This window comes from Polypterus senegalus, chromosome 18, assembly GCF_016835505.1.
Source record: "Polypterus senegalus isolate Bchr_013 chromosome 18, ASM1683550v1, whole genome shotgun sequence".
Lineage (NCBI taxonomy): Eukaryota > Metazoa > Chordata > Cladistia > Polypteriformes > Polypteridae > Polypterus > Polypterus senegalus.
Genome location: NC_053171.1, coordinates 5,638,204 through 5,874,281, shown reverse-complemented (window position 1 = coordinate 5,874,281; position 236,078 = coordinate 5,638,204). Strand labels below are relative to the sequence as shown.

The 236,078-nt window shown below is 42.5% G+C and overlaps 2 protein-coding genes across 3 annotated transcripts; both read right to left on the bottom strand.

The window, feature by feature from the left end:
* Nucleotides 1-26,140: 26,140 nt before the first annotated feature.
* Nucleotides 26,141-36,763, bottom strand: opn6b (opsin 6, group member b). Its single transcript, XM_039742143.1, has 6 exons — nt 36,655-36,763; nt 36,136-36,341; nt 34,287-34,386; nt 33,819-33,923; nt 32,861-33,084; nt 26,141-27,377 (listed from the first exon to the last, which is right to left on the bottom strand). The coding sequence occupies exons 1-6, from the start codon at nt 36,761-36,763 to the stop codon at nt 26,970-26,972; spliced, it is 1,152 nt and encodes a 383-aa protein (XP_039598077.1). The 3' UTR covers nt 26,141-26,969.
* Nucleotides 36,764-42,998: 6,235 nt separating this feature from the next.
* scfd1 (sec1 family domain containing 1) lies at nt 42,999-224,022 on the bottom strand. 2 transcript variants are annotated; one of them, XM_039741264.1, is made up of 25 exons: nt 223,920-224,022; nt 219,531-219,601; nt 216,693-216,781; nt 214,188-214,278; nt 210,178-210,300; nt 209,432-209,519; nt 205,517-205,606; nt 204,070-204,125; nt 198,542-198,627; nt 196,664-196,763; nt 171,294-171,433; nt 165,902-165,992; nt 160,688-160,761; nt 151,208-151,289; nt 139,230-139,326; nt 127,198-127,268; nt 122,315-122,394; nt 107,248-107,310; nt 104,127-104,202; nt 101,099-101,152; nt 65,989-66,041; nt 55,810-55,843; nt 50,504-50,569; nt 45,365-45,433; nt 42,999-43,171 (listed from the first exon to the last, which is right to left on the bottom strand). In XM_039741264.1, exons 1-25 carry the CDS (start codon nt 223,951-223,953, stop codon nt 43,148-43,150), a joined length of 1,902 nt encoding a protein of 633 aa, XP_039597198.1. In that variant the 5' UTR covers nt 223,954-224,022; the 3' UTR covers nt 42,999-43,147. The 2 variants fall into 2 exon arrangements, with proteins under 2 accessions (XP_039597198.1, XP_039597197.1); XM_039741263.1 differs by lacking the exon at nt 223,920-224,022 and adding an exon at nt 221,876-221,964.
* Between the last annotated feature and the right edge of the window lie 12,056 nt (nt 224,023-236,078).

The following is a 236,078-nucleotide window of genomic DNA, read 5'->3' as shown; positions in this document are numbered from 1 at the left end:
CAGTCGTTAGGATAACCATAAGAAAATCACCAAAACGGTAAAACTATGAACTGAGTCGAGAAGCGGGAAGCTGCAAGTCATTAACTGGAACACCCAGCACTATGAGTTCACGGTGTCACACATGTACGATTAGGGGACACTCCAAACCAGGGGCCGGTGCTGTCACTTCATATCACTTCTCTTCCTCCCTCTGCAGAAAGGATGATTGACAGACCAAACACAGATGATGTCATTTCCTGTTTATGGCTGCCTGAACCCGCCTCTTCTGCTTTCCAGACCTTAAAACCGGTTTCTCCTTCATCTTGAAGCAGAAGAGTGCGTAAAGAAACACACTTGTAGTGTCCCAAGTGCAACATCGGTCTCAAAATACGTCACACGAAAGACAGCAGTGGACACGCGACAGACCTTCCCTATTGTGTTGATGTTTTGCTGTTTGTATGTTTCTGTTACACGTAATAACATTTCTTCCTGTTGAATAAAATTCAATGTTTTTGGCTCATTTTTCCCGGGGGTAAACAATGAAAAGGCTACGTGAATAAACCGTGTGACCAAGACTAGAACTGCACTTCTAGAGCTCGTAAGAGACAACTAGGATTACTTTGAATTGTGCATTTTTAAAGCGGATTTTAGCAAAAAAGTGTGGAGAAAGTAAATGGAGGCACAGGAGTCGGTCACCGACAGGCAGGCGCTTACGTACCAATGACTTGCTGTCAGCGTCTGAGTGCTGAGGTCCAGGGTCCCCAAGGCATTGGGGCGCCCCCTGGCGGTGACCACGGGTCCCTACAGGGATGGGCTTCCAAGCCCTCTACCTGTGGCCCCCAAACCAACCAGGATCGCGGCCCCCACGTGATCCATGGCGGGCGTAGACCCTCTTCCTGTCCCTTAAGGCGTCCCAGCATTCTAGAGCTCGTAAGAGACAACTAGGATTACTTTGAATTGTGCATTTTTAAAGCGGATTTTAGCAAAAAAGTGTGGAGAAAGTAAATGGAGGCACAGGAGTCGGTCACCGACAGGCAGGCGCTTACTTACAATGACTTACTGTCAGTGTCTGGGGGTAGAGGAGAAGCTGCAGGGCTTGAACTGTGAATGAAGACAAGCATCTGAAGGGCCAGCGAGAGAAGCTAAAGTTTTAGAGCACATTGTGGGCCAAGTTTGAGACCACTTTAAACAAAGGGGCCTGTTTTGAACCATCAGCTGATCAAACTGACTGGAAAAACAATGCGTTTTAACAAAGTCTTGAAATCTGGGGCGCAAATAAAGACCTAGAATTCTGGGAAATATGCAAATGTAAAGTAAACCTAAAGAACAAGTGTTATTATCAATGAGAAAGTTTACGATTAAGCTCAGATAAACTAACCAGAGTGTATATGCTTGTAAATAATGTGACATAAGGGTTGTTTGTTAACCTTGACTTCCATCTTATAATTAGCTTAAAATAACTTCAGACTGGCAGACAAGCAAAGCCAAGGGAAATTCTCAATCGTCCAGGTTTAACTAATGTCACTTACAAAATAAGACATCAAGCCACGGCGTAAAGCAAAGCAACTCTACTGGTGTGATGCAGACATTGCACAGTTTTGAGAGCTGCGGATGTCATACACAGGGCTATGGGGTCAGGAGCAATTATTGGGTTACTGGAGTCGGAGCCAGTAAGAACGTACACATTCCGACTTAATGTAAATTATAATATGTTAAAATTTCCGATTTCAAATATCCTAATTAAAGTATTATTTCTTTTGATAAAATATAACTTCTTTTCCAATTCTGTAAGTTAAGTGTCATGTTTAATACTACTGAGTGTTTGTAAGCCACAACGTCGCAGCAGCCTTTAAACCTGAACTTTAACAGGTGAGGGTGCTAAAAGTAGCCTGATGAGTCACAATGGCGGTGATGAAGGACCTCGTATCTCGTATGCTTTCAATCAACACGGTAAATACATGAGAGGAGCCGGAGGTTTTGAGAAATGACTCCACTGCCCTGGCTATACGTCGTCTGAGAAAAGCAGACATTAGGCAGATGACATAAGTGTTTTAGAATGGAGGGATGACGGAGCTTTAAATATGAGAATGCAGTGCTGGTGTGTGAAACTGAAAGGCCGTAGGCTGTTCTGAAGACGCACCGAGGACGAAAGTGCGTGGACATCTAAAGTGCACAGTTTGGACACAAACGATTTTATTTTCGTTTCGCTTCCTCTTCGGGCCGCCTCCACTCTCTCTTCTCCTGCTTTGTCCTGCTTCCACCCGACTCCAGCCTCGAATGAAGGGAGACGGCCCCTTTTATCTCATCCCGGATGAGCTCCAGGTGTGTCCCGGCATTCCTCCCTGGACACGCCCCAGTGTGGCGGAAATGCCGGCTGTTCTCCCGGAACCTCTCCGGGTGTCCCTTCTCTTCTTCCCCCCAGCACTTCCTGGTGTGGTGGAAGTGCTGAGGTCCAGGTTCCCCCAAGGCATTGGGGCGCCCCCAGGCAGTGACCACGGGTCCCTACAGGGATGGGCTTCCAAGCCCTCTACCCGTGGCCCCCAAACCAACCAGGATGGCGGCCCCCATGTGATCCATGGCAGGCGTAGACCCTCTTCCGGTCCCTTAAGGCGTCCCGGCCGGGTCGTTGCCCCTGGCATCCCTGACAATATATATATATATATATAGTGTGATACAGTACCTGCCAAATTGTACAAAGAATACACAACACGTGTTTTGCCCTTATTGGGGCTCGTCAGGTGTAAGCACTTTTGCATCCTCTTACGGGATTCGAACCTGGAATGCAAAGGTATGTACTCCTGACGAGCCCCAATAAGGGCAAAACACGTGTCATGTATTCTTTGTATTATTTGGCAGGTAATGTATGACATATCTGTGATCTGCTTCTCACAAATGAGAGGATGTCGCTGATGTCTGCTGACTGGCCATCCACCCACAAGTGTTTCCTGGTAGGTCACCACCTAAACAATCAGATTGCAATTCAGAAGTGAGAATGTAATATATATGTTGTGTATTTATATGACATATGTAACTATGTGTCCATTCAGTTACTCTGTGTCTGTCATTCCAACAGATGGCACTCACAAGCAGTAAGACTGATTTTATAAATTTCATACCAAATGGCATATAACCAAGATATTTGTCATTCCGACACAAATATTTGTGGCACATCACAAATATTGGTAGTAATAAAATGCATTGCATTTGTCATTCTAAATTATGCCACATCACAAACATTAGCACTGCTTTTATGAACCCCATTGCAAATGGCATATAACGGAAGCATATGCATTGCATTTTTCATTCCAACAGATGGTGCCTCACAAAGATTTGTACACCAATAGAATTGTTAACACTGAGGTCTACATTGATTACTTAGATTTCAACCTGTCTTAGATGGAGTAGCAGAGCTAGTATATATATATATAATATATACTCTATATTCAGGGGGAGCAGCTCTGGGCACAAGGCAGGAAACAAACCCCGGGCAGGGCGCCAGCCCACCACAGGGCTTAAACATATTATGATATTGTTATTATTATTATTTTCTTTTTTGTTACTACTTACTTTTTATATTTATGTTATTGGTAAATTGAAACTAATCAGGCAATTAACTGATTTATCCTTATTTTATATTGTCATATATTGTGATGTCCCTTTCTGGCCACAAGAAATAAACACGACGGACGAGTGGCTGCAGCAATCTAAAGGGATTTGTTGCTCTTTTATGTTAACTGAACATTCAAAAGAGCAGTAAAGTTAAACAACAACTGTTTACAATTCTGCCGCCATTTCGGCCATGGAAGACGCCTTCACTTTCCGATTTTACTCTTGCCACTCCTGCTGCCCCCCGCGAGTCCACTGCACCTCCACGTCTCGCAGCCTCTCAGTCCCACATGGCAGACTCAAGGAAACTGTCATCTGAAATATGTCCACCTGCAGAGACCGCCCTGTTAGTCCTTTTTCCCTTTTGCCATCCCAAACTTCCTTTTCAAGTCCTGCCTTCACCATCCCAGTTGCTGCTTTAACTGAGGGTGGCAGAAAGGGGTCCTCTGTGCCCACCTCACTGCATGGCATTCTGAACAGCCCGGGTTGCTATGGCTTTTGGGCCACACGGGCTCATGATGATTTACCAGATTGTTACAATATATTTTGACATCGTTGTGTTTACTCATTTTTTAAATACAGTATACCCCCTTGTAAAGTCGCGGGTACATTTCTTTACCTCGGATCTGTCGTAAACATTTTCTTTGCCGTCACTTACAGAGAATTGTGGAATTCATTAGGACTCATACACTCACTGCACCTTTATTGTACATCAAATACCTGCATGAATATGAAACTACAAACCAGTCCACAATGCATAGAAGGTACCAGCTTCCAAGTTAAATGTCTGACACGTAATCGTCACCCAAAGGGTAAAACAGCAATAACACTTCATCGTATGACACAATGGACTTCACCTTGGGCAACACAAATACGGGAGCAGGCCCAGGTCATCATATGAACGTCAGCAGCCATGTAAGATGAGTTTTGTGTTGTCTACACTCCATATGGTGGTGAGGCAGTCTGCTTTTTCCAGAAGGTTCCAGTGTCCCCCCTTGCACCCCGTCACTGGCTGACAAAGCGTCCTTGGCCTGTCTGCACATGCCGTTCTAATTAAAAGTCAGCAGCGGGCCAACATTATCCATTAGCCTGTGAAGGGCGCATCTTCTTCTCGAACATTCTTCAGTGCAACCTACAGAAGTCTGGGAGACCATTTGTCAACCAGAGCCAGACTTCTGTCTTTGATGAACATGTGCTGTTGATTTACATGCAGCTTGGCAGAAAAATCTCAACCTTAGAAGGTAGAGAGATGAAGTGGAAGAAACTCCTCATCAGTCCGGCGCTTTTGATGAGTGCAAACGAAGCACAGGTAACAAGAAAGGGGGCAGGGCCTTGGCACTGAATATTTTATAATATTGTGTAAAACAATTCAGCCATCCATCTTCTAAAACTCTTTCCTCTATGCAACCGTGAACAATTTCATTCACTCAGCGATTTTTTAAATCTGGTTTTTCAATCACAAGGTCATCAGGATCAAAGTTTGTGTAATTAGCTTCATACAAAAGCTCGAAAAATACAGTGAGATTCACTCGAAAGAGGCCCAGAATATTCTGTAATAACTCTCGCTAGGACGAAGCAATCTGAACGAAACAACGTGCAATGTGCTCCTCAGTATATGGAGCTTCAAACAAGACGAGAATGATGAGGTAGGCCCTCCGTTTGTAACTTCTGGGTGCTCTCCACCCGTACCCCTTCACTCAGTCACTCGACTTCACATCAGGATGGTGGTGTACAGCACTGAGCAGCGCGTCTTCATGGTGTGAGCCTGTTGGGTCACCAATTCGTTTAAGCGATGTCAGAATCGACTGGGTGATCGTTGAGTTAACGGAAGGTTACTTCCAGTTCCAAGATGGAGCAACGTGTCACACATCGCCAAGGAACCTGGCAGAAATGGAGTCCTTCTTCGGCAACAGGGTCATTTCAAAGGGGCTTTGGCCACCACGGTCGCCGGATCAGACACCACCAGACTTCTTCCTTTGGGGTCTGCTCAACGGAAAAGTCAATCGGAGCAAGCCTCGCACTGTGGAGGATTTGAAGGAAAACATGCAATATGAAATTGCTGCTATTCCCCCCAGGATTCTTGACAATCCATGGAGCGCCACATCGAAATGTGTCTGACAGAAAATGGAAACCGCTTCCAGAATCTCATGTAATGCAATCGATTACTCATACGTCAAGGTACAGAGCGGATTTTATTGGTTCTGATTGCTTCATCCTAATAGGAGTTACAACAGAATATCCGGGGCCTTTTTCGAGTGAATCTCCCTGTAGAAATAATTTAACAAACAATGGCAACTCACCGCAAACATGTACAAGAATTACAAAGAAGAAGAAAAAAATGCCCGACTTGGCTAAAGGTACAAACGTTACAAAGGCGTATCGTAGTTGGGATGAGGACCCTCAGTTCTGTTTCATTTCTCAGCACACGTCTGATTAATAATCCGTTGGCTGGAAGCCCCCCATACTGTTGTGTCACAGGGAGGATGTGCCGCATGTTCAGAATGGCCATCAGTTTTGTCTTCATTTTCTCCTCCACCACTACCTCCAGCGGGACCAGGAGACATCCCATAATTGAGGCTGCTTTCTTAATAAGCCCGTTGATGTGGTGGGCCTCTATTTTGTGATTTTACTGGCTGAGCACAGCGCACCGGCCATCACAGTCTTGTAGACGGAGTCACTGCCACATTAAAGTAGCGCTGTGGAATAAGACAAAAGGCTCTGCTCTGCCCTTAGTCATACAGTTGCTCAGGGTTAGATGACTAGTCCATCCTGTCACCGATGAGGACCCTCAAATACTCAAAAATAGAAGTCCCACTCCCAGAATATAGAGACCAGACACACCCAAAGCATTGGACGCAACTGATATAACAAAGTCTCGCTTTCAAAAATCCTCCATTTCTTCGTTTACCTCCGCCATTGCAGCTTTTTCCTTTCATGAGAAAGTTATTCAACATCTTCCTCTCCCATCCCTGATGAACTTTGTCCCAAATTGACTCCTGACTCCCACTTGGCAGACTGACAAAGAGAGGCTGTTTTAAAAAACTTAGCCAGGAGTACCGAGGAAGTGAAGGACTGGACTGCTCCTTTTAAATCCAACGACCTTCAGCACTACAAGAGTGTCAGGTACGAGTTACGAAAGGTGAACAAAGCGGCAAACATTCAGTGTGGAAACGGACTGGAAAATGATTTCGGCAGAGGCGATCCACATCATCTGTGGAAAGGTCTGCGGAAAGGCAGTCATCGAGTACAAAATATTGAACGTTGTGTCCGCAAATGCGACGTCACGAAGTTAGGAACTTTTTGATAAAATGCCTTTAGTCGTAACCCTAAGAGTAGGACCAGATTTGCATCGCTCTGAGGTTTCTGAGCCTTGGCATTGTCATGGACTAAGGAGAACTTCCTAACAAAATCCCCCAAAACGGTTGTAAAAAGTCCCACAAGAGGAAGGGTCCATCAACCTTCAGCTTTGTGTAATAAAAATCGGGAGTGGTCTCCCCTCGACTATCTCATATACTCAGAGGTGGGGATGGATATTTGAGGAGTAAACCACAAAGACAATGATTATGTTTTTATATTATGTATATTAAAGAATCATCAACAACAAATTAAATTAAATTAATAATATATTGAATGATTATTATTAAAAGTTAAATAAATTGGACTCTGCAGCTGCATGAATAAAAGGTAAAGTTAGTGGAAATAGATTTCTATCAACTTTTGGGCTATGTTTCGTACCTAATGCTTATTTGCAAAATTTGGTTGAGCTGAGTGAAAGCGAACTCAAGTTATCGTGTTCACACACACAGACACAATTCCAAAAATGGCATTTTCAGACTCAGGGAGGTCTAAAATGTCGAGATTTATCAAAACCTCGACATTGAATCTTTGGATGATTACAACACTTTCCCTGTACAGTACTTTGTATGCGAGAAAGTAAAAAACTTCTATTTATACAAAAATGAAGAAATTCCCAGGAGTTGTCTAAAATGGGCAATCCAGTAGCAACAAGCCCCAGTACAAAATCAGAAAGATTGTTCCAAAACAGCCACAAAAAATTCACAAAATCCAGGAACCACCACCACCACCACCAAGCGCATTCAATGAACCGCCAAGGGACAGCTTGATTCCTCAGTCTTTAAATGGTTAATGGCTGCCCGCTGATGGAGATGGACAGGTGGGCCAGCCTCTTGGGGAACCAACCACAAAACACAAGGAATATACTAGAAAATACTGTGGTCCACAGAAACTAAATGATACGCAATTAGTTAGTTAGCGTCTTTGACACTGCACCGCCTCCCCGGTCTGTTTTTATAAAGCTTCCTCCACTTCTCTCTATCTTGTTCCACGTTTCTTCTTCTTGCTCCCCGGTATCTATCTTCCTCTGTCACCGTATCTTTCCACCTCTTTCTTGACCTTTCTTCTCTTCTCCTTCCTACCGGAATCCATCTTTCTGTTCTTCTTGCTGTCCGTCAGTCATCCTTGCACCACGCATGTCCTGCCCATCTTATCCTTCTCGACAGGCCTATTTCACTCTGCTCCGTCTCACCAAATCTTTGTTACTAATCGTTCTCATTTCCATAATCCGTCTCAAATATCTCAACGACGAAACTAAATAAGACAACAATCGATACAAAACATATGCAAATAATTAACATAAATAACGATATTTACACAAACAAATTAATCAAACATCAGGAAAAAAGACAGGAGGAACCCGGAAAGAAGCATAACAGGTGTTACTGAATCCCACCAATGCTCGATTTTGGAGCAGCTGCACCAGCACCAGCACCAGTGTGGGCACACCTGATGGCACAGAAGGTAGACAGAAGTGCCTTTAATTCTCCTAGGAAACTTCATGAGACCTTCCAGCAGTCAAACGTTAATACCACTAGCATGGAGAAGGCATGGTGGGCTTTAACAATACAGTCGGGGGCCACTTTAGCTTTCGGGGATGTGCACATGGCAGTCTTTGGCACCCAACACAGACGGTCCAACCTAACAAATACAGTCATTTGTATGGCACAAGCAGTCCTCGATATGCATGTTTCTCTTCTGTTGTTGATGGGTTTGATTTCATGCCAGGATTTATGAGTGAGCGGCTGTAGGCTGGCAGGACGGATACTTCAGGTCCCCCCCTTTCTTTCTGGATTTTGTTTTACTGCAAACATTCCTTTGGGCTGTAAAGAGCGGAGTCATTGTTCACGGGGAGCTGTGCCAATGCAAGCATTAGCAATGTGATCTGGGCACGGGCGCTCTGGTTTGGTATACCGCAGGGTGTGACATGAGAGCCCCTTTCAGCGAGCGGGTAATCATCACCAGAGGGCCTGGGCCGCGCCGCGCAGAGTGAGCCAATTCGACATTTTTCTTTGTGTGTGATTTCAAATGTGAGCGTTCAAAAAAAAAAAAAACACAGTGAACCTTCTGTACTCGAGAAATGTCAGCCAGTGGCACGTCTCAAATCGTTGCCAGGGTACAGCCGTGAGACCCTGCAAAGGTTGGGGGGGTTGGCCGGGGGTCTCTCTCTCTCTCTCTGAAACACTTGCTGCAGGCCCCATCACTGCTGATTGAACTGCTCTTGGAGGACATGCAGAATTTGCTAGGAAACTTTCGAGTCACAAATTGTTGATTTTTATTTTACGCGGCACCAGTCTCACCGCTCCTTTGAGAGCAAAGCTGGAAACACTGGGCTTAATGACGTTTGTATCCCAGCATGCCTTGGGACATGTTGGAAACCACCTGAAGCTAAGGATATTTGGTCCCAATCAGTACTCGGATGGAAGACCGACCTGGAAAGCTTGTGTTGGCGTTGGTGAGGCCAGCAGGGGGCAGTGACACTGTGGTCTGTGTGTGGACCCCTATGCCTCGGTGCAGTGACGGGGACACCGTGCTGCACAAAATGGATGAGACGTAAAACTGAGGCCCTCACAGACTTGTGTAAGTCATCTTTGGACATTCAGAAGCACAGTCGTTACATGTTTCTGAGGAAGATGTTCGCCAGGGGTATATCTGTGAGCCTGGACCGTACTTTGGATTGTGTCGTGAGTGTTTCTCGTTTTGTGCGTAGCGCCTTGCTGGGTGTCTCCTTTAATTGTGTTTAGTTAATTTACTGTCACCTTTGGATTTTTTGGATGTGTTTCTGCACACTGTAATAAAGGCGCTATATAGAGCCCGACCCGACACAGACTGGTGCTGAGGCACGTGTAAAATCAACAAGAGTTTTCATTTTTCTTCAGCTGTGAGACACGTCTTCCCCGTGTCCCACAAGCCCAACACAGTCCTAAACCAATCCTTCCTCTGGCACCACCACTCCTCCCAGCAACCTCTTTCTCTTCCTCCCAGTTCTGGCCATCGAGTGGTGGTCGCTGGCTCCCTTTATAGTTCACCCGGATGTGCTCCAGGTGTTTGATACCTGATTTCCGGCTGCAGTTCCGGGTGTGATGAATTAGTTGCCCAGCCGGGCTAAGGAGTCCCAAATACAGCGCCCCCTGGTCGCCACCCCAGATCCCCACAGGGTTGTGGAGAACTCCATCTCCCATAAAGCCCTGTGGGAAACTGAGGCACCAGCATCACCCATGGAGGCTGCCATGAAGCGTCCCGGGGAAGGTACTGCGAAGTCCACGGCTGCTCCCCCGGAACATATGCAGAAGGGGTGGCATGGGACCCGGCCGCCACAACACGTTATTTGTATAATTGTTTATTTGTAATCTTTGCTTCATCAATACATTCTTCCTCATTTACATATTTAACCGTTGAGTTTCCTGTCTCTTTGTGTGAGCCGAGTCAAAGCTGGGTGTGATCCTGGGGTCCCCTAAATAAAATAAACAAATCGTCGCCCTAGTCAATCTGAGCACCTTGTGGCCGCTACAAAGCCAATGCAACTTTAGGACAGCAGGTCCAAGGTGTGAACAATTAATGGAAACACACTGAACATCCAGCTCCGCCTACATCTGAACCCACCCCTGGTCCTGTGTCCTGCAGCGAGGACCCTCACCTCCTGATGGTAAGACAATCAAACACCCGAAGAATCACACGTGCCGTTTGATACCCGGCCTGTAGAAGCGACTCCTGCGCCTGTGTGGCATGAACCTCAAACACGGCAGCTCACTTCTACTCCTTGAAATCGTAGGCGATAAGTGACACGATGTCTGCGATCGCAAAAGTAAAAAATGCAATTGAAAAAGAAGAAATGAATGGAAGAAGAAACCAACTGGCTGAGTGACCTTAAATAAAACGGGAATTTCCGGATTTCCATTACGCTAAAACCAGACTCATGGCTACACTGCCTGCAGATCACAACGGTTCAAATGTTTGTCTGACCACAATAACTTATCAGCAAAGCAGCACGATGACCTGCTATCTGTTGAAGTTGGATGCAGTCAACAATCTTAGCTTGAGCCTAAAACACAGATTTTATGTCTCCAACAGGTTATAGGAATTTGAAGTACAATTAGCCACTGAGCCTTCAAAAGCAACAACTAACTGGCGCACATCAGTCGGTGCCATTTTGACAACACTGGATGTGGAACCTGCCGTCTATTGAGTCACCACAAGCAGTGACGTGCGGTGAGGTTCATGGCTGGTGACGCCTTCCGAGTCAGATTTACAAATCTGTGAACCCCACAGAGTCGCTTATTCACTGTTCGATTGACTTCTGGTTATGTTTCATATCCCATCAGCACTCTTTACATGCACACACAGGTAAGGCGCATGTTTGGCTAAGAAAGAACGTGGCGTTTATAGCGGCAAGAGGGAGCGCATTTGCTCCTCACCCTCCATGTGTTCTCAGTTTGCCGTTGCAATTGCACAATTCACACTCATTCAATACAAAGGAAAGTATTGAGTGGTGTACAAAAGAGACAGATTTCAACTTTGACCTTAATTAAAATATTTCATTGTTTTTAATTCTGATGCTTTAATCAATTTTAATACAGACTGTTCAACTAAAGGAGTTTACATATACTGTATAACATTCCATTTTGGCAGTCATTTGGAACAAAAAATAAAAAGAAATGGAGAGCTGCAGTGCACGTGAAGTTATTAGCGCCTCTGTGTAGGAGAACAGCAATGAGCGCCTGTTGGCCTCACATGCACCCCCTTCAGGGAGGCACAGTACTATCTGCCTCACTCTGCGCCTTTTCACTGAGGTTTTATGTCTGATCAGCAAGACTAAATATGTCACAGACATTCATTAAAGATATCAGCCGACTGGAAAGTCAGAGTGTATAATAAACATGTCTGCAAACCTTATACTGGCGACATACAGAGAGACAGCGACTGGCACGCCAATCGCAGGCATCAACCCGGCATGTCTGAGGGGAGGTGAGACTCGTCGGCAGCTGTGAGTGAAGCCGCTTTGGTGTGAGAGAAACCCTCGAGAGAGCGAAAGTGAACACTCACCAGATGGCAATCGAAGGTCTGAGTGTCTATGGCTGGGAATGGAGATGGACATGCGAGTGCCAGTGTGCATTTTGAAGTAGAGCAGATTACATAGAAGTGTGCATAGATGAGGCATGATGGGAGAGGAAGATGGGCATCATAAGTCTTCTTCATGTTGCAGCAGAGTCTGACTGTTGTGGAGGGTCCACCGAGGAGCTCCTGAGTAGAGGGGGTTGCACTTCCTCTTACTTACTCTCCAGGGTACGGGTGTCAAACTCCAGGCCTGGTGGGCCGCAGTGGCTGCAGGTTTTCATTTTAACCCTAATTTCCTAATCCGTGACCAGTTTTCACTGCTAATTCATTTCTTTTCTCTTCATTTTAGTAGCCCTGTTTCTAAGGATTCAGTCCTTTGAATTATTTTCTTCATTAAATGACAGCTAAACAGAAATGAGATGTGAAACGAGCCAACAGATGACCAGCTAAACTGGGGCTTCAAACTCTGACCAGATTCTTACTGAGAAGCTTATTCTTGGTGTTAATTAAACTCATTACTTAATTCAGTGGCCTGTTGCTGCTCTCATTCTGCCACAGCAGTCATTTCCAAAACTGTCGATTTTCTGAGAGATCAACCTTACTGAGACCCTCACCTTTCTTTATTGTCAGATATTGTGTGATGGGCACAGGTGAGCTGGTCATGTGGTGGCTCGTTTTGTGTCTCCTTATTGTTTGGCTGCTCATTAAGGAAGAAGGGGCCTGAGTAAGTTAATTAAAACTAAAGATAAAGAAGTTAATTAGCAGCAAAAACTGGTCACTAATAAAGAAGATGGTTAGAATGAAAACCTGCCACCACTGTGGCCCTCCAGGACTGGAGTTGGACGTCCCTGCTCAGAGGTGGGCAGCGCCATTCCCTTCACTCCCTCGCAGGACCGCTGACCACCTGCCTCCTCGTCACTTCGCTGCTTCACACTCCCGATTCCTCCTTTCTTTGTACTTTGAGTTTCCTTTTCTTGTTGTCCCTGTTCTACCTGCTGAGGCTCCATTTTATCCTCCCGTGGGTGAAGGTGACTTAAATGCAAACCCCAGAGCGCTAACGAAACGAGGAAACGAGTTGAGCCGTACGTGTCTGCACGTGAACGCAGGTTCAGCCAATCCCCCCATCAACACCCCAGGGCTGCTTGTCTTTAATTAAAACTGGCACTCCCCTCATCAGGGGACCTCAGACACTACCACGACACAGGCCAGAATGCAAGCTAGCCTGCCCAGAAAAGGTTCACTCCTCTGCAGTCCGCGTAGCTACTCAATTGGCTGGCTCCGGCCTACACCAGGCCTACTGGACTTTGCTATGTCTGAGAGCAGACAGGAGGTGAATAAGTCGGCGGTTCTCAACCTGTGAGGCGAAGTAACAAAAAAGGGGGCGCCCAGATGTGAAAAAAGAAAACAAGAATCGAAAATATGAAAAATACATCAATTGAAACCAAAAGAAATGAACTTAAACTACCTTCTGATACTAGAAAAATAAATATAGAGTCAGATAAATGTCGATAAAAGTTAAGTAGGTATAATAAACCTTGTAGCAGTGTATCGGCAGCAAAAAATATAGGAATACATTTTGATAGGGTTTCAAAAAAATGTTAGGGGGGGCGCGATGAAAACTGTTATGAAAACTCGGGTCGTAAATACTTAAAGGTTGATAGACGCTGGAATAAATGAACAATGTCATCACAACAGAACTGAATAAAGAAGGACTATAACTCCTAGCAAATGTCTGATTACATAAATACACATGACATGATCTTCATATGTCAAAAAGACCCTCAAATTGGGTGATCAGAAATACGAGCAAAAAGGCCAAAATAAGAGTTTTCAAGAGTAATTTGAACTCGGATAAGGAAGTGATGCCATAGGGGACCTTTAAACCTGTCACATGGTTATTAAAGGTCACGACCCCTAACAACATCAACATGGCAGTTACCAAAAAAACTCAAAATGGTGGAAGAAACAGACAAAAAATTATTAAGTAGCAAAATGAAAAGGAATTGCCATAAAGCAGGGGTTCTTAAACTCGGTCCCGGGGACCCGCTATTGAGGTTGGGAGCAGGTGCTGAGCTGCACCCACCACACGACGAACCACCCGGTGGTTTGAGATCCGAGTGCAGCCGTGCAGTGGGTGACACCTCAGCACCACACTGGAACAGTGCCAGTCCTGCCACCAACCCCAAGGTTTTCCCAGTAAGTTGGAGGACCTGCTTGCAGATTAATGACGTCACACCCAGGATGGAGCAATGTCAGCTTAGGGGCCTCGCTCAGGCCACTCTGGCGTTTTATGGGATTGAAACCTGCAAATCCCAAAGCCTCCCCAAGGGACCCCTGTGGCTGCAGGTTTTTATTCCAACCAGCTTCTGTTTTTCTTTGGACTCCTGGGCTAATTAACTGGACTGTTGTTTCCCAGATTCTGTGTTTTTAGGAACAAAATGGAAATTAGAAAACTAAGTTTAGTAAAAAAAAAAAAATAAAAAAGAATAAATAAATCAATATATGGGAATAATATTTTTTTAACAGAAAAGAAAAAAATGCCAGCTAATTAATTGAGATCAGTGTTACCAGTTGTTGTCACTGATTATGAATGTGGCTGGAAGAAAAACCTGCAGCCACAGAGGGCACCCTGGACTGACTTTGAGAACCCCTGCCATAAAGCAATGGCAAAATTAAATTCAGCGACTAAATAAATAAATAAATAAATAAAATGAGTGCTAAAACACAGGAAGTAATACAAGAAAAAAAAACAAACAGCACACATAAACAAAGTCCCAAAATATAATGAAAATGTCCCACAAGGGAGGGGAATACCGTAAATCCCTGGCTTGGAAGAGATCAATGGCAAAGAATCTTTGTAAATGGAGGATTTATTTACAAAAACAGTGTCCAAAAGGGTGAAAACAATAAATGGAGATGTCAAACATGCGAGTCACAATACATATAATATATATATATACATACATATACATATAATATACTACATTACATTGTAATCCTAAAACAGGAGCAAAAAGAAACAGCAATACTCAAAGTGAAGTCCTACCTGCACCAAAGCACATTCAATGAACCCCAAGGGACTCCTCTTCCCAGCCTTCCCTTTATGGTGGGCTCCATGTCCAAAACATGGGGGACATTAAAAATATTTAAAGAAACAGTACATAAATAATTCTAAGTATAATTAGTGAGAAGTCAAGCAAGATGACACCTTTTATTGGTTAACTATCTTGTAATTTGTTTAGGTTGTCAATAAAAGCTGTCATTTTGCTTGACTTCCCACTACTTTCATAATGGCTAACACGGTACGACACCCTAGTACTATAAGCATAATTCAAAGTAGTAATACTATGAAATATAATGACTTAATGATAAATGGACAGGACAATATTAACAGAAATAATCGTAATCAATCCTTGTAACTGAAAAATGAAGGAAAAAGACAAGGAAAAGGAATTTAAACATGAGCCAGAGAAGGACCCCGTGCTAAAACACAGCAGTCGTGATCACTCACTAGTGTGACTAACGAGAGTCGTCCTCCTAAGGATAGGCAGCTACCAAAAAGAGTCAGCGCAGGCCGCCTCCACACGTGTTACAGAGCTGTGGCATAAGGAGAAGACCTACAGGTGTCAGAAGTGGCATAAGTACAGTGTGAGGGTAAACCAAAGCACAACCAGATAAAAACTGACGCAACACAACTTGTTCATATGACACAAGGGGCAGTGTCACACACGCGCGATTAGAGGGCAGCCAAAGGACCTGATGTGTCGCGTGAACCCACAAGACAGGGGAGGAAGCCAGTGTCCTAACCAATCCCTCTGTTCTCTCACACGAAGGACGAACCACAAAAGAGGCCGGTACCGGGAATTCGCCTCCAGTCTTACATTCAGATGGCCGGGCCACTTCCGTATTCCACAGTCACGTGTCATCCCTTCCTGATGACATCACCACCCTCCCAGGATTCCTTTCCGCCGACCCCTCCTCCATAAATACGCCATATTTTCCACCTGAAGGGGGTCTTTGTCTAGATCTACAGTTCTGTCTGTAATAACTTGACCTTTTTTGCGCTCTACAGGATGGATCCCCAACTCTTAATGCTGTCTCAGTGTGCTTACTTTTACAGCAGTTACAACACACACACACACAACACTCTGCTGTTAGTCTAGTTCAGGGGTGCCAATGCGTCGATCGCGATCAACCGGTAGATCGGAAAGGTAGTGCAGGTAGATCGCATTGCATTCAAAAAATATTTTTTTAAAACGTTAGTCTATCTTTACGTTGAAAATGGGCAAACATCCACCACGGTGCCCTCTTCAGTTGCGAGATCTGGTAGGTAAGCACCTATACAATCAGACTGTGATTCAGACTACGAATGCCATGAATGTAATTACCCCGATCTACATGCTGTCAAATAAGCGAACCACATGTCGTGGCGCAACATAAAGAGGCTGACGTCTGAGGTTCGATCCCCGAGAGAGGGTGCAGTGAGTGTGTACGCCTGATGAGCCCAAAATTTGGGCGAAACACGTGTCACATACTCTTTGTATTATTTGACAGTAAAACTATTCAATCATTCTATGATCTGCTTCTCGCAACTGAAAGAGGGCACCGTGGTAGATGTTTGCCAACTTGCAGACCAACCACAATCGTTACCTGGTAGGTAACCACCTATACAATCAGATTGTAATTCAGACTACGAATGCCATAAATATATATATATATATATATCATTTTTAATATAGGTAGATCATTTTGACCCGGTCATTTTAAAAGTAGCTCGCAAGCCGAAAAAGTGTGGGCACCCCTGGTCTAGTTGAAGCCAAGGTGAGCTGAACATGGACACTCTGCTCTGAAGTGAAATCTCTTTGGACAGAAGGAGTGAAACCTGATGAAATGTACTGAAGGATGTTGGTTTGTGCTGTTGGGGTAGCCATTGTGTTACTATCCCACTGACACAAGTCTTCGGACCCTTGGCCTGGGCTCAGGTTCATCCCATTCTCATCAGTGATTCAATTAGTGGTCATCTTGCTCTTGGACCAAAATAGAGGGCCATCTTTGCCATCTTTGTGTTGCTGCGCACCACATGGCCCTACTATTGGAGGCAGGCTTCATGCATCTTGTTAGTAACTGGCGCTACTTCAATTGGTGGTCCCACAATTGAGCAAACACCAAATTCCTGAGGTTGAAGGATTGAGTTGAGGTGCAGATCTGGGGAAGGTTGCAACATTGAAGGTTCCCAAGAGCAAAGTGGTCTCCATAATTCTTATTTGGAAGATGTTTGGAGATGACCATGGATCTTCTAGAGCTGGCTGTCTGGTCAAACTGAGAAATCGGGGGATAAGGGCTTTGGCAAGAGAAAAGACAACTTCCAAAGAACCTGCGTGGTGATTGGAGAAAGCTCCAGAAGGGCAACCATCTCTGAAACACTCCCCTTATCTGGGCTACTTACTGTATTAGGGCAGAGTGGCCAGAAGACACATGGATGTGGATCGAGACGGTTATTTTAAAATGAGTTCATCAAGAATACGGGGACACAGTTGGAAACTTGTGAAGGGTAAATTTCGTACAAACTTTAGGAAGTTTTTCTTTATACAGAGAACCACAGACACGTAGAATAAGTGACCAAGTAGTACGGTAGACTGTAGGACTTTCAAAACCTGAAGAATTAAGTGGATAGGACTGGTGAGCTTTGTTGGGCTGAATGGCCTGTTCTCGTCCAGATTGTCCTAATATTCAAGCCCTGGATGGCCGTTTGGAGTTTGCAGAAAAGGCACCTAAAGGGACTCTTAGAATGTGAGATACCAGCTTCTCTGGTCTGATGACACCAACATTGAAGTGTTTGGTCTTAGTTCTAAGCAACACATCCGGAGGAAGGCAGAAACCACTGTTCACCTGCGTGATGTCAGTCCAATGGAGAAGCATGATGGTGGTGGCATCAGGGACTGGGAGACTAGTTAGGGTTGAAGAAAAGCTGAAAAGAGTAAAGTTTGGAGATATCCCTAATGAAACCCTCCTCAGAGGGCTCTGGAAATGAGACTGGGCTGAAGGTTCACCTTCCAACAGGACAAAGTAGACAGCACAGGAGTGGCTTAGGGTGACTCTAGGAATGTCCCGGAGTGGCTCAGCCAGGGTGCAGACTTAAACCTAATTGAACAATTCTGGAGAGACCGGAAAACATCTGTCCACTACTGGTCTCCATCCAACCTGATTGAGAGGCTCTGCAGAGAAGAATGGCAGATAAATTCCCAAATCCAGGGGTGCAAAGCTTGTCGTGTCAAACCCCAGAAGACTCCAAGCTGTAATGGCTACCTTAGGTGCTTCAATGACTTCAAATACTGAGGAAAGGGTCTCAATACTTGTGCCAATGTCAAATTTCAGTTTTGGAATTTTTAGATATTAACAACAAACTCCTAAACTCCTGCTCTCACTTTGTCCTTCTGGGGTGTTGAGTGTTGCTTGATGGGAGGAAAAAAAAATACGATTTTAGCATAAGGCTCCAACGGAACAAAAACGAGAAGACAATGAAGGGTCTGAATGTCTCCTGAATCACTGGGTGGAGAGCACCGTTACTCCACACAGCACCTTTCCATGATTGTCACCACACCAGGCTCCTTTACAAGTGACTGGGCCACACAGGGGGACAAATGGCACAGCCTGAAGTGACGGCGTTGTGATTTCCAGTCCAACGCCGTCATCACTCGGCTGCACTGCCCAAGTGCATTGTGTCATCGTAATTATTGATGGACACCCTTTTGTGAGATGAAGCAGAAGGAGATCCTTACCAGTCAAAGTCATCTTAGGGTGGGCTGCTGGATTTACTGACTTTGATGTTTCCTTCAAAAGTCGTGTGTCAGCGGGCAGCCCTGAGATAGCAGAGGTATTAGCCGCACCGCCAAGCTGCGGACAGCACACGTCAGCAAACCCTGCATCTGAGTGGAGGACGCGGCCAAATCGGTCGGCTAGGAGCAGTCAGCTTAGCGGGTGCCAAGTAAACCTGCCATTTGCTTGCTTGTGTTGGCATTTCAATGTTTTAGGGTGTTTTTGGCAATGGAGCAGAGCTTTACAGCAGATATATGGCGACACACGAGCAACTGCAGACACTGTAAGACCAATGTGGGGTAGCACGCTGGCACGATGGGTAGCATCATGGCTTCACAGATGCCAGGTTAGTTCACATTGTGTACAGAACTGGCACAATCTCCCTGGGCCCCATCCTTGTCTTCTATCTTAGAGTGTGTCCCACTAAGCAGGGTCCACTTGTCTAGCTGCTCCGGTTGAGGGCGTCTTCAGGAGTGACGTTTGCTTGTCACATATCATCGTTTCAGTCAATTGAGCCAGTCTTTGTTTAACCATCTTGCTCTTGGACTAATATAGATTGCCATCTTTCCAACTGTCTGGTCATTGCTGTGGACCCCGTGTCCATACTATTGGAGGCAGGCTTCATGCGTCTCTTTAGTAACTGGCACTACTCCCACAATCCTCCATCACTAACGTGGTCGAGCTCGGTCAGTCCAAGTGTCCAGCGTGGCATCAGCATTTCTATAAAGTGGAGTGCTTGCTTTGGCCAACACGCTGTACCCTGCAGGGTATCTGGTCTGCAGACCATTTTGCAAATCTTCACCTTGAGGTACCTTGGTGTCTTGAAGTCATAGAAGCCATCGTGTTGGCTGTCAAAGTGGGCAAGTGAGCCCAGATATTTGAAATTGGTGACTTTTAGTGACGTCTTATGCATCGACATGTATGACACCATTGGCCTGCATGCCACACTCCAAAGCCCACCAGCGCCTCCTTCTCTGGGACAGGTTAGAAACAAAGAACTTGTAGACCTTGGCTAACACTAGCGGGGTCTTCGGTGTAAGGTGGAGCAACTCGGCGGTGGGAGTACTCACTTGTCCCTGTGGCGTCAGTTCTTTTTTACACCTGTATCTTTACACACGAGGAATTCTGTAATTTCACTTTTGTGAGCATTGATTTGCATCAACATCTCTTATTTATTTATTTATTTATTTATCTATTTATCTATTTATCTATTTATTTAATTTTTCTTGATACCATCGTCGCATTTCCTTTCTTATTATTTTGAGATCATAACAATTTCCAGGGTTGTTAAAAGAAGTCCTTACAGCAATCTCATTTTAGTCAGCTTTGGAATCCTTTTCTTGAGATGCCCTCCACTCATCCCAGAGCTTCTCCTCGTCCCGTTAGCATTTCCTGCTCTCCCTCCTTTGTCACTGTGTCTCGCTCCTCCTGTGTTTTTTTTTTTCTTGGATTTCTTCCATAGTAGCCAAGTGTATTCCCTTCAGTGTCTCAATTTCAATTTTGGGAACAAGAACAAGTCACTGTGATTGAGACAAGACCTGGGGGGCATGAGAAGCAACAACCTTAAAGCTCTTAGACTGACGAGGCCGCGGTGTGTGCAGGTGCCTTGTCACGGTGCAAAATGCAGATTTGGGGGCGCCACTTCTCTGCAGTGTTTTTCTTCATAGACGTCTCGGCAGTTCAGCTTGATGGTGCCGATTAACAGCCAGTCCACTGAGAGCAAACTTTTCATGAACAAGTCCATCAATGTTGAAAAATGTAATCATCATTGTCACACGAAAATCTGCCTTGGTGGCTCGAAGAAAAGCAAAATAACCAAAGTCATCTGCACAATTGTGGAAGACACACTAGAAGAGCGGCACCCAATCTACTGCACTCAGCATGAGGCCCCTTGGCGGCTGTTGGCATAAGACACCCAGTGGCATATTCAAGAACTGCACCATCCTCTCCTGATATTGACCAATTGCAGGGATTTTGCCCCCAACATTTATACTGGGAGTTCTGGAATGAATACGGTGGTGTGTGACAACCCGACCATGCCCTGGGTGTATTTTACAAACAACATCATCTTAGCGGCAGTTTATTTCTTTTCCAAGTAGGCCCCAGTTTTGGGGATGCTTTCTGATCTTGGAGTTTCGCCTAACCCGGGGGTCTCATGTATAAATGGTGCGTACTCCCGTTTCCGCGCTCACATCGCGATGTATAAAACCTAAACTTGCCGTAAAGCTATGCACATTTTCACAGTAGCTTATACCCTGGCATACGCAAGTTCTCTGCTCGGTTTTGCAAACTAGCGGCACCCAGCGTCAAAGCAGTGCTATTGTTCCATTGTGGTGCACATCCCTGATGCGACTTTATAAATACACTGAAATTAACTGCATATTGTTTATTATTTTAAGGCATCTGATTGTAATTAACTTGTAACAATATAATGGTCCACGGAATGGTCAAACTATTCCAAATACCATAACTGCTTTAGCGTTGTTACTCTCACTGCACCTTCTTCTTCTTTCAGCTGCTCCCATTAGGTGTTGCCACAGCGGATCATCTTTTTCCATATTCCTCTCACTGCACCACTCAGAGTATTTATATCACTGTATCTGAGTGTGAATCACAGGAGTACAGCAGCTGATTGTAAAGAGACTTACCGGTATACAGCATCAAGCACACGCTGCCTCAGCCATAAGCACAGTCTATTTGAACTGCCCCCATACGGCAAACACTTCAGAGCCTTTCCTGTACGGACCTCGCGGTTCACAAACAGTTTCATTCCAATTATGGAAAAAGAAACAACAAAGGGGCCTGAGTCAAGTTAATTAAAACGAAGGCAAAAGAAGTTAATTAGCAGCAAAAACTGGTCAACAATGAAGAAGATGGTTAGAATGAAAACCTGCAGCCACTGTGGCCCTTCAGGACTGGAGTTTGACACCCGTGGCCTAACCCCTTTGGCAGCGTTTGCCTCCTTAGTTTTCCTCTCCGGTTTTGATCCTTGGTCATTGTTTTTTTTGCCCACCTCTTTGGGATCTTCAGTTGTGTAGCGGCTTTTTGTTTCCCTTCAACTCACAATTATCGTTGGATAGTCCATGTGCCCTTCATCCCCCTACAACGCCTTCGCTACCAGTTTGACTCATTTTTATGTTTGAAATCAGTAAAAGCCTGCTAAATTTAATCAAATCAGAATAAAACTTTGTAACTTTTTCCACATTTCTACCAAATAACAAAAAAATAAATAAATAATAACATGAACAGTTCCTAAAATATTTTACTTCGCTCACATCTCTCATGTCACTTCTGACCCACCAGTGACTTTAATTGAAATTTTACTTCATTTGGGGAAGTTTGTTTGTTATAAAGAACATCCTGCATGGGGGTCTATTCAGCTCTGAAATGTGAAGCGACCCCCTTCACAAACAGCCAAAGCATAAAAAAAAGTTTCCAGATGTCCCATTTTTGTACAGCAGCTGCACATTTTGGACACGGGCATGTCCTTGAGGTCAACTGTGACATAGCAAATACTTTAAAAAGGATTTTACTTTTCATTTTTAGGGACTTTGCTTGTTTACAATCCATAAAATCTGCCTAAATCTGGGGTCACCTGTACCACCAGTCAAGGTGGTCGAGCAACACAAAACATTGGTGGGGTGAAAACTGTTAGAACAGTCGGCTTATTTCAGGACCCTAAAGTTAACTTGCGTGATTATGGGGCTGCGTGGAGAGCTTGGGATGTGCCGTCACCGTCACTGTCAGCAACTCGTAGGCTGCAGGGGTAAACGGTAAACTGTCTGTCTGTCTGTCTATCATAAACAGCCTGGCGTAGTAGTTAAGGCTCTGGGTTCAAATCCTGCACCTGATGCTGTGTGGCCCTGAGCAGGACACTTCACCAGCCTGTACTCTGACTGGAAAAATAAAAGAAATGGAACCAATTGCACCTCAAATGTATGAAGGTGTCAGCGAAATAGAGAAATAATAGCACAGTGTGTTTTCTGTGTATCTGTTATGCAGTGCCTATCACATCGATCTGTCTCTAACATGATGTGATATCTATATAGTGCCTTTCATCTATCTCACTATACATCTATGTGATATAGCGCCTTGTATATTTATCTAGCTATAATATGATGGTATCTATCTCTCTTTTATACAATCTCCTATCTGTAGTATGGTGTGTTATCTATATAGCGCCTTTCCTATTTATCTGGCTATGTATGTCTAACATGGTGTTAGCTGTCTATATAGTGCCTGTCATCTGTCTATGTATGCTATTGTGTTATTTGTCTACCTGTTATATAGAGTTTTTCATCTGTATTTTATATAGTGCCTTTCATCTATCTCTTTATTCATCTATTGATCTCTTATTTAGTGTATTTCATATTTACCTGTAATATTGCATTATCTCTCTCTCTATCTATATAGTGCCTTTCATATCCACCCACCTATATGGCGCTCTTCGTCTTATTTACTCATCCTTGAGCACTTTTCTGAGTGCAAAATTTGAATTTCAAGGGTAAGTTTGGTATTTTTCACGTCAGAGTTCTTTCTTCACAATCTTGCCGTCACATGAAATTGCATTCTAAAGTTAAGGGCTTTCTGTCAATTAAAACAGTGGGTGGGCAAAGTCGGACCTGGAGGGCCGCAGTGGCTGCAGGTTTTTGTTCCAACCCAGTTTATTAAAAGGAAATCCTTGTGAATGATTTAATTGCAGGGCCCGTCAGTGCTTTAACTCTGCTATGTCAGGTCATTCTCATATCTTAGATATCGTTTCCTTTCTAAGGATCTCATCCAAATGATTTGAAGTCTAAAACAGATGAGTAATTCTCAGTCCTTCACTTTTTTCTCTTCATTTTCTTTCCAAGTATTTAATTAAACCAAACAGTGCACGATAAACACACGCAGGTGTAAATGGAAACAAGCTAAATGGAGAAAGGCTGAATTTCTTTTGTCATTTGCATCTGATTTTTAATAAGCGGTGATTAAAAACCAAGACTACAGCTTACTGTTTAAGACTAAAATACGCAATAAGGGTTCAAAATCTAAACGAGTGAGACAACTAAAACGACGCAGAAGTGTCACTTGAGCAATGAGGGCTTCTCATGGCTTGGAACAAAAACCTGCAGCCACTGCGGCCCTCCAGGACTGACTTTGCCCAACCCTGAATTAAAAGAAATGATGTGTTGCCCACTCTGGCGCTTTACAATGGAGGGTATGTGGCACACAGAAACAGCGTCCAAACCTTCCAGACACGTCCGTTTTTCCAGTCGAGACGGTTGCTGAGTGTTGATCGGCGCCGTCGTTTAGTTGCGTATCCCTGGTAAGGACGCTGCTGTGAATTCTCACATAAATACAGAAGTAAATCCAAAGAAAACCAACCACATGACTCTAAGAGTTTACTGCGATTTGTTCTGTCGGAATGAAACCACAGCCCCCCGGGGGGTGTCAGGCTGCTGCCCAGGAAGTCTGAGTGCTGGACTGACACGTGCGGGTGGTCTCCTTTAAAAGTGTCAAGTCAAGTTGGGCAGCATGCACCAGTACAGCGCGTTGGCACACCCACCACACGGCGAAACAACTCAGGATCCCAGTTTGCAACCCCCAGTCAGACACGCGGTCCAGTCCCACCCTCCAGAAATGACCCTCCATCTGCCGCAGCCAGGTGTTACGTGTTGCGACCTCTTGGCCTGGTCCAGCCACTTGGGTCCCCAACCATGAGGGTCTTACAAGCCGGACCACCCTCAGGTAATCGTGCCACATGGCCGTAGTGCCGTAACTGACGCTCCCTCACAATGCAGGTCATGTGCCTCACTTGAGACTGACATGAGCAACACAAAGTCAAACCAACGGCACCCAAGGACCCTCTAAAGAGACACAAGAAGGAGTCCAGTCATCATCTCAGGTCACTGGATGGCGTCAATGTCTCTCAAACAGGGAGCACCAGGACTCTAAAGACTTGGACCTTCGTCCTTTTGCTGAGATATCAGGAGCACCACACACCCCTTTATGGTGACCTCATGACCCCCCACCTCCATGCTCTCCCAATCCGTCCACTGACTTCACAGGAAGAGTCACCAGAGTCACATGACTGTCATTGCTGAGGTAAGTAAACCTCTCAGTGACGAGGTCGACACTCTCTCTGCAGACAGACACCGCTGATGGCCGTGCCCAAGAGGTCATTAAAGACCAGGCTGTTGATTTTATCAGGACACTTGCAAGCCCAGACACTCAGACCCCTCAGTCAGTCTCTCGAGACCCCTGATCAGAGCCTCCATTGACTCAGTGAAGATCACAGCATCGTCAGCAAAGTCGAGATCCGTGAATCTTTCCTCACCAACAGATGCCCCACAGCCGCTGGACCCCACGACCCCCCAACATCCAGTGCATGTGATCATTGAACAGAGTAGGAGCAGAACAGACCCCTGACGGACCCCAGAATCAACTGGGAATAACGCCGAGGTCCTGCCTCCACTCAGCACAGCACTCACAGTCCCAGTGTGCAGGCCGGCCATGATATCCAGCAACCTGGAGGGGATCCCGCGAACCCTCATGATGTCCCACAGGGCATCTCGATCAACCGAGTCGAACGCTTTACGAAAATCGACAAAGGCTGCAAAGAAACTCTACTGATATTCACGTTTACGCTCCATGAGAACCCTCAGTGCCAGGATGTGGTCGATGGTAGACATCTTAGGTGTAAAACCCGACTGCTCCGGTCCTGCTAGGTGAGCAGGTGATCACGGATCCTATTGAGGACGACCCTAGCAAGGACCTTACCTGGCACCGAGAGCCGTGTTATCCCCCTGTAGTCCCCCCAATCCAGGCAATCACCCTTCCCTTTCCAGATAGAGATGACGAGTCCTGTTTTCCAGTCAGTTGGGATGATGCCAGTCTCCCAAATGGAAGCAAAGGTTGCTTGCAATGCCAGGAGGACAGTCTGACCACCAGCCTGGAGAAGTTCACCCACCCCAGATACCACAGATCCCTTCCCTACCCTCAGCTGGTTCACCACCTGTGCCATCTCGGTGAGACTGGGGGGTTCACAGCTAATTTTAGGTTCAGCCTCAAGTAAAAGTGTCACTCGCTCCTAATATTGGGGTTTCTGTCTTCTTTAAACCAATACGTGTGACCTCACAAGGTGCGGATCAGAACTCGATGACCGTCTTGGCTTATAAAGGGACGGATTTGCTACGTTTTTATGCCCCCCCCACCGTGCCCCATAGACTACAATGTAAAGTGCCAGTGCAGACAAGAAGTTTTTTTTCACATTTAATGAAAGCGAATTAACTTGAGAACACAATTTTGTGAAAGTGAAGTGAAAACGTAACTTCAACTTGAGGAACACCAAACTGGTCGCAGAAGGTCACTTTGATGAAATCCTCAGCTGCTCTGATTTCCCATCCCAAAGACAGGCGGGTCCAGTGATTGTGCCCGTTGGCGGAGTGGCATTCGGCCCACCTCTGAGGTCACCCCCATTCCTCCTCCACCACCGTGATCTTCAGGTGGTCTTAGCTGGTCAGAAGCTGGATTAACGGACGGACAGACAGATGGTGGGCTCCGAGATCAGTTCTGTGCCGTGGCTGCTGAGGTGGGCTTCACACCCTGCTGACCCACACTGGCTCTCAGTGCTGTGGCCTAAAATCACCCTGGGATTTACTTAACTCACAGAATCCCTGGACTCTGCCCCCCCCCGTGACAACAGGGACCCCATAAACAGATAACACACGCACAGTCTGGCGCCCCCTACAGGATGGACCCTGCTGCGGCCGAAGCTGGCTTCAGCATTGTGTAAGGTGAGCACAGAAGTGGATGACCGGCTTGGTGCCACCGATGACTGGCACCCCCTAGTGGGTGGAGTTCTGCTTTGTGCCCTTTGCTTATCTCTCAGCGCCATTCGTTACTCCCAAATGTGAGATGAGAAGGTGGATGAAGGCTCGGCACTTTATACCCAAATCATCGACACTTGACACTTTACATTTAGAGAACACGCTGCAACGTGCAAACCCCCAAAACACAAACCAAACGTAAAAGCACCCGAAGAGAAACACTGGAAAGAAGTTGTTCACAAAATGAAAAAAAGTTTGAAATTTCCATCCTGTTTGCTTCACTTTACAGACTCCTCGTTGTCAGGGACCCCAATGATGGCCCACCTTCACTTGGTCCAGCCCGGTGGATCAGAGGCGGCCCGATTGGCTGGCACGATGCTGGATGACCAAGCTAGTGGTCCTTGATGGCCTCCTGCCCTTCTCTGAAGGGTCCACACCATTGTGGACCCCGGCAGGTGGCATGTCACGGGCTGGCTGGGGCTCTTCTGCTGTGCTATAGATCAGGTGGATGGCAGGCGGCAGTGCCCCTCGCTGGCTTTTCCGGCCCACACAATGGATGAGCTTGCGCAGGTCGTTCCTGAATTTGGAGCTCATGCCCATGTAGATGAAGGGGTTGTAGAAGCTGGCCGTCTTGGCGAACAGGCTGGCCACGACACTGGTGAGTGGGGGCACCTGAAGTCCACAGGCGGACCACATGGAAATGACGGCATAAGGTGACCAGGCCAAGAGAAAGGCGACGCAGATGACAAAGGACACCTGGAAGACAAAGAGGAGTCGGGGGTGAATCAAGTGAGATCTGCCATTCGGAAATCTGTGTCTTATATAGCGCCTTACTGCTGTGCCAGCTGTTTAACAGTTTAGACCCTTCTAGTCACATTACAGTTGCTGACCTCACTAGAATTTCTGTATTTGTGTGACAGGCAGTCGGAGAGACGCGCCGAGGGGGCACCTTCTGGGCTCTAGTGACGTCAGAATAACGCGAATGGCGACTGGGGGGACGCAGTTACTGGCTGCATCTCCCATTCAACCCGTAAAAGAGAAGCAGATCTTCTGGAAGTCCGGTGACGCCACTCCTGTCTGTGATGCCCTGAGCCCGTCTCGAGTCCCCTTGGGCATCTCGTAGTTCATAACCGAGAGACACCGTCACTCCATTCTTGATCGATGTCGATTACAGGCGCTGCACGAACACGTCCTCGAGTGAGCCCACCTGTGCTCCTGTCAGCACAAACGTCAATCCAAAAATCCCAGACACCAAGGTCCCCCACTCATATTTTTGTGCCTGCTAAGTGGATGTGGGTGACATACAGGATGTGCTGCTCCTGAACTTTTTTTCAGTCTTTGGGGGTCTTTGGGGGGATCGTGTCCGTGAATCTCGTTTCTTTAGCTGCCGTCTTGCTAGCCTGTCCCAGAGTTTAATGGGACGTCGATCAAATCTAACGACTCTCGGAGTAAAGACGACCTTCCTGACTTCGGTCTGAGCTGCACTTCTGGGGCTGCCGACACTCCTCATTTTCCCGGACGTGTCTTCATTTTTAACGCGCGTGGAATGTCTGGGAGGAGTTTATAAAATGTTGAAAATGTCCGGAGTTTTGACTCCTTTAATTTGTGAAATCTCCACATCCTTATCGTCGGTAAGAACTGAAAGCCGACCACCAAACCGCATTTGCGGACGTAGCGCGCGCGCCTCTTTTTTCCCAGAATCCTCACTTCCATTCAAAGCAGAGATTGACGAGAATAGTCGACGTCTGTCCATCTTGGCGTCTTCACTTCACCTTCCGAATTCAGATGATCATCTTGGGGAGTCGACAGTTCGTTCTAAATGTTGTTCCTTTCCTTCACTATTTGTAATCCTAATTCACCGTAATTTAGAGAATTTATTCAAAATCGGAATTACAACTTATCGTTTTCTACGTGAGATCGTATTTTCGATTCTTCTTTCGGCAGCTCATTTAAACAAGAACTTTCAGCCATCCGGGTACAGTCCGTCGTATTTAAGTGCGAGGAAGCGCAGCTTTGCGGTGTTGTGCCTGAACGTGAGAGGCGCCGTCATTGAACAAAACTCACTTCTCTAAGAACGGCGAACTTAACGTAACGCATTTCAAGTGAAGAACGTGAACGTGAGCGAGTTCTGGCTCGGCTTTAGGTCCACTTTGAACGTTCTGCCTTACCCCGTCATGTCGGGGTGGAGCCGAAGAAGAATACGGTACTCGGATAAGCACAAAGAGCGGATTGTTACGAGTATTTATTTCGTACGAATGTTTTGCCTTTATTTATTATATCATCAAATCAAATCGGCCCTGCCTGTGTCTGCCTGCTTGTGCTGAAGCTGCACCCCCGCTGGAACGACCACCCGGTGAAGCTCCGCTTTCGCTTTTAGGAAAACGTTGGACTTCGCGAGGCCACTTTAGATTTTTCCCCGTTGGACATGCGATATGTGACGCGAATTTTGACCGGCAGCGTAATAAGTCTGTTCACCAACACGCGGCCATTTGTGTCACACGGCTGGAAACAGAGCGGTCGGTCATTTATATGTCTGCGTGCATTCTTTTAATTTCCTGGATGTTAGCATATATGATGATACGTGAGTGTTGCTGGGTATTGTGGTATATTGTGAATTAAGGTTTTAAATAAAGTTGTCCGAAGATTTACCCGAGGAAGACACCCGGCCGGCCTTGACCCGACATGCGCACACACTGATCAATAAAAATGATATAATGTGGATAATAAAGTACAGATTAGGCAAATAAGGAAGAGACCGAAAAGAAAATGAAACAACCAGCGCGTCCGCTCCCTGACAGCGATAATAATTTACAAACACAGCACAGAAGAAACCGAACGAAACACTCGGCGCTGGACGATAAACCATCCACACGTACGCCACATTCAGTCGGAGACTCAGTCCGCTCCAGCTGGGGCGCCACGTGAACGTCTCCTGAGTGTCTTTAACGGGGCGCCGGGTAAAGAATCGGAGACGTTGGGAAGACGAAATCGCACGAACAAGCAGGCGCGGGACAAGCACGTCCGTCCTGAATGAAACGGTGTGACCAAACTCGACAGGGAGACACAAATGCAGTCCCGGGTTCAAATAAAGGAGTGTTTATTACACAATTCCTCCGAAAGCGCACGTTCACCTCTCCTCTCCTCTCCTCTGTCTGTCTGTCTGTCTGTCTGTCCACCTCCTCCAGTCGAGTGTTGCCTTTCCGACTCGCCTTTATTAGGGAGTGCGGCCCCTTTTATCGATGACCCTGGAGTACTTCCGGTGCCAGGGCTGATGCCCGTTGGAGGCACGTCAGGGTCACACGGAAGTCCCAGATAGCAGAGAGCACATCTGCCTGCAGCGCCCCCTTGCGGCACCCACGGACCCCAGCAGGGCTGCGCTGCTGAGCTACAGGGTGGTCCAGATCTAATTATGCAGATCCAGATCGTCTGGACGACTTTGATTGACGTGGGGACGATTCCAGTTCAGCGTGAAGACGATTCTTCTTGTCGTTAGTTCGTACACTTCTCGATGGTCCGGGAATTTTCGGGTGATTTTCTATGTAATAAACTTAATGTGTAATGAAAATTGCATAATTAGATCTGGACCACCCTATACATTTCCCAGCATGCCCTACTGGTTTCCAACTGGGAACCAGCTCCCAGGGCTGCTGCCACCTAGCATCCTGGGGGAGTAAGCAATGCCCAGCAACAGTTCTTCCCTGTCCTTCTCTTTCTTCCTGGCCAGGGGATTCCCACAAAACATGTCCAGTCGGGACGCCTTTCCAATTTCCTGGGGCTGCCCAACTGGGTAAGGAACCATCTTCATCTCCTCTGGCTGGGATGTCCATCCCTCTATTAGGGAAACCTCCTTCCCTATCTTGGCCGGGATGCCTTTCGGTCCATTCGGGTTGTCCTGTCCTTCGCAAACTCCCTGCTGGGATGCCCGTCCATCCCGTGTGCCACCTACAACTGTCACCCCAGGGTGGCTGTAGCTGCGATCCGAGAGTGAGTGATGCATAGAAAGAAATACACACAACACACACCAACGATCGCAATCCTCCCATCGTCTTTTTGGCTCTTTTTAAATTCCCAGCAGTCCCAGCCACCCTGATGCTGCCCAATGGTGGAAGACCACCAGGGCTGCTGGGAGTTTTAGGAAATGTATGGAGCGCTGCTACAATGTGGTACAACTGAGCAAAGGTAAGGACACGAGACGAACTCCTAAATCGAGAGACGTCAGGAGAGATTCACAAACCAAACGCCAAAACACAAAAGTCCAAATATTCTCAATTGTAATTGAAATGTTTCATTCTTCACCCTCTGATGGAGGTCTATGGGGGGTTAGTGAAGGATCAAAAATTGAAAATAACCTCCGATTCATATCTCTGACCTTGAAGTGGTCTGAAACGACACCCCACATGCCACACATGGAGGGCGAGGACCACCGGAAAGAAATCAAATCTCTAAAATACGATCACAGTGGTGATCAGCCACCTCGAAACAGCATACAGTGACACTCCACATGCCGACGTTACCAATCTCCAGTTTGTCTACATTTTGTGTAACTTTGACCCCTCATATTTCTTTAGGGGGTCTGTCAAGGTGAACGGCCTTCTGGTTGTTTTTCTGAAGACACCTACTGTATGGGTTCACATTTTGTCATAAGGGGGTCGCTTCCTGCTCAAACAGCAGGCCTGAAAACACCTAAAATTGGGGGGTCCCAAACAGCTTGATGTCCTGCGTAACTCGACATGAATACGAGTCAAAGGGCACATCACAGGAGGTGAAGCAGGAAACACCAGGCAAACCAGGGAAAGGCTATGAGAACATAGATGAGCACGGAAAGGCGCTATATAAACACAACGTATTATTATTATTATTATTGATGTTATTTTAGAAGCATAGAATCTGGAAACTTGGAACTGCCACAAATGGCCACTCGTTAACCTGTCACATCGTGACCTTTGAAGACGCGTCCCCTAACAATGTGCAGTCTTTGTGACAACGGGATGGCAAGACGGGTCACAATATACAGTAAATAGACAACATGGAGGTGAATACTGCCCTGCCAAAAAAATGAAACTCTGGTCACAAAACTGGTGTCACATTTAGAATTGGGGGCAAAAAAAAAAAACAAACAAAAACGAGTGGTCAGACTTTCAAAAAGACAAAGAGGAACACAAGAGAACACGAAGCACTGACCTGCGATAAACAAGGCTGGAGCAGCGGCGTACGTAACGTAACGTAACGTAACGTAACGTGATGTCATTTAATAGTCCAATCAAACTTCACTCAGTAGGTGACAGTTCAGCGTCTTGGCCACTAGAGGGCCCCAGTAAGAAAACACGCTTAGGTCTTCCTGATGGTCGCTGGTTTGTAATTTAAAGCTTTGGCCACTCGGGGGCGACACTGCCAAACGAGAAGACACACGTAGTGCTCTTTACATGATGAGTATAAAATCACGTAGTCTAGCGGAGTACCGCATAGTTAGCATAATATTGTCACGCGTGCAGAGTACAGTACGATTCTTCTGCATGTCCAAATGACGTTCAATGTGTCACCGCTCTCAAGAATGCAGTCCAATTCAGAACGTCATTTTAATGAAAAGAAAACAGCAGATCAGTAGTTTACAGCCGAGACTTTGGCCAGTAGGAGGCCCCATAGTTTATAAGTTAATGCCTTGGCCACTAGGGGTCAGCACTGCCGATCGGCTCACTGCGTTAGGACGGTGGAGTATAGCGGAGTACTGTGACGTGTGGAATTCTAACTTGTATGTCTGACCAGCAGGCCGCACGTCACCGCTCTCTCTAATATCGTATTCAGATACAGAGTGGCATCAAGCCGTCTTACCCGATGTCCTCCTCACTCCTGCTTCTGTGTTATATAAAATGACAGAGACATAAAAGACAAGCTGGCTGGACTTCCAGGTGACACCAAACGGGATGGACGTTCTAGCCAAGGTGCGTTCCTGCCTTGCACTACGTGCTACTGGGAAGGCTCCACCCCCCCTGGATTAAGCAGGACTGAGACTGTCATGCCACGTTATCATTATGTGGACTGGTGAAGACCACATGGTGGCGTCTGACCAAATGTCCAAGGGCACCTCCAGCAGCACTTGAGCTTCATTTCTGAACGTTTTGTGGTATCAGCACGTGCACCATGGGGCTCTCCTAACAGCCCTAGTAGGATGTTTCCCACCGGACATCAGAGGGGCCGCCCCAAAAAGCCCCCTTTTTATTCTGATCGTCCGCCACGCTTACCCGTGTGAGGTTGTGCTCGATCCTCCGCTGACGCTCCGTCACCTCACCTCCCCGGCTCGACTTGTGGCTCGAGCGGACAGTTCGGATGATGGACACATACGAGAAGACCATAATGGAGACGGGAAGGAAGAAGTTGAAGAAAAAGATGCCAACCACGTAGGACCTGTAGGCCCGGGAGAAGGTCGCCTTCGTCCAGTCGATCTCACAAGTCCCGTACTTGCGGCCTGCGATGGAAAAACAAGAAGAGATCAAAATGCAGACGTGTTAACGAGAAAGGGACAATGACCGACATGGAGGAGCTGGACACACGGCCACTGTACAGGTGACATTTATGAAAGGTGACGTCGGTCTGAAGTGTCCCCCGCTGCATGTTCTGGCCTGGCACCTCTGCCTCTGCTCTACCCGAGAAGACAAATCAGCAGGAGCCGCGCATTCGCCTTCACGTCTTATTGAAATTGCGCATCCGAAATGTGTACGCAAACAGGGCAATGGTGGATGGATTACGTATGTAATGAATTATATTGAATTATTCATATATTGATAGATAAGGAGCAATAATAAGAATTAGACACATATGTACATGCTGTATATGAAAGGAACGTACAGATTATTCAATTATATTCTTGTGATGCGATCAGAGGGACCCCCGAACAAAAAGGAACCAAAGTTTAAACTGTCCTTAGAAAAGAATCAAAAGTGTCGATTCACTAATACGGGCAGTTCGGATCAATCAATTCGATGCATTGAGGCGAAATGGCCGTCACCAGTCGAGACCGCTTTGCACTGTCCCATCACCGCGGGACCACCAAAACAAACGCGGCAGATGAGCTGCAGATCTACTGGAAACCATCAAAGCGTTTCCAAAAGTCGCGTAAAACCCGAACTCGGTGAGAATACGTAGGCGGTGACGTCACGCAGACTCGCTCCACGCCCCCGTCCTCCGGCCCGCTGCCCTCACCTGTGTAGCTGCCCCATCCAACAAGCGGCGCTCCTGCCCAGAAAAGAGCCGTCAGCCAGAGCAGCCCTAAAATCAGGACCACGCTGCGCGAGTCCACTTTATAGGCTGAAAGAAAAGAGGGACCAGAAAGAGGAAAAGAATATTTAGGACATGACAGCACATCTGTATAAACACACACACACATATATATATATACAGAGAGAGTTTAGGGACAAAGGGCGCGACACCAGGACATGGAGGCTTTGTGATTTCAGACGGCCAGTCTCCGTGAGGGGCAGCACATGATGGGAGCCTGCGTCTTGCATTCTGCCTTTTCTCCTTTAGAAGGGGGGTCCCCCAGGACTGAAGCCATGCATCCCCTGCCGCGGTGTCACTTTCAGCGCCTCTCCGATTGTCCTGTCAACACCTGAAATGAGAAAACAGCGTTGGCAGGCAGGCAGGCGGCTTGGCAAGGCACAGCTGGCATACCTTGGTGAGGCTGGCATCCTTTGATGTATCGGATGACGCTGATGGCTGTCAAAGTGTTGATGCTGAGGAGTCCAAAGAGCAGGATTAAGAATCCGTCCACCTGTCAGAGGGGACATTGAGAGATCAGAGTGAAGGGCGCGCAAGGGCACCACGTGGAATGGAAAAATGCGAGCGAATGCCAAGAAAAAGGAAAAAAAACATTAAGAGGCAGTCGGCGGGCAGGGACTGGCACCGAGGACCAGCCGGTTAAGCGCCGGTGGGCATAAAGTGGGCACTCAACCAATAGGAGCGCAGTGGACAGGGAAAGAAGTGCACTTCATAGGTGAGAAAGTGCACCCCCACCCCGACAAATAAGGGGGCAATTGAATTAGTCAACCGGTGTTGGTTGAATATAGCGCCTTTAATACCAGGTACTTGAGTTGAAAGAGGGCGCTACAATAAAAGTGACAAAAAAGTAACAATCAGTAATCAGTTGTAAAGCGACAGACTCCGAATCGGTCTTTGTTTTATATAGCGCCTTTAAACACCCCGCATGAAAATCAATTAAAGTGACAAAAATAATGAGGCGGCAAACGAGCGCACATCACTCATTACACAATGGACAGAGGAAAAAAGTGGAATTTATTGGACAATTAGACGACAATTAGATAGGCGGGCTTTAGTTTACATGACACCTTTAACAGAAGGTGACACAATGAAAGGCACACTAAGGCAGGCGACTCTGATTACTCGATTAGACAGAAACAGAGACCACTCAGGCAACCCGTGTTTGATTTATATAGCGCCTTTATCATAAAGCACTTTACAAGAAAAGTGACAACATTACACAGGCAGGCGCCAATTATGTTTTATATAGCGCCTTCAGTACATGGGACGTAAAAAATATCCCTGTAATAAAATAGACAATAAAAGTGAAAATAATCAGATGAGTCAATTATACAGAGGTGGACTCCAATCAGTCCGGCAGTGTTTGTTAACTATATAGCGCCTTAAACATGGAGCACTTTACGTAAAAAATAGCGTTACAGATAAAATGACAATAATAATGTGAGTCAAATATAAAGAGGCATATTCTGGTGAGTCAAAGGGTTATCTTTTATATAGCGCCTTTAAAATAAGGCACTTTACGGAAAAAAAGGTGCTGTAATAATAATGCAAATCAAATGAGTCAATGCTTGTGTGATATAGCGCCTTAAACACGAAGCACGTGACTCCTGATATGATGCCACAATACAACTGACGATACTGTTAGTCAATAGATAGACGAATAGCTAATGTGAAAGGCACTATATAACACTCAGATAGATAGATAATGTGAAAGGCACTATATAATACACTGCATTCATATTATAGATAGATAGATTGATTGATTGACCATGTGAAAGGCACGATATAATACTCAGATAGACAGATAATGTGAAAGGCACTATATAATACACGGGGGCCTCGAATTCAAACGAGACCCTTCAAGATGAATGAATAAACTACTAGATTAACCCTTTCACTCCCTCATTGCTTTTCACTTCACCCCGGCGTTGAGCGGCCGCCCTTCCACACAAACGTCGAAGACAAGCGAGGCCCACACCAAAGCCGGGGCGCCTTCACTGTTCCATCTTGACGTCCTTTCGGTGCACATTCTATCATGGAGACGTAAAATTAACAAAATCTCCTGAAAATACATTCGGGCACGCGCAGCGCGTTCAGGCGATGTGGTGACGACCGTAGTGACTGTGCAGTATGTTGCGCCACCAGGCTACTCAAAGAATAAACGCGCATCAAGGGCACAGATTTTTACACACCCTAAAAAAGAAAGAAAGAAAGAAAGAAAGAAAGAAAGAAGTGCAGTCACCTGGCAGGTCCAGATGGCCGTGATAAGGTAGCCATTGTCCCTCAGGACATTGAACACCTCCAGTATCCCCCTGGAGTAGCCGAACACGGAGATGCTGATGTCGGAGATGGCCAAGTTGAAGGTCAGGTAGTCGTGAGGTTCAAGCGTGTGTCTTTGTCTGAAGAGAAGGACGATGACCACGCTGTTTCCAGCCCAGGAGAGGCAGCCTGCAAAGGAAGAAAGCGACAATTGATCACAAACGGACACTTGTAAATAACGGGACCCAGCGCATGTGTCGCTGGTTAAGATGGTCGCACTTAGCAGGGGGTCATTATAAGAGAAGCAGTAAACACGGACTTCAATTTCGCACCGAGTGCCTTGTATTAACACGCACATGCATGTCCCTCCTCACGAAAGGTCCCCAAGCGCTCCCGTGCTTTTAAATAGCGATGGCGCTTGTCGAGCTGCTCGTCGCCCTTCCGTTGTCTACGGAGGAGCACCAAGTTGGACCGAAGCGGCCCCGCAGCGCCCCGCACTCACCCAGAATGAGCAGGTAAACGCCGATCGCGGTCTCCCCGCGCTCGGAGACCACCGACACTGAGCCGTTGTGCAGCCGCTGAGCGGAGCTGTCCATCAGCACCTTGTCCATCGTGTCGCTCTGCTGGTCGGCGCGTGGGCTCGCGTCCTTTCACGCACCTCGTTTTGTCCCGGATGGGATGAGGGTGAGCCCCCCGGCCACGATGAGCCCTCTCAGTCTGAGCCCGTTAATGCGGATGGGCGGGCGTGTGGATAATCCTGAGAGGCTCGAGAGCCGAGCACTTAACCTACATCAACAGGCGCTGAAGAGAATCAAAAGTAAAGGGAGAGGAGACCTTAAAGAACAGCGAGGAGCTGCGGCCAGGTAACGATCGGCATTTTTAAAAACACCGGCCGATTTACAAAGCAAACGCAGAGTGAAATTCAGCAGTCAGTAAACATTTATAGCCAACAACCGGAGACAGTAAAGCCTAATGTGCTTTAACCTGAAATAGGGTGCCATCCGAGAGGATTCAGACTCCATGACTTTTCTCATATTTGCTCATATAGCAGCCTTGTGCCCAGATTGTTAAATTCATTTCTTCCCTCATCAAGCAACAACTCAGAACAATAAACCAAAAAACGGGAGTTTAGGAAGTGTGTGAAAAATAAAAACCTCAGTCCATCGACAGCAGCATTCCGACCCACACGACGACACTTGAAATTTGGCAAAGGTTCTACCGGCTCTGGAGATGTTTGGAGTCCGCTGGTGGCCCGCGTGTGTATGGAGGGTCCAGCAGGTCAATCAAAGTGCAAAATCTCCACGCAGCGCGGCCCTCAAACACGACGCAAATCAGAAGAACACACGGCTATGTAAGGAAAAAACTAAATAACAACATGAATGATAAATAATATGATGATAAATCTCTGCCCAACAATTTGTTTGAAGATTCTTGCTTCCTGAAAAGTTTTTGCTGATTGTGATACCTACCGGGCATGCACAAGATAGTTTTGGTTTTACTGCATCACGTAGGAACTCTGAGAAATGGACGTTTATATGTTTACTGACGATACCGTATTTAGTCCCGTTTATGTTTCACATAAGCTATTAAGTTGAACAGAATTAAAAGTGTTTTGCTCCTGATTTTCTTTTGTATTCAATGTCTGGTGCGTCACGTTGCAGTGTCCAACAGTAGTCCGCAAGCATTGACAGATTACAGTTGCCCTGGTATCGTCTCTCCATTGTAGCAATGTCCTGGTGAAACCTTTCACCGTGTTTGTCACTGACAGCACCGAGATTGGTGGAGAAGAAGTCCAAGTGTGAACCTCGAGTGGCGTGTTGCACTTCATTGTCTTGTATGCTTTGAGAAGTTTGTCTACCAGCTGAATGGAGTTTGGGGCTCTGTCTTAAATAACGAAAACCTTCACCTTCCTTGTTCAGTGCTTTCACGAAATTCTTCAAGAGTCCCAGTTTTATGTGAAGAGGGGGCAAAAATATCGACCAGCGATTCATATGCCTCATCTTTCTGTCCTGGAACTAACGTTTTACGGAGTGGCCAGTTCTGTCGAGAATAGTGCGCCTCTTTGGCACGGCTGTCCCATTCACAGATGAAACAACAGTACTTTGTGTAGCCGAGCTGCAGTCCTAGTAACAGAGCAACGACTTGAAGATCTCCACAGATATTAAAGTTGTGCTTGTTGTACTGGACGGGCTTCGGCGACACTTCCATATTCTCATACGTTTCTTTCATGTGTGCTGCATAGCCAACAGGTTCTGAAGGATAAACGTTGCCATTGTGTAGCAGAACAGCTTTCAGGCTTAAGATTGATGAACCAATGAAGAGACACCACTCTTCCAAAATGTGATCACAACCCAAGGCACAGTGACAACTCATTCAGGAAGTCACTGAGGGTCCCAGAAGAACATCCAAAGAACTGCAGGCCTCCGTAGCCTCAGCTCAGCTCAGGTCAGAGGTGATGACGCCACAATAAGAGAGAGATGGAGGAGAAATGGGAGAGGAGCGAGGCAGAAACAGCGGGATGATCTCCAAGCCTTTGGGAATAACAAGAGACGTGTCAAAAGTAGAGCTCCATGGACGACGCAGGGCCACTAAGTCATGTGTTTGGCAAGAAGAACATCAGACCTACAACTAAGCTTCGCAGTGCTGGCATGGATGCCTTGAAAGACGAGTCACTATTGAAGGGAGCAGGAGCTGTGCACTTGGACACGATACTCTTCAGGACAAAGGCCGGTCATCTGTCTGTGACCCGAAGCCGAGGCGCACTTGGGTTACGCGGCAGACCAGCAGCCAAAAAAGCAAATTGAGAACCGAGTGGCCCAGTCAAAGTTCTGACTTGAACCAAACTGAGACGCTGTGACAAGCAGGTCACACTCCCAGACCTACCAATGTGTCTGAATTAAAGGCTGAAATTGACTCCACAGCATTGGTAATCGCTGTCGACGGTGCTGCAATCAAACACGACACAAAAAGAAGGCCTACAAGTGAAGGGCTCAGAATTTCTAAAGCAGCCGAGTCAAAGTCCTCACTTGAACCCGACACAGAACCTGAAATGAGCCGCTGACGTCGGCCGACTCACCGCGAGGCTCAATGTGAGTAAAGAAGGACTGGCGACGGGACGGGCTGAGACGCGATTAGAGGAAGCGTTTAGCTGTGATTACTGAGGCTAAATAAAGGGGCTGCAACGCGGGATTAAAGCTACAGGGGCATTTACTTTTTCACATGTATGGATTACTTTGTGCCTTGAATAAAAAGGATCTGATTTAGAAACTGCACTGCTTGTTCACTCAGGTCTCCTTTTCTTGTCTTGAGGTCTGAAATTTGCAAACAAAGAGGACATCAGGAAGGGGGCAAACACTTTTTCACAGCACCGTATGTTAGAAACACAGAGAGAACCAGTAAACCCTGTGGGATTACACGGACGCTGTATAAAACAAAGGAGGAGCGACTAATTACATTAATGGACTAAGACAGAGACGATGAGATCAGGTTGTGTAACACGACGTTCGGCATCTCAAGACGGGACGGCGGCGCAATCCTCTCAACGGGATTACAAAGATGGGGCAGAGATTAGCCGTGCTGAGATCCACCGAGTTAATCTTCCTTTCCTTGCCGCATTAAAGCCGAACGTGGAGCTCAAATACAAATCCGTCATCAGTAAGGCGGCCTGTGGCCTTTCGTTTATTTCTCTCTTGAATGAGAAAGAGAAGAGAAGGGAGTGATGGCGACAAATTACGAAGAGCCGGGATGTCAGAGTAAGAATCGCAGCTGTAAGCAAGTGGTCTTCAACAAGGAAGAAAGAAAAGCAGAATGATAAAGAACGTGAGGAAGGCGACGGATAAAGCAGAACATAATAAATCACTTGAGATGATAATCAAAAAAAAGTCAGAAGGCCGCACATCAAAAATAGAACCGTAAAAACACAGCAGGGCTCAAACCCAGGAAGTCCAACAAAGAGAGGATCCCAAAATCAAAAATCAGGAGTCACAACTGAAAACGGCAGTCAAAATACCTGCTGGGGGCCAGTGGCTCAGGTGTATAATCAGGTGGCCCTGCCTCCTTAGGCTCCACATAAAGGGGACAGGGCAGAGAACACATGGAGCTGCCACATACTGTATATTAGTAAGAGAACAGGACATCATTAATAAACACAGGAAACTCCTAATACCATGTGAACAAAACAAAAACAGACTTCATAACATGACATGAAAAATAATACTTGGAAAAACAAACAAAGAACACGGCTGAGCCAGGGAAGGGACACACCGCCTTCTGTCCTGGTATGGCGTCCATCAAAGACTTGTCGCTCAGTCTCAAGATCATCGCCTCTCTCACTCGTGAGCAGGACCCCTGAGGTATTTGAGCTCCTCCACTTCGGCGACTGGTCCCCCTTTACCTGCTGGGCTCACGTCACTCTTTTCTGGAGATTTGGAGGCGCTGATTCTCGTCCTCAGAAGGGCGTCCAAAAACCGCATTGTGTGCCGAGGGGCACAGCACTCTATGGACTGGAGGCCTTGCTCCGTACTTCTAAAATGTTGATTTTTATGCTGTTTTGAGGATTTGTTCTGCTCTGTGTGTTGTGTTGTGTTGACCCCCTTTGTTTTGATGCCCACTGCACGCCCACCCTACCTGGAAAGGGGGTCTCTCTTTGAAATGCCTTTCCTGAGGTTTCTTCCATTTTTTTTTTGGGAGTTGTTCCTTGTCTTCTTAGAGAGTCGAGGCTGGGGGGCCGTCAAGAGGCGGGCCTGTTAAAGCCCATTGCGGCCCTCCTTGTGTGATTTTGGGCTACACAACAATACATTGTATTGTATTGTATTGTATTGTATTGTATTGTTGAGGTCAAGTCAGCAGGCCTCTACACAAGCCAAGAATTTTAGTGCTGATGAAGATACACACGGAAAACAATGTGGAAAGGCTAGTGTGATGGAGGTTGTTTCAGTTTAAAGCTGCTTTTTTAAACGTAGTCCGGACAAACTCTGAATGTCAAAAAGGCTAAAGAAGTGATATTTGATGTTGTAGCTGCGTTTACCCAAACATGGGATTCAGCAAACGCCTGACGTCTCGAAATGATTCCACACACAAAAGATCTTCGTTTTAAAAGCTTTAGTAAAAATTTAAAGTAAAACAGTTCACACAAAAAAAGAGAAAATTGATATAGCAAAAAAAAAAAAAAAGTTCTGTTTCGTTTCTAATTGTTACAAAATCACTTCTAAACGTGTCTGAATCATTTAAAAACAGTCAGAAAACTGTACGCTTATCCCATTTCTAATCTGTAAATGAGTCTTTCAGTGACTGCTAGCACTGGGACCAGTATGAAAACCGACAGCTGACTCAATGAACACACTGTATCTTAAATTATAGCAAGAAACTTCTCTGTCTTATTAACTCACAGGGCGTAAAAGGCTACACCATTGTCTATGGCTATGAAAGACAATGAGATTCTCTTCAAATTAAGCAAACACGTGTATGAGTTTAACTTAAAACATTCGTTTTCTAAGATTGTCTCTTACAGAAGTTACGAGGCAGACCTCTCAAAATCCTGGGGAGAAGTTAGAAATAGTGGCTGAATAGAACTTCTGAGGAGCCATCAATACAATTAGAATACAATACCATTCATTATTGTATAGCCCACAATCACTCGAGAATTGCACCAATGGCCCTGCCTCTCGACTCTCAAAGAAGACAAGGAAAAATTCCCCAAAGAACCCTTGTAGGGAAAAAATGGAAGAAACCTTGGGAAAGGCAATTCAAAGAGAGACCCCTTTGCAGGTAGGGTGGGCGTGCAGTGGGTGTCAAAAAGACAAGGGGGTCAATACAATACACTACAACACAATACAACACACAGAACAGAACACACGCAACTCTATCCAAGATAATAACAAAATACACAAAACACATAAATACTCCGAATGCAATCAGTGCGGATTTCTCCTTTGTAAACTCAGACTATTTAAAGTGGACAAGGACCTGCTGTTGTCCAGTCTGATGCCACTGGTTTTGGTGGTCTGACAAATGAGAAATGAATTATGTTTCGATTTTTTGATGATTTTATTTCATACATTTGTTGAACGGACTGCCTTTTTTTTTTCACTCAGTACACCAAGGTGTGGAGGAGGAAGGACTGACACACAGACACCAGCAGACATTACTGGCTCATGAAAGGACCTTTAATTTGGTCTCTTGGGGTGAGGACCACAGTTAGCCTTGGAGAAAGCCCACCCTCTGTCTAAGTGAAGATGGCCTAACCTGATAAACTGTGAAGCGTCCACAACTTATCTGATGTCATCTCATCGTTTTCCAACCTCGCGGTTTAGCGCAGCTCCTTTTATGCGACCCCAGCGTGTTTGGCTCCGCCCCCTATGAACAGTCACCTGCCTGCTAGTTCACAAATTGGAGCACTGGTGGTATACGTGGCTCCGCCCACCTACAGATTCTCACACTGTGCATGAAAGGCTGAGCCGAGGAAGTGGCACAACTTATTGGTTTAATGCCAGTTTTCAAAGGATTTGCCAATGGCCCATTTTGCCACCCACCCTTTTTTGAAAACCTTGGCAGGGTGTTGGCGTTTTGTGGATTTCTTGACTCCATTCCTTGTGCGCTACTAGAAAGCACACCTAATATGTACACCTTAGGGAGGACATTGCTGGTGATTGTGACTGATGTGGATGTAACTGTGAGTGTGCCCTGTGATGGACTAACGCCCCCTTCAGATCTGCCCGTCTGTACACCTTAAGGTCCCCAAAAGTCTCCACCTCCACACCACCATAACTATAAGGAATTGGTAATTAGGGAAAGAACATTGACAACATAAAATGAATTGAAAGGCAATAATGAACATCACAGTCTGCATAAAGTTAGCATGCTTTATTACTTTTTTACTTTTACTCCAAAATGCAGTTTTTAATACAATAAAAAATATTACACAAGTGGAATTTATGACGGAGACATCATAGGAAAGACACAGGAAATGCCTGCATACGACGGCTCACCAACAGACTTTACTTCTGACCCAGCTGAGACAACTAAGAAACAAAAATAAAATAAAATAAATTAATTCATGGTATGGAACCCCCAAGATCAACCCTCTCCTCTGACTGGCCGTGTCTGTAATGTGAATGCTGGCCTGCACGCGGGCAAGACTGCAGCGCACATGTAAAGCAGGGCACACACAATGGTGCTATAACCTTGGGATTTACACACCTGTACGGAAATAAGTGCAAACGGAATGAAACTGTCCTTAAGAAGAGTCGGACTGTGACGGCTCCAGGACTGGAGATCAGCCAAGTGGCCGTGAGTCAGCGGTCAGACCTCAAGTGGAGATCAGAGTGGGGCACCCGCTGGCATGAGGCAGAACACCCACCTGAGAAACTGACTGTAACATGCTGTCAACTGAAGACGAGTCTCATCAAATTAGGCATCCGCAGGCCAGAGACGGACCCCTCAGCTGGAGGTCAGCTTGGGCAGCCATGGATTGCAATAGTTCTTGAACTTGTCGGCTACCTGGTTGGCTGTGGTCTGTAATAATCCATAAACTGGTGACTGTGGAGTGCAATAGTCTCTTCAGCTGGTGGCTGGACTGGGAGGCTATGGACAGTCACAGCTCCTCAAATGGAGGGCAGACTGGGCTGTTATGTACTCTGATTGACTCTCAACCAGATTCTGGCCTAGGCTGCCATGGACTGTGATTGCCTCTCAACTTGATGTTGGACTGAGCAGTCTTGAGACTTTGATAAACCCTCAACTGTTTGGTGGATTGGAGCTCCATGGCCTGTAACCACCCCTCATTAGATGGATGGGGGGTTGGATGGCCACAAACTGTGACAGGTCCTCACAATGAAGCAAGACTAGGTGGGCTGTAAACGGTAACAGGTTCTCAGATGGAGGCCAGACAGAGGCAGCTGTGGACTGTGATAACCTCTCAACTGTTGGCTAGACTGTGCAGCTAAGGACTCTGGGGGCAAAACTGGGCTATCTGTGGACTGTGGTAGCTCCTCAACCAGGGTTTGGACTAAGTGGTCATGGACTGTGATAACATCTCAACTGGAAGTTGGACTGAGCAGTCATAGACTGTGACAGCTCCTCACCCGGTTTATGGGCCAGATAGCCATCGACTGTAACAGCCCCTCAAATGATGGGTGAGCTGGATGGCCATGAACTGTGATAGGTCCTCAAATGGAGTCCAAACTGGGTGGGCTGTGAACTATGATAGCTTTTTAAAACCGAAGCCAGACTGGAATAGCCATGGATTATGATAGCCGCTCACCCAGAGCCTGTAATATGCAGGCATGGACCACGACAGGTCCTGATCTGATGGCTGAACTGGAACACCATAAACTGTAATAGCTCCTTAAATGAAGGGAAACTGGTCTGTTGTGTACTGTGACAGCCTCTGAGTAATATAAGACTATGATAGCCCCTTCAACTACTTGGTGGGCTGAAAGGCTATGGGCTGTGATTGGTCCTTCATTTGCTGGGAAGGCTGGATGGCCATGGACTGTAATTGACCCTTCATTTTGGATGGCCATGGACTGTGATAGGTCCTGAAATGGTGAGAAGACCAGGCAAGCTATAAACTATGATAAGCTTCTCAAATGGAGGCCAGACTGAGGCAGCTGTGGACAGCGATAGCCTCTCAACTGTGTTTTTATTTGAATGTCCAACTAAATTAATTATTAGGATGCTGTGGCCCCTTAGAGGCTGAAGGGTTGCCAGCTCAGTCCTCATGACAGACACACTAAGTAACTACTCCTATGAAGCTGACAAGCTTGAGGCCTTCAGTCCATATGGAAACAATTCTGCTTATGCATTTGTGATTTCAACTTGATTAAGATAAAGGCTATAGCTAAATAAACAGATGTAATGAAAGGGCTGTGAACAGGAGAGAGAAAAGCTGACACTAGAAACCATATGTCCTGATTTTAGTCCCCCAGGCTGACCAAGCACATGAGAATCCTTGGCCTGATTGAAGACCTGCTACATTTGAAAAGCTTCCAGGCGGCTTAGCCGACATAGGAGACGTGATAGGTGATTCTGGTTCATCCTGAGTATAGTCTGCCCTACAGTAGTAACTTACAGTAGTAAGCAGCTTATCATGAGATGTGCCTTTTATGAAAAACTCCCAAAAGACACCTGCGGCTCTTAAACATGATCTCATTCAGAGCAGTAAATGACGAGCAAATTCATTACCTCAACTAGTGACACTTGTGCATAATTACCTGTTTAAGAAACTGGGAGGCGTTAAAAAGCTCACTGCAGCCATACAGCACGTGTTTACCCGGCTTCCCCTGTGAAGAGACACACAAAAGATGCTTTAATGAACGGGCGATGGTGTCTTTGTTCAGTCCCTCGTGTGTGTGTGGCATGCGCGCTCTGCTAAGCATTCATAACCCTGACGATGAGAGCAATGATGCAGAATTTAAATTCCCACTCCGACTTCTAAAGGTTCCACTTTGGCATTGAGTGATGGGCACTCATTTACTCCCTCAGTCTTACCAGTGGGCCAGTTGCCCTGCACCATCCTGGGGGTGCACTTCAAATCTCTTATGTGTGCCAAAACCCCTACCGTCTACGCTTTCAGGGTGTTTGGCAGACCTATAGGGCATACTGCCCCAAACTGGCATCTGGAGAAGGTGCCTTATCACCACTGTAAGTTCTTTACTCCACATGGTTTGTATTTTTTTATGTCCTCCTTTTCCCTGGCACCCTGGTCCATGCTTGTACAGATGTATGTGGACTACTGACATGAATGGTCAAGTGGATGTGCCAACCTTGACTGAGGAAATTAAGAACTGTGATGGAGGTGACGGGTATGAGGATAGAAGAGAAGCAGAAAAATACACGGAGATGTAAAGGCAGATGAGGTCTCGAGGGCCAAAACATTCATCCGAACATGAACTGCAAAAAATGCATATGCAAAAAGTAGACAGAGAAAACGTTAAATGGGAGCTGTTTTGATTTTATTTAGCAGCAAAATTGCTTGACAAGATTTCTTAAAGTAAGCCAAATAATCAGACATACACATTTTTAGATAAGGCAATAATTGTTACAATAAGGAAAACAAGATTTAACGCCATGATATAAGTACGTTTTACTTGCTTAGACTTCATGTTTTGCAGTGTGAGAACAATCTTAACAAGAACAGGCCTTGCAGCCTAAGAGGCTCGTCGGTCTTCTTGTAGTTGAGTTTTAAGGAGTCTCGCTCTCACACACACACACAAAGAAATTTATAAGCCCGGATAGCGGACAGCTTGTTTGCCCTAACAGTGTACGTGCTTGATGATGATGATGATGATGAGAAAGATGAACACACAAGCAAGCACACACCCCTAGGTGTGTAAAGGTCGACACAGACAGAGACATTGAGCCACCCCTGCACCAATCTGTCTGTCTATGCAACTTGTTTACTTCATTTGACCCAACATGTTTAGTTTCAAATGAAATATTTGTGAAGCTGTGCTTTTGATTCAATTTCCTGGTCAATTTACTCTGCATTTATTTATAATAAATATCATACATATAAACGCCTATGCATGGAAGTGTGTGGGTCTGTGTGTCCGGCCTGGGTGGCTCGATTAAATTTAAATCTTGCCAAGGCGCCCCCCAGTTAAAGAGTCGGAAGAAAAAGAAGTGCGAGGCTACAGCATGAAGCTGAAAGAAAGCGACTGTTGCCAAAGTGAAACCGCAGAGGAAAGAGAAACTCGCTTAGCCTCTAATACACAAGCGAGGTGAGCACGTCAGAAAATACAAAACCTCTGAGGAAGAGAGAAACTCCCTTAGCCGCTGACAGACAAGTGAGGCGAGCATGTCGGCAAAATGAAACTACCGAGGAAAGAGAAACTCGCTTAGCTGCTAATACACAAGTGAGACAAGCACATCGGCAAAACGAAACCTCTGAGGAAGAGAGAAACTTGCTTAGCTGCCAATAAAGAAGCAATGAGATTGATTGACTGAAGTGCCAGAATCCATGATATGCCATGGTTCCACTGTTAATGAAATACTTGGAGACAGAATCTCTAAGGACATGGCACAGTCCTTTGCCAAGCGAGCCATTCTGTGTCCAAAAAATAATGTCATTGAACAACTTAACAATCAAGTAATTGGCATCATTGATGGTGAGTATGTTACTTATCTAAGTGATGATGACTAGGAAAGATACAACTTTCAACAGCATTACACTGTCTGGAATGCCAAATCACAGTCTTACGTTGAAAGCAGGATGTATTATCATGCTCCATTGAAACCTAAATATAAAGCATGGACTGTGTAATGGAACTCGCTTGGTTGTTACAGATTTGAAGCAAAATGTATTTCAAGTGGAAGTTCTTACTCGATCAGCTGAAGGTGATATAGTGTTGATTCCTCAAATCGATTTATGCCCATCTGAAACTGGATTGCCTTTCAGATTGAAACGGTGACAGTTTCCCGTAAACCCAGCCTTTGCAATGACTATTAATAAGTAACAAGGTCAAACATTGGATCGCGTTGGAATTTATTTGCCAGAACTAGTTTTTGGGCATGGACAGTTATAGGTGGCATTCTCCACAGCGACAGAAATGCAAAGTGTCAAAGTAAAAGTAGAAGAATCCTCAATTCAGGGCAAGCTGATTAAAGATTGTGACAAGGTTTTTATATGGAATGTCATTTACCGTGAAGTTTTTTAAGAATGTAAAGCTTGTGGGGACAATGAAAATAATATCATGAGTGCCTACTTAGCTGGGCCAGTGGCACAACATCAGAGACAGATCCTCATCCCTTGCCCAGAGTTGTTCCTCTCAGTTATATGACATGTTTGCATTTTAATTTTTTGTCTGACGATTTCAAGTTTATAGGAGCCCAGGTGGGCTTACACAGCTAGTATGTTGTAGTATTAGACAGTACAATCATTTTTATTGTATTGTAAAATCTTCCACTGTCTGATTTCATGTGGTATTACTAAAGTTGAATTTACACGGGAGTACTAAATGGTCCACACCATACCAGACTGATTTTTTTCTAAATTCACCCCTCAAGATACGAATCAAGTCTTCAAACACTCAGTCTTGTTTGAAGGCTCGTCCCTTGTGTGATGAGTGAGAGGATTTTCCACAAACTTTAGGCGACACAAGCAATTGGAGATTTTTTTCAAGGATGGTTTCTTATTGTCTGCTGTTGTTCAAGCTGGGTCTCAGGGATCAGGGATTTGTTCAGAAAACGTATCTTTATGGATGGCATGTTCATGTCTCAGTGAAGATTCTGGAAGATTCTATAAAAAGTCCATAAAAAACGCCCAGGTGAAACAAGTACCGTGCGAATCGACATGTCAGTAAAATTCTGTCATTTGAGCCTAAAATTAAAGAGGTCCTCCATTGATAATTACTTTACCGCACCTTCTTGTGTAAAGCCAGTCCATTCCGAAAAGGGCTTCACACCAGATCTGTCAGTAAGAATGGACAAAAATTCCTGCCATGTACAGGGTGGGGCATAAAGATCTCCCACATTTTGAAGGGGCATAAAAAATGAACCAAGCTATCTAAAACAAATGGTATATATTTCTGAAAAGTACATAAAAAAAAGGTTTTGCTTTAATGGGTTTTAAAAATCATATCAGACAAATGGCGGCCGTCGTTGGCAATACATTGCTGAAGACATTCCTGGAGTTCCCCGTCACTCTCCAGGTCATCTCAGGCTGAATGGCGTCGATTTCATGTCTGATCCTATTATTTTTATTATTATTTTTTTTCTCCAGCTTTTGGAATTTTCTTTTTTGTTTTTTCAGTCCACCCTGGCCATCTGACCTTACTCTTATTCTAAGTTAATTAATGTTGACTTATGTTTATTTTTTATTGTGTCTTCTATTTTTCTATTCATTTTGTAAAGCTACATTTTTTTGTATGAATATGTGCAATATAAATAAATGTTGATTGATTAATCCTTTCTTTCAAATCTTCAACAGACCGAGGACGATGTATAAAAACCTTTCCTTTAGGTATCCCCGAAAGAAAAAATCACATGGGCTTAAATCTGCTGACCGTGCCGGCCACCCCACGTCTCACCCTAAAGAGATCAAATTCCCAGGAAACATTTCCCTCAACACTCCGAGTGAACGTCGTGCCGTGTGAGCTGTGGCCCCGTCCTGTTGAAACGACACACGTTCTGTCCTTGGTCTGCCATGTGATTTTCTTTTCACTGTGGACCCTGTTGTCCGAAGATTAGAAATCCATACCCAAATTGTTTTCTGATCTGGTACAGGTGCATTTCAACCGAGCGCAAAGCGTGTATGGCACTCTCTCTGCGTCACTAGCACAGAACGGTTGTTCTCATAATACACTTAGACAACAAAGCCCCGATGTTCACCGGTCCAACTCTTGATGGGTACTGAAAATGGTAGAGCCTAACCTACTGAATGAGACCACCTAACCTCAGCCCTCTACCGCCACTGAAGCCTGCACAGTTCTCCATAGAAATGTGGGAGATCTTTATGCCCCACCCCGTGCTTTGAGAAACTTATGGAAGGCGACCCTTAGACTCTGATTCAAGGTAAGCAGTTAAAAGGCCATGCCAACAAATACTAACGGTGAAATAAATCTGTCACCAAGCTACTAATATGACTTTACACATCAGGGGAATAAAGTAGATACCCTAATTGCCTCAACACAGGGAATGTATGGCAACATGACACATGTGGAGATGGGAAATAAGGAGTGTGAATGTCTATAGCTGAGGTGGATGGAAAGTTTTGGCCACAACTGTAACCTCAAACCACCATAATCACTATGTGTACTGCTAGCTCTCAGGTTGTCCCCTGGCAGCCCAGACTTTGCAGTCAGTGAGGTGCGGAGGAGTCCATAAATGTATCCAGCACACCCCACTTGAGTGTGAGTGTTGAAGAAGCACAAAGAACTCATCTAGCGTATGTCATAGGACCCCACACTGGTAATGTTCTTTGTCCAGATGTCAGAGTATATGATGCTTTTATTTGCTTAAGTCACAATACAGAGGTGCAGACCAGCAACCAGCATTAAAAGGTTTCTTTGGTCTCCTCCAAACACATTACAGGGCCCTATGAGGGCTTCCTCCTAGACAGGACCTGGCCAGCCCACCGCCTTTATTGACAGTACATAAATCTTTGGATGTTCTTTGAATGTTTGATGTTGGACTTCTTTAGAATTAAGGGCTTTGAAAAGGATTAAGACGAAAAGAATGAGTTCATATTTCCTGTTATTAAAAATGGATCTTATTTTCATCCTTACATAATTAAACACAGACAGCACAGCCACACACACAAATGTAAAGACACAGAGTACTTTCAGCTATTTGTCCTTTAAAATAACTATTTTCAAATATTTGGTTGAACATCAAACACTTCCAAACATTACCTTAACATAGTCCACAAGATTTTGATATTCAATGTAGTTTCCTCCGCCAACCACAAATATAATTGCCTGAAATTAAAAAAATAAAAAACACACATGCATATTATATTATTATATTACATATAAAGGCAAAAAGTACAATTTCAATGGGGAAAAAACTGAACAGACACACTGAACAACAATTACACTGACAAACGTGAGCTGGCAAATGCAGGCAGCCAGTGGGCTGCTCTTTCAATCTCTGAAAGTTACTGTGGACAAACCTGCTGTAACTTCACTGAGCGGATGCTTACAAATAGTTTGCCTGCAAGTTAAAATATTGTTAGCTTTGTGCCTTACGATGAGGTACCTGCTGGTTTTGGAGAGACTGCAGACACTTCTCACTAGAGCTTTAGGTCTCTGAATTAAGACAGTTAGTTAGTAAAGTGCCATTCACGTTGATGTCAACTCATAATGACATTATGGACAGTTCTTCTGAGCTGAAGTTGTCTGGTCTTCCAATAAACAGCTGCCATGGTTTAGGATGCTGTGAACAAACTACTGGATGACTTAACTCTTTGAGGGCTGAATATTTTTTCCAGTTTTCTGATTGGCACAGCAATGGTTTCACACATAAATCATTATAAGAGGTCTTTTGTCGCACGTAGTGGCTGTTGTCAGCCCCCATTTGGTGTCTCTGGCGACAGTGGCAGCACGGGGACAGCTCAACGATCAGCAGGAATATGGACAGCACTAGCAGTCGCAGTGTGACACAATCTGGTTTGTACAATACAGTTTATTTTTGTATAGTAGCCCAAAATCACACAGGAAGTGCCGCAATGGGCTTTAACAGACCCTGCCTCTTGACAGCCCCCCAGCCTCGACTCTCTGAGAAGACAAGGAAAAACTCCCAAAAAAAACCTTGTAGGGAAAAATGGAAGAAACCTTGGGAAAGGCAGTTCAAAGAGAGACCCCTTTCTAGGTAGGTTGGGCGTGCAGTGGGTGTCAAAAGTAGGGGGTCAATACAATACAATACACAGAACAGAGCAAATCCTTAATACAGCATAATAATAAAAATTTTAGAAGTACGGAGCAGAATTTAACAGTAGATGATATCACATAATAAGATTTGGATCAAGCTGCCTCCCCATTTGGCCATTCCACGGCTGAAACGTTGCTCAGCCAGCCAATCTGATGAAAGGACCCCTTTTTCCCATGATTCCTGTGATCCTCCATCAGGGATGACTTTACCACATGCAGGTTTGTACCTCTTGTCACTGTAAGAGGCAGTCCTCCCAGGTGAACGTTGGCTTTGGTGCATTAGCTACACAGACATGTTCAGCTCCACGATAAGCTGATGCTGGCCCCTCACTTCAGTTTTCGATCTCCAGATCACTTACTTCAAAATCCGACAGCTCAGAGTCCAACTCGGTGACACGATACGCTAAACATCGTCCGCGTTGCGCATTCGCTTGGGGCTTTCGCCAGATGTCGATGCCATTTGAGGGGTCGTTTGCTCTTCTCTACTCATTCATTTGCAGGAAGTCTTGGTCAAATCAACAAAGCTAACTTTAAAGAGAGTCGAACTATAACAGAACGGCAAGTTTTGTCACCGTTTACAGGTGATTACCGCCCTCTACCCGTGAATTCCGACAAAAGTCGACATCCACCCTGAAAGAGTTAATATGAATTTTTTTCTCCATAGACACTTTAATAGTTTTCAGTGTTGTCTAATATTTGTCAGCATAAACTTCTGTTTTATCAAAAACTTGTTATCTCTGTTCTACATGAAAATACGAGGTGAGAAGCTTTTCTCTGCCATCACTAAAAATGATATGAAGTAGCTCGTTCAGTCAGCCATTGTCCAACCTGCTATATCCTAAGTAATTTATTAAAAAAACAAAATTACACATATATATATATATATATATATATTGTGAAAGCCAGCGAGCACACACAGACACCGACTTAAGTCCACCACACACGATTTATTTACAAATCTTTACAATGTCCACAGTCCCGCACAGCACACAGCGCTTCCCGCACCAAACACTCTTACACCGGCCTGTTAACGTCCGTGGACCGCCTTTCTTCCCTTGCTGGAGCTTCGTCCTCCTCCAGCTCCCGACTCTCGCTCCCTGACTGTAGGAAGGCGGCCTCTTTTATAATCACCTGGGTGTGCTCCAGGTGCTTGCTGATGTTCTTCCGGTGGCACTTCCTGGTATGGCGGAAGTGCCGTATGAGCACCTGGAAGCACTTCAGGCATCCCTGGAAGGTTCTTCTTCCACCATCCCAGGTGTGGCGGAAGTGCAGATCTCCCAGGCTTTATGAGGCTTGGGGCGCCCCCTGGCGGTAGCCACGGGCCCCCATGGGTTTGAGCCTTCCTGCTCCTTCCACTTACTATCCAGGGTGGTTGCCCCCTTGTGGCCCGGGGGAGGTATAGATTGCCTCCCGGTCCTTCCAGGCGTCCCAGCTGGGTCTGACCCCCAGCCTCCTGCCACACTATATATATGCGCACACACACACACACATACATATACAGCGGGCTCTGGAAAGCCGCCATATTTCCATCTTACATTATTAGAACCTATAAAAATCACAAATGCAGAGTATCACAGTGAACTTTTATTTCTCTGTGTACATATTTTGACACATTTACAGCTTGGTGAACTAAACAAATGCAAATTGACAGTCATGTTGTGAAAAAGTAATGGACCCCTTCACATGACACCCAGTCAATCCTTGGTAGCAGCACCAATAACTGCTTGCAAATCGCTTTGGATTGCCATCAACGAGCTTAGCACATCTGGATGGAGGCCATGTTTCCCATTCTTCCTTGCAGAACTGCTCCACCTGGGCAAAGTTTGAAAATTTTCATTTGTGAACTGCAATTTTGAGATCACACCACAAATTTTCAACTGGATTCAGATCCAGACTCTGGCTAGGCCACTACAAAATCTGGATCTTGTTTTTGTCAAACCATGCTTGGGTTACTTTGGCACAGTGTTTCGGGTCATTGTCCTGCTGAAAGTGGTAGCGTTGTCCGAGTCCCAATTTCATGGCTGACGTTTGAAGGTTTTCTTCCAAAATCTGGATATACTTCTTACTCTCAGTTCTTCCTTCAATGCAGACAAGGGACCCGGTGCCTGCCCTAGAGAAGCAGCCCCAAAGCATGATGCCCCCCCACCATGCTTGATGGTAGGTATGGCGTTTGCCAGATCATTGGCAGTCCCTTCCGTCCGCCAGACAAACGCCTTGGTGTTGAGGCCAAAAAGTTCAATTTTAGTCTCATCGGACTCCTGAATGCAGGACTCTTGTCAAGATGTCTGTTAGCGAATCGAGCTTTCAGATGACATTTTTTTAGTAATGGCGTTTCTTCTGGCAACTCTGCCATACAGCCCCTTCGATATTGTAGTCTCCAGGTGCAGCTCACTGAGAGTCACCGTAGGATTTGCTCCGACTGCTCTGACTTGTTTTCTTGACATTTTCTTTGTTATTTTAACAGGGCGGCCTGACCTACGCCGGTTCATGATGCTCCTGGTTCTCTTCCATTTCGCTACGATGGCCTTCACAGTGGACACACTGAGGCTAAGGAGCTTGGCAGTCTTCTTGGCACCATTGCCATCTTTAAATGTCTTAATCACAGCGTTGGTCAAGTCATTAAAAGGTCCTCTTGTCTTCATGTTTGTCAGTTTTTGAGGTTTCACCAAATGAGCCGCTTGTACTGATTTCTCAGTTGTCTGTTCTTAAGAATTGGCCTGAATAATCACGTACAGACCAGTCAACCTGTTAGAGGATTAATGGCTTGATGGTTTACACCTCTGTTCATTGTTAACGATCACATCGTCTCCAAGTTATTAGGCCTCGATTACTTATTCAACAGCTGATTTCACTGATATGTTCTTTATCACTGCAGAATAATTTGATTTTCAGGATTTCTTAGTGAAATTTTTTTGTCCAAGAGGTCCTCATTTATATGTAACAGTAGGAAACTAAAGATGCATTTTCGAAGAAAAACATTGCAGGAAATTTAAACTTTGTCTAGTGGGTTGAATCCTTTTTCAACCCACTGTACTGTATATGTCTGTGTGTGTGTAACGTTTGGGTCGTGTATTCACGTAAATCACAAGTTCAGCTTCAAATATGTCTCCAGTACAATGAGATGTATGCTCTCCTTCAGACTTGAAAAGGTCGTACAATACCAACAACAAACAATGAGCAAAACATCAGAGAAAAATATAAGAACTACACACTGAGTAGCCTTATGATCTGAGGATAAAGACTGATGCAGAATCTTGTGCTACATACGTCAATGATCTTAAATAGAGCAGTAAGGTAAGTGACTATGCAAAAGGGCTGAGGTTCGCTTTTTATAAAAGGATGTGCATGTTATACATGTCCTGGCTAGAAGGTGATTTTGGGGTAATGATATTCTGCCACCACCTTCTGTAGTGCCGCAGCAGCCCAGATGGAATACCAGGATGTTTTGTCATGGACTCACACCATGATCTACCCCAATTCAGATATTTGCCGGTGGCCAACCACAAACCTGCAATGTTGGCTTTTAGAAGCTACTTATGCCATGAGCAACACAAATTCTCTTTTCCACAATAAAAACACTTGGCGTAGTCAGTAGGACTTGCACTATGGATGAGTGGAATATAGTGGTGGCACCATATATAAAAAGGGGACCGAGAATGAGAGAGGGAGAGAAAGAGAAGTTCTCCTAATTCTTGTGGTAGAAAAGGAACTTCTGAGGTCCTCCCTAATGAAGATGTTGCAGGTTCACAGCTGGCCACTGGCAGTTACCACAGTACAAATGTCTGAATTGGCATGGAGCCTGGTGTGATTCCACCACAAAACACAGAATGTCACCCCATCCAGTAAGGACAGAATCCCACGTGTCCAAACAGAAGTGTGAAGTGCTAATCTAAGTTTGGAATTTCAAAAAGTTTACCCACAAGCCATCCATCCATTATCCAACCCGCTATATCCTAACTACAGGGTCACGGGGGTCTGCTGGAGCCAATACCAGCCAGCACAGGGCGCAAGGCAGGAAACAAACCCTGGGCAGGGTGCCAGCCCACCACAGGACACACACTCACACACCAAGCACACACCAGGGACAATTTAGAATCGTCAAATCACCTGACCTGCATGTCTTTGGACTGTGGGAGGAAACCCACGCAGACACGGGGAGAACATGCAAATACCCACAAGCCAAATCAAGCCGATTTATTTTTGAATAGAGTTCTTCACTGAGTGCAGGATCAAAATGCCATAACAAGTAGCAAGCAAAGCTTAAGTTAAAATGTCTTTACACAACTCACCTCTTGGAATGGATTCTTGTTTCTTGGAACAGAACTGTTAAAAAAAATAAAGAGACAAAAACAGTCAGTATGACCCTAAAAATAATATTAGAACATGAGGTAGAGCAGACAAGGATCTCAATCAAAAAATAATCCATCAAATGTAATCAGGGTGGAAAAATTGGAAAAGGGCATCAGGGGTGTTAGGTGACCAAAGAATCAGTGTAAGGCGTACGAAAGGGTGAGTGGTCAGAGCAGCACTGCTGTATGGTCCAGAAACCTGGGCACTTAAAAAGGGTGCATGAATGGAAACTGGACGCTACAGAAATGAGGATGTTGAGATGAATGTGTAGAATAAGAAAGCCTGATAAGATCAGGAATGAGAGAATCAGAAGTACAGTTAACAGAGAGTTGGGGAACTCTCAAAGGAACAAACAGGAAAGAAGGTTCAAGTGGTAGGGGCATGAAAAGAGAAGAGCGCGTGGTATAGCGGGTGGTATAGCGGGTCCACAGCTCATGTCAAAGGGCCATTTTTAAAATAAATAGATAGATAGATACTTTATTAATCCCAAGGGGAAATTCACATAAATAAATAATCCCCGCACTCGCATAGCAAGGGGGTGTAGTGATGTGTGGCTGAAGTGGTTCCTGGGGTGATTTGCGGTGCAGATGAGTCTCACTTAAGAGCGCAGGTGAGGAGTCGTCCACATCTGTAATTGTTCCTGGGAGCCAGCGATTGCCCCCAGGTGAATCACGTCACCATCATAAATAGAAGTGTGAGGTGACCAGGAGGGAAAGGAGAAAAAGGAAGGGAAAAAAGATGGAGGCTGCAGGAGAGCAGGAAGCAGCGTTGAAGAGAGAGCCGGTGTGAGTGAGCGAGCGAAGGCTTGCAGGCAGGAAGCTGAACAGTTGTGCCCTAGCAGGGGTGTTTGGCCAACACCTGGGGCAGTTGGAAGTGGTCACTCCCGCTGAGCATTTTATGGAGGAATGGGAGTGACTGGCAGTAGGACGGCTGGCTGCGTAAGGCCGAGAAGGTAGCGGGAGTCGGGAGGTTTGAGAGGTGAATTCCCTGACGTGAGTGTCCTGGTCGCCAGGGAAGCCAAGTCTCGATCTCGGTGAGCAGAACGGGAGCCAAGGATCGGAAGGCCACCAGATCAGTTATGTGGAAAGAAGATCAGCTGCAGGTATGGCGACTCTCCTGTTGCAAAGCCCGATGGGAGAAGCAGGAGAGTCGCAAGGCAAAAAGACACTGGGCTTTGTGTTTTTAAAGGATTGTTTCCAGCGTTGTTTTTTTTTCTATGGCGTTTTTAATCTCAACTTCACAACTGTTTTTATGGATTATTAATGATTTGAAGCACTTAACTTTATTTAATTTGGTGTTGTTTTAATAAAAGCACTTGCACTTTTGCACCATCCCCTTGCTCCATTTGTTGTGCCTCACTGCCGAGCTCATCGGTAACATTCCCCACGGTGACGGGTTCAAGGGCTCCCGGACGGACGATGGGAGCATGCAGTGAACCCGCATCATCACAGAGTGGTTAATAGTGTGGGGAGAAGAATCGTAGATATGGAAGAGAAGATGACGACCAAAGTGGATGTGTGTGTAGTGGGGCTGCTGGCTAAGAGAGACAGGGATGTCAGGAAAGGAGGAGCTCAACAGACAAGAAATGAACACATTAGTGCAATATAGCAGTCTCACATGAAAGTGGGAAAAGCTTTAAAAGAAGAAGAAGGCCGAGTAGAGAGGAGCGATCAGTCATTTTTCAAACATGATGTCAAACTCAAGAGTGTTGCGCTAACGAACAAGCAGGACGTTTTTAATGAGGCAACTGGGAGGTAAGGTGAAGTCAAAGACAGAAATGATATCAAAACCAAGAAATCTACTGCCCTATAAACCAAAAACTAAAATAAAATAAAAACACAAGACAAGAATCAGACTCAAGAGACGAAACATGACCAAAAACCACAAGATTCTGAGAGAAAAAAGGTTTGGAAAAGGATTTTAAACCTGTCAACTCAGAGAGAGAAGTAATCCCAAGGACAACCTCTGCCCTGATGATGGAAGTGCAAAATGGAGGTGACTGTAAACAACCACGATGACAGCGAAAACGGGACAAAATATTTAATACCAATAAAAGTAAACCTCAAATTGAAAACATGGTGTTAAAAGAGTATTCTAGAGGTAAGAAAAATACTCAAAAAAAAAAAAAAATCACACAAAACATTAAATGATGAATCCAATTAGAAGTGTAAGAAGCGCAAAGCAGAACTCAGCACTAGCCAGGCTGTCTCTTGTGAGTAGCAGTGCTATTTATTTTTCCTTGGGTTTTCTGTAACAGATACAGTATGTCTTCTTGGGAGGTTGTTGATCCAAGGAATTCAACTATGGGTTGCAACATCAGTCTCGGAATCCATTTGGAACGTTTCTGTGAAAATCTTGGAGCGGTGAGTAAAGAGCAGTTCAAAAGATTCCATCAAGATATGAAAGACATGGACAGAAGGTACCAGAGACATCGGGATGTTATTATGATGGCGGACAATTGTTGGATGATTCAGGGGGACACACCAGAAAAAAGGGACAAATGGTGGGCCACCAAACGGAAAAGCTAAGAAGTGACAAAATCGAGTTAAGTCAATGAATGTGGATTGTTTTCTGTGCATATACATTTAAAAATATTACACGGACCAAATATGTTCCTATTAAATTGATTTGGAGCTGTGAAAGTTGGTATTTTCAGGTTTTTTACTTGAATGTGACATGATGGGAAACATCCTAATTATATTTTTGTTTTCTGCTCAAGAAATCAAACAAAAAGAACTATTCACAATTAGAGCAATTTTTCATGAGTTTAACTTTGCAGACTTTTGTTTCAGCCAATCCTGCATAATCAGCCCGTGATTTAGTGAGTCAGCCGTGAGCAGGATGATGGAGTTAATAAGAGGCTACTGAGCAGCCTTATGACCTGATGGTGTAAAAGCTGTGCTTTGCTCTTTCAATCTCAGAGAGTTACGGTGGGCAAAATCGGCAGTAACTTCATTTAGTGGAAGCTTACAAATACTGTAGTTTGCCTGCAAGTTAAAATATTGTTAGCTTTATGTTTTGTGCCTTACGATGAGGTACCTGCTGTTTTTGATGAGACTGTAGACACTTCTCACTAGAGCTCTAGGTCTCCAAATCAAGACGGTTAGTTAGTAAAGTGCCGCTCATAAGGACATCGTGCAAAGTTCTTCTGAGCAACGTCTGGTCTTCCAATAAACAGCTGGCCATGGTTTGGGATGCTGTGAACAAACTACTGGATGACTCAAGATGACATTTTTTCTCCATGGACATTTTGATACTTTTTGCTGTTGTCCAACATTTGTCAGTACAGAGTTCTGTTTTGTCACAAACTTATCACTATTCTGCATAAAAACACAAGGTGAAAAGTTTTCTCTGCCATCACTACAAATTATTTGAAGTAGGTATATATATATATATATCTCTTTTAGAAAAAAATCTTGGAAGGCGACGAGATGTGATTTTCTCAGAGACACTTTAACGTCCCGCGAGACAAGGCAGTGAGACAAAAGGACAGCTGCTGTACAGGCTTTTAAATGTTCAAAGCACCGTGCGAGATGCAGATCACACAGCATGGCAGCAGCTGATTGGCCAAAGATGAGGTAACAACAACAAAAAAAGATTTCTTTCCCATTGTATCACCGTTTAAGAGGGGGTTTCGGAGGAGTGACCGTATCTCCTTAGCATGCGTTCAGCCCCCCCTTCACAACATGACCGGTAGGGACGTGAAATGGCCGGCGCATAGCGCGCCCTTGTAGGGGGTGGTCGAGCAAAGCCCCCTGGTATATACTGAATGACAACAGCAATGTTAGCTTTTATATCATCAGAATCAAGTCTTTTGTTTGGTAACATTTGCTCTCTCCCTAAAATCCATTGCGGCAATTTAAAATGCACGGACTGGAGAAATTGGGTGGCAGGCGTCTTAGGAAGAAGTCCTGTGGGTGGAGCCTCTGCGGTGCAGGATTTTACCCCAAATCACGACACACTTTTTAATGCGTTGTCCACAGAAGTGTGTTCTTGTTTGGCAATCATGTCTGGCCACATGAGACTAGAGCAACCATAACTAATCCCAGGAGTGGATTCCCAGGTAAACTGAGCAATCAGTGGAGAAGGGCCTTAGTAAGAGAGGTGACTAAGAAGTCAATGGCCATCCTATCTGTGCTCCAGAGAAGCTGTATGAAGATGGGGACAAACACCACTGCAACAATTCATTAATCTGAGCCTAATGGCCGAGTGGCCAGACTACACATGAAAATTGTCTTAGAGTTTGTAAAAAGGCACCTAAAGGACAAGATTCTCTGGTCTGATGAGACAAAGATTGAAGTGTCACGTCTTGAAAACCAGGCATTGCTCATCACCTGTGCAATATCATTCCAACTGAAGGGCATGGTGGTATGCAGCATCAGGGATTAAGAAACTGGTCAGAGTTGAGGGAAAGCTGAATGGAGCAAAACACGGAGAGATACTTAATGAAAACCTGCTCAGAGAGCTCGGGACCCCAGACTGGGCGGGAGGTTCACTTTCCAACATGGCATAGTAAACACAATCCAGGACAACTCTGTGAATGTCTTAGAGATGTCCAGCCAGAGCCCAGACTTCAACCTCAGGAGAGCCCTAAAAACAGTTGCCCACTAATGGACCCCATCCAGCCTGACAGAGCCTGAGGGGACCTGTAGAGGAGAATGGCAGAAAATCCCCAAATTCAGGTGTGTGAAGCTTGTTGTGTGACACCCAAGAAGACTCCGGACTGGAATAACCACCCAAAGGGGGCTTCAACAAAGTACTAAGTAAAGGGTCTGAATACTTGTGACAATGTCACATTTCAGTTTCTTTTCTTTTTTAACTTTAACCAATTTGCAAAAAATTCTATACCCTGTTTTTGTTCTGCCATTTTGGGGTATTGAGTGTTGCTTTGTGGGGGAAAAATGAATTGGAAAAGATCTTAGGATAAGGCTGCAACAGAACAAAATGTGAAAATAGTGAGGGGTCTGAAGACTTTCTGAATCCACTGTAGACGTCCTCCCAACACACACTGCTGCTTGAGCTCCAGGGTTATAGTTAAAGAATATTTAAATAAAGTTATAGTTAAATAAAGAAAGGGCGCTATATAAAATTTGTTTTCTTTTTTACTTCTTGTGTATTTAAGGGTTGACGCAGTTAGTGCTGCTGACTTACAGATTCAAGGCCTCGGCTTGATCTCCATCTACAGTGGATTCAGAAAGTATTTGGACCCCTTGGCTTTCTGCACACTTTATTTTTGATCCTCAATCTTCAATCTATTAGGCAACAGGACTAAGCACCATGCTACTTTGATATATAAACCAGTAATCGGCATTTTAAAAAGCTCCCTTTGACAATTACATACTGCAGATAAGAGTTGAAGGAGTCCCAAGCCATTTCTTAACAGCTGGAGCTCAGGCAGGTTAAGCGACTCGCTCAGAGTCAAACAGCACATTTTCACTGAGCCGTCCACAATGGATTATAAACTCCAATCAAAGTCTCCAGGACAGACAACTGGAGGAGAACAAGGATAGACACTCCTGCCGATGAAAAAGCAGAGTAAACGTTGATGAGTGAAGGCTACCAGTGAGAAAGAGAGAGAGAGAAGGAACAGCAGGCGACTGAAAAGCTTCAATCCCATTCCTTGCAAAAATTTTAAAACAACTTGTTAAACGAATTTATGTTGCAGAACTGGACTCTGTTGCCCGGGTTTTGGAAATTCTAATGACTCCTGTGTAACGGGTTATGAGAAAATTCTTTTATATAAAAGATGGACAGCAAAAAACAGATGTGCCGCTGCTACAGCGCAGGGAGCTCTGAAAGATGCCGGCATTGTGTGCCAAGTTCTTCTACTCTTGGAATTTGACTGCATGAAGATGAAAGGATTTCTATGCGGCCCACTCTGTTATGTCTGTCAGTAGTCCTTACCACGCCATGAAGCCAAGCAACACATTAGAAGGGCAATCAATCCTAGCAGAATGAAGTGATTTTTTTTCCAGAAGCTTTGAATCTACAAACACCCACAAGGACTCTTCACATGCAGGCTAACAGAGAAGAATACGGGCACCAAAATGCCACTTTTGTCACCTCTTGGGTGGTAATTTTATTTTTTCAATTCTCTGCCAAATATGGTAGCGCTGTGCTTTTCAATTTTATGCTAACACTATTAAACAGAATACAACAATATCAATATTAATAATTATAACAACAGCCATCTATGTTAAGGGGTAAACTCAAATATGTGCAGGCGGATGGCCCTGTGGTGTCCGGGATGACGGACTATCTGTCGGGAAGACGGTACTTTGTGAGACTCGAGGACTGTGTGAGTACCACTGGAGCGCCACAAGGACAGGCCTGTCTGGTCTTCTCTTCACTCTGTACACCTCGGACTAACAGCAGGTCAGGTCGCTTGCAGAAATTCTCAGATGATTCTGCACTTACGGGGAGTGTCGATAAAAGGGATGAGACAAAGGAGAGGAGCGAGGGGGGAACACTGTTTCGTGGTGCAAAGAGAATTGTCTACAGATTAATATCAGTAATACCAAGGAACTGGTCATTGACTTTCACCACACCAAAGAGCCTCTATCTCCGGTCACTATTTAAAGAGTGGATGTAGAGGTGGTCCACTCCTAGAGGTACTTGGGGGTCCACATTAATGACGGCTTGGACTGTTCTTGGAACACAGAGGAACTAAACAAGAGGGGGCAAAGCAGACTTGTCTTCCTTAGGAGATGGTGTTCCTTTAATGTGGGAAGTGACCTTCTTCACATCTTCTACAACTTTGTGGTGTGGTGCGCCGGGCTGGTAACATCACTTCAGGAGAGGCCAACTGAATCAACAAGTTGACTAAAAGGGCAGACTCAGTTATGGTACACACTCTGGACCCCCTGGAAGTAGTGGAGAACAGTAGAGAATGAAGACAAACCTGAGTGCCATTATGAACAAAGCCGCACATCCTCTCCATTCCATGGCCCCCCAACACTGAGGACTTTCATCCAGTCAATTATTCAGCAGACGTTTGTCAAGAAACGTGACGGGGGGCTCCTTTATAGCAGCAACAATACGCCTGTACAGCACCTCACTGGGACTGGGATGGCCAAGTCAGAACTTGTCTTTTCTTTCTTTATAATCATGTTGGTGTGTGCATATTTATTTATCTACCCAATTATTATTTATTTATCTAAAGAGCTTCTGTAAAAAAGGCAAAATTCTCTCTATAATAATAATTCTGCATTAACATTTTCAAACCCCCATAGAGTTTACTTGTTTTCTAATACACATTATGTAAGGCGTTTTATGATACACTCTTTTGTTTGTTTCTGTTCTTATCTTTTTACTTCCACTTTGCTTTTAGGCCCTTTCTGATCATTTGTAATGATATTGTTTTAACCTTATGGTTGAAGCCACTTTGATTCTCTATTTCTATTTTAGGGTGCTGCCATTTTGTGCTCGGCTCCTTGGGGGAGACCTGTCACCTACCAGAGTCCAACAAGTGTGACCTCGAATGTGGCAGCGTCTCCTCCGGTCAGAGAGGGTTTCCAACGTCAAGTCTCTGCTGCTTTACTGGAAAAGGTGGATTCAAAAACCAGATGGTCGTAAGAAGTAGATAAAAACTTCTTTAAGAGGCTTGCTGATGTCCAGAAATAAGCTGAATTATATTTATTTTAAAAATAGTTATGTCAGACGAACTAAATCAAAACAGCAAGTGGCCAAAAACAAAGGGACTCTAAAATGATTTTTTCTAAAACTATTAAAAGAACAGAGCATTTCATGACGACCATATAAGTATTCCCAGAAACCTCGCTCTGTTATGATTCTGTACTTATTTTGTATTTTTATAATTGTTTAAGGAAATGTTCAGATTTTTGTCATTTACATTTATTTGCTATCCAAAGCAACGTACAAAAGAGTTTGAAAAGTCACAACATTTGTACAACTCTGAAGAGCAAGTTGAAAAGAACGAATTCCAAAAATTTTCAAAATGATAAGTGATTCTATTAAGGAGCGAAGTAGACATCACAAATTAGGGTTAGGGTTATCACTAACGACCAATATGGGGAAAGCAAGAAAGCCATTCCAGAATTTTCCTTTCCTTGCTCAGACTTCTCTAGTCTTAACATAAACTTACCTAATTAATGCCACCTGCTTCTCTAAGGACTAGAAAGAGCTCATGCGCCACTCATGTCGACATGTCTGTCTGAGTTGGCCTCTGATCATGGAGACACCCTTAGACAAAGTCATCCTCTGACAAAACACAGCGACAGGAATTTAAGAATGAAGTCAACTGAAAGACTTGCAAACACCTGCTGCCCAGGACAATCTATTGGTTCTAAACTGTCACACCTCTCAAATTTAAAATGCAACGCTTTGAGGTGAAAAAGGACAAGCCAGAATAATGCGGACACAACATGCAGATGACACATAATGCATGACTGAAACACAAGACCCGGGGGCTGCGCTAGGCACCAGGCGGCCAGTGATCAGCATGAGCCCGACAGACAGTCTCGTCTCTGTTCATGCCACACTTCGGTGAAATGGCTCCATTCCCGTTCACACTCAAGCACTACTCTGATTTTCCTGAAGTATTTATTTAACAATATTTCATCAAAAATGACTATATGTGTTGTGAACATACAACAGGATAACTGACCGGTGAAATACTACATACAACATGGAGAAAACTGATTTTATTCATGGATATTTTAGAACATGTCCACTCTACTATGTTTTCATTTAAAAACAGCGTTTTTGTATCTCTGTTAACACTAAAATGGCTGAAAACGCATATGGCGCAGCCATTTGTGTACATTGAGCTTGCATGCATCACTGGAAACAGGAAGAGGAAGAGTCCTCCATGCCTGATGTTCATTTGAAGCTTGCATTTAGAGGCACGGAAAAAAAGCAGGGGTATACATGAAAAACAAAAGTTTAGATTTATACCTGTAAGCAACACAATAAGCGTCATTGAAAGCAGCTGCTCCATGTCCGCCATGTTGGAATAGGTTTTTCTTTTGAGATGTTGTAATGAGAAGGACTCAGTTTAGGAGACGACCATGTAGGAAGCACAAATCAATCAGAACACGATTGCAGTCAGTGCTTTCAAAACTGTACGTTTTCACCCATCCGCACTGCAATGCAAAGTCTGCATTTTTAGGAATATATGCCTCTGGACGGCACTTTCAGAAGTCTCCATTTTCAGGGGTTAAAAACAATGGGGTAGTGTGGACGAAAGGTGAAAACGGAGGCTAATGTCGGTGATTTTTAACAAAAACACTGGAGTGCAGTCATTGCCTTAATATTTTTTGCTGCTGTTCAGTATTGCCCTGCCAGAACCTGTTGATGTGCGTTATATCATAAACTCTGTTCTCCATTAAAATAAGATTAAAAACGTTTATCGGCCATCACTACAAATAACTTGGGAGGAAATGTGTACAAAAAATGCAGACATAAAAAAATAAAAATATAATACACTGCACTTGAATATTTGCCTTTATTTCTGATTAGCCGTCCCCCACGGCTTCGCCGGCGTAGAAGTGAAACAGGACAGTGAGGAGGGCCGTGTCTGGCTTCCCCCTCTTCTCAGCCCGCTGCCTCTGTCTCAGATTAGTGCGAATACATCGCTCCTGCAAGTGAACTCTGATTCTTAGCACGATGTGAGAAGTCACAAAATCAACCGGAATGTTCAAGCAAATTATAGAAAAAAGGGCAACCTACACCCGTTAAGTAGTTCTCTCGTTCGGAGGTAAGATACGCCCTGACGTGGGTGCGTGAGTAAAGAGGCCCCCCTCCCCTTGGCCCACTGCGTCTCTCTCGGATTCGTGTAAATAAATGAGAATAAAATGAGAGAAGTCGCAAAATCAACCGTAATGTTCAAGCAAATTCTAGAAAAAAACCCGATCTAAATCTGTTAAATAGTTCTCTCGTTTGCTAGTAAGCAGAATTAAGGTTATGCCCTGAGGCTGTCCCCGTCCCCCCCAAGGCCAGCTGATCTAAATCCGTTAAGTTGTTCTATCGTGAAAAGTGGACAGACATACAGACAGACATTGGATTTTATATATAGAGAGACTGACAGAGTTTAGAAAATTTCAAATAAACTTTTAATAACCAATAAAAAAAATTAAGCTAGACAATATTTCACTTACCTTTCACTGCCACGGAGCATTTTGGGATCAAAGTATCTGTAATCGTCCGTTTCCTAGGGAAGGTGGAAGAAAAACAACAACATTTAAACAAAATACACAATAGTTACTTGTTTATTTAATTATTTTTTTACAAAGTCACATTCCTTTTTTAAGCTGGACAAACCCTCTCAGTCAGTGGCTCTCAACGCGTGTCCTGGTGAGCTTCATACAAATATGAAAAAACATGAAAATATAAAAACACACACCACGGTGAGAACACACAACTGCTCACGAGACATCAACCAGACAGTCCAAAATGGTAATGGCCTTAAGACACAAGCCGTCTTAAAGGCATACCCCACCCAAAAAATCATATTCTTTATGCACAGTAAGTTACCTACCTCATGTAATTTGTAGTGATGGCTAAGAAAAAAGTTTAACCTTATGCTTTCATGCGGAATGGAGATAAAAATGTTTATGACGCAATGTAATCCAATGGTGACCAATGCTGTACAACGGAAAACAATGTGAAAAATGACCATAGGAAAAAAATAATAAATTCACGTTACTCATGTCACGTATTCCACAAGTCAGTTATCCAGTCGTACGCTCCAAACTCTCATGTTTCAAGCCAGTGGTCTGATTTCTGTTTATTTTGTTCATTTTTATGTTACTACTGTTGATTATGTAGATTCTATATGCCAATATATTTTTTATGTGCCATGTGTTTTGTGAGCGATCTCCCACCTGCTCATCACAGTCAAAGGCCTGCCCTTAGCCGTAAAAAGACTGAGGAAAAAACAAAAATAAAAAAAACACAGTCCCCTACAGTTCATTGAATGCCTGCTGAGTGTCTTTTGTAATTTTTTTCAGTGCTTTTTGTAACTTTTCTGGATTTTGAACTTTTGGTCTGCTCTTATGATCATTCTTTGTGCTCTTTAGAGCTTCACTGTTAGCAGAGCAATTACTTTTATTTATAAACATTTGCCCTTTTTGTTTCTTGATTGGTTGCCCCTCTAGTGGGCATTTTGAGTCATTTTCGGGACTTTGTCCTTAGGAACTCTCTAGTTCACAACAAAAACAAGCAAAATGCATGTATTTTTTGCTTAGATATTGTTAAACAGATACTTTCGGAAACATCAGTGCATATGAGAAACAGGAAACGCAAGTCACATGGGATTAACTTTTTGAATTGATGATCCGCCTTTCCACCTTGCTCATTGATCAAGTCTTATCTTCAATCCAAAAGAAAAAGAAAAACTCACATAAAAGGATTGTGAGATGAACACAGTCAAACATTACATGCAAAGGTGAAAACCGAGAGATCAAAACACAGGCATCAAAAATCAGAAACAAAACCGAAATCGAAGTCAAACGTCAGAGCCAAAAAGTCTATCACCAAGTTCAGAATCAAAGAGATTTTAAGGAGTGACCCAATCTCAGATGACCAGGAAATGCCCAATGCTGATCTGTTATCTCATTGCAGTGATGACATCAGAGGTTGTGCACTCCTTTGTCACTTCCTTAGCGACATTATGGCCCCCGTGAAAAATAAAATGGCATAAAAAAGAGACGTGAAAATACTTTCAATTAAAAACACCTTGAACCAAAAAACTTCAAATACCATTGCCGTCAGAAAGCCTCAAAACCCATCAGAGGAAGAGACCAGAAAAACATGAAGTTAAGGCAGCAAGAAGGGTCATAACAAACTGATTCATAATATCGAGTATACTTTACTATTGTGTGGCAGAGAATTGTCTCAAAATGTTTTATTTAACAATATTTTAGCCAAAATAAACATGTCTGGGACGTTATAAGCGCTATAGGCCAAACCTGATTTTAGGAAAAACTAGTTAAGGCTAGGCTAAACCGGTATGCTTAGGCAGAAAGAATGAACTAGTCTGATTTAGATCATCCTAAACTCAATGTAGAGCTCCAAGGACAAACCGATTTGTTCGTCTAAACTAACTTGGCCTGCAATTGTACTTTCCTAAGCCAAACTGATTCATCGTGTCGTACTTTGAACAAACTGGCTCAGCCTGGTCTAAAGTAGTTGGTCCTAAAATTGGGTTTGACCAGTAACATAAGCAACTGGAAACCTGACATGATACGGGTGATCAACAGTTGTAATAGATATTTGATTCCTGTTCTTCAGCTTGCGTTCATGTTTCACCTTTTTTTCTTTCTTCTCTGTGAAAACTGAGATTAAATGTTTTCTTGGCTATTACTACAAACAATGTGGGGTAACAAATCCAGAAACGATCACTTTGTGTGGAGTATTTGTTTAATTTACAGCGCATTTGTACTCTGTAAGTGGATCCACTCAGCTTTTATCAACGACCTAACAGTTTCATGGACACTTTGTAGTCAGTGTAGCCCTCTAGTGGTTAGGAACTGGAATTGTTATCACTTCAGAACCATCCATCATCTCACGCTGGCCCACAAGACCAAACACAAATTATGCTACGTGTGGCTCAAACTCACATCTCACTTTTGGCAATTAAGGTGTTTTAGATGCAGTTGAAGCCAAATTTTTCCATCCAACTTGGATAAATTCTTTCAAACTCCATATTTCCCAACTCCCGCCGTGTCATGATGCCCTACGTTCCCTGTGTTAAGCCAATTATGGTCTCTCCTTTGTTTCCACAAGTGGCCATGTCACAATAGTTGATAAGAGACAAATGGATTTCACTCTTTATTCACTCGATCAGACTTAAAGTTTGGTTTTCCAAACACTTTAGTTAGTATTCGCCTTTTAAATTGCTAAACGTGAATCGAACACTTAGGGTCACCTTCCGGAAGCTTCTCACAACGCGTGGCAGGAGTTTTTGGCCACGCTGCCTGACAGAACTGGCGTTAATCAGTTAGGTCTGTGGGCCTCTTTGCTCTGACGCACTTTTCCAGTTTCTATGGGATTCGGGTCAGGGCTTTGTGATGGCCAGTCCAGTACTTTCAAGTTGTTGTCCATTTTGTTACAACACCAGAGGGCTGTTTAGACTCATCATTCTGATGGAAGACAAATTTGTTGCTTTAAAATGTACAGATAATCCTCCTTCCTCATGTTGCCATTTATTTTTTGACATGGCCCCGCTATGCTGCAGTTGGAGAATGTTCTTTGGCTCTGTATATACTGGTGATCATTATGGCCAAACAATTGAATGTTTGTTTCATCTCAACACAGAACACTCCTCCAAAAGGCCACCAAATCACCTGCAAACTACAAACTTTTTCTGTCAGTCCTGGAGAAGGGGCTTCCTCCCTGCACAGCAGCCATTCAGGTCATGGTGATGAAGGACTCCACTAGCGATACTTTGATACCTGATGCCTTCGACTCCTTTGTCACTTCTTTTGTTGTTACCTTGGGTTTCAGTGGAATCTTTCGTAAGAAACTTTGTTCATCCCTAGGGGCTCATTTGTGTCTCCTTCCTGAGTGATGCAGTGTCTTTGTGGCCCCAAGGTGTTTTTATTTGTGTGCAATTGTTGGCACAGAAGCTCATGGGGCCTTCAGTTGTTTGGGAATCTAATATACAGTATAACGCAGACTGTAACAATCTTGAGGTCTTGTATGCGTTATCATCCAGTTGACGCTCGGAACGATTGCTGAAGCGCCATCTGTTGGCTGATTAGGAAGTTGACATGTAACTCTCTCTCTCTCCATATATATATATATATATATATAGTCACACGCGTGCGCATGGGAGGCAGCTAAAGGGCTTGAGTAAGGGCAATTTCTGAGTCATACCCGGATGTGGCAGGGTGCCCTGACTCTTTTTCTCCCTTTTCTGCAGACCATTCAAAGGAGATCCCACCTGGCCCTCTGGACGTCACTTCCGGGACCGAGCCTATGGAAGGAGACCTTGCCAGCTCTGGCCCCTGTGATGTCACGTCCAGCCTCGAACCAATGGCTGAAGACCTTCATGAGCCAGACCCCTATGATCTCACTTCCTGTCTTCCCCTTTAAAAGCCTCCACCTTTTCCCTCTTCCCTCGGTTTTGTGCACATCAGTGCTGTATTTATTTGAATGACTTTGCAGCCAGGAAATCAATTAAACGGGTGGCTGCCCCAAACCTTTCTATGACTCTGAGTCGAGTTTGTGACACTCTCTCTCTCTCTCTCTATATATATATATATATATATATATATATATATATATATATATATATATATATATATATAAAATCCAACATCTGTCTGTCTGCTTTTCACAAGAGAACTACTTAATGGAGTTAGATTGGGTTTTGTTCTTTAATTTGTTTGAACATTCCGGGTTGATTTCATGACGTCTCTCATTGTGCTAAGAATCAGATTTTGCTTGTGGTTCTGCTTTATTTGTGCAAATCTGAGAAAACAGGCAGCGGGCCAGGTGGGGTGGGGTGGGGTGCTCTCCTCACTCACATGCCAGCATCAGGGCGTATCTTACATCCGCTTAGCTAGCAAACGAGAGAACTACCATATATACTTACGTTTAAGTTGTAACTTGATGCCACTGCATGATAGGTCTCCCTGTACTTCTTAAACCCTGGGTTGCTTCCTAGCTGAAGATCCTTCTGTGGAGACTTTGTACGCCAAACGTGCACCATAAAAATTAGTATTGTACATACTTGTGGATAAGTTCTCCCGCAGATAAGTCGGATTTTGATTTAAACGTATAATTTTCGGTATTTTATAATGTCGGTCGTATAAGCAGAATGCGGAAAACTCATGCTATTGGTCCAAGAGATTGTGATATACTAACACCCACCTGAGAGAGTAACCACTGGGCACACAGCCTTTTGTTTTTCTATGGATTGCGCCCACGTGACCACACGGTAATACCTGAACTAGTCTGAAGTGACGTTTGTACTGATTTGTGTTTTTTTGTATCTCACACCCTCATACACCTTTATCGTAAGAGCATCCCTTATCTACGATGACGCTTTCGATCAGAAGAAAATATGAAGCTGGTTTTAAATTAAAAGTCGTTGAAGTGGCGCAATAAATTGGTAAGAAACTGGTGCGAGACCGGAGGAAGCAAGATGTAAAAAAAAAAATAAAAAAAAATGTAGGTGTATTTTTGAACGGGCGTATAAGTCGGGGTCTGATTTTATGTTTGATTTTTTGGGTTTCAACACCCGACTTACATGCGAGTATATAAGGTACTTAACAGATTTAAATTGGGTTTTTTTTCTATAATTTCCTTGAACATCATGGTTGATTTTCCGACTTCTCTCATCGCGCTGTCACGCTTGTGTCACAAAGTTGCAGAGGTCCACTCAGGGGTTTGAAGAAACAGAAACTTTACTCGAATACTGTTGGAACAAACAAGTCTCGTCGAGGTGCGAACCGGTCGCCACAGCTCCGCCTCTCGATCAAAAGAATCAAAAGAACACAAAATCTTCCTCCTCAAAGGGGCGCAGTGGTTCGGGAGCTCCGACCGGAGCAGAGGATGTGTGAGGGAAGAGAGACGAGGCAGTGAGACACAAGGATAGCCGCGGTGCAGACTTCTAAATGTTCGAGGCCCCACGTGAGATGCCTGGCAGCAAGCAGCAGGCTGGCAGTTGATCTGGCAAAGAGGAGATGACAAGCTGTGTTTGTTTCCCGTTGAATCACTGTTTAAGTGGGGGTTTCAGAGGAGCGGCCATGTCTCCTTGGGGCCGCATTCACCTTGCTCACAGTTTGCATGCAGAAGCGATATATTTGTGCTAATCCGAGACAGAGGCTGCAGGTGGAGGGGAGGGTGAAGCGTGACGTCAGCAGTAGGGAGCCGGGCAGGACCCTCCTCACTCACACTCCAGCCCCCATTCGAATCGGTCTGACCTCTGTGATTTGAAGTGTTCCTTGCCTCCGCTTAGCTAGCGATGCCTGTTTGTTTATTGATTTTTAAAGTTTGTCCCGATTCACTACTACGTGGGCAGAGCTACGGGGGACGGCTAGTTTCTAATAAAGAGGAATTGAACTTGTGGAGATTTGCAGGTTTTTTTTTAATTTTTGGCTGAGCTGATAGAATTCTCCCCACAGGAAGGAAAGCACAGACCCTTATATAAAGCCACAGGTGCAACCCCCAATTAACTCAGTTAAGGCAATCGGCCAATCAGGGGCTCTTGTAAAAGTCATGACATCAATGTCTGGAATCTTCCAGGCTGTTTAAAGAGACGTTCAACTTGGTTTAGACGCACTGAACATCTGATCTTGTAAATAAAGGCTGAAACTAATCTTTCACTTAGCTGTTGTTGTGACTTTGCCACTTGCGGAAATAAAGTAATAACTGACATGTATTTGATTTGGGCAACATGGAGTGTTTAAAGTCTTTAGCTGATGTGGATGGAAACTTTTGGCCCCAAATGTATAAGCATCAGCTCAAATATGTTTCACCTGAGGATGTCGAGGAATGGTTGATTTTGAGACTATGAGAGGATCTGTGGCACAGTCAAGCAGACTTAAATAAAAACAGAGAACTGTCTCCTCTTTCCTTTTCTTACCAAAATAACAATAAAAGACATTCTTTTTGTATCCAGACTACAGTAAACATTTTTAAAAATTAGCCCAAAACATAATAAAGAAAAAAACTTTTTTTTGGAGAAAATAAAATAAAGGCAAAAACAAGGAAGAAATGTCATATGTCTCTAATTAAACCAGTGAACTGACCAGCTCCGATTTCTTTCCACATCCATGGTTTTCAACTTGGGATTTTCTTTTTTTTTAATTGTTAGGATTTTCTACGGTCTTAAAGAATCATCAGAAGCTCTACTGTGTTATTTTTGATGACAACCTTTAATAGGCTGATGATGTGTTCTTAATGGGATGTACTGGGCTGGTAACATCACTTCAAGAGACGACCAGCAAATGAACGAGCTAATCAAAATTTCATTCTCAGTTATGGGGCACACTCTGGACCCCCTGGAGGTCGTAGTGGAAAAGAGAATGAAGACAAAACTCAGTGCCACTATGAACAATGCTGCACACCACCTGTATGAATGGGGACTTTCAGCCAACAGATTATTCAGCACACGTGTGTCAAGAAACACGACTGGGGATCGTTTACACCAACAGCAATATGTCTGTAAGGTGCCTTACAGGGACTGGGACTGCTAAATTACACATTTTCTACTTTATCTTTCATTCTATTCTGAGTTGAGATCATATAATGTGTGTGTATATCTGTTTATTTAAGGAGCTTCTGGGGAAAAAAAAAAATCTCCAAACTCCAAATAAAGATCGATCTATATTTTATAGTGCCTTTCATCCATCCATCCATCCATCCATCCATCTATCACATAATGTCTTTCACATCTATCTATGATGATTTAGCTAATTCCAGATTAGCTGCCATTTCATTGCATAGTTTGGCATCATCTGCAAACTTAACCAGCTTGTCCTTCATATTCCTATCCATATCACTTATATATTACAAAGATCAGCGGTTCAAGCATTGACCCACGAAGGATGCCACTTTTAACATCATCTAATTCTAATTCAGCTCAAAGCACCAAAACCCTTTGCTTCCTGTTTTTTAAACAAATTTTCTCCCATCTACCCACTATGCTCTGAACTTCCACTTCTTTGAGTTTGACTTCTGCCTTATCAAATACCTTCTGAAAATCAAAATGAGTAATACCATACGCATCTCCCTGATCATATTTGATTGCATAATATTAACAATAAGAGCAGCTCACTATGGCAAATATAGGAGGCAGTGGGGATCGAACTGGGGACTCTTGAGGACAAGTCAGCGAATCTTACCGATACGCCATGGAAGCTGTTGTCTTATCCTTGAACCTTTTGTGAAAGTGTTTATTTGATCTTTGGACTTCAGGCTTCACACATTATATAGTTTATGCCTACATTTTGTCATTTACTACTAAAATATGAAAAATGTTTCTGTTTTAACGATGTGTTTACACAGATTATTGTAGAAACAGAACACATATGAAATGCATGTGTTCCAAATAACGACCTATTATTTCCACTCTAAAACTCCAGCACTTCACTCCCAGATGATCAATCAAGGCCTGAGCTGGGAGAACTCTGTGCCCGTTCTGCGGCGTTGGGGGATGGGACACCGGGCTGCTTGTCTTTATCGGCACATTCACAGGACAAAAGACGCTGATGGAGAGGTGCGAACGGATTTAAGGTGGGCTGGATCTGGGAGTTTTTTCGTAGGCTCTGCTTAATTGACTAGTACATTTTGCTTGCCCACTGTCCCTATGGCAGTGCAGTTGTTGGCATGACTGTTCAATGAGACAGACCGCTGTTTCCTCCGGACTGGTACCAGTCTTCACCCCACCACAGCCAGGACTCTGCACAGTAGAGGGTCTGTATATATCACATTTGGAAAGGTGACTATAGGGTTCTCGAGGTGTTCTCAAATCAAGAATAGGTTTTTGATTATTTTGTGAGTTGCATTATGGTGGGAAGTTGCGGGGGTTTGTGTCTCCCATGGAAGTTCTTATACAAGCAGCATACGGACTGCAGGGATAAATGAACAAAAAAGAAAAAAGATGAGGAGAAATGAGAGCCCCCCATCACGGGCCACACGCTGACACACACAAACACATTTATGCCTCCACAGAGGTTACTTTGTTATCTGAGCACTGAAGAATTCCGAACATGCCGAGGAATTAGGGAAGCTGAAAAGACAGGAATGTAAGGTGATTGCCTAATCGAGGTAAGTGCTTCACTGAGACAGCAGGTGTCATCCACAAGCACTGATGATGAAGTACTGGGTGGGGGTTCTTGCTATAAGACGCCAAGCTGAACGTTGTGTTTGCAGAAGCAATGCTGACTTTCTACAACTACATCTCACACTATAACTTTTTCCACCCCTAAATATGATGGAAATACAGTGGAAATAAACTGTACATTTGTTAAAAAAAACAAAAAAAACTGAAACCTCTCATTTATAGAAGTATTTAGACCCTTAATTTGGTACTTTGTAGAGGCCCCCTCTGCAGTAAGTCCAGCTTCAAGTCTTCTTGGGTAAGTCCCTACACGTTTTGCACACCTGGATTTGGGCAGCTGATCCCACTCTTCCTGGCATATTCTCTCAATCGCCTTAAGACTGAATGGCCATCCCCAGGTCTCTTCACACTTGTTCTATGAGGTTTAAGTCTGGGCTTTGGCTGGACCACTCAAAGACACTCAAGAGACTTGTCCAGGGTTGTCTTGTATACTTTGGGTCATTGCTGTCTTGAAAAGTGCACCCTGGAGCAAGAGCCTCTCTGTACTTGGCTGCATTCATCCATCCCTCTATTCTGTCCAGTCTCCATGTCCCCATAGCATGACGCTGCCACCACCATGCTTTACCAGTGGGATGGCATTAGACGAGCGATGAGAGTGCCCGGTTTTAGCCAGATGTAGTGCTTGAAGTTCTGCCCAAAGAGTTCAATTTTTGTCTCACCAGACCAGAGAATCTTCTCACTCGGCTCTCAGAGTCCTTTAACCCTTACACTGCCACATACTTGGGTATTAATGCACCCCTAGGCACCAAATACATTTTTTCTGCAGTTTATAAGGAAACGTCACAACTCGTCAAAGAAAAAGTGACATTTTAACGGAAAGCATATCTTTTTCATGCAAAGAGCACCACAATTACTGCAACCCTGATTGTTTAACACACTGCCAATGAACTGTAACAACTATAAAAAAAAAAAAAACTACTAAAACAATTTATTATTATATGTCCAAGGTGCAAGTAATGCCATTGATGAAATTCAGTCAATCGTCGTGCCAACTGCTCTTGAACTGGCTGCACGCGAGCACACAGAGGCCAACACTGACGCCAGCATGTCAGTCTAGTGCAGCGGCTCAATCCTAGGGACAGTGATGCTGATTCGCTAGGGGGCGCCAGTGGTCATGAGCTGGCTGCTCAATGAATGTATGGCACGGACTGATCAGCTCTGGCGTGCTGGCAAATTGCACTGGGAACCAACTTTAGCCAGTTGTAGAGTTCAGTTAATGTACGGTGCCAAATATACTCTGCTGTGGCGTGATGGCAAACTGCACTGGTTCTGGCGGTTTGTTAAATTCATTTTGGCAATTTCGAGGTGGGCTTTAAATAAGATTTTTACTTAAAAGTGGGTTCTGTCTGATCGATGAAGTGCTGCTGTGATGGTCGGAGGACTTCTGAGGTTCTGTTAAAGTGACCAGTGGGTACACGGTCACCTCCCTGACCAAGGCCCTTCTTGAATGGACTCTCAGAAGACTCCTGGAGGTCCCAAACTTTTTCCATTACACAATTCTTGAGGCCACTACGCTCCTGGGAGCAATGAATGCTTTAGAAATTGGTTTGATGCCCATGCCTCAATCTGTGCCTCACCACAATTTGATCACGGAGGTTTACTGAGAGTTCCTTGGACTTCATGGTTTAGTTTTAGTTCTGATATGCAGTGTGAATTGGGGGACATTCTATACAAAGGTACACATGGGCCTTTCTAAATAAACTAGTTCACTTTCTCACAGGTGGACTCCAGTCAAGTTCTAAAAGCATCTCACAAAGTATTAAAGCAAACAGGAGGCATCTGAGGACAATGTGGAGTGATTGAATGCTTACTTGCATGAATGAGAGATAACAGATTTTGATTTTTAACACATTTGCAAACCTTTCTGAAAATTGTTTTCACTTTCTCATTATGGGCTATTGAGTGTAGACAACTGGCAAAAATGACAGATGTATCCATTTAAAATTAAATCTATCTACAATAAAATATAGAGAAAGGGAAGTCTGAATATATTCTGAGTCCACTATAAATAAAACATTAAGAGAAACATACAAAATAAATCTTGGCTAAAACACTTGAATAACGCAAAATTTCTCATGAAGTAAGTACCACCTATAATGTCCTTCAGGTGCAACTTGAACAAGGCAAAGTGCTCCGTCCAGTGCAGTGACGCAATGACGCTGTCCTTCAGAAGAGACATAAAACCAAGGCCCTGACTCTCCCATCACAAGCTGGCCATTCTGGTCTCCTAATAATCTCCCATCTCTAACTGGTTAATCATCTCTCTCACCACCTAATAGCTAAAGTGCGGTGAGCATACTGGTGTAAAAATGGCTGCCATCACCTCATCCCGGTGGATGCTGCACATTGGTGGTGGTTGAAGTGGCTCCCCCCTTGCTATGTAAAGCGCTATAAAAATGCAATGCCTTCTTTCTTCTTCTTAATTGACTACATAAACGATAAATTCAGACATGCTGGAAAACCAGATGACCTCCAATTTTGATTTCTAGTATTGGTTATGACTCCACAGGAACTGGTGAATGTGTCCACTCTGGAAAATGTGTGCTGGGCTTTTCAGATAGGATGAAATATTAGCTTGTAATAACGCTGGGGCAGACATGCAAGATCATGCTGGCTTGGAAGTTAAACAATACCTCAACTGTATCAACCGGCATGCCTGGAAAAGATCAGAAGTGACTCTCTGAAGGGACAACAATGGGCTCCGTTACACACCCTTTATTCAGAAAAACAAGAAAATACCTACGGAATTTGAAGCCAGTAATTCAAAAAATGCAGTGGCTGGAGCAGAATTGCTTACAAACACTACACAGTGCAAACTATTATGGCTGCACAGTGTCTGCCTGAGCACTGAAGATCAAGGTAGTGACCGTTGTGACTCCAAAATGTTATCCGTCAAAGGAAAGAAGAACAGTCCTAAGTTTCTGGTCCCTAAGAAATACTCAAAGAGGAAAGGCTGACATTAATAACATTAGATGAATGGAACTTGACTGGGGTGTAAGTCACACACCAAAACAAAAATCAATTCAATCATACAACATGACAACAAAAGTAATCACAGTCTGTATTGTAATCCATCCTGATATTCAACGCAGACACAAAACAAAAGTTATGTAAATTATGACACAAAATTAGGTGGCGAGTGTAAATAGCCAGACATTTCCAATTTACGTATTCAAATGTAGTTCCCATTCATGTCAAGTACGACTGTATTGGATTTAGTACTCTACAGCACATAAAGGTGGTCTACATCTGATTAGGAAAGGTCTGATTTCATGTGTTTTTTTGCTCTTCACACTCCTCCAAAAATAATGGATCTGAGTCAAGTCTGTGGTTCTCTGTGTGATAAAAAAAAACAAACAAAACTTTCTAATGTTTACATGAAATTTATCCTCGACGCCAGTCTTGACCCACTGGATAAATTCCCTTCATAATTTAAAACACTTCAGTCAGGTCTCCTCTTAACCTCTGAAAAGGCTCCGCTCTTTTAATCTTCCCTGAGATGAAATCTGAACCCATTACTGCAGGTGAGGCCTCACCAGCATGTTAAATGATTTAGAAGGCTGTACTCTACACATCAGGGCGCTATATAACTGCACATTCTGATGGCCTTCTTGATCTGTACACTGTGTGGAAGTGGATAGTGACCAGTCCACCAGGTCCTCCTCATAAGGGATACTTTCAAGTTTTAGACCTCCCATTATGTATTCAGATCTAACATCAATTCTCATCTGCCATAAATCTGCTTAGGCCTGCACGCTGTCCATGTCCGTCTGTAATGATTCAGCTGTTTCTAGCTTAGCTGCTATTCCACCTACCTTAGTATCAACTGCAAACTTAACCAGCTTGCTCTTCATATTCTTATCCAGATTACTAATATAATAAAATGATCAGCTGCAAGGTTATTATAGTTTTGCCTTTTTATGTTAGTTTTATTTCTATATTTTTTCTGATCTTACTTTGAAATTCAGTTTAGTTTTAGTTTTCCTTCATTGTGTATCTTTAATTTTAATTTAGTTTTTATTTCACAAAGACATTTCTATTTTATTTTTATATCTATTAGTTTCAGTTTTAGTTTTAGTAATTAAGGTGTGATTAAAGAGCTACTATGGAGTTTAGTGTTGTAGGATTTGGATATAATATGAATTTAATGTTACTGGAAGCTTACTAAACTACTTGGTTTACTATCTGGTTTTGTTTTTGTCTGATAAAAAAAGCATAATCAAAACCAGATACCGAATATGAACAATTTTATAAGTTTTTATGTCATTTGTGCTGAGCAAATGTGTGTGGACAGTTGGCACTTTTATCTTTTCCTTTTAATTGCCCAGAATGGACCAATTTGTAATAAAATTTAGGTTTTTTACTCTAAATGTCCACGACACACAACATATCCTGCTCCAAGACAATGTGCTTATAATGAATGCCTTCAATATTGCATTGAAATATCTCCCATACTGGGTTTTGTTATTTTCTACCAGCCATATTGATCTCTAGCTCCATCTCTGGCACAATCAATTCATAGACCGAGTTTTGCCACCTACAGGCCTGAAAAAATATAAAAAAAATCAGAAAATAGTTTATTTTGTGTTCTGACAGGTGTGATCATGAAAATCATGGGGGCTTAGGAGGAATAGGGCTCTTAGGCTTGAATTAGTGTGCAGACCCCAACTAGTTGTATTAAGGGAAACAAAGAAAAAAAAGAACTTAGTGTCAAGGTTAGGAGGGGTGGTGAGATTTGTGTAGCCCACCATAAGAACAGTATACCCTTAATGAGCAGAGTAAGAGAAGGTAATAGGTGTATGGATGGGCACAAAACGACCGAGACAGCATCTGAGATTAGGAATAATATATACATTATCTAAACCTGTTTATCCAGCTTAGAATTGCAGGAAACCTGGAGCCTATCCCAGCAGGCTTGGATGCAAGGAAGGAAAAATCCCTGGTATGCAATATGTACGATATGGCTGATGTTAAGAATAAAAATAATATGACATTTCAACTATATTTTGAAAGAGACAGAAAAATTGAAAAAAGGGGGACAAATATTTTAAGACATAATTCTCCTACTGGATTATTTTCACGATATCAGGTATTGTGAGCTTTGAATATAAACTAAAAACAAAAGATACATGAATAAATATAAAATAAACACAAAAACACATTAGTATGTTTTGTTTTTCACCAGTTGGCAGACTCTCTTCTCCTACCTACCTGTAGTTCAGTAGAGACGTTACCAACTCAGGAATTTTACAAGGTTTGTATCACTTTGTTGTTAAACGACTTTTTAAAAGCAAAAGTGATTAGTCAGTAACAATATGCTGATCTTGTATGATGACCGTCAGTCTCTAGATCAGTGCCGTTTTATTTTCAAAAAGGATTTCTCCTGTGCGAAGTGGCAGTTGAATTATTGTCTACAGAAAGCAGGCACCTGAGAAATAAACTGAAACGTTACTCACTCGTGATTTTTCTGTCCATGCGGTAAAGGTTTTGTTGAGCAGCACATTCCGATTTCAAGCATTTGAATTAAATCTTGATATACAACAAGCGCAAAGAAAGACGTCACAGTAAATCGCTTTTCATCTCGCACACTTTTACTCCCATATTCAGCTTGCTCTGTCACTGCAAATGCTATGCGAACAGCCACCGTTCACTGGATGAATACACGCAGGTGGCTCGTGGTGGATGACTTTCTGTTTTAGAGTTAAAAATTATAAGGGATAAAGATTAACGGCAAGAAAATTCATTCAAAATGAAAGCTAAAAATATTTTTAGTAAATTATTATTTTATTTCAGTTAGTTTTTCCAGCTACTTTCATTGTTTCGTTTAGTTTTTCATTTTGGTTTTGTTAATGAGTTTATTTCAGTTTACCAAAATGTTTTTTTTAATAATAGTTTCAGTTTTTATTTTAGTTTTTGTTAACTGCAATCGCCTTGATCAGATGCTCCAGCTTTGACCCGTGAGGGACATCATTTATAACATCATCTAATTCCAATATAGTTTCTAGCACCAAAACCCTTTGCTTCCTAATTTTAACCAATTTTGCTCCCATCTGCCCACTATGCTCTGAACGTCCACTTCTTTTAGTTTGACTACTGACCTCTCATGACTCTCATGTGCTGACCTCTCATGACTTTATCATGTGCACCTCTCTTTTTTGTATGAAAATGTGCTATATAAATAAATGTTGTTGTTGTTTTGTTGCATCCGCAAAGAACTCCCGCTTATTAGTACGAGGGTAATTCAAAAATGTGAAAATTACACAGTAACTGCAAAGGATGGAAGCTGATGCAATACAACACATTTGCAAAGACTTATGGGTAGTGTGAACACACACAATGCAGCACTCTGACTTTAGTATTGTTGAAGCCATAGTCAAATGAACATGGACATAGTGAGATTTCTATAGGGTGGTCCAGATCAAATTATGCAATTTTCATCACGCTATAACTTATTAAGTTTATTACATAGAAAATCACCCGAAAAATCCCGGACCATCGAGAAGTGTGCGGACTGACAACATGAAGAATCGTATTTGCGCCGAACTGGAATTGACCCCGCATAAATCAAAGTCATCCAGACGATCTGGATCTGCAGAATTAGATCTGGACCACCCTGTACGGGCGGAAGGAGACAACGTTGCACACACAAGTCCACACTGATCAGGCAATTTCTTCACCAGAGAAGACCTATGTATTACGCTGTCCGCTGTTCGTACACATTAGGATATCAGCTGTGGATCTGCACACGCCATAGCACATGATGACTTGGGACACTGTAAAGTTTGCACAAAATGCGTACCCAAACAGCTTACTGATAGGCACCAGCAACAGCAAGCGGAGGTTGTGATCCAATTCCTGAAAAGTTATGAAGAAAATCCAAATGTTTTGGAGTGTCACTGGATAACAGACATGGGTTCATCACTGGGAGCTAGAAGGCAAGGAACAAAGCGTGCAGTGGAAACCCTCGTCTTCTCCAATAAGAAGAAATTCAAACGACAGCCCTCGCCAAGAAAATCGTGATGACCTTCTTTTGGAACATGAAGGGTCCTATTCTGATACATTTTCTGGAACAGGGACAATCAGTGACCAGCACGACTGTAATGTGTTATGCTTAGAGAGAAACCGAAGCCTGCAATTTGCAGCAAAAAGAAGAGGACTGTCGTCAAAAACAGTCTTGCTGTTCCATCACAGCATCGCAACAATCTAGACATTACAACAGCTGTGGCCTCAATGTCTCCCACATCCCCCTCGCAGTCCTGATCTAGCAACATGCCACTCTCACGTCTTCAGTCCACTTAAAGAGGCTCTACACGGTCACAAGTTCACCTCTGATGATAAAGGTAAGTGAGAGGTGAAGACCTGGACTCGGGAACAGACAAAAAACGTCTCCCAAGGATTGGGGAATTTAGTGGAACGATACAGAGAGATGATGTAGAGAAGTGACAAAACTGTTAAGTTAATCTGTCTAAGTTACTGGTAATAAAGGGTAAGTTGTCTTTACTTTTTGATTCTCCCTCAGTAGTAGGGTGTTGTACCACGTTAGCCACTCTGGCTTCAATAACAAGTCAAGCAAAATGACGCCTGTTATTGGCTAACTGAACCGATTACAATGTGCAAGCTTTCGAGGCAAGTGAGGCACCTTCTTCTTCTTGATTACAACCTGCCTGTATGAGGAACGATCCTCAGTTGACTCGAAAGCTTGCACATTGTAATCGGTTCAGTTAGCCAATAAAAAGTGTCATTTTGCTTGACTTCTCATTGATTCTCCCTCATAAAACACGACCTCCCTCATCTGAATCCATGCTGACCTTCTTGTTCTTGCCATGTGCAGCTCAATCGTCTCTTTATTAATTCATTCCATTAATTTACCTGTGATGCACGTGACGCTTACTAGATACTTGGATCCACCCAATCAGCGTTTTATATTATGGTATAATATTTGCTAGAATATTGTTATTAAGAATTTTCCAATGTGCAATGATTTTCTCAAAATATGTGTTCAGATTTCTTTTTGCTCAGGCTAACCTCCTTAAAGTACTTTGTGATAAACGTTATGTGGTACCGGTGACGTGTTTGATTTCAGCCTATTTAATCATCGCAGCACTTCTCTCTCTCTACAACTTCCAAATCACTCAGTACCTCCTTGGTAGTCTCCGTTACTGCTGGAGGTTTTCCACTTCTTCACATTTGAAAGCTACTTCAAATAATTTCAAGCTTATAGTATTTGCCATTTCACCGTCTGTGTATTTTTTACTCTTCACCTTCTCCTTGACTGTTCGTTTACAATTTAAGTACTAAGAAAATCTTTTTGGCTCATTTTCCGCCTTTAATTAAATCCATCCATTATCCAACCTGCTAAATCCTAACTACAGGGTTACAGGGGTCTGCTGGAGCCAATCCCAGCCAACACAGGGCGCAAGGCAGGAAACAAACCCCAGGCAGGGCACCAGCCCACCGCAGCTTTAATTAAATATTTGTCTAAACTCTCTCTAACTTTACAGAGACCTTGAATGACAAAATTAAACATTTCCATCAAATTCATTTGGTAAGAAGCCCCCCAAACTGGATGTATACCTTTAAAAAAGGGTGGCACGGTGGCGCAGTTGTAACTCTACTGACTTGCAGTAAAGATACCTGGATTCACGTCCCAGGTCGTCGCTGTGTGGAGTTTGCATTTTCTCCCCATGTCTGTGATGTGACCGAGTGCTCCGGTTTCCTCCCACAGTCCAAACACATGCAGTTTAGGGGCATTGGCCCGAGTTAGTGGTTGATGTGTGTGTATGCATTCGCCTTGTGATGGTGCCCTGTCCAGGATGTTGTTCCTGCCTCGTGCCCTATGCTAGCTGGGATTGGCTCCACCCACACACAACCCTGTTCAGGAATAAGCGGGTTAGAAAATGACCGACTGACCTTTAATCAAACGGCTTCAGAATTATTGTTAAAAATCACCAGATACTTACTAACAGATCTTCTGCCTCACTAAAAGTCCACCATCAGCTCTTTTGTTTTCTCCACATTACTACCAGCATACCATTTGCCCAATTCCGTTACCTCATTCCGGCACATGAACTGTGAAAGCAGGGGAGACTAAATAATGAAAGACGCATTGTAAGAGGCCACTACAGAGCAGCACTGGGGTCGTGCTTTGTGAACGTAACAGAGGGGCTCATCTCAGACACAGAGGCCCCTGGCACTTGGGTGAGTGACCCAGCGACTCTGGAAAAAGTAAAACACACGACTTGGCTGATTCCTACCAGGACTGATTGAATTCAGAGTAGCAAGAATTCTCTGCTGACTGAAAGGTGGCCAAAAAATGACCTAAGGGAGCACCGAGTGCAAGATAGGGTGGCACTGGGAAAAGGGACAAGCTGAAAAGGACAGAATGTGTCCTGAGGGGAGGACAAGCTGTGACAGCAAGAGCAGGTGTGTGCGGATTTCTCTCTAAAGCCTTGCAATCTGCATATCTGGTGCAGCGGTGTGCTAATATTAGCAAATATTGTAAAAACTTCAAGTTGGGTTTATTAGCTGAAATAAAAACAAAGTAGTTATATTTTTACCAACTGCAGGGCTGCAGAGGGCCAGCTGAGGTGCAAAGTATGAATATGCTTTGGAATGGATGCCAGTTTATCACAGGGAACAATCGCTCATACCTGGCAAGATCAGCTGGAGGTTACATTAATTTATTATTATTATTGTTGTTTACTTATTTGGCTGATGATTTTATCCAAACAACATCAGAGATACAGCGTCTTCCAGTTCTTTTGCATTTCCCATTGGGGCACACACAGGCAGGTGAAGTGAAGTCCAAAGCCTTAACCAGTACACCACACTGCTCCTTTAAGTTATGTACTGGGTCTTTATTTAACGTTTCTGGGTTTCTCTTCATCTTTCTGAGTCCCTTTTCACAATCCTGTTTTCTGGCTAACTAGTGGTTAATGCCTTTTATTTCTGTTCATGAAGTCTTCTTTGGATAGTCGTCAACGTCGGCCCCCTGAAGACGGTTTCTGATCTGTCAGACAGGCGTTTGGGGCTTTTTCATTACCTGGGAGAGGATTCTTCTGTCATTAGTAGTGGAGGTCTTCACTGGCCTACCAGGATTCAGGGAGTAGAGTTGGTGAAGGTGTAGGAGTTTAAATTCTTGGGAGTAATAGGGAGTGTGGAAGAGTGGTGAAGAGGAGAGTACAGTCAAGGTGGAGTGGCTGGAGAAGAATGTCAGGAGTGATTTGTGACAGACGGGTATCAGCAAGAGTGACAGTGAACGTCGTAGTGAGACCAGCTGTGTCAAATGGGCTGGAGACGGTGGCACAGGAGACAGAGCTGGAGGTGGCAGAGTTAAAGATGTTAAGATTGGCATTGGGTGTGACGAGGATGGACAGGATTAGAAATGAGGACATTGGAGGGTCAGTTCAGGTTGGACGGTTGGGAGACAAAGTCAGAGAGGCGAGATGGTGTTGGTTTGGAGATGTGCAGAGGAGAGATGAGTGGTATATTGGGAGGAGGATAGAACTGCCAGGTAAGAGGAGAAGAGGAAGGCCTAAGAGAAGGTTTATGGATGTGGTGAGAGAGGACATGCAGGTGACGGGTGTGACAGAGAAAGGTGACGAGGACAGGAGGATATGAAAAAAAGATGATCCCCTGAGGTGACCCCTAATGGGAGCAGCCGAAAGTAGAAGTCGTCTCTAGCATGTCAGCATGCCTCACTTGTGTCTGTAAACCCTCACAACAAAAAGAACATCTTCAGATTCCTTCACCTCATGCTCAACTATCTCGTAAAAGGTCTTCCTCTTTTGCATTCTGAGGGGAAGCATCTAAATGGTAAACCTTGTAGTATACAGTGGGCCCAGTGCAAAGGGCACTTTCTACAATCACGATACATTTCTTATTGTTTGTGTGGCCTTGTGATTAACCTGTGACTCGGACATCCCCCTGAGGTGACTGGCACCCAGTGCCACAGGGGCCGCACACTTTGACAGATTGCACAGGGCTGAGATTCTGCTAATTATTCTGTTTCTTTAAGGATACGAAACATGCATCTCTCAATCCCCTCACAATTATCTGAACTGACCGCATTATTCACAGCACTCTGTAACAGTGTGTTATTTTTGAAGTTCATTATGTTCTTGTAAATGTGGGACACAACGAGTCTCAGAACCTGCGGGTCCCTAAATACAATCAGGTATAGATTGACAATTGATACTGAGCTGTCTGGACCAACGAGCTGCAGAATTTCACCCCCTGAGAAACGGCTGTACATTATCCGGTAGAAAAGAAACTAGAGGAGCCGAGAAAAAGATAGCATTCATGTATGGAGCTCAGCCATTCAGCTGATTTTCAGTCTGTAACCTGATCTTTTAGTAGTCATTATACGCTGCTAATCAGAACCCCTAACAAGAGGCTACAAACGCACAGGAATTCAGCTGTGTTTTTAGCTGGCATAATCAAGTCACAGTTTTCTTGGGGGAATTCGATTGTGTTGGGCTTGGCACTCATCGGCAGCCATTCTCAGCTTTCTCTTTTTTGGACGAGATAACCACCCAGCTGCTAGAGAAATCATAATACCAAACCAAGGTTAGAGAAGAATCTCTTTATTATTTGACGAGGCTTTACCAGGTTAACTTAACCTGACTTCACAACTGGTTCTATTATTGTTGATCTATAAAACACTTTGAATTCAGCCACTACTACCTACATTTTGGAGCAAATACACATAATCTATAACATACATAAGAACACTCTCAAACCTGCTTAATCCGGGGTACTGGGGTGGAATCTTACCAGTGTGTCATCTACAAGAATGCTGACACAATGCATTTTATTATGCAGGTCTCAATAAAATGCATTTTGTCTACATTTCCATATATAGTGCAATAACAAAAATCACAATACTTGTCTTAAATTCCCAGTTTAAACGAGGAAAGAAATATGTATTGGAATCATTGCAGCACCAGCAATGCTCATGGTGTGCTGTGACGTCAGTGAGAATGTAGAAGCAAAGCACTTTGTTAGGTACGGATCAATAACTCTGTGTTGAGCATGGGAAAGGCTCTATAGAAATAAAATGAACTATTATTTATTATTAATAATAATATCAAATCACATGGAGTCAATATTCTCACAGATGGCACAATAGAAAAAGTGAAGAAAAATAATATATTCATTATAATAGAGAGAGAGAGAGTTACTGCGTTTCTCGATGAAGGCTGTACAACATTTGTTTTTTCCTCTTCAGCATGTACATTATATATCCTTTAACCATTGTTCTCTCTCTCTCTCTGTCTCTTTCTTTCTATATATATATATATATATATATATATATATATATATACACACACACACACACACATATATGTATATATAGTGTCATCCATGCACATCAGAGGGTCACGTCCAAGTTCTTCCCAGGTATGCGATACCACCCTGGGCTGAGAGGGGGCGCTGCCAATTACTGTCTTGTCTTTTTCTCTCTCCACATTACAGAGAAGCCACCCAATTAGGGCAACTGACTCCGCACCTTCCCTTGTCATTTCTGTCCAGAGCGACCAGAGTGACAGTCCTCAACTCCAATTTTGGTGAGCCTGTACCACCACAGGCGCAGTTTTCTGTTCATGTCTGACAGGAGTGGAACCCGACATGGTCTTTTGCTGTTGTAGCCCATGTGGCTTAAGGTTTCGTGTATTCTGAGATGTTCTTCTGCTCAGCACAGTTGAACAGAGCTGTTATTTGAGTTACTGTTGCCTTTCTATCAGTTCAAACCGCTCTGCCCATTCTCCTCTAACCTCTCTCATCAACAAGGTGTTTCTGTCCACAAAACTTCACAAAAAACTGAATGTCTCAAGAACACACGTATAAATCCTTAGAAAAAAAAGGATATTGAAAATCAAAACAGTCTTTAATAAAACACACATACTGTAATGATGGGCACACTTCAAAGAAACTCTAAGGAACAATGAGATCTTTAGACTGACATAATATTTTAGTTGTTTAAGGTATCGATCACCAAACCTTTTAATAACAACTCCAGTTTTCTTGTATCGCAGTTCTCTCTTCGATGGATATGCACTGATGCACATAAATATTCATAATCAGACTTTAATATGGGCATAAGAATAAATTGGAAAACATGCACAGCCCTTAAAAGTACCTTCATTTTCAGAGTCCAGATGAGCATAAGGTTGGCAGCAGGCGGGTGTCAGAGAAACTGAGGCCAAGGGTCACAGAGGAATAAAGGAGGTGGGAAACGAGTGTTGGGTCAAAATTCTGTGCAGGCAGGCCCAACAGGCAACAGGATTAGAACATAAGAAACTTGACAGACGACAGGAAGCCATTCAGCACATTTGTCGCTCATTTGTTTAGCTAAGCTGTCCCAATATCTCACCTGGGGCATTGTCAAAATGTCTGCTTCAACTCCATGGCCCCGTAGTTTGTTCCTAATTCCCACAACTCTTCACATAACAAGCTGCTTTTTCTAGTCTATTTCCAAAAGGCAATTTCCGTTAATTTCTACTGGTGTCCTTGAGTACGCGATTCACAGCTAATTCTGCTGGATCTACTTGACCAGCGCCTTTAGGGATTTTGAAGAGATGGATGAGGTCCTCACATAGCCTCCTCTGATCAGACTAAACAGGTTTAATTCTCAGAGTCTGTCACAGTGGGACATGTCCTTAAGTTCTATGATGTGCACAGTTTCAAGTGCTGCCATGTCATTTGTATTATGGAGTGTTGACCAGAACTACTCACAATGCTCCAGATGTGGTATCACTAGTATGTTTTATGTCGTCTGGACAATAGCATCCTTTAAATTATACAGTATTTAACACTTTTTACAATATGACCTAATATTTTATTTGCCTCTTTAATTGCTTCTGCACAGTGCGCAGATGATGGGAACGTTGTGCCAACATTAAGCTCCTAAATCTTTTTCAGAGATGACTTCCTTTAGATTTATTGTTAATTTATTGGTTTGTGTTCTCTGTGGGTTTAATCCTACCCTTATATTATTATTTACATAAACAAATATCTTTTCTGTGTTTCTTCAGTTTCCTTGGACATTCTCGTGTCTGTAGTGTCCCTTAAAGATTACGATATCAAATTACAGAATTAAGAATTCAGTCATTTTATGAAGCCACTGTTTCCGCTGCAGGGTTGCTAGCAGCTGCCGCTTATCTTGGCAGCGATACAACAGAGGTTGTGTGGACCTCAAGAGCACAAGGGTGGAAGTTCAAACTCCATCAGTTACTCGCTGCATGCTCCTCAGATTGGCTTTCCTCCTGCCAGTAGATGAAAACGTCAGGTAAAGAAGTAAATATAAATCCAGAATTGCATAAACATCAGGGTTCTCTTTCTGATTTATGCACTGAAACTCATTCTTTGCTCAGATTACTAAAAATGATCCTGCACAACAAGTAACATAAACTAAGTTGTACTGGGAAAACCATTATGAGATAGAAATCAAGGAATTAACTCCAAGGACACCATGTCTAAAAAATGTTTGCAATTTATTCCTTCCTAACTTTGCCAGCCTGAAGGACTTTGTGCTGCTGGAAGTACAATTTGATTCCAAGAAAGTCTTTGTGAGTTGCCGTCGTGGGGGCGACGCAGGGAAGAATTTCAATAAACAAAAAAAAAAAAAAAATGCTTGAGAGGTACAGCAAAACACCCTTGCCAAGATTTCAGAAATAATGACTTTATTTATGGAACAAAGACGAAAAAGGCTGCTGCTGGTGAAAAAACCAGCTTCACAGGAAGTCGCCTACTGTTACCTCAGAAAAATGCAATGAACTACATGCGATTCTTCCACCGCTGATCAAAATCAGCTGACACTCAGTGAACTTATCAAGTTACACAGCCTAATAAAATGGGACATGGTACACAATACCAATGCGGCTTAATTAGTACAGAAAGCCCGTAAAGGCCTTTGTCAATTCAAGTGCATGAACCCATTTGCAGAATGTGTCGTGAACAGCATGTGTGTAAAGTACTGTAGAGGGACACAGCAGGGCTGGACACATGATCTGCAAACTTTCTGCTCCTAGTTTTTCACTGAATAAACTTTGTCCTTACACAGGAAACTACTCTAAGAAAATAGCTTTTGTAGGTGACGGGGTCAAAATAGAAGAAATGAAGAAGACACTGGGTTGGTTCCTTAGCTGAAGAACTTTCTGTGGAGACTCTGCGTGCCAAATGTGCACCAGAAAAATGAGTACCGTATATACTAGCGGATAAGTTCTTCCGTGGATAAGTCGGGACTTGATTTTACCGTATCATTTCTGGTATTTTATAATGTCGGTCATAGAAGTCGAATGCGGAAAACTCACACTATTGGTCCAAGAGATTATGATATGGTAATTAATGCCCATCTGAGAGAGTCACCACGGAGCACAAGGCCTTTTTTTTTATGTATTGTGCCTACGTGACCACACGGTGATACCCGAACTATTCCGAAGCAACGTTTGCACTCTTTTGCGTTTTTTGTATCTCACACCCTCATACACCTTTATCGTAAGAGCATCCCTTATCTACGACGGAGCGCTCAATCAGAATAAATATGAAGCTGGTTTTAAATTAAACATTATTGAAGTAGCAAAAGAAATTGGTAACTGTGGTGCTGCAAGAAACTTCAATGCGTCTGAGAAACTGGTGCGAGATTGGAGTAGGCCAGAAGATGTTATTTTTGAATGGGTGTATAAGTCGAGGCCTGACTTTATGTTCGATTTTTCGGGTTACAAGACCGGACTTATACGTGAGTATATACATTTATTAAAGCATCGTGGTTATGTGCAATGCATGGCTCCTTGAACAAAACTTGCAAAACAAACATGCAACCTTGATTTAGACTTGTCTAACTCTGGAGGGAAAGTACTGATCACCATAATGGGAGAGACACAGGCAGACACAATGTAGACTGAGCAGACTGGGCCCTCAGACAGCCACATGTATGGATTGCTTTACTTCACAACACAAGGAGGCAAATTGCTGAACTCTAGTGTGGTAAAGCAAACGTCCCTGCTGTTAAGAGGTCATGGAAAATGTCACCAAAACAACCAGGACAAGTTGTGTCTCATCTTGCCTTGTCTACTCAGTGCTCTGTGTCACACGTTCTGAAATGTCGCAAGTCACTGCAATACTCTCTCCCATATTTGAATTTTGAGGACCCCTGTCTCCAATGCCACTCTACTGCCTGCAGTCTCTCTTTATTCTGCTCTTCAATTCCCACAACAGTACTTGGTAACTCATGCCATTCACTTGTGGGTCCCTCTCATGCTCCTTGCACTCACCATCTGTCTCTGTAGATGGCGGGCCGCTATTTAATGCACTATAGAGTTTTGGATTGCCCAGATTCTGGGCACTCCTCCCAAGAAACCTAATGAACAGATGGGATTCTTGTAGAACATTCCTTGTCAACTCCTTCTATAAGCGCTGTCCCCTGCAGTTAATACAGTCCCAGGCAGTTAACAGGCACTTCTGTCTGCTGCCCGCTATAGTACCCACTACCTCTTCAAAAGCAGTGGGCATGAAATCAAAAGCTGTTATAATTTAGACTTTCCGCAAGGGACTGCACATAATGTGGTGCTATAAATTGCACAGTATGCTTTAGTGTTGTCTCTCCATTTGTGTATGGAGTTGGTCATAGGGTGGCACCTGCACATCTGAGTACAACCCATAATCATCCTGTATATGCATAGAGAAGAGACAAAATAAGGTAAGATGTGACTTGTCCTATCATATCCTGTGCCAAACACTTGTTATTTTTGGTGACTTGACCCATGACCCTTTCTTTACAGCTGGGAAATTTGTATCAGCATGCCGCTGGAGTTCAATGATTCGTCTATTTGTTTGAAATAAAACAATAAATATGCCTGGCTGTCTGAGGACTAATACTGCTCACTCTGTGTGGACATCTGTATCTGTGTCTCTCCCGTCTTGGCGCTTGTATATCTACAGTATATGTTCTCTCCAGAGCTAGAGGTGTTCAACTGAAGGTTACAGGTTTTCTTTTGTTTAGCAGGATTTGCTAAAACGCCCAACACACTGGACAGTTGACTGACATTTTTGCTGGTGCTCTTTTCTCCTGTATGTTTTTGCTGGTATGTATGTTTAGGTGTGATGTTGTGCAGAAAAACTGGGGGCTGAGAAACAGAGAGAGAGAGAGAGAGCTTAGCTGACATCACTAGGCAGAGCTCTGCTCGCAGCGTCTACAAGCAGCCTCCGCACTGAGTTCTCTTATTAACTTGCACCGTAAGAACACTTTTGAGCTTCTGAGCCAGACAATGTGGGTCTGCAACTGACCACCAGCAGTCCAGCAGAGTGCAAATCGGCCAACTGACATGCTTTGTGGTGCAAGTCCCCAGCAATACAGTTGCCGACAAGGGTGGGACTTGTGCTGTGCACGGGTGGAGTGTAGAGGTGAGTCGGGTTTTAGAGACACAGAAAAATGCATCTGAAGGCAACAGCAAGTGCTCTGCTCGCAGCGTTTAGAAGCAGTCTCTGTTGGGTAGATGCAAGGAGATCTCGTTAACTCGCACTCTAAGAAGACTGCTGCTGAGCAAGACGTCGCGGGTTCATGGCTGACCACTGACAATTTCCAAAATTCAAATCCGCTTGGTGTGAGGCCACTGCAATTCACCCATGGGGGTCCCCAGTGGGGGGATGTGACAGCAAGTGTGCCCTGCTGGGGCCTCTTCTCTCCTACAGGGTTGGCAGGGTGGGACAGGCTCCCCATTGTGAGACCAAAAACTGAATCAGTGGGTTAAAGATATAGAAGTACCAAAGGTACAGTAAATCCAAGCTTGGCATACTTGTTAACACGGCTTTGGCAGAATAAGAAACTTGATGATCGCAACATGACAGAAATTTGTCTTTAAGGTGAGTCGAACATGTACTGCACACCAACCAAACATAAGTTAAAAACCAAGAGTCACAGATAATAAGTAACACATAAATAAGTAAATAACTAAAATGTTAAAATATTAAAATAACATTATATTAAATATATATATTCATTCTCTTTGTGTTTATGAGGTTAACATCTGGTGGAATATAGGATTTGTTTTAATTATATGTTTGTCCTAGCTAACAGCACGTTATAACACTGGCCTGACGGGAGTAACTGGAACAAATGGTTAAAGAGGTGGACAGATTTCTGTATAATATAAATAGTGCCACTTCTAATGGCCTGGATATGAAGTTCTGATAGTTTTAATCATTTAATGATAATTATTTTACTTGCTTGATTAATAATAGGGGTAAACTGTACTTTGGTCTTCATGGGAGAATACTGGGCCAAGATGTAACTTTAAAAGTGAGCACTGACTCATAAAGTGAATTATATACAGTACCATTGTTAAAATATTATTCACAATGCAAAAACCTTCAAGTTTTCATAGGAAAGATACAGTGTTGTGAATAAAATGTTTTCCCCCTTACTGATATCCTCTATTTTTGAATATTTCTAATAATGAATGGCTTCAGATCTTTAGACAAAATGTAGTATTAGATAAAGGAAACCACAGCAAACACACAACATCATTTCTAAATCGCTACTTAATGTTTTTAAGTAATAAATTTACCCAAACACTCGTACTGCCCCCATAGAAATTCACCCATTCAAATAGCTGACCAAGCCTGTAGATCACGGGTGTCAAACTCCGGTCCTGGTGGGCCGCAGGTTTTCATTCTAACCATTGTCACGGACGGCCGGGTCGCCCCTGCTGCATGTGTTCCGGGGGAGCCACCATGGACAGCTCAATACCTCCCCCGGGACGCTAGGTGGCAGCCTCCCTGGCCAATGTTCATTTCCCACTCTCCCGCGTGGCTCCATGGGATATGGAGTCTTCTACAGCCTGGTTGGGAGATGGGGTGGCCGCTAGGGGGCGCTGCCAAGACTCAAGAGCCTGGCTGGATGAATCTTCAGCCCCACCCGGAGGTGCAATTAGGACCAGGTGGTCAAGCACCTGGAAGACTTCCGGGTGGAGTATAAAATGAGCCAGCCTCCACCACTGAGGAGCCAGAATCGGGAGGAAGAGGACGAGGTTGCCTGGGAGGAGTGATGGTGCCAGGAAGAGTTATTGCCTGTGGGTCACGGGGAAGGCGTGCGCCCACGGGTGAAAAAAAAAAATAAAAAGCCTGTGTGTTTTGTACACGTGCCTCTGCGTAGTCTGTGCCGGGTCGGGCGCTATATAGCGCCTTTTACACCATCTTCTTCAATAATGACCAGTTTTTGCTGTTGATTAACTTCTTTATCTTTAGTTTGAATTAACTTGACTCAGGCCCCTTAGTTGTCTCTTTTTCCTTAATTAGCAGCCAAACAATAATGAGACACAAAACGAGCCACCACAAGACCAGCTCATCTGTGCCCATCACACAATATCTGACAATAAAGAAAGGTGAGGGTCTCGGTAAGGTTGATCTCTCAGGTCACCAAAACGTTTTGACGGTGTTCTTAGAAAAAACAGAAAAATCAATCAGTTTTGGAAATGTCTGCTATGGCAGAATGAGAGCAGCAACAAGCCGTGGAATTAAATAGCGGGTTTAAATAACAGCAAGAATTGGCTTCTTATTAAGAGATTGGTTGGAGTTTGAAGCCCCAATTTAGCTGGTTATCTGTCCTCTTGTTTCACATCTCATTTCTGTTTGGCTGTCATTTAATGAAGAAAGGAATAAATTCAGAGGACTGAAAACTTACAAACAGGGCTAGTAAAATGAAGGGAATAAAGTTAATTAGCAGTGAAAACTGGTCACTGATTAGGAAAAGGGTGAGAATGAAACCCTGCAGCCACTGTGGCCCTCCAGGACTGGAGTATGACACCCCTGCTGTAAAGAACATTCAGATCACTGCAGGCCTAAGTCAGTGCTCATGAGAAAGAGCCTGTGACTCGTAAGAGAGCAGCAAGGCAGGGACCTCTGCTTACCAAAGATAACATCATTGCTGGTCTCGCATTTGTAACAAACACCCAAGCCTTCTGGACTAATGACAGAAAAATCCAAAATAGAACTCTCTGGAAGACACAGGACTCACCATGTCTGGCGTTCAACAATAAGAATATTAATGCTATTATTATTACTTTTTTGGCTGATGCCTTTATCCAGGTCAGCTTACAACATTTGAGATACAATTGGTTACAATTCTTTTTGCTTTTTCAGTTGGAACACAGCCTGTCAAAGGGACTTGCTTATGGTCACACAGTGTCAGCAGCAGGATTTGTACCCACAACCTCAGCCTTTGAAGTCCAAATTCTTTAACCACTGCGCCAACTTTAGATCAACAATAAAACGCGGAGGTGTTTGACGATGTGGGGATAATGTGGAAGACTTGTCATTCTTGAAAGAACCAGAAATTGTGCAATTTACCAGAATACTCTTAAGGCAAATGTCGGGTGGTCTGCCTGTGACCTGAAGCTGAAGTATAACTGGGTATAGCTGAAGTACCGTTTTTACTCGTGTACCATGCACCCTCCTGTAAGATGCGCACCTTAATTTTTACAAAGAAAATCCCGAAAATCGCTTTGCCCTGTGTATGATGCGCATTGTGATTGTATAGGAAACGTTCACGGCACGTTTTCCACGAAATGCCCTTCTGTTCTTGTTGCATGACAAAAGTTTTTCTTTTTTTCGTCGCCAATGTCGAACACATGACTCTGGAACACCGTATTTGCAACCTGCTGCCCGATGTCCTATCTTCTCTGCTTCCAAAATCACTTTTAGTTTCTCTCCCGCCATGAAGGAGAATAAATGCTTGCTACTATCCATGCTGAATGACGACGCCAAACTGATTCAAAAACAAGAGCGCGAGACTGAGAGCGCGAGACAGAGAGCGCGGGCAAGCGAGAGAGCGAGCAGAAGAAGTAAACATTACAGAATTACATTTCCTCATGTATGATGCGCACCTGATTTTCTAATACTAATTTTCGGGAAAAAAATGTGCGCGTGGTACACGCATAAATACGGTATAACAAAGACCAAAACTGCAAAAGCGACTGTATAATTAAATGGTGGCTCAAATTCAGATTTTGGAGTGGACTAGTGACTTTAACCCGCTACAGACGCTGGAACGAGCAGCTGACATTCACAAACCCACCAATGTGTCTGAATTAAAACAGTTCTGGGCTGCAGTTCCTCATCAGTGATGTAACAGACTGATATCAAATTACAGAAAGTGTTTAGTTGGGATTATTGCTGCTAAGGGTGCTGCAACCATGTGTTGAGACTATGGGGGTATTACAATTCACAGGGGTGTGCTGGGTAACTTTATTCATAGAATGAAGGATTGTATTGTGTTTTCACTCAGGTTTACTTACGTTTTCTGTAAAGGCCTGTGGCCCTTCACTGTCTATAATATGCAAGAACAGGATATCATGCAGGGAGTGAAATCTTTTTCACAACACTTTAAGTGCTGCTGGGATTTCTTTTACACAAAATCAGCATGTGGAACAAAGACTAAGGTATTGTGTCTGTTTGCCCAAGTATGTAAAAACACCTACTCACACCACTGCCTGTCCATTCGGCCTCAGGGGTTCAAAAAGATGGTAGAGAGTCTCATGGGTTCTCTCCGTAATTTTAGAGATGTTGAATTCCAAGGAGTGGCCAAGGTGTCCACATACTAATAGTATGAACTTGAGGCATTGTCATTGTCCACATAGTCTGCCAGGGCTCTGTCATCTGTGTATGGCATCTCATTTGCTTCTCTGTCGTGCACATGGGAATTTTCTTAAAGTGGTTTAACAAACAATATGCATGTGTTTGGGACACTGTCAGCATACAACTGGACGCTTGGCATTTGGGTTAAGTGACACAAGTCATTAGAGTTTTGTAAATTGGTGACTGTGTGCTTAGCAGCCTGAATGTCTTGGTTACTAGGGGTACCCCTACAGTGTGCTTAATTACACTACTTATGTCAGGGGAGGTCAGGTCAGGTTGGGGAGCATGCACTGGTACAGCATGCTCCTGCACCCGAGCCACATGACCGTAGTGCCGTAACTGACGCTCCCTCATAGTGCAGGTCATGTGCCTCATTCGGGACTCCATGAGCAACACAAAGTCAAACCAGCAGTGACTAAGGATTCCATGAAGAGACACACATGAAGGAGTCCAGTCTTCGTCTCAGGTCACTGGATAGCATCCATGTCTCGCCACCATATATTAAAACAGGAAGCACCAGGACTCTAAAGACCTGGACCTTTGTCCTTCTGCAAAGATATTGGGGACGTGCAAAATAAAAACCTAAGACCACAGATCCTAATGCAAATTGCTGTGGTGGTGTAAGAATGAAAAATGAAACTTAAGCAACTGTGTATGATAAGACACAAAAATGACCTGAGCAGCTTTTTTCCCCTCTTAGTTCTTTACAAGAGAATACAATACACTTCATTCATTCCAGAATAGGAAATTCACACTGCTACCAAATGTATACAGACACACAAGGTTACCAAAGAAGTCTAAAATCACAACAGAGAAAGCGTATGGATATGTGAGTGAGACAGAAAGAAGAGAAGAGCAGACTCTGCAAGAATATCGCAATACCCCTGGGCACAGTATCGTCTCCATATGATACATCTGAACTGTAAAATGGCAATAAGTATACAGGCCATACTGCTTTTTTAGGTGGTTAAGCAGCTGTTTTGCTCAATTCCTTTTTGGAATGACATGATATAGAGAACAGAGAATTCAGAGGTAAAACCCATGAAGGTCAGCACCTTGATGCTCATATAGTCTAACACAATATTCTTAAACTTTTGGTGACAAAGCCTGTCTTGGAAGCTCCGAAACCGCTCATAAACAAGTCCACATTCAACTGGGTCAGTTTAGAATCGACAAGTGACCTAATAATCTTCATGATTTTAGAGATGTGGGAGGATGTTGGGAATATTCAGAGGGGAACCCATGCAGACACGAGAAGATTCAAACACAAGGAAGCCGCAGTGATAGATTAAGTACAATTTTGACAAACGCAAACTCCCAATCCCAGGCCGCTGAAAAGGTCCCTGAAGTTCTACTCTCTACCACACTATTTCATCACTTATTCTGTGTGTCTGTGGTTCTTTACAGAAAGAATTACTTTCTAACGTGTGCGAAATTTACTTTAATTTACCAACTGTGTGCCCGTGTTTTTTTAAATAATTTATTTTTAAGGAGAACAGTCACATTTTTCAGTTTACAAGCCAAAAAGTACACTTTTATGGAGCAGTTTTCTTACCTTCATGAGCAACTAGCCACAGTACCTGATGAATACGCATAATGCAATAATCTGTTACTTAAAATCAGGTCAGGTCAGTCAAGTTGGGGAGCCTGCACTGGTACAGCACATTGCTGCACCCACCACACAACAAAACAGCTTGGGACCCTGGTTAGCAGCCCCCCAGGCAGACACAAAATCCAGTCCCACCCTCTGGAAATGATCCTCTATCTGCTGCAGCCTGGTGTTACATGAGTGAATCCTTGGCCTGGTCCAGCCACTCAGGTCCCCAACAATCAGGATCTATCGAGCCGGATCACCCTCGGGTAATGGCGCCACATGGCTGTAGTGCTGTAACTGACGCTCCCTCACAGTGCAGGTCATGTGCCTCATTCAGGACTCAGTGAGCAACATAAAGTCAAACCAGTGGGACCCAAGGGTTCTCCTAAAAGACACACATGAAGGACTCCAGTCTTCAGTTATATAAGAAACATAATGAGAAGTCAAGCTAATTGACACATTTTATTGGCTAACTAAAAAGATTACAAGATGCAAGCTTTCGAGGCAACTCAGGCCCCTTCGTCAGTTGAGATATAATGTAATTGATGTAAGATGTAATTGATTCCATCTCGCCTGAAGAAGAAGCCCGAGTTGCCTCGAAAGCTTGCATCTTGTAATCTTTTTAGTTAGCCAATAAAAGGTGTCATTTAGCTTGTCTTCTCACTACATTCATAATGGCTAACATGGTACAACACCCTAGTACTAAGAAGCATAAGAAATTGGACAAATGAGAGGAGACCACTCAGTCAACAAAGCTTGTTTGTTTGACTAATAGCTAAGGTGTCCCCATATCTCATCAGATTCTTCTTCAACTCCATGTCTCGGTAGCTTGTTCCATATTCCCACAGCTCTTTGCGTAAAGAACTTCTTCCTGGCTTCAGTCTCAAATGCACTTCCTCTTAATTTCCACTGAAGTCCTTGAGTTCGTGATTCACCTTTAAGCTGAACAAATGCTGCTGGATCGACTTTATCTACTTGCCGTATGTGAATCTATGAAACCTTTCCTTGGTATTTGTGTACAATACAATAAAATTTATTTTTGTATAGCCCAAAATCACACAAGAAGTGCCACAATGGGCTTTAACAGGCCCTGAGTTTTGACAGCCCCCCAGCCTTGACTCTCTAAGAAGACAAGAGAAAAACTCCTTTGTAGGGAAAAAAATGGACGAAACCTCCGGAAAGGCAGTTCAAAAAGAGACCCCTTTCCAGGTATGTTGGGCGTCAAAAAAAAAAAGGGGGTAAATACAATACAATACTCAGAAAGGAACACAAGTCATCCTCAATACAATATATATAAAAGCCAAATACTACTGACTCTCTCATCACAAAATCTCCCGAACCACAAGAACTTGGGACTTGACATTTGGAATGTAAGTTACCCTTGGCCCATAGGTGCTCGCTAAGAAACGGTTTTAAAAATTTCGTGGTCCAAGCAGGTTCTGTCTGTATGTCGGTCCGTTTTTCACCAGACAATTCCATAACGGATTTAGATCTGGTTGTTTTCTATGATTTGCTTGAACTTTCCGGTTGATTTTACGACTTCTCTCATCGCGCTAAGTACGATAGTTCACTTGTGTAACGATGTATTTATGCAAATCCAACAGAGCGGCTGTGGGCCGAGAGCAGGGGGCGGGGCCTTCCTCATTCACTTGCCAGCCTCCGTTCGAGTCGCTCTTCCACTCACCACGTGTTTGCGCGCACCTCGTCTCCGCTTAGCTAGCGAAACCTGTTTGTTCAACAGACATTGTCATCTACAGATTGTTAACGGGTGACGTTTGACATTTTTGAGAGAGAGATCAGAGCTACGTGTGTTTTAGAGGGTGGCTGCTGATTGCCAGAGATATCATGCCCATCTGCTTTTCTCCCCATGCCGGGAACGCCGCCCCGTCAGAGCTGAACACGATCAGATATACAGGGCCAACGTCTATTGATTTTTAAAGTTTGTCCTGTTTCATTACTATGTGGGCACAGCCATGGGGTACGGTGCAGTTGGGGTACCGTATTTATGTGTGTACCACGTGCGCATTTTTTCCCGAAAATTAGCTTTAGAAAATCAGGTGCGCGTCATACACGAGGAAATGTAATTCTGTAATGTTTACTTCTTCTGCTTGGGCTCACTCGCTCGCGCTCTCTCTTTCACTCTTGTTTTTGAATCAGTTTAACGTCGTCATTCAGCATGGATAGTAGCAAGCGTTTATGCTCTTTCACGGCGAGAGAGAAACTAAAAGTGAAGCAGAGAAGATAGGAAATCGGGCAGCAGGTCGCAAATATGGTGTTCCAGAGTCATGTGTTCGAGATTGGTGACAGAAGACAGAAAAACTTTCGTCATGAAACAAAAACAGAAGGGCATTTTGCGGAAAACGTGCCGTAAACGCTTCCTAGACAATCACAACGCGCGTCGTACAGGGGCAAAACGATTTTCGCAATTTTCTTTGTAAAAATTGGGGTGCGCGTCTTACACGAGGACGTGTGGTACAAGAGTAAAAATGGTAATAGAAATGCAATAGTAATATTACAAGTACAGAGCAGAATTCAACAGTAGAAGAAATCACATAACACGATTTGGATTCGTGTGTGTCTGAAACTCTTCACTGGAGATCCCTTTCTCAAGCATGTTAGCGTAAAACCTGCTTCTCCGACTGACTCGTCATTTCAGAGGCGCCTTTCTCATGTCCAGTTTTATATTTTCTGTCTTAGAGGGCGACTCTCTCAGTGTGCGCCCAAACAGATTGCTCCGAGACACTGAACACACATATCTTGGTGTTCAATATCATAGCAGTTGGGTTCACTAATAGTATTGTCGGAACTGATGGCACAAGTTAAATCTTCATTTGAACATGGAAGAGAAAAAAGTAAAAAATAGAAACGGAAAGTCTGTATTAACCCTTAGTCTTTTGTGTTTTAAGCATTCTCAGGTGCCCATGGCTGGTGCTTCATCCTGTGTCTTTAAAATGCCACTACTCCAAAGAGCTAAGTCTGCTCCAAAACTCTGCTGAATGTGAGACACAAGTTGTAGTAGCACTGAGCGCACAAAGGAAGCCGTGTAGTCACAGGAACCAAGCGAGACACACAAACCTCAAGAAGTTCACTCTGAAGCCAAGAGAAGAGCGGCTTAACCTCAAAGGAATACAACGGCTTGTACCGGATAAAAACTCTTATTAAGAACAAAATTAGAAAAATAACTCACAGGGTTGGATTTCATCTCCATAAGGTTATCCAGGATGCGGGTCACTGGTAAATTCTACAAAACAAACAAACCCAATCATATTTTATTAAAAGAGCTTCTCTGCAAACAAAATTTACCCAAATGTATCTCCCTTCTGTTAATATACTGTATCTGATTTTACATCATAATAAAAACAACGGCGTCTTTTATAAGAACTCTGGAAACAGAATAATATTATACAAATCTGATTAACTCTGCTCTGTAAAACACAATAAATGAAATAATAAACGACAGGCAGTGATGGGTATTTGATGTGAACAAAACTGAAATCTTTTATCATTTGAGACTCATGCACTCTAAAATAGGACACGCTTGTGTGTCATTCTGACCCAGAAAATATTAAACCAGACAGACCACAGGAAATACAAAATCTGAGCCTTTTATTATTCACACACGAGGGGATTAAAGAGAAAAGAACATAAACAAAATAAAAGAAAATCCAATCCTGCGCAGGCCATCCTAGACACAGCGGCAGACCCCTGGATTGTACCTCAAAGAGGACCAAGCAATGCTCTCCTGCTTCCACCCCTGATTCTGTCTCTTATGAAAATGGCCAACTAACCGTATAATCGGACCAACATTTAGAGACTTCTATATTTAACGACTCTATTTCTCTTAATAATATACAGTATCTGTCTTATGTAAACGTGTATTATTTATTTGCTGTATTATTATTTCTGCATTATTACTCTCATCTATTTTTAATTTGGTTTTCTTTATCTTTGTAACTACTTCTGTGACATCGTGTAAAGCACTTTGGGCTCCATCCTGTGTATGCAAATCTGCTATAGAAATAAATGTCGTTGTAGTTGCTGTGAAAACGGCCAGACAGCTCAGTCAGTGTGAGGGCGGCCATTAAACTCTGTGTGGTGACTCGCAGGTTCACAAACTCCTCAGGCCGTCCAGCCACACAAACTTCATGTTGCTCCAGTGGCGGGCGGAGGGGGCGGTCCGCCCCGGGTGGCACAATTTTGGGGGTGGCATTATTGGCCAAAAGGCTCAGTACAAGTCGTGTATAAGCAGCAGGGTTCGGAAAAATATCACTCATGAATGAAAAAAGTAAAATTCTCTGATTTTTATCCACAAATGCTTCAAAAAAAATTTCCAGACTGTCCTTGTGTGACGGCATCAGACACAGCAGTTGAAATTTAGGAGGCAATAACAAAAATAAACCTAAATTTTACACCGATAAGAATTTCTAGGAAGATCAACCACTAATGTACAATTTCGTTTTGTTATCCATCCAAATGTATTCCTGCTCAGCCCTCCTATCACTGGTACTCTATACTGGTTCTGGTTTTCACGGAGTAATTATATTAAACTAATAATAAGAACACGACTTATCAGTGTGTCTATATTCTTGCCTAGTTGATGCTTATAAATAATTATATGTGAAAATCTTTGCTGTTTCTCTATACTGTATATGAATAAATCTGTGCAAAATTTTTCTCTAGACATCATTTTAATTTTCTACTTAAATAGGTTAAAATATTCAGATATGCTGCAGGGAGGCAAATCGAAGCACCAGTCCAAACCGAGCGGCACGAACTCGAGCTACGCCACTGTGTTGCTCCTGCTGTTCTGCCACATGATACTCTAAATCAGGTTCTCAAAGTCGGTCCTGGGGGGCTCAATGTGGCTGCTGGTTTTTGTTTCAACCAGATTGATAATCAGTGACAACACCTGAAAACGCAGATCTCATTTAATTAGCTGCTATTATTTTTCTTTTATTCTACATTCAGAAAAGCACAAAAGCATGATTTGTACATTTATAACACATTTAGGAATATTTCCATTTTTTGCTAGATAAATGCTTAACCCTCTTTTGTTGATTTTACTACATTTTGCCCCTTCTCTGTGCAGTTTGCTCCCTTCATTCTCTTAATAATGACAACCAGCAGAGCAGACAGCCAGGCAAACAACACACTGAATAATCAAAGACTGCAACCACTTTAGCGGTAGACTCACTAATTAGGAAATAATGAGCTAATTAAACAATTAGAACACTTGGCAAAAAATTGAATGAAAATCAAGATGAAAATATTGTTAAAAGTAAAAAAAAATACATTATTCCCATATAACTGCTTGGTACATTTAAAAAAAAAAATATATATATATATATAGTCACACACATTTCGATTAGGAGGCAGCTAAAGGGCTTGAGTAACTGTAATACTACGTCAGACCAGGGGGTGGCGGAGTGTGCTGACCGTCTCTCTCAGTCTCTTGCAGACCATTCCCGGGAAATCCCGCAAGGTTCCGGGGCCACTGATGACATCATTTCCAGTCCCGAAGCATCTTATGGCGCCATTTCCAGTCCTGGGGCCTTTGAAGAAGTCATTTCCGGTTTGGGCATGGATGACATCACACACTCTTCTTCACTCTGGATACTTTATCAACCTGCCAGACAACACCTCCACACACCCCATCATCACTGGCTGAGGGTGACCTTACCTAAAATGCCGTAATCCCCAGTCTCCTGCTAAGTCCCAGACATTCAGACTGGTCTGCTCCTCTCAAGGCTAGTAATGTACTGGGATTCATCTAGAAAATCTCTAGCTAACAATACGTTACAATATGTTACTGTGCGTCGGCATGTGCTCCTCCTCCTTTGTCCCATGTCTTGCAGCTGGGCGCTGGGTGGTCTCGTGGTCTTGGGACCCCTGCAGATTTTTTTTTTTTTCCTAAGGCCCTCTGGAGTATTTTTTTGTTTTTTCTGTCCTCCCTGGCCAACAGACTTTACTTTATTCCTTGTTACTTAGTATTGCCTAAGCTTATTTTTATATTTTTCTTTCTTTATCTTGTAAAGCACTTTGAGCTACAGCATTTGTATGAAAACGTGTAACAGAAATAAATGGTGTTGTTGTTGTTGCAGCTTATTAAGCCCATCCTCTCTCTCTCTCTCTCTCTCTCTCTCACTCTGTGTTCTTTTCTCTGCTAAATGACTTGGGTGTAACTCCACTGGTTAAAACACAAATGTTATACTCACATGCTGTTTCAGTACTAAATTCTTTACTCCTTCCATCACAAACTGTGAGCCTGTGTTCATTACTCTTGAAAACAGCCTGTTCAAGACACACAAAACATGCTTATGAAATCAAAAAAAACAAACTTTTCAAACACATGTGACTGAAAATGCATCATCTGAAACAAACAACAAGGTACGAAGGAGAACAGTTATGTTTATCCATTTTTTTAATAGTGAAAAGTACTTGTTCTTGTTGGTACTTTGAAAAATCACAGCGTAAATCAATGCATTCGTCTTTATACAAATCACCAGAAAATGGTGGACCGCTGACAACACTGATCTTTATGTGTTTTATTATGTTACAATTATACATTAGTTTCGTCCTTTCTTTGCCCTGTCTCCTGTATGTGGAGCCTAAGGATGAAGGATATCTTGTGATTTTGCTCTTTGCCTTTGCATTTACTGGTCCTGTTTTGCTTGGGTATCAAATCCTTATTTCACTCCATGACATGCAAATCAATTGATAACTTTTATTTAATGTGTTCTTTCTGGATTTTTGGTTGATATTCTGTCTCTCTCCACTAAAATGAAACTACCATACAATTCGAGACTCTTCATTTCTTTGTGAGTGAGCAAATTTACAAATTCGGCAGGGGATCAAATAATGATTTTCCCCCACTATAGATGCTAAATGTAATTATTTATCTAGATAAACACAGCTTCCTGTAGTCGGTGACATTGTCTTTGTGCCAGGTGTTGTCAGCCTGCTTCTAACCAAGGGGCCGGATGTTTCTTTACAAATGTGCAACCTGGACTGTTCAGTTTAGCGATGGTGGGTGAAGGCTGCTGCCACAATTACATTGAGGATCTCCTGTTGTTGTTGTTTTTTATTTTTAATTTTAACTGCATTTCCACTTCAGGCTCAATTTGTTTCCCCGGCTGAGGCCATGCAGCACATGCCAGCGATTGAAGTACGAAGAGTCCAGTTCCATTCGCTCCCACAGTAATTGCATTGTAACTGCCTCTCCCTCATGCAGATTTGCTCTTGTAACGTGTGGCTGGGGCCTTTGCCTGGCCGGGACGCCTCCATGCTGGGAGGACCTGGGGAGCAAGCGCGGCCACAGCGATACCTCCCCTGGGATGCTAGATGGCAGCCCCCCTGGGTTGCAGCGGTGCCTCTGACTCCTGCAGGGCTTCATGGGAGTTGGAGTTTGGTGCGGCCCTGTTGGGATCAGCAGGTGCCGCCAGGGGGTGCTACAGCTGAGCCCTTATGGGCAGATCCTCTGCCACACCTGGAACTGCTGATGGAATTGAGTCCTTAAGCACCTGGAGCACTTCTGAGTGCCTTATAAAAGGAGCCAGCAGACACTATTTGGGAGGAGAGGATTAAAGAAAGACAAACAGAAGAAAAAGAATTGTGTTTGGGCTGTGCTTTGGACTGTGTTGTGCCTGTGGGAAGCGGGGGAGGCGTTTCCAATAAAGAAAAAAATCAAATAAAATAAATAAATTGTGTACCTTGAACTTGTGTCCCATGCTGGTCTGTGTCGGGTTCAGGTGGCAGTGCCAGCCTGGTGGTAAACACTGTGTACAGTGATCCCTCCTCGATCGCGGGGGTTGCATTCCAGAACCCCCCGCGAAAGGTGAAAATCCGCAAAGTAAAAACCATATGTTTATATTGTTATTTTTATATTGTCACGCTTGGGTCACAGATTTGCACAGAAACACAGGAGGTTGTAGAGACAGGGACTTTAAAACACTGCAAACAAACATTTGTCACTTTTTCAAAAGTTTAAACTGTGCTCCATGACAAGACAGGGATGACAGTTCCGTCTCGCAATTAAAAGAATGTAAACATATCTTCCTCTTTAAAGAAGTGCGCGTCAGGAGCAGAGAATGTCAGAGAAAGAGAGAGAGAGAGAAAAGCAAACAATCAAAACTCAATAGGTGCTGTTTGGGCTTTTAAGTATGCAAAGCACCGCCCAACAAAGCAGCCACAAGTAAGGGAGCAACGTGAAGGTAGTCTTTCAGCATTTAAAGGAGCGTCCGTATCCTCTTGGCCAGTGTGCAAACAGCCCCTCTGCTCACATCCCCTCCGTCAAGAGCAGAGAATGTCAGAGAGAGTGAGAGAGACAGAGAAAAGCAAACAATCACAAATCAATAGGTGCTCTTTGGGCTTTTAAGTATGCGAAGCACTACCTGGGAAGCATATCGTACATCATTGAGGAGTTTTATTTAATACATAATACGTGCTCTGATTGGGTAGCTTCTCAGCCATCTGCCAATAGCGTCCCTTGTATGAAATCAACTGGGCAAACAAACTGAGGAAGCATGCACCATAAATTTAAAGACCCATTGTCTGCAGAAATCTGCAAACCAGTGAAAAATCCATGATATATATTTAGATATGCTCAAATTTAAAATCCACAATGGAGTGAAGCTGCGAAAGTTGAAACACGATATAGCGAGGGATCACTGTATCTCATCTGTAAGATCAGGCCATACCTGACAGAGCATGCAGCACAACTATCGGTTCAGGCAATCGTCCTGTCATGTTTTTGACTTTTTCCCTAAATGGTTTCTCATTTCTTTTCACTGTCTTTAAACAGATTGTAATTTCGCAATAACAGTGGAAAAAGTTGTGACCTGATTGATCCTGTTTTCATTTTTTTTTTTATATCACAAAAACCGGCCATTTAATGCATGTGTTAGACTTTTCATATCCACAGTGTAACTCCACACATCAATATAAACTTACAGGCCCGAGTTCCTGAATTTAACAGTGAAACGTTCGGGTAGCCCCATAACCACATTTTTCCTGACAAGTCCCAGGTGTGCTCATCTCTTTAGAAAGGGAGGTCAACGCCGATTACTGCTTTGTGATTCTGACTGGTCACCTTCATCCCATATCGAGGTATTTCTTTCCTGTCCTCCAAGACAGAGGGCTCACATAGTGGTATGATGTGTATGCCATTGTTTTCTGTGCATTTTTCAAAGTTCATGAAACAACATCGAGGACAGCATTTTCATCTCGTTTTTACATACAAGAAGAATTTGTTGACCACCTCCTGCGTGTTACGAGCTAGCAGCCACACAGACTTACTCAAGTCGTTTATTCAATGCAAACTGATAATCAATTTCTTACCCCATGGCTTTAGCTCCACTTCCTCCATAGTTTGCTGGTGCTGCAGCCATCTTGGCAAATGCTCTGCAATAGAAAAAGAGTGAACATTTACTTCTTATTGCCAAGAAGCTCGAATAACTGACTTTTCTTCTGTAGAATCAAGCACTGCCATTACATCTGATCATCCCCTGTGTTTTGTAGGTAATAAAGAATACGTAAAAACTCAACTTGTCCAGATTTTTGTTTTAGACGATACTCTCCAGTTTATAAATATATACAGTTATCCCTTGTGATTTGTGGTGGTTAGCAGTCCGAGAGCCTGTGAATACGTTTTGGGTCCATGATTATAAGGTATTCTAATATTATTACGCTATAACTTATTAAGTTTATTACTCAGAGCCTGTATCCAACTGAATGGAGGACAAGTGGGGCATTACATGGAAAATCAGTGAATTAATTCAATGTAAGTCCATTTTCGTTTATTACAAGATATTTCAAACAATTCTTCTGTCTTGTATTGTTTTCCTGCATTGCATTAAAAGTTGCATAGTTAGATCTGGACCACCCTATACAGTATGACAGCAATCACTGGGCATGCGTGGTGTCCCCCAGACTAAGTGTATACTTCAACAGTTCTTTGGTGAACTCTAACCTTTTACAAAATTGAACTTATAATAAATTTGTTTGTATATTTATGGTATTATTAACACTACAAATACAAAAGAAATCCAACAATACCCTGACACAAAACGATTAACACGTCACAGTCCAGTTTCACAGATGCAGATGATGGTGGTGTGGTTATGAAATGAATTCCACTGTGAAGAACCTCCTGAAAGTTACGTAAAGTTCTGTCCTACCATGATGCTGATGTAAGTGAAGATTTGTAGAAGCTGGGAGTGCTCCCTAGGCGAAGATGTTTTCCAACCCTGACAAAAATCACACAAACAAACCGCAACAGGAGAAGAACACAAATCCAGAGAAAACTGTAATCCGATGAGTGCGACTGTAATTCAGTTGTGCAGTGAAGCGTTGAAACAAACAGACACCCGCCCATTTTCAGGCTCCCTTCTAAAAGTTGTACTTCATCTTGTTTAGCCCAGCAGCTCTTGCGGCACCCACCAAAGCTACCCAGTACTCCCGGGGCTGCTGGGATTTGCAGTCCACTTAAGTAGTGCTGCTTCTGTGTCATCTGAGATTTTCCACAGTCGGTTGTAAAACTATTACAAAACTACTAATTTGCATTTAATAATCATGGAAAACCTGTGAATAGGCAAAATCGTTAACCATAAACCCATGAAATTGCAAATGTTGACATATGATGTCACCCACTCAGCATCCAACCAGGAGAGGTATAACAATTCTAGTCCATTTTTGAACTGGAACGAAATAATAACCAATAGAAATCTGGTTACAAGGCCTTTTTCTGTATTTCAAAGCCACTATAGCCAAACACATCACCAGATCACCCCTTCAATTCTTAAAGTAACCAGTCTTGTATGATTAAAAACCATATTTTCATTATCATGCACCATGATAAAAGGATAAATCACATAATGAATACTTTAACAATACCTGTATAACTGTCCTAACTTTAACTCTAAGCCTAACCCATGATATACTCCATTAAAAAAAGAGAATCACTACAAGTTCCAGTCCATCTTGAAAGAGTATGGGAAGTGCATTTAGGGCTGGTGATAGGAAGTGCTACTTTACTCCCAAGTGTTGTGGGAATTTGGAACAAACTATCAGGACATGGAATTGAAGCATGAACCTTGACAACCTGTTAAAATATCTGGATGAGGACAGCATAAATATCAGCTAAACAAACGAGCAACGACTGGACTGAACGGTCTTGACCTGTTTGTCAAATATCTTCTTAACGCTCCAGATATCCCACTGCACTTTACCCCAGGTGTTACAAACTCTTCCTTTAAATCCTCTTCGTAAACTGGGGCAGTAGTCAATAGTGGACTCATCACCACCCTGACAGTGTACCGAATGTCACGTTATATAGCGCCCTGATGTGTGCAGTACAAGTCCAAGGAGGTGATGCTGAAGCTTTATAATCATCTGGAATGAAGAACATTCTAGGTATCTCTGGCACTGCCCTCCAGTGGTTTAAGTCCTATCTGACTGAGTGGCAGGAATTTGTTAGTCTTGGGCACAGCAGGTCCAGCTCAGCGCCAGTCACACAAGGAGTTCCCCAGGGCTCTGTCCGCGGCCCGCTGCTCTTCTGTATCAATATGCTTGCCCTTGGCTGTATAATTTCTACTGGGTTATCAATTTAATGCTAATGTTACTCAATTCTATTTCACTGTTAAAAGTAAAACTTCAGCAGGGCTTTCTCAACTCACACCTTGCCTCAGTGAAATTACAGGCTGGATGGAGCAGAACTCTTTAAAATTAAACTGCAACACTCCTGCAAATTGGCACTAAAGCACAACTTAAAAAAATGAGCTCCTTCTCAGTCACCCTTGACGGTGATCTCATCAGGCCTTCTTCTGATGCAAGGAAACTTGGTGTCAGCTTTGATTCCTCCCTTTCTTATTCTGCCCACATTAACCACATTAAGGAACTTTCTTACTTCCACCTCCGTCAGATATGCCGTGTTTGCTCAATCCTCTCCTTTTCAATTGCTGAGACACTCGTCCCTGCTTTTATCACATCGATTATTCTAACTCCCTACTGGCAGGTGCTGGCTGGCTTTTAATCTTATATCACAGCTCCACTTGATTCAAAACTCTGCAAGAGTCCTTACACGGGCCAGCAACAGACAGCACATCACACGCATCCTGCTTCGCCTCCACTGGCTCCCCGCGTCTTACAGGATCGAGTTTAAAATTCTATTAATAAACTACAAATCTTTAAATGGCCTCACACCGGACTACATCAGTGCTCTTCTCCATCATTCTGCTCCTGTTCGCCCGCTAAGGTCCTGTGATTCTGGCCATCTTCTTGTACCCCACACAAACCTGCACTCTGTGGGTGACAGGGCCTTCAGCTGTACAGCGCCCAGACTTGGGAATGACCCTCTTGACATTAATGAGGTCAGCTGACTCCATTCGTTTGTCTAAAAAACAACTTCAAACTCATCTGTTCAGGAAGGCGTCGAACTGAACCAGACATTCTGCCCCTCCATTCAGTTACTCTCTCTGTCCAGATGCTCAGGAGAATTTGTGTGTGTGTGTGTGTTAACATCACAAATGATGTGATTCGTTCAGGCTGGTCTTCTAGTGCTGATTTTAGAATTTTATTCTGGTTTATTGTCTTTATTTCTATTTAATGCTTTGTATATTCTGTAATTATCCGTTTTAGTGTTCTAGGCAGAAATTATTTGTATCCAATATCACAAATGAGCTTGCTGTTCCTTCTGAGACTCTGTGAAACACCTTGAGCATGAGAAAGGTGCTATATAAATAAAATGTACATTATTATTATTAAAGTTTCTCTTCAGACAGAGAATCACAGATAATGTGGAATAAGTTACCAAGGGCCTTCAAATCTCAACTTGATGTTATCGTAGAAAAACTAGGTGGGTAGGATTGGTGAACTTTGTCGGGCTGAATGGCCTGTGCTTGTCACATTTTTCTAATCTTCTAATGGCATACAGATCTATTACAATTTTATATTTTATTTCCCAAGAGCCAGTGGGCCATTGGCAAGCTATTAAGATAGAACTCTTGGTTTTCGGTGCGGTTCAGGAGTCGGTACTGACTGATCTGACTGACTATGGCAGCAGTGCTTTGAGCCCTTATGTATTCTTAATGTTCTTATTTGATATGGTCTACATGTAATGTGTCACTCACACAAAACAGCTGAGTAGCTGCCAAAGGCCTGTGTCATCAAACGCTTTGTTTAATCTGTGACCGCTGTTACTGTATGCTATGCTGTGACTGCTGCTCAGTTTCCACCGTGCTGGTGGTGTCAATGCAGTTTCGCTATTACAGTCTGATCCTGTAACTGGGATGGCTTCTTATGTACTGTATGTGGTAATGAAATGTGATTGTCACTTTGAGGAGATTATTACAACTCTTTACAGTGAATGTTGTCACATTTTCAGTCAGAATACTCCTAGCTATACTTCAAGTTCTGGCTGTAAAATAACCTGCTATGTAAGCTGAAATACTGACCCCATGTGTCCATTTAATTGGCCAGCACGTTTATATCAGATCTTGCAATACAGAGGGGTAATTAACATTCCAGTGCAAGTTAGAATTAACAGTATAGTGAATGCGACCCCCCCTTAGTGTAAATATATTTGACCAGTAACGATGTACTACACTATAACGTGCAGTGAATACACTTGACTCCTAGTCTTCCTCCTCTTTCTCTGTCTCTGTTTATCATTCGTTTGCTCAGAGGTTGACGCGCTTGCTGCTTCCTGAGCAGCTCTTCTTCTCTCCACCCTAGCTGCTCGCGTCTTCTCTCCTTCCGTCGGCATCTTTTCGTGTTGCAATTGCTTAGTACGTGGTCCTTAATTTTTAACTTAAGCTGGCACTTCAGTCTGCCTCAAGAATGATTTAAGATATGAAGAGGTAGGGGAAGTGACGACCAAGGGGGTAGGAATGAGAATGGCACCCGTACGCATGCGCCGCACGACCGCCCTGCTGCCAAGAGTTGATTCTGCAGTAAAATAAAATAAGTAATAAAAATCACCACCCCAAAAGTAGACGTCATGTAGTATATGTGTACCAAATTCCAGGTCAATCGGTCAAATGGTTTGCGAGCTACAGGTGATTTAACATATTAAACATATTAGCGTATTATGTAAGAAGATGGAGGTTTCTCTGGTTACTCCAATTTTCCCAGCACATCCCATGGATACGTTTGTTAAAGTAATCGGTAGCATTAAATGAGGCTGGTGAGTATGTGTGGGTGTGCTTGTGCTCCACAATAAATTGGTTTCATTGTACTCAATGCTGCTGAGACAGGTGCCAACCTTCCATACCCTTTAACGTAACAGTGAATGTTTATTCTGTTAATATACGATTTATGGAGAGTTTCAGCACACAAACTGCCGAATTAAGGTAACGTATTGTTTAATATTATGTATAGCGAGTTTTAAAAGCGCAGCCTGTTAGTAACATTAACTCAAGGTGCCGCCCAAATATTTTTCTCTCCACTCTCTGCAGTTGGCAGCGCCCTTCACAGTAAGGCCCATTCTTTTCATATCAAGCAACACAAACCCATCTTCTCTGGCCTCCCTGTTGGCATCAAACCCCTCCAACTACATCGTGTGCATGGCCTCAAGTTCTACACACAAACACACGTCAATGATAATTAAAGCAAACAGGATGCACCTCAACACAGCACAGGATCTGAAGACTTTAAGGAATGAGACATTTCAGCTTATGATTTTTAAACAATTTGCATATCTTTCAGAAAACATGTTTTCACTTAGGCCTTATGGGTAATTGAGTGGAGACATCAGCAGAAATGGCAATTGAAATTAAAATGAAGTCTAAGTGTGCACAAAGTCTGAATGTTTTCTGAACCCACTACACTTTTTTTATAATCAAATGTTAATAAAGCATTTATTAAACATAAATTAGAGCAGTGGTCTCAAACTCCGGTCCTGGAGGGCCGCAGTGGTTGCAGGTTTTTTAATTGTAACCCTTTTCTTAATTAGTGACCTGTTTTTGCTGCCAACTAACTTCATTTGAATTCATTTTAACTGACTTGCTCTTGTAGACTCAGACCCCTTCATTGTTTCTTTTTCCTTAATTAGCAGCCAAACAAAAACGAGACACAAAAAGAGCCAAAACAGGACCAGCAAACTGTGACCATCACACAATATCTGAAAATAAAGAAAGATGAGGGTCTCAGGAATGTTGGTCTGCTCAGGTCACCAGTGCTCTTAGAAAAGAGAAAATCAATAATTCTGGGAATGTCTGCTATTGCACAACGAGAGCAGCAACAAGCCATGGAATTAAAGAACGGGTTTAATTAACAACAAGAATCGGCTCCTAATTAAGAAACTGGTTGGAGTTTGAGGCACTGACTTAGGTGGTCTTCTGTTGGCTCACTCACTTCACATTTCATTTCTGTTTGGGTGCCACTTAAGGAAAGAAATGAAGCAACTCAGAGGAACAATAAAGAAATTCAGGGGAACAAATCTTAAAAAACAAGTCCATTAAAATGAAAAGAAAAGGAGTTAATTAGCAGCAAAAACTGGTCACCCATTAAGAAAAGGGTTCGAAGGAACACCTGCAGCCACTGCGGCCCTCCAGTACTGGAGTATAGGGGACCACTGAATAAGACCTCACGGTGTGTTATGACCTGTGGTCGTGATGAGTTTATTGCACGTTTTCTTGGGTTTATTCTGTGGTACCTTTTAATCAAATATACCGTATTTACTTGTGTATAAGTTGGGTCTTGAAACCTGAAAAATCGATCATAAAATCAGACCCCGACTTATACGCCTGTTCAAAAACACAACACTTAATCATTTTTTTCTTTTCACATCTTCTTGCCTCTTCCAATCAGTGCCACAGACACATCGAATTTTGTTGCAGCAGCACAGTTACCAATTTCTTTTGCTACTTCAAAGACGTTTTAATTTAAAACCAGCTTTATACTTTCTTCTGATCGAACGCTCCATCGTAGATAAGGGATGCTCTTACGAAAAGGTGTATGAAGGGGTGAGATATAAAAAACTCAAAGAAGAGAAAAAACTTAGCTTTGGAAAACTTTGGGTATTATCATGTGGTCACGTAGGCACAATACATAGAAAAAAAAGGCCACGTGCTCCGTGGTTACTCTCTCAGGTGGGCGTTAGCATGTCATAACCTCTTGGACCAATAGCGTGTTTGACTTATAAGAGCAGCATTATAAAATACCAGAAATTATATAGTAAAATGAAGCCTCGACTTATCCGCTGGAGAACTTAAAACGCGAGTATATACGGTAAGTTTACTGGGTTGCTCGGTTTTGAGGGGGTTTTGTTTGTGAGTCTTTTTCCGGCGCCATCTTGGTTTTCATGCGCTCAATCAGTTTGAACTACAATGTTGCCATGCAATGTCACCCAGAGGCGCATAGTGCCGATGCTATTGTCGCTGTGCACTTCTTGGTCACTCACGTTTGGGAATATAAAACATAGTTGGCTCAGTGTGGTTGTGATCATCGGTTAGGGTTTATGTTTCAGTTGACACTACTATCTTTGGTTAGCATTTTTGTAATATTTGCAATGTCTCTTCTCTCCTAGTCACCTCACCTCTCACTAAGCATAATCTCATAAGTAGAACAGGGCAGCAAATCCTTATCGACCCTCCATACTCACGGCAGTCAAAACCCTCCTTCCCATCGGTCGTCAGGGAACAGAATGTAAGAAGACATGAAGAAAAGAAATGTGACAAATGAGAGGAGACCATTCAGCCCATCAATATCACAGTGATCTGTCCAAACATTTCATCCACACACTGTTTAATGGCTGTCAAGCTTTCCACTTGATACAGCAGATTCTGACAACTCTTTGTGTGAAAATGAGCTTCAGGGTTTAAATTTAAAACGTCTGCTGCTTCATCACAGAATTAAAATCTGCTATGCTTCCTTCTGGCTGCTGGCACTATAATACAGGAACTTGAGACTGCTGAAGGAGAATCCATTCAGGCAAAGTAGTTGACGGCTAAGCTTTGGAGGACCCCGCCTGGTAGGATTTCCAGCTGCCTTGGGCAGGCGTCATGTTACTATGAATACCGTGGCAGGAAATGGGACCGCTAACCGAGAGGAGGAAGGAGAAAGGAAGCAACAAAGCAACGGGCTTGGAAAGAGGGCGGAGTCAAACTTCACCTGGGGACGTCGGCTATTTGTGGGGTGGCCACCCAGTAGAAGGAAATGGTGAGGTGAATACCCGAGAAGACATGGGGGTTTGGGTATATGGCTCAGTTGTTCTCCGGTTGATCCAATCGGTGAGTCGGACTCGCTCTCTAATCCTCGGGATAGTGTGAAATTAGCCATATGCATCTGCTGACATCATTCTGCGAGAAACTTTAAGATGGGATATTCATCGTCATTTTATACTAACTGAATTCAATGATTCCCCTTCTTTTGTTTTTAGTACTGTTTTGAATATTTTGTATATCGTACCGGGGAGGGAAGGGGTGTCTGTGGGAAATGGGATCACTAAACGAGTAGCCCGTCACCTTTTTATGTGAATGTGTAAATACGGTTTTCTTGATCACAATACACTTTCAGATTTAATCAATTGTACCTATCGTCCATGTTTTTTTTGAGTATTGACGGGGGCGGGAAGTGGGACGAGGGGTCTAGGACTGAATACTTCAATGCTAGTATATCATTCGAATGTTCTCCACTTCTGCCACATGTCGTACCTTTTATAAGTCAATTGTTACAATGCAAATGTGAGGTTAACGCAGTAGTTATCCTGTACTCTAATTCACTATCAAACCAAAGTACTCTATCTACATCACGCCACTGGAGAGTGGAGACATGATGACTTGCTCATGCACGTAAGAATTTCACTACACTCTTTACATGTGACAATAATAACCCTAAAATGTATAAATGCACTTTCCGTTAATCATCACCAATGTCTTTTAGGGCCTGGTTCATTTATTTTACCAATGGCGTAGTGCTTACGAATACACTCACCTAAAGGATTATTAGGACCACCATTAAAATACGGTGTTTGACCCCCTTTCGCCTTCAGAACTGCCTTAATTCTACGTGGCATTGATTCAACAAGGTGCTGAAAGCATTCTTTAGAAATGTTGGCCCATATTGATAGGATAGCATCTTGCAGTTGATGGAGATTTGTGGGATGCACATCCAGGGCACGAAGCTCCCGTTCCACCACATCCCAAAGATGCTCTATTGGGTTGAGATCTGGTGACTGTGGGGGCCATTTTAGTACAGTGAACTCATTGTCATGTTCAAGAAACCAATTTGAAATGATTCGAGCTTTGTGACATGGTGCATTATCCTGCTGGAAGTAGCCATCAGAGGATGGGTACATGGTGGTCATGAAGGGATGGACATGGTCAGAAACAATGCTCAGGCAGCCGATGCCCAATTGGCACTAAGGGGCCTAAAGTGTGCCAAGAAAACATCCCCCACACCATTACACCACCACCACCACCAGCCTGCAAAGTGGTAACAAGGCATGATGGATCCATGTTCTCATTCTGTTTATGCCAAATTCTGACTCTACCATTTGAATGTCTCAACAGAAATCGAGACTCATCAGACCAGGCGACATTTTTCCAGTCTTCAACTGTCCAATTTTGGTGAGCTCGTGCAAATTGTAGCCTCTTTTTCCTATTTGTAGTGGAGATGAGTGGTACCCGGTGGGGTCTTCTGCTGTTGTAGCCCATCCGCCTCAAGGTTGTGCGTGTTGTGGCTTCACAAATGCTTTGCTGCATACCTCGGTTGTAATGAGTGGTTATTTCAGTCAAAGTTGCTCTTCTATCAGCTTGAATCAGTCGGCCCATTCATTCTCCTCTGACCTATAGCACCAACAAGGCATTTTCGCCCACAGGACTGCCGCATACTGGATGTTTTTCCCTTTTCACACCATTCTTTGTAAACCCTAGAAATGGTTGTGCGTGAAAATCCCAGTAACTGAGCAGATTGTGAAATACTCAGACCGGCCCGTCTGGCACCAACCACCATTCCACGCTCCAAATTGCTTAAATCACCTTTCTTTGCCATTCTGACATTCAGTTTGGAGTTCAGGAGATTGTCTTGACCAGGACCACACCCCTAAATGCATTGAAGCAACTGCCATGTGATTGGTTGATTAGATAATTGCATTCATGAGAAATTAGGTGTTCCTAATAATCCTTTAGGTGAGTGTAGACTGCGAAGCTCAAAAATGGTTGGTCAAATGTTAGGCACAAAGAGGTAGAAGAACAACCGTCCACATCCACTGCCAACACCACCACGGAAAAAGTGCATACTGTGATTCTGAAGAATCGACTATCAATGAAATGTCAAATCAAACACAAACTGGGTTTGCTATGGCATCATCCACTGCCAGCTAGCTTGGTATTCATGAAATCTGTGTAAGATGACAGGTCACAGAATAATAATAACTTCATTTATATAGCACCTTACCATACCTTTACAAGCAACTCAATGCACTTTTAACAGAATAATCAACAAAACCATGTACCATAGTTATTTGGATATTATCATTAATTAATATTATGACAATTTCTGACACAGCAGATATCAGTGTAAGAAATGGAAAAACAACCCGGTCATTTGTGAACAAAATGGAAACACTAAAGTGTAAAACAAACTTTCATTCTTATCAGAAACAGTTTCATATTGCTTTTGAATTAACACTAGAATTACCAGAGCCTACGAAAAAACGTGTAAATCCGTCCCACCTTAAATCGCTTCTTAAAATCGTTCACAGCTCTCCGCCAGCGTCTTTTGTCATCTAAATGTGCTGATAAAAATCAGGCTGCAAGCAGCCGGCTATTCCATCCCCCCACCGACTCAGAACGTGCACAAACTTCTCCCAGCTCAGGCCGTGATTGATTTTCTGGGAGTGAAGTGGAGTTTTAGAGTGGACCCCGCATCTGACACTGCTGTTTTCACATTGACGCGCGGTAACAGACGTAAACTCGGCTCCCCTCTACATCGGAGCAAGAATGCACATACCATTGCTTGCATACTAAAGTGTCAGCAGGCACTTTTCGTGGCATTACACACAGTTTTGAGCATGCCCTCTGCACACTACTTGTGACTTTAGGAAGGAAGTAAATAAATAAAGGTAAATCGTGTCATAAAATGATTTCTTCAAAACGTCGAATGTGATTTATTTGGCACGGACATGTCTGCATGCACTTTTTGTGGCATTATACATGTATTTTTTGAGCATGTCCGTGCCAAATAATCAACATTCGACGTTTTGAAGAAATTATTTTGAAAAAATTATTGTATTATTTTCTGGTTTAAATAAAATAACATAGCATTTAGGAATAAATACACAAAGTAGACCAAAACTGGACGCTAAAATGGCAAATATTTCTACAGCTACAGTATATTTACCAGGTGAACTGATATAAGCAGGGATGAAGGTGCTCCAAACAGCACAAAACATGTCTGCATGCACTCTTTGTGGCATTACACATGTATTTTTTGAGCATGTCCGTGCCAAATAAATCACATTCGACGTTTTGAAGAAATCATTTTATGACACGATTTACCTTTATTTATTTACTTCCTTCCTAAAGTCACAAGTAGTGTGCAGAGGGCATGCTCAAAACTGTGTGTAATGCCACGAAAAGTGCCTGCTGACACTTTAGTATGCAAGCAATGGTATGTGCATTCTTGCTCCGATGTAGAGGGGAGCCGAGTTTACGTCTGTTACCGCGCGTCAATGTGAAAACAGCAGTGTCAGATGCGGGGGTGGGGTGTGTTTGAGCTCGTGAACGCGGCTGAGATAATAAAACGGACTAAAAATAAAAAACCAAAGCTAACCTTTACAAGTATCATAAATGACACCGGCTGTTACAGACTGAAATCAAATGTATAATGTTATTCTAAAATAGTAAGACAGTTTACTTCTCAAAACGGAGTGGTGCAGGATCGAACTCGCGACCTTTTGATTCCCAGTCGGCAGCTGATTCTATTGCGCCACGGAGGCAGTCATAATCAACAGGTGTCAATGTCGCATGTTAAGGCGGCTTTTTGATTCTGCAGTTATATTTTTGAATAAAAGCGCAATTGTTGTGTTAGATTTGTATCTTTTGTGAAAGTATTTGTTTGATACTTCAGGCTTCATACATTATATAGTTTATGCCTACATGTTGTCATCTACTAGTAGAATATAAAAAACGTTTCTGTTTTAACAATGTGTTGACACAGATTACTGTAGAAACGGAACAGACATGAAATGCGTGTGTTCCAAACAACGATCTATTATTTCCACTCTAAAACTCCACTTCACTCCCAGAAAATCAATCAAGGCCTGAGCTGGGAGATGTTTGTGCACGTTCTGAGTCGGAATAGCCGGCTGCTTGCAGCCTGATTTTTATCAGCACATTTAGATGACAAAAAAAGACGCTGGTGGAGAGCTGTGAACGATTTTAAGGTGGGACGGATTTACGAGTTTTTTCGTAGGCTCTGGTAATTCTAGTGTTAAATGCCTCATACATAAAGATGGCAAGAGAACAACAATATCTAAAATTCATGTATATACATCCAACCATCCATCCATCCATTTTTACAACCCGCTGAATCCGAATACAGGGTCACGGGGGTCTGCTGAAGCCAATCCCAGCCAACACAGGGCACAAGGCAGGAACCAATCCTGGGCAGGGTGCCAACCCACCGCAGGACACACACAAACACACCCACACACCAAGCACACACTAGGGCCAATTTAGCTTCGCCAATCCACCTAACCGGCATGTCTTTGGACTGTGGGAGGAAACCGGAGCGCCCGGAGGAAACCGACGCAGACACGGGAGAACATGCAAACTCCACGCAGGGAGGACCCGGGAAGTGAACCCGGGTCTCCTAACTGCGAAGCAGCAGCGCTACCACTGCGCCACCGTGCCGCCCCATGTATATACAGCGGGGAAAAAAAGTATTGAACGTGTAAATGTTTTTCTCAGTAAATACATTTCTAATGGAGCTACATTTCACCAGATGTCCATAACAACCCAAGCAATCCACACATACAAAGACGTCAAAACAAATTAGTCCATAAATTAAGTTCTGTGTAATAAAGTGGAATGACACAGGGAATAAGCACTGAACACTTGAAAAAAAAGGAAGTGCAGAAAGGCCTGGAAAGCCAAGAAAGCAGCTGACATCTGTCAAACCTAATAGCGCCCTATCAGTGTAAATGAATATCAGCTGCTTTAGTCCGAATTAATGGTTTCTCATTCCCAAGGGGTCACACAAGAAGCACCTCATGATGGGTAAAAGCAAAGAGCTCCCTCAAGACCTTCGTAACCCTACTGTTGCAAAACATCCTGAAGGCACTGGTGACAGACGTATTTCTAAACTTCTGAATGTTCCAGTGGGCGCCGTTGGGGCCGTAATCTGCAAGTGGAAAGAACATTTCACCATAAACCGGCCACAACCTGGTGCTCCTCGCAAGATTTCTGACAGAGGAGTCAAAAGAAGAATCCGAAAAGCCAAGGACAACTCGTGGAGAGCTTCAGAAAGACCAGGAATTAGCAGGTCCAGTTATTTCAAAGAAAACAATAAGTAATGCACTCAGCCGCCATGACCTCTATGCACATTCACCACGCAAGACTCCACTGCAGAAGAAAAAACACGTTGAAGCTCGTTTAGAGTTTGTTGCACAACATTTGGACAACTCAATGAAATACTGGGAGTCCGGTCAGATGAGACCAAAATTGAACTCTTTGGATGTCATTGCACACACCATGTTTGGAGGAGAACTGGCACTGCACATCACCCCAAAAACACCACACCAACAGTGAACCAACTTCACAAAATTGAAGCAAGGATGAATGGAGAAATGTAGTGGGACGTTCTTGATAAGAATCTACTGCCATCTACCAGGATGCTGAAGATGAAACAAGGGGGGACATTTCAGCAAGACAAGGACCCCAAACACACAGCCAAAGAAACGTAGACAATAAAGAAAATAAAGAAGCTGCTAGAATGGCCCAGTCAATCACCCAACTTGAATTCAAATGAAAATCAATGGAAAGAACTGAAGATCAGAGTTCATAGAAGAGGCCCCCAAAACCTTCAAGATTTCAAGGCCATTTGTGTGGAAGAATGGGCCCAAGTCACACCTGAGCAATGCATGTGACTTGTTTCTCCACACAGGAGGCGTCTTGAAGCTGTCGTTACCAACAAAGGCTTTTCTGCTAAGTATTACATTTCAGTAAGCGTGTTCGATACTTATTCCATCTGTGTCATTCCACTTTATTACACATAACGTATGGCCTTATTTGTTTAGATTTCTTTGTATGTGTGGATTTCTTGGATTGAACCCCCAGCAGATTTTATTTTTTCTCCAGCCATCTGGAGTTTTTTTTGTGTTATTTCTGTCCTCCCTGGCCATCGGACCTTACTTTTATTCTATGTTAATTAGTGCTCCCTTATTTTAATTCTTATTTATTTTGTCTTTTTTTCCCTTTCTTCATCACTTTGAGCTACATCATTTGTATGAATATGCTATAGAAATAAATGTTGTTGTGACCGACATCTGGTGAAAATTTCATGTCAATAGCCCCATTAGAAATCCATTTACTGAGAAAAACGTTGACGTGTTCAGTACTTATTTTCTCCGCCGTATATACAGTACCGTATATATCTGCATTTGACTTAGGCAGGTGTACATGGCAGCACACTAAGTAGAGACATTCTGATGTTGTTAAATCTAAAGACACAAAAGCAAACAGCACAGTCCATAGTAGTTTCAGTAGATTAAGGATGAAGATGGAGTTCTTGATTCCAGAATGTGATGAGCTGACCCGCTGACACGGAGGAGAGGAAAACAAAAAAACTCCTAAGATTGGAGTTGTAGAAGAGCATAAGCACAACTGCCTAACCACCACTCAACGCTTAACGTACAGTTACGGTAATAATGGCGAGGCATTTTTTGAAGATAATCATCACTACAGATGAAACATGGATTCATCAGTTCAAACTGGAAAGTAAACAGCAACCTGCATGGCCCTGACGTTGCGCCCTCAGATTAGCTTCTATCTGGTCCACTTAAACGTGACTTAAGAGCTCGTCGAGTTCTCGCATACCAACACGTGAAAGCAGCTACACATGCGTGGCTGAGAGGACAACAAAAAATGTTTTTTTTCGGAGGGCATAAGGAAACGTGTGGAATGCTGGACCAAGTGCACTGAAAAGCAAGGGGACTGTGTGTGTGTGTGTTTGTATGTCCTCTACTGTAGTTTTAATAAAGTTTAGAAACAGATTGCGGAAAATTACTGACTTACCCTCTTTGAATGCGTATAACCAGTAAGCTCCCCCGACAAGCACAAGGGATATCCAGAGAAGAGTAAAATGGAGCAGCCATTAGTGTGGGTCAAAACACAAGGGTTAACAGTACACAGAGCACAAAGAGACGTTAAATAAATAATCAAAGATAAGTTTAGAAAAGTCTTACTTCCATTGTCGGATGTAGTTTAAAGGAGAAAGATTGCATCCAGCATCTGCCAACGCTTTTCTATATTGTTCCATATCAACCTGCATTAGAGCAGAAAAAAAAAAATCAAAAATTAGGAAAAATATTTCTAATTTGATAGCCAAAAAAGTGTTTTAATATGCTATAGTTGCAGGATGTATACATTAAACATATTAATTTAATGTAGAACGGTTAGTATTCCTAAAGGAGTTTCTAAAAAAAAAAATTCAAGGTTGGCCTGTTATTTTCGCAATTTAAGTCACTAATGTACTTGAAGTACACCCAAATGTGTTAAGTTTCCCGTTAGTGGAATTTTCAAAATGGGCCGTGAAATAAGTAAATAAACAGAATTGAAAATTAAAATGAAAATAACCACAACATTGATCAGCATGACATCTCATTTTTTCTGGCCGCTGGAAGATGGAAACTTGTCAAAGCTAAGCGACAAGACAGATGAAGCCCCAGTACAACATCGGTTTTGGAGTTCTGCAAAACAACGGCCTATTAATTACAATCCCATAAGAGGCCGTGCTTCGGGAAATAACGTAAGAGCAGAAACTGCTGCTTCAAGTTAAAAAGTGACACAATGCGGCCCCTTAAGGGCGTCTGTTTTAATACTCGGCTCCTCGGCCTGCTTCTTCAACATTGCACTGCACCAGCTTTTACCGTGGCTGACCACGTGACTTCACCTTGATATATTTTAGAAGCAGGGTGCCACAGCGGATAAGGACCTGAGTTCTAAAGAACAACGTGATAGGGTCAGCAGTTTTCTTTTCATTTCCTATTCGCGTTTGCCTGAGTTATTTCTGGCAAACACTTCTGAAGCCAAAGAAGTTAATCTTGTTTTTCTCAGAGTTGTTGTTTAAAAGATGACATATTTTTGGCGATACCTCACAACACCATTTTATTTTGATATGGGTGCCACCATTTTAGAGCAATTGCATGGGCTGTTGCCATGGCAATGTTTACCCAGGAATATCTGGGAACGCTCCACGTGTGATGTCACTGTGTACGGACCCGGGTTGACACAATATGCTTTTAAGTGATAACGACTGGGAGAAACAAGTCAAGCTGAGTACTGAAAGTCAGTCTACTCTGATGCCAAACCATAATCACAAACCAAAACTCAAAGACCTACAAAAGTGGCTGCAACTCTTTTACCAGGAAGTCAGTGATTAAGGATTTGTAGTTTGCACGCTACTCAGGGGATAGTCCATCAATCCTGGAAAGCAGCAACCTACGATACCATTGCTTTGATGACATCACGCACGTCACGCATTCCTGGAAATTCTGGGAACGATCGCCTTGGAAACATCAGATGCCTAACTTCTAAAATGATGACGTGGTATAACATTTTGATGGATGTTCAAAAAGTTTCTGCACTTATTTTTTAAACTCTATTTATTAAGAACTAGCTGTCCCCTAATAGTAAAACAGAACAGAACAGAATGGCTCTCCACTCCTGGCGTCATCCCCCTCCCCTCAGCCTCTCTCTCGGATCAGTGCGAATATAACGCTCCTGCAAGCAAACTATGATTCTTAGCGTGATGAGAGAAGTCGCAAAATCAACCGCAATGTTCAAGTAAAGTATAGAACAAAGCCCGATCTAAATCTTTTAAGTAGTTCTCTTGTTCGCTAGCTAAGCGGAGGTAAGGTACGCTCCGAGGCTGGAGTGTGAGTGAGGAGGGCCTCGCCCCACTGCATGTCTCTCAGATTCGTGCAAATAAATCGGTACCACAAGTGAACTATGATACATAGTGCAATGAGAGAAGTCGCAAAATCAACCGGAATACTCAAGAAAATTATTGAGAAACACCCGATCTAAATCCATTAAGTAGTTCTCTCGTGAAAAAATGGACAGACAGATGTTGGATTTCATATATTTAGAGATTTTCAAAACAAATGACATCACTTTTCCACATAGTCACCATAATTTGCGATGCAATTTTCTCAGCATCGTACCAACTTTTTAACGCCCGATTACTACTCTTCTCATCTTCACCGTTTCCAACGAAAACCTACAAGTGTGGAAACTTTTTGAATGTCCCTCATAAATATATTCAGATTTTTCAGATTGTTATAAAACAAAAAAAAAAAAAAACAACACTATTTTTGAAATCCTTGAGTCCAAAGCCCTCCAAAAAGATGTATCATCTTTAATATTTATTCAGGGGAAACCAACAAAAGGTCACCAAAAACAACAACACACCTGAGAGACCGTGTAAAGGTGTGCACGTGCATTTCCGGATCATCCGAGATTGGATAACTTCAGGTTTTGGTTTACAATTGTTTTCTTTAGACAAGAAGTGGCATCAGATCATAGATTTTGTTACAAGGAACACTGAGTTTTGGTGTCTGTAATGCTTTGACTCTGTAATGCTATTGTGGGCTGCATCAGGAGTGGACAGGAGGAGGAGTACAGAAAGTTAATCAAAGACTTTGTTAAATGGTGCGACTCAAACCACTTACACCTTAACACCAGCAAGACCAAGGAGCTGGTGGTGGATTTTAGGAGGCCCAGGCATGGACCCTGTGATCATCAGAGGTGACTGTGCAGAGGGTGCAGACCTGTAAATATCTGGGAGTGCAGCTGGATGACAAATTGGACTGGACTGCCAATACTGATGCTCTATGTAAGAAAGGTCAGAGCAGACTATACTTTCTGAGAAGGTTGGCATCCTTCAACATCTGCAGTAAGATACTGCAGATGTTCTACCAGACGGTTGTGGCGAGTGCCCTCTTCTACGCGGTGGTGTGCTGGGGTGGCAGCATAAAGATGAAAGACGCCTCACGCCTGGACAAACTTGTAAAGAAGGCAGGCTCTATTGTAGGATTAAAGTTGGACAGTTTAACATCTGTGGCAGAGCGACGGGCACTAAGCAAACTCCTGTCAATCATGAAGAATCCACTGCATCCACTGAACAGTGTCATCTCCAGGCAGAGGAGCAGCTTCAGTGACAGACTTTTGTCACCGTCCTGCTCCAGACAGACTGACGAGATCGTTCCTCCCTCACACTATGAGACTCTTCAATTCCACCCGGGGGAATAAAATTAATAAATTTTATTTTAATTTTTTTTATTTTTATTACTATTTAATTTAATATTGTTTCTTTGTATCAGTATACTGCTGCTGGATTATGTGAATTTCCCCTTGGGATTAATAAAGTATCTATCTATCTATCTATCTCTGCACGTCTATCGGCCAAGGCTGATCTCCTGGTCTTTTTCATTAAAAATCCTTGTGTCTCTCTTTGAGTCAGAACACAAAGCTTAAGTGGGCATAAATAGATTACATAACTTACTCAAGAGTTAAGAGCATAGTCCTAAATGTCCTATTGTGCAACCAAAGAAAGCAAATTACACTGGAATGAGAATTGGTGCATCACACAAAGTAATGGCTATTGAGTCGACTACCTGTGCTTTTTTTCTCTGTAATGAGAATACAGAAGAGCACATGTTGTAAAACTTGCAGAAGACCAGCTTAGCTTGGCTGTGGACAACAGGGTCGTAGTCATACTTCTAGCAGAGTGTTAATTGGTCGTTCACCACTTGTAAACAGAGCAGCCTGTCCAAAAGCACACACTCATATCCAACCGATGTGGTCTTCAATTAACACACGGCCGCTATCTTAGAGAAGATAAAAGGATTGTGATTACACGCAGAAGATCCACAAGAATAGACAGGAAAATCAAAGTAAACTATGAGAGAAAGTGTCACACTGGTGCAGCCATTAGTACATCAGGCTCATCACAAAGCTTGAGCTTTTGAACTGATTACCAGCCTTACCCTCTCATTCATTGGTCAAGAGTCACGTCTTCAATTCAAAAGACCGACCCCATCTGAACATTCTTCACTTTATGTACTCCTATCATTTTCTGGGGGCATTTATTTAACAATATTCTACCCAAAAAAAAATGAATACACATGTTTTGATGTTGTGAGTACGCAACTGGATAATTGATATGTGGATTAGGCAAGAAAAATTATTTTTTTCATGGATATTTTAGTATTTTTGGCTGTTGTTGTGCGTATTCCCTGCTGATCTCCACTGAAGCCATTTTATCAAATACTTTGTTATCTTGGTTTTTCATAAAAACATGAGATTAAAATGTTTTCTGAGCCATCATCAGATAAAACATGGGGGAGGTAACAGATTATTTTTGAGTGGAATATTCCTTTAAAGTGTGATTTTTCTATTTTTTTTTAATTTGTAAGCAAACTTTAAATTTAATGAAAGTCTGCTGTAAGAGTTTAATTTAACTTCTGATTTAAGATAATACAAGTTTGAGTTAATATGAGAATGCTACTGTGTGCCTGCAGACCCTCCAAGGAATCTTATTGGTCAGTTTGGCTTTGGTCTGACTTGTCAATCATCTTTGAGGCAGGAAGTGCTGGGCAAGCGAGGCTGACCCGCGAGGATACCGAGGAAAGGCGAGGGAGGAATGCTGAGAGTCGTCTTGAAACACACAGAGGTATTTGCAAGAATATAAATGTTGGTTTTCCGGGGGGATAATGGGGGTCTGCCTACTACTGGTGGTAGACAAAAATGCAGACAGGAGGAGAGCAAAGTGCCATGAAATGCCAGATTCTGAGAAGCAGGCTTAACGGGAAAGCAATCAAGAAAGAAACACACAAGGTTAATGAAGAAAACTGCAGGAGGAACGCTGAGGGAACATGTAAGGCAAGAGATATGACATAATTTAACATTCATTGTATTACCTGCCTTACTAACATGGTTAGTAATCGATTGAAATTCTGTCTCTTATTTCCTTATGATCACAGGTTAGTGGAAGTTTAGATGATCAGAAACAGAGTTTGGCAAAAAAACAAAAGAGAAACACAAGTTCAGCCTCAAGACACTTTACCTCAGATGGCGGTTGCTGGGATGTGATGTAGTAGATTAAGAAAAGTCTCATCTTGTCTTCTGGGGTTCCCGCTATGAACACAAAAGAAAGCACACACTGAGCTGCAAGAAATACACTTTAAAAAGTTTTGTTAAGTGTGCTCAGTTCTGTTGTAAAACACCACAGTGACAGACAAGGCGGTGGTGAATGCCACAACCTGTAGACAAAAGGCCAGACCAGGACCTCACCAGTCTGCAAACACTAGCCAGGCTGCCCCCAAACTCAATGGGCCGGCTTCAAGGCCTGGACAGGTCCAAGATGGGGCTTAGCCTTTGAATGTTCAGAAATATACTTTAACACTAGAATTACCAGAGCCTACGAAAAAACTCGTAATTCCGTCCCACCTTAAACTGCTTCTTAAATCCCTTCACACCTCTCCCAGCGCCTTTGTCTTCTAAATGTTTTGATAAAGAGAAGCTAGGAGCAGCCGGCTATTCCATCCCCCCACCAATTTAGAACGTGCACAAACTTCTCTCAGCTCATGCCTTGATTGAGTATCTGGGAGTGAAGTGGAGTTTTAGAGTGGAAATAATAGATCGTTGTTTGGAACACACGCATTTCATGTCTGTTCCGTTTCTACAGTAATCTGTGTCAACACATTGTTAAAACAGAAACGTTTTTTATATTCTAGTAGTAGATGACAAAATGTAGGCATAAACTATATAATGTATGAAGCCTGAAGTCCAAATAGCAAAGAAACATTTTCACAAGAATAACACAATTGCGCTTTTATTCAAAAACTGCAGAAACAAAAAGCCGCCTTAACATGCGACATTGACATCAGTTTATTGAAACTGCTTCCGTGGATCAATAGACTCAGCCCCCGCTTAGGAATCGAGAGGTCACGAGTTCGATCCTGTGCCTCTCCGTTTGAGAAGTAAACTGCTCTTAGTCTTACTGTTTTAGAATAAAAGTATACATTTGATTTCAGTCTGTAACAGCCGGTGCAATTTATGATCCTCGTAAAGGTTAGCTTTTTTTTTAATTCACTTTTCATTCTCTGCGGTGGGTTGGCACCCTGCCCAGGATTGGTTCCTGCCTTGTGCCCTGTGTTGGCTGGGATTGGCTCCAGCAGACCCCCGTGACCCTACTCGGATTCAGCGGGTTAGAAAATGGATGGATGGATGGACTTTTCATTCTCTCAGTCGCGTTCAGAATCAATCCATACAACCCCATCTGACGCGGCTGTTTTCACTACAGACGCGCTATAGCTCTGCAGTGTACCACAATGCATACTAACGCCAAACCCCCAGGACATGCAGAATAAAGAATGGTAAAGACCAGTAACTTCGGCGCTATATGCAATCATCAGACACTCCCCATCTGCCCGTGTCGTTCAAACACAGGAACATATATTGGTGTAAAGTATAACAAAAGTGCACTTTTATTCAAGTGCACTTTTTCCATCGCCTTTTCCTGTAAGAAGCAATGTACACACTTCTCTCTATGCTGTGGTTTCTATTACACACCTGAAAGAAAGAGACAATACATGTGAAAATATAATCGCACTAATGCAATATTATTTGAAAACGAACAGCGTCAGATCGGGTATGAATGCAGGAACTGGAAATTCTCTGATGCGAGACCTTCAGCCAGGGAAGAAAGTACAGTGTCAGGTGCTCATTCAGTGTAATAGAAACCATAGCACAGAAAGGTGTGTACACGGCAACAAGTACACGTGTCGTAAATGTAGGAAGGACGGTCCTTGGGTGTGTGGGAACTGTTAATATTTGAATGTGATGATTTTATATGGCACGGAATGAAAATCTGCACTTTTTAGCATTGCACCATGCAAGATGTCGTATCAATCGCCGACTGTAACTTGCTTTCTTTTTTCTTCGGTTATACAGGTGGTTTTGAATAAAAGTGCACTTGTTTTGTTTGCGAAATGAAGTGTCTGCGTGCACGTTTCGTGGCATTACACGTGTATTTTTTGAGCATGCCCGTTTGAGCGGTATAAAAAGTATTGAAAAGTACAACAAAACAACGGGCAGATGGGGAGTGTCTGATGATTGCATATAGCGCCGAACTTACTGCTCTTTACTATTCTCTCCTCTGCATACCCGGAGTACAAAGAAACAGAATACAGACGCGCTATAGCTCTGTGCTGGACCACGATGCATACTAACGCCCCCACCCGGTTCTGACACACAGACGCTGGCGAAGCTGCCTTCTTCGTATCTCACCGTCACTTGATTTTCTTTTTGTTAAGTTTTATTGAGTGTTCCTGCCAGTCCCCGCATGTTGCTGTATGCTGGATATTTTCACATGTATTGTCTCTTTCTTTCAGGTGTGTAATAGAAACCACAGCATAGAGAGAAGTGTGTACATTGCTTCTTACAGGAAAAGCGATGGAAAAGTGCACTTGAATAAAAGTGCACTTTTGTTATACTTTTACACCAATATATGTTCCTGTGTTTGAACGACACGGGCAGATGGGGAGTGTCTGATGATTGCATATAGCGCCGAAGTTACTGGTCTTTACCATTCTTTATTCTGCATGTCCTGGGGTTTGGCGTTAGTATGCATCGTGGTACACTGCAGAGCTATAGCGTCTGTAGTGAAAACAGCCGCGTCAGATGGGGTTGTATGGATTGATTCTGAACGCGACTGAGAGAATGAAAAGTCCATCCATCCATCCATTTTCTAACCCGCTGAATCCGAGTAGGGTCACGGGGGTCTGCTGGAGCCAATCCCAGCCAACACAGGGCACAAGGCAGGAACCAATCCTGGGCAGGGTGCCAACCCACCGCAGAGAATGAAAAGTGAATTAAAAAAGCTAACCTTACGAGGATCATAAATTGCACCGGCTGTTACAGACTGAAATCAAATGTATACTTTTATTCTAAAACAGTAAGACTAAGAGCAGTTTACTTCTCAAAACGGAGAGGCACAGGATCGAACTCGTGACCTCTCGATTCCTAAGCGGGGGCTGAGTCTATTGATCCACGGAAGCAGTTTCAATAAACTGATGTCAATGTCGCATGTTAAGGCGGCTTTTTGTTTCTGCAGTTTTTGAATAAAAGCGCAATTGTGTTATTCTTGTGAAAATGTTTCTTTGCTATTTGGACTTCAGGCTTCATACATTATATAGTTTATGCCTACATTTTGTCATCTACTACTAGAATATAAAAAACGTTTCTGTTTTAACAATGTGTTGACACAGATTACTGTAGAAACGGAACAGACATGAAATGCGTGTGTTCCAAACAACGATCTATTATTTCCACTCTAAAACTCCACTTCACTCCCAGATACTCAATCAAGGCATGAGCTGAGAGAAGTTCGTGCACGTTCTAAATTGGTGGGGGGATGGAATAGCCGGCTGCTCCTAGCTTCTCTTTATCAAAACATTTAGAAGACAAAGGGCGCTGGCGGAGAGGTGTGAAGGGATTTAAGAAGCAGTTTAAGGTGGGACGGAATTACGAGTTTTTTCGTAGGCTCCGGTAATTCTAGTGTTAAATGTCCCAAAACCACAAAAAAGGGAGAGGGAAACTGTAAAACCTCTGGCTCAAAGCACTAAGTCAACAAAGTGTCTTTGTTTAATTAATTAATTACTTTTAATTACTGGGCAGCACGGTGGCACAGTGGGTAGTGCTGCTGCCTTGCAGTTAGGAGACCCGTCTTGGTTCAATTCCCGGGTCCTCCCTGCGTGGAGTTTGCATGTTCTCCCCGTGTCTGCGTGGGTTTCCTCCCACAGTTCAAAGACATGCAGGTTAGGTGGATTGGCCATCCTAAATTGTCCCTAGTGTGTGTGCTTGGTGTGTGGGTGTGTGTGCCCTGTGGTGCGCTGGCAGCCTGCCCGGGATTTGTTTCCTGCCTTGCGCCCTGTGTTGGCCGAGATTGGCTCCAGCAGACCCCCCCATGTCCCTGTGTTGGGATATAGCAGGTTGGATAATGGATGGATTTTAAGTATTTTAATAACAGTTTTTAATTTATATGGAAAAAGGCAAAACAAAGCCAAAATGGATTTGCTCAAAGCACACAAATGCAAATACGTAAACCAACAGCAAAATCCAATTCAATCAGCAGCAACATTTCACAAAAAAAGAAAAACAGAAATCCAATACAATTTGTAGTCCACCAATCTCAATGAGCCCCTGGTAGATTCTACTCCTCCTCCACCGGAATATGAACAACCACCACCTTTATTTATACAGCACGTTTTCATACAAATAATGGAGCTCAAAGTACTTTACATGATGAAGAAAAAGAGAAATAAAAGACGAAGTAAGAGTTAAAATAAGAGAACACTAATTAACATAGAATAAAAGTTAAGGTCCGATGGCCAGGGAAGACAGAAAAAACAAAAAAAAAAAACTCCAGACGGCTGGAGAAAAAATAAAATCTGCAGGGGGTCTTAAGCCACGAGACCACTCAGCCCCCTCTGGGCATTCTACCTCACATAAATGGTCAGTGCTCATTGTATTCAGGGTTCGCATGGAAGGACTTGATGATGATGGTCATGTGGACTTCTGGCCTTTAGTCCATCAATGTAAGAACATCACGGTGCTTTGGTTAGGTGGTGGTGGCACAGGTCGCCACCACAGAAAAAACAAAAAAAAATCTCCAAGATGGAGGGCGGCCCCACAGTGGTGACATCATGGTGGCCTCACCCCCTAAAACCCAATTTTAAGGAGTCAGGACGCATAACTAAACACTTTAACAACACTGAACATATATAAATAATTAGTGAACCAAACAATAATAAAAAAAGGACAAAAACAAATGAGCCTAACTGTGCGACTCACATGTATGTTGAAACATTGCTGACTGGACATATTGGGACATTAAAAAAAAGAAACAACCTTCACAAACAAAGTCATGACTAAAAATTCCGTAGTACCATACTAGTTCCATATAAATGACTGCAAAACCATTTAATATCAGTTTCATATATATATATATATATATGAGGCAGCCTATCGTTCAATTTGCTGTTATTTCTCGCTGCTTTTCCACATCTGCTGTCTGTCTTCATTTATGTAGCACTTTTCCAGAACTGTGTGAACACCCTGCATGTACTGTAAAGTGTGTACGGGCACAAAAACATTCTACCGATATTTCCAAATCCCTGTCAAATGCCATCTATTAAGATTTATTGTGGTTAGCATTAAGCAGTGAGTTTTGGTGTTTATCGGAACCACTTTTGTGAAAGTAGACAGTAACTTGGATTGAGTGTAACCCCGTCTTTTCCAATTTACATTTTCTATTTTCTTAAATAAAACAGGGGTTTGTCTATTAAGCCGCTAACTACCACAGTGAAAATACAGTTGGCACTTGTTTGCCAATGCAAAATCAGGGACTCGGCCTGGTCTAACAATTACGATTGTGCACAATTCATTGCGATCGGATGTCCTTCCATTCATCCATTTTCCACCACTGATCTGGTTTGGGTCACAGGTACAGCAGTCTAAGCAAAGATACCCAGACATCCCTTTTTCCTCCATTAGTGTGAGTAGTGATGCCTTTTATATACACTGCTCAAAAAAATAAAGGGAACATTCAAATCATACATCGGATCTTGATGAATTAAATATTCAAGTGGAAAAACTTTACTGAGTACATGCTGTGTAATTCATTGAGAACAAAATGATGTAACAATGGTCAATGGAAACCAAAATCACCAACCGATGGACAGCTGACTCAAAATCACACCTTCTTTCATCTTCTTTTTTTGGGTGCTCCTGTTAGGAGTTGCCACAGTGGATCATCTTCTTCCATATCTTTCTATCCTCATCATCTTGCTCTGTTACAGCTATCACCTGCATGTCCTCTCTCACCACATCCATAAACCTTCTCTTAGGCCTTCCTCTTTTCCTCTTACCTGACAGCTCTATCCTTAGCATTCCTTCTCCCAATATACCCCTCATCTCTCCTCTGCACATGTCCAAACCAACGCCATCTCACCTCTCTGACTTTGTCTCCCAACCGTCCAGCCTGCACTTCCTGACTCCACATCATCCAACCTCTTCTCTGTCTCTCGTTCTCTTCATTCATCAGCCTCTCAAAGTTCTCTTTCCATCTGCTCAACACACTCTCCTCGCTTGTGAGTACGTTTCCATATTTATCTTTATTACCCTAACCTGCTGCACATCTATCTCAGCTCGGTCCCTCTCTGTTTAGCCCACCGGTCCTTTTCTCCCTCCTTAGTGTCCAACCTCTCATACAACTCATCATACGCCTTTTCTTTAGCCTTCGCCACCTCTCTCTTCTCCGTGCGCCTTATCTCCTTGTACCCTTGTCTACGTTCTGCATCTCTCTGACTATCCCACTTCTTCTTTGCCATCCTCTTCCTCTGTATACTCTCCTGTACTTCCCCTTTACACCACCAGGTTTCCTTTTGCTCCTTCCTCTGTCCCTCAAGCACCCTTCTTGCTGTCACCCTTACTACATCTGCTGTAGTTGCCCAACTGTCTGGTGATTCTTCACTGCCACCCAGTACCAGTCTTACCTCCTCCCTGAACTCAACCTTGCAGTCTTCATTTTTCAACTTCCACCATTTGATCCTTGGCTCTGCTCTCACTCTCTTCCTCTTCTTGATCTCCAATGTCATCTTACAGACAACCATCCTATGCTACCTAACTACACTTTCCCCTGCCTCCACTCTGCAGTCTTCAGTCTCCTTCAGATCAACTCTTCTATATAGGATGTCATCTACCTGTGTACATCTTCCTCCACTCTTGTACGTCACCCTATGCTCCTGCCTCTTCTTAAAATACGTATTCACCACATCCATGTCCATCCTTTTGGTAAAATCCACTATCCTCTGACCTACTTCATTCCTCTCCTTGACACCATACCTACCCATCACCTCCTCGTCTCCTCTGTTCCTTTCACCAACATGCCCACTGAAATCCGCTCCAATCACCACTCTCTGTTCATCACATCATCCAACTCACTCCAAAAATCTTCTTTCTCGCCCATCGCACACCCAACTTGTGGTGCATATGCACTAACAACATTCATCATCACACCTCCAATGTCCAGCTTCATAATCATTGCTGTCTGACACTCTTTTTACCTCCAAACACTTGACGTACTGTTCCTTCAGAATAACTCCTACTCCATTTCTTCCCCCATCCACACCATGATAGAACAATTTGAATCCACCTCCGATCCACCTGGCCTTACTCCCCTTCCATTTAATCTCTTCACGCACAATATATCAACCTTCCTTCTCTCCATCATATCTGCAAACTCTCTCCCCTTACCAGTCATACTGCCAACATTCAAAGTTCCTACCCTCAGTTCTACTCTCTTTACCTTCCTCCTCTCCTCCTGCCTTCGGACACGTCTCCCCCCTTTTCTTCTCCTAAACATCACACCAAACATCCCAGGCTGATCCAACTGGTATGAATTTCATTCCAGCAACTCAATGTGACTGAGCTGTCTGTGTGTGTGTGTGGCCCCCACATGCCTTTATGCACTCCTGACAATGTCACAACTGATGGCCATTACAAACAACGCTGCACGTCCTCTTTGTGATAAATGAGTACTGAGGACTCTTAGTCAATAAATTATTCAGCAGAAGTGTACAGTGAAACCTCTAGATACGATCACCTCTGTATACGAGAAATTCAAGATAAGAGGAAAGTATGAGCGAAAAATTCGGATCTAAATACGAGCATTGGTTCGTGTAACGAGCCACGAGCCAGGCTATGTTTATGCGTGACGCGTTTCCCGATCCGCCTCGACTCGGGATTCACCCAAGCTGACGCTGCCAGCCCGTCAGCTCACTCAGTGTTCCTTGTTCTCCCGTAGCATCGCTCGTTTTATCAAGTCAAAATGAATTAAAAAATTTAGCTCGTCTTGCAAAACACTCATAAACCAAGTTACTTGCAAACCGAGGTTCCACTTGTATATATTATTTATCAGTGTTATTTGTTAGGAAAATTGATTTTTATGTTGATATTTTTGGGGGTGCGGAACGGATTAACTGGATTTCCATTATTTTCAATGGGGAAGTTTGTTCTAGATACGAGAAATTCGCTATACAAGCTCAGTGCTGGAACGAATTAAACTCATATCTCGGATTCCACTGTATTACGTATTAACTAAAACTCCTCAATGATACACGATATGCTTCCCGCACGGTGCTTGATTGTTTGCTTTTCTCGGTCTCCCTCACTCTCTCTGACGTTCTCTGCGCCTGATGGAGGAGGTGTGAGCAGAGTGGCTTTTTGCACAGAGGCTGTTTGCCTAGAAGATACGGACGCTACTCTAAAAATGCTGAAAGACTACCTTCACATTGCTCCCTTCTGTTGCGGCTGCTTTATCGGTGCGCATACTTAAAAGCCCAACAGTACATATTGATTTTTTGATTGTTTGCTTTTCTCTCTCTCTCTCTGACATTCTCTGCTTCTGACGGCGCTCCTTTGAAGAGAAGATATGTTTGCATTCTTTTAATTGTGAGAAAGAGCTGTCATCTCTGTCTTGTCATGGAGCACAGTTTAAACGTTTGACTAAAGGGTGTTATTTCATGTCTAGAGGGCTCTAATAATGTTAACAGTGTAAGGGCTTAAAATATATAAATATAACCATACAAACATATGGTTTCTACTTCGCAGATTTTCATCTATCGCGGGGGGTTCTGGAACGCAACCCCCGCGATCGAGGAGGGATTACTGTAGTGCCTCTCTTATCTATCTATTCCTACCGACTACACTATCTATCTATCGATCTATCGCTTTTCTTATCTACCAATCTATTGCAGCTGAACTCGCACTACATGGACAAAATCTGTGCAGCCACTGGCGCTGTCGGGAAGCTAGTCAACTGCCTCTCAAAATGCCCAAAGTCTGCAATACTTAAAGTGTTAAAAGTCATGAGGGAGTCATGTAATCCGATATCCCCTGAAATTCCCATCTGTGTAGCCGGTGGTCATCTTCAAGGCAACGAGATCCAGCAGTTGCAGTTGTTAAGTGTGACATGCCTGCCGACTCAATGTTGTGTAGTGTGACTGTGTTTGTAGGTTTAAGACTGCACTGAGACTTACTGCCACCCACCCAATAGGGTACCTTTCCAGTTTTGCCTGTTCTGGTTCAGAAGGTCCCTGAAATCCTTATGGAAAATAACTTGCTCAGTTCTTCCTGCCCCTGTGGCAGTTGCTGCAGATTTCATCTCCCACTGCAGTGAACGGAAGAAAGCAGGTTCAGAAAACGAAGCGGTCGATGGAATTCACATGCTGCGTTAACCACTTTCCATGAATGCACCCTGCCAATAGCATACTGCACCCGCAGGCAAAAATAACAGATTTCAGGTGTCCCTAAACATCTAAAACCAATCACTCACAATTAAATCCAAATGCACAAAAAAAGTAAAGCAAATTGGAAGAAGTGGATGATTTTAATGTTTGTCCCAAAACTTCAGTAACTATGGCAGCAACTGAAATCAAGATATATTTAACAAACAGCAGATCTCTTGTGCTTTAGTCTTGGCAGACGCAGCTTCTGATTTGTCACCAGTTAAGTGATGCATCTGACAGCTGAGGGAGTGAGCCCTGCTGGCACTTCGTGCTATTTAATGCTGTTCTATATTTGCCATACACTAAACCCCAGCACATTTTCCTTAACACTCTGTGCACCAAGAAAAATAACAAATTAGAACAGCGTAACTCTGTCATTAAAGTGAAGGGCTTCATCCCCAAAAACAAATGTGATTATGTGCCACAACCCAGATACTTTATTCTGATAAGTAAGTCCATACGTCCTGTCAGCATGTGGCAGCGGTTACTGGCTAACTAGTGGCACAGACTGCTGGACGGTCAGCACAGAAAGTCTCATCTGCTGACGATTCAGGAAGTCTTCAGACCGCCTCAGCTGCTGCACACTTTACTGTGTTGTCGATTTCATTTTAAATGATACACTTACCGTTGCTGCCCACTAATCCACACTCAATCACCCAGAATGACAAAGTGAAGACATGTTTTCAGAAAGGTTTACAAAATTATTAAAAATCAAAACCTGACATCCCTCATTCTGAGGAGTATTCAGACCCTTTGCTGTGGCACCCCATGGGTGTGCTCAGGTGCATCCTGTTTGCTTTAACCCCTGCTGCCCTGTTTAGGAATAAGCGGGTTAGAAACTGACTGACTGCTTCTGCCATTGGTTCGATAATCATGCAGGTGATTTGGGCATTTTGTTTTTTCTTCTCCAAGCCACCCTGGCACATTTTCAACACAACAATGATCGTGTGTTTCAACTTTGACAGACTTCTTCATAAAGAGTTTGTTCCCCGTGGACAGACTGTTAATCGGTGGCATTAAACCTATGTGGAAGTATCTGGAACCAAAAAAAAAAATGTCCAGAGAAAAGGTGACCCCCAAAACTGGACATTGCACTGTGGCAAGGCACCTGCACACACCACACTATCAGTCAAAGAATCTGACCAGAGTCCTTGAGTCGTGGCCAAAAGTGTTGAGAATGAGCCAAGTGTTGGTTTGCTGCTTCAGTGTTTTTTAGGTCTTTGTGTCAGATGTTCCTCTGGCGTACTGAAGTAGAATGACAAGCAGGTCAGAAGTTTCAAAGGCTTTTACTGACAATGACATGAAGTTTATGCACAGAGTCAAAATCTGCAGTGTTGGCCCTTCTTTCTTTTCAAGACCTCTGCAATTCGCCCTGGCAGGCTGGCAATCAACTTCTGGGCCAAATCCTGACTGATGGCCACTGCCCATTCTTGAAGAATCAATGCTTGGAGTTTGTCAGAATTGGTGGGTTGTCCACCTGCCTCTTGATCACAAGTTCTCAATGGGATTAAAGTCTGGGGAGTTTCCTGGCCATGGACCCCAAATTTTGATGTTTTGTTTCCCCGAGCCACTCAGTTCTCACTTTTGCCTTATCATGTTGGTCACCAAACTGTTCTTGGATGGTTGGTAGAAGTTGTTCACTGAAGATGTTTTGGTCCCATTCTTTATTCAGGGCTGTGTTCTTCGGCCAAACTGTGAGTGAGCCCTGCACTGCCTTGGCTGAGAAGCAACCCCATGTGACATGAATGGTCTCAGGATGCTCTACTGTTGGCATGACACAGGACTGATGGTGGTGCCACTCACCTTTTTTTTTTTTCTTAATGCCAAAAACAATCAGAAAATGACTTCCCCCAGCAGTCCAATCCCAGAATATCAGTCTGTCCCTGATGGCTTCTTTGCTGCCCTTCCTGACACCCACCAGGCCATCGTCCAAAAGTCTTTGCCTCACTCACACCTGCCTGCTGCCATTCCTGAGTAAGCTCTGCCCTGGTGGTGCCCGCAGCAGAATCGACTTTAGGAGACACTCCTGGTGCTTGCTGGCCTTTCTTGGGCGCCCTGACGCCTTCTTCACCTCTCAATTGTAACTCAATCAGTGTGACAGAGTGACCTCCAGCCTCGTCCTCGTTGACACTCTCACCCATGTGAACGAGAGGATCACTAAAATGACGTCAGCAGGTCTTTGGGTGGCAGGGCTGACATGCAGTAAAAACGTTTTTTTTGGGATGAAGTTTATTTTTCATGGAAAATGAATTGCAATTCATCTACTCACTCTTCATGGCATTCTGGAGTCGATGCAAATTGCCATCATAAAAAGTGAGGCAGCAAACTTTGTAAAAATTCATATTTGTGTCATTCTCACAACCTTTGGCCACGACTGTACACTGCAGATGGTGAAATGCCCAAAATCCTACTAAATGGTTTTTGGGAAACGTCATTGTGGATTATTTGCTGGGAAATCTCCTGGCAAATTAGCGAGTCTTGAGCCATCCTTGGTCTTGATGGCCTAGGCCTTCACAAATACCTCACCTGTTTCACATCACCTTGTAATTTCAACTTGCGCCAGCGTGATTTGTCCTAAACAACACCTGTCGCAAATTTTTGGAACTGGCATCAATTAAAGAATAAATACATAAAACATGAAAGACCTTAACTTTATCAGGGCTGTGGAGTCGGGAGCCATTATTGAGCTACCGGAGTCGGAGTCTGACGCCGACTAAGTGTAAGTTGTAATATGCAGCACACTCACCGTCGGGATCGCTGATCATGTCCAGCAGAGACTTGTCCAGAGTGGACTTGCTCATGAGTTTCTCTTCATATTCAAAGTACACATCAAGCTTTCTTGTCTGTGGAGAGAAAAATGAGACAATAACGAGTGTCTGTCCTATCTCTGCAGTTTAAGACACAACAACTAAAAGACACATTAATGTCACCAGCTACAAGGTACAGTGGCTTCAGGTGGCATTCTGAATGCTTCACTTCCTGCACGCTTCATTGTAAATGGATAAACAGGCCCTTGGTTTGATGGGCATAAATGCACAGGTAGAGAGAAAGAAAGAGATACTCAGAGCCATGTACGGAGGAACACTTTGGACAAAATACTAAATAAATATGCTCAGCCTCCCAGCTTTGACAAGTGAAAATGCAATGAAAGTTTGAATTTCAGCGATGCCACACACAACATCAAATAAATAAATAAATACATAAAGAAATCCGCAACAAAAACATACCATACTTCACAACATATTTCATTATTCATTTATTTATTGTCACATTTCACAGCACATCTACTTATCTGCATACTCGTTTATCTCATTTTGTTCATTCCGCCCTATCCATTTGTACCGAGTACAGCGACATTCTGACTTACACGTCTGACTGGCATGAAACACGTCACTGCTCTTTAGTGCCATGACAAGCCACAGATGCTTATTGTCATTTATTTGGAGCTCACTTTGGATAATTCTAAATGTCTCCCATGAGAGGGTCCCACTCCGGTGACCAATAAAAGCGCTTTGAAAGTTAAGTGTTTACATGACGCGAGAGAAAGCGTTGCCAGCTTCAGCTGTGCTCTTGTGTCTTATGAACGGCCATTCACGGAGTATCAGGGAGCTGCAGCTCATCCCAGCATCGTCAGGTGCAGCAGGAATGTCACTTTTCCCATCGGCCGCAGGCTGTCTGCTGTGCACTGACTAACCCAGCCACATCCCCATCATGCCAAGCCGTATTTTCCCATCTGGATTCTATAGTTGCTGAATTTGTTTGTCGACTTTCGTCTCTCAGATGCGCCAGAGTATCTAGTTGCTCATTTTGACTAAAATTGTTTCCTTTTGTCTGACCTTGGAAGCAACAACCGATATATAAAAATGGTTAATCTCTGGAATAAAAAGACTTCTTTCATCAGATTGTTCGGCACACTGAATTACTTCTCTCTGACTCACGTGATGCTTTGTTTGTATTGAACATTTTTTTTGCGCCTGCTTGAGGAAAGGAGAGCGTTTGGCCAAAGCTTAAGCAAAAACACATCAAAAGCAAGACAAGCAAATATTGCAGGATCACTCAACATGTGCTTGTAAAAGGTTAATGCAAGTCTGTGGTTGGCCTGTTTTATTGTTCTACATAATAATATACCAGAGTGGCCTGCTGGCACAGTGGTTAACACTACTGCCCTGCAACCCCAGGAACACCAATACAATGCCGTATGCAGCCACAGTATTTGTGGAGTTTGCCCAATTCTCCTCATCTCCGTGTGGATTGATTCCAATGAAGCTATTTGTGAGCCAAATCTCAGGGAGAGGCTGATTGGATACTCGCTGTCCCTAAATCTGAGTGAATGAGTGAGTGAGTGCAAGTGTGTACCCCACCATGTTTTAGGAGGCGAAAAGGAAATGAAAGTGAACATTTTAAAATGATGATGCAATCTCTCTTTTGCAATGTAATTTCATAGAAACAATTATCTGATCGCACACACATACAAATATAAAGATAATGTGAAATGACTATATAAAAATAATGCAACTGAAAAATATTTTTGCACCTACTCAAGCATATTTTGGCATTATGTTTTTGGAATAATATGTTCAATACTTTCTAGAATGGTCAAAAAATTGATTTTGGTTTGTTTAAATTTCATTCATTTTGGCGGCACGGTGGTGCAGTGGGTAGCGCTGCTGCCTTACAGTAAGGAGATCCACCTGCGTTCACTTCACGGGTCCTCCCTACGTGATGTTTGCATGTTCTCCCCGTGTCTGCGTGGGTTTCCTCCCACAGTCCAAAGACATGCAGGTGAGGTGCACTGATGATCCTAAATTGTCCCGTGTGTGTGGTGGGTGTGTGCGCCCTGCCCGGGATTTGTTCCTGCTTTGCGCCCTTTGTTGGCTGGGATTGGCTCCAGCAGACTCCTGTGACCCTGTGTTCGGATATAGTGGGTTGGACAATGACTGACTGACTGACTGACTGACTGGTTATAATATGAAATTAATTGATAGATAATTCATACTTGTTACTCGTATATTTCTTAATGAGGTGGATTAAAAAAATCTTAGTAAATGATGCAAAAGGGAGTATGAATTAAAAAAAATTACGAATTATGGAACTACTAATGTATCACCTCATTTTGAAAAGAAAAAAAAAACTACAGTATCGCTTTATTTTAAAAAGTTATAACAATAAAGAGTCTGCTCGAGTTGTTACAAAGGAATGTAAGATAACGATAGGATGACAAGGTAGTGAAATCTCCAGCGGTGTACATTTATCATATAATCTCTCTATTATAACAAAAAAACTTTTTGGAAGATTTTTTCAAGTCCCGCACCTCCTCTCAACGATAGAAAACCACGCACACGGCCCTCTTACCTCTCATTCGACACACAGTTCTTGTGCTCTTAGCTCTTATAAAAGTTTACGTTTTCCTCACTTTAAGTTTCTAAATGAAGAAGAAGATGTAACCTGTCCAAATCTTATTGAAGAATTTCATCACGAAGGGTTATCGACAGAAGAAATGAGTACACGGGCAATCCTAGCACCGAGAAACGATGAAGTCAAATGAATTAATGTGAAAGTTGTCAATCGGTTACACTGCAGATTGATTAAATGCGTATCGATAGACTCTGCTGAAACAGTTGGTGCTGATGGTGCAGAAGCTGAAAACATCAACTTACAATATCACAAAGAATATCTACAACCGTTAACACCGTCATGTCTTCCTCCGCCTGAATTACTGTAGAAAGAAGGATGTATCCAAGAAAAGTAATGTAATCCATCTTCAGGGGATAACATCAGACACCAAAGGAGATCTTGATATGCTATTCGTATTAAAACGTTAACAGTTTCTCGTTAGAATAGCTTTTACACAGACAATTAACAAATCTCAGAACCAAACATTTGAAAAAGTCGTTTTATTTAATAGAGAGAAAGAAATGAAACTCACTCAAAGGCAGTTATACGTGGCATTGTCACGATGAGAGTCCAAACAGAATCAAAATTCAATTCGATATTGACGGAAATTTAATTCAAAAAATTGTTTTTACTGAAGTTTTACAGTAAAGGTGTAAGTTTAAAAAGTTCTTGCGTGTGAATTTCAAAGCCAAACTGAACAAAATCGTATTACGCAACAGAATCACTCTAACGCAACATGAAACGTAATTTACATTCAAATTATTAGGTTTTAATATTTTTTAATATGGTTAATTAATCGCTGTAATGTAAAATAGTTAGCAAAATGTACATCCACGTTCTTATACGCAAGTGGCAGAACCGTAAAGAGGCTAGTGTGTCGCGCAAGCACGGGGGTTGGCGAGCGAAGCCCCCTAATACTACGTAAAAAAACCTAAAAAAAAAACCAAGGCATTCCATTTCGACTTCAGTGTAAATAAATGTAAATTCTGACATAGTAAAGGCTAATTTTTGTCATGTTAAATATTATAATGAAGCAGCATATTAATTACTTCAGAACTCCAATTATGTGTGGTCTTTGGATTTTCTGAGGCGATTTCCCTGTGAAGCTTGTAGTGCGGGGGTGAAAACATCAACATCACATGACGTAATCAAAATGGCTACAGCTGCGAAGGACAAAGAATTGTGGGGAATCGAGAGGCAAACCCCCCGCCCTATAACCTGTGCTACGCGTACGCCGAGATCTCTAAAATGAAAATTCAACGAGCAGCAGGTGGCGCCAGTGCTTCTTTGTGTTTTACTTTTCACTTTTGCAGCTTCTTTGCTGTTCAGGCTGAAAATGAAATTGCAAATGGTGTCCACGTCTGTGTAACTGAACTTTGATAGGAACGTGTCATGGTACAATGTGAACTGCTAATTGTGTGGGTGGCCTTGTCAGTCAGAAAAGCCTATAAAAACTCGTCCAGTTTGGATTAAAATCCAGACACATTAGGTAGACCTTAAATTCCATCTGAGTGTCTTACTTCTACGTGTAGAATTCCAGATACATTTCTATGAGCTGAATTACTGAGCATGTTGTTTAGCGACTCAGTGATGTCATACAGAGCGCTGGCATAAATGTCGGCACATTCTATTGCAGAGCATCCGATGTTAGGATTTCTGTGCTGGCTTGATTTGATCTCTATATTCCCAAATATTTTTCTGGCTCTCTGGACTTTGATTTAGGTTTGTGTTTTAAACATGGCAGCTGATTGTCTGTCTTTTCTGATTATGACCTTTGCCAGTTTTTTTTTTTCGTCTCCCATTCCTGTCCATTTCAAATCTCTGCTCTCTCTCTTGCTGAGTCAGCGCAGTCCACAAATGAATAGGATAACCTTCAATATCAGTTTAGGATTCCTTTACTACATCTCTGGACTGGATGGTGAGAAGTGTGGTGGTGATGTAGGGTGTCACACGTGTGCATGGGAGACGGTTTATGGGCTCATATTGTGTTGTTTGTCAGCTGGACCGGGGTTGGCGCTGTCATCAGATCCTTTCTCCTCTTGTCCCTCAGCAGACCAGCTGAAGACCGGGCCTCTCAATGACGTCACCTCCAGTCCATCCACTGATGACGTCACCTCCGGTCTCCAGAACCAACCTACAGACTTCCTCTTCCGTCCTCCCTGACCCCACCTCTTCCTGTTTTCTGCCATATTTATAGACCGGACTCACCCTGTTAGCTCAGTTCTGTTTTGGACTCCAGTCTGTGTTTCTTTTTTGCATACCGTTTATCAAGTACACGGGGTGGCCATTCCCAAACCTTTTTATGTCTACCGCCTTCACATTTGACGGGGTTGTTCTTATACATGGGAGACTCTACTTTCTATTGGTTTACATCCATTTAATAAAAATCTGATCACAAAAAATGAAAAAGATTTTGGAGTGCTTTGAATGTTACATCATTCTACTTCAACGGAATTCTCTTCCAAAAAATAAAATGTTCAGTCTCTATAGAGAATGCTCCACTTGTCAAGAGGAATAGCGTATTCATATATTTATGTAGTGTTGTCACTTGAATTGATAGTTTCAACATATCCAATGTGCCAGAGTTCTGTCGAGACACTTTGGTGATTAATTTCTGGTTTCCTTTTGACTTGAATTTCAAAAATTATCTGGAAAGCAGCTGTGGATTAAACAGGATAAAGGTTTAACCTCACACAGCCAGCAAAAGGACCCCTGAACAAGACAGAGTAAGTCAGCCACAACATTTAGACATCAATACTGCTCAACAATAAGTCAAACATTAGTATTGGTGCAAAAAGAAGGAGGCCACATATTTCACACCCGCCAACACCTTCCTTTGTGACTCTATGGGTGTCACCTGGACTGATATTGAATATGGAAATACCTGTGTGGCATGGCAAAAATGGCATAGCAGTGGTGGTCAGTATGAGGAGAACCCATATAAAATAAAGGTAATGTGGCCTACAGGTGACAGAGCCACAATGCAAAGCACCACTTTGTATTCAGATCAGCGCAGGCCACCGACTCACTGTCACCAAGAAACACATCGGCGCTTGTGTTTAAAACTGTCCTGTGGAAAAGCGCTATAAACGATGACACAGTTTTTCGATTTAGACAGAAAGATAAATAAATAGATAGACAGATAGCGTAGTTGGCAGAAACAGACAGACAGACAGACAGATAAGCGTAGTTGGCAGGATTAGATAGATAGATAGATAGATAGATAGATAGATAGATAGATAGATAGATAGATAGATAGATAGATAGATAGATAGATAGATAGATAGATAGATAGATAGATAGATAGATAGATAGATAGATAGATAGATAGATAGATAGATAGATAGATAGATAGATAGATAGATAGAGTGCTGGGCGGTATACCGGTTCATACCAAAAACCGTTTTTTATGTTTGCTATGATATGGATTATTCTTATACCAGAACACCGGTTTAAATTGCCTAAACAACGTTCGGAACGTAGCGCAGCAGGAAACTGTTTAAGGGGACCTTTTTCACTTCTGCACTGCTAAACAGGCATGTGACGGAGTACAAGTGTTAGTGGAGGTATTGAGCAGTGAAATGGACAGAGAACATTCCTAAACTGAAGCTGTAGCAGACGATTAAGTTGAACATGATGACAGAGAAGAACTTTTGACGAAAAAAGGTGCCGTGTCTGATGTCTGAAGATACTTTGGTTTTTAAAAGTTCAGTTGTGAACCATTATGTTCAAATGTGTGAATACTGTTTCTATACCACTGGATCATACTGCAAGCCAAGTTGTACTTGTTTTACAATACTGTGTAATGTACCTGGTTACTGTGTAATAGTGTGACGATGCCGGTCCCCTCCAGACTCCCTCTCCCCACATGGGGAGTCAGTCTGTTGAACCAACACCGTCGATAGTTATGACCGAGATGAGCTGAGAATTCTCATTGAAGCCAGGGGATGGTGGAAAGTGCTCAAGTGCTTTTGTTAATAACCGTTAAAAGTAAAACCAAAAATGTTCATTGTGCAGTGTTCAGAAAAATACAGTACCCAAACAAATAGCAGATCCAAAAAAAAACAAGTGAAATGTGGGGATAATATCCATAATAAATAAATCCGTTAAAATGCAGTCTCTCTTCTCGCCCGATCGTAGCACAACACCTTCTGTCTCCACGGCTCGTCCTTTATGGGCGTTGCTGGTGGAGCCTTTGCAGCACGAACTGCTTTCTACCAACTCCTGTCTTGGCTGCCACCACACTGCACAGCCAGACCACCTGAGGTCGGCTCACTCAGTCGCCCCACTCTACACCCTTAGTCAGTCGGATGACCAGCCCCTAAGATCGCCTCAGCCTGTGCTCCCTCACGGAGCCCCAGCTCGTGCTGCCTTCACCTTCCTGCTGTCTGTGTCGTCTCCCATGACTGCCTTTTCCCTTCTTTAACCTCTTTGTGTTCTATCTTTTCTTTTTTGCTTCCCCCTATCCTGCCGGCCCATAAATATACATCTCCGTGGGTGCCGTGCCTTATTCACATGCCACAGTAAGCCGATGAAGCAATAGAGAACGATCAGGTGCGACTCGCCCCAATCACCTCATCAACTCCCCACGGCCTTGCAATCGCGTTTTGAAGTTTTGAAGTAATAGTATTATTACTGGAAGTTGCACTATTATTTATTTTATTGTTATTATTTATTAGTTTACATATTATGCAGTTTAATGATGGTAAAGTTGTTTAAAAAGTCACTTTAACGTGTCAGTGGACAGAGATTGTTCACATTAACAGAAAGTGTAGATGGTTTACAAAAAATATGTGTCAAAATTTTAGTTTAAGTTGTTTGCAAAATTTGTTCAATTAAAAGGTTTTTATATTTTGACTGCAACTGTCATGCAATGTGATTCCTTCTCTTTATTAGTGCCACCCCCTTGAAAACTATAACTTTATGGGGCCATGCAAACCTGTATTAATACTTTTGTGCACATTGTGTTTTTGTACACTGTACAATTCTCATGACAGTGGAATAAGTTATTCTTAGCCAGTCTACTGCAGGAAAATGTGGTTAACTCAGGCATGGGAGAAAAATACCGTAGAATACCGTGAAACCGGTACATTTCTGAAAAATACTGTGATATAGAATTATGGTCATACCGCCCAGCGATAGACAGACAGACAGACAGATAGACAGATAGATAGTGTAGTTGACAGGAATAGATAGATAGATAGATAGATAGATAGATAGATAGATAGATAGATAGATAGATAGATAGATAGATAGATAGATAGATAGATAGATAAAACTGTCCAGCTCCGTGCCTACGTCGTACAGTAGAGCCTGCCCTCCTCACCAGTTTGTCCAGGCGTGAGGCGTCCCTCTTCTTTATGCTGCCTCCCCAGCACACCACAGTGTAGAAGAGGGCGCTCACCACAACCGTCTGGTAGAACATCTGCAGCAACTTATTGCAGATGTTGAAGGATGTTGCAACCTCATTTTTTCAGTCACCACCCTGAGCTCATGACTTTGGGTGAAACCGGAAATGGTGATCGACTGGTGACAGCCGAGAGTTTAGTCTTTAGACTCGGGCCTCGTCTCACCACTACAGACCGTTACAGCACCCACAGAACAGCTGATGCTGCTCCAGTCCACTTGTTGATTTTATGCCACCTTCTTCCATCACTCATGAACAAGACCCCTTGATAACTGAACTAAAACAAAATATATATCTGAATTTGATTTCACTGATTCCGGTAGGTTGAGGAAACATAGTACATTAATTATTGTTGTTCTGTAAAGCTGCTGATTATTTGGTGATAGTTCTCAATATGAAAGGCACTACAGAATAAACCAGAATTAAAAAAATAGTATTAAATAATATTATATATATATATTTATATATACACCGTATATACTCGTGGATAAGTTCTCCCTTGGATAAGTCGGGACTTGATTTTACTGTATAATTTCTGGTATTTTATAATGTTGGTCGTATAAGTCGAATACGGAAAACTCACGCTATTTGTCCAAGACATTACGATATGCTAACGCCCAGTTGAGAGAGTAACCACGGAGCACAAGGCCTTTGTTTTTCTATGTATTGTATATACGTGACAACACAGTAATACCTGAACTATTACGAAGCGTCGTTTTTACCGATTTGTGTTTTTTTGTATCTCACACTCTCATACACCTTTATCGTAAGAGAATCCCTTATCTACAATGGAGCGTTCAATCAGAAGAAAATATGAAGCTGGTTTTAAATTAAACGTCGTTGAAGTGGTGAAAGAAATTGGTGAACTGCGCTGCTGCAACAAAATTTGATGTGTCTGAGAAACATGGGAGGAGACCATAGGATGTTTAAAATAAAAAAAAAAAAATGTGTCGCATTTTTCAACAGGCGTATAAGTCGGGGTCTAATTTTATGGGTTTCAATACCTGACTTATATGCGAGTATATATATATATGATACTAGCTGTGTAAGCCCGTGCTGTAAAAAGCCTGGGGGGTCCTAGAAACTATTGAAATCGTCAGAAAAAAAATTGAAACGTAGAGATGTCAGATAATTGAAAGGAACGACTCTGGATGTCTCTCTCGTAGGAGGATTCGATTTGCCCGATGTGCTTACCTCGCTTGTTTTTTAGCGGTGGGAGGAAAAGGGATGCCGTTTTGCCGATGTTAGCGGCTAAGCGACTTTGTCTTTTTTTTGAAGTTTTGTTTTGCCGATGTGCTGCCCTCCCTTGTTAGTGGCTAAGTGAGTTTTCTGTTTCCTCAGAAGCAAAGCCCTTACCCCGACTCCACCTCTCACTTCCGGGCCAGACAGACAGACAGACACACACACATTCACACGTAGACGTTTATATATAAGATTAGTTGGTGGACCCTAATTAATACTTTTTCTTACAAACAAGATACAGCACATCCGTAAAGTATTCACAGCGCATCACTTTTTCCACATTTTGTTATGTTACAGCCTTATTCCAAAATGGATTCAATTCATTTTTTTCCTCAGAATTCTACACACAACACCCCATAATGACAATGTGAAAAAAGTTTACCTGAGGTTTTTGCAAATTTATTAAAAATAAAAAAAAAATGAGAAATCCCATGTACATAAGTATTCACAGCCTTTGCTCAATACTTTGTCGATGCGCCTTTGGCAGCAATTCCAGCCTCAAGTCTTTTTGAATATGATGCCACAAACTTGGCACACCTATCCTTGGCCAGTTTGGCCCATTCCTCTTTGCAGCACCTCTCAAGCTCCATCAGGTTGGATGGGAAGTGTCGGTGCACAGCCATTTTAAGATCTCTCCAGAGATGTTCAATCGGATTCAAGTCTGGGCCACTCAAGGACATTCACAGAGGTGTCCTGAAGCCACTCCTTTGATATGTTGGCTGTGTGCTTAGGGTCGTTGTCCTGCTGAAAGATGAACCGTCGCCCCAGTCTGAGGTCAAGAGCGCTCTGGAGCAGGTTTTCATCCAGGATGTCTCTGTACATTGCTGCAGTCATCTTTCCCTTTATCCCAACTAGTCTCCCAGTTCCATCCCCACAGCATGATGCTGCCACCACCATGCTTCACTGTAGGGATGGTATTGGCCTGGTGATGAGCGGTGCCTGGTTTCCTCCAAACATGACGCCTGGCATTCACACCAAAGAGTTCAATCTTTGTCTCATCAGACCAGAGAATTTTGTTTCTCATGGTCTGAGAGTCCTTCAGGTGCCTTTTGTTAAACTCCAGGCGGGCTGCCATGTGCCTTTTACTAAGGACTGGCTTCTGTCTGGCCACTCTACCATACAGGCCTGATTGGTGGATTGCTGCAGAGATGGTTGTTCTTCTGGAAGGTTCTCCTCTCTTCACAGAGGACCTCTGGAGCTCTGACAGAGTGACCATCGGGTTCTTGGTCACCTCCCTGACTATGGCCCTTCTCCGCCGATCGCTCAGTTTAGATGGCCGGCCAGCTCTAGGAAGAGTCCTGGTGGTTTCGAACTTCTTCCACTTACAGATGATGGAGGCCACTGTTCTCATTGGGACCTTCAAAGTAGCAGATATTTTTCTGTAACCTTCCCCAGATTTGTGCCTTGAGACAATCCTGTCTCGGAGGTCTACAGACAATTCCTTTGACTTCATGCTTGGTTTGTGTTCTGACATGAACTGTCAACTGTGGGACCTTCTATAGACAAGTGTGTGCCTTTCAAAATCAGGTCCACTCAACTGAATTGACCACAGGTGGACTCCAATTAAACATCTCAAGGATGATCAGGGGAGACAGGATGCACCTGAGCTCAATTTGGAGCTTCATGGAAAAGGCTGTGAATACTTATGTACATGTGATTTCTCAGTTTTTTTATTTTTAATAAATTTGCAAAAACCTCAAGTAAACTTTTTTCACGTTGACATTATGGGATGTTGTGTGTAGAATTCTGAGGAATAAAATGAATTGAATCCATTCTTGAATAAGGCTTTAATATAACAAAATGTGGAAAAAGTGATGTGCTGTGAATACTTTCCGGATGCGCTGTAGATTTGTAAAGTGTAGAATATGAAGCTGCGAGTCTCAGTTTTCAGAATGATAAACAGAAGATATTTTTGCTCTTCAGCCTGAATCTGAACTCATAAGATCACAGACATTCTGTGTGGCTCCTCTAAGTGTTTATCTCCCTTGTCTCCTCTGGACTCGAAGCTCAATTACTTTCTGAACATATTATCAGTCAGTACAAAACAAGGACATTGGGCTTATTTCCCAAAAGAGAAAACAAAAACAGAAAATGGAAGGCCAGCTTTAAATCATTAAAAGCTTCTTTAAAGAGTAATGTGATGATTCCAAAACAATTCAAGGCAAAACAGTGGAGCTACATAACTGCAGAAAGCTGCAATTCTGTGATGGGACTGGGCGGTTGGAAACTTGGACAAAGTGAACAAAGCCCGCTGTACTGCAGGATACACAAGTGTAATGTGACGGTGCACAGAAATACAAAGCAGAGCTTTACAAGACGAGGTGTCATCGGCCTAACAGAAGGACAACACTGCTGTTCTGTAGGTAGGCCATTCTAAAGCCTTGAGGGTTATGGAATAAATGAGTAACACGGGCCAAGCTCAGCTCAGCGAGTCTGTCTATCTGTGAATGAAGGAGGCCAATTTGTTTACATTGTTTTACTTAATAATATATAACATTATATATATATAACAGATAGATCACCCAGGAAGTCGCAACATTAGTCTGACAGCTACAATTCAAGACCCCCCCATTATGATTTGATGGCTCACTTAGCACTGCAGCATTGAGCTGAGACACTGATTAAAAAAAAATACATGAGATACGATTAGAGATATAATATAACATAAAAGGCGACTTTACCTTAATGTGCTCCAAGACAGCAGTTGCAACATTTGTGTGAAGGTCAATCAGCCTCTTCTTCTCTAGCAATTCCGGTAAAGAACTTTGGAGGAAAGCACATTTTAAAAGAGGAGTGAGAATCATTTCTCATGTGAAACGTTCTTTCAACACGAGGGTACTTTAAAATGTACGATAACACGTCTGCTTCACTTTAAACACACAATCTGCGTGGCTCGCCTGACTAGGCATCATGTTCAGCTCTAATCAATTCTGTTTGTTGCTGTCTAACGCTGTACCGAGTTCACAGGTAGATACAAGTGCAAACTTTACAAATTAGTAATTGCATAGCAAGTACACATAAAGACACACATTTTTTTAAACACACAGTGAGAAGTTAAGCAAAGCGACATCTGTTACTGGAAAGATTACAATATGCAAGCCTTTGAGGCAACTCAGGCCCCTTCTTCAGGTAAGATGTAATGTATAGTTAGCCACTTTTCACTACAACGATAATGGTTGACATGGTACAACACCCTCATACTTTAAACACACAGGAATCCAAAGCAGTTAAACACTGAATAACATAAATGGAACCTAACAAAGTCCACCTATTAATTAACTGGTCAGCAGGCACACCACATGCACTTTAGAAGAGGTCATCCACCTGAAGCTAATCCTGTTCAGGCCCGGCCAGTACTTGGATGGGAGACCATCGAGGAAAAGCTTGGTTTGTACCTGGAAGAGGTGATAGTGAGACCAGCAGGGGGCGCTTACCCTGTGGTCTGTGTGTGGATCTCAATGTGCCAGTGCAGTGACAGGGACACTGTGCTGTAAAAATGGCACCATCCTTTGGATGACCCTCCAACTTGCTAGGAAAACCTGGGGGTTGGTGGCAGGACTGCCACTCTAGCCACTGTAAAAAACCTCATACTCTTGAGTGTGGTGCTGAGGTGTCACTTGTTGCATGGCTGCACTTGGATCTCAATCTGGGTGGTTCGTCGTGTGGTGGGTGCAGCAAAGCACTGTAATCAGTGAATGCTCCCAGCCTCCGCCTCCTCCTCCTCTCTCCTTTGGATGAGACGTAAAACTCTGTGGTCATTAAAGATACCTGGGCATCTTTCAAAATCTATCTATCTAGTAGTGTGTTATCTATCATTCTATTATATAGTATCTTTCATATCATATCTATCATATAGAGCCTTTCATGTCTATCTATCTTTTATTTAATCCTGCTGACTACGCTACCTATCTATCTATCATATAATGCCTTTCACTCTATCTATCTATCTATCTATCTATCTATCATATAATGCCTTTCATATCTATCTATCTATCTATAGTGCCTTTCATATCTATCTATCATATATATCATATATTCGCATACCAGGAGAAGGTGGGAGCGGAGGATGCCATCATCTACATGCTACATCGATCCCTCTCCCACCTGGACAGAGGCAGTGGTGCTGTAAGAATTATGTTTCTGGACTTCTCTAGCGCCTTCAACACCATCCAACCTCTGCTCCTTAGAGACAAGCTGACTGAGATGGGAGTAGATTCACACCTGGTGGCATGGACTGTGGACTATCTTACAGACAGACCTCAGTATGTGCGTCTTGGGAACTGCAGGTCTGACATTCTGTTCAATCTAAATACATCAGACTTCCAATACAACTTGGAGTCCTGCCACGTGCAAAAGTTCGCTGATGACACTGCTATTGTGGGCTGCTTCAGGTGTGGGCAGGAGGAGGAGTACAGAAAGTTAATCAAAGACTTTGTTAAATGGTGCGACTCAAACCACTTACACCTTAACACCTGCAAGACCAAGGAGCTGGTGGTGGATTTTAGGAGGCCCAGGCCCCTCATGGACCCCATGATTATCAGAGGTGACTGTGCAGAGGGTGCAGACCTATAAATATCTGGGAGTGCAGCTGGATGACAAATTGGACTGGACTGCCAATACTGATGATCTGTGTAAGAGAGGACAGAGCCAACTATACTTTCTGAGAAGGTTGGCATCCTTCAACATCTGCAGTAAGATGCTGCAGATGTTCTACCAGACGGTTGTGGCGAGTGCCCTCTTCTACGCGGTGGTGTGCTGGGGTGGCAGTATAAAGATGAAAAGACGCCTCACGCCTGGACAAATTTGTTAAGAAGGCAGGCTCTATTGTAGGGTTAAAGTTGGACAGTTTAACATCTGTGGCAGAGCGACGGGTGCTGAGCAGACTCCTGTCAATCATGAAGAATCCACTGCATCCACTTAACAGTGTCATCTCCAGACAGAGGAGCAGCTTCAGTGATAGACTGAGGAGATCGTTCAACCCCCACACTATGCGGCTCTTCAATTCCACCCGGGGGAGTAAATGCTAACATTAATTTTTTTTTTTTCATTTTTATTACTATTTAATTTAATATTGTTTCTTTGTATCAGTATACTGCTGCTGGATTATGTGAATTACCCCTTGGGATTAATAAAGTATCTATCTATCATATAATGCCTTTCATATCTATCTATAATCATATAGTGCCTTTCATATCTATCTATCTATCTATCATATAATGCCTTTCATATCTATCCATCTATCACTGGAGTTTAAATTTCTTTTTCTGTCCACCATGGTCAACTGACCTTATCATCGGACCGTTATTTAGAAAATTAAAAAGCAATTTTATATTTAAGAACTCAGTTTCTCTCCGTTATAGATCTATCCTATGTAAGTATGCATTATGTATTTGTTGTGTACTATTTATGCATTATTACACTTTGTTTTTCTTTGCATGTCATTACTTCATTGATATCCTGTAAAATACTTTGAGCGCCACCCTTTGTATGACAATGTCCTACAGTAGTAAGTGCCATTGTTGTAGTATAACAAATATTTATAAAGTGCTGTAGCTGCTCTGCACTTGTGAAGGCATCATGAAGTGCTGCTCGCTATACAGAAGCACAGCTTTTTTGCTTCCTTTGGCCCTGAAGTGAACTGATTGGCTTTGAATAATGAATATTATTTTTCCCTGTGTATTCATCCACAGAACAGAAAGCTCATCTTTGCCAAAGGAAGCAGAGAACTGATGAATTGGATGACAAAGCAAATTGAACTGAAGACGTCTGATAATCATTGAATCCTAATCAAGTGTAAATGTGCAATTTTATTTGAAAAAGTGAACACAAAGAACCATGCTGACAGTTGCTTATGTCTTCAGATTTTGGTCAGTATTAAGCTCATCTGCTTGACATAAACCATCCAAGCACCGAGAGGAAGGCATTTGCGTTTCAAGTATGGTTTGAATTAGCTTCAACCACTGGCTTTTCTCCACCCAACAGCACCAACTGTCAGCATGAAAAATAAAGGGAGTGATTATGATGGCATTTTCCTTCCTCCCATCTACGATATGTCACTCTGGGATTTTGTGGCAATAACATTTGGTGGTATGTCACTTTTTGAGGTCATTAATATCTATATTTGGAACATGAACAAACTCCAATGTTAACTGCATTAGCCGGGAATGTTAATAAAAAGATAACATTGACTGATGAGCCTTTAGAATCCTGTGGAATGCAAAAGGCTCCACGTTTTCGAGATACGAGACTTTGATCACTGGCGAGTTATTGTTAACACTTGTAAGGCAAAAGGAAAGAGACACAGCCTTCAGAGTGCTGGTGTGCTAACAAACAAGCAGCAGTTCTGTTTTATTAATATGCTGGAGTTGTGATTTGTGCACAGACCCAAAGTCCACCTGAAGTGCCAACAAAATTAATTGTTGATAACACTGGCACACACACAATCATATTCTTTAAAAATGCACACATAAGACAAAGGCAAGCAAGCTGCTAAAGACATACACACTTAATCCTTTATGTGGCAGCACTACAGACTGCAGCTATTGGTATTTTAAAAGTTTGGCTCATTTAATTGTTTTTTTTTTTGGATGATACCAAATGACATCTCACTACACACACACACACAAGTCGACTGTGGCATCATGGTGTTAAAAACACCTGTCAAGGGCTGGATTTTAAAAATTTCTACGAGAAGCCTGCAGGTCATAGTTTGCCAACCCCTGCTATACACATATGAAACTTGATAGAAAATTTACAGTTGCTTCATATTAGTTAACGCCTGGAGACGCTTAAACTTAGCAATTTAAAAAATCTCATAAGCAAGCAAGGACACTACAGGTTGTCCTCCCACCAAAATAAGATGTGTAAAATGTTCATGTTAAACATGACTTGAAATGTAGGAGCTCCCTTCAACAGCAATGAACGCTGACTAAGATCGGACTTGAATACTGTGATGTTTATTTATGGAGCCACATGCAGTAGAATAAGAACAATAGACACAGGACACATTTGCTGAACTTTTTGCTTGGTGAAGCAAAAACTAGCAATTTTAAAAAGCAGAAAAAATAAACAGTGTGGAAAAGGACCTGTGGACATCCTTTTACTGTTTAGGTTGAACATTCACTCGACGATCAAACTAGAATTTACTTATTATAAACCAGGGGTCTCCAACACGTCGCTCCCGAGCTACTGGTAGCTCACCAAAGGGTTAATGAATCCTACATAAATTTGAAAACTTGATCAGTCAAATTAGGGGAGGCCGATCTTTCCAAAAAATCACATCACGATCCTTCTAACACAAAATCACGATCCACAATCTGAACTGCAGTCTCTCTTTTCAATGTGGCAGACACTTAAGAGAATATCTGGACTCAAACTCATCAAGACCTAAGTAACCTTTTATTTTACATTTCAGACAAAGTTGAATTCAACTGTTCTCTTGTTCGCTAGCTAAGCTGAGTTAAGGCACACGCGCCAAAGCTGGCAAGTGACTAAGGAAGGCCCGCTGCGTGTTTCTCGGATTCGCGCAAATCAAATTGGTACTACAAGCAAACTCTGATACATAGCAAAATCTGAGAAGATGCAAAATCAACAGGGATGTTCAAGCAAATTATAGAAAAAACCCGATCTAAATCCGTTAAGTAGTTCTCTCATGAAAAGTGGACAGACAGACAGACACTGGATTTTCTATATTAGTAAACCTTCAAAATAATGTGCAGTTAAAGTCTCAACAGCATTCTCAGCATTTCTGGAGCTTAGCAGAGCCAAATAACGATAAGAATCTTCACCAAGCTGCAGCTCTGAAAATGTCTGCTTTGTTTGGGTCTCCATACTTCTGTGAGTCTGTGACGTGAATGTCATGGAATCAAAGTTCAGAACAAGACTGACAGACGAACATTTAAACGACTCTGTAAAAGTGAACCTGAGGGGCTCCACTCCACCACACACCTCAGTGCCGGTCATCTGACTAACTAAAAAACACATCACACATGCGACTGGACCTGTGAATAAAGTGACACAGCGACATGTGACAAAATGACCAATCTGTGGATCTGGAATCGCACTGTTTTGACTGCATTTGTTTTAATTGAATAGTGAGAGATTCATTAGACAATGCAGACAGACATACAAGATGCAGTTGCAGGTGAAACCAACATTTTCTAAATGTTCAGGCAAAACAAGCTGATTCAGTTTGTTTGGGTTGAAATAAGCGATGAGAATAAACGTTAGAAAACATGAGGAGCTCTCGGCCATTTTCATTTTGTAAAAGTAGCTCTCTCGGGGGAAAAAAGCTTGGAGACCGCTGTTATAAACTAATGCACAAAACGGACATTTTGGAGGAGGTGTGGTATGCAAAAGGTGTACCGTGTGCGATAGAGGAGGGAGAATTAAAAATCAAATTAGAACTCACTATTGAAAAACCGTGATAAAGGAAGTTATATGTAGCAAGTAATACTCTGTGAACAACACTGGGAATCTGGGCTGACTGGGCTTTGCTTTTATTTATTATGAACATAAATGAGGAGGACACTGGGGAGGAGATGAGAAAATATTAAATATTTATATGACAACTGTGCGTGGGGTTACACGGGGTTAACAGGGATGGAATTTTTTTCTACCATTCATTTCTTTGTATAGATTACTTATAGTGATGCACCGATATGGAAATTCTGGGCGATACCGATAACCGATATGTTTTTGTCCATCTTTGCCAATACCGATAACTGATGGCCGATATATATATATATTTATTTTTATTTACTTCAGGTATGAATGTTTTAGGTATGCTGAAAATATATTATGCATTATAAAAGAAACAACAGCAGCATGTGAAACAGAGATGAACTTTTTCTGAACTTTCTGAATTGTACGCTCTTCTTTGCTATATAAGCAGCCAGTACTTTATGCAGGGGAGAAAGAGTAAGACATGGCTCATCTCCATAGAAAAAATACTCCAGGTCATGTACAAAAATATGCTTGACATACACATTCTGAGTAACTTAAGCACATCAAGACACCATGCCATTGCATAGCATGGCATTGGGTATATTAACAAAAAAATAAATGCATATTCTTTGTGCTACAATCTGACATGTATTACTTTAAATAAAACTAAAACAAAGGGTACAATGAGGCCAGTAACCTTGGGCTTAAGTTGGCTTCTTTAAAAGTACAAATGGTAGGTTTTTCTTAACAAAAAGAAGCATTTCTGCGTTTTCACCAGCAATCCCGTTTCTCTTTTCTTTTACTATATTTGAGACAGCTGAAAAAAGGCGTTCACGGTCTAGACTGGTACAAGGTAGTAAAGGGGAATTAAAAGATACAGACAGTGAAATAGCAGATGTCCCAAACTTACATTTTTCTGAGGTGTTTACAAGTGAGCAAGTGGATAACATCAGAGCAGTAACAGGGACTACTAAGGAGGTACTGAGGGATTTGGAAATTATAGAGAGAGAAGTGCTGCTCAGATTAAATAAGATGAAATCAAACAAATCACCAGGCCCAGATAATATTTATCCTCGTGTTCTTAAGGAGGCTAGTGAGTACAGATATAAACCATTGACACATATTTTTAGGAAGTCACTGTGCACTGGAGAGATTCTGAAGGACTGGAAAATGACAAATATCATCCCATCATATAAAAAGGGTGAGAGGGCAGATCCAAGCAACTATAGGCCAGTAAGCTTAACAAGCATCACAGGAAAATTAATGGAAGGAATTATTAAGGATAAGATTGAGCAACACATGGCAAGGAAAGGAGTTATTAGGAACAGTCAGTATGGGGTCAGAAGAGGGAGGTCGTGTTTTACTAACATGTTGGAATTCTATGAGGAGGCAACAAAAGGATACGATCAAAGTGGAGCAGATGAGATTAGTGATGTGGACTTTCAGAAAGCATTTGATAAGGCGCCACATGAGAGGGTGGGCATCAAGTTAAAAGAAGTGGGATTTCAGGGTGATGTTTTTAGATGGGTGCAGAATTGGCTCAGACACAGGAAGCAGAGGGTGATGGTGCGAGGAGCCTCATGAGAACTGGCCGATGTTAAGAGTGGTGACGAGTAGGGGTCAGTGCTGGGGCCGCTGCTATGTTTGATATCTATAAATGATTTGGATAGGAATATAAGTAACAAGCTGGTTAAGTTTGCAGATGATACCAAGATAGGTAGATCAGCAGATAATCTGGAATCCGTTATATCATCACAGAAGGACGTGGATAGCAGACAGGCTTGGGCAGATTTGTGGCAGATGAAATTTAATGTCAGTAAATGTAAAGTATTACACATAGTAAGTAAAAGTGTGAGGTTTGAATACAAAATGGGCGGTCAGAAAATCGAGAGTCCACCTTATGAGAAGGATTTAGGAGTCGTAGTGGACTCTAAGTTATCGACTTCCTGACAGTGTTCAGAAACCATTAAGAAGGCTAACAGAATGTCAGGTTATATAGCGCCTTGATGTGTGCAGTACAAGTCACAGGAGGTTCTGCTCAACCTTTATAACACACTGGTGAGGTCTCATCTGGAGTACTGGATGCAGTTTGGGTCTCTAGGAAACAAAAAGGACAAGCAGCACAAGAAAGGGTCCAGAGACGAGTGACTAAGCTGATTCAGGGCTACAGGGGATGAGTTATGAGTGAAGATTAAAAGAGCTGAGCCTTCACAGTGATGAAGAGGAGACCTGACTGAAGTGTTTAAAATGATGAAGTGAATCAGTACAGTGGGTCGAGACGGTGACTTTAAAATGAGTTCATCAAGAACACAGGGACACAGCTGGAAACTTGTGAAGGGGAAATTTCACACAAACATTAGGAAGTTTTTCTTTACACAAAGAACGATAGACACTTGGAATAAGAGACCAAGTAGTGTGGTGGACAATAAGACTTTACGGACTTTCAAAACTCGACTTTTCTTGGAAGAAATAAGTAGATAGGACTGGCGAGCTTTGTTGGGCTGAATGACCTGTTCTCGTCCAGAGTGTTCTAATGTTCTAACTATATATAATTAAGGTGCCCATAGGTAGGTACTTCATCACTGCCCTGGCGAAGGTTGGGAAATGGGCTGCACTGCTTTTCCAGTACTGGAGGGTGCAGTTATTTCTGGAGATAGGGGGCTCACTGAGATTGTTATTCAGCTGAAGAAAAAAAAGCTTACAAATATTTACCTACATTATAATAAAAAATAATAAATTATTATTAAGTTGACCAGATTTGTGGTAAAGAAAAACGGGACAACCACCTGTACCAACCACAGCCATTGATAAAAACTTGTGATGTTAAAAGCTTGATGCCTAATGATTTGGGTCACATAAAGGGCATTCTTGTTGACAAGCCTGAATTATATCGGTTGGCTGTATCGTTAAAATGTACACATCTGACCGATTTCGATGTCGTCATTTTTAATGAACATTGGCCGATAACAATACAGTTCCCGATATATCAGGCATCTCTAGTTGTTTATAACACTTTTTGTTGTATCTGTACTTTTAATGTATTGATGTTTGTTCTTGTTATATTTTTCTGTTTCAATAAAGTACTTTTTTTTTTTTAAAAAGAAAAAAGACACAACAGGAGAGAACAAAATGGGAATTTAAACTGATGCTAAACTTGAACACAAGAGTTTTCCGACCAGATATGAGGAGTATTGGCATCAGCCTGACTGATCTGATTAAAGGTCAGTACGGAAAACTCATCAAGAACTTCAAAAGACTTTTTTGGACAGAAATATCACATCAGAAGATCTTGAGCATTCATTCCTGTTCTCTCCTGCTAAATGAATCTTAGGTTGGAGGGGTCTGTTAATATTTCACACTACAGATGGCTCACTATAGGATTTCAGAATTGTGTTCCTTTCATGGCGTGTCTATAAACACAAGTAACTCTGGTTTCTGTATTATGCTTTGCCTGAAGAAGGGGCCTGAGCGGCTTACATATCATAATCTACTCAGTTAGCCAGTAAAATGGGCTCACTCATTGAATCCATGGATGACTGACTTGGTACATCACCCTACTACTTTAGAATCCTTCTGAAACATGTAAAGAATATTTGGCATGAGACAACATCGAGGCTCAGCCTCCTAATGGCAAAGTCTCATCTTTTTCTGCCCCAAATGGAGCGCGTACAGTAAGTGTCACAGCTCAAATTCAGTGAGTGACACTTTTTACTAACCTTACTGCAGAAGTCAGCTTTGCCGTGTTGTCTGATAACATGCAGATTGCGCCTTCATCTTCACCTTCAAGACCCTGTAAAAAATACAAAAGGAATTAAGGTTTGTGACAGTTCAGGAGACCTAAAACATGGTACTTCTACAGATTAGGATGCTCCACCTACATATCTACGAGGGACGTTCAAAAAGTTTCCGCACTTTTATATTTTCGTTGGAAACGGTGAAGGCGAGAGTGAGGAGGAGTAATTGGGCATTAAAATGTTGGTGCGACGCTGGGAAACTGCATCGCAAACAAAGGTGACTGTAGAAAAGTCATGTCATTTGTTTTTGAAATTTGTAATAAATGGAGTTTAAAAAGTGCAGAAACTTTTTGAACGTCTCTCGTATACAAGGTAGGTGTAACTGAAAGATGACTACAATTCACAAAACTTTGCATTATGAGCCTACAAATTCAGATTTTTGCATTTTATATATTGTTATTTTGAATCATTTGCCCTATGATTTTATCCAACATTTACAAATAACAGCTGCACTGTACTATTGTTTCAGTATTGCCACGATATCAGCAACAACTGGTCAACACAAAGAGAGGCAGGGACTGACGGAACCAGTAAGCGTAATCTTTACAATTTAACATCCTAGCCACTAGAGGGCCACATTTCTTTAATATTGACAAAAATATGAAATAACTCATTGATCCATAACACTGTCAAGTGTCTAACCCACTTGTCCATTTCAGAGCTGCAGCGGGCTGGAGCCTATCCTGGGAACACTTAGTCCAAGGTGGGACGCAATGACTGACACCACGTTAGAGCTGCAAGTTACCCAACATGTAATAATAGAAATTAGTTTTATAATAGAATACCCACAAAACAACATTGTAGTATGGCTGAAAATGTAAATTGTTATATTAATAACAATACAATATTACATGTTTAATGATGACAGAAAATCATTTAGTATAAAATGTACCCTAGCATTGCAGCGGCTCTAGTCTTAGCTGTCACCATTCTGAGCAAGTGGCAGCTGCAAAGGATACTCAGGGATGATAGGTTCTGCCGACTACGCCATATAAACAACGAACAAGATACTCTTTTTAGTGCTGATCAGTTGCTTGGTTGTCACTGGATATACACAAAGTGTCTGGGGCCACTTCAGGACCTTCTCTTTTTTATTTCTTCACTAAAGGGTCAACCTGGCCCTGTGCAGTAGATATTTATTATGTTCAAAAGTCCAAAAGTTTTCCTTCTAAAGTTGTGTTCCCTCTGAGAACCAGTAACATTCATTTTGCAGTCAACACACCACATGGCGCAGTATACAGTGCAGTCTGTAAGTAAAGGTACCTTTCTCCTAAATCACCTCCACCCCGAAGAGTGTTTTAGATATGGCGAATTTTCCAAAGCACCATTGTGCATCAGTTATCTTAACCATTACAAAGTGATGTTATGGTGATCTTCATGCTGTGTTGTTTTTGACACCTCTTTAGTCCTTAGGTTGAGTGATGACAGAGACAGTTTCCATATGAGCCAGTCTTGAGTGACCTTTTTTACTGGTCAATTGACAGTTCCTTTATTTTAGTATACAACAAAAAGTGCAGCAGGGTTATGCAGAATACAGGGGCACGCATCGACTAAACCGAGGGAAATGTTTTAATTAAAAAATGTGCATATGTGACATAAACTGAGGGAATGTGTTAGGTGAAAATATGCACACAAATTACATACAGTGGCGTGAAAAACTATTTGCCCCCTTCCTGATTTCTTATTCTTTTGCATGTTTGTCACACAAAATGTTTCTGATCATCAAACACATTTAACCATTAGTCAAATATAACACAAGTAAACACAAAATGCAGTTTTTAAATGATGGTTTTTATTATTTAGGGAGAAAAAAAAATCCAAACCTACATGGCCCTGTGTGAAAAAGTAATCGCCCCCTTGTTCAAAAATCACCTAACTGTGGTGTATCACACCTGAGTTCAATTTCCTGATTACTGCCACACCTGTTTCAATCAAGAAATCACTTCAATAGGAGCTGCCTGACACAGAGAAGTAGACCAAAAGCACCTCAAAAGCTAGACATCATGCCAAGATCCAAAGAAATTCAGGAACAAATGAGAACAGAAGTCATTGAGATCTATCAGTCTGGTAAAGGTTATAAAGCCATTTCTAAAGCTTTGGGACTCCAGTGAACCACAGTGAGAGCCATTATCCACAAATGGCAAAAACATGGAACAGTGGTGAACCTTCCCAGGAGTGGCCGGCCGACCAAAATTACCCCAAGAGCGCAGAGACGACTCATCCGAGAGGTCACAAAAGACGCCAGGACAACGTCTAAAGAACTGCAGGCCTCACTTGCCTCAATTAAGGTCAGTGTTCACGACTCCACCATAAGAAAGAGACTGGGCAAAAACGGCCTGCATGGCAGATTTCCAAGACGCAAAAAGAACATTAGGGCTCGTCTCAATTTTGCTAAGAAACATCTCAATGATTGCCAAGACATTTGGGAAAATACCTTGTGGACTGATGAGACAAAAGTTGAACTTTTTGGAAGGCAAATGTCCCGTTACATCTGGCGTAAAAGGAATACAGCATTTCAGAAAAAGAACATCATACCAACAGTAAAATATGGTGGTGGTAGTGTGATGGTCTGGGGTTGTTTTGCTGCTTCAGGACCTGGAAGGCTTGCTGTGATAGATGGAACCATGAATTCTACTGTCTACCAAAAAATCCTGAAGGAGAATGTCCGGCCATCTGTTCGTCAACTCAAGCTGAAGCGATCGTGGGTGCTGCAACAGGACAATGACCCAAAACACACCAGCAAATCCACCTCTGAATGGCTGAAGAAAAACAAAATGAAGACTTTGGAGTGGCCTAGTCAAAGTCCTGACCTGAATCCAATTGAGATGCTATGGCATGACCTTAAAAAGGCGGTTCAAGCTAGAAAACCCTCAAATAAAGCTGAATTACAACAATTCTGCAAAGATGAGTGGGCCAAAATTCCTCCAGAGCTGTAAAGACTCATTGCAAGTTATCGCAAACGCTTGATTGCAGTTATTGCTGCTAAGGGTGGCCCAACCAGTTATTAGGTTCAGGGGACAATTACTTTTTCACACAGGGCCATGTAGGTTTGGATTTTTTCTCCTAAATAATAAAAACCATCATTTAAAAACTGCATTTTGTGTTTACTTGTGTTATATTTGACTAATGGTAAAATGTGTTTGATGATCAGAAACATTTTGTGTGACAAACATGCAAAAGAATAAGAAATCAGGAAGGGGGCAAATAGTTTTTCACACCACTGTATATTGAGGGAGCATTTTAATTAAAAATGTGTACAAATGAACTAAATTGAGGGAACGTGGACTTGAATTGTAAATTGTCCCCATGATTTCTTTATTCTTCATACCCACATCCTCTCTGGGGCTCCATACAAGCAAAACTCGGTGTGTTTACTTTTTCAGTAGAAACTTCCTTCTTGTCACCCTGCCATACAGGCCAGTTTTAAAGAAAACTTGTGAGATTGTTGTCACATGCACAGACTGAGCCGTTTCAGACATGAACATTTGTAATGTAAGTCTTTCAGAGTTGCCATTGGCTTCTTGGTAGCCTCCCTTATCAATATCCTTCTGGCTCAATCATTGGAGGGACGGCCCGGTCCAGGCACACTGTTGGCAGTGCCATACGCTTTCCACTTCTTATTAATGCTCTAAACCAGTGGTCTCAAACTCCGGGCCTGGGGGGCTACAGAGGCTGCAGGTTTTCATTCGAACCCTTTCCTTAATTAGTGACCTGCCATTGCTGCTAATTAATTTCTTTTGAACTAATTTTAATTGACTTGCTCTTGAAGACTCAGACCTTTAATTGTTTCTTTTTTCTTAATTAGCCGCCAAACAATCATGAGATACAAAATGAGCCAAAACAACTGGTGTCCATCATAAAATATCTGAAAATAAAGGAAGATGAGGGTCTCAGGAATGCTCATCTGCTCAGGTCCCCAGTGCTCTTAGAAAAGAGAAAAATCAACAATTTCAGAAATGTTCGCTATGAGAGCAGCAACAAGCCATTGGATTAAAGAACGAGTTTAAGTAACGACAAGAATCAGCACCTCATTAAGCAACTGCTTGGAGTGAAATGGGTTGGAGTGTTAGGCCCAGAATTAGTTGCTCGTCTGTTAGCTCACTCACTTCACATTTCATTTCTGTTTGGGTGCTGCTTTAGGAAAGAGATGAAGCAATTCAAGGGAACAAAACTTGAAAAAGCAAGTTAATTAGCAGCAAAAAACAGGTCACTAATTAAGAAGAGGGTTAGAATGGAAGCCTGCAACCACTGTGGCCCTCTGGGACCAGAGTTTGAGACCACTGCTCTAAACGGTACTCAGAGGGATAGTTAAAGCCTTAATTGTATCCTTCTCCTAACTTGTGCTTTTCCATAACTTTTCTTTTGGGGAATTCTTAGCTATTAAATAATAATGCACATATACAGTCGAGATCCTCAAATATGACACTGACTTCAGCACACTCCAATGGCCTGTCTAGTCCTCAGATATCAGCACCTTTACCTTCAGGTGGAATTGAAGGTTCATTACACAAATGTGTGGTCAAACAGTCTGCAGGAGCCGTGTGATATCGTCGAGTTAGTATCGAGCACAGCCCTCAAAGAGATGTCTCCAGAACCCTGCTGAATCGATGCCTGAAAGACTCTGCGGTAAAAGGGGTTCTGATGTGGTGTAAGCAACAAAGAGGCATTGAGTGTCAGTCAGTCATCTTCCAACCCGCTATATCCTAACACAGGGTCATGGGGGTCTGCTGGAGCCAATCCCAGTCAACATAGGGCGCAAGGCAGGAACAAATCCCGGGCAGGGCACACACACCAAGCACACACTAGGGCCAATTTAGGAGGGCCAGTGCACCTAACCTGCATGTCGTCTTTGGACTGTGGGAGGAAACCAGAGCACCCGGAGGAAATCCACGCAGACACGGGGAGAACATGCAAACTCAATGCAGGGAGGACCCAGGAAGCAAACTCAGGTCTTCTAACTGAGAGGCAGCGGTGCTGCCCACCATTGAGTGTGATTCACAGAAAATGATTTAATTCTGTAAAACGGTGACTTCCATCTGAAACAATGATGCACATCTTATTGCCCATCAGTATACATCATTAACAGCAATAATAAAAGAGACAGCATGACAAAATGACAACTATCAAAAGCCTTACCATGATGCTTTTCAGGCGCTTCACTTCGTCTTCCTGAGCCCTGTAGGTATCGAGTTCTTGTTGCACGGATTCGGCTACTTCTGGAAAAGGGCTAAAAAAAAACCAAGAACCAATAACAAATTGTTCAACACAAGCCAGTCAGACGTCTTCAACAGGCAGGCACATCTTCATTAAGGCCCCACACTGATTTGTTAATTTTTCCGCTTTTACATTACAGTACGGATGGCTGTATTATGTCATTTGCTGCATCTTACCCGTGGAATGTCTTAATAATAATAAGTTTGATTCATGTAGTGCCTTTCAAACACTCAAGGACACTTTACAATTCAATAAACACATTAATAAGATAATAGAAATTACATACAAGGAAATTAATAAAACTCATTTGAAGAGATGTGTTTTTAACAGGATTGTGAAATGAATAATAGATTTTTCCTCGCAAAGGCTGAGAGGAATCCACTAATAATCCAATAATCCACTTCAGTTGTAGTTTTACTCATGTTGTATCATACTGGCTAGCAGTTGCAGGCCATCTTTAAGGCACAATCACAAACAGCCATTTAAAATATTGCAGCTTTTTGTCATCCTAACGCACCTGTATTAACATCTTGGAGAAGTCAATACACTGATGAGAGACTGCAAACACTGCAGCCAAACTGGGCAGGCAATCTCAAATGAGGCTGGCTACTTCTTTTTATCGTTTAGTGTGTGTGAATTCTAAATTGAGTTTAAATCAAGTGTAAAGCATTGCTGTCTGCTTAATGTTAGAGAGACAGTCCTAGTTCGCACCTACGGTTCACCTTCTGTTGGTATGCAGAAATGACGTATGCCATAAACATTTTGCTTTTACAACATACCATAAGCATTTTACAATTCTATAGATGGTGCCCCACATATTTCAGAATAGTTCAAATTCCCAATCCTTGACCTCAGTGTCTCCATAATGTGACGACAAATGCTTCAGTACCCTGTTGTTTTCAAATTTTTCACAACACCTCTACTAATTTGTATTTATAGACACACAATCTTAATTACTTATTAATTACCAAAGATAATACCTTCTGTCTAAATTACAAATGTAACAGTTACAATCCCACCTGGTGGTAAGATGTCCTAGTAAGTTAGCTGTTTTACAACTGAACAGCCCAAAGCACCCTAAAGAAATCTACGAGTTTCAGACTTTCAGTTTTGGCTTCCGAACTTCCGTACGACTGGGTCATGTTCATTCATGGATTACCACATCCAACCATTTCCAGATGGGTTCCATGGCATTAGTCACTTAGCTGTAGGAAACCCGGAGAAGAAATATGGTCCTTGTTTTGAAGTTTTCAAGATTTTGTGACAGCAGAGTATGTGATGCAGATGGCTTGCTTTTATAGAACAATGTAGGGAAAACCTCCAAGTGTTCAGTTATTCCAGTGAAACATGACCATTGTGAGATGAATGAGAGGACTCTTCTAGTAAATTAACCACTTCATACTGGCCACACGTATCACATGCAGTAGTTTAATCCACATGTGGTTTGTGAGACGAGACCAGATTTAAAGAAAGAACAAACCTTGGGCAGTGACTGAAGAAGCTTACAGACTGCCACTGTGGGCACACATGTGCCATCAGCAGGTGAAAAGGGTGTCTTGTATAACAAAGAGGAAACATATAGAGGGTGCCACATGACAGATTAGGTTCTGACATGCTGACCGGGTTATTGTGTGTGCCTATGGACGGGACATGCCGTTTCTTATTCGTAAGACTATTTACCCGCTGTACCTTTAAGAATAGCATACCCATTTTCAGTGAAAGAACCTTAAGTAGATCACAGAATTGGTTCAGTTAATGCAAGAAGTGAATGGTCCTGGAACATTTAAAGAGGAGGATGAAGAAAGCGATTCAAAGTGACACAAAGAGTTGAGCAAGTAGCCCACAAACAGGACGCCCCTTCACACCAGACTGTGCATTGGAACTGAAGACCTGCCTATCCCCCTTATTCACTGGTCAAGAGTCCTGCCTTCAATTCAAAAGTGCAATACCATGTGAAGGGGCTTCCTGTTCGCGGACTACTTTCATCATGCCCGTTGGAGCAGACGACTGAATGACTTGACCTGTGGATTAAGCAACACAAGTAACTTGAGATTTTCTCATGGACATTTTCAATACCACTTGTTGTTGCCCAGCATTGATTACCATTGGCTCCCATTCTATCAGAAACTTTGTTGTGTCTGTTCTCCATGAAAACATGAGATTAAAAGTTTTTTGCAGCCAATGTTATAAACTACATTTTAGCATTAGAATCCCTGAAGTCTACGAAAAAACTCGTAATCCCAGGCCACCTTAAATTCCTTCGCACCGCCTCATCAGTGTCTTTTGTTTTGCAAATGTGTGTTCCGTGTCTACAAAGATCTGTGTAAGTGTAGGATGACACGAAATTGGAGGCAAGAAATGCTGAACACATACCTAAAGCAGAAGGTTTTTCCATGTTATACTAATATTGACGTGAAGTGTATAATGTGTGAAGACTTTAGTCTTGGATGGTGAAGAGGTAGGAGCTGCTGCCTTATAACCAAAAGGTTCTGGGTTTGAGTCTGGGTGCTCTGCGTTTTGAGTAGTGAGCTGCTATTATTATTACTACGAGCAGCTCCTACCTCTGCACCATCCAAGAATGCATACTGTATCAACATTCAGTCATCTGATGTTTGAGTTTGGGTTTTTAACTCATTGACAGCAACATGTAAATTGAATTTTTTATTTGGTTATTTTCTTGAATAAATGCGCAAGTGTTTATTTGTTGATTTGGACTAAAGTCTTCACACATTATACACTTCATGCCATTACATGTTCAGCCTTTCCTGCCTCCAATTTTGTAAAATTCACACATTTACACAGATCTTTGTAGACACTGAACACACATTTGCAAAACAAGACACTGATGAGGAGGTGCGAAGGAATTTAAGGTGGCCTGGGATTACGTGTTTTTTCGTAGGCTTCAGGGATTCTAGTGTTAAGTAACATAAAAAAAAATCATGGTTGGGCAGAATAATTCTTTAAGCATGGAATGCTACATGAGGGCTTCATTCAGGTTTTCAAAATTCTCAAAGGTATCAACGCTTATTCATCAGAATTCTTTTAATTGAAAAGAGAACATCAAGTACTTGGAAGTTATCGGTGTAAATTAAGGGAAAGTATGATTAGAACAGAAGACACTTTGTCACACAAAGAACAGTACAGATTTAGAAAAGACCAAGTTATCATGTAGCTGAAGCAGAAATGTTGGACATTTTTAAACATGTGGATGACCAACCGGCTAACTGAACAAGCAACAAATGGACTGAATGATATCCATTTCTGTGTAAAAAATTTTTATAATAAAGTACTGCTAGTCAAATAGTTCATCAAACAATCACAACGCTATAAAAATGCCAAGATGAGAATGAAAAGGAGAGAATGACAGGTTAAGTCAGCAGAGTCAGGTTTGTGGTAAAATGGACAGGAAGGAATTGGTAGAGGGAACATAATCAAGTTATTAAATGGCCAGACCACAACTTCGACAGGTCATGGAAACGCTACAGCAGAAGAAACCTGGGAATGGACTTACCACTTGCACCATTTTAACCCAAGACATTCAGCCAGGGGCACTTTAGGCTCATGGGGTTATTACTGTCATGAGTAGACTGAAATTCTTACTTGCATATGCTAACTGAAATGCTATACATCTTCACTCTCCGGCATCATGATTAATATACTGTGTGACGTACAATAGATGAGCTTCTAGAAAAAAAAATTAGACCTTGGAGTATTAAAGTTATTGTGTACTAGCTGTCCCCTGCGGCTCCACCCGCGTAATAGTGAAAACAGGACAGTGAGGAGGGCTGCTGCAAGTGAACTATGATTCTTAGCGTGATGAGAGAAGTCAAAAAATCAACCAGAATGTTCAAGCAAATTTTAGAAAAAAAACCCGATTTAAATCTGTTAAGTAGTTCTCTCGTCCGCTAGCTAACTGGAGGTAAGGAACACCCCAAGGCTGGCGCACGAGTAAGGAGGACCCTGCCTCCTTCCCCTTGGCCTGCTGCGCGTCTCTCAGATTCATGCAAACAAATCGGTACTGCAAGCAAACTATGATACATAGTGCAATGAGAGAAGTCGCCAAATCAACCAGAATGCTGAAGCAAATTATGGAAAAAAAAAACCCAATCTAAATTTGTTAAGTAGTTCTCTTGTGAAAAGTGGACAGATAGACGTTGGATTTTATATTATATATATATATAAAATCCAACGTCTTATCTGTATATATATATAGATGAAGTGTCATGGTATGCTTTTCATATTAAAAATACAGCATCTATCTTAGAATTAGCTCAAAGGGTTAATAAATGTCAGTTACTTGTTCAAGCATATCAGGAATCCCAGATAAAAGTCAAATGAACAAATGGAACAAGAAGGTTCCGGGAGACGGTTTCAAAAGCGGCTGACTGTCATGTACCCAGTAAGATTTGGCAGTACACAGAAAACCCTAAAAAAAAAAATAAGTGTTGAATTCAAAAGTATTGGGAATGACAAGAATGTAGTGAAATGAGACTTTTATTTTGGGAATGTATTTGGGTGGATACCAATCGGAGTAACGTTGTGTATGCATTAATTCTGTTCTGTAAAATCAATTGTCTATAAATGTGCCTCTCTGTCTTTGCTCTGGGACGATTTGTTGCCAACCTCTGCCCAGGGCACTGTGCCTTAGAAGATTGCTGTAGAGAGGTCCTGGTTGAGGACAAGATATCTGTAATCTCTTCCACAAACCACAGTGTTCATTTCTGTGTTTACAGGGAATGTAAGTGTGACAGAGCCACTTGTGCGTAGTGCTGTATGATCCGATGAGCAGTAACCAAACAAACTGTGTATACTAAGTTACAGTGAACTGCTAATATCAAAGCAGTTCAAAGATACTTATTACAAATGGCCACATCTTCTATTCTACTTTTGTCAGATATTATCCCCCTGCCTACTAAAGCATAATGCCTGCAATTTCATTTGGAATGCACACAAATAAACAGACTGAACTCAAAGCCTGTTCTGCCATACTGGGGAGGGATTTACTGTTGTGTCCGCAATGAGCAGATGCTTGAATTCTACTGCTGGACCTCCTTACCTTTTAAAGTGGTATAATGGAAAAAGCATTCAGTATTTCATTTGGAAGGAGATTTTGAATGCTTTGTAAAAAGGATTCATTGATTTTGGAGAGAACATGGAGCCTGGCTTTGAGAAATGGGCCAGAAAAACCAAAACTGCTTCTTGAGAAATGTGTTTAGAAGGCTGAGTTGACTTGTTTAAAGTAAGTGTAACATATGATAAATAATCCCATTTCTTTCACTATAAGGGTCACCTTGATTGCCTCATCACCACTCACCTTCCTTTATGCTTTTGCCAAAACCGATCAGCCGCTGTCAAATCATAATTTTTCTTGTTCTTTTTTTTCGGTCGAGCCCCAGCTGGGGAGTTTTCTGGGCCTGTGGATTCCTCCATGGTTACTCGGTTCAAATGGAAATCCTGGTTTGAAAAGGAAAAAAAAAAATGTAGAAAACCAGAAAGAACATTTACTTTTGTAAAAAAAAATTAAGAATTGGGCTAATGTAAAAACAAAATGTCTATTGCTTTTTAGAATGCATCATGTAGGAAAAAATGCACAGTACGCTTCCTTAGGGGTATATGTTTGCATGACCTGCCAATTTTTAATGTCAATTCGGGAATGTGAATAAAGGCCGTGTGCTTATTCATTTGGTTTTCATGGAAAACACTTTATAAAGTTATCTGCACTTTGCTTCACAAGAGGATTAAAACAGAACTTCTCCATGCCCTGAAGTCAGTGTCCGACTGAACAAAATGCAACTTCAGCCTACACAATAACAATCCTACCTTTGCTAACAAACACTCTCAAGTCTGCTTAAAATGATAAAGTGTGTACTGCTGTAGCAGCACTACGGAATAAAAGACTACATATCCCAGCTGTCCCAGCGGTGCTGCTCTATTGGACAATTTCGGTGAGCACAGGGGAGGGCCTGCTGGGAAGAAGACCGAAGCAGTGGGAACTTTTACAAGGGGCACCAGCAAGAAGCAAGGGGATTGCGATCGTTCGTCTGTCTGATGAAACACCACTTCACACATTTGGATTACCGGTTTATTGTTCCTGTCTGGACGTATGGTCTGTCTTGTGCCTGCCTGTTTGTGTGAGTTTGTACAGACGGGACACGTCCTCGTCAGAGGGAGCGCGCCCAATCACCTCATCTCATGCTGCAACGGCAGACCAGCAGGACAAACTTTACATTACTTACTGTTCCAATCACCATCCATCATCATCATCATCATCATCTGTAAACGCTACATTTGGACCTTGTCTTAAATGGTTATTGTATTATTTTTATTATTGGTCATCGCCGTAAGGGAGTAGCAGGGACGGTTAACTGTTTAATTGTTGTTAATACTCCTGGCTCATTTAATATATTGCACTATTTTTGATTTAACCCGCTGTCCGACTGTGTCTCTGCGAACAGGTGGGGCCAAGGCCGGGTATGTTCCTGAGGACCCCACCGAAAAAATAAATAAATCAGCGTCCCTGTGATGGTGTGAATCTTAGCAGCACCTCGTCTGCTACACTGCGGTCAAACTCATAAAAACGACAGCTCATCGCTAAACTAGAAATGATGTCCTCCCCAAAGTTCAAACTCTTTGAAAATGTCTTCATTTGATTTTATTATTAGAAATATAAATGTGCACAATCAGTTAAAAGTCTGGAGACACCCAGAAACATTCATGTTTTGTATAGATATTGATATAAGGCATCACGAGTGTTTCTAATGACCGATTTTTAATGTTTGATGGTAGCAAAGACTTATTACCGCGACTGCTTTTGGTCTTTTCTAGAACATCGTCACCCTGCTGTTCTCCTATGGTCCTCAGCCGTAAGTACACATCATCTGGACTCGGTCGGCCTTAAAGTGACGCATGACTGTCATACAACTGTGGATAAACACAAGCCAGAGACCCCCGTAAAACCCCTAACAACCCGGAGCAGCCTGGATGGGCTTAACCCCTGACGGCCGGGGTTAGTGAGACACGTTTGCTTAAACACAAGGAGACTTCACTTGTCAAGCTGGAGCACAGCCAGGTCAGAACCCGCAAGCAGACCACCCTGGCCGGCTGCAGTGAGCGGCGCTCGTCTGTCAGTACATTTGATTTCCACAAGACCACACCTTGGATAAGAAAAAGGGTGATGCAAAATACGCCCTAAAATCGCTGCTCTTACACTTTGTCGAGGAATTCAGGAAACTGCGGATTGCTGGACAGTCTTATGGCTTTGGGGCAGCGAGGTGAGCACACGTGCGGGGACTTCCAAGACTCCCCGAGACGCGAGGCACTCAGGCCAGCACCAAGTCCAGGAGGGCAACCCTGAACAAACTTGGAGAGAAGAACGCGCCTGCAAAGAGGGCCGAGTGCCCCCCTCACTGTGTTCGAAGGGCTCATTTACGTTTATTTTGTTTGTTGTTTATGTCCCTTTGGTTTCATTTTCTTTTGGCATCTTTTACTATACACCATGTCTTTTGCAACAGATGGTTACAAAGCCCTATTTTAGCTGCCATTCTTTCAGTGTCCCAATGGTCAACTCCCTGAGCTTATCCTTAATTATTCAGGTGTAAATGCCAATTGGGTGGCACAGAAACCTTTGTCATTGCATTAGCATGGCTGAAACCTGTCATTCTGTTCACTTGGGTTGCAAAGTCCTTTGTTTATCGTGTAATTTCCTCTGGTGGCCCAATTTTTTTTTTTTATTGTGTAGACCTTAATAAAATGTCTTAAATCCCATACACTTTACTTTGGCGCTTCTTCCCCACTTCCCTTCTACATCTGTAACCTCAGGCAATTAGACGCAGTAAAGAAACAGGTAGGAATTAAGTTAAACATTTCATTATATATTATTGATAAAATGACCAAAAATATTAAGGAAGCAGAATACTAGATGAATATTGGCAAACGATACCCTTAGAGTCTAAGCAGCAGTGCATCTTAACAGGCGTTAACAAGGCGGCTCTCGGATTATCTTCAGGCTAACTTGCTTTGCTAGCACATGGCCTTTGAATGGAGTACTGGAAGAGGCCACATGCCTGTAAACATAGAGTTGTCTTTATCATGGTCTTTTCTACACCGTCAGATGGCGAGAGACAGCTAAAGGGAAGGAGACCAACTTTACACCATCCTTACCACAAAACACAAACCAATGAGATGTTATAGTTCAGAATGGCCTCCGATTCAAAACCAATCATCAACAGCCATACTTCAGACCAGTCTTTCCTCATAAGTCATCCCCTCCCTGTAGCCCTGAATTAGCCTAGTCGCTATTTTCTGGACTTTCTTCAAGCACTGCCATGTCTTTTTTTGCAGCCTGTAGACCAAGGCTGCAGCCAGTACTCCAGAAGAGGCCTCACCAGAATGTTATAAAGACTTGAGCATCCCCTCCTTTGGACTTGAACTCTACACATCATGCTATATAATTTAATGTTCAGTTAGCCTTCTTAATGACTTCTGAGCACTGTCTGGAAGTCGATAGCTTAAGAGTCCACCACGACTCCTAACTCCTTCTCATAAGGTGGACTCTCGATTTTCAGTCCTCCCATTGTGTATTCAAACTTCACATTTTCACTTCCTACCTGTAATACTTTACATTTACTGACAAACCCGTCCAAGTTCCTTTGTGACGATTCAACAGATTCTTGATTATCTACCAGTCCACCTATCTTGGTATCATCTGCAAACTTAACCAGCTTGATACTTATATTCCTATCCAAATAATTTACTATATATATATATATTTATATTCATTGCATTCGTAGTCTGAGTCCCGACATGATTGTATGGGTGGTTACCTACCAGGTAACGCAAGTGGTTGGTCTGCCATTCGGCAAACATCCGCCACAGGGCGCCCTTTCAGTTGTGAGAAGCAGATCATGGAATATTACATAGTTTACTGTCAAATAATGCAAAGAGTACACGACACGTGTTTCGCCCTTATTTGGGCCCATCAGTATGTGAAGCAACGCCCGAAAAAGCAGCCACAAGGAAAGGAGCAATGTGAAGGTAGAGTGTCCGTATCCTCTAGGCCCGTGTGCGAACAGCCCCTCTACTCACACCCCCTCGGTCAGGAGCAGAGAATGTCAGAGAGAGAGAGAGAGAGAGAAAAGCAAACAATCAAAAATCAATAGGTGCTGTTAGAGCTTTTAAGTATGTGAAGCACTGCGCGGGATGCATATCGTGTATCATTGAGGAGTTTTATGTAATACGTAATATGTGCTCTGATTGGGTAGCTTCTCAGCCATCCGCCAATAGCGTTCCTTGTATGAAATCAACTGGGCAAACCAACTGAGGAAGCAAGTACCATAAATTAAAAGACCCATTGTCCGCAGAAATCCGCGAACCAGCGAAAAATCCGTGATATTTATTTAGATATGCTTACATTTAAAATCTGCGATGGAGTGAAGCCGTGTACTTAGTAAATGAGAAAGTAAAAAAAAAAAGAGGAGTTTTATTTCTTTTTTTCCAATTTGCTTGAGTCTCTCTTCTTTTTCTTCTTCCAAGGGGTGGGGTTTGAATATTTATTTTAATTAATTAATTTTTTTCCGCTGTTGATTTTAATTTGCATTTATATTTTTCCTTTTCTTTCATTGTAATTAATTTGAAGTAAGTAGTTATAATATCATCTGGTATGTTATTATACTAAGTTTGAATTTCAAATGCTAATTCTGAATTTCCCCATGGGGTGAATAACATTTATTTAATCTATTGAATGCCACTATAATGTGCTGGTTTTGCAAGATAACACTGAAAAAATAAATAGGTTTCACAGTAATAAGAAGGCAGTTAAACATTAATCTGCTCTCCCACCTTCCCCAAAATGGCAACGTTTTAGTTTGTTCATCGTCTCAAATGACATGAACATAGACAATGTGTTCAGGTGTTTCTGTACTGTAGACATTTGGTTTCTAGGGACAGTAAAAATGGCAAAATCTTCTGATGGTGTTGAGTATTCACAACACAGATTTAAAAGCCAAACGCTGTAGCACAACTAGTTTTACTGCTCTTGGATAAAGAATCGAGCTACAGTACAGGCCAAACGTTTGGACACACCTCATCATTCAATGCGTTTTCTTTCTTTTCATGACCATTTACATTGGTAGATTCTCACTGAAGGCATCAAAACTATGAATGAACACACGTGGAGTTGTGTACTTAACAAAAAAAGGTGAAATAACTGAAAACATGTTTTATATTCTAGTTTCTTCAAAATAGCCAGCCTTTGCACACTCTTGGCATTCTCTCGATGAACTTCAACAGGTAGTCACCTGAAATGGTTTTATTTCAATGTAAATGGTCAAGAAAATAAAGAAAACACATTGAATGACGAGGTGTGTCCAAACTTTCTGTTGAATCAGGTCAGTTTGAGCAAGGAAAAAAATATATCATTTTTTTAAATAAAACAATTTTATTTACTTTACTAGTTATAAATGCATTAAAAAGCAAAAAAAAAAAAAATTTCTTTAAGCACAATTTTCGTGGTTATACAGTGGTGTGCAAAACTATTTGCCCCAGAAAATGCAGTTTTTAAATGATGGTTTTTATTATTTAGGGAGAAAAAAAAATCCAAACCTACATGGCCCTGTGTGAAAAAGTAATTGCCCCCTGAACCTAATAACTGGTTGGGCCACCCTTAGCAGCAATAACTGCAATCAAGCGTTTGCGATAACTTGCAATGAGTCTTTTGCAGCGCTCTGGAGGAATTTTGGGCCACTCATCTTTCCAGAATTGTTGTAATTCAGCTTTATTTGAGGGTTTTCTAGCATGAAGCGCCTTTTTAAAGTCATGCCATAGCATCTCAATTGGATTCAGGTCAGGACTTTGACTAGGCCACTCCAAAGTCTTCATTTTGTTTTTCTTCAGCCATTCAGAGGTGGATTTGCTGGTGTGTTTTGGGTCATTGTCCTGTTGCAGCACCCAAGATCGCTTCAGCTTGAGTTGACGAACAGATGGCCGGACATTCTCCTTCAGGATTTTTTGGTAGACAGTAGAATTCATGGTTCCATCTATCACAGCAAGCCTTCCAGGTCTTGAAGCAGCAAAACAACCCCAGACCATCACACTACCACCACCATATTTTACTGTTGGTATGATGTTCTTTTTCTGAAATGCTGTATTCCTTTTACGCCAGATGTAACGGGACATTTGTCTTCCAAAAAGTTCAACTTTTGTCTCATCAGTCCACAAGGTATTTTCCCAAAAGTCTTGGCAATCATTGAAATGTTTCTTAGCAAAACTGAGACGAGCCCTAATGTTCTTTTTGCTTAACAGTGGTTTGCGTCTTGGAAATCTGCCATGCAGGCCGTTTTGCCCAGTCTCTTTCTTATGGTGGAGTCGTGAACACTGACCTTAATTGAGGCAAGTGAGGCCTGCAGTTGTTTAGACGTTGTCCTGGGGTCTTTTGTGACCTCTCGGATGAGTCGTCTCTGCGCTCTTGGTGTAATTTTGGTCGGCCGGCCACTCCTGGGAAGGTTCACCACTGTTCCATGTTTTTGCCATTTGTGGATAATGGCTCTCACTGTGGTTCACTGGAGTCCCAAAGCTTTAGAAATGGCTTTATAACCTTTACCAGACTGATAGATCTCAATGACTTCTGTTCTCATTTGTTCCTGAATTTCTTTGGATCTTGGCATGATGTCTAGCTTTTGAGGTGCTTTTGGTCTACTTCTCTGTGTCAGGCAGCTCCTATTGAAGTGATTTCTTGATTGAAAAGGTGTGGCAGTAATCAGGAAATTGAACTCAGGTGTGATACACCACAGTTAGGTGATTTTTAACAAGGGGCAATTACTTTTTCACACAGGGCCATGCAGGTTTGGATTTTTTTTCTCCCTAAATAATAAAAACCATCATTTAAAAACTGCATTTTGTGTTTACTTGTGTTATATTTGACTAATGGTTAAATGTGTTTGATGATCAGAAACATTTTGTGTGACAAACATGCAAAAGAATAAGAAATCAGGAAGGGGGCAAATAGTTTTTCACACCACTGTATGTGACAAATTAAATTGTGGGGCACAAATCAATTAATTCAATCAATTAACAGAATAGCTCCTTTCATCATAAAATATAACAAAAACCCAACAACATTGTAATTCCCCACCATGCTAAACAACTTTCAAAAATTGTTTGAATCAATTAATTTATGTGTGACCCAAAATTTTATTTAGTCACATATAACCACGAAAATTGTGGTTAAAGAAAAAAATATGTTTTGCTTTTTAGTGCATTTATAACTAAAGTAAATAAAATCATTTAATTAAAAATTTTTTTTACAGATTTTATTTTTGACTTTTTAGTTTTTGAGTATTTTGCAAATGATTTTTCTTTATTCATTTTTCATGAATGGGAAGCTCCTTTAAAAGTATTACATAATAATATCCTCTTTAAAGGATTAATTTAAATACTAAAAAGTATTTTTTGGTCTCTATTTTTCAGTTCAGGCTCTTATGGGATTAGCACTTGGTTGCTGCGGGAAAAAAAAAAAATATCGACGACAGAACGGCAGGCTTACGTTAATACTTCCTCACTGTGATCATCAAGGCTACGCCTTCACAAAAGGAAACAAGTAAAGTTGGCACACATATTTACCGACTCCACTCACTGGAAGAGGCAAGTGGTGGCAATCTGACGCGTCTCTCACTCGTATGCTGCGATATCTCACTGTATTCTCTCTCTGTCATTGTTGTGTGTACGTTAATTGGAATCGCATAACCAACAATTACGGTGAAATTTGTTAAGTAATTGTATCGATTTTGACAGATTATTGTATTGTCATCGATACTGAACACATATTCAAAATTTGAAGAAATTCACTTTGCCAAAAGTGGTTTAAAATCGGTTATAAGATTTGACCCAGACAAACAAACTGACAGAGGAGTCAAGTTAAATAATATTGTTTAATTAACTTTAAAAGTCTGGTAATGTCTTAAGGAGCAACCTGCTCAATTAGTCCCAAAGAGGAAACATTTTGGCCTTGATGATCTCTCATCCTGAAGGTCAGTAGAAGTGGGATAGAAGAACCGCTGAAAGGAACTCACCTAGATGGCTAAAAAACACACCTGAGAACCGACTAAAACTAGTGAAAGTGCGCAGTGCTCAGCAACTCTGAAATGATTTCACAAACTTAGATTGGGATTGAGACAAACAGGCTGCAGATGGTAGAAAATAAACTGTAGAGAAGCCATAAGGTGAGCTGTACTGAGAACATGGTGCCTGTGTACTGACAAGAGTTGTAATGAGATCTTATATTTTGGAAACTTTTTGGTCTCGGTCTAGGAAATGAGATATAAAATAAACCTAATGGATAAACTGATGGGTTTCTCTTGTTCACAGAGTTACATACTGACACACAACAATATGCTTAGACAGACTGAGACCTCCCAGCTGATGCACACACACACACACCCCCAAACACACTGAAATTAGGCACATTTAGAATGACTGGCTAACAAACTCATGGAGAGTATAAAATCTCCACAAAGACGGTCATTTGTAAAGCAACGGAAGTCTCGATTTGTAAGGCAATGATGCTAACAGGCTGTCCAGGACATTACTATTCAATCTGGATAGCGTATCGAAAAATTGTGTTATATGAGATAGATTCCTGTTTTTATACTGTACTTTATTTGTCCCCTAGGGGAAATTAAAATTTTGCAGAAGCTCTAAATAAATAAATAAATATAATGAGAACAAACAACAAAAAAAACCCCAGAAAAACAGAAACAAAAACCTTTGGTTTAGATAGCAGAGAGCTGCTGCTGTCCATAACTGGCTTCCAGATGTCAGTAAGGTCAGGTCTGACCTGCTCGGATTGTGCCACAGGTTTATATTTAAAGTCATTAATATCTGAACAGAGCAGGTCCAGCTTGTAGTATCCATGACTGGAGCAGGCCTAACAGATTCTTGATTCCTTCTTTGAAGTCACCAACATTCAGAATGATTCATCATTACTATATTGGTCATTTCTGTGGCTGAGTGAGCCAAGATGATGCAATTAACTTTCCTGAATTCGGTCCGCATTTCATTGTCTTGATCACACATTTTAGTTTTAATTGTACTGTGCGAACCATTGCGCATTCTCAAAAATCTCCAGTCCCCCTCCTGCTTTTTCCACTCAGTCTGAGGAAACCCGTCCAGCATTAAAACAGCATTTGAAATTTGAGATGTTCACCGGTTCTCCACAGTACCTGAACTTGCCATAACTCACTATGAGATGTAATAGTTTAAACAACTTGCATGAAAGTAAATAAACATTTCTCATTATGTGAAATCAGGCCAGGTTGGAATCCTTTCTATCTTATGTTATATTTTTGCTCTGAATTTTTACCTCTTCCATTTCCAGACAAGCTTGTGATTTTTTTTTTTTTTATCTTTGCTCAGAACATTTGCTCTTTTTATTTTCGGTTGTGCAGCTTACACAATATCAGTTAGGACAGTGGATTATATACTGGCCATACTGTGCAGTGTAAACATTAAAAAAAGTTTTACCATCAGAGTCATGTGAATTCGTGAAACAACTTGGTGTACTTGAGAAATTGCACTGAAAGGATTTGATAGACAGACAGACAGATAGACAGATAGATGTGAAAGGCACTATATAATAGATAGATAGATAGATAGATAGATAGATAGATAGATAGATAGATAGATAGATAGATAGATAATGTATGCTGAGCTAAACAGCAGGTTTATTTGGCTTGTAATGTAATAAACATTTTGGAAATTTTTTAGCAATGTAAGATTGGGTACTGTATTACAAAAATCGGTATGCAATTAGGATACAGAAAAATTCTTTTAATGAAACAAAGACTTTAAGTGATGGAAGGAAATTATCTCTGATTAAGAAATTGATGGGAAGGAATGCCAGAAGCAACAGAACTGCAACAAGATCTGCAGTAGATTGGGAAACACCAATTTGGAGTCAAGGCAAATCTTAAAGAATTCAATGACATCATGAGAAAAGAAATCACACTCAATACAAACAGACTAAAAGGGGGAGAAATATGATAAATTGTGATGAAAAGGGCCAACCCAGGAACTGAAAGATGACTTTTCTAACTGAAAATCATGGAGAGTTTTTGTTCAAGTGGTCACCAACAGCTCAAAATACGTAAATGGACCATAAAACAAAAGCAGATGGCAGACATGCTACAGTGCCAAAGAAAATAATTAAATAAATAAATAGATAAATAAATAAATAAAAAGAGGGAGGCCAACAAAAGACCTCTGGAGAGACTAGGCAGACAAACAACTGTGCCCGGGTGCTTCACCAGCTGCAGTTTTATGTGAGAGTGGAAAAGAGAAAAAATACACAGGAACCTCGGAAGAAGGCTCATGGGAGATTCTGAAGTCTGGTGAAAGAAGGTTCTATGGTGCAGAGAGACTAAAATTGACCAAAAACACCATGTTTGCAAAAAACAGCACATTATGAAAAGCCCTCCATTCTCATGGTGGTGACAGCATCTTGTTGTCAGGATGCTTCTCTGCAGCCGGCCCTGGAAGGCTTGTCAGCTGCAGTCAGAGATCTAAAATAAGTTACGATGAACGCTCTACTGTGGCCTCTCAGCCTACTTAATCAATACACGTACTCTAGGAATATACAACAGGCACAGTTTAATATAGAAAAACATTCCAGACTATGGGGAGTGTTTACTTCAAGAAACTAAAGTTTGCTCCACATTTTGCTGAAATGTCACTGTTTTTAATGAGGCTCCAGCTTGGAAAAGGTGCTACATAAATAAAATGTATTATTATTATTGTTTTAAAGCAAACAGGTTCACTTGACCTACAGGACTGCATTTTACCCTAATAAGTAATGGAGCCATAGGCATTAACCCATAGACTGTAGAATGACTGTTGTAAATTGAGGCTTAAAGGCAGAAGGTCAGCAAGAAATGAAGTCTAAAGGTTAACTAGGCTTAATGGAGGGTCAACCAAATGACTAAAATAAAGAAAACTAATGGGTTTTGTCTCTATAAATCAATCTATCTATATCCACATATATATATCTACATATATATATCTACATCGGGGTGCCCACACTTTTTCATCTTGCAAGCTACTTTTAAAATGACCAGGTCAAAATGATCTACCTACATTAACAATGCTATATATATATACTGTATATATATATATATATATATATATATATATATATATATATATATATATATACACTGAGTATCAGAGGTGGGTAGTAATGAGTTACATTTACTTGAGTAACTTTTAAAACAAATTGTACTTCTAAGAGTAGTTTTACTGCACCATACTTTTTACTTTTACTTGAGTACATTTGTGAAGAAGAAACGCTACTCTTACTCCGCTACATTGGGCGACACTCGACTTGTTGCTTTTCTTCCATTAGATAAAGTCTGACAGACAGTTTTCAATCTGCTCTGTGTAGCGGATGCTGTCAAGTTGCGCACGCGCCTTCCATTGCGTCTCCAGCTCTGACGCGAGGTTTTGGATGTTCCCCAAATCAAAGCGCTGCAGCTTTGAGGACATTTTTCGTTTGAAAGCATTAACTGAGCTGATCATATTGACCATATTGGTTTTCTTTTTTCCTTGCAAGTGTAAATTAAGCTCATTCAACATGTTGGTCAGATTAGAAAAAAAAATGCCAAGTCTAGCGGCCATTGATCGTTATTAAGTTGCTTGTATTCTGCATGTTGAATGACAAGGAGAAACTTCTTTTTCTCCAGCCAGGGGTCTTGAAATCTTAGCAGGAATTTCTCCCTAGCCATCTGTCTCAATGAAGGCATCTTTTATCATCTCTCCATCTTGGAAGGACTTCTTATGCTTAATGATCAAGTGACTCACCCGGAACGATGCTTCAGTGTGTCTGCCTTTGCTTTTGAATTCGGCCGACTGAAAAATGACAGCTGTCCGATTAGCTGCGATTTTAGTTCCCTCTCCTTTCTCTTTCTCAGATCGCTTTTCAGAAGGAAGTCAGTTTCGTAGTTTTTATGAACAGTTTAAAAGTGCCTTTCCACATTTTCCTTCTTCGAAATAGCAATGATAGATTGACAGATCAGACAAATGCACTTCGATTGTGACATTGTGAGAGAAAAAAATCCTCTTCCAATTCCACATCCAGCCCATAACCAACAAATTTTTTTTAAATCCCTTCTTTAGTCGATATAAATTGGAAGGCTAACTAAATCACTTAGATAGCCGGAGTTTTGCAGTAGCTCGCGTGTTTGATCGTGCGTGCGGGATGACCAGTGTGTTAGAAGAAAAGAGATCTCAGACTGGCCGCCCTGTATGTCAAGCAAGTGGCAAATGCCAATATGAAGATATATGATAGACTAGACTAAAAAAAAACTTTTTTTTGAATGCAACGTGATCAACCTGCACTACCTTTCCGATCTACCGGTCAATCGCGATCGACGCATTGGGCACCCCCTCTACATATATATACTGTATATATATATATATATATATATATATATATATATATATATAGAGGAACTGGTGAGGAAGGCAGGCTCTATTGTAGGCATGGAGCAGGACAGTTTGACATCCGTGGCAGAGCGACGGGCGCTGAGCAGACTCCTGTCAATCATGGAGAATCCACTGCGTCCAGACAGAGGAGCAGCTTCAGAGACAGACTGCTGTCACCGTCCTGCTCCACTGACAGACTGAGGAGACCCCACACTATGCAAATCTTCAATTCCACCCGGGGGGTAAACGTTAACATTATACAAGACTATAGACTGTTATACCTGCATTGTTATCACTCTTTAATTTAATAATGTTATTATCAGTATGCTGCTGCTGGAGTATTGGAATATCACCTTGAGATTAATAAAGTATCTATCTATCTGAACAGTATACACTTGTACGGATGTTGGCTCTATGAGTGAGGCACGGCGACTGAGGCCGAGCATGAGAGACGATTACCCACAATCATGTGGAGAGAGAACCACTATCGGCTCAGTTCTGACCACATGACGCTTGACAGACAAAGCGTATACGTACTATTATTATTTCAAGACCTCGTTCGTTTATCAAGTCAAAATTTATTAAGGTTTTTAGGTCGTCTTGCAAAACACTCACAGACCAAGTTACTTGCAATCCAAGGTTCCACTGTATGTATGTATGTATACTGTGTGTGTATATATATATATATATATATACTAGCAAAATACCCGCGATTCGCAGCGGAGAAGTCATGTGTTAAAAAAGTTATGAAAAAGAAAAGGAAACATTTTAAAAATAACGTAACATGATTGTTAATGTAACTGTTTTGTGTATTTGGCAGCAGCGTCACAAAGTTGTTTTCGGTAGCTGCATCAGAAAATGTACCACGACGTCTGATACGCCTCCTTTTTACTGTTTTCTCACAGCTTGGATTGCTGCTGTCATAATCGGCTTGAGTCTACATATATATATATATATACACACACACATACATATGTTCATATATATATATATATATATATAAAAAAAAAAAGAAACGTTCTCTGACTCAACTGTTTTTACTTTCAGTAAACTTAATGTGTAAATATTTGTATGAACACTAAAAGAGTCAACACCATAAGACATAAACTAAAAATGTTTCACAATGTGTCCCTGAATGAAGGGAGGCTCAAATTCAAAAGTACCAGTCAGTATGTGGTGTGGCCACCAGCTGCTTGAAGTACTGCAGTGCATCTCCTCCTCATGGACTGGACCAGATTTGTCAGTTCTTGCTGTGAGATGTTACCCCACTCTTCCACCAAGGCACCTGCAAGTTCCTGGACATTTCTGGGGGGAATGGCCCTAGCCCTCACCCTGCGATCCAACAGGTCCCAGATGTGCTCAATGGGATTGAGATCCGGGCTCTTCCACTGCGAGGATGATCAGCTGTCCTTCCTGTCTCCCTGTAGCGCTGTCTTAGGCGTCTCACAGTGCGGACATGGCAATTTATTGCCCTAGCCACATCAGCAGTCCTCATGCCTCCCTGCAGCATGCCTAATGCACGTTCACGCAGATGAGCAGGGACCCTGGGCATCTTTCTTTGGGTGTTTTTCACAGTCGGTAGACAAGTCTCTTTAGTGTCCTGCGTTTTTAGGACTGTCACCTTAAATGCCTACTTTCTGTAAGCTGTTAAGGTCTTAACGACCATTCCACAGGTGCATGTTAATTAATTGATTATGGTTAATTGAACATGCATGGAAAACATTGTTTAAACCCTTTACAATGAAGATCTCTAAAGTTATTTGGATTTTTAAAACATTATTGTTGAAATACACAGTCCTGGAAAAGGGACGTTTCTTTTTTTGTTTGGGCACACTGTATGCGGGTAGGGAAAATGACCCGAGTGGAAAAGTCAGTGGACGGAGGAGGATGGAGAGGAGTGCGGAGGCCCAGGTTGAGAGACGATTTGAAAGTGCCAGGTCCGAGGTCAAAGGATGCTGCAGACTGGACCAGTATGGATGCGGACTGACAAACCATTAACTGCTGGCAAGCGGTTTCAAGGTTAAAAAACAAGAGGAAGGAGAAGGCACCTCAAGAACGCCAAGTCTTGCGTCCAGCCCTTAAACTGTAGCTACTATTACTCATACTGTCTGATGCAATAACTTGAATGGGATCATTTAAAACTGTTTAATTTTTACTATAAAAACAGTATGTCTGCAATAAGGCGGGCACTGAACCAGCGTTTAATCAGAGTTAAGTGACAGGCAGACGTCATCAGTTCCATTACAAAAGTGAGCCTGCTGGACAGGTCCTGAAAACCAAAAAAAAAAAAATGAATAAACAAATGAGGGCTGACAGCAGACCACTTTAAAATATTTAAGGATTTCCAGCAGGGAAGCTGAATATATATATTTTTTTCCTCATTTAAGAAACCAATATGTCAAACGCAGTTTTCAGGCCCAGTTAAATCTGATTGAAATTGCATGCAATGACACACGCAAGTCTTTGCAGTGACCTAATGTTGTCTGGATGCCCATTTGAAGATCAGAGTTGTTGATTTTGGCAAGTGTGAAAACCAAATAAGAATCTCTGTGCCGATAAATCGGGGACTCAGTGTTCTTCTATTTATTTATCACATTAAAACTGTAACGGATTGGAAATTTACATGTCTGTGTGTATTGTGACGTGCTGGTGGCCACCCTTTTGTCCTAAAACCTTTGAGACGCCAGCATTCAGAGAGACATATTACCTACCACGACATAAAGAGCACATTTCCCTCCTTTGCCGGGCATGCAGGGAGCTGTTTTTCCATAAAAACACAAATCCTGTGGCCGTTGGTGACTGTGAACGCTAGTATTTGGTTTCTTTTAAATGTGTTACACCAGACTGGGCGACACGCTGCCTGACGAAGGCCCACCCATCGCTCACTGCTAATGACATCTGCAGATCAAGGAGTTCGGAACGCAATATTTTGTGCTTAATCTCCGTAGCCTGATTGTCATTCTGAGTGCTGTACGCATTAATCAGCCGTGGTAATCTTGCCTGACAAACAGGCGCTTTCACACTTTGAAGGGACCGACTTTCCTCAAAGTTAGGGGAAAAAAAAAAAACAAAACAAAGAGCCCTTTCAAAAATAATTTTTTAATTTTGAAGAAGCCATTTTTTTTTACAAGAGGCTTTTTATTTGTAAGATGTTTTAGATGGGCTCTTCTTTACGCCTTATTCCTGGCCCTACAGATGCCGACTCCACTGTAATGTCAAATAACTTTGATGGACTTTGTAGTCACTGAAATCTACACTCTGATTGGATGCTGTTCCTTTAGGGGGCGATAGCTCCCTAGTTGGAATAAGTTCTTTTGTAACTGCGGCATTTTAAGTAACCAAAAATTATATAGATATGATATTAAAAGGCGATACCTCTCCAATAGTGATACAGCGGTAAAAATCACATAAGAGAAAATAACTTGGCTTTCTTTACTGATGATTTACGCGCCATTACAGATGAAGAAAGCCATAGCAAGACAACTAAGAAGTCTTAAGAAGGTGTTGTGAGATTCTGCCATTTTAAAAGGATGCTGTGCAATCTGCTGTGCCACTCGTGTGCTTATACGGCACCTTTCAGGGCCAGAGCCATGGATTCACCTCATAAAGCCATCATTAGGCACTGTCATTACTGAATGTCGATCCCCCTGACGTTAAATTGTGATCTCTGTTCTGTAGACAGCTAGACAAGAACAACTGAAAAAGGCACACTTATGATCGCTTATATTCTTTCACTACATGGAAGCTTACTGCATCCCTCCACCCTTGGCTGTAACTCCTGCTTCACTGTTTGCCCAATGTATTTATGGACTGTTAACATTGATATATTTACAGTATATAATATTGCATTACCCTACTGATTCATAAAGGCTCATCATCGTTAACAGTATGACCAGCCTTCCAGACAGCTGTCGTACCTCCGATGTTGGCGTTTCCTTTTAGGGGCAATAGCTCCCTAGTTGGAAAAATGTCTTTTGTAATTGCGGCGTTTTAAGTAACCGAAAAATATAGAGATATGATATTAAAAGACGATACCCCTCCCATAGTGATACGGCGGTAAAAATCACATAAGAGAAAATAGCACTACAGACGGAGGAAGCCATAGCAAGCCAATACTTTTATCAAGGTGGGATCTCGATCTATACAGTCTGCCATTTTCTGTCTCTGCGCTGGAAGGGTTTTCAGGACGAATGATGATATCACCCATCCGTCCGTCCGTCGGCTTTGAAGAGTTTGACTGCTGTCCAAGTCTTTTTATACTGTCTTCTCCACGTGCAGGCCCTTACTTAGGTTCCAAACAAGGGAAGGAGAGGACTCCATTTTGTCTCTAACATACAGAAATAGTCCAATGCCTATTTTCGTAGTTGTACCTTCTCTCTTCAAATGCTTACCTAGCAGTTCTAAATGCTGAGAGCCCCTGTGTGCTGACTTTGGCCTGGCCTGTACATGGGAGTGGATTTATAAAATAATTTTTGTACAAAGCACAGTGACATTAAACTTACATTCTTATCACAGTTGGCTTGTACAAAGTACAATGACACTCCTATGTGCTATTTTCATTACATTGCCACTCAGTGTGAATCTGTCAGCTTTGTAAAATAACAGTACAGAATCTGTCGAAAACTGAGCGGTACTTACCATATATACTCGTGGTTCTCCCGCAGATAAGTCGGGACATGATTTCACAGTATAATTTCTGGTATTTTATAATGTCTGTCGTATAAGTTGAATGCTAAAAACTCACGGTATTGGTCCAAGAGATTATGATATGCTAACGCCTGCCCACTGAGAGAGTCACCGCGGGGCACACGGCCTTTTCTTTCTGTATGGGTGTGGCAAGGCGCTGCATCAGCGTGTGCCCCTGACCTCTCTCTCTCTCTATTGTGCCTACGTGACCACACGGTGATACCCAAACTATTCCTAAGTGATGTTTGCACTGATTTGTGTTTTTCGATCTCACACTCTCATACACCTTTATCGTAAGAGCATCCCTTATCTACGATGGAAGAAAATATGAAGCTGGTTTTAAATTAAACATCGTTGGAAGTGGCAAACGAAATTGGTGACTGCGCTGCTGCAACAAAATATGATGCGTCTGAGAAACTGGTGCGAGATTGGAGGAGGCAAGATGTAAAAAATAAAAATAAGTTTTGCATTTTTGAACGGGCGTATAAGTCAGGGTCTGATTTTATGATCGATTTTTCGGTTTTCAAGACCTATCCATATGCTAACCCGCTGAATCCAAACACAGGGTCACGGGGGTCTGCTGGAGCCAATCCCAGCCAACACAGGGCACAAGGCAGGAACCAATCCCAGGCAGGGTGCCAACCCACCGCAGGACACACACAAACACACCCACACGCTAGGGCCAATTTAGGATCGCCAATCCACCTAACCTGCATGCCTTTGGACTGTGGGAGGAAACCCAAGCAGACACGGGGAGAACATGCAAACTCCACGCAGGGAGGACCCGGGAAGCACTACCACTGCGCCACCGTGCCGCCCCGACCCGACTTATACGTGAGTATATACGGTAATTTACATTTGTTCATATTAAATTTAAACAATTGTCAAAACAGGGCTCTCCTAGAGAGCAACACTCTTTGGATTGGATGCCCAGCGCCGTCACCCCGTCTGCAACCACTGCTTTTCGTTTACAACATGCCATTGTGTGCTTTGGTTGAAGGCTCGGCCCCACTCATGAATACTGATGAGTTATCAGAGAGTGACAAAACTCATAGAAATGTTTGACATTTTTTTGCAGCATGATATATTTTATCCACTAGATGACAACAAAACATTACTCAGTCTTACATCAGCTCATACCAGCTCAGTCCGACTGATACTTGGGCTTGACCGTTTTTTAAAATTACATGAAACAAATCTAGGACAGTCTATATAAGATACACTGATGGGTACATGGCCATCAATTACTGGTATGGGATGACAATAGAGAACCAACGAGATCAGTGCAGTGGTTACAGAAGAATACAATTCCTGAATACAGTTACAGGTTCAGGTATTGCCAATTACAGGGCAGAAGAGAAAAAAAAGGTGCATTTCCAAAGGTGGCGGTCAAAGCCGACATTGATGGAAATTTGCGAACAGACAGAGGAAGAGAATTACAGAGACAAAGGAGCCAAACAGATCAATGAGACAAAGCCGACATCAGAGGATGACAGCTGTCTGGAAGGCTGGTCGTACGGTAAACAATGATGACAGGTAATCTGTAAGTCAGTAGGATAATGCAATATTATACAGGAAACCAGTGTAGTCAAGTCAGTTGAGGGGTGACATGTTCAGTAAGTCTGGTCCATGTCAGAACTCTGGCAGCAGCATTTGGCTAACGTCCCCTGCCCTGATGCCAAAAATCCTGCTTCAATCCTGATTTTGACTTTTTCCTGGAACCAGAGCTTCAGTTTTGGTGCTCGTCTCATCTGAGCAGTTCTAATGTCTAGCTGAATCTCTTTCTGCTGTTTTAAAGCGGCACATTCTTTTGATTTGTTGGTTTATTTTGCAGCGTGAATGGCTGACAGGACACCTATGACAAAGGCACCCCAGCTCTGAGTGACCAGTGAAAGCTGTTATGATTATAGTTGATTACTCATTTTGTTATTTCTGGGCATTTATATAGTATTTATTTTGCTTCAATTAGACTTTTACAAACAATCTAGTTTTGTCGTTTACTTAGTGCTCCATGCTAGCTGTACTTATGTTTCTATTTTTTAACATTATTTATTGTGTGTCTATGCAACACCATCTAGACATCTGAGGACTTGTCTGGTTGCACTGATGATGCGGCGGCCATTATGTAGAAATTCTGCGCTCGTGGAGTTTACTCTTGGTGAATAAGCAAAAGTCTTCATTGTGGTAGCTTAGCTGTACTAACAAGTAGAGAGGTTCGTTTTCATATCTTGACTTTGGCTTCGTTTTCCTGCCAACTCTTTCGCCTCTTCCCTTTATCGTGGCATTCAGTAATCTGTTTTTCTGGTATTGATCCAATACTTGCTGGACTATACTTTGGCTAAGCTCCACTTCTCATCCCATTTGAATTCTCGAGAAAACATCAATTCTTGAGTGGCTGAGATTTGAAATCACGCAAAAGAAACCTTAGTCGAGGAACAGGTGAGGGCCAATCAATTTTGTGTGATAACTTTCCTAAGATTTTAAATAAAAAAAACGCAAGTCTTAGTTGGGAGCTTGTAATTCTTAAACAAAAAACAGTGCCAAAGGTGCCAAACTGAAGTGCAGAACTGGCAAGATGGTCTTCTCTGAAGTTCTGCATGTGCTACATGTCAGTCCAGGTAACAGATTTGAAATGTGGCTCACATCTTATTATAGGACACAGGGTCATAGGGTTGTGGGGCATTGGGTGTGCTTCTGGAACAGATGGCACCTGTTCTGCCATGATGGGTTACATCTGAACACCAGGGGTACCAATGTATTGGAGAGGCATATGAGTAGGTTAGTCAAAGTTTGTTTAAATTGGGGAATCGAGAGGTTGGATGTGCAGAGTGGGCTACTTTACAAGAGGCCAGGCTTAGAACGTCACATCAAGACACAGGCAGAAGTATAAATACAGAGTGACTTTGAAAGTTCTAGCACACTGTTAAAAGAAATAAAAAGAAAGCCACATATATATATATATATATATATATTGTGGAGGACGTTTATCCCAGCCAATACACCCAAGCCGCTAGGTGGAGCCCTCCTTGCAGCATGGAGGTCCCCAGAAGACCAGCAGGCCATCAAGGACAATAGAGTTTTATGCACAGCCCTGCTGGATGCCATGGGGGCCACAAGAGGGAGCTGCAGGGAGGACCGAAGACTTCTTCGTGCCCTATGACCTGGAAGTTCGTCGGGCTTCCGGGGTGAAGAAAAGAACTTTTACCTGACCAGGAAGTGATTGAGAATCACACGGACTGGGGATTGGGAACACTTCTGGGTCAGGGAGTATAAAAGGACTGTGGGAGCTCCCAGACGGCGAGCTGAGCTGGGTAGAAGGGTGGCAGCGTGTCTGGGAGCTGGAGGATTGTATTTATGATTAGTATATGAGTATTGCGGTGGAGGGTGTGCTTTGTACACTGTGCCATTTAAATAAAGTCAACTGTTGGACTTTTACCTGGTGTTTGGAGTCGTAGACAGGGGTTCAAGGGAGCGAGAGCGTCCCCTATCTACCACTATATATATATATATATATATATATATATATATATATATATATATATATACCATAAATTGCTTGCCTTAAGAGATGAAATACTAAGAATAAAATAAGTGAGTTGGATTGTATGTAAAGTAGTTGCACATAACTACGATATACTGGAATAATAGAAACATGGCTAAATAATAGAGATGGGCACGTAGACAGGACATTATTCAGGACTGTTCAACAAAATCGAAAAAGGTGTGGGAGCTACCATTTGTAAAATCCCAGTAATGGCGCACTGCGATGACGATAATGTGCTGTGAATACACTTGACTTATAGTTTACATCCTCTTTCTCTGTATGTTTAGCATTTGTTTGCTCAGAGGTTGATGCGCTTGCTGCTTCCTGAGCAGCTCTTCTCTTTTCCACCCTAGCGGCCCACTTCTTCTCTTCTTTTGACGGCATCTTTTCGCGTTAAAACTGATTAAGCTAGTGTTTGTGTTGCAATTATTTTGTACGTTTTCCTACATTTTTCTCCTAAGATGACACTTAAGTGTTCAATCTGCCTCAAGAATGATTTAAGATATGAAGGTGGTAGGGATGAAAATGGCACCTGTAAACATGTGCCGCAAGACCACCCTGCTTGCCGCTGCCAAGAGTTGATTCTACAATAAAATAAAAATAAAAAGAGGAATAGCATTGGAGGGCAATCATCACCCTGAAAGCGAATAGTCGACGACATGTAGTATATGTGTACCAAATTTGAGGTCAATCAGTCAAATGGTTTGTGAGCTACATGTGATTTAAAATCCTGGACAGACAAACGGACAGCCACGGTAGGTAGCGTATTATATAAGAAGAAAATGCTAGGGTGTGATTGTGAGCTGAGCAATCCGATTGGCCACTTTGGCTTTGGTGGCACAATCAAAAGAGAAAGTGTGAGTGTGAGAGACACAAGGAGTCAAGGCATAGGACCCATGTTGAAAGTTGCCTTTAAAGACGGGAACTATGAAAGTAAAATGGAGGTGAGCAAGACGCCTTGAAAGAACAGAGTCTGAGAAGCAAGGAATGTGCTCGACAGATAGACACACAGAAAGAAAGATAGATAAGAAAGGCAAAATCTAATATGATGACGGACAGAAAAAGAAGAAATGATGGATCACTTGCCCATATAGCACCACCCCACAGAAACTGCACTTTACAAATGCATGTGCAGCACAGCCGCCCTGCTGAGAGTTGATTCTACAATAAAATAAAAATAAAAAGAGGAACAACCTTGGAGGTCAATCATCACCCCGAAAGCGGACAGTAGACATCATGTAGTATATGAGTACCAAATTTCAGGTCAATAGGTCAAACGCTTTTCAAGCTACAGGTGATTTCAAATCCTGGACAGACAAATGAACAGCCAGGGTAGCGTATTATATAAGAAGATAGGACTTAAATGCAAGTCTCCTTTAATTAGGTGGTGAGCCACAACTTAGTGAGGACGTTTGGATTTAATTAGACAGCATCAGGGATTGAACACTCATATTAAAAGTGTGATATGGACCATGTAAAGCAAACAACAGCTTCAATTTACATCTCTGTAATGATAATAATAAAAAGGAAAGTATGGAGGGGAAATTATAGCCATGGGGAAGTTGAATCACTCAAATATTACTGAGGCTAAACTTGCAGTTAACAGAGCGCAAAAGCAGGAGTTTATAGACGTAATCAGTGACTGATTTTTAACAGAGTAAGTTAAGTCACTAATCACTTACTGTACCACTTCACTTCCTTTGTAATTTATTTTCTATACTCCTTTATTGTGCCATTTTTGGTGCCCATATTCAACTTTATTTCCACCGCAGACAGCCAAATCTAGAATTGCTAGGTCAGCAGTCATTCTCAGTGCAAAATTAGAAACCTGCTTTGCATTGGATGGATTGAAAACAAAACTAATTTTAGTCTTTAAAAATTAATCAAAACTTAATTCAAACCACTGGAGAACAAATTAAACACAAAGTATTTTACCCATAATTTTCATTATAGAAGTAATTTAATTTAATACACTCTATCAATGAAAACATAAAGAGATGGAGAAAAAAATGAAAACAATTTATTAAACTCAATGTCTGCGATTATTGCTGTTTAATGAGATAACGTCTAAAGCTCAGAAGCTGTGAGAATTGTGGAAACTGGAGGAAAAAAAAGAGCAAATTTTTCAAATATGAGCGCAAAACCAAAAATACATCATGACATAACCTATTATTTTCAAACTTGTTTTGACAAATTTGGAACACTATTAAGTTTCTGAGCTCATAAGGACTTTGTAAAATGATCTGAAATATTTCAGTGTAAGAAGCTGGCTCTCAACTTGAACACCAAATCAGAGTCTGGCTCCAGTTAGGCCTTCACTTGACACATTTTATTAATTAATCAATTTGACACATCGGCATACAAATAAGTGGTGTGAAACATAAAAAGGGTTTTTTATTTTATCCTCCGAGATTCTTCAGTAGTCTTTTAAACCGTGAACTTCAACAAAATCCTACACAAGTATTAGAAATATTAAAAATATGTTTTGGATTATACAAGTGGAAACGTAACCTAATGTATGCATAGAGTTATCCATCCATCCATCCATCCATTATCCAACCCGCTATATCCTAACTACAGGGTCACAGGGGTCTGCTGGAGCCAATCCCAGCCAACACAGGGCGCAAGGCAGGAAACAAACCCCAGGCAGGGCGCCAGCCCACCGCAGGCATAGAGTCATAGTAAATTATAATAGTCATTTATCACACAAAGCTCGCGTATTATTTGCACCACATCTCATTCATCATGAATTTAAAGATATATGATCACAAAATACTTACAATTTCATATAATACTGTGCCATTCCACATTAATACTAAATCAATTATATAATACCAGTAACAGCGAGCTGTCAAAAGTCAGGGCCTGTTAAAGCCCATTGTGGCACTTCTTTTGTGATTTTGGGCTATACAAAAATAAATTATATTGTATTGTATTATATTTTAGGTCAAAGGGCACCCCACACCTACCACAACAAAACACTCATACTGTATATCATTTTTGAATACGAGTACTTTATGCGAAAATGAGAAGGAGGATCACCGTACCCTAAATTTTTAAACATTATTGAGCACATTTTTCTTGTGTACCACCGCAAAAGGATCCATTTTGTCGGGATTATATTTAATTTGTCTGTTCTCCTTCTTAAAAGAATTGTGTCATAAAGCCAAATGAAAAAATGCATTAATACTGATGAGCTAATGAATTACATGTCTGAATTCCTTAGATACAGTACATTTTCAGCTTTCTATTGACGGGAATGGGATATAAAATGACGCATGGTGTGAAGACAGCAATCTATCTCTCAATGTCGACAAGACAAAAGAGATAATCGTGGACTTCAGAAAATCACATCCTGCTCACATCCCACTCGGCATCAACGGTTTAGATGTGGAGACTGTTAGGAGTACCAAGATCCTCGGTGTGCACATAACTGAGGAACTTACTGTACGTGGACACATAACACGTCATCACTAATCAAGAAAGCCCAGCAGAGGCTACACTTCCTGAGGTGGCTGAAGTGAGCAAGTCTTCCCACTTCTATCCTCACCATGTTCTACAGAGGCACCATTGAGAGCGTCCTGACCAGCTGCATCACGGTCTGGTATGATGGCAACTGCAATATATCTGACAGCAAGTGCCTGCAAAGGATAGTGAAGACAGCAGAGAACATTATTGGGGTGCCTCTCCCTTCACTACAGGACATATTTTACAAACACAGTGTCCACAAGGCCTGGAGCATTGTGTTGGACCCTCTTACACCCCTCACATTGACTTTTCACAGTTCTGCCATCCAAGAGAAGATACAGCAGTTTCAGATCCAGATCTGCCAGGCTGCAGGAGAGTTTTTACCCCCAAGCTGTCAGACTCCTTAACACCTTGCTGCCCCCTGGCGTCTTCTACACGGCCTCAACCACCTCTAAAAACAGAACTTTTATACATGCAAGCTGCTGTCCTGAAAAGACGAGTGTGCAGGTAGAGAAGAACTGAAAATCTCATACTGACCTTTAAGGATTTTGACAGTGGCAGAGTTGAAGAGGCTAAGATTTGCATTGGGTGTGACGAGGATGGACAGGATTAGAAATGAGGACATTAGATGGTTTGCTCAGGTTGGACGGTTGGGGGACAAAGTCAGAGAGACGAGAAGGCGTTGGTTTGGACATGTGCAGAGGAGAGATGCTGGGTATATTGAGAGAAGGATGCGAAGGATAGAGCTGCCAGGCAAGAGGAAAAGAGGAAGGCCTAAGAGAAGGTTTATGGATGTGGTGAGAGAGGACATGCAGGTGACGGGTGTGACAGAGCAAGATGACGAGGACAGAAAATATGGAACAAGATGATCTGCTGTGGCGACTCTTAACAGGAGCAGCCGAAAGAAGAAGAATTATAAAATGCGGTGTGTTATTTTTTTCTTCTTTTGTATAAAAAAAATAGGAATTTCACTGGCAAGCATTTGTTATTAAATCCTAAGCCCATATATGAACCTCCATGAAGCTAAACTACGACTAAAGTAAGAAGTTTACAATACTGAAGAATCTTTCACAAAAGCACAAATACACAAAAGGGTTTAGTTTTGCGATCCACAATCCTGAAAGAATGCTTGATGGTTAAAGAGTGGCACACCAATGAAGTCCCTTATCTCAGGCTTCAGGGACGCACAAAATCCTGACAACAAACCACAAAACGGCGGTGCTCATACAAAAAACTATATGGCATCAAAATTCCAACATTAAAATAAAAGTAAAAGCTTTAAAACAAAACAGAATCAATAGGATTCTGAACCAAAAAGAAGGAAATAGAAAACTTGAGAATAATGTATTACCAAATATAAAAAAGAAGAAAACAACAACATACTAGATCTATAAATAAATAACATTAGTCGTTTACACCCAGCTGATACTGCAAACAAATAGTGCAGTCCTTCTGCATTTCATTTAATTTACATGAGACTACATATTGAGATGACGTAAAGTTATGACATGTCTTACCAGAACATCATGCACCAGGGCTTGATACGTCCACGTGTGGTGCAATGGAGTAGCCAAATCTAAATTTCTGTCTAAAAGGACTAGTAAAGGTCTCTGGAAGCTGTAAGAAGAAAGTAGGGAATGACTCAATAAAAAAGTACTCTGGAATCTCAAAGTGAAACTTGTTTGCTGTGCTACAGTCACATTACTCCATGGTGTGCACATTAATGCACACATTAGTTTGTTTCTTTCCTTTCCTCCACAATACCTTGGCATTATTAACCCTGAAAACAAAGACTTTTGAAAATCTCCCCAGAGCCATACATTTCTGAAAACCCTGGACTGGCATTGCAGTGTGGATAGGTGAAAATGGAGGACTGATCGATTGCAACGAGTGCAGAATGCAACTGCTAGAACCTTAACTAATAAAAGAAAATCCGAGCACATCACCCCAGTTTTGATGTCACTACACTGGTTACCTGTGTCATTTAGAATTGACTGTAAAATACTGCTGATGGTTTACAAAACCTTCAATAATCTGCTCCATCTTATATTTCAGAATGTCTTTCACCTGACACTCCAAATCAAACCTCAGATCTTCCAAGAGCTAAACTTCAAAGAAGTGGTGGCGGGCGGCCTTCTGCTGTTATGCACCTCAAATCTGCTATACGAGTTTACTGATAGGCATTCGCCAGGCTAATACGGTGGAGCACAAAACTGATAAAAACTCATTATTTTAACGTGGCTTTCTCACGGCTTCATTTTAGTTTAACCGTTTGTATATGCATTGAATTGCCATTTTTTTTCGTGGCTCCAAAATCCATACTAACCCCTGCTTACTCTGCTGTTCTTTTTCCGGTTTTCTGTGGTGGCGATTTGTGAATGGGACCAAAACACCCTCCGAGGGCAACTTCTCCCAACCACCCAAGAACAGCTTGGTAACCAACATGACGGAGCACCGGGCCATAAGGCAACAGTGAGAACTAAAAGTGGCTCGGGGAACAAAACATCGACATTCTCGGTCCATGGCCAGGAAACTCCCCAGATCTTTAATCCCATTGACAACTTGTGGTCAATCCTCAAGAGGCGGTGGGTGGACAAACAAAAACCCACCAATTCTGATTATGCAAGAATGGGCAGCTGCCATCAGTCAGGATTTGACCCAGAAGTTGATTGACAGACAGCCTGCCAGGGCGAATTGCAGAGGTCTTGAAAAGGAAAGAAGGGCCAACACTGCAAATCTGGACTCTTTGAATAAACTTCATGTCACTGTCAATAAACATCAGTATGCTGCTGGTGGAGTATGTTACATTATGTTACATGTGGCATTACTAAAGTATCTATCTATGTAAAAGCCTTTGAAACTAATAAAATGCTTGTCATTCTACTTCAGTACACCAGAGAAACATCTGACACAAAGATCTAAAAACACTGAAGCAGCAAACTTGGTGAAAACCAACACTTGGCTCATTCTCAAAACTTGTGGCCACGACTGTAGTTCTCTTTTTAATTGAAAGACAAAGACACAAACCAATATCCACTGGCTTTTTCCGTATAGCCTCGCACTCAAAAATGTATTTAATAGTGTGAAATGGTTTCCTTCATTTTTAATGTAACCTCGCCGTTTACTTATTTACGAGTAGCCCCTGTTGTTTCACTGATTTTTAGGCTTACACTTCATTCTTCTTGCTCCCAGGTAAGGGAGGCATCGTTGCTATTTGCTTTAGCTGAAAAAATAAGCTAAATGTTTACTTTTAGAGAGTTTCTCAGGACACTAAGATTAAAATAAAAGTAGAAAAAAATTCAGACAAGGCTTGACCTCCTTTACAGAGACATGCGTACACACAGTATATACGGTGCATAATCATACAAAACATCTCAAATGCACACATGACATACCTGAACTGTCCAGTTCCCATCGTGTCACTTGTAAAGAGGCTGTTTCTTGCATCTCTGAGGTTTTCTCTGAGCTTCTTGTCCAGTTTCTTTAAAAAAATGAAGATGAAATAAAGTAAAAACCTTGGCATTTATGCAACATTTCCAGTGATTTTTAGTCACAACCTTCATTTACACGATTTTATTGCGGCAGAGGCGGTGAGCGGTGCGCTCCCATGAAGCCAATCGCCTAATGTGACGAGCCCTGTGACTCACTTCAACGACTCCATAACTCGCTCCGACAGGCTCAAACAGGTTTGATTTTTGCCTTTATAGTCATGGGGGCGGGCTCTGTGTGTATGAGAGCTGACAACCAATTAATGCTCATCTGAACATACAAGGCATATACAAAGCAGTGACGAGGATTAAGGAACACGAGACCTCACAAACAGAAGAGAAGCTTGTCAGTCTAATGTCTCATGTTTTACACACCACAAGAGAATGGAAAAAAGAAAAAGAGCAGAGACTGTGGCTGGACCCACTATAGCCACTATGAGTCAGATAGCTGTTAACCTTTGGTACTGCATGGGCTCCATTATACAAGCATGTGATTGGCTGCCAGAAAAAGGAGCAAATATGCGACTGTTAAATGTGACACGGCCAATGATTTTCAGTCATTTAAATTAACATGGTTCAACAATGAGATCAGCAACTATGTTTGGCAAATCTGACATACCTCATAACTATACTGCTCAAAAGAATGAAAGGAACACTTTTTAATAAGAGTATAGCATAAAGTCAATGAAACTTATGGGATATTAATCTAGTCAGTTAAGTAGCAGAGGGGGTTGTTAATCACTTTCAGCTGCTGTGGTGTTAATGAAATTAACAACAGATGCACTAGAGGGGCAACAATGAGATGACCCCCAAAACAGGAATGGTTTAACAGGTGGAGGCCACTGACATTTTTCCCTCCTCATCTTTTCTGACTGTTTCTTCACTAGTTTTACATTTGGCTACAGTCAGTGTCACTACTGGTAGCATGAGGCGATACCTGGACCCTACAGAGGTTGCACAGGTAGTCCAACTATCAATACGTGTCATTGCCAGAAGGTTTGCTGTGTCTCCCTGCACAGTCTCAAGGGCATGGAGGAGATTCTAGGAGACAAGCAGTTACTCTAGGAGAGCTGGAGAGGGCCATAGAAGGTCCATAACCCATCAGCAGGACCAGTATCTGCTCCTTTGGGCAAGGAGGAACAGGATGAGCACTGCCAGAGCCCTACAAAATGACCTCCAGCAGGCCACTGGTGTGAATGTCTCTGACCAAACAACCAGAAAGACTTCATGAGGGTGACCCAAGGGCCCCATGTCCTCTAATGGGCCCTGAGCTCACTGCCCAGCAGCATGCAGCTCGATTGGCATTCGCCATAGAATACCAGAATTGGCAGATGCACCACTGGTGCCCTGTGCTTTTTACAGATGAGAGCAGGTTCACCCTGAGCACGAGACAGAAGTGAAAGGGTCTGGAGAAGCCATGGAGAACATTATGCTGCCTGTAACATCATTCAGCATGAGCAGTTTGGTGGTGGGTTAATGATTGTCTGGGGAGGCATATCCATGGAGGGTCACACAGACCGCTACAGGCTTGACAAAGGCACCTTGGCTGCCATTAGGTTTCAGGATGAAATCCTTGGACCCATCGTCAGACCCTATGCTGGTACAGTGGCTCCTGGTGCATAACAATTCCTGGCCTCATGTGGTGAGAGTATGCAGGCAGTTCCTGGAGGATAAAGGAACTGATACCATTGACTGGCCACCACACTTTCCTGACCTAAATCCAGTAGAACACCTCTGGGACATTATGTTTTGGTCCATCCAATGCCACCAGGTTGCACCTCAGACTGTCCAGGAGCTCAGTGATGCCCTGGTCCAGATCTGGGAGGAGATCCCCCACAACACCATCTGTCATCTCATTAGAAGCATGCACCGATGTTGTCAGGCATGTATACAAGAACACAGGGGCCATACAAAGTGCTGCGTACAATTTGAGTTGCTGCAATTCAATTTGGGCAAAATGGACTAGCCTGCCACATCATTTTTTCACTCTGATTTTTGGGGCGTCTTTGAATTCAGGGCTCTGTAGGTTGATCATTTTCATTTCCATCAAACGATGTGGCATCCTTTCGTTCCTAACACATTACCCAGTCTATATCAGTATAGATATCCAGGAGGATTTCTTTTTCCCATTGAGATCTGATGTGTATCCTAACTACAGGGTCACGGGGGTCTGCTGGAGCCAATCCCAGCCAGCACAGGGCGCAAGGCAGGAAACAAACTCCAGGCAGGGTGCCAGCCCACCGCAGACACATAATATGACATCAGCATTAGGTGTGTGGAAGAGTATTTATTTATATTGATTTAAATAACCATCCTGAAGGACCAGGCAGGAGGAAGCTTGCTCATGAATCTTTAACTTCTCTTCATTAAGAGGGAGCGCTCCAAGGGTTAGTACCCTGAGCATAGGTGCCATGGAATGGTCACAGTGCAAAGACAGAGACCCATATTTAAAAAAAAAATGACAGGACAGTGCTGAATTAATGCTTAAAGAATGTCTGACATTTACTCTGATGGGTTAAAAGACCTGAGATGTTCCCAGTAGTATATATATATATATTCTTATATAATATATTCTTGTTCTTCCAATACCTCTAAAGTTCAGCTCTTACCCTTTAATGGAATTTTGTGACTGTGACATCTGTCAAGTCTTTACTGGGCACACGACATCAGCCAATTTCTTAAACTACCTCCTAGTGCATTCTCTCTCTTCATCCAATATTTCACCAGTCTCTTCATTCTATTGCTAAGACAAATGCTATATATTTTTTAATGTGCACTGTTAACCAAAAAACTTAATGGGCTTTAATTATGTTGCCCCTAAATTTTCTCTTACAGTTGATGAACGGTAAACCACAACAATGACATTATCATCCAGACTGCAGATTCATTGTATGAACCTCAGCAAGCTGTGTAACCCAACAGCATTCACAATGCAGAAATGCAGAGACAATCCCACTGTGATGTGTAATTCACTTAAGAAAACTCAAACTTTTCCTAGTGTAAGTGAGCTCTGTGAAGGGATGACACTCTATTCAGGGCTGGTCCCTGCCTTGCACTTCCTTCAATTCAATGTAGTTTATTTTTGTGTGGCGCTCTTCATGGTGTACAGCCTGAATATGCAGAAACAAATTCACAGGTAAATGCTATTACAGACTTTACAGATTACTTATTACACAATACATACACATAAAGACGCACCCTTTACGAATCCCATATCAAATGGCATATGACCGAGACATACTCATTGCATTTGTCATTCCAACAGATTGCGCATCACAAACATGCTTTTACAAATCCTAGTGTGCAAGCATTTTTGGTAAGACAAAGAGTGGACGTTGGGTTTGTTTTATTTCTGGTTATTTCACCCTTTTGTTCACGAGTGAGGGAAGAATGGAGCGTGAGATCGACAGGCATATCGGTGCGGTGTCCACAGTGATGTGGCCTCTGTATCAGTCTGTCGTGGTGAAAAAGGAGCTGAGCCATAAGGCAAAGCTCTCAATTTACCAGTCAATCTACGTTCCTACCCTCACCTGTGGTCATGAGCTATGGGTAGTGACCGAAAGAACGAGATCGCGAATACAAGCGGCTGAAATGAGTTTCTTCCACAGGGTGTCTGGGCTTTCCCTTAAAGATAAGGTGAGAAGCTCAGTCATCCGGGAGGAGCTGAGAGTTGAGCCGCTGCTCCTCCGCATTGAGAGGAGTCAGATGAGGTGGCTCCTGGACGCCACCCTGGTGAGGTGCTCCGGGCACATCCAACTGAGAGGAGGCCCCGGGGAAGACCCAGGACATGCTGGAGGGGGTATGTCTCCCGGCTGGACTGGGAACGCCTCGGGATTCCCCCGGAAGAGCTAAAAGAAGTGGCCGAGGAGAGGGAAGTCTGGGTATTTCTGCTCAAGCTGCTGCCCCCGCGACCCGATCTTGGAGAAGTGGAAGAGGATGGATGGATGGATGGATGGATATTCTCCCTTTGTTCTTCCTTCTATTTTATGTACAATAAATCTTCATTTTTGATATAAAAATGTGGCCAACTTGGAGATTCTGGGTTTGGGGCAGGAAAGCAAGTCTTTTCTCCACACAATGAGCACCAATAGCATCATTCCTTTTTTAATCGAGCAGACAGAATAAAAAGAAGAAAGACAATCATACTACAGAGCAAATTGAGAAGGATTTGATGAGGTGCCACATGAGAGGGTGGGTATCAAACTAAAAGAAGTGGCAGTTCTGGGTGTGGGGTGTAGATGGGTGCAGAACTGGCTCAGACACAGGAAGTAGAGGGTGATGGTGTGAGGAACCTCATGAGAATTGGCCGATGTTAAGAGTGGTGACCAGCAGGGGTCAGTGCTATTTTTAATATCTATAAATGATTTAGATAGGAATATAAGGAACAAGCTGGTGAAGTTTGCAGATGACACCAAGATAGGTGGATTAGCAGATAATTTGGAATCCGTTATATCATCACAGAAGGACTTGGACAGCAGACAGGCTTGGGCAGATTTGTGGACGATGAAATGTAATGTCAGTAAATGTAAAGAATTACAAATAGGAAGTAAAAATGTGAGGTTTGAATACACAATGGGGGGCCTGAAAATCGAGAGTCCACCTTATGAGAAGGAGTCGTAGTGGACTCTAAGCTATCGACTTCCCGACAGTGTTCAGAAGCCATTAAGAAGGCTCACAGAATGTCAGGTTATATAGCGCCTTGACATGTGGAGTACAAGTCACAGGAGGTTCTGCTCAACCTTTATAACTCACTGGTGAGGCCTCATCTGGAGTCCAGGGTGCAGTTTGGGTCTCCAGGCTACACAAAGGACATAACAGCACAAGAGAAGGTCCAGAGAGGAGCAACTGGGCTGATAATGGGGGGCTATAGGGCATGAGTTATGATGAAAGATTAAAAGAGCTGAGCCTTTACAGAGATGAAGAGGAGACCTGACTGAAGTGTTTAAAATGATGAAGGGAATCAGTTCAGTGGATCAAGACGGTGATTTTAAAATGAGTTCATTAAGAACACAGGGACACAGTTGGAAACTTGCGAAGGGGAAATTTCACACAAAAACATTAGGACGTTTTGCTTCACATAAAGAACGATAGACACTTGGAATAAGCGACCAAATAGTGTGATGGACAGGAGGACTTTAGGGGCTTTCAAAACTCGACTTGACGTTTTTTTACAAGAAATAAGTGGAGAGGACTGGTGAGCTTTGTTGGGCTGAATTGCCTGCTCTCGTCCAGATTGTTCTAATGGTCAGTGGACACTGCTTACACAGTAACTAGAGCAAGACATACAGCCCAAGCTCAAGTGACAAAAAAGATAAACAGTTCAGCTAAACAGCAAATGAAAACAGATTAAAGAGTTTACTAATATTCAGCAGCCATAGCAATGAGCCCAAAATGATACGTTTTACTTCTAAAGGACGTGCTTTGTGAATTCTTACCACAGCAACCATTTCTGCTGCATTCCCTCTCGGACATCTAAGTATGGGCACAGCACCTAGAAGACATGACAAGATGCAATGCAAGTAAGTGTTATTACGTTATCACTGTTACAAGTCCATAAGCAGACATGCAATTCTTGGAATTCATATTTTATAAGTGCACATTTTATGATTACGGTGATATCTATGCTCAACATGGCTTTTGGCTTTGTTGGATTTAGAAAAGCAATTTATATAAAATGTATTCTGATTACATGGCAGGTATGCAGTAGCTGACCGTGGCTACAGAGGCTGGCGCAGGCACAGTGTAGCCACTCAGCACCAGCGTTCAGAGGTAAAGAGACGTCAAGGGACTGCAGAATGACAGACAGCTACGAGCACAAATCTTAGCTGAAAATGAAGTGAAATAAAAAAAAACAAAAAAAAACAATATTTTATACTAAAATGCTTGGGAGCAAACTGCATAGAAACAAAGCAAATTAATAATAAAACCAACAAAGCGAATTTAGCGGGTAAAGACAAAACTAAAATATTTCTAAATGTCTTATAACAATTTGCTGTGCTTCTCTGAATGCAAAATAATAATAAAAAACAGCAGCTAATTAAATGAGATCAATTTGAGGTAAAATGGCCCACCGGGGCCACGAGTGAGACAAAAAATTTGTTAAAATAAACATAACAGCTGAATGTGACACTGATACGGGTAATAACTGGTTAACTCTTTCAAGGCGGGTGTCAACTTTTGTCTGTAAACGGTGACAAAACCTGCCGTTATGTTTTAGGTGGACTCTCCTTCCTAGAAGTAAAGTTCGCTTCATTGATTTGACCGACATTCTCAAGTGAGCAGCGAGGAGTGAACGGTGGCAGAAATGGCATTGACATCTGGCGAGAGATTGAAGTGAATGCATAAATCCAAAATACGCTGTGGACGACATCTGCATATTATTACTCCATTGGACTCTGACTTGTGATCGAAAACAAATGTGAGGTGCCAGCATCAGCTGATCAAAGTCCTGAGCAGGTTTGTGCAGCTGATGCACCTACGGCAGCGGTCGCCTGGGAGGACCGCCACTTACAATGACAAGAAGTACAAAGCGTATTGCGATGCACTGTGCCTGCCACTGCCACACAAAGACAGCCTGGCAGCCAGCGTGCCGCGCATTTCTGGCGAACTTGTAGCCACAGCGCGCAGCAACAGAAATCTTGATTGATGATGTTCATTTCTGTATGAAACCATTGCTTTGTGTGCTTTCAGAAAAAAATATTCAGCCCTCAAAGAGTTAATATTGTCCTTTTATTCATTTAAGTGAATGGTGTCATGTATGAAAATGTTTTGCCTCAGAAATCATTTTATACAAAAACAATTGCTCTAAACGGTTAATAATCATAATGATTACAAAATCGACACCTTTCACCAAATCATCTTCAACCAATAAAGTGTACTTACCCAGAGTAACTAAGAAGCAAAAAAGACTGTCAACTATTGTGTCCATTATGGTTTCCATGTCTGTGTCAGTGATGTCGGACTTGTTAATGGCTTGAGGTCAAAAGAAAAAAAAGATGAATGAGTTTATAGAAGTGCAGGTATTGAAACAAAGAAACAATTTGTATACATACAGGACCAAGTTAGCTGAAATAAAAATCACACACACACATCTTTAGTTATGTGGATTTGACTAAGTCACACAGTATACAATGTGCTCATAAAAAACATCCAATATAGCCAAACTATCCAAGTTAAAGAGTATCAGAACTTTAGGGCAGGCCCATCCTAGCCACCCAATTACTCCAAAATACAGTAGCATCACATCAAGTTTTGAAGGTCCTGAAAGTCCTACGATCATACAGTCTAACTAGTCATTTATTCCATATGTGGAATTTACCCTTAGCAAGTGTACAACAATGTCTCCATGTTCTTGTCGTACTCATTTTTAAGTAACAACCTGGATCCACTGTATTCCTTTCTTCCATAATTTTAAACACTCGAATCACGTCCCCTCTTAATGTCTGGTTGCTCAAACTGAAGAGGTACACCTCCTTAAATCACTCCCACTTCGTCCTGAATCGGCCTAATTGTTCTCCTCTGTGTTTCTCTAGTGCTGCTTTGTCACTTCGCTTTTGTAGCCCGGATATCAAAACTACATGCAGTACTCCAGGTAAGACCTCCATTGCATTAAACCCCTTAGGCATAACCTTCCTTGACTTGTACTCCAGCCATTTTGCCCTCTTAATTTCTTCTATCCTCTGTCAGGACGTTCATAGTAAAGAGTCCTCCATGACTCCCAGGTCCTTCTTTCTAAAGCGTAATCTGAAGTTTCAGACATCCCACTGTGCATTTAAATCAGGTCAGACAGACAGACACACACACTTCCACGCATACACATTTATATATGAGATTATATACAGTCATATGAAAAAGTCTGGGAGCCCCTCTCAGCCTGCACAATTGACTCTCCTTTCAACAAAAAAGATAACAGTGGTATGTCTTTCATTTCCTAGGAGTACTGCGGTGTTTTCTGAACAAAGATTTTTTAGTGACGCAGTATTTAGTCGTATGAAATTAAATCAAATGTGAAAAACTGGCTGTGCACAAATGTGGGTCCCCTTGTCATTGTGCTGATTTGAATGCCTGTCGCTGCTCAATGCTGATTACTTGGCTGGATGAGTTCGTTCAGCCTTGAACTTCACAGACAGGAGTGTCCAATCATGAGTGGTCAAAGGTATTTAAGGTGGTCAATTACAAGTTGTGCTTCCTTCCCTTTGACTCTCCTCTGAAGAGTGACAGACAGCATGGGATCCTCAAAGCAACTCTCAAAGATCTGAAAACAAAGATTGTTGAGTCTCCTGGTGTAGGGGAAGGCTACAAAAAGCCATCTCAGAGGTTTAAACTGTCAGGTTCAACTGTAAGGAATGGAATCAGGAAATGGAAGGCCACAGGCACAGTGGCTGTTAAACCAACACAGCAGGTCTGGCAGGCCAAGACAAACACAGGAGCGGCATATGAAGAGGCAGGATTGTGAGAATGGTGACAGACAACCACAGATCACCTCCAAAGACCTGCAAGAACATCTCGCTGCAGATGGTGTATCTGTACATCGTTCTACAATTCAGAACACTTTGCACAAAGAACATCTGTATGGCAGGGTGATGAGAGAGAAGCCCTTTCTGCACTCACACCACAAACAGAGTCACTTGTTGTGTGCCAATGCTCATTTACACAAGCCAGATTCATTTGGGAACAAAGTGCTTTGGACTGATGAGACAAAAGTTGAGTTATTTGGTCACAACAAAAAGCACTTTGCATGGCGGAAGAAGAACACCGCATTCCATGAAAAACACCTGCTACCTCCTATCAAATTTGGTGGAGGTCCCATCATGCTGTGGGGCTGTGTGGCTGGTTCAGAGACTGAGGCCCTTGTTAAAGTCGAGGGTCGGATGAATTCAACCCAATATCAACAAATTCTTCAGGATAATGTTCAAGCATCAGTCACAAAGTTGAAGTTACTTAAGCAGGGGTTGGATATTCCAACAAGACAATGAGCCAAAACACAGTTGGAAATCTACAGAGGCATTCATGCAGACAGAGAAGTACAATGTTCTGGAATGGCCGTCACAGTCCCCTGACTTGAATATCATTGATAATTTATGGGATGATTTGAAGCAGGCTGTCCATCAGATTGAACTGAACTGGAGAGATTTTGTATGAAGAATGGTCAGAAATACCAACATCCAGAATCCAGACACTCGTCACAGGCTACAGGAGGACAGCGTCTGGAGGCTCAAAGGAGCAAAAGGAGGCTCAGCTAAGTATTGATGTCATATCTCTGTTGGGGTGCCTTTCTCATTTTGTTATGATGCATATTGAATATTTTCTGTTAATCCAATAAACTTCATGTCACTGCTGAAATATTACTGTGTCCATAAGGCATGGCGTATATTAAAAGGAAGTTGATACTTTGGAGGCTCAGCCAATGAGAAACAAAAATCCAAAAAATTAAGAGGAGTTCACAAACATTTTCATATGACTGTATATATATATATATATATATATATATATATATATATATATATATATATATATATATATATATATATATATATAGTTATCCATCTATTTATTGATTTCTTTATGTGGAGTATTTCTTTAGTCAACTTTGGGCTTTAACTTTAAAGACCTATCATTTGTTGTCATAAAAAAAAAAAAATTCTACCGTTTCTTGTAAAAGAAAAATCACGGGTAACAGGAGGGACTGTGTATGGGAAAGGCACTATGTAAATAAAATATGCTATTAAAATTATTATTATTATTTACATGATTATGTCTTGGGCACACAGGCTTAAATTATTCACTGTTTAAAATAAACAAACAAACACGACACAGGGATATGCAGAAAATGCATTTATCCTGAAACAGTGAAGCTTACATTACTGGAGTGCACTGCATATAAGGAGCAAAGAACAATCTTTTTAAAAAAGCTGAAATCTATGGACAGTGTTGGCAATACAGTGTCTTAAAATGCTTAGTTGAATTTTTAAAAAGTTTTGATATCGTTTCAGTTTGTTTTTTTAACCCTAAGGTCTCTGCTCCACACTCCAGCTCAGTAGGTGGCAGTAATGTACCATTTACGTTAGTCTGCCAACTGCTATAAAAGAAGAAGAAGAAGGAAATCATGTGTAGATAATATGGAGTTATCATAGCAGAAAAACTAAAACAAAAAAACAGTCATTCAATGCTTGATGGTAGACATCTCTTCAAAACACTTCAATAGCTATGAAGAAGACATTTAAAGAGGTTTGTGACATCCTGAATAACGTTTCCAGATTGTCCCTGCTGAAAGATATGAAAGCAGCCTCTGATCCCTGATATTAAGGCCTGCTGAGCCCCTGGACAGCTAGCTCAGTGCCTCCGAGTTCTCATTTGCTTCACACGTTTTTTCCAACTGCATTCTTGCCAAAATAAAAAAGACACAACCTTCAGGCATATACCCTTAAATCCTCTTCCTCCATCCACTTGACTGCCCCCTTCGTCCTTCTGACCACTAAGACTGAATGCTGAGCTCCCCACTCTCTACCAACTCACTACCACCTGAGCTTAGAAATATTGAGTCATTTTCACTTTTCAAATCTAAACTTAAAACTCATTTGTTTAAGACGGCTTTTTCTCTTTGATTACAATTGCTCTGCCCGACTTTAATTTTTGTATTTTAGTTTTGTTTATCATCTGTGTTTTATCTATTGTTCGGCGTCCTTGAGTGTTTAGAAAGGCGCCTACAAAGAAATAAAATGTATTATTATTATTATTATATATTCTAAGACAGTTTGTACCTTACAAATATATAAAAACAGCCAGAAATGAACCAACCGTGGTATGAGATGAGCTCTTTGTTTTGATTGCAGAGAACAAACATGTCATCCTCCAGTGTAATAAAGTTGAGATACTGATCAAAAACCTGTCAGAAGCAAGATTTTCAAACTGGAATATGAAGTAGTCACAAAAGCAAAACAGAAATCGACACAGAATCTTCTGACATTACTTGCTTGTCCTCTGTGGCTGCTTGTCAGCAAAGAAAAAGGTTTCATTGTTGGGTGAAGCACATTCAACTTCCCGATTTGAAGGCTAATTCCCCGTGTAAATGTGTGTAGTGCAGTTTGCATACATGGCTCATTATGAAATATGGGTTTGTGATTCTTACTAGCAGCCTTTTATCATTAGAACAGACTGTATGCAGAAATTGAAATTCTGTAAAATGAGGGCAAGAGGTCAACATGAACTTAGCAAAAAGCTTACTTTCTACAATTTGCGTCAATTCATTTCATTACTTTTGTGCTGTACTTCAGCTAAAGGTGTGCAGGAGGTGCCGTCATCATACTTCAATTGCAATCAACACTGCATTAATAATGTGGAGTCAGATTTCTTGTGATGGTCTGTTTTCTAAAATAAAAAATGACAGAGATGCCTGTGCATCCTTTCTCTGTTTAAGCCTTCTCCATACGGATGACATCTATGTAGCTAGACAGACAGAAAGACAGAACTCAATCAAACGGTTTGGCCACAACAGTTCAAGGATGAGGGGGGGCCATCACATGCTTAACAGAAGAAATGCCTACTTTAGTGATTTGGGTGACTGCATTTGCTCCCAGAGCGGCACTTGCAATGTCTTCAAGTTTGCTTCTTGAAATGGCAGAAATGAAGTTCAAGTAGTAAGACTCATATAGTTGACTTCGAAGATCCTTCAGAAAAAAAGAAATAAAAGTAATTTTAGCATGTGTGGAAACTGATTAATTAAAGACTAATTAAATATAGCAGTAAATTACAAAAGGTTCCCACCCTAATTTTTGGTTCTAACAGCAATCCTAGCGTCACTTTGCCACCTTGTCTAAATTTACCTGACAGGATTCATTAAAGAAGGTCATTTGTTTAGATATGCTCAGTGTGGATTTGCTGCTCACTGTGGTTTCAGTTTTAAACATCATGTACACTATATATACAATTTGTTTTTATTATTTTGAAACATTACTATTATTCTTATTATATAAAGAGACAATGCTTATGCTGCCAATATTAAAATAATAGGTCCTGCAATGTTCAATCTAAAAATGTCATAATTAGCCTTTATGTTTAATTATCATGTTTAATTATGTGAATTTCCCTTGGGATTAATAAAGTATCTATCTATCATATCCCTGTCATTTGCATGGAAATTAATTTGGTGAAGATGTCATAACTAAAATATCAATATAAATACACAAGAACAACTGTAATCATCACCCCCCAAAAGACTGACACGCTTAGACCTATTTATTAAATGTTAAGACAGAACTCTTAAGGTCAAGGTGTTTATATTTTAAGCATATTGTAGAGCGGTCAATCCCGTGAGCTTGACTTCTGTTCATCTTCATTCTCATCACCGGTTTAATGGTTATTTTTCAGATTTTTCCAATTCTAGCTGTGGCACCGACGAAGAGACAAGAGGCAGAGCTGGAAGTGGCGGAGTTGAAGATGCTACGGAATAATGAGGGCAGACAGGATTAGGAATGAGGATATTAGAGGGACAACACAGGTATGACGATTAGGTGAAAGAGGTGAAATTGAGATGGTTGGTGGAAGAAAAATCAAATTTAGGGGTCACATCGTCATGTGGGATAAAGTGTTTGGCCATGTCTGTCTGCTTTTTATGAGAGAACTACTTAACGGATTTAGATCTTTTTTTTTTCTATAATTTGCTTAAACATTCTGGTTGATTTTGCGACTTCTCTCATTATGCTAAGAATCAGAGTTTGCTTGCAGCAGCGATATATTCAGGCTAATCTGAGAGAAGGGGAAGCGTGACGTCAGGAGTAGGGAGCCAGACAGGGTCCGCCTCACTGTCCTGTTTCACTACTACGTGGATGGAGCCACGGGAGACGGCTAATGTTAAAATATAACATTCATCTTAAAGAAACTGCATAAGGGGGTTAATAAATGTCAGAAACCTGTTCAGGCATATCAGGAGACCAGACCAAGGTCAAGTGAACAACAAAGACAAAGATGTAATACACAAAATGTACTGAGCGATGACTAAGAAATCAGCAGATGCCCAGTAAACAACCAGAATGGCCAGTTGTTACATACACAGAAATTTCAAGGGTGGTGGCTCAAACCAAAGGGCATAAGAAGAATAAGAATAGACTTTTATTTTATACTGGGGGTTCTCCCCACTCACTTTGCTCGCCAACCACCCCGGCCTACGCGATGCGCCAGCCACTTCACGTCTCTCCCGCTCACGTTGTGAAGAGGGGGGCTGAACGCACCCCAAGGAGATGTGGTCGCTCCTCTGAAACCCCCTCTTAAATGGTGATACAATGGGAAACAAATACAGTTTTGTTTTTTTAACCTTCTCTTTGCTCGATCAGCTGCTGCCGTGCTGTGTGATCTTCATCTCGCGCGGCACTTCGAACATTTAAAAGCCCGTACAGCAGATGTCCTACTCTTTGTCACCAGGAAGTGCTGGGGGGAAGAGTTAGGACGGCGCCCGGAGAGCTGCCAGGAGGACAGCCGGCACTTCCGCCACGCTGGGGCGTGGCCAGAGGAGGCATGCTGGGAACACCTGGAGCTCATCCGGGGACTGTTTAAAAGGGGCCGTCTCCATTCATTCAGGGCTGGAGTCGGGAGGTGGAAGGACAAAGCTCAGGAGAGCTGAGGAGGCGGCCCGAAGAGAAGACATTGAGTGGCCAGGACTTTGTTTGGGGTTTGTTTGTGCACTGAACTGGGTCTGTGTGACCAACTGCTATTGTTGTATATATTGTAAATAAACGTGTTTGTGGGTGACATGAACGTGTCTGCCTGTCTGTGTCCGGGTCAACTTCCACAGCCTAAAAACATCCAAGCTTGTAAAGGCATCCATTTTGCAGTCTCCTAGACGTTCAGCGCACTTCTGCCTCAGGCATTTCCAACGCGTCTTTAATTTCGCACGAGGACCTTCATTTCCATCCATACAAAATGATGTGAGCGCAGGAACTCACTGAGAGAGGCGGGGAGAGCCATGGAGGGTTGAGCGCCAACATTCTGCAAACCGTTCATCGAGATGCCATTGTCACGTGCAGCGCTGAGGCACATTTCCATTTGAATGGTTGTGTAAATAAGCAAAACGTTTGCTAACTGGGCCTTGTGAACTTCATCAAAGACGCCCACATAGTGAGCACATGTATTACAGTTTGGTGCACCATTGCAGAATTTGGCATATTGAGGAGGGTGGAGCAACAATCAGCGTCAATTCAGAACGTTACACTGAAATGCTAGAGAACTTTTTGCGGCCCCCCTGGAAGAAATGGATGTGGTGGACACCTGGTGTCAACAGGATGGAGCGACAGCTCATACGGCCTACGCGGAGATCAATGAAAGTTTTCCGGGAGATGTTTCTGGGGCAGCTGATCTCCCTGTGTGGCGATGTCGGGTGGCCTTCACGTTCCCCTGATCTCGCTCCGTGTGGGGCTCTCTCAGGTCGAAGGTGTACACACACTGACCTCAAAACCTTGAAGCCCTCAAGGATGCGATTCCCCCTGAAATGGCCAAACGAGCGTCCAGAAATCGTCTCGAAGAGTGCATCGCTAATGATGGCCACCACCTTGAAGACATCATTTTTAAAACACAGTGAAAAAAAATCTATTTTGTATACCCGCTCTTGTGTCGTAATGAATTTCATTTGTCTTGTAGTGTTTTTGTAGAATAAACGTTTGAAATGTGGTACTTCTTTTTGGCTCACCCTGTATAATCTGTTCACATTTCCAAGTTCACATATACCAATTCAATTAAATGATTTTTTCTTGTAACCTTTTGGTAGACTCTTTTTAAATTTTTTTTAACATTTTATTTAACAATATAAAAAAGTCACAATGGCATCACTACAGCCTTTAAGCCCAAACTTTAACCAGCCAGGGTGCTAAATAGCAGCCTGACGATTTACGATGGCAGTGATGAAATGCCTTGTATCTTATATGTTGGTTGTGCCAGTTTAGTAGTAAATAAATATATTCATCTCATTACAAATAGAGGAGTTGGTGGCACCATAAGTTGAGAAGTAGAGAGTTGAAGGTTCTGTGTACCGCCTGAACTGCCCTACACATGCCCATCACTTCATTCTCTTCTCTGTTCTTTACAGTTTTGCTTCATGCTCTTCTTTCATTGGCCATGTCTCACTCTCAGACATAACACAAAGTACGGCTCACAGAGTATTTAGAAAGTTCACCCTTCAATAGAGAAGTCAGAATGACACATGGCTTCCAGAACTCCTTCCCTGCCCCTGTCACCCTGCACATCCATCTCAACTTATCAACTAACTAAGACAGGTCCCCGAATTTCTCCTCCTGCCGATGTCTCAAATTACACTTTCAGCATTCTGCCTCACTTGCTGTCTACAAACAAATGTCGCACTTGCTGCCCGCAGATTACTTTTATGCATCCTCTTCCGACAAACCGTGCATTGGTTTCATTTTCTCCCAACTCTGCAATACACACCACATGGCAGTGCACCCTCCTTTTCCAAGCCTATTGTCCCTTCATCTTAAGCACCACCAAAAAAAAAAAAAAGTCTAACCTTAATTTTATGGGATCTTAAAAAAAAGAAAACAAAATACAATACCTGGCATATCCTATCAATGTTTTCTTCTGTGGGCATCACAAAATAAATGGCTGGTACATCAGGGATTGCATCTCGATCAGAGTGAAGTAATCTGAAAGAAAGAAATGACTTTAAAATGCACAAGAAATGAGCTGCATCAATGTTTTGATAATACAGTGATCCCCCACTATATCGCGGTTCAGCTATCGCGCCCCTGCTATATCACAGATTTTTCTGTGGAACATATCTAATTTTATGCGTACATTGTACACTACGGTAGACAAAGAGTTTCGTGTTACAGCACCCAGATGATTTCTTACAAGGCCCGTCATTGGCTGAAAGAGGAGACTCAACTAATCAGAGCGGGATTTTCATTCTCTTGGGCTCTGATTGGCTGCTGCTAACGTGATGTAATCGCACAAGAACAGCGAGCGTGGGTCCCCGACGGATCTCAGTTCTCTGCATATCGCGTACCTTGCTTGTGGTCCGATTGTTGTGGGCAAACTTTTTGTGAACTTTTCGTTTTGTTTTAAGCCCTATGATGGCTCTCAAGCGTCCTGCATCTTCTAAGCCTTCTGGTATTCGTGAGCCTAAGCGCCAGAGGAAGACCTTGACCATTCAGGAGAAGGTAAAACTCCTGGATATGCTTCGGGAAGGAAAGCGTTATGCGGACGTCGCTCAGCATGACAAATTTACATGTGTTTAAAGCATCTGGGAGGGGTATCTTAATGTTTATTTATATGGTCTTTCTATATCACGGATGGGTCTGGAACGTAACTTCCGCAATAGGCGGGGGATCACTGTAGTGTTATCTACTGACTTTATAAAGAACATTATGATGGTCTGCTGTGAAAGGAACTATACTGATCTTATTAAGGTGTTGTACCGTGTTAGCCATTATGAATGTGGTGAGAAGACAAGCAAAATGACAGCTTTTATTGGCAAACTAAAAAGTTTAATTTAGCGGTGGAGTAAAGAAGAAGGGAGAAGTGAGCACAACGAACAGCTGAGGAAAGTAAGGAAGTGAGTGAGGAGGCACCTGAGTGCGGGATTTTGTTAATGTATATAGGCAGGGAGCCAACCACGTAGTAGGAGCGCAGAAAAAGGAAGGGGGACCGGGGGCGGCCCTTGTGCGTTTCTGCCGTGAAATAAATCGTCTTAACGGAAATAAGGAATGAAACTGCCAAAAGGAGAGGTCAGTTCCGAAAGTTCCTTATGGCATAATGGTGAGAACCGCCAAAAAAGTCGAAAGTTTGTTACGGGGCACGGCGCAAAATGAAACATACTTAACGTCTGTAAGTACAGTGTAAAGGAGGAGCATGGGAAATTTGGGCTTCCTACGTATATTGGGAGTCGCAGTAATAGTGGGGAGGAGTTTCCCCCATCTATATATACAGTTTAGGGCACAGGTATCGAACTCCAGGCCTGGAGGGCTGCAGGTTTTCATTCTAACCCTTTTCCGAAACAGTGACCAGTTTTCACTGCTAATTAACTTCTTTTCCCTTCATTTTAGTAGCCCTGTTTTTAAGTCCTCTGAATTTATTCCTTTTTTATTAAATGACAGCCCAACAGAAATGAGATGTGAAACAAGCCAACAGATGACCAGCTAAACTGAGAATTCAAACTCCAACCAATCTCTTAATGAGAAGCCCACTCTCGCTGTTAATTAAACCCGTTATGTAATTCTATGGTTTGCCACGGCAGACATTTCAAAACTGTTGATTTTTTTGTTTTTTCTAAGAACGCCAATGTCAAAATGTTTTGGTGACCCGAGACATCAACCTTAACAAGACCTTCACCTTTACTTTCAGATATTGCTTGACGGACACAGATAAACTGGTCATGTGGCGGCTTGTTTGGCGGCTAATTAAGGAAAAAGAAAGAACAAAGGGGCCTGAGTCAAGTTAATTAAAACTTAAGGCAAAAGAAGTTAATTAGCAGCACTAATGGTCACTAATAAAGAAGATGGTTAGAATGAAAACCTGCAGCCACTGCAGCCATCCAGGACTGGAGTTCGACACCGTGGATTAGGGGCTACACCCGTTTCCCCCCAATAGGACATGAAACATAGCTAACTTCTGTAAGTACACTGCATGGAATGAGCAGGCGAAACCTCAGCTTCCCACCTTTATGGAAAGTGGGAGAATTAGTGATGAGTTAGTGAGGGCTTTGCTTTTTATATTTAGAGATTAGTGAAGGCTGTGGTGGGCTGGCGCCCTGCCCGGGGTTTGTTTCCTTCTTTGCGCCCTGTGTTGGCTGCAGCAGACCCCCCGTGACCCTGTAGTTAGGGTATAACGGGTTGGATAATGGATGGATGGATTAGTAAAGGGCTAAGCTGTGTAGGTGAAGACCACCATATTTACCGGACTCTCTTAGTCAGTTGCTGATTATAACAGTAAACAAACCCCAAGTTCTTTTTTTAATATCATTAACGGCCTACCTGTTGGTATTTTAGTATGTACTATATTTTTATAAAGCTGTAAAGACATTTAAGCATGCCTTTAAATGAATCATTACAATACTTACAAGTGCAAGGTTATGCCCATGTCCCTTAGTTCCTTGACAGCCAGCAAAGGAGAAATAATATCTTGTCCAAATCGGTCATAAATAAGAACCTGAAATAAATAAAAAAGGCAGAGTAAGAGTAGAAAATATTTGAATAGAAGACAAATCAGCATTTTAGAGTTTCACATGCGACAGTAAAAGGCCGCTGATCCAGCCACAAGTTGTGAGTTAATTGTACTGCATTTTGGTCACAGTCTACTGTAGTCACTCACAGGCAGATGGCACGCCTTGCTAATTTATCAACAACTAGCCACCGTACCTGTTGACGACACGTAACAAGTCAAGTCAAGTCAAGTTGGGGAGCAGGCACTGGTACAGCGCATTGTCGCACCCACCACACAACAAAACAGTGTGGGATCCCGGTTGGCAACCAGGCAGACACGCGGTCCAGTCCCACCATTCGGAAATGACCCTCTGTCTGCCACAGCTAGGTGTTAATTGGGTGACCTCTTGGCCTGGTCCAGTCACTTGGATCTGTACTGACCCCTACTCTCTTTTCTGTTTCTTTTTCCGGTTTCTTTGTGGTGGTGGCCTGCGCCACCTCCACCTACTCAAAGCTTCATGATGCACCAACAATGATGGACTGAAAGCCAGAAGTCTACGTGACCATCATCATCATGTCCTTCCGTGAGAACCCTAAATCCAAAGAGGACTGTCTCATTTATGTTAGGTAGAATGCCCAGAGGGGACTGGGGGGGTCCCGTGGCCTGGAATCCCTGCAGATTTTATTTTTTACTCCAGCCGTCTGGAGTTTTTGTTTGTTTTTTCTGTCCCCCCTGGCCATTGGACCTTACTCTTATTCGATATTAATTAATGCTGATTTATTTTGTTTTCTTATTGTGTCTTTTATTTTTCTATTCTTTATTATGTAAAGCACTTTGAGCTACTGTTTGTATGAAAATGTGCTATAGAAATAAATGTTGTTGTTGTTGGATCCTCACCAATGAGTCGGATCACGCTCGGGTAATCGCACCACATGGTCGGAGTGCCGTAACTGACGCTCGCTCACAATGCAGGTCATGTGCCTCACTTGGGACTCCATGAGCAACACAAAGTCAAACCAACTGTACCCAAGGATTCTCCGAAGAGCCACACATGAAGGAGTGCAGGCTTCGTCTCAGGTCACTGAATAGCGTCCACGTCTAACAAACAGGAAGCACCAGGACTCTAAAGACTTGGACCTTCGTCCCTTTACAGAGATATCAGGAGCGCCACACACCCCTTTCCAGCGACCTCATGACCCTCCATGCCAGGGGTTCTCAACGTCGGTCCTGGGGACCCCCTGTGGCTGCTCATTAATGTTTATTTAGTTAACATTTGTAAAATACAAAATAATTTTGACAAGAACATGCTACTTAACCCAAGAGAGCTCACAAATCCTGTTCACGTAATATCTCTGAAGTGACATCAAGTCGACTTTTGAAGGTCCTTAAAGCCTTACAGTTTACCAGACTACTTGGTCGCTTACTCCAAGTGTCTAAGATTCTTTGTCTAATGTTTGTGCAAAAAGGGGGACACAGTTGGAAACTTAACATTTCTGTGAAATCTATTCTTCACAAGTGTCCATCTGTGTCCATGTGCGCTTGCTGAACAATTTACTTTAAAGCAACACTTGGGACCCCCGTAGTAATTTCCCACATGACGTTAAGCAATTCAATCACGTCACCTCTGAACTGCCATTTGTTTAAACTAAAGGGGTTCAACTTCAGTCTCTCTTCACGGCCCAAACTCTCAGTCCTGTATCGGTCTAGTCGCTCTCCTCTGGACCTCCTCTGGTGCTGCTCTGTCTTTTCTGTGATATGGAGACCAAAAGTGCACACAGTACTGCAGATGAGGCCTCACTAGTGTGTTATGTAGCTTAAGCATAGCCTTCCTTGACTTGAGCAGATTAGTTAAAAGCCAATTCCCACATCTAAATCCATGATGCCAGAGTATTAAAACCCCTTACTGCTGTTAATTTCCCTGTCACGTAAATTAGGTTACTTAGCCTAAAATTGGGTGGCACGGTGGCGTAGTAGCGCTGCTGCTGCTGCCTCGCAGTAAGTACACCCAGGTTCGGTTTCCGGGTCCTCCCTGCGTGGAGTTTGCATGTTCCCCCCATGTTGTGTGCGTGGGTTTCCTTCCAGAGTCCAAAGACATGCACGTTAGGTGCACTGGTGATCCTAAATTGTCCCAAGTGTGTGTGTGCCCTGCCCGGGGTTTGTTTCCTGCCTTATGCCCTATGTTAGCCAGGATTGGCTCCAGCAGACCCCCCGTGACCCTGTAGTTGGGATATAATGGGTTGGATAATGGATGGCCTAAAATTACTACGGTCATTTCAGTCACAGTTTTCTTTAGTAAGTGGTTGACTAAGTGTGTGGTACAGGTGGTTTGTGCTGCTGCCTCAAGTATCCTGCGCGGTGGGCATCAATCCCAGGCCTGGTTATTGTCTGTGTGGAGTCTGCATGTTCTCCCTGTGGCTACTTTGGGTTTACCTCCCTGGCATGCTAACTGGCAATTTTAAAGTTACCCCTGCCTCAGGGTGGTTATACATGCATGCCACACTCAGAGCCGCGTCTTGCTTTACACCTGACGCTGCTGCTGCTGCTGCTGCTAAGACAGGCCTGGCAACCCACACACATCAGATTGGTACATTAGAGAATGTCGTGTAAGGGTTTCCCACTGTTTCCCATTACTGCCTTAATGTTATGGGTACAGGCAAACGCTCAACTGGCAGTGGAAGAACACTCTTAAAGCCAAAAACATGACCCCCTTTTTATTTCTTTTAGAATTTGACTTTGATAAGGCACTTTTACTAACCTTCCATACTGGCTCTGCTGCGGTGTTTTTCATCAGAGGAGAATTAAAATTTAGCATTCGCTTCAATGCGGCTGCAAAAAAAAAAATAAAATAAATAAATAAATAAAATGTCACTTATTCGTTTAGTTTCTCACATGGACTGTACACCTGTTGATTTTGGTTAAGAAGATGCAATTCATTTTTTTTTTAATTTTTACAATAAGCATTTTAAGAATTCATAATTCCACATTAGCTCTTAGGTGGTCAGAGAGTTGGGCAGTTAGAGACAAGAATGACCAAGCCGTGGTGCGCAATTCAGCCAGGGCATCACGCCAAACCCACTCTTCAATGACCACAGAGTGTCAGGGCCTCGGTTTTACGTCACATCTGAAGGACGGCTCCATTTTGTTCAGTCCAGTGTCCTCGTCGCTGCCAACACACAGAGCACAGGGTAAGCGCCCCCTGGTGGCCTCATTAATACCTCGTTCAGCAGCGACCCAAGCTCTTCCTAGACTGGCCGGGTCCAAACATGCGTAGCTTCAGGCGGATGGCCTGCTGTGAAGAGCAGGTGGGTGGCCTGGACGCTGATGTAGTCAGTTGAGGGAGGAGAAATAAGTGACGAACGCATTCAGAGTAAGTTAAAATTCCAGTTAAGATTACGATTTGCAGGGCGTTTCTTGTACTGATATTTACAATAATTACTTCTTCTTCTTCTTCTTCCTCTCTTTTACAGGTCCAAGTGGGGTCGATGTGCCTGATGAACCTTTGCCAAACAGTTTGGTCCTGCACCTCCCTTTTTCCTTCAGATCTTCTTTTACTTTATCCATCCACCTTTCTCTTCCCCATTCCCATCACTCTTTCGCCCACACATTTCTTTTCTTTCCTCATCACATGTCCATACCACTTCCACTTTCTTAGATATCTTCTCCCACTTTTGTTGTTCCTCTGACTGTCTCATTTCTAATCCCGTCCTTCATTAAAAGTATCTCCACAAATCACCACCCTTCTCATTTCTGCCACATCTAACCTCCCTTTACTGGCCGTGTCTCGGCGCCCATACTTCATTGCTGCCCTTACCGTAAACCTTCACCTTTCTTCTTTGTTCCATCCACACTGCACCCTGGGGGTTATCTCTGCATGTAATGTTCCATCTTGGGCTACCACTGAACCTCGATGTTTAAATGTATGAACTCATTTCAGCAGCTCTTCCTGCAGGCCGACTTCTGAATCTTGCAACATGGCTTTCTCAAAGCTTCATTTTAGTGTAACCCAATGTTCTGTCTATGCACTGATTTATCATTTCTATCATGGCTCCCCATTCCATACAAACCTGTTCTTTTTCTGGTTTCTCTGTGGTGGCCACCTGCGCCCCCAGCACCTGACCAGGGCGCCGTGCAGTCCTCACACTGACGGAGTGAAGGCCAGATGTCAGACGTGACCAGCATCATCACCCGATTCTTTCATGTGAAGCCTGAAGACCAGGAGGACTGATTGAGATCAGTTATGTTACTCTTGTGGCCTTGGAACCCCTGCAGATTTTGTTTTGTTTTTTTTCTGTCCTCCTGGCCATCAGACTTTACTTTATTCTTTGTTATTTAGTATTGCCTAATCTTATTTTTATATTTCTATTTTTTATAGACTTTTCTTTCCTCATCTTGTCAGGCACGTTGATCTCCATCATTTGTATGACAATGTGCTTTAGAAATAAATGGTGGTGTTGTTGAGTCCTGCTTGTCAGTAAACCTCATACATTCGGACTTCTTCCTATTTATCTTCGACCATCTCTCTTCCAAAGCGCTTTTCCATTCTTCCAACTTCATCTCCATTTCCTCGTTTGTTATAATGTTAACACGCAAAAAGATGAAGACTGGACTCCTTCAGTACTGTGTCTCTTAGGAGAGCCCTTGGGTGCCGCTGGTTTGACCCCGAAATTAGTAAGTTACGGCACTACTGCCATGTGGCACGATTACCCGAGGGTGATCCGGCTGATTGTTGAGGACCCGAGTGGCCGGACCAGGCCCCTGTCTGCAGTAGATAGAGGGTCATTTCTGGAGGGTGGGACTGGACCGTGTGCCTGCCTAGGGGGGTTGTCGGCCGGGATCGAGCCGTTTTGTCGTGTGGCAAGTGTGGCCGTGCGCTGTACAATGCATGCTCCCCACCCTGACCCGACCTATTTCTACCTCCTACCCCTCAACAACGAGGCGTGAACACATATTTCTGCCTCTTAAACTCAAACGGCACTTCGTTATGACATTCAGTTCTTACTGCACCAATTTACTAAACAGTCCAACAGCAACAAACGGGCTCGGCGGACAGAATGGCCTCCTATCGTCTGTCACAGTTCTCCAGCAGACATGTGTCCTTACCAGCCTGGTGTCCTCGGCCCACTTGACTACGGAGCTCTGGTTGTTGTTCTCTCTCCAGTCACTTGTGTGCAGGATGAGTCGTAATGGAGACAGAAGACAACCTATAGGTGCCCATGAATCTGAGAAAGTGTCCTGTACTTAGACGGAGAATGACAGAAAAGCAAGTCTGAAATTCCATAATGTAACAAATGGGTTTAACATTCATCAGTGTTCAGTTTCTCAGCCGGTATGCGAGGACGGAAGGCTGAAGAAAAAATCCAGAAATAGTCTTCTGACATGGAAACACAGGCGAGAATTAGCAAGAAAAGAGCAGACATGATGCTAGACGGGGTTCTCAAACTCTGCAGTGGCTACAGGTTTTCATTCTAACCCTTTTCTTAATTAGGGACTAGTTTTTTGCTGCTAATTAACATCCAACCCGCTATATCCTAACTACAGGGTCACGGGGTCTACCGGAGCCAATCCCAGCCAACACAGGGCGCAAAGGCAGGAAACAAACTGCGGGCTGGGCGCCAGCCCACCGCAGGCTAATTAACATCTTTTGAATTCATTTGAATTGACTTGTTTTTTAAGATTTGTTCCTCTGAATCACTTCATGTCTTTCCTTAAACAGAAATGAAATGTGAAGAGTGTGAACCAACAGAAGACCAACTAAGTCAGAGCCTCAAACTCCAACCAATTTCACTCCAACTGTCGCTTAATCAGGAGCCGATTTGTGCCGTTTACACAAGAAAACATGAAATTTGCCTTCTCATCTGCATCTAATATCAAGACAGAAAGAAATGAAATAAAACAAAGAGAGACAAGACAAGGTAAGGCAGTTTGATAATGTATATTCACACACTAATTGTTACAGGATACATATCAAACCTTAATCACCATCTCTGATATTCCTTATTAAAAAGCCGCATGGGACTAGGAAGAAAGGAGTTTCTCGAGCGATTTCATGAAGTTCTACGTGTAATGGAGTCAGTTGAGATTATCTCCGGTTTCTTTAGCAATGTCCTCTGACACACACTTGTCACATCATCTACATCAGTCCCAATAACTTTAGCTGCATGTTTAGTAATCTGCTGGAGCTTTTTAAACCCGTTCTTTAATTCCATGGCTTGTTGCTGCTCTCGTCGTGCAACGGCAGACATTTCTGAAATTGCGGATTTTCTCTTTTCTGAGAGCAACTGATAAAATGTTTTGGGAGCCTGAGCAGATCAACATCCCTGAGAGCTTCACCTTTCTTTATTTTCAGGGATTTTACGATGGTCACAGTTTGCTGGTCCTGTTTGGCTTGTAATTTGGGGTCTGAGTCTTCCAGAGCAAATCAATTAAAATGAATTCAAAAACAGGTCACTAATTAAGAAAAGAGTTGGAATGAAAACCTGCAGCCACTGGGGCCGCCCGAGGACCCCTGATGTTAAGATAACCAGCAGAGCATCTTCCGCACTTTTGTTTGCAGGGTACGTTGAAAGGACTTCGTCTCTGTCATTGAAATTCAAATGATCCTCGAAAAGTGTCAGCGGAATGGCTGAGTGTCTTGTAATGGTACTTTCTACTGCAGGGCGTATTTTGTACAATTCCCGAACAGATGTTTGATACCTGCCATTAATATTCGAAGCAGTAAAACTGGCAAGACAAAGGCACAAAAAGGCAAAACCCCGACGTAAAGCCCCCCTCTGGTTTCTGTCCCGGCATTCTTAAACAGCTGCCGGTCTCTCCAGACAAGTGGAAACAGAAAAGTGAAAGCTGTAAGAAGGGGACCTCCTGTTGTTAATGCACAACACCAACGCCCTTCTGCTTTTCTCGTTCCTTTTAAACTTTTAACATTTTTTTTGACAGGTGAAGAGCACCGACCCCCTTAACATCTCCTGGGGTTCTGCATGTAAATCCATACAAGCGCTACAGGCAATACCGGCTAGAAACGAAACCGTCACATTTCAAGTGGACGCCCACACCCCGACACCATCCGCTCGTCCACCTCCTGTCCGCCGCCCCTTAAAAAACACGACGTCGGCGCGAACAGCTGATCAGAAAAGCATTTCAAGCCTACCTGTCTGTTTTTCTCTGATGGACGCCGCCATCATTGCCGTGTCGGGGCAGTCGAGTGACGTAGCGCGGGATGACGTGGCGACGGGCGGCCGTGTGGTGTCACGTGACGCGGCGCGTGGCCACTGTTTAGGGAGCGCGCCCGGCTGACATTGGATGATTTGCTCAGCGCGGAGACGCTCGTGTGGGTCAACGGAGTGTTTGGTTATTTGGGGGATCCTTTTTACGACCACCTAGTAGTTCCAACTCGCGTTTTACGTTTCGGTGTACTAATATGGAGCTCTTCTGGGCCAGGGCAGCAGCCAATTCTGTACGGCGGGGCAAGCGTTTAACATCCACGGTCATTGTCAGCGCGATTAATGGGGTGTCCAAAATCAACCGGACCAAAACGCTGACGTAATCACCGGTTTAAAGGTACTCTGCAAGTGTCCGGTGCATCACATCCTACCACTGCCGTACTGTTTTTCATTGAGCAGTTTTTTTTATATAACTTGGTAGCTGTGGGAGCCACAAACGCCGAATTTCCAGCTGTTCACCTTAACGGCGCCGGGTCAATGCGCCCACCGCAACAGCGATGTAGATCCGCTTGTGAAATGATATATGGGGTGCCTGCTGCGTTCCTGCGTTAAAATCGTTTATTTTTCTCAACCGATTGTCAAGTTTGTATTATTTTTGGCCATGTCAGCATGTGTAACCAGTGTACACGGTGTATTGTGGGTAGACGTTTTATTATTAATAGCCGCCGGAAGCGCTGTGCTTTGCAATTATTTATTAAGCGGGCTCCTTTAGTCTGACTTACAACATTTGGGATTCGATTAGTTTTGCCGATTCGAATACATGCAGGTGAAGTGACCTGCGCAGGGTCACGCGGTTTCAGTAGTGGAATTAAAAGCTACAACGTCAGGATTTGAAGCCCAAAGCCGCCTTAAGTCACTACGCCCCCCTGCAAAGTATGAGCTACAATTAGGAAACCTGCGGTGGGCTGGCGCCCTGCCCGGGGTTTGTTTCCTGCCTTGGGCCCTGTGTTGGCTGTGATTGGCTCCGGCAGACCCCCGTGACCCTGCCGTTAGGATATAGCGGGTTGGATAACAAATGCAGGGGTCTCCAGCTCTGGTCCTGCCGTGCCACTGTGGCTGCAGGCTTTCATTCAAACCCTTGTCTTTATGACTGGCCAGTTTCTGCTGCTATTTATTTTCTCTTGCCCTTGGTTTTACTCGTCTTGCTTTAAAAGATTCAATCCTCTGATTTGCTCCAGAAATGAGAGGTGAACTGAGCCAGCAGATGACCAGCTAAGTCAGGACCTCAAACTCCAACCAGTTCCACTCAGACCAGTTTCTTAAAAGGACAAGTTCTTTTTTTTCGCAAACATGTATGCATTTGCCACACACAATTGGTTTCTAAAGTTAACCAATTTCTATAAATGTTAAATATCAATCTATTGATTCGTCACTTAACTTTGAGCTACACATTAGGTCTCTCTATCATCTCCGTAACGTTGCCCGCCTCCGTCCATTTCTGTCCTTGTCTGATACTCAAACTCTGCTTTGTTATTTCATAACGTCTCACATCGACTGCTGTAATTCCCTCTTCATTGGCCTCCCTGCATTCAGAGTCCTCACCCACACAAAGCGTGTTGCTCACATCGCCCCTGGTCTCTCCCAGCTTCACTGGTCACCGGTGCCATCAAGGATTACATTCAAGATTCTGCTTCTCACTTTCAAAGTCCTACATAAGCTTTGCTCCCCACACTCCTTGTCGCTGAGCGGGCATCTCACCCACAGGTCACACACACCAGACTCTTCCCCCCTGCCAGGCAGGTCCTTCACCGTTATGGTCCCTCTCGTCCTCGGTCTCTCTGAGTTTGCTCCTCTTTCTGCCCTTTTAAATCTCAACTGAAAACTTTCCTCTTCTGTGTAATTTTATTTTTTTACTCTGTATGTAAAGCGACCTTGGGTTCGTGAAAGGTGCTCACTAAATGTAACTCATTATATCTTGCCTGCACTGGCCCATTACATTGCAGTCTTTTGGGACATGGAGTAAAAGCTTAAAACCTTACCAAATATGTCAGACGACAGGCATTGAATATTGATCTGCACCATCTGTGTTTGAGGTGCACATTTTTTTTATTTAATATACTTTGTTAATTCCTGGGGTGGAGTTGTTTTCTCACATGACTTTTGGGGGTCAGAGTGCTGGGCCAGCCAATGTACAGCGGTCCTGGAGCACCGTTTGTGCTTTATTTTATTTTTCTCGTGATAAGGACATTGGTTTTCTATTTGCTTGTGCAGATTCTCACAAAAACACCAAAATATCTTCTTTTAGTTGCTCCCATTAGGAGTTGCCACAGTGGATCATCTTATTCTGGCACACCCATCACCTGCATATCCCCTCTCACCCCATCCGTAAACCTTCTATTAGAAAAGAATTTGAATGAAAACCTGCAGCCCCCCATCGAACCTGTTCAGTTTTCGCCAAAGAAACATACCGATGATAAGGTGACATCAGCTAACAGAACAGAGAAATCCAATACATAGTAGACATCAGAATAATAAAGGTTACAAATAAATGCTGCCTATAATAGTACTTTAGGAATTCCCTACCTCCTGAAATAAGAAACATCACCTCTTTCTCTCTTTTTAAGTCTAGACTAAAAACTCACCTATTCAAAATAGGAAAATGGAGAAAGTTATGTGGGATAAGCTATCTTGGAACTGTTTTATGATCTTGTAAATTACCTGCTTTTTATTTTCTTTTATTATTATTTTTTACTGTGTACGGTGTCCTTGAGTGTTTTGAAAGGCGCTTTCAAATAAAATGTATTATTATTATTATTTTACTTTAAACCCCGCATGTGGAAAATAACCTTCACTCAACCACAGTAATGTGCAGTTGTTATGTTTTGGCTTTTTTGTCCTTGTATTTTGTATTTTTCAGTTTGAATTATTTTATATGGTTATTGCTGTTACTAATGCTCTGTTCATTTACTTTATATTTTAATGTATTGTTTTTGTTAATGTTTAAAAATATTTGTGTACTGTTCACGTAAAGGCCGAAGTTCCCTGCCTTTTGTGGGCAGTTTGCCAAGAGGCGGAGCCACCTGCCCATCAATCAGTGTTGAGTGGCCACTCCCAGCCCTCTAAAGGGTGATGGGTAATGGAGTCCCTTGCCAGGGCTGCAACTAATGATTATTGTGGTAGTCGACTAATCGTTCAATTTATTTTTTGATTCGTCACAATTTTCATGCCTGCGACCTGTGCTTTCACGTCCTGTTCTGGACTCCAGTGCCCGTCTTGCCTCATCTGCTCACGTCTGTCCACCTGTGAATGTCACCCTGATGTCTCTGCATTAATACGATTAAAATGAATAATAAATTAAAATAGCCAGTGAAACGTATGAATATGAAAATAAGCAGATGTTTTTGTGTTAGCGTGACCATCACCATAAAGAAGAAATACATTAAACAATACAAACTAAAGTGCACAGAGTCTTTAAACAAAAAAAAAGTACATTTAACTTAACCAAAAAATACATCATTAAAACTGAAACGTATTGCACAGTTTTTAGTAATAAATGACAAAATGTAGACAAACTATAGAACGTGTAAAGATCAAATAAACACTTTCACAAAAGGACGATACAACGGTAGGGATTGCTGACTTCGAATCAAGAGGGGCCGGTTTGATCCGACTGCCTCGTCTCTTTACCGTTTTGAGTAGCGAGCCGCTCTTATTGCGACTATTAAACACACATACACTGGAACAGCCGCTGTATTAAATATATAGGACTTGTAAAAGTTACCGGTTTTTCACTTTTATTCTCTCAGTCACAATCAAGATACAGACTGCCAACCCCCAACCGAGGGATCGGACGCGGTTACTTTTTATCTGAAACTGGGAATAACGGTAGATGTGACTGGTGGTGTGAGACAATCAAACTGGAAATTCTCTGATCTGGAGGGATAAAAGCTGACGCACAAACACCAGTGAATCGCTCTTATTCGTATCTCATTGTCACTCGATTTTTTTTTTTTTTAATTCAATTTTATTGAGTGTTCCTGCTTACACTGAATTAGTATGCGCCGTAAGGCCCGTGATGTCAAAAGGAACAAAAAATAAAAATAAAATAGGAAAGTCATGTCATTTTCTGTATTTGCCGGAGCCTATCCTATCCTAGTGGGAGACAATACACGTAAAACACACTGGGGCCAGTGTAACTTCACCGGACCCGCACTTCTATTTGGATGGGGTGGGAGAAACCTGAGCACCCAATGGAAACCCACACAGACTCCAAATGGGAACTGGGACACTAACCCTGGTCTCTCTCTCTCCTGTACCACCATGTTGCCCCAGGGTATAGAAAAGTGAGGAGCTTACATGAGCTCTACACACACACACAAAAAAGGACATTTTCATTTAACTCCTTATGCCTGTGGATGAAAACTCAGAGCCGACAGCAGGTGTGGTTATAAAGCAGCTTTATTTTCAGAGTCACGGTGAGAAGCGTTTCAGAAAAGCAGACAATCAAATGTACATGATAGGGTCAGGGCTCTTCTGAACCCCGTCTGTTGGGTGGGGTCCAGTTTTATACCCCTAGAATGCGTGATTTAATATCATTATAAAATGTAACAGTCAACACATTTATTATACACAATCCTTGAGCCCCTTCAATGTCCCTTATGCCACTTGATTTCTTGGCCCCTTTTGTTAAGGCGTTCAGATGTAAGCTAAGGGACAACGTGATAAGGCCGACTCGTGTGTGGGATGTCAGACCTTGAGTCCTTTGATCAAACAGCAGGCTGTTACATGGTTTTGTAAAGCTTACTTCTCAGACATGAATTAGTAGAAGGGAACGAAGAGAACATTCGTCTTCCACATGCCCTAAGAGTGTTTTTGGTATCATTACACCCAAATTACAAACGCCTGTTACTCTGCTTATGTAAAGGAGGTGCAAATGGCCTAAGAGTAGCAAGTACAACACTTCATATCTCTCTATTATAAAAAAAAAAAATCTTGGCAGGGAGATGAGATGTGATCTTCTCGAAAGACAACTAGACGTCCCGCAAGAGACACTTTAACGTCACGTGAGTCAGGGCGACAGCTGCTGTACAGGCTTTTAAATGATCAACGCGCAGAGCAACAAGCAGAACACGCAGCTCGTCAGAAGCAGCACAAAGCCAACAGGTGATCTGTCCGCTTCTCCTCAGCGTGTGTTCAGCTCAATTCACAACACGGGCGGGAGAGACGACAAGTGGCAGGAGCGTAGCGTGTCTCCGGGGGTGTCGAGCGAAGCGATCGAGACCCGATCATCTCAGAGAGACAATCTGACGACACGCGAGACTAGGAATTTAAAACCTTAGGAAGCAAAACCCGTGAGACGGTGACTTTTGCACGTCACACCCCACTTCCAGACAATTTAAAACAAGTTCACATACATCTAACCCTAGCAGTTGTTGGAATGCTTTTGGCAGACAAACTTCAGGTGCTCCCAGCTCTTAAAAACGACAAGCCGAACATGCAGCTCGCTCGCCAGCAGATGATCTGACCACATCTCCTTAGCATGCGTTCAGCCCTCAGCCACTCACGACACTAGTGTCAGATAGTCTAGAAGTGGCAAAAGGACAACTGATGTAACAGGCTTTTAAAATGATCAACGTAAACCGCGACAAGCAGAACACGCAGCTCACCAGCAGCAGAACCGACCACATCTCTCTTTAGTGTGCGATCAGCAGCATTAAACATCCCGCGAGAAAGATTTAAACACGCCCAGGGCAGGAAATGAAGGACAAGTATTGTTTTTACAAAAGTTTTAAAGTAAAAGTGAAAATAATGTAACAAGTCCCATGAAAATAACAATCTCTTTAAATTGCTTATCTGGTAAACCAAACCCGGGGGTGGGTGAGCAAAGAGAGCAGGGGGCAGAGCCCCCTTGTATTATATAAAAAAAATAAAGAAAGCTTTTGTAGGATTAAAAACCTTTGTTTACTACAACATCAACTGAATAAAACACAATTGGTGCTTTAGGGATTTCTTTCCCCAACAGAGCAGAACAGAATCCGGGAATCCCATTTTGTCATCTCTCATTGTTTAGATGGCACATCCCATAGCAGTTGACAGAATGTTACTGTCCTGCTTTCTTCTTAAATTTGTCCCACAGACATTTAGTGTGTGTAAAACTTTTATTTTTTTCCCTTACCCTTTCAGATCTGGAAAAAAACAGATTTCTGGTTTCATAGCTGCTTCTCCCAGTGCTGGGGAGAATTCCTTTGCTGGCAGCCCTACACACAGTGCAGGAAACTGGCGTGGAAAGGACCCCCCAGATCTAGAGACTCACACACACACACACACACTTTAACTAGAGGGTCTCGGCCACTGCTGGGACACACAAAGTCTTTGCTGCGTTGCGAGCCCACAAGACTGGTTCACAGTATAATCTGCCACTGCGCCCCCGACTCCAATGGCACTTGCTTCAACCTCCACAGTACAGTAGTTTATGCTTTCAGGCAAACGGTGGTGAAGTAAGCGCCATTAGAAATTAGAATTAGAAACCCCCCACCACAAGCTTGTAACACAGTAGGTTAGGCGGGTGAAACTGCGAGTGGCAGCGTGGTGTGGCGCGTATCAGTGACATTTTTATTAGTTTTGTTGTGGTTGTTGGGGAGAGGCTCCCCACATGAAACCACAGCATGGCACGGCGCTATACAAATACATTTGATCGAAGAGCAATCTCCAGTGAAAGTTCAATGGCTGGAAGATGGGTGACCCCATGACAAACTGCAAGGAGCAGCGCAGCGTGGCGCTATGCAAATACATTCGATCAAAGAGTGATCGCCCGTGACAAGATTTTATAGCCAGTGACATTCCATCTGAGGGCTCCTCGTGTGAAACCTCAAGTGGGTACGCAAAGAAGCGGACACTGGAAGAACTGGAGGAGCCCTGTTCAGAAAAACTGACACACCAACAACGTGCCTGGTAATTGAACCCATGACGAGACACTAATGTGCGGTGCTTACTAACCATACATAGGATCGAGGCCTTCAAACACGTTTATTCTAAAGAGAATCGCAACTGTGACACGAGATCGTCATTAGAGATGAGCAAACCCCACTGAATTTGCTTCCCCTCGAGTTCAGCAAAACCACAAAAATATTCACAAACTTTGCCGAACTCCATGACAGGCACTGAAGTCAACGGGGAAGGTGGAACTGAACTAGTTGAGGGGACTATAATGGTGCAGTGGTCTTTTTAGTGTCCCTGGGGGTCTAGGGAAAAAGTCTGCCCACAAATCTGGACCGATTTGCGAGGCAAATGTGTGATCTGAGCGGTGAGGCAGCAGTGCTGTCCCTAAAGTAAAAATATATATATATAAAAAAAGGTAGATGGAACAAACAACAACTAAAATACAGCAAACCGTCACAAACTAGCAGTTCATAAATCAAACACCGTGTTGAGAGAGTATCCCAATCTTGGGGTAGATAGTAGCCGTGGCATGAGACTGGTGTGTCCCATTGGGTGAAGTCACGGCTCCGGGTGCAGTGGAAACACCTTTTTTTTTTTTTTGTTTTCCTTGATAATTTATCCACTCCTGAAGAACTGGTCTCACTGGATTTAATGGTATTCTTAACTCTGTCGCTCCATTAAAAACTAGATCTGTTTTTCTCCTTTTCTGCTCCCAGGTTCAGGCCTGAATCTCAGCTTTTGAAAGGCAAAGGCTGGCAACTTGAACGATTATATAAAAAAACTGGAGACTCTGTTCACAAAGAGATGTACAAAAACCATATACTTTATTACAAGGACTGCATTGCCCAAACAAAATCTAACTATTATTATACTCACATTATTTCTTCCAATGAAGGAAACACCAAGTCGTTGTTTTCACTACTTAATGTCGCACAACCCCCAGATTCTTTACCTTCTTTACTCAACTGATTTTTGCAATTCCTTTATACCGTTTTTTAATGAAACAATCCAGAGGATTCCCCGGTCTCTCTGTACGGACCCCTCCAGTACTTCATTTGAATTTCCCCCACCAACTCACTCATTCTCCTCTTTTCAGCTTCCTACTTTCTCAGAAATCTCAGATCTCGTCTGCAAGTCTAAGCCATCCACCTGTCCACTGGACCCCCCGCCCTACAGTTCTGGTCAATGCCTGCCTACCCTCTCTGGTCCCTCTTATCTCTGCTATAATCCGCTCTTCTCTCACTACTGGTTCTGTTCCTTCATCTTTTCAAACTGCTGCAATAACCCCAATACTGAAAATACCTGCTGCCGATCCGACTACTTTCAGTCATTTTCGTCCTATTTCTAATCTACCCTTCATTTCCAAAATTCTATTCAACATCATTTTCATTTATCTCAAACTAATCTGTATGAACAGTTCCAGTCTGGTTTTCGTCCCTCCACAGTACAGAAACGGCATTTATAAAAACAAAATGGCAGCGGATTCTGGTTTAATTGATCCGAGTGCAGCCTTTGACACTCTTTGTCACACGACTCTCTCTTTGTCACTCGACTCTTCTCAATAGATTATCTTCGATTGGCATTACCCACACTCCACTAGACTGGTTCAGATCCCACCTCTCAGGCCGCACTCAGTTTGTTCAGCTTAAAACTTTCACATCCCAACCCACCGCGGTTACTTTAGGTGGGCTCTGTCCTGGGACCCCTCCTCCTCCTCCTCATTGTTGACCTCCTTCCCCTTTCATAAATATCACATTAGCCTCCACTGTTCTGCTGATGGCCCCCAGCTCTACCTCACTAGTAAACCTGCTGTTTCCTTTCCACCCTCCTCACTTACTGATTGCAGAGCAGAAATCAAATCCTGTTTTTTTTTTTTTTGTTCTTCAAATTTTCTTAAATTAAATAAGTGACAAAACTGAGGTTCTCCTCATCGGTACAAAATCAACATTAATTTAAAACTGATCACTTTTCATTTGTTATTGATGATTCCTCTGTCTCGCCTTCCCCACAGGCGTCATCCTTGACAGTACTTTATCCTTTCAGTCCCACATCAATAACATCTCCCGGTCTGCGTAACGTTACTCGTATTCGCCCCACACCACTGCTATCCTCATTCCTAGCCTCGTCACTTCTCGTCTCCATTATTGTAATTCCCTTTTCTTTGGTCTTTCTCACAAATCTCTTTAGAAGCTTCAACTGGTCCACAATTCAGCTGCCCTCCCGCATCATCACTAGACCCCCTCTATTCACCACATCACTCCCGTCCTGCAGCAGCTTCATTGGCTTCCAGTTCAGTTCCACATTCCATTCAAAATTCTTCTGTTAACTTTACAGGCTCTCCACAACCTCGTCCCTCCATATCTGTCGGACCTCCTCCCTGTTGCCATTCCCTCCCGTACCCTGAGATCCTCTTCCTCCATCCACTTGACTGTCCCCTTTGTCCGTCTTACCACTATGGGGAGAAGAGCATTCAGTTGCTCTGGAACTCACTACCATCTGAGCTTAGAAATATTGAATCATTTTCACTTTTCAAATATAAACTTCAAACGCATTTGTTTAAGACTGCGTCTTCTCTTTGATTACAATTGCTCGGTTTGATTTTAACTTTTGTTTCTAATCTGTGTTTTGTCTATTGTTCGGTGTCCTCGAGTGTTTAGAAAGGCACCTACAAAGAAATAAATTGTATTATTATATTATATTTAACTTAAAACAAAAATAAGGCAGGAGTGAAAAAGATGTTTTCATGTAAGTAATGACACCTGAACACGTCGCATTAGAAGTTCAGATATACAGAGATTGTAACACAATGTCTACTGTATGAATAATATAAAAGTAACAAAAATGATGCTACGTCTAAGGACAATTAAGTTGGGGTTCTTTCAAAATCCAACAAAAAACCACAATAATTAAAAATAATATTACTTAGACTTTACTTTAAGCAGAACTTTACTGTGATGGTTTACTTTGGTAATAATTGATCTACAGGCGTACCAAGAAAGGAGGCAGCACAAGACGTAAGGGTACACTTGATTAATGTTTGACCTCTGCGAGTTAACGTCGTCTATCTACTGCGTTTAAGTTTTTAACAGTTACAGTGAAGCAGACCAGCCACAGGTGATGCACAAACCAGTGTGTTTCTTCATGCCGGTCCCAAGCTCAGATAAATGGGGAGGGTTACGTCAGGAAGGGCATCCAGTGTAAAATTTTGCCCAATCCATATGCGGACAGATGATCCGCTGTGGCAACCCCTAACGGGAGCAGCCGAAAGAAGAAGAATTATTATTATAGTATTTGCACAGATGTTTTGCACTCTTATTCTTCCAAAAAGAATAAAGAAACTCAATGTAAATACATATTGTAGTAATAAATCTCATTTTTATTATTTCACAGCATGTCCCGTGTTTTCTAGGTTCCTCCTTTAAGGCTTGTTTTGGGGGAGTTGCCGGGCCCTTGGCTAATTTGCATGTATAATTAGCCATGTGATGCCTGCTGTTTATAGATCCGTTGCCAGCCCCAGTAACAGTGCCAGTCGCCAAACCTCGCCCGCTTTGTGGCTTCAGGTCATATTTTTACCTTTTTAGTTCACGGATGACCCACATACAGTAATTGTAAATGATTGCCAGTGGAAGAAATGAGTACAGATAGAAGCAGGGAAAGAGGAAAAAAAAAAAAAGTCACACGGCACTCTTCGGTGTGGGGTGACCTTTGGTCTTTGTGGGCCTATGACACAGCAATGGCCAAGTCGGCAACAATCTTACAGTAGCAATGTGTGAAAGTTCTGCACACGGCTGCTAAACCTCTGTGATGCCACAGCCTCGCAAAGCATCATGGGAAGAGGAGAAGAACAAAAAGCGTCTTCAATGAACAAAGTCACTGATCAACACGGGATATTCTGTGTGAAAACACTTTCGCAGTGCTTGCCTATCAACACTACAGTAGTCTCCATATTCCTTACCACTAAAATTCTGTAGCTTTTCTAGGACTTCCACAACTGCATGGTCTCTCTTTCTGGAGACATTTACCAACTACAAACTTCAAGTCTTATTGCACATCAACCAGACGAGATTCAGCTGCAGGCTCACAGAAACTTTGCGTTTAAAGATGCGTAACTATGAACTGCACATAAGCAATGTGTTTCTGGTCTTTTACGCACCGCGGTGACATGTACAGGGTGGTCCAGATCTAATTCTGCAGATCCAGACCGTCTGGATGACTGATTTATGCGGGGACGATTCCAGTTCGGCGCGAAGACGATTCTTCATGTCGTCAGTTCGCTCACTTCTCGATGGTTGGGGATTTTTCGGGTGATTTTCTATGTAATAAACTTAAGTTATAGTGTAATGAAAATTGCATAATTAGATCCGGACCACCCTATAGTACAGGTGACCAATCACAGACGGCGATGCATCACTGGAATGCTCTGAACCTCAACTGCCCAATGGTAGCGAATCTTTCAATGTATGCGGCTCGACGTGTGTGGGATCTTCAATAAAAAGCAGGCTGACTGATCTTTGATGTGCCGCTCGACTCTGCGTATTACTAAAGAAAGAGAGCAGACAAACATGGAAATTCAGCATTTACTTAAAAGACCACCCTACTGGGGATATAAAAACACCATCATTGCTTTTGATCGAGTTGTGGGTTTATTGCGATGTGCACAAAACAACTCTGAAATACTGACGGGGCACTTTGCACATGAGAAACCCCAAATTCATACATTAAAATTCTGTTAACAGAACATTTAAGGGGAAGGAAACTTTCGGTTCGGAAAAAAAAGAAGTTGAAATACCAAGACAAAAAAAGAACAACAATAAAACTTAAACAATACAAAACACAGATATAGACATCTAATAATCAGAAAAAAAAAATTGTAACTTGCTGTACACTTAATACGACAAATTCACAGAAAACACCATTTTAAGAAAATAAAGATAAAGGAAAAACTAAGAGGCAACATAAGATTTAAAATGGAAAAAGATACCTGAATCAATAAAATGAGAATTCATATTTTACAGCAAATAAAATAGCGATACACATACAATTTACCTCCAATTACAGGCCGAAGGCTGCGACACAAATAAACATCCACGGCAGAAAGCTGCGCTCAACTCCAGGTAGTAACTTCCTAAAATGTTCAAACATCTTGACAATGACACCATGCAAATATTTATAAATACAAAGACAAAAACCAGGGATAAGACGAACGA

Excerpts from the sequence above, each read along its gene's own strand:
- opn6b (XM_039742143.1), bottom strand. The coding sequence starts at position 36,763 with ATGGACAAGGTGCTGATGGACAGCTCCGCTCAGCGGCTGCACAACGGC. Across the intron at positions 36,342-36,654 it reads CGTTTACCTGCTCATTCTGG|GCTGCCTCTCCTGGGCTGGA; the intron begins GTGAGTGCGGGG and ends CTTCCTTTGCAG. Across the intron at positions 27,378-32,860 it reads TCGAGCACAACCTCACACGG|GTGTCCTTTGTCATCTGCGT; the intron begins GTAAGCGTGGCG and ends TTTGTCTTCCAG.
- scfd1 (XM_039741264.1), bottom strand. The coding sequence starts at position 223,953 with ATGATGGCGGCGTCCATCAGAGAAAAACAGACAG. Across the intron at positions 127,269-139,229 it reads CATGATCAGCGATCCCGACG|CGGGAACCCCAGAAGACAAG; the intron begins GTGAGTGTGCTG and ends TTGTGTTCATAG. Across the intron at positions 66,042-101,098 it reads TGGAGATGAAATCCAACCCT|GAAACGGACGATTACAGATA; the intron begins GTGAGTTATTTT and ends CACCTTCCCTAG.